The 288,358-nt window shown below is 42.8% G+C and overlaps 12 protein-coding genes across 16 annotated transcripts in view; 6 read left to right on the forward strand and 6 right to left on the reverse strand.

Annotated features, from left to right (window-relative positions):
- The window catches only part of lamb4 (laminin, beta 4), a gene marked incomplete at both ends in the record, with an annotated part of 26,183 nt that extends 22,493 nt beyond the window's left edge, over positions 1 to 3,690 (reverse strand). The window contains one exon of the mRNA XM_084451348.1: positions 3,499 to 3,690. Coding sequence (XP_084307474.1) covers positions 3,499 to 3,690 — 192 coding nt within the window. The remainder of the gene's footprint in view (positions 1 to 3,498) is intronic.
- Positions 3,691 to 8,384: 4,694 nt separating this feature from the next.
- On the reverse strand, positions 8,385 to 10,483 carry irx5b (iroquois homeobox 5b; the record flags this gene model as incomplete). The annotated part of the gene is made up of 3 exons (XM_084451159.1): positions 8,385 to 9,055; positions 9,430 to 9,832; positions 10,241 to 10,483. 3 exons carry the CDS (start codon positions 10,481 to 10,483, stop codon positions 8,385 to 8,387), a joined length of 1,317 nt encoding a protein of 438 aa, XP_084307285.1.
- An 81,380-nt stretch (positions 10,484 to 91,863) lies between these two features.
- rpgrip1l (RPGRIP1 like) lies at positions 91,864 to 109,438 on the forward strand. Of its 2 annotated transcripts, none has more exons than XM_084451155.1 (25): positions 91,864 to 91,969; positions 93,070 to 93,214; positions 93,454 to 93,767; positions 93,887 to 93,992; positions 94,115 to 94,258; positions 94,957 to 95,062; positions 95,396 to 95,542; positions 95,670 to 95,743; positions 95,843 to 95,982; positions 96,073 to 96,179; positions 96,301 to 96,351; positions 96,746 to 96,925; positions 97,136 to 97,253; positions 99,675 to 100,127; positions 100,379 to 100,521; positions 102,136 to 102,493; positions 102,658 to 102,989; positions 104,062 to 104,157; positions 104,239 to 104,319; positions 105,128 to 105,299; positions 106,089 to 106,189; positions 107,464 to 107,650; positions 108,066 to 108,150; positions 108,451 to 108,587; positions 108,880 to 109,438. In XM_084451155.1, the coding sequence occupies exons 1-25, from the start codon at positions 91,882 to 91,884 to the stop codon at positions 109,014 to 109,016; spliced, it is 4,002 nt and encodes a 1,333-aa protein (XP_084307281.1). In that variant the 5' UTR covers positions 91,864 to 91,881; the 3' UTR covers positions 109,017 to 109,438. The 2 variants fall into 2 exon arrangements, with proteins under 2 accessions (XP_084307281.1, XP_084307282.1); XM_084451156.1 differs by having other exon boundaries at positions 102,658 to 102,881.
- Positions 109,439 to 113,851: 4,413 nt separating this feature from the next.
- On the forward strand, positions 113,852 to 132,871 carry rbl2 (retinoblastoma-like 2 (p130); the record flags this gene model as incomplete). Of its 2 annotated transcripts, none has more annotated exons than XM_084451157.1 (22): positions 113,852 to 113,989; positions 114,900 to 115,030; positions 115,263 to 115,463; positions 115,651 to 115,715; positions 116,907 to 117,035; positions 119,516 to 119,676; positions 119,781 to 119,845; positions 120,067 to 120,238; positions 122,346 to 122,509; positions 123,247 to 123,359; positions 124,143 to 124,264; positions 124,425 to 124,562; positions 125,614 to 125,778; positions 126,342 to 126,453; positions 126,664 to 126,912; positions 127,234 to 127,463; positions 127,854 to 128,030; positions 128,253 to 128,324; positions 128,670 to 128,772; positions 129,980 to 130,215; positions 130,455 to 130,640; positions 131,009 to 132,871. In XM_084451157.1, the coding sequence occupies 22 exons, from the start codon at positions 113,852 to 113,854 to the stop codon at positions 131,174 to 131,176; spliced, it is 3,297 nt and encodes a 1,098-aa protein (XP_084307283.1). In that variant the 3' UTR covers positions 131,177 to 132,871. The 2 variants fall into 2 exon arrangements, with proteins under 2 accessions (XP_084307283.1, XP_084307284.1); XM_084451158.1 differs by having other exon boundaries at positions 124,143 to 124,246.
- A 4,467-nt stretch (positions 132,872 to 137,338) lies between these two features.
- sall1b (spalt-like transcription factor 1b) lies at positions 137,339 to 145,134 on the forward strand (the record flags this gene model as incomplete). Its single annotated transcript, XM_084451349.1, has 4 exons — positions 137,339 to 139,484; positions 139,689 to 140,281; positions 140,495 to 140,782; positions 145,099 to 145,134. 4 exons carry the CDS (start codon positions 137,339 to 137,341, stop codon positions 145,132 to 145,134), a joined length of 3,063 nt encoding a protein of 1,020 aa, XP_084307475.1.
- A 4,764-nt stretch (positions 145,135 to 149,898) lies between these two features.
- snx20 (sorting nexin 20) lies at positions 149,899 to 151,987 on the forward strand (the record flags this gene model as incomplete). The annotated part of the gene is made up of 3 exons (XM_084451350.1): positions 149,899 to 150,076; positions 150,312 to 150,448; positions 151,316 to 151,987. The coding sequence occupies 3 exons, from the start codon at positions 149,899 to 149,901 to the stop codon at positions 151,985 to 151,987; spliced, it is 987 nt and encodes a 328-aa protein (XP_084307476.1).
- Positions 151,988 to 154,560: 2,573 nt separating this feature from the next.
- Positions 154,561 to 156,527, forward strand: mphosph6 (M-phase phosphoprotein 6). The gene is made up of 5 exons (XM_084450714.1): positions 154,561 to 154,736; positions 155,012 to 155,124; positions 155,241 to 155,331; positions 155,430 to 155,536; positions 156,129 to 156,527. The coding sequence occupies exons 1-5, from the start codon at positions 154,692 to 154,694 to the stop codon at positions 156,265 to 156,267; spliced, it is 495 nt and encodes a 164-aa protein (XP_084306840.1). The 5' UTR covers positions 154,561 to 154,691; the 3' UTR covers positions 156,268 to 156,527.
- A 739-nt stretch (positions 156,528 to 157,266) lies between these two features.
- hsd17b2 (hydroxysteroid (17-beta) dehydrogenase 2) lies at positions 157,267 to 161,751 on the reverse strand (the record flags this gene model as incomplete). The annotated part of the gene is made up of 5 exons (XM_084451352.1): positions 157,267 to 157,607; positions 157,778 to 157,915; positions 158,214 to 158,399; positions 158,915 to 159,154; positions 161,547 to 161,751. 5 exons carry the CDS (start codon positions 161,749 to 161,751, stop codon positions 157,267 to 157,269), a joined length of 1,110 nt encoding a protein of 369 aa, XP_084307478.1.
- A 4,030-nt stretch (positions 161,752 to 165,781) lies between these two features.
- On the reverse strand, positions 165,782 to 190,363 carry gpia (glucose-6-phosphate isomerase a). Of its 2 annotated transcripts, XM_084451112.1 has the most exons (19): positions 190,231 to 190,363; positions 188,717 to 188,799; positions 177,608 to 177,698; positions 176,308 to 176,376; positions 174,411 to 174,530; positions 173,945 to 174,028; positions 173,168 to 173,314; positions 172,984 to 173,055; positions 172,711 to 172,755; positions 172,541 to 172,594; positions 172,126 to 172,186; positions 171,027 to 171,070; positions 170,542 to 170,694; positions 170,097 to 170,226; positions 169,859 to 169,935; positions 168,102 to 168,230; positions 166,897 to 166,972; positions 166,354 to 166,420; positions 165,782 to 166,245 (listed from the first exon to the last, which is right to left on the reverse strand). In XM_084451112.1, the coding sequence occupies exons 3-19, from the start codon at positions 177,626 to 177,628 to the stop codon at positions 166,122 to 166,124; spliced, it is 1,473 nt and encodes a 490-aa protein (XP_084307238.1). In that variant the 5' UTR covers positions 177,629 to 177,698; positions 188,717 to 188,799; positions 190,231 to 190,363; the 3' UTR covers positions 165,782 to 166,121. The 2 variants fall into 2 exon arrangements, with proteins under 2 accessions (XP_084307238.1, XP_084307237.1); XM_084451111.1 differs by lacking the exons at positions 188,717 to 188,799; positions 190,231 to 190,363 and adding an exon at positions 179,297 to 179,570.
- A 742-nt stretch (positions 190,364 to 191,105) lies between these two features.
- Positions 191,106 to 200,026, reverse strand: lsm14aa (LSM14A mRNA processing body assembly factor a). The gene is made up of 9 exons (XM_084451113.1): positions 199,764 to 200,026; positions 198,492 to 198,655; positions 198,154 to 198,343; positions 196,233 to 196,577; positions 195,103 to 195,282; positions 193,906 to 194,116; positions 192,992 to 193,030; positions 192,170 to 192,410; positions 191,106 to 191,243 (listed from the first exon to the last, which is right to left on the reverse strand). The coding sequence occupies exons 1-9, from the start codon at positions 199,882 to 199,884 to the stop codon at positions 191,220 to 191,222; spliced, it is 1,515 nt and encodes a 504-aa protein (XP_084307239.1). The 5' UTR covers positions 199,885 to 200,026; the 3' UTR covers positions 191,106 to 191,219.
- A 361-nt stretch (positions 200,027 to 200,387) lies between these two features.
- LOC311319246 (transcription initiation factor TFIID subunit 4-like) lies at positions 200,388 to 216,286 on the forward strand (the record flags this gene model as incomplete). Its single annotated transcript, XM_084450739.1, has 15 exons — positions 200,388 to 201,576; positions 201,828 to 201,991; positions 202,441 to 202,530; positions 202,945 to 203,112; positions 205,135 to 205,257; positions 205,395 to 205,484; positions 206,391 to 206,576; positions 207,522 to 207,597; positions 207,741 to 207,852; positions 208,192 to 208,361; positions 208,599 to 208,729; positions 209,310 to 209,435; positions 210,038 to 210,094; positions 212,573 to 212,695; positions 215,466 to 216,286. 15 exons carry the CDS (start codon positions 200,388 to 200,390, stop codon positions 215,622 to 215,624), a joined length of 2,964 nt encoding a protein of 987 aa, XP_084306865.1. The 3' UTR covers positions 215,625 to 216,286.
- A 1,801-nt stretch (positions 216,287 to 218,087) lies between these two features.
- Positions 218,088 to 228,404, reverse strand: LOC311319848 (BTB/POZ domain-containing protein kctd15-like; the record flags this gene model as incomplete). Of its 2 annotated transcripts, none has more annotated exons than XM_084451470.1 (5): positions 218,088 to 218,246; positions 218,674 to 218,976; positions 225,144 to 225,288; positions 226,460 to 226,635; positions 228,396 to 228,404. In XM_084451470.1, the coding sequence occupies 4 exons, from the start codon at positions 226,621 to 226,623 to the stop codon at positions 218,088 to 218,090; spliced, it is 771 nt and encodes a 256-aa protein (XP_084307596.1). The 2 variants fall into 2 exon arrangements, with proteins under 2 accessions (XP_084307596.1, XP_084307595.1); XM_084451469.1 differs by lacking the exon at positions 228,396 to 228,404 and adding an exon at positions 228,110 to 228,121.
- Between the last annotated feature and the right edge of the window lie 59,954 nt (positions 228,405 to 288,358).

Genomic DNA, 288,358 nt, shown 5'->3' on the forward strand with positions numbered 1-288,358 from the left:
CCTCAAGGGATGGATGAACTTCAATGGGAATGTATGGGCCCCTTGAAATAATTGTGTGGAGATTAACAGTAGTGTAGACTTGCATGAACTCTAAAATGTACTCATTGCAACTCTAAAAGAGGCAGAATGGACAGGGCAGTGTATGGGCAGTTCAGTATAGAAACACATTGCCGGACTGCATTATATAGTGCTATACTGTGATACAGTAATTATACTGTGTATACTCATAATGGTGATATACAAAATGTTCAATATAGTCAGTATGTAGTCTAAGTAAGGAGTAGCCCAGAGAAATAGCACACCACATTTATACATTAATTGCTTAAAAACGCTTTCTCATACCTGTTGAGAGTGGAGGTGAGCAGTAAGCTTCTCCTTGTTCCTTCTGTATGTCTTCAAACAGCGTGCTGCAGTAAGTCAACTGCAAGAAGTCATCAATCACAGATCCACCAGAGATAGTCTCTTCCAGGTCTCTTAACTCAGCTACACAACTTCATATTCCCAACGTTTCATCTTCTTATTTTAGCCATATAACTCTGAATCTAGATTCACTCTGTAGATCTGTACGTAATGTGTGTCAAAATGTACTGCTCTGATAATAGCACACACATCCAGATTTGCCTCTAGCTTCAGTTTCAGATTTGTCTTAAATAAATAATAAAACACTCATACCTGCAGATACTTGCATGAATGTACCCAGTGAAAAAGAAAGAATTTAAAATGTTTTGTAAGAAAATGAAATCCTCTCATGCAAGTAGTTCAAGTGAACACTTGTGTGTGGACTACACTGACACATTTGAGTAGCTAAGGATACTTATTTCTGACAACTGAACCTCCCAAAACATAACACGTTTCCTTATAATGTAACTCCACTATCTGAATAAAGCTAGGTCATAGTGGTGCATCCAGAGTTAGTGCTTACCTGCTCACTGTGTCTGGCTGTGCTATAATGAGTCTTAGCATGTAAAGGCACACCTGAGCACCATGTAGAGAGAGTAGGCTAAACGTAGCCTCTGGCTCTGGGTGTGTGTGTGTGTGTGTGTGTGTGTGTGTGTGTGTGTGTGTGTGTGTGTGTGTGTGTGTGTGTGTGTGAGTGAGTGAGTGGGGAAGGAAAGAACAGGATTAGATTTCATTCAAAGCCGACACACATTTCTCTGCCTCTGATTTCTACCTGGACTACAGTAGTTTGACAGGCTACGGAGGGGTTTACCTTGACAAAGACACGGAACATATAGAGTTGTTACAGAAGTATGCTCACCAATGTGCAGTAGCCTAGTGAGAGATTCTCAGTGACAGACATACTGAGAATGATGTCTTGGGCCAGTAGATTTGTTATGCCCTGGCCTGCAACCAGGGTGTGTGTGAGCTGTGGAAAATGTAACGAAATAAGACACTGAAGATATGGGGCTGGAATATATGGGAATTATATACAGTAGGTAATATATAGGAACAACGTTTGTCCAAATAACAGGATAATAGGAGCATAAAGATTAAATAAAGTCCTGATTGAATTTGAATGAGTAGAAATACAGGTTCACAGTTTTGCATGTTTTGATTCCTTTTTGTAAGACATGGGCAACATTTGCACTTATAACAACTAACAATGTAGTCGTTGTCAAGCAGATTTGGGTTTTTGTGTTGTTTGGTTTGGAGAAGCTAAAGTAGAGTAGTGTGTGGTAATATATTCATCTGTAAGGAAACATAGTCGAAAAAGTAAGTTATTTTAACATAAAAGTAAGAAAACGTAGAAGAAAAAGTATCTTTATAAATCATTATACTGTAAATTCAACACATTTTATAAGAGTTATACTGTTTCTGTACAGTCCTGTTTAATGTAAAGGGTATAGGTTATGTTCTGCATAAGGCTAGGGTGTTCACTCACTGATACAGGAACAGGACCATATCCCAGTCACAGCACATTATTATATTATAATTGCCCTCTGTTTGCCAAATGCATGACACACTTTCCAGTAGTTCAGGTAGGTGTGACACAAAATGTGGTCACATTTGTATATGAATGTACCTCTATGCTTTATGCCTTTCTGAGTTTAGTACTACAGGACACTAGGGGGCAGAAGAGACCGCGTTGAATGGCAAGACTCTTTATAGTCTGTGTGGCGCGTGCATTTGGTAGTCTTTCTGTTGACCGATGCGAATGAGACCAGCTGCGGTTGGCCTGTCAACTCATTTAAACAACTGTTTACAGGTTAGTAAGTAAGATAAGCGCAAAGCTGTGAATGAATATCAATCCTTTATGGTTAAATCTGTGTCTGTAAATGAAAATGTAAACGTTATAGGATCGAGGTCGACCGATAGTGGATATTTAAGGCCGATATAATAACGAGTTTGGAGCAGGAAAAAAACAATATCCGATTAATCAGCCGATAGCGCACTTTAAAGACCACTGTCAAATAAATACCTAAATAAATCTGGATCATCAAACTCAAAGTAGGCTAAAAAGCAAAGAATAGGCTAATAGAAACTCAGAGAGATAAGGCCTACGTACCTGTCATGTTTCTTGCCTCAGGCGTTTAAGCCTCTACTACCTGCACACATCTTCCCTCTGTCACCTGCATGTCCAACAGTGCATAACAGTTCACACATTTTGTTATAATACCCCCTTGTCTTTATTTTTGTCTTCAATCAAGTTCAAATGAAGTAGCTCACTCCTTTTCATCAGTTGATGGGTGGCTTTGGTCCAGATCTTTGGGTGGCTTTGGTCCAGATCTTTGTCAATTAATTAAATATAGCTAATAGCTAAAACATTTTTTATTTTCAAGTCTATGATTTTGTAGCCTCTAAACACATGCAATATGTGTCTTGTTTACAATGAACTCAAACCAAACCAGAAAATGTAATTATTTTTAGTAATAAGTTCAATAAACTGAATGTGGTGGTTACAAACGCTGTTATTTTTGAAAGACTCAATTGACCAGCATGCATTGCGCGAAAATTGGGAGGAGGCGAACGGAGGCGGAATTAACTAATCATTAAGTAATAATATATAACTCTCTATATTATCTAAAGGTATGTCCTTTGCCCCCACATATTGGTTTGGTTGCTACGTTGATGATCTAGGCTATTATTTATTTTTGATGGAAATGAAATGGAACTTCTTGAATTTCATAAATACTTGAATTCTCTGAATGATTACATTTGGCTGTCTATTGCTACTCTCAACAAAGCAAATTAATCTCTGTTATACAAGCAGGGATGTAAATTATGTTACAGGTACATAGCGCTAGAATATGTCAAAATACACATAGATATGCATTGTTGCATTTTTGGAGAAAACACATTCATGTCAGTGAGAGCAATTTCATTCAGTCCCCGGGCCTTTGGTTGTAGAACTTAGTTGTATCAACTGAGTTGCCCCTCTCTGCCTGGGGGGTTTTGCTATTTGAGTCGGCACAGGGGACTCAGTATTGCCCTGGCAGCTAGTGTATGACACCGTCAACATGTTGTCAGCCTCCTGGTTTTCATGGCATCCAGACAGACCTTGGGTGTTCCCAGCATGGCCCTGACTGAGACAGGTGAGGTGTGAGGCAAGGCCGTCTGGTCGGGGATGTTGGGGCTGTGGGGGGTCTGGATCCTGAGGGCAGGTGCCATTATGGACCCTTGGTTCACAGTAGGGGTGATGGTGAACACAAGGTGTACAATCAGGGTGGCCATTTCCCTGGGGACAAACATGCTCCCGAGGAGGGGAGACCTTTGAGAATGCTTAAAGGGATAGTTCGCCCAAAATACTCATTTTGTGTTTAGACAGAGATAGATAGATGGATAGATAGATAGATAGATAGACAGACAGACTTTAATAATATTCATGGGAGAAATTCGGGCGTTACAACAGCATAAAAGAGACAACAGAAGTTACAGAATAGAGACAAGAATAGATGTAATACTTAATGAGGAAATGTCCTTGTTGTAGCACATGAACAACATAAGACACACAGTAGCCTACAATAAAAACAGTAAAAGGATATAAGGCATACACAAGGGCATTAAAAAACAATAAAACCACAATCTAAAATTTAAAACATCAATTATTTCTAAAATGTCAATCTAAGGGTGTGTGTCCACCGACAAGCTTACCGCTGCGTACAGCGCACTAGAGCTGGAGTTTAGACTGCAGACTGCAGATTAACTAGCCAAGTTAAGATAGCTAGCTAATGTTAGCTACTGCTAACGTTCGCTGTCTCTGCAGTTTTGCCAAAAGAAAAAAGTGCCAGCTCTAAAATACAGGTGGACCTGCACCTTAAAGTGTCAATTGACATTTTAGAATGAATTGATGTTTTAGATTTTAGATTGTGGTTTTATTGTATTCTACCGCACTTTTGATAGTGAAAGTTGATTGTGCGTTTAATGCCCTTGTGTATGCCTTATATCTTTTTACTGTTTTTATTGTACTCATAAGTGTCTTATGCTGTTCATGTGCTACAAGGGAATTTTCCATTGGGGATTATTAAAGTATTCTATCTTTCTATTCTTGTTTCAAGAGCTCAATGAATAAATCAACAACCACAGCATACGTAGTGTACACAATAAAAAAAAAACAGTGGCAATTGGCAAATGATAAATGTGAATAATAATTATAAGACTATTACAAAAAAAACGACCTACCATAAAAGCTATAAATAGCGAATTATAAAATTGTAAAAACTCAGTCCGGGTGGGATGAGTCTGTGGCTGAAACTGCTCCCCATCTGCCACAGCTCTTCATGGAGGGGATCGGAGGGGTTGTCCAGGATGGACTTCAGTTTGTCCCTCATCCTCGTCCACCACTGCCTCCAGACTGTCCAGTTTTTGCCCTACAACAGAGCTGACCTTCCTCACCAGCTTCTTACCTTGAGTTACTAATATACAAATGTGCAAAATTCACTTTGATTTAAATGACGATAAACAACACCCGAACCTGACAGAATGCCACCAGTATCACACATGGAAGATCTACCCAGCTGGGAGGCACTCAACAGAGAGGGTCACTGGAGGCATGACTGCAAGCAAACCGCACCATCTGGCCCGCCTTTCTCTCTAGCGTGCTCAGGCAACCCACAGATGAGGGAGAATGAGCATTAAAGCGTATTTCCGTTTTAGTTTTTTTTCTTTATCTCTTTGACCATGCTTGCATTTTTCACTTCATTTTATTTCACGATGCAGTAAATAAATGCGGACAAAGGATAACTATTGGCCATTGTTCCCCTCTCAGCACTGATCTCAAAGCTGATGGAACTCTTTACTGACAGTAGAGAGCGCTCCAAGCAAAGTCATGAACTGGGATCAGGATGGCACTATGAGGAACAGCATGAATACCAAGTTTGGGATATTTCTCTGTGTGTACTTATGCTCTGAGATCTCTCACATAACTACGATCATATTCTGAAAGGGCTCAGTGAGAACTATATTGGCCCACCTGTTGACTTCTGTGTAGGGAGTGTTTTTTATCTTAGTATTAACAACACAACAGCTTTTTCTCAAAGTTCAACCAAAACACTGTTTTCTGAGACCAGGTAGGCTACATCGTTTTCATTTGCTCTTCCCAATGACACCTTCCATTTCCACAATAGGTGTGTGAATAAGACATTTAATGAATCATCTTTTATGAAGTACAGCATTTGTGTGTTTGTGTGAGCATGTGTATGTTTGTGTGTGTGTGTGTGTGTGTTTGTGTGTGTGTGTGTGTGTGAACAAACGTGTGCATGTGTGTTTTGAGGCTGCACACAGAGCCAGAGCCTAGCTGGTGGTCTGCCTGTGAAAAGCCAGTGCTGAGAGAACAGCTGTCTCCCATGATCCTGGAGGGAGGAGAGACCAATGGAACCGCATGGCAGGGGGGCGAGGTGGTATCAGTACCAAACATCTGGTGGAGTCCTGGGGGTTTAGCCCAGGGTGGACCTCTTACTGGTTGAGAGCCACCATGTCTGACAGTGTTTAGCCTGGGTCTAAACCACAGTTGACAGGCACTGACTTGAGAGGTCCTGGCTGAACAGAACTGGTGCGAGTAGGTTTGTAAGCTAAGAGGACCCTCTGGAGTTGGAGACCATACTGTATGTTGTGTTTTCTTGGTATTACGATACTATATATATGATATTGTGAAACTCGTGGAAAGATTATTTTGTGTGTACCAAGAATACTATTTCCAAATCGTTTTTTGCATTGACTATACTAATTCCTTTAACCACAATGTTACAATCACATGGAGCACATCTCTGCTTTGAGTCATCCCACATAATGCATAATATGATTCTTTATTTCCATGCTAATACTCCAAACATTGATTTTTCAGCTTCAACATTTTCAGTTTCCATGGTGTTGCACTATGCTTTAAGTGCATTCTCTCTCCCGTACTCAGCGCCTTTACTAGTTTGATATAGATAGACAGATAGAGATAGATAGATAGATAGATAGATAGATAGATAGATAGATAGATAGATAGATAGATAGACAGATAGATAGATAGATAGATAGATAGATAGATAGATAGATAGATAGATAGATAGATAGATAGATAGATAGATAGATAGATAGATAGATAGATAGATAGATAGATGGATGGATGGATGGATGGATGGATGGGCGGGCGGGCGGGCGGGCGGGCGGGCGGGCGGGCGGGCGGACAGACAGACAGATACTGTAGATAGATAGATAGCCCAACTCCTTACCCTCACGTACTATGATCTAGCACTGTGACTGCTGACAGTAGGCTACTTGTTCTTATAGACGGCTTTATTGATGATAGTGTACATCTTCAACAACATGTATTGACAAATGTACTTATTTGAAGTCACTTTGGATAAAAGCATCTGCTAAATGACTAAAATGTAAATTGGAAAACGTTAATGTAAACATGTTGTGCATTCATAATGTACATGTGGACATGTTGGCTTAGGCACAAATCATGGATGGTTGAAAATAAGTCGATTGGTTAAATCCAGCACTTTACTGAAAATGATGATCAATGTGCACTCTCCCTATAAAAATAACTAAACTTCAATTTAAACCATATTTTAGCACAGAAATATAATTCTATTATACCTTTAAGGCATTATACTCTAGTCCTCTCATGTCCAGCCTTCAGAATGATCTTATAGGGATCAATACTATGTGCCTCCCCAAATGACTGCTAGAACTGTTCTATTATTATTTAGTTCACTTCTGAATAATGGATGGGACATCTCCCAACATACAATAGCTCTTTTTCCTCTGGCTGATCAATATTTCACACTGCAGTGGATCAAGTCCTTTAAGGCCATGTGTGCACAAGCTTCTGCTACTGCTGATCAGCAAAATACCTTGATTCAGCTCAACAAATTCAGTTGGTTGGATTCTTCAGCTGGAACAAAAGCCTACTATAATTATATACACCCATATTGCCTGCTATATAACGTGTGTATCCATGGAAGTGTTGGAATGTTGCATATTAAAAATTTAAACTGCATTTTGTTTCACACATTTTTTCTCTACTCTTATGTTTGTTGTTGTGGTATGGGCTCTTTAGGTTCATGAAAAATGCTGTATCAAAGGTAAATCCCTTCCTTCTGAAGAAAAACTAAATCTGAATTTACACATGTAATACCTTAAAGATAACCTCAAAGAAAATGTAAACCTTCGATATTAAGAGTCCTATGCTGACTGCGTTTATGAAGTAGCCTATTTCGTTGTGTGAGTACATTTTATTTTCTCCCCGCTTAGCTGCCGGCCTACTTTATGTCTAAAACGTTTACCAACTGTAGCCTACTTAACACGAAATAGAGGATGTTTGTTTGGTTAGCTATAAATTTAGAACGACTACATATGGAATGACGTTTTTTTTATATTGTGTTTGGCATAAGCACTTTTTAAAATTAATTATATATTTTTTTTAATTAATGTTCCTTCTTTTTGTGAACCAGGCTATAGTATTAGGCTACTTTACGTATTCTTGACTGTGTTTAGCTGCATGGTTTATCTTAGAAAGGAACCCGGAATAACCTGTAAACTGACAATTTGGAATGAAACTAAACTAAATCCATAATAATATTCACAGACACATGTGTATCATTTTCAGAAAGACAGTAGGCTATGTGGTTGACCGTGGTCAGTTGTCCATTTATAAAACTATCTTTAATGAATAATTCTTCACAGCGCTTTATGAAATGCACTATCCAAAGCACACAACATCCTCTGAAAAAAGCCTCATGATTGAATATCCTATAGGTTACTCAAACTCCTAAATAATTGATTCTGCCCTGTGTAAGATTCTCAAAAAAACAAATGTGAAAGTTTCCATTTGACATTCAGAAAATTAGAAAAATAGGCTACATTTTCCCACTGACTACCATTATGTTTTTCAAACCGTTAGTAGTTAGTATTAAACGGAAGTATATTTATAACGCCCAATGGTTTATAGCCTAAATGTTAGTCATACCTTTTTTAAGTTCGTATGCTAAATCTTTACAAATATCTAGCTGCGTTTGACTCCTGGCTTTACTGTCTCTCGCCATAGCCTCTGCTCTCTGCAACATTGTCTGGTGTAATCCATTTAGCTGTGTCGCGGTTGGGATGTTGCGTCCGGGGTTACTGTGCAGGTGTCCAAAAGCGCCATAGTTTGAGTATCCAGTGAAGATAGGGGATGTGTAGTAGACGTGTCTGGAGAGGGCAGCACTGTGAGGAAAGGCCCGTAATGGCGAGGCTGTACGCAAAGTCATCTCTGTGCGCTGTCCATTTCCCGCGGTTTGGGGAGTATCGCTAATTCCTTTACATTTGTCCGAAGAGGTTGCGATCTCAGCGAGCGACCACAGTTTGGGTTTGGGGACAGAATGAATAACTGAAGTTGCGTTGCTGGACATTAGAGTGTCATTCGTGCGTCTCGGCGATGGACTCGCAGTGTCCACCGACTCCGAAATCCTCTCCACTCCAAGTTGCAGAGTTTGGGGACACGCTTGGGCAGCCCTTTCAGACAGTCTTCTATCCCCATGGTCTTTTAAATCCGAATCAGTTGGTGCGACTTGTTCCACGTTACCGCCTCTGTGCTCTTTGTATTTCTCACAAGGGATCCCCACCGAAGTTGGACGCTGTCCAGCTACAAGCAAACGGAATAGGTTAGATCGTGTGGGAATTAAACAAACTGTAGCCTACTTGCACAAAGAATAGTCGTAAAATTGCTGTTAGCAAGTGCATTATTTATAGGTAGAAAATTAAAATATTAAAATGATCAGACAGCGTTTGGCCTTAACTTTTACGCTACGTGCTTTTTTTTATCACAGCAAGTAGAAGCTACATGTTTTATGTTTTAGACTAAAGGCTAAAGAAAAAAGCTACATGTTTTATGTTTTAGACCAACTACTAGGCCTACTTAAACAAACTAAAAGTGAAGTACAGTTTAAATCAGGCTACTCTGTTAATGTAGCATTTTGATAGCGTATGCGAATGGAAACTATCTAGCCTATTACGCACCTGTCTCCTTGGCTCCAATTTCGTCAGATGGCTTGAGCGGCTCTTCATCCTCATCATTCCTCTCCAGGTCAATGGTGTCATCCTCCTCCTCATCTTCACTTCGGTTCCTGGGCGTCCACGTCATCTTGTTCTCTTTCTTTAGCCGCCTCCTCGCGTTGGCGAACCATGTGGACACTTGGGTGAGGGTCATCTTGGTGATTATGGCCAGCATGATCTTCTCGCCCTTGGTCGGGTAGGGGTTCTTGCGGTGTTCGTTGAGCCACGCCTTGAGAGTGGCCGTCGCATCCCTTGTGGCATTTTTCCTGTATGCGGGATCTCCATACGGATATGGTCCCATGGCCCCACCGAAAGGGTGATATTCTAAAGAATTGGTGATGCCTGATGAAGGATCATATGCAGAGCCCTAAAAAGTAAATAAGTTAGTTATTTTGACAAAATTAGTCTGCATGCATTCTACTTGATTACACATTGTTTAAGTAGAATAGTAGCCTACTTTTAAAATAAAACAATGTTTAGACGACGTGGGAAAAAAGTTGACAAGGCTATACATTTCACTTAGCTGTAAAATACTCAACTAAGGTTAAGCTTAAAGTTAGTGCCTGTTTGATACCGTATAAAAGACCCTGCAGATCATAACGACGTCATATGCATGTAGATATTTAGGTTATTCGACAATCTTTAGCCGTTTTACGTCTTTTAAGCAGCGCTTTTCGCGCACGTAATTGGTGAGGTATCAAAACTATCTCTTCCAAGTATTGATTCACAACTTTCAGACACCGTGCATGCATCAATACTATCTTTTTACACTCACCACAAACGAGTTCAACGTTCCTGCCACCCTAGGCTCTCCGCTGTACTGAAGGTGAGAGTTGAAACCAGAAGATGCACTATTGAACGCAGTTGACCCTGCATATGGGGCGAAAGCTGACCCCGAAGACGAGCGTCCTAGTTCCTCTGTCCTTGGTCCTAATAACATGCTGGAACTAAACGTGGGGCAGGAGTGAAGAGCCAACGAGACAGACGGCTGGAACAGAAAGCCCTGAGGATACGCCATGGTGACTTCCAGAAGTGAGCCACACTGGGCTAGTTGTGCGCTTTCGCCCAAGACGCGCACATAGACGAATTGCGCGTGAAGAAAATCACATCTAAAGATTCTGCCTTTCCCTCAGTCTACACGTTTTAGAGGAAAATAACAATCCATTAAATATCACTGCAAACTGTTTGTTTTTGAGCCGGCCAGTTGGATAGGATAGTGGTCAGCGGCTTTCCAGTGGAACGCGTTACGAATGTCAGCCTGCCAGATGCTCGAAATTGAGAATTCTGAATCCAACGCGCTCCTCCTGAAAGGGGAGTCAACGTGGAGAAAGGCAGCCTCACACAGGCACGCACGCACGCACGCACGCACACACACACACACACACACACACACACACACACACACACACACACACGCACACGCACACACACACGCACACACACACACTGACTTGACTTTCACCTGCATGCATATCAATTAGGTCCACTAACAAGATGAAACTGTGTAAAATACAAAATAAGTTGTCTCCCTGTCAATTGTTTTGTTTTGTCTATTGATCATTGACGTAACAATTTTACCCGCTAACCACGAGGGGTCGCTGTTTGCCCTCCTTAATCGCTCCCTGACCTGACGACCTGAACAACTGTGCCACTTCCACTGCAGCCTGATCCTATGCAAACAAAAATCATGTAGGTTTCTGTTGGTGTTTAGAGAAACGTCCTCCCAAAAATATTTGTAAAATAGTGACATTTAATTGAAGGCCTATAGTGAATTTTGCTTTGATTTATATGCTTTGATTAATTTTGGTTCATTTCATTTCATTTCAAGCCTTTATTTTTAGGCGGAGCCAAGTTTACAAGAATAAAGCATATTAAGTACATACACAAACAATTAAATATGATAATAAAACACTACACACATTTCATCAAACAAAGCAATTACAAATAGAAACAGTATGTTACCAATGTAAACAAAAGGTTAACTACTGTAAGCCTACAACCAGCTCCGTACAGTGCATCACTGCATGGTGAAAGCATCATTTAGTCAGCCTGGAACTGATCTGGAACCACACTGATACTGGACCACTTGACATCACTACTGGACACTACTTAGTGGACAGTAATGACATAATCCTTATCCTCAGCAGCTTGTAGGTTTACTATGAAGTTTCTGGCGTTCATATAAAAATAACCATGGAACCTGAGGCCCATTTAGTTAAATTATATATCAAGAACCCCCCCCCCCCCCCCCAAAACAAGTACGGCACTCTTACAATAAGCCTCTGTGATATCTCTTCATAAACACACACAGCTGCTGTTAAGCTTATTTGTGGTTGCTGTAATTAGAGAACTGCTTAACGGAGTAGTGACATCTTTCTCAGCCTGCCTGATGTCTGGGACGACTGTGGTCAGTCATCACTGAGTGACATTGGCTGGGTTTCCCGATAAAGACCTTTCTTAAGCAACCCTTTGCCTGGGATTTAAGAAGTACTTTGGAGTTAAGTGCTTCTTAACTCAGTTAAGTGCTTCTTAACTCGTTCGGGACTTTAATCAGACTCAACATTGTAGCCATTGTTGATGAAGTCATGATTGTGACATTAATTTTCTTTATATTATAACTAACAGCCATCAATTTAAGTTTGGTGTGTGTGACTTGGACCCCAGGTAAGCTTTCAGGCAAACTTCACCTGTTCTATGTTGGCCAGTGAACTGAGAGACTGATACAGTAGTAACTGGTGTTGGAATCTTCATTCATGATCACTTGTGGAAAGGTAGCTACAATTGCTAGAATATAATGGAATAATCATCTTCAGTGTAGTACGATCAATATTATTGTAACAATCTACCTTCAATTTCATTTCCAGCGTTAGCTACAACAGGTTAGCTACAACAGCAGTTGTCTCTCTCCCATTCATTTTAAACAGGCAGTATGGGGAAATGAAAAAAAATCATCTACAGTTTACATCTCTGGAAGAGACTTGGGATAATATTCCCTCCTTAATGACACAACAAATTACCTGAGCAGTGTGAAGGAGCTGTGGAGAAGAGAGTGCCTTGATTTGAGGATGAGTCAATAACCTCGGCCACTAAACGAATATTGATTGGGCGTAATGAAGCCTGAGTAATGTGAAAGCGCTCTTCTTAAGGAGCCTCTGCGAGCACAGCATCTGCATGGCTACACTCCTGACTGGCGCGGGGAAATGGTGCAGGTGATGAGCAGATCATTTTGAGGATCATAGGCAGTTTTTCAGCCCGAACGCCGGGGATGGGCTGGGTAGATTTGAGATGGCATTTTCACGCTTTTTTAAAGCATCTCTTCATTCATGCACTGCTGCTGTTGGGGGGAGGGAATGCATACAAGTAGCTTGCTCCTTCTATGAGCATGTAGGCCCATATAGGCATGCTCATAATCATTTTAATCTTTGAGTGCGGTGCAATGTTGCTGCTGTACATAATGTACAGTAATGGTGGGTCAACATCTACCGCTAGGAGGAATTCCCTGAGCACATATTCCACCTCCATATGTATGAATGGTTGAGATATATTAGAAAATGAGGGGACAATTCTGTGTGTGTGTGTGTGCGTGTGTGTGTAATTAATTATTAATCCAAATACAAGTTCTCACAGTGGGTCTCCTAAACATATTAAATAATTAATTTTTAAGACAGAAAACGGAACAGACCAATGGAGCAAACCAATGGAGTTGAATGTAACATATCGAAACCTTATGGAAACTTTGCATGAACAAAGTTGAATATTTAAGGAAACACACTGTTCAATTTCATCATCTAATTTTCTCATTCTCTCTGAGGCATGCTCACTATTTTGTGAGGATAGGTTTACAGATGAAAAGAATTGCCGTCCTCATGTTTAGATTCTTTACAAATTAGCTTAGCCTGAAGAGTGTGATTAATTTATTGAAAATACACCCATTTAACAGTATCCAAATAAGGAATGTAGTTATGCACTCATAATTACTATCCATTGGATTTCCTCTTCAAATGTTAGCAATATTGTAGGACTTTATAATCAAGACCATGGTCCACTAGAAGACCATGAGAGACTATATGATCTAGACCACTGTCCAGCACAAGGCCAAGACACACTTATCCATCCAGACCAGGGTCAACTCCACAACCACAAATACCTCATATGCCAAACCTAGGTCAAGACCCTGAAGAAGTCCAAGAGAGAATTAATGATCTACACCAGGGTTCACAACCAGACCAGTGATGTCAGGATGACTCCTTATATGATGGCCTGACTCAAGACCAGGGCCAACCTTCAGGTCCAGATGAGGTTCCAGCTGACAAACCAGATCCCCGACTTGTTTCAGCCCATGACCAGTCAAACGCCCAAGACCACATTCAACCAGGGGCCCTAGATGTCTGGAGTATAGGACCCCGTCCAGGAGCCTTGCAGGGACCAATGCCTAGACCAGGACCCAATGAGAGATCAAGAGAGGCTCAGTGGCCTGAACAAGGATCCAGACCAGAACAATCAAGACCAGAACAGTCAGTATGATGTGAACGGCTCAGATGCTGCAGAGCTCCGGGACAATCAGACACGCAGGCTAGATCTTGATGTTGCTCAAGATCTTGATCCATCACCTCACATAGATCAAACTTCAAAACACGGCCAATACAAACAACAAGAATCAGACCAAGAATTGTCCACTGTCAAATACAACCCAGAGCAGGAACCAGTCACTGAGGATCCTTCCGGGAATGATTCCTGGGAGCCAGGTGGCAGCATCCCAGCCGTGATAATCACTCAGGCAGCTGAGGTGAGTAAGAGACAATGCCTGATGGGAAATATGCACGTCTCACCCCCTCATCTATATTCATGGGTTTCAACTGTTCCCACTCCACTCTAGCGCTCACACTGCCAAATGTCTACTCTTCTTCAACCCCTTTGTTTTCCAAACTTGCAGGTAGTCCATCCTTCTTCAGATTTGCTGGCTTTGTTCTTTGTTTAAACAATGCCTCTGATCAAGTTCAAAGCCTGGATTTTCTGACAGCTTTTTCCACCAATCTGGTCTTTATTCTGTTACATCAAACCACTTTCCAACTCAAATTATTGTTCTATTTTTCATATTTTCCCTGGTCTTGAAGGTTTTGGGTGGTACAGTATGTGCTCACATCTTGTTTTCTTGTAACACCATTGATTTGAGAACTGAATGTTTACGATGATATATTTGATCAACTAAATTTGAGCTGAACTGTGAATCTCCTTGGTTTTTAGTTAGGCCTGACAAATGTTTACCTTGTATGCACAGCGTTCCAACTATGGATTAATATGACACTATTCTTGTTTAACTAAACACACTTAAAGTAGGGAGACTGTTAGTAGTCACATTTTAATATATTAAAATACTACAGTCGCATTGCATTTTGGGTTGGATGTAAATAATCCTTCTGCCCCTCTGTACACAAACCATGAATGGTTTATGTAGCTTATGTTTTCAGTCGCTTTTGTTTGTTTGTTTAGGCAAAAAATAATTTGCACAAAACTCTGTGAAAATTATTTTAGAACCCATTACATTTTGGAGGAGATCTGAATCTCTGGGCGGATACACTAATTAAAACAAAACTTGGCTGCCCATGTTTCTTCACTTCATCTTTAGGTATTCTTTATATATATATTCTATATATATATATATATATATGTATATAATTTACATGTTTATAATTTTTTGTTTTTTAATTGAACAAAAGGTTACAGTACAAAATGACAAAAGCAATGTTCAGAATTGTCTTTTAAACCCTGAATCCCTCCCCCAGTGCCCACCCTTAACAACCTTACCATATTAATCTTATACCCCACTACCCCACCCCACCCCCTTACCAGAAAAAAGAAGCAATTATTAATCATATACCCCACTACCCCCCCCCCCCCTTCTCCATACCAGAAAAATAAGCAATTATTATAAAGACAGAAAGAAAAGTAACATAAGATAATAAGATGATGCAGGGGGTTACAACAACAGTGGCAAAAATAATAATAATGACAAAAGCATCTTAAAGAAATATACCTACATAAGTACTGTATATACCCCCCCGAGACACATACGCACATTCTCAAACAGAATAACACATTTGAGGTATAAATTGGCTCAGATGAATCAAGTGTGGTTCATTAGGTCTAGACTATATCAATCTCTCTCCGATAGATATCTGGTCATATGTGGAGTAGTGGAGCAGAAAATAACATTAGTCAGATGGAAGAGTCGGTAAACTTTCAAAATAAGAAAGGATGCGGAGGTTGCCTTAGGGAGAAGAATCTGTTTGTCGAACCTCTAAGGGTGAATTTGATCTTCTCAAATTTAAGAAAGTACATTATACCTTTGAGCCCCATAGGTGTTTGTAATGCTTTGTCCAGTATCATGAAATGTACAATGGGCGTTCCACAAGGGTCTGTGCTCGGGCTGTTGTTAATTAGTTTGTATATTAATGATCTCCCGCAACATTGTCAGGATGTAGAACTTCAAATGTATACGGACGACACTGTCATTTAAACACATGCAAAGACACCCGAGCTAGCAGCTGCTAAGCTAACAATTGCACACCAGCCAGTGTGTGATAGGATCATAGGTACAAGTGTGTAAAGTGTGTAAGTGTGTAAAGAGTCTCCCATGGAAGTATTGTAGGCCACTGAAAGTAACCTTAAAGTAACCTGAAAGTAAAACAAAATAAACTGTGCCTTGGGAGATTGTATTTTGTATTGATGTTTGCAGGCTACTGAAGACCTCATTGTCACAGAGATCAGCAAAATTGGTAAAGTCTTTGCTTTTCCAAACCGAAAAAGTGGAGTCTAGGGAGCCAGGTGGGCGTCCAGATTTTAAGAGTGGATATAACTCGGTTTGAGGTAAATTTCGAAGGGGATATGGGCCGAGAGGAGTACGTAAGAGCGTTAAGTCTCCAGGATGGTCACTCTCTTTGACACCCGGAGAGGTTCAAATCTAGATGAACAGGGCCGTGGTCTGAAATAACAATGGCCAAGTAGTTGCAAGATTCCACTGTTCCCATGAGAGAGCTATCAATAAAAAACAATCTATCCTGGAGTATGTGTGGTGTACATGGGAGAAGAAAGAAAACAACTTTTTATGGGAATTTTGTGTCCTCCAGTGGTCAATGCAACCATTCTGTTCCATTAACGTGGTAAAAGCCTTAGACATCATTGACTGTGATTGAGGCCTAGGGCTTGAGCGGTCTAATAAGGGGTTGACTACACAGTTAAGGTCTCCCCCAAAAGTTAAGTGATGGGTATTGACGAAGGGGAGAGATGACAGAAGACCAGTAGCAAAGTTGGCATCGTCCCAATTCGGGGCATAAACATTGACAAAGAGAACCGGTATTTGGCAAAGTGTACCCGCTGCAATTATATATTTACCTTTGTGGTCCGATATGATATCAGAGGGAGTAAAATTAAGCCTTTTGTGCACGATACCCACCCGTTTGGTTCTGCTGTCAAGACTGTAGAGAAAATGCTGGCCTACCCATGAACTGACCCACTACCCCATAATCTGATATGATCTGACGTTCGAAGGTGGGTCTTTTGTAGGAAAGCAATGTCTGTTTTCATAGGTCTCATATGTGAAAATATCTTTGATCTTTTGATAGGACCATTCAGTCTTTTTACATTCCACGAGATAAACCTAATTCAATCCACACTAATCTTATTTGTTAAATTAGCCATGTTCTAAGAGAATGAGAGGCAGTATCTGACCCAATGACCTGAAAATATCAGGTCTCTAAACAGTTCCGTAGGATAACATACTGTATGCCTCAACTGTGAGTGGAAATATGCATAGTTAGTGTCAGGAAAAGAAAACAAATAAATGAATATGAAAAGTAAATCTGGTAGAGATGGGAAAACCCCCAGGAACGAGTAGAACACCCCCCCAACACCCTAAGTCTTCTACCCAAATGAAAAAGACATCGGGAAACAGTTTCGTCCCAACTACAGTAGTGTGCATAGGGAGACAAGGAGACTGGTCATCAATGTTTAACAGAACTAATTCCTAAATATAACATGCTCTTCCATGTACTCATATCTGACCTATTCAGAGCAAAAGCATAGTAGAAAACAACATTACATGTACTGCGGCTGCACATACTATATTATTTATATACTATAACAGTATAGGGATATGACTGAAACGATGTGCAGATGATGGAGATGGATCAGACAGACGACAGAGTTGCTGTTAACGAGACTTAGTGTTTTATTGACAAACGATCAAACAACACTTCCCAGGCTACTGCAATCAACTGGATTCATTAAATGATAACACAGATAGATATAACAGTCTGATGATGACATATTAGCACAATATGATTGGACAATCAGCATTGGCTCCTATCCTGTCCTGACCAGTCACCAACTAACTTGTAACATCAGCAGAAGCAAGAGAATAGGCTGTAGCCTATGATATCTAATCATTAACCATTGGGGGACGAAAGGAAATAAATCCAAAAGGTTTCACGCTGGTGAAGCCTTTTTTCAAGATCACCTCCCCTATGAGGCTTCTCCAAAACAACATGTCTCTGGGCTGCCACAGGGTTACGTTCATCCCGAGTTCTAATGTTGCACCTGGGTTCACTGATTCTGGTGGGTAACGCCTGAGAGGTTCTTCCAACATAAGCCAAGCTACAAGGACATCGGATCAGGTAGGCTATAGGCTGCAACATGCGTGATGCTGCATATGGCACCACATATGGACATATTCCGACCAGTGTGTGGATGGCTAAATCTCTTGCACTTGTGTGTATATGTAGACATTGGGTATCATCACGCACAACAGGAAAGCACTGACTCGACAATGCGCCAGTGTTTCTAGATTACATTTGTGTAGCCTAGGCGATTTTCTACTTGGTTTATACGGCTCCCGGTGGCTTCTAAAAAAAAAAAGAGCCCAATGCGTCAAAACTTGATGGCTAAAAGCCAAGTTTTTATTTTGTAACCTAGAATGATACCCAGAAAAAAATGTGTTTCCTTCCCCAGCTGTTTCTTTTTTCATTATGGGCAATGGGAAATTTTGCCTTTTGCCCCCAAAGCCTGCAGTACCGAACTTGGCCACTGGGGCCACGTAGCTTCAAAACGCCAAGCCGTTCCTGGGAGCTTGGATGCAATGACCTCTATATCTGAGCTGGCTCCGATCGCTCCTCATGACGCGTTCCTTGTCCTGGAAATAGTGAAAACGAACAATCATTGGTCGGGGTCTGAGGTTTGACCCAGCGGGTTCCCTGCCAACGTGATGCACCCGGTCCAAAAACTGTAGGCTCTGAGAAAAGGCTGTCAAGCACCTCAGGAGCAAAGGTAGCCATGAAACCGTCAGGGTCAGTCCCCTCTGCCTTCTCTGGGATGCCAATCACACACACATTACAGCGCCGTGAGCTCTTCTCAAGATCATCAATTTTTTTCAGTGAGATGCTCGTTTTTTGTCGAAAGTGTGGCGCAGGAGTTTTCCAAATGTTATGTTATGTTATTTTTATTTATAATGCGCCCCCCAACCAACTGTTACATCAGCCCGGGGCACAGCAAATGGACAATTCTGTCACTGTATCTAGATAGAGCATCCTCCAGGTCAGTTAGTTGTTTGCCATGATCCTCAGTAATGTCGCAGACTGCATCCAGTTTGGATGTAAATGGAGCTAGTACATTCTCCATCATGCCCTTCATTTCCGCGATCAACATGGCACGGAGCTTATCCAAGTCTGCAGGTAAACCAACGGACTCCTCCGACATCTTGTTAGCATCTGGGGTGCACGCTAGCTTCGCTGATGAATGCCGAGAACTATCAGTCTGTCCTTTTGGCTTGCACAAATTATGGGCCATTCAGATACCAAGTCAACAAAGAAGCTTTTAAGTCAAACTCTAGGGTTGGGAAGGTCGGTAAAGAGTGAATTCGTCAGAAATAGCGAGAGCCACCTCCAAACACATCTGCCTACTCTCACATTCGACCGGAAGTCATCTTTAGGTATTCTGCTAGGTTTACCATACTGCAAGGTGGCTGAGTGGTTAGGATGGATTGATAATCCCAAATCCCAGCGAAGACAAATGTATAATCCCAGCCAAAACAAACTTTTTTTTTTTTACTATTATTATTATTTAGGACGTTGGCTCTTTGTTAGAATGAGGACAATTCAACTTTAGATAGATAGTGAGTTTAACCATTAGACAGATAGAGTTGAACCATTTCAACTCGGTTACACCAACAAAATGCTTTCATGGGCGGGGCCATGTGCTCTCTGAACACCCTTTGTAGTTGTATAATGGTAATCTATGGTTATCTGTCAACATTCAGAATGCAAAACAAAGAAATAGGATTTGATGATTGAGTAGACCTGATCATTTTGGTTTATTGAAAAGAAAATACATTTATGTGCAAATGAGTCAAAGTATCGTGGGTAGGCCTATCCACTCGACTCCACTACAAAACACTTCAGCACATAACTGTACTTCTGAATCTGTGAGGCTTAAAGCTGTGCCGGGGGATTCCAAAGGGGTAAACATGTGCGAGTTTAACTCTCTTACAGCGCCTCTATGATAGATTCCATTACCCGCCCGTGTGTGTACATGTTCACTGATCCGAACCGCCTCCAAATAAGTTTCCTCAGAACCCTTCTCACGGAAGGCGGAGGAGCACTTAAACCAAATTGACTTTGGCGATCTGAATTATGAAGATACTGATATCATGCATAAAGTTATTTACCCCTCAGAAGAATTCGAATAAGTAATTCCCTCGGATCGCGATACGGGGGGAACTAATATGAATGCAAATAGGATTAGACTCCTGCATTAGTGTCTGATAAACAATTTACAGGCCTGAGCGTTCGCTGGGGAATACACAGACTCTCCTGCCCGAGAAATGGGAAGATGCCAATCCAGAGAGGGAGAGGGAGAGAGAGAGAGAGAGAGAGAGAGAGAGAGAGAGAGAGAGACCCATTCTACCCTCTGCTTAAAAGTCCTTATCTTGATTAACCCTAGAGCTCCTGGCATCATTAGCCTGGTCTGTCCTATTACAGTACATGCTGATATTCCTGTATCCAAACCGGCAACCGGCATCTAAATTGTCATACATTCAGTGCTCTTTTGCTTTGACTGATGATCTGCCATTTTGCACTTTCAACAGTGAATGATATTTCCTTTACATACCTGTATATGTTTAAGAGATCATGAAGGGGGTTATGAATATTTCTGAAGGTGTAAAAAAGCTCCTTTTGGTTATGATTGTGGGCCTACTTTACGGTACAGAGCGTTACTGATGTTCCTGAATGTTTTTGGTACCTGGTTGTCAAGGCTCTGTGAAATACCTGCTCTCTTTTGCTTGCTTTTGATTCAGGAAGTATGTTTACAACTGAGTTTACTTAATTGTTCCTTCCTCAAGTATACTGCCCTCACCAGTATTTCCATTTTCACATACACTTCATTTACCTGAGCTTGTTAATGGCTTGTGTATGGCATATCTGTAAGGAGAATCTTTGATGATACATGTTTGACAGTAACCGTTACCAATTACAGTCCCCTCTGTGTCATGTACATTGAAATGTCCTCCTTTTCAACCGACACTCGGCGTCCTCTCACTTGAAAACCAATGGATCAGTAGTGGATCATTTACATCTTGTGTTAAGAAGACAGTTTGGACAGTAGACAGTGGCAACGTCCTAATTCCTGAGCATTAACACTGCACTTTACACATACATTTCCCATGTTAATGCTTTTCTGAATATAGTTTTCCACATCAGAAAGCAAGTGCCAAAGCACTTCATGCCTTTATTGTTCTGGCATATTACTTTTAAAAACCATTGAAATTAATGTTTTGACTTGGCCTTTGTCAGGGTTTTTCCCTATTCAAATGCAAAGCATTAACTAGGCCTACTACACATGCTCTAATTGCTTTTATACACTCAATAGCCAATGATGACTTTGAGCATATTCTGTATGCTATTTCCAGGTCACAAAGTGTGTATTTTATACCTTTGTTCTACGGTTTTCTGTGAAAAACTTTGAATCACAAATCACAGATTTGACCTTTGCTGTAGTACATTATCCTTTGTCGCCATGCTTCTATGGCAGTGTTCTGTTATTACCTCTGCTCCAGTGAAAGCGCAGGGCGAGAGGTAATGTTTTTGGTAGCGTGTGTTTATTGGTTTATTTGTTTATTTATTTGTTTATTATGCCACATCTACTTCCAACCGCGCATTGTGATTGGCCAAGAGGCATTCCGAGCCATGCCAATAACCACAATATCCCAATGGTTAAATCACCGGTAAAAGTATCATTCACAACGTGTTACGCCAGTAGGGACAATTTTGATGTAAAATACTACATCTGGTGTACTATACTGTATAGTAGGTACTATATACTTATTATGGACATTCGGACACGGTCTTAGAGACAGTTAACTGAAATCAAACTGATTAATGATTTCATTGATCATGTCTGTTAATACACTTTTACTGTGTGTGAACGCATGCATATGTGTGCATTAGTGTGTGTTTAAGAGTCAGACTTACAGTATGTGTATAAACAGCTTAGCATGTGTGTGTGTGTGTGTGTCTAGGCATGTGCGTGTGTGAGTTGGGGACAACAGTGTGTGCATAATTAGCTCTCGGGGGACGTCAGTCTTAAACAGTTAAAATCAATCAGCTTCATGAGATGTTAAAGTGATGCAGTCTGTCAGTGAGGGCCTAATTTATCCAGCAAGCTGAGGCAAAATAGTCATTTTGTACCTACATAGTGTGTGTGAACGCAACTTTTGGAGAGGTGGACAGACATTTTGTTGAGTTGTAAACACCCTCTCATATGGTAATTCAGCACCATTCGTCGAAAGACGTTTGATAGACATGGCTTTTATTGGAATTGATGCTGGTAGCTTATATCATGTTGAGTGTTTGCTGTGAGAGTCTTTGTATTTGGTTATTATTATGACTTCATGGAGGTTTGGGCTCATTCAAGACACAGAACTGACTGTCAAATATGAATTGGCCATGTTCAAATTTCTAGAATGAATGTGTATGAGATCAATTGAGATAGAAAGAAATAATGTGTGTGTGTGTGTGTGTGTGTGTACAGTACTGTATAATATGGACTATGGACTATCTACCCAACAACCATCCTTGTTTTCCCATCTCCTCTGCCAGACACGGGGATCTGTGGTGGTCCAGCTAGGAGAACCAGAGATAGTGGGGAGATCACAAGACCTGGTGATACCAGCGGTTACACTGGTGGCTACAGACCCCAGTCCCAGTTCTGTAGTGGGGGGTTCCCATTGGCATTTTTGGCCGCACCAGGTCATGTTTTCCCCTTACAGGTTTACCGCGCCTGCCTGCGCCCAACCTGGACCCAGGCTGTGATCTGAATCGCATACTTGTACTTTTTACTACCAGTATATGATGATGCCTTTTATTAACTGTGTATTGTTTTTAATGTGCTAGGGTTAGCACATCAGCATTCTCCATATTTGGGAATCATAGCTAGGTAATGGCCTGTTGGTAGAATAATGGTTTGTCATTTTGGTACTATTCATACCTGTATAAGATCATTAATGAGAAAAGCTTTGCCTGATAGGGATCTGACATTCAAGATCGTCAATGAAATAACAGGGTAGGAGGGCTGCAGCAGGCAGACACGACCCCGATGCACCGTGCCTTAAGTGTGTTTACTGCAGCCTACTCCTCTACACGGGAGCGTGCCGAGGTGAGTCCCAGGGGAAGTGACAGGAAGTGCTGGATAAGAGGTCTGCAGCAGGCAAGCGTGGCTCCGCGGGTTCTGGAATCAGATGAGGCGGAGTCGTGCCGTAAGCTCATCCACTGCAGTTACTCCTGGTGCAGGGAGTGCGCAAGGTTGCTGGGCAAAGAGTCAATGTGAGGAGAGGGGCTCAGAGTCCAGAGGAGTCCAGGGGGAAGGAGTGAGTCACTGGGAGGAAAGGCGGGAGTGAAAGAGGGGGAACCTGAACCGAGAGTCACTCAGAGCAGAGGCAGGGGTGAGGGTGGGATGGACAGGGGGTCCGGCAGAAGGGCCAAGGATCCAGGCTGGAAGCAGGGGACGAGCAGGGTGGACCTGGCCAGAACCATAACACTACCAGTTGTTTGTGAAAAATTAGTCGCCGAGCAGAAAATCATGTAGGAACCATTAGTGCTGATCGGTGTGAGTAGTAGTTCTTTCTCAGTTCAAACTTGGCAGGATTCCTTCACAAAGATATTCAAACTTTTCTCATGTATATTTTTTGTTGCAGTTATGAAACAATGATGACTATAAACACATCTGAAATAAAAAGGAACCTAAACATAAATATCCCCACATTGTTTATAACTTGTTTATAAACTATAGTGATGCATAGTACATAAATAGTGCCTACTGTACATATTCAGTTTACAGTACACAAAAATGGTAACAGAAACCAGAATGACATACAGTACAACCGTGACTTTAAGAAGCTGATACCCTCTGTGATATAGTTTAGTCATACCTCAGAGAAGCAGACTTCATCTTCAGTCATTAGAGGAGGCTACAGAAGCTGCTCAGTCTTAATATCTTTCTTTCCATCTCATCAGACTGTTTAGGAACATTTAATTTTCAGGCAGAATTATTGACTCATGACTGCGGGGCTAACATTTGATTTTAAAAGAGTAATTAAAGGGAAGTACTAGCCTCATGGGTTGCTGGGTTTTTATAATAAATAATTTACTGCTGGAGGTTGTTCCCTATGTAAATCTCTCAGAAATGGAAATGGTTACACATACTGGAAGATTATTAAAACACTGACTAGAACAACATCTCTTTATTTTCATATCAGAACTGCCATTTTTCTATTAGTGTTGCTAAAAACCCTACCAAAAGAGCTGAAAACACACTGAAGAGATAAGACAGCTTATCAAATTCATTTGATGATCAAGGGGCATGTCTTTTGAGGTTTTTAATAAATCATGAACTTTAGGGGAACAAAGATTATACAGTCTGGCAACATACAGTGCATGCCGTCTGTCTCTTTTCACATTGCAATAGAAAGCTGAGCAGCTTTTTGATTGATGTTCTCTTTTGATAATGAGGGAAGCTTTAAATTGTGTTTTCAGCCATCAACTCTCTAACATTGTGAATAAGAAGCTGGTATTGATCTTTAAAAGCGTAGTTCACTAAAATAGACATTTTGCGTGATAGTCCACAACCGAGACTGAGATTGTTTTACCTCCGCCCCGCCAGCGACAGCGCAGGGCAAGAGGTAATGTTTTTGGTGGGCTGTGTTTTTCGTTTATTTATTTATTTGTTAGAAAGATTACGCTAAAACTACCAGACCAGTTTCATGAAACTTGGTGGAGGGATGTAGCATGGGCCAAACATGTCTGCCCATTCACCTCATTGTCAATTTTGCATTCTCCCCAAAAACCTGTATATTTGGGCATCATGAATTTTGTGAATGTTTTTCAAAATGGCAACAGAAGCTGGAGTGGCTGCCAGTGGTGACAGTTTTCTGATCTATTTTCTTATCAGGGATGGATATAATATGATATTGAGGAAATCCTTAGCTCAATTTATCTACCATACATACTGTAGTTCTTCGGAATTGACATTTGTATAATAATACATTTTTCAAGATGGCCATGACTGGTATGAAAATTGTAATTGCAATGAAGTAGCATGGATTAGTCTGATATGGGATGATTTTGGTGTCAAATCATATTTTTATGATTCAGAATTTGAATTTGGAAATTCAGAATTGTACAGAAACTACAATTCAAGACACAGTAAATGATAACTGCTCAAACCTGATGGTTCAGTTGAAGTATTGAATACCATCAGCTTTTTTCTTGGTATGGTATCATCCAATGGCTTTGTTCTTTCAACAAGGAATTCTTTAGTGAAAGCTTCAAATCAGTGCTCTCCCGTCTGCTTCACCTTGCTGACTGCCTCAACTGCTGAAGGCCCAGCAATTTATTTTGAGTGGAGTGCAGACGGGTCCTCTTTAAAGGGGGTTCCAAGTTGTTCCATTGCACTGACCAGAGAATGGACATCACTGATGAAATAGACCTGGGCACTTGTTGTTTGGTCATGGTGACATGTGTCCTCTGATCTTCCCGATTTCTTGGAGCTAGTCTCAAACTCCTGTATAGATCGGGCAATTTCTGGTCCTGCTACCATCCATCACAGCAGTGCAGAAGGGTTGTGAGTGAAGCCCACAGGACCACCATCTCCTTTGATGTAGGTATTCAATCACTCATGGGCCTGGTCAATGGCTATGGAGGAAAATAACTTCTTAGTCTTCTGGACAGTGATGTTGCCTGCCCTGAATTCTTGAGCTATGCTAGGTGAACTGGGATCCATCTGGCATAGAGAGTATGGCCCATTGCATGAAACCATTTGGTTAGTTCCGTAAGAAGAAAGATGCCTCTCGCAAAGACCGTACAAAGACCAGCATGAGCAGCTCTAGCTCAAGTACAATAGACCCATACTGAAACTGCTGCAGATGTTTTCGGCTCTCTGGATGCACCATGCTTCAATCTCTAGAGGAACTTCATCTGTTTGTGTTTGACAATAGTTATCATGAGCCCAGTGCTGCAGAATATTCTGAGCTGCTGCCGTGATTTGATAGGCTCTCCTGGTGCAAGATACACAAGCTCCTTTGAGGAAGGAGTCAGCTGCTCCTGGAGATGAGATGTCAGCTTGCACTAGTGCTTTGACACAAGGAACTTCTCTTCAACCAGCTCCCCAGCATCTTCAGCATTGCCATCTCAACATGCAGCCCACCAAACATAACCACCAGCTTGCCTTATTTCTCTGGCCACTTAAACTGAATTTGATTTGCCAGGGCATACAATGGTTGGCCAAATGTGACCACAGGACTCTGGCCAGGATTCAGAAATTCCACTGCGTTACTGATAACATCAAGTGAATGCTTGATCATGGCCACAGTGTGAGCACTTTCCTGAAACAGTGGAAGGAGAGCAGTGGAACATGTGGCACAAGTTCCTAGTGGCTGTCGGCTAGCATGGAAGGCAGCCCAAAGGTCCTAGCATGGAAGGCAGCCCAAAGGTCCTAACATGGAAGGCAGACCAAAGGTCCTAGCATGGAAGGCAGCCCAAAGGTCCTAGCATGGAAGGCAGCCCAAAGGTCCTAGCATGGAAGGCAGCCCAAAGGTCCTAGCATGAAAGGCAGCCCAAAGGTCCTAGCATGGAAGGCAGCCCAATGCATCATCTGTAGTGGTTTTGTTTTCAACAAACTCCCTTGCATTATCCAACCACTGGTACTTTTCCTTGGCATGGCGGCTGACGCCATCTCTAGTAAATGATTTAACACTGGATTCTGGGACCTGGGACACTTTGGTAGTTACAGGGGAGACCTCTGTGTAGTACTCTGGCATGCTGTCAATATTGTTGGAACATCCTCCCTCAGGCCTACCCAGTGCAGGAAGGCTTCTGTCAGCCCCTTCATCAAAGGAGGGATGCTGGAGCAGAGAGATTGCCGTGCCATGGAAAGAATCGCTAGATGTTGTTGAACTGGGATTATGATCAATATTGTCAACAGCAGCAGTGGTAAACACATGACTGCGCAATTGTGGAGGACATACCACTTGCTCTCTTTTAAACTGCTGATGTGGGCTACTGTATTTTGACGCCAATGAGCTAATGTGAATTTATCTGTTTACCGAATGCGCAAGACGAGCGATGTGAGAGCAAAAAAGAGGGAGCCAACAGATTTGCTAGGCCAGTGGTTAGCCTTGGAACAAAACATATTTTTTGAATCAGGGTTATTCTAGGCTATCAATTCTATATTTATCTCTTAGCATTGAGCACTGACATGACTGCTTAAATCAGGCATCAAGCGTTTTCTAGCATAGCCTATCTGAGAGTTATGACCCATAACAGCTGAACACTTATAGTATCATTTTCCCATCTCCATGCCCCCACGCCAGCTTCAACCCACTATTCAAATCTCACCTCAAAACATGTTCAAATGGCATACGCCACATTTTCATTTGCTCAATAGAGTAGATATTGACCCATGATTGACAAACAATAGCGTAGGCCTATGTCCCTACACCAATTGAGAGTCGGTGGTACTGTTGATAGAGCATAATCAATTCCAATGTTCAGTCTGCATTTGAATCAAATGTATCCCCCAAACAGGGAGGAAGGAACCATCGATTTAATAGCGAACTTGCAAATAGGGCCTAAATTTGTTGCTGAACATGCCAGTTTATATATATATATATATATATATATATATATATATATATATAAACTCTAAATCATTGAGAAAGTATCAACAAATAAATAACATACTGTATAACCAGAGATTTCGGGTTTCTACTGTATGTAACCCCCCCAAAAAAATTAGGCTAGTGCAGTCCTAGTTTACAATGAATGATAAATGAATGAATGAATGAGCTGAAGTAGGCATATCCAAGAGACTCTACAAGCAACCATGCTGATATGGGCTACTGTATTTTGACAGATGGGCTAATGTGAACTTATCTGTTAATCAATAGGCCTACTAGACAACAGCCGAACACTTATGTCAATTTGACTGGACTCAGTGGTCACGGGGTTGTAGCTGAAAGAAGAAGATAATATATTTTTTATAGGAATAGGCTACACTTGTTTTACACGGCATGGAATTATATGGCCCAATTGTAGTGATAGCCTACTCATGTTCATGAGGATACTGATAAAACGCATTCACACCCTAGTGTGACAAATGATGGCAGTTCGGCACCGCTACATTATAAGCCACAACACACTGGACTCGATTGCCGCCAGTCATGCCACGCCACCGCTTTTCGCGATTTCCAAGGCTCAGGCACTGTAGCTAGTCTATAATAAAAGCTAAGCAAACAACGAAAGACCATTGCCAACAGTTGAGCAGACTTCAGAAAACATACAAAAAGAAACTGATGGCAACATGGAGGCAAACAATCTAAAAAGGAACGTGATCGTCCATCACACAACACTGGTTTTGAGGTGATCACTGGGAAATACCGTCTAAAAACACTCCTGCATTTAGGCCAACAGCCAAAAAAACTTAACTGGGAAGATAAGTTTGAGATTACCACTTTAAGCTCTTATTCCTTATTCTGTGTCTATGTGCTAGCCCCAAATATTTTTTACATGGTGACACACACACCCAATACCTTCAATGGAACTCTCAGCATGTTTTTGCTTCCACAATAACCAGCATTGTAACACAAGCTAGCATTACAACATCAGTTAGTGTCGCAGCATGATTTAGCATTTTGTACACTGCTATGCTTAACCATTAGCATCTCTCTGTCATGTACTCCTGTGTGTCCTCTAGCCGTGCCCCTGGGCATGGTCAGGGGTCTGGATGCCATTAGTGGTGTTTATTGACCAGCAGGACCGTGTGAATGCGACCCAGGCTTTAATCAGAGGCATGCCAGGGCATCCGCACAGCTCACCTGTTTACGCTAGCCCAGGTGTCAGCTCTGTGTTAATTACAAAACCTCAACCACATGCTGAGAGAAAGAGCCTGTCCTTCAGTCTGACAACACACTGAAAGGGGGGGCAGAGCAGAAGTGATGTGTGATGAGGAATACTTTTACAGAAAGAAAGAGAGGGAGAGACAGAGAGAGAAAGAGGGAGTGAAATAGAGATAGATGAATTAGAATGAGAGTTCAAAATAGTATTTCTCAATATTAAATAGAGGGGAACACTTTTTAGAAAGGTAGAATAAGTCAGAATGTTCCTTTGTTTCATATGATTTCGCTCTTCTCCCTATTGTGTTGGCATCACAATATCAGTGGAAATTGAGAGATACACATTACCATATACTGTACTTACTAGGGCTGTCTTCAACTCAGGATTTTGTGATTCGACTCAGACTTGGTGTTCAAAGCGACGCGTCGAATCGTCGATGTGTTTTTTCTCTTTCTCCTGGCTATCAGAAAATCACTTGACATCAAGTTTCCGTGATTATTTTGGTTAGGCCTATATTGGTAGCCTATAGAAACAATCAATTGTTGCCAAGGCACATTTCTGAGTAGCTTAGGGTATTTGAAATCAACGAGAATGACAGTTACATAATTACAGCATTTTAAATAGCTAGAATAGCCTGGCTATCGGTTTGTGGAATAAGATGGAGGGATGCTTCATTTTGCTCAATCTTTTTCTGAACGAACTTTCGTCCATTTAGGTTATGCTTGAATAGCCTTTATTGGGCTATTTTACCTTGATTGGTGTTTATTATTTTCCGTTGAACAAAAAAGTAGAATAAAGTTTCAAAATAAATTATTAGCCTTGCTCATATTTCCGCTCCGCTAAAATCCTCTCCGCTGCCTCCGAATGTGTTTGATAGCTTGTTTCAAGTGCAGCCCATCCCTCTTTCTTGCATTGTCGATGGTTTGGACCACTAATAATCGAGATAATTAATAGACAGGTTATCAATATCTTAAACATTTTGTCTTCATATCCATTTTGTGACATGTCGGGAGATTCGTCCCCCCCCCCCATATGTCTAGGCTGAGGGGAGACCGCCGGAGTCGGGAGAGCTGTGAAACTTTCAACTCTTTTGTTTTCTTGTTAAACATGAATCATCTAGCATTGTCCATCTACTTCGGATGCCCCATGTTTTTATACAGTTTCACATATCCTACATTAGGGTTGGGCAATTTGACGATAGTCTTCTCAACTGCGCATTTGAATGCTTGCGCGAATCGGCTCATAGTTGGGAAGCAGTCAACAAGGAAATGTTTTGGCTGCCACTAAAGCATTTTCACAGACGTTAGAGCTCAAGCTATCTATGGGAGACCCTATTTTTACCATTGGATATACAAGAAGATTGATTTAGGAAAGCAGTGTGATATTCCATTTGGGAAATGCACGTGATTGCTGGCGCATAGTAGGCTAGGCTAGGCTACACGCTTAGCGGAGGGGAGAGGGGCTCCCTGCCTTCTTCCCTCTGCTATATCAGTCTTAACTCTTCTTTTACAGCCCAACAAATAGCTACGGTAATAGCCTAGGTCTAAAACGAATGATTGGCCTGTCCTTGATCTTAGTCCACCTCCTAGTCCTTGACAGTGGAGCAGAAAACGACTCATCGACTTAAAGAATCTCTGTCGACTTAAGGGTCTCCGACTGATGATTCGACGCGTCGACTTTCAGGGGGCAGCCCTAGTACTTACAGATCATAGTTTCAGTTTTTTTGAAACGTTTAACAAGTGAGGAAGAGCCAAAAGAGCCACAGAGTGAATGTTAAAGTCAACAGTATAGCTGCTGTGCAGCTTTGAGTCGGGGCTCGGCATTTTGAGGATGAAGGAGGAAGACAAATGAGAAATTACAGCTGCTGCGCAGCACTGGGTCGGGGCGAGGTGAAACCGATTTTCTGGAAGGAGGAGACAAATGACAAATACATGAGGGTCTCTGCCAGGACCCTAATTATTAAAAATTAAACATATCTTCAAAATCATGTGTCTGAGAACCGCACAGTACAATGTCTGAGTAGACAAGGCATTAGCATGTTTATCACTTAGGATTTGAACTCACAACCTTAGAAAACAAGCAAAGGTCATGTCCTTGAGCTATCCTACCTGCCAAGTGAGAAGCTGGCAGTTTGGCCTTTGCTTGGCCTTCTAATAAGAAAGAAAGATCTCAAACAAACTTAGATCACACATGAAGCATGTGGCAGCCTTCAAACTATTGTTAAAAATACACAGTGACAAGAAGGGAGATTCAAGATTCCTTTATCACATGTAATGGACAAGGGACAGGTCGCCCTACAGCACCCCTCCACTGTGGAAGAGTTAGTGGAAGTGTTACAAGGATACCAGGTGACCGAGCAGATGGATACCAGGTGACCGAGCAGATGATGACCACGTCCAACCGCTGGGGCCGACGAGAGGACGACCCAGAGGGCGCCGGGCCAGGGAAAGAACCACGACCGGGACCCACTACCCAGAGATGGAAGACGGCCGAGCCGTCGGGAGCTGGAAGATGCTTCGCCTGTGGAGAGACCGGCCACCTGGCCCGACAGTGCCCCCCACCAGGACATGCACATGAAGTCCGCCAGCGGAGAAGAGGTCCGATGCCAGACCCCGAAAACTCTCCTCACGACCTGCTGGGCTCATAAAGGAGCTCCTTCTCCTCAACTGCCGGTCACAATTGGAAAAACGAAACGACCCACATACCTCGCCTCTACTGGAGTTCTACCCGGACCGGCGGATGATACGGACCCATCCTCACCGGTGACTGGGGCCTCCATGCCTGCCTCAGACCATGACTCGGAACCAGGAGAGGCAGCTTTGGACAGCGCTGGCACTGCCCAATTACCAGAACCGGCTGACAGCTCCCCCCTAACCGAACTCTCTGATTTCCCGTTCCCACAAAGTGGAGGGGAACGACTCCCCGACGACGGTTTGCTGTGGCCCAGTTAGAAGATGATAACCTGCGTCATGCTGGGGTGGAGCGTCAAAGCCCATGACAGGCAACCTGTGGATCCGGTGAGTCCCCTCTCTCCACCGTATTTCTTCACGCGTGACAATCTTCGGTATCGTATGGTGAAGGTGAACGAATCCAAGGTCGAACAGCTAGTCATTCCAAAATGCTTTGTATCCAAAGTACTGTTTATGGCGCATAACCATGTCCTAGAGGCCTATCTGGGGATGGACAAGACTAGAGAAAGAGTGTTGGCTCGATTCTACTGGCCCGGCGTCAAGCAAGCGGTTATGAACCATTGTCGACGATGTGAGACATGCCAACTGAACGCGCCCCAGGCCCACTACCGCCACCCCTTGGTACCACTGCCCGTTATTGATGTGCCGTTCGAGCGGATAGGAATGGACGTCGTGGGGCTGCTTCCGAAGTCCAGCCGAGGACACCGGTACATCCTGGTAATACTCGATTACGCCACCAGGTACCCCGAGGCCCTCCCCCTCCGGGCAGTCACCGCGAAGGCCTTTTAATATGTGGCTGCGTGATACTCCATCTCTCCTAAAGTTGGAAAAAATTAAGTTCCATCTCCGGGGTTCTTCAGATAGGTTTTTCTCCCCTTGGCGGCCACTGAACAGTAGACCGTCTTCCCCCTGATGTGCTGTCGCCGTAGTGATTCTATTTAAATTTTATCTGCCTTTTGGTATCATTTGTCAACTCATTGTACTGTGTATTGTTGCCTTAGTGTTCCGGGAGAGGGGTCTGTGGGATGGGGTGGGATGTGTTGGGAAGGGGCTGGGTTGAAGGAAAGTGGGTAAGGGTTCTTTTGTGTTAAAAAAATGAAAATACCTTGTTTATTCTTCTGTACTGTTACACCTTTTACATATGAATAAAAATATTTTTTGGGAAAAAAAACACCAGAACACTTTACCTACTATGACAGAGGATGCTGCCACACTTCACTTGGTGTCATCCTCCTGGCCCTCCTGTTCCCCATCGCTCTGTAACACATCAAGAATTACAGCTAGCATTAGTATTAGCCTCGACCATGATGAATAGTCTAAGCCTATGAAGAGTACAGTTTCCACATCCACAGTTGTGAGACATTTAAATAAATGACTCTGTATTGTAATCAAACCGTGATTCATCATATAAGAAGTCTGAAGACTTCCCCCAAGGAGAGCTAATGTGTAATACTGTATATAATGAATCCATTATAATCCTACCTAAAAAGATGGTTTGAATTCTCAAAAACTTTCCTAAAACACAATTCAGTATGTGACAAATAAACCTGACTTTGAGAAGACTTCAGAGATGAAGCTCCTTTCATCTCCAAACTGAAATCTTTATTTGACTTCTGTTGTCAGACTAGCAGTGTGTAGAGCTCTAATTATCAGAGAGGAAGGTTGATTAGACTGTACGGCTATGAATAAATCCTTTTAATGTTTCCTTCCCACGGATCATCTCCGGGTTCCTACTTCTCAAGCTCTCTGCATTTGCTGTTAACACTTTTCCCTCAGTAAAATGAACAAAGTGGAGCAAATATGTCTCCCATGACTTTACCCTTTAAGTTTGTGTCCACCCATTCAGTTTTGCTAAACAATGTTACTTCTAATAGCAATAGTGAGCACAGAGGTAAGGAATCAAAGGTTTCACTATACACACACACACACACACACACACATACCATCCTCTCCACAGCGAGAGATCATCATGATGGAAACCCCTAGTGTTCTGATGGACACTTGCTCGCTGTGTGAAATGGACACAATGGAAACGCTTTGAGTGTGGATGATGTATCCCTGGAGAGAGAGAGAGCAAAGGAGGGTGCCTCTATTTTATAATTAATAATCTAAGAACACATACACACGTTAACTTAAGAGTTTTTTTTATTTCAGAGGTGAATGAGAGGTAAAGCCGTCTTTAACAAAGCTAATTGTGGGAAAAATAATTAATTCAAATCACAAGATCTCAACAGAGCTATTGAACTTTAAATACTAAAGCAATTGGAATGGTTCACCTCAGGTGAAACTAGGACATATAGTCTTGGACTTCAAATCAAATCTTAATACAGTATTCTAATTTGGGAACATCCCTGTGGGCCTATTTTGTGGGAATTGACTCTTTAGTGGTGTATTGTCAGGCCATCACAAATAAATATTCACCAAAATAAAAGAATGTGGAAGTAGCCCTTTGACAGTGACCTCACCACGCTCTCCTTTAGAAACGCAGCTCCATCCAGTATCCTTTCACTGCCCGGTACGGGAGTGGGGAGCGGTGACGAGATAATAAAATCAGCTTTCTGTGTGTGTTGACGCAACATGAATGGGCTCCTCTACCCCCTCGAATAAAGTGTCCCGTTTTTAGCATAACAAAGCCTTTTCGCTGCTCTTCACTCCTCTATCTGTTCATCCTATCAAAACACAGGCGGTTCGCTTTCCCCGTCTCTTTCTCCTCCCTCACCTCCAACACAAGGAGGGCCCTTTGGACCCACTGACAGCTACAGAGGAGGGGGGTGATGATGAGTAGCCGACCACTCCGCTGTTCAGGATTGGCCCTTTTGTATTTCAATCACCCATCCTAATTGGTCGTGTTTATGTGCCTCTCTGTTCAACCAGCGTGTATGAGATGCCGATGAGATTCTACATCCTGGTTGATTGTCTACATCCTGGTTGAACAATCAATGAGAGATGTGTCTGAAAGAAGAGATGGAATAGAGTAAAGAATAGTTGGGGAGAGAGAGAGATGAGTTTGAGAAAGGTATATAGAGGGGAGAAAATGTGCATAAAAATCACAACTAGCAATGGTACTTGAAGAGCACAGACCTCCGCCAATGAATGCATGGCTCTGCACGCACACGGTTTTGTTTTCATTTGTGGATCCGCCCCATGATTCAGATCCGCTCCAAATTTTTATGGGTTCAAAGTTGGTCCATGCTAAAAAATATAAATAAATAAATTGAACAAATTAGTGGAACACATAAGCTAATAACAATTGTGCATTTTGTGATAAAAGAATGATATTTGGTACAGTTATAGCCAAGGGCACAGCAAGGGCACAGCAAGGGCACCCCCCCCCCCCAAAAAAAAAAAAGGATATTGGGGCATCAGCAATTTTCAATATGTCACACATGGCAACCGTTTTTCAAAATGTCTGCATGTGATAATAATAATAATAATAATAATAACATTACTTTATTTCTATAGCACCTTTCATACAAATAAATGCAGCTCAAAGTGCTTTACAACAGAGCTTCACATAAAAATAGACATGAAATGAACAAAAAGTAGGAAAATACTGTAAGATGGAAGATAAAACACAATAAGAGATAAAGATAAGAAATCAAATAAAATACAGCGTAAAAATGACAATTGAATAAAATATTGTACTGGAGATTGTAACCTCTAAGACAGGGCAATGAGATGGAGCACAGCAAACCAGGTCGAGATGTGTAGCTAGTCCGTAAAAGCATATTTATTGTAACAAACAAAGAAATCAGAAGTGGCAAATAACACAACACAAAACTTGAGGTCTGCGGGGCACGTTTGCTCCTTCCCTGGTCTCCGTTACTCGTGGGCGGCTGATCAGGTGGCAGGTGCACGTTCCTACGGAAAAGGAAAGATAGCATCAGCGGTTGGTCAAACGAGGTTTGGTCTCGCGGTTCTCACACACATACGTCTGCTACTTACTTAGCCCTAAGACTCCTGTCTCCCGTCGGCTGGGTTTTTCAGGAGCCTGGAGGCTCATTAGACGATTGGTCACAGCCGATGCGTGCCCCGCCAGGCCTTGATTGCCACATGGTTTGCAGGTGGGGAGTAGGGTTGCCTGGGCGACGACAAAGGGACGGTAAACCCTGTGGATTACCTGGCCTCGTTGTCCATGGTGCTGGCGGGGTGTGGGCGGGGTGCGCTTCATCCGCCTGTCGCTGTCCATGGTACTGCAGGGAGGTTTTATGCATGGGGTACCACTTTACGTGGCTCAGTGGCAGCCTCGCACCGGCGGGTCCCAGTGAGGATGCCACAAGATATACATTAAAAAAGAAAATAAAGTGCAGAAGCAAGTGCAAAAGGAGCTAGTTAAAAGTTTAAATACTTTTTCAGCTTTCTTTTAACCCTTTTAGTACAGTAAGTACAGTGCCCAACATTCCGAATATGAATTATGAATATTGATTTTCAGTACAAACAAGTTTGTGGTGTGTTCATAGTATGTCCCACATATGAACTTAATAAACAGTATGAAAGATAAGAATAAGGGCTTTCAAATTATATTAAACATATCTATGAATTTTATTATTGTATATGACTAAAAGGATTTCACACAACAATTTTGACAAAAATCTTTTTCGACTGTCATATTTCATCAAACAACTGCATTTTAAACAATTTTACTAACAAGCTAGAATAAACTTAGAGTGCATGAAATGTGCACAATTGTGTGTGCTATTCAGATTAAAAAACAGATTAGAAATATCATCTATTGTTCAAAAAGTTATGACCATTCCTTGACTAAGATGATAGGGTTAAATCAACATGTGCATATAGCATAAAGTAGAACTACTCTGACCTACTGATTAGATACTCTGAGCGTTAATGGTGCACTTGGTAGAGCTGCCCCCATCAAAATAAACCAGAAACAGGAGAGCGCATGTTAATAGGTTTTAAATCATTAATTGGGCTTCCCACAACAATCACATACTGTACGGGCCCAGCTCCACAGGGCTAACGCTAACACAGCAGCAGCCCTGATCGGATTTCCATCAAGTTTAATGAATTTGCCAGAGCAGTGGGGTGAGGCCGGCAGGGAAGGCCTGTGGCTGTTGTAGCCACCACCCATAGCCAACGCTAGCAAACACAGCTGGGTTAGCCTCCCTGCTAAATGTTAGCAGCATCCCACACAGGCAGAGGTGGTGCTATTCTGTCAGGCGAGCCCAAATGTGCTGTTGTCCCGTGGGCCTTTCGTTAGCTTAGCATCCCTCTGTACACGCAGGGTAGCGGTTTAGCCTCAGCTAGTTGGAGCTTAGCTGTGTTATGATACACATTCACATTGGCACCCAATGTGTGTACAGACAGATAGACAGACAGAAATACACAAATAACACAACACATACATTCAAATTGTGTATAGCCTACACATGTGCACAAATGTAGCACAGATGTATAGGCTATACATCTGAGGATGATACATGATACACACACACATGCACACACAGACACACTCAGTCCTCTCTGGATTCACAGCGACAGCACTCTGCACTGATCAGGGATCTGATAGGATGGCCTGTGTTGATGAGGTTGACGGGCATCTACAAAGGCTACTGAGATTGAAAGACAAAAACCTACAGCAAAGGTTAGCACTGAAGCTTATCAGTCAATCACATTTAGCTCTGTTATGAATTGAACACTTCCCCAATCACACACGTCTGTTGACTCTTCAACTTCTGAAACAGCGGCCCTTTTGTGGACTGTCACCTCCAGGAAAGAGTTGATATCATTGACCTTGTTTTAAGATTAGATTTTCTGATTAAGGACCCAATGAAAGCCATTGGTGCTTCATGTGTGCAGATTTGCTTAAAATACATTTAATGCTGTTATTGATTTTATGCAATTTACAAATTGACCATTAGAAAGCTTTGTATGAGAATCAATTAAAGCTGTTTATTGATTCTGAGATACAAATCGCAAGATTTTGGGGTATCACATTAAGTTGATTAACTAAGACATATATTTTTGCCTGTGGCAAAATATTCACGCATTGTTTACCTCTGCTCTGTGCTCATATTAGGACTTCATCGCTGAAAGTACATGATGTCCAGTCTGCACTCAAAATCCTCCTTTTCCACCCCACACCTTTGCCCCTGGGGTGTCTATATTGTAGGATTACCTAAAGATCTACCATTAGTCCACCTGCAGTATCTGCTCTCATGCTATAGGGTTGTCAGAGAGGTTGATGTTGGTCAGTTATCGAGAAATAATTGACCGGTAGAATGCGCGATTGTCCAGAGAGAGACGTGTAATAATATTAGCTATTCGAAACCATCATGGAATGAAATCTAAAGGGCATGAAGGGGAAAAAATATCAGCAAAGTTTATATGGACATCATGTATCTATCTACTAAATTTAGTTTACATTTCTGTACCACAAATCTCCAGTTCTGTTAACTGTCTCTACCCAAAATGTCACCCACTGTCTCCCCAACTAACTTTTAACACCCTTTCTCTATTTCCCTGCTAAATATGAATCATGCTGCCTAGTGGCCCTTCTGTAAACCTGGATGTATACAAAGGGGGTAAGCATTCTTTTTATTTTGTCCATGTACTCTCTCTACTAATCACCTCAATGTAGACTAGAAGATCAGACAGAACACTCAATTAGCAACACACACAGTGCCCTCTCACCTCTGTCTAACTGTCTTGATGATAGTTTTAGATAGTTGCCAATGTCAAAGGTCATGTGTCTAGCTGGTCTTTGAAACAGGGAATATTAATACAAACGTCTGTTCATGTAAATGGGATTCGCAAAGATGGCCAATATTCTGGCATGTTTATGTACAAAAAACATAACAAAACAGCTGCCGCGCGACGCATGCAGGCACTCCCTTCATGTTTCATGACAGGTCTTTTTTCTCCAACACCTCACCGTCTACAGTACATGGTGCTAACACTATCCTACATACAAAATATGGATTTTTCAGCCCAGTGTCAGGTTACTCTTATCTTTATGTGTGCTGCTACCTAGTGCCAGGCCCACATCCTGATCTCTCCACTATTTCTTCCTCTTTATTTATTCTTCCCATCAAAACTTTGCCAGCTATCTTATTTATCATTTTTTGTGCTACAAACTTCACATTTCAAAATGCTCAGGAAGTTTAGGAATCGCACATGCCTATTTTTAGCGTTCATGGTTTTTATTTTATTAATGTTTTGGGATTCATTTAATCCCCCCATAGACAATGTATGGGGACTTGCAATACTTCCAGCCACCATACCCAGGCTAGAGGCGCTGTATATTGTGGTTGACATTAGTATATTGTCGCTAACCTAACCATGCATAGCCTAAGCCCTAAGGTTAGCTAGCTAGCCACCTACAGTAACGTTAGCTTTTGATCTTTTTCCTGGCCATCAAGCCTTCTCGCTGTTGGGGTATTTTCCAGAAGCAATGAAGAGTAAGACTCTCAACTCATCTTACAATGGTGAACTCTACACTTTCAATACTTAAGAGTTCATAATTAAGGAGGGAAAGGGCAAGACCAGCTTCAAAATGGTTGGCTCACTAAAAGGGTTAGCTCACTAAAAGGGACATTTCTTATTGAGGAGACAGGTCTGTGGTGGTTGCCACTGCTCTCAAGACTGGACAAAATCCCTTGGATTAGTCAAATCAGACCCTGTTTAAACTTGGTTTTAAAATGCATTTTGGACGATCAGAAGTCGACAGTGCTAAATACAAGTGTAACGGCCACCAAAACACATTGTGAAACGTTTACTCAAACCAATAGCCGAGGTGGTCTGGGACACATTTGACCACATAGTAGTCTAAACGCTAATGCATCCTGATGCATCCCTGACAAAGACTCAACAAACACGTCATCAATGCAGGATCATTTTTCTCCTTTTTCGCCTTATCCTGTGCTCTTTTGCAAGTTGCAAATGACTTGTCATATCAATTGAAACAGTTGGAATAGTCCTACTATGTACATTAGTTCTTCAAACATATTTAGTTGCTTTCATGCACACTTTTAAAAAATCTAGTTGAAGTCAAACCGACTGATTATTGATTTGTTTACATGGAACAGCAATGCAACACGCACTCAGGCAGGAGTGAGTGAGTTAGTACATACCATATAACCATATAACACAAGTCACCATCTCTGACCCATAGACACATTTGGAGACGCATGATAGACAGGTATAAACAATGTGTTTCGCTGTCCACTTGTGTTCTCATAGCCCAAAGCGCATCTTAAAATCAAGTTTAAACAGGGTCTCAGATTTATTTGTCATATACATATTAATCATACATGTATAATTTACAGTGAAATGTTATGTAAGTAGGAACATTTAAGTGGAATACAAAGTAAACAATAATACTAAATGCAGGATATATATGGAAAGTACAAAATATATATACAGATGTAAAACTTTGTATAGTGTGCTAAGCAAGTAATAAAGGAATAAGTGGAATACAAAGTAAACAATAATGGTATCTTCCTTTCGTACTAAATGCAGAATCGATACAGAGTATATGCAAAGTACTATCTATACGGAATGGGATGAATATTTTACTAAATATATTCACATGTACATTTTCTATAAGATGTATGGTATACATTTTACATGCTTATTCAGTATATTCTAATGTGTCATAAATATTATGTGCAGTAAAAGGTGCAGCAAATTCCAGATGTGGTGGTTCTGACAGTACAGTATTATTGGGAGGAGGGGGAGGAGGATGGCATTCTGATGAGGGCAAAGAGCAGGTCTAGACAGTGTTCCAGTTCAGGATCCGGATGGCCAGAGGTAGAAGTATGTTGGTCCCCCAGGACTGCCAACTGCTCCTTACCATCTCAGACCGAGCCAGTCAGAGAGGCTGGGAGGCAGAGCGGGCTGCCCACATACATTTTCTTCAGGAAATGTAAATTTCTACTTTATTTCTGTTGATTTTTTCTTTAGGAATCTGCAGAGGTGTAGTATTAGTGGCTGGGCACTGTGTCAGTGAATAGGATCCATGCTAGTAAGTGTATCCTATGATTTTTATCTGGCTTCTGTAGATGTGGATAAGGTAGCCCAGAGATTGTAATGACATGGTAATTCATTTGAGCAACCCCTCATCTCTCTAACTGCCTGAAGCAGCTACATCTTACTATCCACTGTCTCCCATATATTGGGATGTGGCTTTTTGTCTTTGGTTTTAGTTACCTTGTGTGTGTTTGAAGAGGGGATTTCACAGTTTGAGATCTGGGATCTGGATTTGAGTGAAATAGAGGAGAAGGTATTGGGCATTTGGCTAAATTAGGCAACCTATCTTGTATGATAGGTTAGAAATGTGATTGTTTTATAGTTAGGGGCAGCTAAGCTGCTGGTCCCTCTTGTTTTTGCCAATATTCTGAATCTGAATTTTCCTAGGAAGTCTTACTTCCCATGAATGAAAAATCACCAAACTTTGCACATAGGTCCAGTCCTATATGCCATAAGTCCTCAACTGGCACTGTGGGCCAATTGTCCTAATGGTGGCGCTTCAGCAAAAGTTAAAAAAAAAAAAACTAAAAAAAAACATAACAAGCCAGCAGTATGTGCTATCACTTTGCAACCACCACCAAAACGTAGGCCCAAGTGAGCACAAATGTCCATCTGCTTTGAGCTGGCAGGAATTATGAAGTCCATCACTCCATTTTTCTCAAAAACTGTAAAACCTATTAAATGTATCTCCTCCCACATTTCGTCAATTGACACTCCAATTGGTACACTGCATCTTCAGACTGTCCACAGATCTTAACAGATTTTTGAAATATAAAAAACTGAGCCCACAGCACATCAAAATGGTTTACTGTAAACAGTACTATATGCAGCTACTGCAAATTCTCGCTCAATAAATATCTGATGTTCATGAAAGAAAGACCAGGACCCTAGGATTTGGTGACCCTAAAATATTTTGTTTGTGGCAAAACACTCCCAGCACAACCAACAGACCACACACTTCTTTACCAAATGAAGAACACACACACACACACACACACACACACACACACAGTGCCCCCTATTCTAACAGTGCCCTATCTATGGCCTCACGGTTACGGCGGGCATAAGAATAACCACGCCTGCTATTCTTACAGTGCTTGTTTTGGGAGATTGTGCTTTCAAAACCGAACCAACTCCAGCCCTATCATAAATCTGAATATAAGGTGTTAAGCTAAAATGCTACTTCCAGCTGCCGTAAGAATATAATACATTAATTACTAGCTCTGCTAACACCTTGTGGCCAGATGTTTCATGACAACATTAACACTGCAGGGGGATTTACTGTATGTAACGTTAGAGATCTCTGATAGCGTACGAGCTTACCTTTCTTTATGCTTCTTTCTTAATGACGATAAAGGTTGGACAGTATTTACACACTACGGTGTGCTTTTTTCTTAGTGTAGATTTGCACAAAGCCAAATTTTATGATGGATGAATTTGCAGACATCCTTACAAGTAGACAACACCATCTGTCTCCCTCACGTTATTAGACTGAGCGCGGGAGGCTGGTTGATGACACAGCCATTACATTTTTTCAAATTAGTGACAGGTTATTGGTTTCATTTGAAACGGGGAGTTTTATATTCAATCACAGTAATGATGTTAACAAATAAATTAGACAATGCACAGGCATTCCCACAGTTGTGGTCTTGACCGGTCTTGAAATAAAACCCTGAGTCCTCCGTGTCGGAGACCGAGTAAAAATGCGATCGGTTCTAAGAGACCTTCAAAAAGTGGTCTCGAGACCAGTCTTGAGTACTCCAACACTAGCACACACACACACAGCAAGGCACTTCTGACGCACGGAGACAAGGAGAGCAACTGTCAGTGGCACAAGCCTAAATTAAGAATGCAATATTCAATCTTATAACTAGGGATGAGACGTATGGATTTTTGTATTACAGTACGGTATGGTATCTAGTTACACGGTACAGTTTACGGTATTTCACGGTATACGGCATTTCACCTCCCCAACACACATAAAAAAACAAGTATTTTACTTTGAAGGAACTACAGTGCAAAACATGATGGAAAATACACACTATTGTAATTAAGCTCAGTTTATTAATAGCAAGCTTATATTAAATGACAAAATTAACTGTTGCAAGCAACTTGAAATGTGAAGTTTCAGCAGCGCATTATTGTGTAATACCGTAAACATAATACCGTAAACACAGGGAATGTCACGGTTCTAATACCGTGGACATTTTATACCGCGGTTCACGGTTTTACGGTATACCGTCTCATCCCTACTTACAACCAATATCAGAGCAAATGACATGGCAGGTCAACACCACTATGTTGTGCACACTGGACGTGGTTGCCATTAGGCTTTGGTTTAATGTTAGACCACCATCTCAGTGTATGAGGAACTACAACTAGGCACTGGCTGTTGGAACACATTGGAGCAGTACTGGCTGCTGGACTAGACTAGTACATTAGCAAACAACCAAAAACTATCACTACTACTACTATTACTATCAGCCGCTAGTGTATTGTGGTACAAAATAGATGTTTATAAAACCGAATTGGAAGTGGTTTTCAAGAGATTCTATATGCGAAAGTGAAGTAAGATCGGCATTGCAGCCCCAAGCCTACTGTAGCTACGTATGATAAAATAAACACACATGATTAAATCTTAAACACATACTCAGCTAGCAAGCTAAACAATCTAGCAAGCTTACAATGTACAAGTAGCAGGAGATAAGTTGCTCATTTGGACAACAGGGGAACTGTCTACGATGCAATTTACCTCCGCCTCACAAGAGCGGAAAACAGGAAATTGGTGCTGGCTTGCTTATTCTATCTAGCTAAATTAGCTAAGGCTCAATCCAACACTTACGGCCAATGCAGACAAAGGCAGATCGGATCATAAAATAAATGCCTTTCACTCATCAATGCTGAGGGTTACTTGACGAGAGACAAAGTATCCAAATATTCCATTTCAATCTCAATATATATAATGTTGACCACCGTCCTACTACCAGTAGCTAGTTAGCTAGCTAATGTGGGACAATCGACAGAGACAATCATGACAAGATTTTTTATTGGATAAGCTATATTAATGTTAAAATCTCGAAGGGAATTCTGATGTAAGCCACTCTCAATCTGACATAGGCTATCCTACACCCACGTGACAAGCATCTTGAACAAATCACCGGTTAGTTTACATCTCGACCGATGACGACAAAAGTTTGTGTAGGCTAATTTGATTGGTTTATTTTAAATTTGGATTAAGGTCTGTGAGCCAGAAGTCGTCAAGCTGGTCACAATGTTAGTGGACAACAAGCTAGTACTACCAACGCTGTCAACATGACTATTCTATTTTTATGAAGCCTGTAGGGGGTGACAGAGCACAACCAAAACAGAGGAGAATGAAGCGATATTGAATAGGGGAGAGCCAGGACGAAAGTAACACTTTTTTGTTTGATCCAATTTGCTCCAAAATTAATTGAGGTAGAGATTCCATGCTTTATGACACACAACTTGCACATGTCCTTCACCAAGAACGGATCGAGTGCAATGGAACTTTCCCTAAAGAGTGGGACGAAAGTAACACTAAACTAAGGGTAGGGCTGCACGATTATGACAAAAAATTATAATAGCCATTATTTGCTTCAAAATTGTAATTGTGAATAATAATTGTGATGAATATGTAATATATAATATTAATATATAATAACCAAAATGCTCCCAAATCACGGACGTTGATCCCTTTCTTGCTATTAACTCACTGACCTGGTTTTTGCAAATTTTTTCACTACTCATGGCTGCGGGTACTTTTGTGACACTTGTCTTGACCTACTGCTATCTGTCTTCTCAGTGAAATTGCTGCGCACAGCGCACTCAGCGGGAACGCATGTGATTGGTCAGACAGCATAAGCACCTGTGATTCGACTGTGTACACACTCAATTCAAAGCAAAATTATTAATCACATTAATTGCGGCCTTTTGCGATTAGTTAATTGTGGAGGTCATAATCGCAATTTCGATTAATTCATGATTAATTGTGCAGCCCTAACTAAGGGTCCTCATATCTCTGTTTTTCAGGGTTGTAACTTAATGTCATGTTTGTATTGCGTCAATACATGCTATATGTTCGAAATCCTTGACCGAACCGTGCGTAAACATTGCAATGTTGCACAAACCAATAAAATGTTTTGTGTCACACAGTTATGTCAGAGCGTGATGAGAGGGGTCCATGCTACATACAGGACTGTGGATACATTGTGATTTTATTTTTTAATAATGTGTATAATAAGTATAATATGTGTATAATAAATAACATCTTATTCCTTTAACTTTATAGAAGGCATGACAAACATGACTCAAGTAATAAATGACTGGTGGATAGCAGACAGGTGTCATCTACAGTGTCTCATAAGAGGGTAAGTGATGCAGTAGCATTTAAAAAATTATTTTGGTCCAGAACATCATGGAAATCAAATGTCCTGACAGCGATTGAAGAACCCCTGTTGCTCTGTTGGCACCTTCTAATGAAACCAGCCCTGTTAGAGCAGCTCAGCAGCCTCCCCATGCCTGGCTACGCGCTTGCAGTCTACATTAACACCAACACAGGAGTGATCTTCTGCAGCCTGGGACAAAAATAACTTACATTAGTGATCCCTGAGACCACACTTTATTTCCCTTTTTTTTCAAACGCCTTGTTGATTTTTTCACTCTCGGTTGTTGGCCCGAACAAAAACACATTGTTGAGATGTAATTAATGGCTGGGTAACGCTGGAAAACAATGTTCTATTTGTTTGATGCAATTTACTGTAGCACCACATGAGCAGCGGCCGTGTGAGGTGGATAGCAGGGTTAGAGAAGGAATGGTTGACACTGTGTGTCCTTGTGAAAACATGGGGGGGGGCACGTTGGGAGGTGAAACCAAGCTAGGTTGTGTTAAAAGAAGAAAGGGATCATTTGACGGGACAGAGATGACCATTTCTATCGTTTCCTACATTGTCTCTCATGTTTCACAGTGTGAAAATCTTTAATCAAAGTGTGCTTTCTCCAACTATGATCTGGAAATCATGAGCACAATGAATCAAGTCCTGGTTATATCTAAGGAATCAAGTCCTGGTTGTATCCAAGTCTGAAATCCCATCTTGTCTCAGTTTACGATGATGTTTAGGATTTTTATTATTACAGAAACATGTTTCCTAACTGCATTTAGGAAAATATCCTAACTTATTTTATGATTGTAATTGAGCTATTACAGAACTGTCCTAACTTTGGGAGTTTCCAAGTTAGGAATCCTAAATTAGGATGGCATGACATAGACCCTGTCCTAATTTCAAAATACTGCCAAAAATGGCAGCAGCACTGTATATTAAAAGTTGTAATATTTTGGGGGGGAGAAAGTAGCCATGTAGATTTCAAACATGTGGTCAGTTTATCACAATAACACCTGTATCTAAATATGCTACCACCTGCTGTCATCTATCTGCCCTAGGGCTGGAATACACCACTGTGTAGATAAAGTGGGAGCTCATTCATCATAACACATCTAAAGTTAAAGTTAAGGCGGTTGCAGAGTCAAGGAAAAGTGTATGGCTGATCACTAGTTATTGCTACTTATTTAAACCCAATCTTGATTGATATGGGACTCTAATGGGACCAACAATGTCCTCACAACTAGCACTGATTATTAGCTGATTGTCTACAGCTGTGTCAAACCAGGAATTATGTTTGCTATTAGCTGTGATGCTAATTCTCGGTATGTTAAACATTGACTTATGCTAAAAATGTTAGCAATCTTAAAGTCTGCTAGTTTAGGCATTAAAACAAATATTTATTTATTTTTGGCCTGGTGGGGGTTCTCGTTACAATTATGTGGAACACATTGCATATCCATAGCCAGCCAGCCCAGTGACAAGTGAGAGCCGTTGCTGGCTGTCGAGGAGTGGTATTAATCAAAGGTAGGCACACAGGCAGTCTCATGTACATTCTAAATATAGATACAGGCATGACAGGACAAGTGCCGATTGAATAATCTAATTTACAGTTATAGTTAGGATTTCCTAAATTAAGATAAGGTAGGAGGTCTGAGATAGGATACAGCCATGGGTTTAGTATTGCTTCAGTAATAGGATTTTTCCTATTTTGAAACCTAAGTTAAGGTACGACAAGGAGTTAGGATTTTTTTTTCTGTACTGAGGCCCCTGGTTGTATCTATGAATGAATCAAATCCTATGTCAGTTTGAACAATAATCAAATCAAACTTTATTTGTATAGTGCATTTCATACACAGTCAACACAATAAACAGGTTTAATGTTACTCTGGGGCATCCATCACACCTATTTCCACAGATGTCATATTCTTACCACATTTATTATAACATGTTGGTTTTAAAATGTCCCTTCTGTGTTTTTGCTTGTTCTGCAATCCATCTGATTTGGACATAAAGTTTGTAAGTATACTTTCAATCAAAAGACTTGCACTTGCAGAGTAGTTATAGTGTTACAGCCTGTTTTTAGTAATCCAGAATCAATCCACCTGTGTACAGTAGATTGCTATAACTCTTGTGTACCCTGTGTAGCCATGATCAATGATCAATTGAAAACATTACGTAATGTGATTAGCAAGCCTTTGGATTTGTTGCATGTAACACAATAGATATAGAATAACTGCCCATGAATTTGTGTCTTTAGTGAGGCATAACCAAGCTCACTACAAGTTGAATTAAACACCATTTCATAGAACAGGCACAATTCTTGTTCATTCTACAGCCAAATCCGTTTAGGCTAATTAGCCGTGAATTCAGTTCAAACTGAGGCTTTATTCAAATGTGTATCATTCTCTTCTCTCTCCCTCTGTCTAAGGGGGGGTCATCTCAGCTCCACTTTCATCTTGCCTGACCTTTAACCTGTTAAGAGAGAATAACCTGTTTTTAGTGACTGTTTCAGTATGATAACACAGGTGTTATAGGATCAATTATTATATTCTAGGCTTAACACAATAAATAGTGTTACCAATAAGATGTGTTTGTCAACATTAGTCTTCATTCAGGATTCAGCCCACAGTTACTACAGTGTAAGATAGCAGCGAGGTCTGATTGAATGGTCTTTAGGGATGCACCGATGCATCGGCCGAACATCGGCATCGGCCGATGTTGGCCTTGTTGACTGCCATCGGCCCATCAGCAAATAAAATGACATTCACCAATGGTAGAGGCCGATGTTATGTCGCAACAATTACGGTTTTTTTGTTGCAAAACGCACATGTAGTTTGCTTTCAAATTAAAGTGAAATCAAAATCGGCGTTTTGGAACCAAACACTTCATTTCTTTGTTTCCCTGGCACAAAAGGGGGAATAAAAATAAAATAAACATCGGCATCGGCCCAGAATTTTGCAATTGGTGCATCCCTTAATGGTCTTGTGTCTGTGTGTTCTCAGACTGCACTCCACTGGGCAGCCAAGCAGGGCCGTCTGGAGGCAGTGAACATGATGGCCTGCACCGGCGTGGACGTCAATGTCAGATCAGTGAGCGGGTGAGAGCCAGCGCCGCCTCGTCGAGGCACGCTGTACAGCTCAATGACCTCAGATTGACTCGCACTGCAAGTAGACTGGATTTGTACACATTGTTAAAGTCGCACTGAAACGGACGTTTGAGATCATCTAACTTCCGTAGTTTGACGTATTTCCGACGCAAACAAGCTATGAGGGTGGGACATTTGTTTAGAGGAATTTGAGTAGAACATTGACAAGTGGACAGGTTTTAAGAACTTTAGACAGATTCGATAGAAGGATAGCGTTGATTGATGGGTGGATATTGTGAGATTATTGGTCTAAAATCTAAGGTACCTGTTGTCGTCATTGCACGTGACCTACCGTTTTCCAGGAAGTAAGAAATTATATACTTTGATATAAGATTACAACAAAAGTAGAATTTAGTATTTTTTTTGGCATACAACGTTGAATAGGTGAACACTATGACCAATTATGTGAACCAAAATGGGACAGAATGCTTTTTTAATTTCAGTGCGACTTTAAGCAAACTCACACACAAACACATATTCATGTAAATACGTAAACTTGGCCCATTTGTGTGTGCATGTGTGTGTGTTTGTCTGCATGTGTGCATGTGTGTGTGTGTGAGAGAGAGAGAGAGAGAGAGAGAGAGAGAGAGAGAGAGAGAGAGAGAGAGAGAGAGAGTGTGTGTGTGTGTGTGTGTGTGTGTGTGTGTGTGTGGGTGCGCGCACTCTGTGGTCATTTGGTCCAACAGCATCATTAGTAAAAAGAGCATCTCTTCACCTCTGGGCTTCTTGTTTGATGAAGCAGCACACAATATTAACCTTTACTGCCCAAAGGCTATTGGCAGTTCTTTACTGTTTTGTTTACCTCATGCAGATTTTCACTCCTGGTGCCTTTACTGTAAGTAGTTTGAGCAATATCCACTGTTTTTCATCTGTTTGAAGTGAACTGGCCTTCCTCACAGTCTTTTCTAATTCATTTTGGGAATGGATGTAGGCGGGTGCTAAGACAGCTTTGTTCTCCTCTCTTTCTGCCTCAGGCTGAGGTGGTCTTCACAGTCAATAAAAATGGAAAGTGTGCTGTCTGACACACACACACACACACACACACACAGCCACATGTGCAGCAATGGATTGATTCAAGGGGGCCAATGTTGTGATTACTTAATGGCTTCCCAGACAGCCACAGGACTGGAGAATTCAATTTAGCGTCTGCCTCTCCCAGTGTTAATCTCCCCTCCCCCCAGCCCGGCCTGGTTATGATGTGCACACAGGAGATAGTGTTTAAGCCCCAGCAGAGCAAAGCAAAGCAGACAAGTCACTTATTGGCTCTATAATTACATAATTAACTTTTTGTCTCTAATCGTTACGGGGGTAATGGCTGTGATAAAATGGCTCTCAGCCGGGCGGAAAGCAAATCAAAAATCAATAATCCATAGAATGGCGTTAAGAGAGAGAAAGAGAATGTTTTTGCTGTTGATTCACTGGGGTTGGGGTGGTCGATTGAAGGCTTTGGCAGCTTCAGCGGGAGTGAATTTAAGGCAAGTTCCCTTCAAGTCAGTCTTCAGCTGATGCTACAGAAGGAGCTGAAATGAATGACATACCAAAAGTCAACATGCTTCAGAACTTACAAATGATTTAGTTTTTGTAATTTGATTGTTGGATCTTTGTAGTTAATCCCATTTTGTCTAGGGAAAATACTGTGAATGTGATGGATGCACTACTAATCTCTGCTCTTCTCTCTCATCCATCTCTTTGACTAACACACCTTTTGGAAATCCTGAAGCAGCATGTAAATGAGTCATTTAAATCACTGTGAAAAATGTACAGTATCTGCAAAAGACAGTTCTTAATAATCCTTGACGGTTACACTTCTCCAAAGAATTCAGCCTTTACAAACATTTACCAGAGTCAAATGATCTCTGGTGGAAGAGTGAAATAATTGTTTTGGCTGTATCTCTGATGTCCTTGGATTCTCTCTGTATTCCTCTTCCATGACTGGTGACCGGGTCACAACATGGCTGAAGGGGGTACGTTGTATTCTAATTATCTTATAAAATTAGTCTAGGTTGGTAATGAACATGGTAAAGGAGAGCTGTTGCGCCTGAGGGAAGTATCCCAGTTTCTACAGGGAAAAAGGAGATTAGAGGATTCAGACACAAAGCATGAAGAAGAGTGCAGGAAGACAATCCAGTCTGCCCAGCACTGGCACCTAACTGTACCAAACTGGTTTATTAAGAAGCCATGTTATACTGGCTTATTGAACGGAATGCTTTCCAGTAGAGGCTGTGTCCATAGTGTGGAGTTGGATGTGTGTGGTATCATGTCATTGCAAAATGAGTTGAGTGTGCATAGAAAGACATTGGGGGTGTTCTGATTGAACACCACAGAAGTGTCCTTATACAAATGAGAATTTCCAATGAGACCACTATGTACACTTGTACAAGACCTTGATCTCACCAAGCTCCATGAACCTCTAGTTAAGCACCCTTCACCCCCGGAGATATACACATCTACTGTCTATACACATGCACTCTGTGGCACAAACCTGTCTCATTCCTTACATTATTTTTGGGTATTTAGTTTAACACATTAATCATCACAGTGTAGACACATCTATTCATAATGAAGAATTCAGCTACTTCTGAGTAACAGTAAGCCTTATGAAAACATGATATACAGTGCAGTATGTCAGCTTGTATGTGTATTCAATCTTAGTTTGAACATACAGTAGAAACTGTTACTCTCTCATATCCTCTTTTTGTTCATAAACTCCTTTTTTAACACACATTCTGTAGCTGTAACAAATGCACAGAGGCTCATTTGAGGGATAAAACTAACAAAAAAAGGAACACGGAGCTGAAGAATGTGACAACCCAACGTTTCCGCTTGTTTTGATAGTCTCCCTCCTGTACTCCAGATCAAAGAGCCTCTTGGGCATATTATGAGTCCGTGTTGTGATAAGAGTTTAGCAGCACTACGCAACCACAGCAGACACACTCTCTACTACAAACTCATCACTATAATGAAGAATGACACCAGATTTCCCACCACGTTTCTTAACTGTCACTTAACACCTCTTCAACAGAAGACTTGTCAAGTGTATGAGTGCTGCATTTGCATGATCATGACAGTGAGGAAGAGCTCAGAGTGAATGACTGTGGATCCGGTGGGGAAGAGCACTGACCAGTGTTAATGTGTACTAATGACAGGCGTAGTAGCCCACTACTTACTAATGACTTAATAGTTGATCCACCTACAGCTGGTCCCATCTGGCCTTCCATCATGGGACCCATCTAAACACAAATGAACAATGTTTAGAGCTAATATAGGAATAGCTGCAACTGTAGAATAACATCTCAATAAGGTCTATACTATTTGACATGGTCTTAACAAATATATTTACTAACCTTTACATAATGATTTGTTGCTCACTTCTAAACATGTATTACTGTAGTTTTGGTCTAGATGGGTCCCCTGATAGAAGGCCAGATGGGGCCAACTATAGGTGGATCCTTAAAAAGTCATTAGTAAGTAGTTTACTAATCGCTTGTTCATGATCTATTAACTATTTATAAGGTGTAATTTATTTATTATATAAATGATCAAGCAATTATTAAAGAACATTTCACAAGTCATTAATAACTCATTAACTAACAGTTTGTGGATGATCTATTGACTATTTATAAGGGATAATTGTAAATCACTAACCAACTATTAAGAAATGTTAAACACATCATTAATAATTCATTAACTAACAGTTTGTGAATGATCTATTAACTATTTATAAGGGATGGTTATTCTAAAGTGTCTAAAGTTCTGATATCAAAATGTACTGGATCATATATTATGGGAGATGGATGTGTTAGAGATACTGAGATACTAGTTCAAGAGAAACAACATTATTCTACTTCTTAGTCCTTGTTTATCCATGTGTTGCACTATGCAGTCATTTGGGGGTGGCAGAGGGTGTAAAGATGCATGCGGCTTTAAGTCCATAGATCCTAGGTACAAAACCAGCCAAGTGTTTTTACAATTTTTTTTTTTAACCCTAACCCCCCCCCCCCCCCCCCCCCCGAGTTCAATGCCTAACGTACAGTATAGAAATTACGCAATTCTGTAAAGAGTTGACACATTTGAAAATGTGTAGCAGCTAACACTCTTTTGCTTTTGTATTAACCCTATTGAGAAAAGAGTTAACATAGGAAATGCATTTCTAAAGAGCCATATCGTGCAGTTCTAGTACTCTAGATTGAGTATATGTTCGTACGTGTGTGTGTGTGTGTGTGTGTGTGTGTTTTCTGTAGGGCTACACAGCACTCCACCTGGCCTCTATACATGGTCATCACCACATCGTCCAGTTCCTGATTAACTGCAGTAAGTAAGAACACTAAACCTGTGCTACTGGATGTGAAAAGGTGGTTGTCGGTTTATTGATAAAGCTTTACAATTTGTGTAATAAATAACACATAGTATCAAATCTTATTTTCAACTATAAGTACCCACTACCCTACAGTATATTGTCCCATATTATATTAATTGTAACTTTAAAACCCTAAAAAAGCTTTCATCAATCAAAGACTCAGGTTGTAGTCCATGCCAGTAAAATCTGGAAGGAAAAAGGGTGGGGGGGGGTTACTAAATGAGCCATGCTTCAAAGACTGAGAGTCAATCTACTGAATACTAAGACGTAAATCACCTTTTGTCACACAAAAGATAGAGCAGAAAAACTCCTAGATTGACATGGCCTGGGCTGGACGCCAAACCCAGCTGACAAAAGTTAATTGTGGTCGCTCCAAATGCCCACCCTGCAAGGAGAGAGGCGGTTTCCGCTCTACCACGCCCACCCTGCATGGGAAAAGGCGTATTGTCCCTAATGAGGCGAGCTGTGAGGCGATGAGGCCATTCATGATCAAATCTGGAGGATCCCTGCTGTCGACCGGCAGATCAGAAGACTTAGTTTTGACACGCGCACATGCACATACACACTACAGACGGGCATATGCTTGGAGTCAGTGTGCCGTTTAGAGCTCTCCAGTTGTAGTCAACAGTCAACATGAGCCTAATGCCATGAACAAACAGATGTAAGCAGTGTCCAGTGCAAAATTATGGTTGATGGCCACAATTGGTTTCAATAGGTAGGGTTTACTCTCTACATCTGTTGGATGCTGTCAATGAGATTTACCTGTCTAAATAAAGGTAAAAATAAAAACATTTGCGCTCATTGATCTCCTTGCGCTCATTAATCACCTCACTGATGATCTTCATCATCACCTCACATATCATCTCACATATTCTCACACCCAACCATTCAACCAAACCTGAATGAAATGGCAGAGGGAAAAGAATGGTTGAACTCGCCTTAAAAAAGGAAATATCCAGAGTATGGTAAGTCACGTTAATGCATTATGATAAACTAAACCAACTGCGTAATAACTGCGCAAAACCTCCGGTAAAACACACAGGTGCTAAACTAGCTAGCCTACCTCGAGCTAGCTAGCTAACCTTAGCTGATGACTAGCGCATACCCTCCCATATTAAAACACATGATTGACTGGTAGTGGTACACATTAGCTTACCTGCTCCCTGAAGGCTGTAGACTTTGTAACTTCACGATCATTCAAATGTCATCTCCGTTTTCTTCCTCATCATACAATAAATCCAATCATTGTGGGGAACGTTACCCCAGCTAGCTAGCAAGCGTCCGACTGACCCACTGCTAAATTACACTGGGAGCTCTCGTCCACTCATAACTCCATGATGACAATAATCCAAATGGAATTTGCGTTTTCTTGATTGGGACCTCTTGTGTGCAACATGCACTAATCCAATCGTAATATAATAATCCAATCGCACACCTAGGCTACATTAGCTAGCTAGGTTGGCGAGGGCGCCAGTCATTGCAGCCGCTGATGAGACTGATCGCTTATCGCTCACAAACACAGGCAGGTGCACAGGCTGACCTAGGCTGCGGCCTAGGGGCCGCACATGTGACATAGACACACAACACATGCTCTCCCTTTTTGATTCTTTGCAACAAACCTAAATAAGAATAGCCTACTTTGTTAGTATTCACAGCCTGCTGGGAGCAGATAGAATCACAATCACAAGCCATTGTCATTTTGACATTTTATGAAATAAATAAATAAATGAGCAGTTCTGCATCGATGAATTGATAAATATGTTGGCTATACTGGTTTCTAATCTCATTAAATAATTTAACTTTTGAACGTAATTCACTTATGATTATCTGCTAAACTAATATGGTATCTGCACATATAATTAAATATTAAGTGTTTGACAAGTTTATACAGTTTAAACCATTTTGAATCATGAAAAAATGGTTTAAGCTGGTGTCCCCTAAACGTTTGATAGATTATCTTTAGAAGTCTTTAAAAACTTTTAATTTCTTGCAGTACAAAGTACTCCTGCAAAAATTCCAGTTCCACCACCACAAACACTGGATGAATTATTTGAATATGTGACAGAGAAGGAGGATAATTACAACGACTACGTGCCTGGCCCTGGTGATGATGATGCTGCCACCGATCACACCAACACCTGCAACCACACCCCTGATGTTGGAGAGGAGGCAGAGTTTGACAATGAGATGGAGATTGAGGAGGAGGATGATGATGACAGCGACTATGTGCCTGAAGCTGGTGATGACGATGATGATGATCATGATGCCACCGATCACACCAACACCTGCAACCACAGCCCTGATGTTGGAGAGGTGGACAACCGGAATGTGAGAACTCCACAAATGGGAAAGCCCTGCGGCCCAACATCCAGGAAAAAGTGCTGGGGTAGGATATCCGAAGGAAGGAAGACCGAAGGAAGGAGGTGTTCCGGTCTTACTCAATCAATCAATCAATCAATCAATCAATCAATCAATCAATCAATCAATCAATCAATCAATCAATCAATCAATCAATCAATCAAAGCTTTATTTGTATAGCGCATTTCATACCCAGAGGCAACACAATGCGCTTTACAGAGAACAAGGGAGGTGGGCATACGACCCACTCTCTACATATTCCAGAGGGAAGCAAAAAAACAGTAATCACCCGGGGGCCAGATAAGTGAGCTGTAAAAATTCTTCCCTGACCCCTCTCAACAAGGCGATCGAGCAAACTCCAGGAGTATGTTTGTCTACCGGCTAAGAACATTTATAAAGCAATACATTACGCAGGACCTCGCAGCCTCCCTTATTAATAATAATAATAATATTGTTATTATTATTGCGATTGTTGATTGATTATTATCATTGTTATTATTGTAGTATTAGTACTCGCTTATAATGTAATGTGAGTACCCTTTTAAAGGCTGTGAAGGTTGAGTGAAAGGATAAACGTGTGGAGGTTTGGGGTATAGTCCCATAAAGTCATCCCCACCGGGTCCTGAACCCTGGTCTCCTGGGTGGGAGTCCAATGCTCTGACCACTACTCTACTTGTGCAGGGGAGATTGGCGGGTTGTTTCTGGTGTCCTTCTTGATTTTGGTGTGCTGGGACTACTGCCTCTTGTGGCCAACAGAGAGATGCAGGCCAACATTGTCGGTAGTAACGGAGGGAGGGAGTAATAACCCGACAAACGCTATACTAGCTGTGCGGCTGGCCAGCCACGCACAAAAACAGTGCAAATACAAATACAAAAGACAGTGCAAACAAAACTGTGAGATATACATATTACGATATACTGTTAAAAAAGGGAGGCACAAATGCAATTTACGCACTATATACAGAATGGAGTGTGGTGAGTGTATGTATAGTGTGCATGCAGAGTGTTGTGTGGTAGATGAGCGATGTTATATACAGTGTGTGCAATGTGTGTCCCGTTGAGGTAAGACTGAAGTTCTTATCACTGCTGCAGACAATATTGTTTCCAAGGTTACTGATTGTATGGGGTCTCTAAATCTTGGTGCTATCTTTGACTAGGCAATGCATCTCGATAAACACATTAAGTCCCTGTTGTGTACAGGTTTTTCCCACCATAGAAACTGTGAAAACTGAGGTTCATCGTATCCCATTCAGAGTTGGAGATGATTACTCACGCCTTTGTTTCATCACGACTGAGCTACTGTAAGTCACTCTTGACCTGACTCAGTAAGTCATCCCTGGACCGTGTACAATTGGTCCAGAATTCCTCGGCCAGACTTCTGACTAGGTCAGGACCTCAACAACATCGACCTCAGAATCAACTAAAGGCTTCAAAATTCACAAAACCCATCTTCAAGTTTTTTATTTTTTTATTTTTTTTACTTTTATAACAAAATGTACTCCAGTCTGGGAGTTTCTGTTAAAACCTTATTTCCTGTATTTTTCACGAATCCCATTCATTTTTCCCAAAGGGATTTAGAACTAGGAACCAAATGGCGCCGATGCTAACTTTTTAGCCTACAAAATGACATCACCTCCCCACTCTATACTGTCTGTTTGCAAAATGAGTGAGGAAAGAATAACAAAAAAGAAACTGTTCACAAACAAACCAAAAGTTAGTTTGGACATGGAGCTCTCTATACTGTACCACAGAGAGAGTGAGATTTCATTCTCTGAAGGAGTAAGACGGAGCAGAGGATGTCTAACTCTGTTTAACAAACTCAAGAAGGAGGGACAGTGGGAGGAATCTGGCGGTAATGAGCAGAGTCAGTTACACAGTGTAACCGTTATCGTCTCTGTGTGTGAGGGAAAACCAGCCTCTATCACGGTAACCAGCCCCTCTAATTAGGTCCAACTCTGTGGACCTAATTACAAATGTTGTATATTACTTCACACTAAAATATTTTACTGTTATTTTTTGGTTATATGATATTGGTGTTATAGTTGATTTACAGTGTGGCTATAAACTGTTGTGAAGAAATGTTCAGGTCAGGAACATCAGTGATTAATATTTGGAAATACATTTGATAGATAACTATTATAGAATAGATTATATGTTCATAACATTAATGAACCAAAAAAAATGGACCAACATTTTGAGGTTTTCACCCATTTGCACATTTCTGTTCTAGATTTCACTCAAAGTACCTCAGCCATGAGAGGGTTAACAGCTATTTTGCATCAACCATCTTAAAATGGCAATCAAACACACACACACACACACACACACACACACACACACACACACACACACTCTCTTATTCAATCAGATTGGACGGGCTGGCTAGCAGATGTGAACTGCTTGCATAGACTGAATACCAAATGAGACATTTGCTTGAAACGGAGTATGCAATGTCATTCATTCTGAAGAGGCATTACATGCTGTTGACTCCTCTCTGAAAGAATAGGAACCGTTGACCTTTCTAAGGGCTGGCTTTCTCTCACCCCCCCCCCCCCCCTCTCTTTTTCTCTCTGCATCTGTCTCTCCCTCAGCCCTCCCCCCTGCTCGAAAGCCCAATTCCCACTCTTCCAGCTCATGTTATCTCAAATAATTACCCACCGCCTCTCTCTCTGGGAGTCTCCAGGGGCCCTGCACCTCTTACTGAAGATGAGGGTAGAGGAGATGGAGAGGGAAGAAAGGAGGAGTGGAGAGGGATTTCAGCTCTACCTCTTGTAGCCAGGAAGCTGTTTTCTAATGAGACACCCAGGTATTGGTGTGTCCTATGCGGAGAGCATGGGGGTCTGATGGAATAGAACATGTGATCAACACTGTGGGAGAATATGGGGGCTAGTAGGAGGACTGAACACAACGTGGACATTGTTTTTAATGAGACCTCTCAGCTGAGGAGCTGGAGAGAGGAGCTGGTAGCGCATGTGTGTCCTTGAGCACCGCTGTCTCACAGACACTTTGGGACACTTGAGACACAGCCATTAGTGATGTTTGTCTGATAGCCAGCTCAACTGCTTCTGCCGAGGTGTGTGTGTGTGTGTGTGTGTGTGTGTGTATGTGTGTGTGTGTTTGTTTGAGAGAGAGAAAGAAAGAGAATAGGGTGCCAGTTAATGTCCTCCAGTGAAAGAAAAGTCCTTACAATGTTCACTTTATAATACTGTAGGACATGATGGCATTTCATGTATTTGTATTCCAAATCCAGAGACACCATCACACTGAAATGCTACATTAAGCCGAGTCACTCACTGACATGACTTGACAGCTCTAACAGAGGGTCATTAAAAGCCATGTCCCTAAAGAATCCAGTCATGATAAACTAAGTGTGTCTGTGCAGCATTATAGAGAAATCTGGGCACTAAAGTGATTAGAGCTGAGTTACATTCATTGTACCGTAAAGGGTAAATGATCATCCTCTGTGCCAGCTACTGTATACTGTACCTGGTCCCAAGCTAGTGTAGTCCTAGTTTGAAGCAATCGACAAACTTCAAATATGCTATTGACCATTTTCAGCAATCTTCGCTCTTACAATGCAAAATGTTGCTCTGGATGTAAAGCTCTGCTAAGTGACACATACCGGTAGTACATAATATTACATTTTATTGTATTATATAGAAAATGTCTCCTACTCTGTATCTTCAGATGCTAAGATTAACATCAGAGACTACCATTGCAAGATGGCTGTCCAGTATTGGAGTGGCAGTGCAAACGTGTTCAACAAACCAAGCTCCCGGTCAAGTGAGTACTTTGATGGCCTTGCTACCATCTTCTCACTTTATACATCTTTCAAAGCATTGGTAACTGATCTGTTGCCTTAAAGATAAGTCTTAACTGAAATTACTAAAAGGCCTAGAAGGGTTTATTTAACTGTAAAAAATAAAATAAAATAATAATAATAATAAAAGAGATCACTCATGAAAAGTTGTACTATAGTTTTACTGTTATGGATAAGGTTTCCCATACAACCATGTAATCTCTGGATGGGCTCTTCTGACAGGTGGAAAATGGTCTCAAGGGAGAGAGACCCAACGCTATGTCCTGCCCTCTCTACTCCTCTCTCGTTCCAGGAACCAAGGAAACCTCCAGTTTGGAACTGTGTGACAAAGTCCCCATTCTCCCTCTTGACAATTCTACTCAACTTTCTCCAAAGTTTCTCCAAAGTATCTTCCTATGATGTGTTTACCAGACCTGGGTCCATTGCACACGAGTTAGTGTGTTTGATTTATTTTACTGCTGGCACCTGATTCATCCATTTCATTGCACTGGGGAAGGTAAACCAAGTACACCCCATGTCACAGCATTTACTAAAAGTAATTGACCCAGATGTGATAGTTATCACTTTCTACAATTTTGCCATAAAAATGTATATAATTCCGTATCAGATTGGTTTTCTTTTAGGCTTAGTGTGCATTAAATCACAACCAGCCGGCTGTGCACTACCTTTGAGTGATGAGTGCTGAGTAGTTTGCCGAGCGAGTTTAGTGTTCCTCACGCCTGATAGCTCGTGTTGGGGCTCAGTGATGTATGGTACCGCAGCACTTAAATGAAAACCGTACTCCTGGGATGACTACCAAGTTGTGTGCTTTTCTTTGATTTAGAGAATATAATTTTTTTGTTTTTCATCTTTTCTCATGATAATAAATGGCAGCACTAATTGGATGTTTGTTGTGTGTGGGCACTCTATCCTTTATCAACTCGGATAGATCTCTTATCATGCAGATAAAATGGCCAAGCTGTGGATTTTTACTTTTCAACAAGGCCTTTGACTGAACACGTCTGTTACTTGCAAGCGTCTTTGTGTGGACTCCTGAAACTTTTATTTTCTCTTCATACCCAGTAATCTGCTTCAAACTAGAAATGGTGCGTGGAGAGCACAGACCTCCGCCCATGAATACAATTTGTGGCTGTGATGCACGCAATCCATGCGAGCAGGACATAATTGGAATTGCTGCATTCGTTAGGTCGACAAATATCCAATTTGGATATTCTCGGATACAGACCCGCTTCGCTCAGTAGTGGTTCAGTGCAGTCCGGGCTCACCCCCTGCACACACCAGTCCAAACTTCATGTCTCTAGGACCCTCACACGGGGAGCTGGCTTCACTCAAAGTTTTAATTTGTGGACCCACACTGTAATTTGGATCCACTCCAAAATGTAATGAGTTCTTCCTTGGCCCATGCTGCATCACTCCACCAAGTTTCATGAAAATTAAAAACAAACTAACACATGCTATCACACACCCCATCGAAAACATTACCTCTTGCCCTGCGCTGTCACTGGGGAGGAGGTAAAAATGGTTTAATGCCATTTTATGTTAAAATTAATAGAAATTAATGTTATGATCGATTCAAAACTTGGCCAGAAGCTCTCCAGAAATTATTTTTGATGTACTGTAAAACATGTTAAAAAAAAACACCCACAGGAACCCTTAAAAGTGTCCATCAGCTTCCACATCATTTGTTGCTTTATGACCTTAAACTAGTTATCTGGTTTAATAGAGTATTCCAGAGGCATTTGTGTAAATGATGAACAGGAAATCAGATCAGGCCAGTGGCTAGAAACAGCCTTCAAATGATATGGTGATTAGCATTGCAGTGCTCACATTGGAGCAAAACATATACTGTAATACTCGTAATAGATGGGACCACTCCTCTAGTTAAGTTTAATGTCAGTGCTAACATGACTTGCATTGTTTAAATAAAATCTGCCTTTTCAAAGAAATCCATCTTATACCTATAAAGCACATTATTCCAAATATTACGGTAAAATTTGCTCCGATTTTACCAATTTTGTTTCAGCACCTCCCTAATGGAGAAAACCATTGTTATTGTATTAAATGATGATGGTTTGTGCATCCCATTTTCAAAAAAATGTTTTTTCTCTTTAGTATTTGTGTATTGTGTCATTTCCTGGACAGCTGTAAGTACTCTGCAGTTTGGATATGGAGTGATCTCATCTCGCCTTTCTGCCACGATACATATAGGCTAGCTAAATGTACTCTGAATGGCACTTTCCTCCAATATTGTTTCTCTTTCTGCATTAAATCCATTTTCCAATGCCAAGACCAGTTAATAGCCCCACAGCAACATCATTTTTGTGACCTTGGTCAATGATGGCCCATTTAGTTATAAAACAGAAAGAAATTGACCCTGCTGAAACCAAGTACAAACTTCAGGTCTTCATGTCACGATACAAAGGGCAGTTGAGGCAGCTGTAGGGCCGGAATGGGATGAGTAATGTTTATTATGGTGTCCTTAAATGCACTCCACCGCGGTGGTGCAACAATATGGATGGCCTCTGAACTTCCTGAACTTTAACCCCTATGTTTTACCACAACTGTCACTGGTTACAATGGGTAGCCAATAAGGATCTGTCAATTGTCTATTCAGGGTTGGGTGTTTAAAGCCTGAGAATGAATGCATTAACTTATCACTGGCCCATTGTTTGCACCAAAATGGCTGTCTCACTAGCATCCAGTCAATAGGAAATAGAGCTTAATGAGTTGAAAAACCACATGAAAGGGTTGGACATCAGAGCTCATCTGAGCACTCTACTGGTGGGCAATGGGCCTTTATTATGAAAATAATTATAAATATTAACAAACTACAAAAATTGCTTTTTGGAATTTAGTCAAACATGAAGGCGGCCACCACAGGTCAGAACTCCCATTCAGATATGACAAATGCTGGTTAAATCTAGTATACTGTACAGTATGTATCAAAGACTTAAGATACAGGATTTGCTATGAAAGTCCTACTGTATAACGTTTTCATGGATCACATAGACTAGAACAATCTCATCATATATTTTTCCCTCAAATTTGCCAAAACAATGATGTAGTTGTTTCACTGCATGGCTATGGCTAACCCATGATGTCTATATTTATTAGTTCATGAGGCACGTACAGTATACTGTATACATATATTGTATACAACAGTCTTTGTGAAGAAGAAGACAGGAACTAAAGGCATACATACATGCACAGTCGACTATGCTATGCCATCCTCACTGTGCCATCATAAATACAACTGTAATAAGAAACCCTACGCGGATTTCAATAATGAAAAGGAAATACTCTCTCAAGCTTAAGCTGGTTCAAACTGAATAGAGATCACTAAAATGACTTTTCTTGAGTTCAAAGACTACACCAACAACTGAATAGTGAAATGTGACAAATTTGAGGTGAATCGTTCACTTTTTGATAAAAGCATGACACTTGTTACACTTGTACAGTGTATCATTGTAATCCTTGACAATCAAAACATAGGGGTAGACATAACTTATTTAGTGTTATCATGATTGGTTCAGGAGATATGATGCGAAATACATAATTTGGTTATGGAAGAAAGTAAAATGGCTGCCACAAGGTGCTTTTGCAATGGCTCCACATCTGAAAATGTTCAGGGCTCCAAACTGCACAAGTGTACCAGGTTTCATGCTTTTATAAACTAGACCAAGTCCAGTCTGGTTTCTGGGCTGGGGCCAGCTTGTTTCTCTTCAGGACTGGTTAGTAGGATGAAACCAGCTGAGCCTGGAAGCCAGACTCATCGTGAAAAAAAATTCACAATTTCACATCAAGTCTGGACTGTATTGCAAACACTTTTTTTTGCAAGGAAGTCTGGCTTCCAGGCTATCGGATGCCACCATCCACCTCTTGGAAGTGGGGAACACAAATATTATATGTGTCATATGTATGTATGTCATTTTGAAAAATTGGGTGAACTTAATCTTTATCCAAGTGACAAGAAAAGGAATTCATCCACAGGAGAAGCCTATAGCTTCCCTGTCTGCCTAAATGGATGACAAAAGCTTGACATGGCCCATGTCGCCACCTACAACAGACCAGCTAAAGTCTCGGCTTAATTCACCCTTCGCAATGCCACGTCGCGGAAACACAAACTGGACTTTGCAACAGTAACTAAGGGGGGCCTTAGCGAAGGGTGAATTGAAGTCTCATCCAAAGAGCTTACAACTCTAATTAAATCATTAAATTCTGGTCTACGCCTCACAGAGTGGATCCAAATTGACTTCCCACCAACCCTATTTTCTATTTGAACACCAAATAATAATTTTCTGCCCATCTAATTACAAAGCTTGACATCTGACCAAGCCAGCATCCGGCAGGGAATTATCATATGGGCCCAGCATTAGACCTCATTACCAACTTGAGTGCAAAATTACTACATGTAATTGGATGGGGAGATGAATCAACAGAGTCAGGGCCAGTGCTGGTTCAAGTACTCTGTAATCCCATGCTTGGTTAAATTGGTTGACTTGACTCAACTTCCCTGGAAAAGAGATGCCTTGCAAATTACGAGTTGTGTTAACCTGTAACCTTGTAACTCAAGAGGGCTGAGTGTGTACAGATTATGAATGCTGTAACAAAAATAGGCTTAGTAACGCCAGTGAATTCCATTCAGTGTTAAAATTCACACTTGTAATGGTAGGTTATATCTTTCCCTCTAGTTAATTATGGTGGAGCACAGCCTTGGAAGAAAGTCATCTATTGTGATGAGGTGCTGTGTTCTGGTATGTAGTAGAGCATAGAGAGATCTGAAGATATATACGGAGAGAGACCAAGGGTGAGTGGGAAGATAGCAGCAAGGAGAATGAGGCTGGCTGGGCACTGCTACAGACACTGTGAGCTTCCGGCCAGCAAGCTGGTGTTATGGGAGCCATCTACATGGCGCAGACACAAGTCGCGAAGACGTACTACTACAACATTCATGGACATAATCAAGATGGATGCGGGAGTGGAGACCACTGATGAGATCACCAGGTGTATGGAGGATCGGGATAACTGGAGACAAAGATGGGAGGCCCATCTGTGGACGACCTGATGATGAGAACCATTGCCAACAGGTTGGCTGTAAAGATTGAAGAAAATGGGTGCTGCTTTTGAAAGGGAGAAGATCCACTTAAGTCAAGAGTAATAAAGGTTCCTGCACTCAAGACTCTATGCAAGTCCTAATCACACTATTTCACTAGATAGCCTGCATATTAGAATACAAAATACTTCTCTTTACAGTAGAAGAGTTAGTTTGACTAACTTTGTAGTTGTATTTTAATGTAATGTAAGAAATGCCCACAGGTAAACGTGGGCAATCAGGGGGCGTTGGCGCAACGAGGGAATCATTTAAAATAGGTTTTGAAGCCATCACGTTCAACTTTTCAAATGTAAGTAAAACGCGAAAATGCAAATATCTTTTAACATGAGCTTTGCTTCGGAAAATGTATTGCGGTAATGTGATAAATGTTGGGTGACTAGTTTTAGGAGATCAAATCATATATAGACCGGTATGGTCCTTTAATACTTGTTATGTACAGAATGTTAATTGGCAATGGTTGAAGTGTTAGGGGCATGGTCTGCCCCGGGCACGAGAGGCTATGACTTCAAAGCTCTCTTGCCTGGGAGAACACACACGTGAGTGAGAAGGCTTGGACAGCTAGCCTGGAAGCCAGACTTCCTTTCACGATACAGTCTGGATTGCCAGCCACCCAGAATGATTTGAGTGGGTGGGAGTACTTGCCTTGACATCAAACTTTTGCCAAATCCAGTCAGAAGTATGGTCAAAATGTATTTTCCACTGAAGAACTCTACTAGTGCATACTATTGTTCTTCTTTAATTCTTGTTATTGAGTCTATTTCTATTTGACTGCACTTATGGCTGTTTATTCCCGTTAATGTTACCGCTCGCTGCTTCGGTCTACTAGTGGACTCCTGTATGTCATCTACGGGAACCAATCAGGGACTGGGGGCGGAACAACAGTTAAAATGCAGTCCCTGATTGGGGCCCCATTTTCTGGGAAAACTCAAATTGTTCTGGGCAGCTTGAAATCCAGACTGTATCGCAAAAAACTTTTTTTTGCAAGGACGTCTGGCTTCCAGGCTATCGGATGCCGCCATTCACCTCTTGGAAGTGGGGAACACAGTCCTATAGTATTCCAGGGGCCAATAGTGATGATAACCCTGCTTATATTGTAGCTTAATCATAGTTATCACTCTATAAACAAACCTACCCCCATATAAACAACAAAACCCTGATTCCTGCCTAGATCATTTATTTTCACTTTTGGACAATATTTTTTGAAAACCAATGATGTTATAAACAGTGAATATGTCTTCAGTATATTTTATCTTTCACATACACTCAAAAATGATATCAAGTTATACAGTTAATTTGACGCGCAAGCTATGGAAACCTCTTCTAATGCATGTAGGCCAGGGGCCAATTCAGATTTTGGTTCTCGTCATATGAAGAGACGCGTGAAGAGCAAGCCCCACCTCCAAAAGCATATTATAGAGACAATGGAAAGATGTGGGATAAAAAATAAAAACAGCCACCACCCAACCACAGGAGGACCTCAGACAGGTGGGCCAAGTGAACAGGAAGAGGTGCCAGATCTGCCCAGCTGCCAAAGACAGAAAAGTCAGCAGCTGGTTTTCCCAGTGCACCAGCACCAGGTCTGTGTGCAAGAAACACGAACATCTAGTTTTTGAGGCATGTAAAGCACTGAGATGGCAATTTGTACTCTACCCATGTGTAGCCCAGATGATCACTAGCTGTGAGTTATACCAAGCAGTTTAACTCACTCAGTTGAATAAAGTTTGTGAATAGCCTACATTTGAATAGTTTGATGGTAATGTACATACAAGAGCCCGGCTTATCTATGTACTCTCTAATATCATTATTGGTAGGCTAATTCGTATGTGAATCTGTTTTTTTCAAAAGCATGACGTGTTCCCTTCATTTGGATTCCGTTTGAGGAGCTTGCCAAAAGGAATTACCATCTGATGAATAATTGTTGTTGGAGGAAAACAAATGTTTATTGGAGATATATGATCATTACAATACAAATATAGTTTGATATGATTTTAGGAGCTAACTTTCAAACCTGTACATAATCAAACTAGTTCATAACCAAACTAGTACATAATCAAAATATTACATTACCAAACTTGTAGATACTCAAAATAGTACATAACCAAACTAGTTCATAACCAATCTTGTACATAATTAAAGTAGTACATAACCACGCTAGTATATAATCAAACTACAGTAGTACATAATGAAACAAGTTCATAACCAAACTAGTACATAATCAAACAGTACATAACCAAACTAGTTCATAAGAAAACTAATACTTAATCAAATTAATTCTGATAAATGTGAGAAACAAAATTAATAAAATTAATATTGTGGTCAGGATGATCATTGAAGTCTAATTGATTTTAGCTCAAACCCCTGTTTTACAATGGTACAGTACAGAACATCATACAAAATTGTGTTGCAAATACAGTACAACAATTTGTTTATTCAGTAAATTATAGGACAAATGAGAGACCCTCAAGGTCCTGGGATTTAAAAAAGCAAAATGTAGACATGTTCATTTCAGACCTTCATTGTTTTACTGTTACCCCCAAAGTTATAAAACCTAGTTTTGATTAGGCTAGAATAAGATAAAAGGAAAATGTGTGTTGTTCTCTCCAACCAGAAAATCAAGATAGTGACAACCACTTAATTTCCGTGGTGGCCTGTTTTATTTCAAAAGAAATGGCTCTGCAATTTATTCATTTTCTGATGAAAATGAATCAACAGTATGCCAGAGGATGAAGAGCAGTTGAATGCAAATGTTTCATAATGTTTTGCTTCTAGCTCTATTTGCATACAGGTACTATCTCAAACCAGAATCTTGGTATGGTACAGTATGTAGCCCAAGGCATAATAGCATGAACCTTGTCAATCCCCACAATGTTAATATAGTGTATGTAGTCAGACATAACAAGCAGCAACTGGGTCATGACGAGGGTCTCAAGTACTGCTTTCCCTTGGTTCACACAAAAGCATAAATTCAAATTTATGTTTCATTGTCCATTGAGTTGCCAGCATGTGCCACAGTATCTTTAGGCAAGGGGTCATAAACCCAACTCTGGATGAGTTACTGGATCAACTCTGGATCAATATTTTGTTCTGCATGTTTTTCATATGGGTTCTTCCGAAAACCGGGAGAACATGCACACTTCACACAGAAAGGCCCGGGAGATACCCCACCTGGGTAACTGACAACCATGGGGAGAACTTGCCCCCCAGACAGTGCTAACAGCATCCTTAGTGGGAATCGAACCCAGGACTTTCTTGCTGTGAGGCGACAGTGCTAAGTACTTTGCCACCGTAAGTAAGTAAGTAAGTAAGTAAGTAAGTAAGTAGAACTTTATTTATATAGCACCTTTACCAGCACACGTGTACAGAGTGCTTTACATATACCTAGAGAAGACATTAAAGTGCAAACAGTAACAGATAACTTAATGATCTAATTGAAAAAAAAGTGAAAAGAAAAAGTGCAGCTCTACAGTACACAATAAAAGGATATAGTGCAACAGTAATAAAATAATACGGCCAATGATTATTCGAACGCCTGTCTGAAAAGGTGTGTCTTCAACTGCCCTTGTCATGTCCATGTCCACAGACCTACGTTTATGGTATCAGGATGCTTGGTTGTTTACTTTCGCTGGAAAGATGTTCCTATTTAAAAAATGGAATTCTCTTTTGTTATTTAAATAGTAAGGTTTTTTATTTTTGTTGTAATGTTTGTTGTGTGTGGACCCCAGGAAGACTAGCTGATTGCCAAGGCATTCGCTAATGGGGATCCTTTAAATAAACAAATAAAGAAACAACATGATAATATATGGTAATGAGGTTGTAATGACTGACTTCCATCACAACATATATCTTTCCAGTGTAAATGAACCACATGATCTCTGTCATGCCATACGTTTCCTTCATGGTACATTAAGCGATAGCCGCTGGCAGGGCCAGTAGGCCTCATCAGGGAGTCGTTTATATGTCAGTAGGCATCTGTGTGCAGAGATAACAAATGGCCATTAACACAGTAAGCGTTAAATATGATCTCTATGAGCGGAGGTGATAGCTCTGACTGATACACAAACAAAAATCCCACCATGTATGTGACACCAACCTACAGCCTACATGCTAACAATGTTACGACCGCGAGTAGGCCTCTATGTGACACATGCAGAACACGACCACCACTACTGTGAGGGCCCACAATTGAAAGTGTCATTCTTATAGCCATTGAACAGAAATAAGTATTAAAATGTGTATGAGAGCAGCTGGAAAATACACCAAAAGTGACCGCAGCTGAGAATAAATTCTATAAAAGTTAATTGAAAATTCCAGAAACTCTCAATTGATAGTCTGTCACCCTTCTCTTCCATCAAAGCAGAATCCCATTGTGGCCCATTTATTTCTTTATCTAAAAGAAAGTAATGACACAGACTTCGTCTCCTCCAACCCTCTTTGGCAGGTCCCAAGGCCTCGGGGAGGGGAAAAAACACACAAACACAATATGCATAAATGCACGCTCTTGGTCTCTTTTGCCAAGAATGATTGCTAGCTTGTTGCTTATCATACTGCTATAAATCTCCATGCCTCTACTAGAGATGGGAATGGTTATCACCTCCTGGCAGGGACATTGTGAATGCTGCCTGACAAAGCAGAGCATTTCCACCAATGATTTATTGATGGCAGCAGATGTGTGTGTGGGTGGGGGGGGTTATTTATCGAGACAAGAAATAAGGAAATGGAAAAATAAAAGAATTAAAGGAATGGACAATGAGAGAGAGAGGGAGGTTAGAAGACACCCTCAGGGATTCGAGAGGGCTTGAAGGAAGCATCAAAATAAAGTTTGCAAATGGAAGATGGTTTATCACTCACTCATTCTTATTTTCCCCAAATTTCTGGGTATTCAAGGACGGATGAACTAGTAGTGAGTACTCGAAACCCTTGAATTGTAGAAGTCTGTCCTTGCTACCTGTAAACAATGTGAGACGCTCAAGAAAAAGTTGAGTGGAAAAGTGTTATTTATTCAATAGACAGCTTTAAAGCTGCAGTATGTAAGATTTTAAACCTTTACATATTTCTATATTTATATGGTTGGGTTTGTATGATTTCAGTGATTGAGCTCCTCTGTGAAAATCATGTCTTTCTAGACCGCTGTTTGGCTTTGCAACAGCAATTATAATAATTATATTGCGAATTATAATAATTATAATTTGGAGTTGGGTCAACGCTACAGCATTTAAAAAAAAAAAATAATAATAATAATACTTGGAACTGAGGATACCTCCTCCCATAGAGGTGAGGCCACACCTGGTTCAAACTGTCCACATGAGCTGATGTAACAGTTTTCATTACATCACTCCTCAGTATCGCTTCCACCCTTTAGCCCGCTATGCAACCGAGAAGCTAACAATTAGATGCCGCGGGTGGGCGGTATTTATACTGAGGAGTGAGTTTAACCAATTCCACTCTTACACTCAGATCCAATCAGCATCATAGGGCATTCTTCTGTGGTCTGATGGGTATATAAACCCATAAACCGAATAATAAAAGGATATACTGCAACTGTAATAAAATAATACGGCCAATGATTATTGAAACGCCTGTCTGAAAAGGTGCGTCTTCAACTGCCCTTTGAAAATGTCCACAGACGCGGCAGCTCTCAGTTCTTGGGGGAGTGAGTTCCAAAGCGTTGGGGCCACCGCCCCAAAAGACCGATCTCCCTTCGTCTTCAGCCGAGTCCGGGGTACTGCCAGGAACCCCTGATCTGAGGATCTCAGAGACCGGCTGGAGGAGTGGTGTTTGATCAGGTCGCAGATGTAGCTTGGGGCAAGCTACAGTATGCACCTTACTTACTGTGCAAACTAAAACCTCAGTGCTGCTGCCACCAAGTCTTGCTGCAGGTGTTTTGTAGTCACTCTAGGGTTTTTGACCACCTGCCTCCTCAGGAATCTGGTGGCAGCCGCTGATAGCTTCCTCTTTCTGCCATGTCCAGGTAGTGTAGCCACTGTTCCTTTAACTTTAAACTGGTGAACTATGCTTCCAACTAGGAACATTCCGTGCTTTTGCTATCTTTTTGTATCTTTTTCATTGTTTGTGCAAGGCAATGATCTCTTCTCTGAACATTTTGGACAATTATTTTGACTTGCCATATTTCTAACATGCAATCAAACGTTACTCTCAACAAACTCCTAGCCAGCCATGGTTTAGGGCCAAAATATATTTCTTATCTGCTGCTAGGTTATGAACCATTCAGATCTCAGGTCGTCTGGCACAGGCCTGCTTTCTGTCCCCAGAGTTAAAACAAAACATGGAGAAGCAGCGTTCAGTTTTTATGCTCCACATATCTGGAACCAACTTCCAGAAAACTGCAGATCTGCTGCAGCTCAGTTCTTTTAAATCAAGGCTGATTTTTATTAAATCCAACAATTATTCATTCATACACTGCACTGTAACTTTTATTCCTGTATTTAATTTATTTTGTTTTACATTTTTGCATTTCGTTTTATATGATCTTTTATGTGTTTCTTGCACTTTGTCTTGATGCTTTTAATGTCTCATGTAAAGCACTTTGAATTGCCTTGTTGTTGAAATGTGCTATACAAATGAACCTGCCTTGCTTTGCCTTGACTTGAGACAGGGGGTAGAATAATTTTGAGACAGGGGTTGAATAATTTTGAGACTACAGTAAAGATTAAAAGTAGCATTTCGTGTTGAAATTGGATAAAAAATAATTGTAATATTAGTTTTATTGAACTATTTCAACTAGCCTACTTTGTTTATTGCAAACAGCTGAGAAATTTTGAATTTTGAAAATAAGCCTAATATGCAATGGGGGTTGAATAATTTTTATTGCAACTGTAACCAAGTTCCGTCCACCACATTTTACACAAGAGGATTATAGAAATATGAACAATACAATCCAGGCACAACACAGTCGCTATTGCCAAAGGCAGGAAGGAAAGCTGGTTTGTCCATTGCCGACTTCCTACGCTTGATCAATATCCTCATGAGCACGAGTAGATCATTGGGCTATATGTATTCGTATGGCGTGTAAAGCAATTGTAGACTATATATCTTATTCTTTCAGCTGCAACCCTGTGAGCCTTTCAAGGGACGCTTAAATAAAGCAAATGTAGGCCATACTTTTATACTATACCAGTTTCAGGTTGGAGTAGGCAATGTGATGTCTCAAGTCTGTATACAACAGGAGTTTAGAGATTAAGATAAAACATGAAAATGGAAAATGTGAAGCACGAGGTGGAGAAGTATGCTGTAATGCTGCGTTCCAGGCAACCCATAACCCGTGTTTTTCCAACCTTCTAAACATGAAAATGCACTGGAATGGCAGTCAAACCTGTAACTTCCCACCCGTGAACTCGTACCAGATTGATGTACTCCCAGTTGCGCTCTCTGACGTCACACAGCCCTCTAAACAAGATGGCAGCCCACATGGGTATGGCGACAAAGATAACTTTAGGGCAACGTAAAGTAGATCTGTACGTTGTAATAAAATCTGCTATGTGTATGTAACGATGCCCAAATATGTTGACAAGAGATAGCTAGTGCTAGCTAGCGCTAGCTAGTTAACGTTAAGGTACATCTGAACTTGACCATGCAAACGGCGAAAAGTCGATCATGTCAATAAATAAAATTATATAATGTACGATTTCTTAGCATAGCGAAATTAGGCATACAATGTTTAGCTTGCAAGCTCCGACAGTGTGCCAAATCTTAAGCTTGCCATATTGGCTTGTTTACATTTATCCAGAATTCCAGGCACTCAGACAGTTTTCCTGGAACGCTATGAAGTCGTGAGTAGTGACTTGAAGTCGTAACTTACAAGCTCAAAATCCTACCTGGAATGCGGCATAAGCCTCCGGAAAAAATGGTACGTATTTCAGTAGGCCTATAACAATTAAACTATATGTAGCCTACTTCTCTTTGTTCCTAGGAACAGGAGGCTAGTCTAATAAATCAACAATAAAGACTTGAAAATGTAATACAAAAGGAGTGTTTTGGCCTACTTTGTTCTCCGCATCACCCACAGCCTACATGAAACTGCAGGAAAGCTAATAAAATGCAAGCGCATAGCCTACAGTCGGCGGGACTGTAAACGCACAAGTTCTGGTAAAATAGGGCTCAATCAGCTGACTAAATTATTCTGTAATCTTTCATATGATATCAGGGAAAGCCAAAGAGGGTTTTGTCGGTCTGTAAAAAGTCTTCCTAAAAGAACCTCTCACTATTCGCGCACTGATATTATTTTTTAATTCGCACACTGAGGCTCCATATGGGATCTTAACGTCCACGCCATTTTCCAAATGAATTGATCAGTCAGCGGGCAGTGCTTCATACATTTTGATCCGTAATCTGGAATTTAACTGATTATTTTAGCTGGTTAGCTCAACAGCATAAGTTACCATGGCGATATAGCACGGTGAAAAGTGATCCACTTTCGTGATACGGATAAACCAGGCTTGAACCTGAAGTTTTCGTGCTAACCCTGTAATCCTTTTTCGTAGTACAGGGCCCAGTCTAACCCATTCTATATGTTTACAGTATGTTACAATGATATGGCTGCACAGCACCAACACTGTTGCCTAATTAGTGAACCATGCTTCTCTCAGCTGTCCTTGCTTGGCGAAGAGATAATATTTTGAGGCCTCCCAAGCACTCATTACCACAGTGACAGGAACTGTCTATAATTGGGAAGCAAGGGGGTAAATATAATCAGAACTGTCACACAGCACTATGTCTTCACACTCAATTGATCATTATCTGCCTTCAAATCGACTTGAGCGTTTTCGTTCTGGCAAGGGGTGGGGGGGGGGGGGGTGGGGGGTTGAGCTATTACACCCATAAATTATTAATGTGTGTGTTGTTACATCCCCAGGCAAGTGTGATTTTATTCTTATTGGCATTAATAAGTGGGGAGTAATGAATCTCCCACGGTCTGTTCCCGAAGAAAGGCTGATGCCCCACGTTCATTATAGCCTGGAAACACACAAGGCGGGCCCCACTACCTGCGTTTGAGAGAGAGAAGGTAAAAGGGACCTGTCACATTCAACTAATGAAATGCTTGATTTGTTTGTTTTCTCTACCGACACACCTCAAATGTCACGTCCGGCCAAAACACTGGCGTCTCATTAGCACGGCTAATTAACTTCGCAACTGTCAAGCTAGCCCATGCTTACGAAACTGATGGCGGGAAAAAGTGTTGCTGAAGGGTGCTAATAACTCAAGAGGCTAACAACAGCTGACACGGTGCCCACTTGGATGCCGGGAGAGGGAAAAAAGAGAAACGTTGACATCAAATCGAGTTATCTCGCCGAGAAAGCTGGGGAGAATGGAGAGGGAGATAGACAGAGAGGAAAGCAGGCAATCTCATCTATAATGCTCTGTTATGGGCACCGGTGAGTAGGGCTTTGTTCCCGCTGTTTGCACTGGCTTTGAGTCCGTGCCTCCTCTGGATCCCTCTGTCAAACCCAGTAAGGAGACTGTGAGTGACTCCCCATCTAATGATGAATAGTGGCCCGGGGAGGCTGGGGGAGATGACTCCCAGGAGAGCCCCAGAGGCCGCCGCCCTGATTTATGACAGATTTATCTGCTGCTATCTGAGGCGCTGTCACCGGGCCAGGAGGATGAAGGAGGAGATGGGGGGATGACAGGGGAGAATTATGCAGCCATAATTGTCAATCATGGCCAGGATCAAGCGCTTAGCGTCGGCTGTTTTCATAACGGAGGTGCTTGAAGCTCTGGTGGAGGGCAAGGGCTCCCCTTTCAAATGAGAATGATATCCACATTTATAAATATATACCCTTAGATATCCAATTCTCAAATAGGAATTATACTCAGATTATTCTTCACTCTTCACGTCATTGACAGTGGTAATGTCTTTAGTGTAGGCATTTACCCAGGTCAATCTAGTGGCCAACCTTTACAATGGAACTAAGCTAATACTGCATTTGCAAACCCCATCCAGATTTCTATCACTCATGTAAGGGTTAAGATGATGTTAAAGTCTGCTTGAGGATGTACAAAAAAACAGTAGCTTGCAGTGGTCTATGGGTTCTGCTTAAAGGATGATTGTTCATACCTACCCACTGCTCCAAAAGAGACAAAAAATACCGTTAATATGATCAATTTTGGTTGTTGTGGCTACAAATTCACTGGCCCAGAAATAATTTATTGCAATTTTTGGGCACGGTTGTACAATTCCTCAAGAAGAATGTTTGTGGAATATGGAAATTAAGCCTTTAAACTCTTAAGTAAATTGCTCCATTGATTTCTATGGCCTCGCCAATCTGAGTGTTTGGGTCGTTCAGTCTGGTAGCATCTACAGTACCAGTGAGAGCAGGATCCCCGGGTTGGCAATCTGCCTGATTAGACTGAGAGCAGTCGAGTGGAAAACTCATTAAACAATGTATAAGCCTCTTAATCAAATCAATAGCTAAAGCAACTCCAAACTGATAGCTAGCTCTTATCAAAACAAGAGTAAAGCTTTAGTAATTTCTCATTTAATTACATGTCGAGAGTCACCATGGCTGGGATTTAGTTTAGAAAAAAGATGTTTGTCTCCTCAGTTTAGGAGTTTTGTTCTTGAGCATGTGGAGCAGAAATGGTGATTTATTAGAAGTGATGATAACATTGTTGAAATATGATATTAAACAATTTGTTGGTGTTCTGTAATTAATTTTGGAGATTGTCACTGTGTGTTTGTATTTTTCTTTTATGTGTATTGAGGAGAATATTTCTGTTTGCACATTCCCAACTTGTGTGTCCCTGATGTGCATGAAGCCTACTGTAAGTGTGCATGCTTACTGTGTGTGTGTGTGTGTGTGTGTGTGTGTGTGTGTGTGTGTGTGTGTGTGTGTGTGTGTGTGTGTGCATTTGTGTGTGTGTGCATTTGTGTGTAAAGTGCTGATGGACTGGGGAACTGGTGCGAGTAATTAACTCACTGAATGTGCAGATGTTTCTAAGGACTCTCACACACACACATACACACGCACACACACACACACACACCACAGAACCACACACACACACCAGACCCGCACACACATCTGCCTGCCACGGCTAAGCACCTTCCTTTGCATGAGGGGCTCAATCTTTTCCACTTGACAGCAGTGCAAGTGAAGCCATTTAGTGGCAGCTGGTTCAGCATAGGCAGGAGTAGATGGCTTGGAAAGCCCTGTGTGCTTTAACTAATTGAGGGGAGATTACATGGTCTTCCAACCATGTAGTTTGTCATCAGAGTCCATTACGGATTGATATTAGACGCTTCTCCACGGTGTCAACAGCAATTTAGAGGACAGCTAAAGTTTAAAGGGTGTGAAAGTTTTGTGCTGAGACAGTATGTGGAGGCGATCCGAGAAAGTGCAAGAAAATGCATATTAGGCAATACGTTTGTCAGTGCAGTGGAAGTAGATTAGGACTAGTAAACGGTAAGGGTACTAAGCCCAGCAAAAAAATAAAAATAAAAATAAGGAAATTTACTTAGATTTAAGTTAGGTTTTAGGTCTTCAATCATTATTGGATCAGTTATTGGTTGAGTTAGTATAAGTGTTGGCATGTTGAGGTAATATTACCAATCATGTTTTAACAAACATACTGTACTTTAACTATATTTAACTTATTATATATATGTATTCTGCCCTCTAAAAAATGAGAGACTATAACACTTGAAATGTTATGAAGGCAAGCAGCAAAGAAAGCATGAAACACAAAGGGATTACATTGTAGGCTGACGAGAAAAAAAGACGTATTCATTTCACATGAGGAGAAAGGTGAAACAACTTGTGACACCTTTATATTTTAATTGCAAAATAAAGAAATGAGTGAATTCTCCTCCTGGATGAATGTCAATGAGGAAAAAGCACAGAGGCTCCAGTGGCAGACATCAAGTCGAGACAGCTATTATGAAAAGGGTCGTCTTTGATTTCGGATGCAAGTATCTTTGATAGCTTTTTGTTGTCAACACACGTGTCATCATATCTGGGCCTGTCTATTTAACTCTTCACTGATAATACTTGACATATTTTTCCAATGAATGAATAATTATTGACTTTGATGGTAATGTCAAAATAACATTGAGGTGAATGTTTAGATCTCACCACAATATTGTAATGTTTATTTTCACTGTACAAACTGTATTTAGTGATTGCGTTTGACATTTTCAACGGGGTCCAGCATTTACCCACCTTCTTTCCACACCACTATGTCCCTGGTAGAGGACCTCCAGCCAGAAACATTGACAGTAATGGCCACATTCTTCCACACAATTCTACTCTGGGCTCTAAATACTCTCCTGTACTGTAGGTAGGCTGTCTCTTTTCCGATGATAGCCCTCTTAAATACTGAAGTCTAAACCTCTAGCTGCCGATAATCAATGTGTATTCTATCCCTCACTGTCCTTCTCAGATGCACTCATACAGTACTGTCAATGGCAACTGTCAAATCAAATCAAACTGTATTTGTATAACTGTAAATAAAACATCAAATATTTTCTCCCCTGAATTGGGCCTATTGAAATTATAATTAATTTTTGAACATTATAGAGGCACTGTAACCTGAGTTTGGTGGATAATAACTGGCTTCTCATCATTCTCTCTCTTTCTCTCTCTCTGTTCTCCTCTTCTTAAGTTCCTCTCGTCCAAATGGCATCTTCTGTTTTATGTCTATAAAATATTTAAAAATGAAAGATTTGACAGAAAGGTGAGAGCTCAGGTGAGTTAGCTGGGTGAAACACATTGACAGCTAAAGCACAGAAAATAAACCTCCTGGTGTGGAATGAAGAAAGCTGTGCACTTTGACAACCTTTTCCACAGTTAAGACAATTCAGTGGGGAACATTTTAAGTTTAATCGTCTCTATTTTGAAGTTATTCTATTTAATTGCCACCCCATCTACTTAAAAGACTGTTCAATGAACCCCTAGAGAATGAGAAAAATAAATGTGACATATCTTTAAAGAATTTGAGCTCAAAGAAATGAATAGTTTAGAGCAAAAAAAAGAACAAACATGACCGAATGACCTTATTTCTAAACTTGAAACAGAACTTATTCCTCCTATAAATGACAATATATCCTCATTCTCTTTTGTTGTATTTTCAAATGGGACACCTCTGAATGACCTCACTGGATTCATGTCTCATTCAAAATCTCTATCAATGATGTTTAAAAGAAAAAAATAAATTATTTTGATGTAATGATTTTAAAGGGTAAGTCAAGCTGTGGATCGACTTTTTTCAGAAAAAGCATTTGGAGAGCTATGTTTCAAAGTTGAGCTATTTTGAGGAGCTTCTGGTCCGCAAGCTCAACAGCCAACAGCTGCAGTAGGCTGACACTGAAGACACCCATTGGACGCCCCCCGCACATACATGCGGATGGGATAAGCAGATGAGGATGATACTGATAGACTGCTAGACTATGGATAGTAAATTGCCAGTTTGGGAAACCTTTAAGGTCTAGCTGCATACCTACTGTAGGACTGGAATGAGGAACTGATTAGTACTGATAAGATGCTGAAAGGACAAGCGATGACAAGAATTTCGATGTACCTGTACTTGTTACACATGGCCAGTAAACTTTCTATTCTATTCTACATTCTACTTCACTGTGTAGTCTGGACATCCACCCATTCAAACCAGGGCTGTATTAAGCTATTCTATGGCCCTGGGCTATCTGTCTCTGAGGGCCCTCACACACACATACACACACACACACACACACACACACACACACACACACACACACACACACACACAGATTTACACAGCAGTGCATCAAGGTCCAGGTGTAACCGAGTGAAACGTGAGAGTAGCTGGTGAAACTCACTCCTCAAAGGAGCGCTGACAATCACTCCAAGAGGGACATTCCTAATGGGGCAACTGTCAGCGTGTGACAGCGCAACGTGGGTTCGAATCCCACCCTGGGAAAGCCCTTAACATGGGTCGAACTGTTGAACACAACATAGACAAGAATATGACGGTTACCTTGGTGTTGAGACCCGGATGTACAGTGGTGTGGAGTGAGTTTAGAAGGGCGGGTGTAACCGAGTGAAACATGAGAGTAGCTGGTGAAACTTGCTCCTCAATGGAGTGCTAACAGTCCCTCCAAAAGTGGCATCCCTATTGGCGCAACTGTCAGCATGTCCACTTCACAGGAGAGCTTGTTGAACGTCAGTTCAAATTGAGGTAGTCCATTCATACAGTACAAGTACCTGGGTGTGCACCTGGACAATAGGCTGGAATGGAAGGGTCAAAGGGAATCTACAAGAAGGGTCAAAGTCAATTTTATTTACATAGCACATGTTCATACAAGCAAATGTAGCACACAGTGCTTTACAGAATAAGAAAACATGAATAAAAAAAATAGCTTATTAGTAAATGGTCGACTGTACTTTCTGAGGAGGTTCAGGTCCTTTGATGTCTGCAGAACAATGCTCAACATGTTCTACCAGTCTGTTGTCATCTTCTTTGCAGTTGTGTGTTGTGCGTTAGCCATAACACTGCCGGCACAGGTGGCAGACTTTGTTTTCAAAAGAAAAAAGGATTGGCACAAAAGTACACAGAGTGAAAGATAAAAGGTGCAAGATAATGTTTATATACCCTAAATAGATAGAAAATTAATTTCCAATACTGTTAGTTTTGACCGGGTGCAGCCATCTTACTTTTTTGCGACACGTCGACGCACGTTTTGCAAGTCGACGTATTTCCATAGTCTATGATGCTGACGTGACACACCAGCTCTAAAGTTATTTAACTTTTATTTGTAGTTTTTGTCCCATTGAAATGGATGGTGGAATGTTCAAAATGTTCATTTTTTGGAGTGGTGAGCTGGTGATTTGAAAATATCCACACATTTTATAAACTGCCGCCACTCAATTTTCACAGTATCTTCACATATTGCACACAATTTGTTCATGCTTTCACTAACATTCAAATATCTAAGTGATGCTATTTATAGTTTTTGAAATATTCAATGTTGTTTGAAAACCATTCTCACCATTCAAATGAATGGCGGAATGTTCAGATAAGAGTCTGTGAGTCACTTTGCCGCCCCAGCTGGTTTTCCGAGGGTGGGTCTAGGGGTCAAATTTGAAAAAGTGTCAGGTTGTAGCAGCAGTGAGAACCAAGTATTTCAATTACAAATGCTCAGTTCGTCGATCGAATGCAAAGAAACATCTAGCAGTGCGTTCAAAATATCGTCTTCTTCAAGGAGGTCTCGGTACGGTCGTTTTGGTGCGCACCCGATTGTGATGTCTGCATTCATGCCTGCCCAAACGAACTGCACCAAGGGGTAAAGTGAACTAAACAAGGCAGGTGTGAAAGCACCCTCAGTTAACCTTGAGATCTCGGTGGAGTGGACGAATTTGAATGTCTGGACCCAGGCTACAAGGATGTCTCACAAGTGCACTACTGCTCGCTCAAACTCCTGCACGTTCGTACCGTTTCATAGCATTGAGTGACTCCATCATCCATGTGAATCTAATAACAGACCTGCTTTTCTGTTGTGCAATGGGAAAGTGCAGTGTGCTTTCCCAGGTGTATGTGCCCACCCACATCCATTGTATGACCAAAACGGTGGTAGAGCAATTATCAGACTTTCTCAAAAGTGCTAGTTTTATCAACGTTTTGAACTGAACCATTGTATATGATCATAAGTAACCTTAAAACAGGGCTAAACATGATTTCCCCCTTACTACTCCTTTAAATAATGCATTACACTTTAACTAAACCTGTTAGACTTTAGATTTAGTCAACTACAATTTTAATGCTATTTAGATGCTAAAACTCGACTAAAACACTAAAGACGAGTGTGCTACAGGTTCCAGTAACTGAGACCAACAGCAGGAGCAAAAGAGACCTACAGTATATGAAAAGATGTAGGAAGAAAATAAAAAATGCCAGTGCTTCCCATTGACCAAGACACATCCCTAAATCCTCATGCTAACATCCACTGTGAATCCACATTTTAAAGGACCTCACAGTCATTTAGAGTATAGTGGGGCAGATAATGAAGGGTTTCTATTCTGTAGGTCCTGTGTTGGTTCATAAGTGAAGGGGTGATGTATGAGTTGGAGGAGGGTTGCTTAAGTCAAGTGTCCAGTGTATCTTTGTAATGAACCAGACATCAACAAACTGCAGACAACAACAAAGTAGTGATGAGGTCATCAATTTAATTTTGTTTTCATCCATGATTACCTGCTGACAAGCACAGAATGTGCTTCATTTTAAAAGTGTTAGCATCACTGGCATTTGACATTTGCATCACTGGCATATAGATTCGGACTAGTGTCATTTTGTTTTCCTCTGATCACACGGCATGCATGATTGGTTTCACCCTAGTCCCTGATGACTTGTTTGGATGCTTAATCATCTTGTCCTTCAATATTCTAGTTTGCATACAGCATGACTGCCTATAACTGGGTACTGTGTACGCAAAGTGCTTCTGTGAATTGGTTCATTTGTGTACAAAGACACCACAGGACAACAAAATGCCCTCATGTACACTCGTACATGCACACACACACACACTCACATCAGCTCACCAAGGGTAATTACCAGAGGCTGAATCTCCTCCAGTGATAGCCGTCTCATTACATAAAATCCACATGGGCCAAAGCCAGCGCCTACGACAACATACGCCTCCATCCGCTACGTTTCCTCGTTCCACTAACCATGCTCAGAATCATAGCCCGGCAGGTGAAAATGTGCTGCTACAATTATTCTGACGTTGGAATAACAGCCCACCAAATGGTGCTGTCAGGCTCCGGGTTTAATTGCCTGGGCACCAGTGCCAACTATAATCACCTGTCACCGCCAACCACGGTTGCATCTGTTTACACGTCTGTCAGAGGTGCCAAAAGGTGCCCGTCTTCAGCGGGGAGACAGCTTTTGGCGAAGACCGTGACCCGTGACAAAAGGTCATTGAAATGCCCCCCTGCTTTGGAACTCACTTGCACTGCAGGGAGTCCTGAAGAGCATGGGACAAGAAATGGAGGAATACCGTTGAAATCTTTCATAGCACGATGTATTCAAATATAGAATCACATCAAATCAAACTTTATTTTTTATAGCGCATTTCATACACAAAGGCAACACAATGCGCTTTACAGAGAGCAATGGGGGGTGGACATAGATCCTACCCCTACATTTTCCAGAGAGAATTAGTTCACAAAAGAGTAGCAAAACAGTTCACCCAGGAGCCGAAAAGGTGTTAAAGACGGATTGTCAGTCTGTAATTGGAGTTGAGTTCACCTATGTGGGGTTATTGGTCTCACAGTGTCTGTGTATGTGCGTATGCATTTGTTTCTGTACATTCATATTGCCAATATACTTGCTTTTGTATGTGTGTGTGTGTGTGTGCGTAAACAACCCAATGGTAGCAAACAGTGAAGGCCCCAAATGGTGACAGCCCCCCCCCCTCCCATACACACACACACACACACACACACACTCCACTCCCCCCAGAACTGACCCCCTACCCAGCCCAGCTCGTCCACAGAAGTGGCCTCTGACAGGAGCAGCTGGGGCTCCCCTTCGCCAGATTGATGAAATTTTCATAACCCCCCCCCCCTCTTACAGTTCACCTTCAACATAATTTATGACCTGCTCAGGAGCCTTGAAAAGACAATATGCTTGCTATGAAGCGAGCTAGGACATCCAGCCTAAACAATCAAGTACAAAGTCCTGTGAGGTTTCTTTCAGTTTCCAAGCTGGTGCTTGTGTCTATGAAAGTGTTACTGCACTTTGTCACTTTTGTGTCACTTTTCTAAAACGCTATCTCCCAGGTCCAACTGCTAATGCAGACCCAACTGTGATGTCATAAAGCACATTTACTACAAAATCTCCACAGTATGTAACAGAGAATGCACAACAAGGTGTGCTGTTATCAAAAAATAATCCACGACACTGGGGCTAATTACACGATTTGCCTCCACGAAGTGCTTTTTTTTTTTTTATAACAGCACACCTCAGTGTATTATCCTGTTTATATCATGGCCACTTGCCAAAGACAAAAAATCTGTGCCATTTACTCATATTTTCTGTTAAAATAAAAAATAAGTTATGTTATGCTTTGCTCACTGCTGACTTTCATTGTAGGATACTGCATATTTGCTGTGCAACATATCAATTCATTGTGAGTTGAATTGCGAGGATGGGATGTATCATTACAAGTGAAGTGACAAGATATTAAAATCCAGGAATTGCCTGTTTACTTACCAATCTGCATTGCTAGCTGTGTCTTGGAAAAATACAGTTGCAATCAAAGTTATTTTACCCCCATTGCATATTAGGCTTATTGGCAAAATTCAAAATTTCTCAGCTGTTTGCAATAAACAAAGGAGACAAGAACGGTTGAAATAGTTCAATAAAACTAATATTATAATGGTTTCTATCCAATTTCAACACTAAATGCTACTTATCTCAAAATTAATTTAATTTAACCCCCTGTCTCAAATTCATATTCAACCCCCTGTCTCAAAATGACCCAACCCCCTGTTTCAAGCACATCTGGTGCAACTAATTAGTTCAGGTGTGCTTGAGATAGAACATAAATACCTGGACTGGCTAAGGGCTTGTTGAGAATGTTTGATTGCATGTTAGAAATATGGCTAAGCCAAAAGAATTATCCAAAAAGTTCAGAGAAGAGATCATTGCCTTGCACAAACAATGAAACGGATACAAAAAGATAGCAAAAGCACGGAATGTTCCTAGTTGGAAGCATAGTTCACAAGTTTAAAGTTAAAGGAACAGTGGCTACACTACCTGGACGTGTCAGAAAGAGGAAGCTATCAGCGGCTGCCACCAGATTCCTGAGGAGACAGGTGGTCAAAAACCCTAGAGTGACTACAAAACACCTGCAGCAAGACTTGGTGGCAGCAGCACTGTGGTTTCAGTTTGCACAGTAAGTAAGGTGCATACTGAACATGCCGGGACTCCAAGACGTACACCACTACTGACCCGAAAGCAAAAGAAAAGTCGGCTCCAATATGCTCAAAAACATAGAAATAAGCCACAGAAGTTTTGGAATTCTGTTCTGTAGAGCGATGAAACAAAACTGGAACTTTTCGGGCCTATGGATCAGCGGTATGTCTGGAGGAAGAAGACTGGAGGAAGAAGACTGAAGCATATGCTGAAAAGAACACCCTGCCTACAGCATGGCGGTGGCTCAGTGATGCTCTGGGGCTGCTTTGCTGCCTCTGGCACTGGGAACCTGCAGCGGCATGATGGATTCAATCAAGTATCAGGAAGTCTTAGGGAAAAACGTCATGCCGTCTGTGATTAAGTTGAAGCTTGGGCATCGTTGGACCTTCCAACAGGACAATGATCCCAAGCATACCTTAAAGTCCACTAAGGCTTGGTTTCAGAAGAAGAAATGAAAGATTCTAGAGTGGCCGTCACAGTCATCTGACTTGAACTCCATAGAAAATCTCTGGTGGGATTGCAAAACGCACACCCAAGAATATTACTGAACTGGAGGCCATTGCCCATGAGGAATGGGCTAGGTTTTCTCAGGAATGCTGTCAGAAGTCGGTGTCTGGCTATGCATCGCGTTTGCAGCAGGTCATGACAGCAAAAGGGTGCTCTTCTAAGTACTGAAGATACTTTTCATGAAGGGGTTGAATCATTTTGAGACTGCAGTAGTCCTAGTCATTAAAAGTAGCATTTTCTGTTGAATTTGGATAAAATCCCTTGTAATATGTTTAATTGAACTACAGTACTGAAACAGTTCTTGTGTAAATTGCTTATTGTAAACAGAAAATTGGAATGGGGGTTGAATAATTTATTGCAAATGTAATAATTGCCAAAAGAATGATACTGCGTGCGTAATCGCAGGAGAATATCCTGTATGCTTCAGAAGAGCAACACATGGTGTTTGATGCAAGCGCACTTGGCTGAAGTGGACCGGTTAGGCTCCAGACCCTGCCACACAGTGTTCAAAAAGGTTGTGGCATATAATTAGAAACTAACCACCTATATGGTTACTTTCTCGCCTGAAAAAATATTAAAACGTAATAAAGTGACATTCACGGTCATAGAGCCAAGATGAAAGGGCTGTTTCATTGTAATGCTGAGTGAGACAAGCACATTCATTTGTCATTTGTGAAAACTGTGATGAGGCTCTAGCCTTGCATTGTCAAGAAATAATGCACACCCCTCCAGCCAATCAGAATTGAGTATTCACCCAGGACATGGTATAATTATTAATTGGGCCTCATTCATGAACAAAGTTAAAGGACCATACCAGTCTTAATATGATTTGATCTTTTAAAACTAGTCACCCAACGTATATCATGTTACCGTGATCCATTTTCCGAAGTAAAGCTCACGTTAAAAGATATTTGCATTTTCGCGCTTTACTTACATTTCGAAAGGTGAACGTGATGGCTTCAAAATCTATTTTTAAATAGTTCCTTCATTGTGCAGACAAACTAGCCCCAGTTAGTTTCAAATAATTTTCAGTAGTTATTATTTTAGTTTTAACCCTCTTTGCTCGCCAACAACAGCCTGTCTTCTTCCTGTTTACATCGTTGCCGTTGCTAGGAACACTGGATAGAGAATCTAGCGTAGGTGGATTAAAGAATATTGCGCAGGACTTCAACGGATTCAAACAAAAATAATATAAAATAAAAACTACTGAAATTTACCAACATTGATAGGCTATATGAACCAGAGATGACCAATCATACATGTACGCCGCTGATGCTCCATATTCGATTACGGGTTGATCACCGGTGTCAGCGAAGAAAAATTTCCAGAAATCCAAACTTCACGCAAAATTTGGACCAATCACAAAACTGTCTACAAGCGCGTGGTGTTGAGGGTGTATCCAGAACCACAGCAGACCTGAGATCGTGTCGATATTGTTGTGTGAACACGATTCAAACTAAGGTCCAAGTGCAACATTGTAACATATTATTCCCTGATTCGGAACAAATTCAGGTATGAAAGTGGGTTAAGATAACTAACATCTGCGCGCGATCCTGTAGTTGCATGTCCTTACAGTAGCTTATGGCTAGTGGAGAGTTTACCTATGCTAATTCGGGAGAACTGGCACGCTATCACAATACGAGACTATGGAATTCACCATGAAGAGAAGGCAGGTGTGAACTCATAAATATAGCTTCCTTCATAAATGAGTTGGCTAGTGTTGACATTACCTCAATTCCTGAACTTAGCTTAGTTTAACCCAACTCAGTTTAGCTAAGTATATAAAATCCTCCATACAAGCTGTAATCTTCCCTTAAGTAGCTACTGTAGATGTGTTAGGTCTTTGTTCTTCTGTATGTCATCAGTCTGCCATCTCTAGACAACGTATATTTAACCTCCCTGTGGTGATAATAGACAAGTGCACACAGTGCATTAACATCGACCTTAACCTGCTACTCCCCCAACACTTAAGAGCTTGGTCAATAATTAGTGTACAGGCCAAACTGGGGCTGCCAACCAAGCCATTGTGGTCAAATGTCTGGGGAGTGTTTCTGAGTTAATGAAGCCCCCTATTAACATCATGGTACATGCATTCATGTCAATCCACTGGACACGTTTTTGGAGCTGATAATGCAGGCTGAAATATGCACTGTCACTAGGTGACTGGAAGGGAGTGTGAAGCGTGGACACTGGAGGAGTGTGTGTGTGTGTGTGTGTGTGTGTGTGTGTGTGTGTGTGTGTGTGTGTGTGTGTGTGTGTGTGTGCGCGCGCGCGCGTGTGTATGTTATTGCCAAAGGCTGAGATCAGAGGCCACTAGTGACATTTTAGAGTAGAATGCTAGAGTACAGCATTCTCTACTGGCACAGTTTGCTACTACATAAAAAATAAAGATGGAGCACATTTACAACAACTCACTATATTTAGTCTTAGATTCATATTTATATATTGTTTTGTTGGATAGAAAATAATATACAAGCAGCATCCTCTGTGTAAATCTATGATTAGATTCAGACTATAAAAATATATACATAATTTACTTTTGTATCGTTTACAGCGGGCGGCTGTATAACTCAGGAGGTAGAGCAGGTCATCCAATGATCCTAGGGTTGACGCTTCGAATCCCGGCTCTTCCTGATGACTTGTCGAAGTGTCCTTGGGCAAGACACTGAACTCCAAATTGCTCTCAATGAGCAGGCTAGCACCTTGCATGGCAGCTGGTGCCTTTGGTGTGTGAATGTGTGTGTGAATGGGTGAATGAGAGGCCTTCATTGTAAAGCGCTTTGATAAAAGCGCTATATATAAGTGCAGTCCATTTACCATATGTATTTTGCATAAGAACATTTCGTATAGGCTACAGTATGTTATTACCACCGCCCCTGCGAATGTTTTTGGTGGCGTGTGTTTATTGGTTGGAGTGTAGCATGGGCCAACTTAGAACCCATTCAATTTTAGAGCAGATACGAATCACGGAGTGGGTCCACGAGACGTCCAAACACAGCCATTGACCTCCATTCATTTTTTGGACTTTGGCTCAGGAGTGAAAGATTCCCCCCATTCATTGTCAATGGGGGGAATTGAAACTGACATGTTGACATGGGAAAGTCACAGACAAGCGGGGTTAAAGCTCTCGACCTAATGGATGCAGCAATATCAAACATGTCCTGCTCGCACGCATGTTCTCGTGCAGAGAGCAACAAAATTAATTCATGGGCTCTGTGCTCTCCGAGCACCATTTCTAGTTACATCACTTCTAGATTCACTTCCTATTCTGCAAAAATGAGCAATAACATTGGTGAACCTAGGAGAAGTCAACCTGTTTAAAGAGACATTACTGGTGTCCAAACACATTTACACTTGTACAGCATCACCATAGACAAGGACACACAGTGAAACCAATGTCAATCATGAACTAGAATAGGATTTACTATTAGCGTTACTGCATAATCTGTAATTTCACGTCATTATACATCATACTGTAACAGTCACGCATTAAAAGGCTTGTTCAAGGGAAGGCTTCCTGGAATTTAACAAGTTGGCTTTTGAGTCATGGACCATGATGTGATAATTGATGAATTGCTAACCCAGAACAGATATTAATTTTAGACCTAGAATTTATTCTCTGGTGAGTCCAGCCCTGGCTTAGTTTTGTACTGTTACAGCTCAGTCAGCCCTGTCTATAAATCACTGAACTCCCCTTGGTGATCCTCCTCCTACACACACACACACACACACACACACACACACACACACACACACACACACACACACACACACACACACACACACACACACTCGCACACAAGTAAGCAATGCTCTCAATCACTATGGCATTCTTTCTGTAAAACCAGCATGACAAATGATGCTGCCAGCAGAAGTGTTCTGCTCCTTTTAAGGGAGACCTAGCATGGAGTCCACTAATTGTTCTTTTAGTCTGAAGGAAAGTGCTTCTGAACAGCAGGGTTAGTGGAGGTTACATCACTCATATGAAATGAATATCTGAATGCTGTGGCCTAGATATGAACAGTTAGTAGTGGGACAATTTTGTGAAAGATTCATATTTGGAAGTTTCAAAGCAACATCCCAAACTAAATGTACACTAAGTAAAGAAATTGCAGTATATGCTGTATGAACAAAAAGCAAATTAATGAAAAGCAAAATAAGGAAAGTTAATATAAAACCAATTCAAACCCGACCCTTGTTGAAGCAGTGACCAGGACGTTAACAACAAGCATGCATACGCTAAATATCATAGTCTGAAATGCTGCTGCAAAGTGACTAGTTGTCTGGGAGAGATGTAGGCTACTTAGTACAGAGGTGAATACTACTCTTTATGACCTGTCACATCATTAATTAAGTTTTCATTATTGTTTACACTTTCACAATGACCTGAAGCCACCGCCAACATGCGATAGAGACAGTGGGATTTGGCTTCTCAGATAGTGGCTACCAAGTGCCACCTAGTGTCACTTGCATTTGATATGTCATTAGTATAGTTGCTACACGATCAGACAGACATTCAAAGATCCATCCATATTCAGATGTTTAAATAATTTTTCCCTCTATTCTGGTCATGTTTCCCATGGCAAATAATTGTGGCTTAGAAATTCAAGATAAGCTATGGATTTGGTTTGCTTTGCCCTCTGAAGGGCATTCACAAAGTATGCCTCAGCTACTGTAGGAGGACAAGCCCTGCATGGCAAATCATGTGCTGAAACACGTCCTCTATTCGTCATTTAATCCAAAATAAACAAAGTAAAAAAGATTGAGATGAGACTGAGATGTTGAAATAGAAAACCCCACTTCAATAGCATGACCACCTTCCTATCTATCACATGGGTGAGCTGTAATGGTTTTTCCCCGCCAACAAGATTTGACCCGTTGCCCCCCAGTGACACTCTGAATAAAATGAATACAACTAGAGACAGGAGACGTTTTGGGCGAAATCTCCCTATATTACAATAGGAGGAAGAAAGGAAGGTGAAAAAAGACCCTTCTCCATGCTCGTCTGACTATGTGCTTGACAGTCTGGCGAGGAAGTGGGCACGGCCTGTTTAACAAGAGGTCGGAAGGCATCATGGAATTCAACGACAGGCCAGACCTGACAGTCGAACGCTGACAGATGCTCATTCTCTCCTCCACCAACTGACCATCGACTCAGCGAACCTCCCTGACCCGCCTCAGCCTAGCACGCTGCTAGAGTGAGGGGTGAGGGGGGGTGGGGTCAAAGGTTAGGGCTTAAAGAAGCAGCCGTGAGAGAAGGCAGTCACGGCTGGGTGCCCATGGCCGGGTGCTCACAGCATGGCGGGCCAGAAGCAGAGCATGCAGAGTGAACTCATTCTGTCCTCTCCTGCTTTCATCCCAGTCTCCTAAATTAGACCCATTGCCAATTCATGAAAGGCAGACATCTGACAGCTTGCCTGTCAAATTCCCTGACTGGGAACCACAGAGAGCTCTCAGTTTTTGTATATCTCAGATCACACAAATAGGTCTATTGTATATGCAAAGTAGGATGAAGGGCAGCAGTCTGGTATGCATCATGAATGGGATGATATTGGTTAAGGAATAGGATAAAGATACTATAGTGAAGAGAGAATCAGTTTCACTTTCAGAGCAAAGAGCAAATAAAAAAGTATTTGCACATAAATTAAGGCATTCATTTATAGATAACTAGGCTAACTAACAGTAGATCTAGTTCAAACGATTCTATGACCAGACTGTCTGATTATCCCTAACCTACCTGATGACATCAAAGTGGCCTTGACAATTACTACTTTGTGAAATAAATCTACCATGCACAAATTGTGTAGGGGCCGTGAAAGAATTCACTTGCAAAGAAGTTAGGACATCGAAAAGTTCTGTATTTTCTCATTTCTGGGTGAAAATCATATTTTCAAAGACACATGCACAGAGCAAAGAAGGGCATTTTTTCTCTGAAACTACGTATCCCATAACTCCTTTCAGCAACGCATGCGCATATTGAGAACAGGAAGACGGTTGTTTATTAGCAACGTTCGCTCATGTTGTCGCTGTGGACAGAGATGTTGAAAAGGTAAGCAGTCGCTTTACGAAAGACTTAGTAACAGTCGCTGTACACCAAGATTTTTGTTTAGAAAGGGATGTTTATCGATTAAGTCAAAGCCTAGATAAATCTGGAATTGGATTTGCATTTTTTTATTTTTAAATAAACGTTATTCAAGAGGACTGGGCGGTTGGCATCATCACATCGCACTCCTCCTTGGATACGTTACAGCCGACCCGTAAGATACATATTGCGTTCAAGTGAACCTGACAGCATCGGCCAAACGTAATAACTTTAGCGTACTCCGGTATCCATCGTGACAGTTATTAGCCTATTTAGTTTAGAGTGACCACATTTTCAAAACCAAAAACCGGGACCCTTAAGGTGTATTTACCGTATGCTCCCTTTTCGTACTATCCGTCCATTTCAAACGTTATTACTGTCACTGCCCACACACTTCCATGCGTCTTTTACGTTGGCTCAGGTGTACGTTGAATACATCCATTAGAGGGCACTGAAGTGTCACACTTGGGAAACGAATATTGCTTTCTTATTCGGCTGGACCGCAACAACCCTATAGAATGCCTAAGCGGAAGCAGGAAGAGAACCCCATATTTATTTTCAGGGTTCAACTGTTCGTAAAGTTTATCAAAATAATGCCTGTTTCCATGCGTGCTACGACATGGCATAGCTAGCCACTGGCTCACTATCATAGAACCAGACCAGGTCAAGCCTGGCTTATGTGCGTGGCTGGCTTGTTTCTGTTCAGGACTGGTAGAATGGAATACCACTGAAGTAGCTGTGAATTGAAATGACATGAAATAATGTATGCCCACTGGGGCCTTGAAGGGAGTCCAATGCTCTCACCACTATTCTATTTGTGCAGTGGAGATCGGCGGGTTGGTTTTGTTTTTTTCTTCTTCCAGTCCCTAGTGTGGGTTTGGGTTAGAATAACGGTTGGGGTTGGGACAGGATCCGACCTATAAGGCAAGGGTTAAAGGTCAGAGTGAAAGGATGAACATGTGGAGGTTTAGGGTATAATCCCATAAAATCATCCCCACCGGGGCCTTGAACCCCGATCTCCCGCATGGGAGTCTGTTGCTTTCACTGCTACTCTACTTGTGCAGTGGAGATCGGCGGGTTGATTTTTGGGGTATAGTCCCATAAAATCATCTCCACCGGGGCCTTGAACCCCGATCTCCCACGTGGGAGTCCATTGCTTTCACCGCTACTCTACTTGTGTAGTGGGAGTCCATTGCTTTCACCGCTACTCTACTTGTGTAGTGGAGATCGGCAGGTTGATTTTGGTGTCCTTCTTTATTTTGGTGTGTTGGGACTACTGCCTCTTGTGGTGCCAACAGAGAAATGCAGGTCAACATTCAACGGAGGGAGGGAGGGAGGGAGTGATAACCGGACAAACGTTATCCTAGGTGTGCTGGCTTACAGCCTGTGCTCTAGCCCAAAAAGCTCACCTTTTCTCAACTGCAAAAAGCTTAGAGCTCATGGTGCTAAAAAGCGTCTTTAGTAGGGCTGGGTATCGATTCAAATTTCAAGAATCGATTCGATTCCGATTCACAAGGTTCAGAATTGATTATCACGATTTGATTCAATTCAATATCGATTCGGTTAGTGTTACTAAAACAGGTTTTGTTTTAGCTGTAACCTTAATTACATGACTGCCAAGTTATGCAACACATCAATACTAGGGCTGGGTATCGATACTGATTTCCAAAAATGAATGAATCATTGAATGAATTAATGTAGTATTAATTAAATAAAAGATCGATTTTGGGATTCATGAATCGATTAATCGATTTTTTTAACCCAGCCGTAGTCTTTAGAGCGCCCTAGAGCTTATTACCCATTAGGGCTGGATATCGATTCGAATTTCAAGAATCGATTCGATTCCGATTCACAAGATTCAGAATCGATTATCAAGATTCAATTCGATTCGATTCAATATCGATTCGGTTAGTGTTACTAAAACCTGTTTTTTTTTTGTTTTTTTTAGCTGTAACCTTAATTACATGACTGCCAAGTTATGCAACACATCAATACTAGGACTGGGTATCGATACTGATTTCCAAAAATGAATGAATCATTGAATGAATTAATGAACTATTCATTCCTTCATTTATTCATTCATTCATTCATTAAATAAAAGATCGATTTTGGGATTCATGAATCGATTCTGAATCATTTGATTCAGAATCGATTAATCGATTTTTTAAACCCAGCCCTATTACCCATTGTAAACAACGCAAAAATAGCGCTAGCTTTATACAGTTTGCGGGTGGACACGCACCCTAAGAGGTTCCTCAGGCTGAGCTTGAGTGAGGGAGAGCGATAGAGGAGAAAAAGGGGAGGGAAAAAGACAGGAGAGAGGGAAGGACTGTGGAGGAGAGCTACTTGGACAGCGGTTACTACTATGACTAGCAGGCCTCTTGTTCACACCGAGAGTGTGTGTGTGTGTATTATGGGAACTAGCCTTCTACACACGCCGTAACCGTACCCCGTCTAGCCACAACCGTCATGGTCTGTCCGGGACCCCTGCGGATACCCATGCCAAATATGAATGCTGTTAGACCGACGCTGTCCGAGGAATGTCCGGACCGAGAGGCAGGCAGGCCGAGGTTACATCATTTATGTTAGATTAACCTTTATTTCAGGTTGAACCATGTCTACATTCACCGATGAAACGGCGGGGGATGTGCCAGTGAAGGACATCAACTTGAACTTCAGCCAAGTAGGAGTGGGATCACCTGGTTTGTGATGCTTCCTTTTCCTTTCATACAGCGTATTGGCAACATGATGTAGCTAGCATTAGGGCTGCTCGATTATGGCAAAAATCATAATCACGATTATTTTGATTGATATTGAGATCACGATTATTTAACACGATTATTCATTGAATTGTTTTTTTTAATCAAAAGTTTTAACATTTTCTTAACAAATGAAATTATACATTGACTTTGATAACAATTAATTTATTAAATGTTGACAGTGGCTTTTCTTTTTAACAATGTTCTTTGGATTAGATACATTTCTCCCATGGGAGACAAATAGTGAACCTTGACCTTGATAAATAAATAAATAAAAGTGCCAAAACTGATAAATAAAGAAGCTTCAAAGCATTGCCACCACCACAGAAGAAGACTACCTCGGAAAAATAATTTCACTAGGACAGAACGCGTCTAAATAAGTTATTTAATGGTAGCGCCGAGGCTTCAAAACCCAGCATTTGTTAAAATAGACCCTTTTGCTTAGGTAAGTGAAGTTTCATGTTTATCTGACACTTGTAAATATGAGCGCCTCTCCTAAATAGGCCGACACCGATTTATTTTGACGGCAAAGTGAATGCAGCAAAGGACTGTTGTCTGGCATGAGCAAGCGGAATGCGGCAACGGGACTGAGAAGGGCTACTTTGAGGGGCAGCTACGACTGCGTAGCAAATTTTACACACAGTGTCAACTTGGTCCAAATCTGTCTCCGCAAACCCATAGTGTTTCCACACCACTGACATTGTTTTAGCTCTCTTGTCCACCTCTCTTTCTGCTGCCATAATCTTCTTCTTGTCGCGTTTTGTTCGAGAGGAGCATGCATGCGCCTCACTTGACAACTCGTCTCGCTTTGAACTAAAGTGTTTGTTTTGGGGCTTTGGGGGGTGGGGGAGGGGTCAAGCACAGTATAGCTCTGCAGTGTAGGGTGCACTTGATTTGTTCAAAATCGTTTTATGGCGATTATTTTGTTTTAATGATCGTTGACAGCCCAAATCTTAATCTAGATTAAAAGCCGATTAATCGAGCAGCCCTAGCTAGCATCCTAAAAAATGCTAACCTCTAACTACTAATGCCATTGTTAACAGAGTTCCTGGTAGCTCAGAATGCCAGAGCGAGACAGGCCATCTCGCGGGTGTCCCGGGAGGAGCTGGAGGACAGGTTCCTTCGCCTCCATGAGGAGAACCTGCTCCTCAAACAGCACAGCCACAAACAGGAGGACAAGATCAAGAGGTGGGAGTCACAAACACACACACTTACACAGACACACCCCGAAACACCGACCCCTCCATATCAACCCTCTCATGCATTCCTTTTTACTGCATTTCAAAGCCAATGCCCTAGACTTTGTCGCTCAATTGTCAGAAAACCCCTTCAGCCCAACATGCATAACTATGTCCTCCCCTTGACGGTTTCTGCGGCCATTTAATTGTCTACATGTTGAGGTTTGTTCAATCTTGCCTTGTCCACAGGATGGCCACTAAGCTGGTGCGCCTGGTGAGGGACAGGCGACGGGTTGACCAGGGGGCCGGTGGCGGGGGCGGGCCCCGTCCTCTGGGGGGGCGGGACATGGAGCTGGAGGAGATGGTGGAGGAGCTCCAGGAAAAGGTCCAGCAGCTGCAGACGCAGAACGAGGGGCTTAAGCAACGTCTGCTGGCAGCCAAGCAGCAGCTGCAGGTGCAGAGCAAGAGGCCCACCCCTTACGGTCACGTCCAATCGCGCGTTAACACGGGCCGGCCAAGGAGGGAGGGCACGCCCACTCTGGATCAGATACCTCCCTCCAGAGGTGTGTCACAGGCCCTTGTCATTCTCAAGTCATTCAATTTTAACGTTGGAAACATTTGGTTTATGTTCAGTCGTCTGATTAAGAGATGAAGCGTGTTTGATATGCCTGTGTGTTTCCAGGTTTCAGGAATGTGGAGGTTGATCTGAGCGGGAAGCCACCTCAGGGTCTGCTGCCCCGATATGGACACAGCCTGCTGGACGAAGCCAGAGCTGAGATACGCAACCTGTAAAGTACCACAAATGTACTCCTCAGTGTACATTTTGTTAAGTGTTTCTATTCAAGGGGACTGATAATAATACTGATTGTGTGTGTGCGTGTGTGTGCGTGTGTGTGTGTGTGTGTGTTAGGGAAAATGTGATAGAGAGCCAACGGAGCCACATAGAGGACATGGACAGGGCCACAGAGCATCTGAGGGAACAGCTGAGGAGGAGGGAGACGGAGTATGAAGAGTCACTTCTGCACCTCAGAGAGCAGCAGACCACAGGACAAAGGTAACGCACCAATGTCCTGCTCCAAAACACAGCACCGAGCCCCCAACTGGGCACATTTTCAGAACACTTTTGTACGATGGATGATTTCTGCCCACACGTTTTTCCTGTAGTATGATACACTAGTCTTTCTCCTAGGAAGGTTGTAGCAGCGGAGTTGTAGCAGCGGAGGTGAGGCATGCGTGCCTGCCGGAATCTTCTGTTTGTGCGTGGGCAAAGATCACCCGGCCGATACATTTCTATGTGTCTACCAGTGCGATGTAACTGCACCTGCGTTTGTTATGTTGAGGCCTTTCTGCCAGTCCAAACCGCGTGTCTCTGACCTTCCCACGTTGAGATATGGCCATTTTCCCATGCCTTGTATTGGCTGTGTGTGCATGTACGGGCGAGCGGGACATGTTTGGTATTGCTGTGTTGGTTACGTCAAGCCCGTGCCGGCGCCCTCTGGTGGCTAGGTGGTGAAGTGCACGGTCGATCCTACGTACACTTTCTGCCATTTAGTAGAGATATGAAGCGTCCGTCCGTATAGCGCAAAATAATATAGTTAGTTTCTAAAGAGATAAGAAGGAGGCCTCTCTTCTCCTCCCCTCTTCTCTCTTCTCACAGCAGTGGCGGTCATATTTCTGTGCTATGTGCATATAGGGGAAACACTGATACACAGACACGCCACTCATGCCTGGTTTGTTCTGTGGTTTCTCTAGGTCCACTATCAAGGGCAACGTGGAGATGATCAGACTGCAGAAGCAGCTGGTAGAGAAGGCCAACTCCTTCACTGTCCTGGAGGGCAGATTCATCCAGCTTCAAGAGGTGAAATACCAGTCCATGTAATAGGAAACCTATTATTTCCACTATTATGTGACAGAATTCAATTGACAATTATTTACTGCCAGAGTATGAATGAATATACTGTAGACAATTGTTGTCAACACCTTAAAGAAATTAACAGGAAAACCAGTCACCATAAACAAAAATAATATTAGCCAGAGCCATACAACAGTTTTGTCTTTGAATCTTTTCAACCTGTTTAAAGTGTTGCAGAGGAATGACCATGATTGTGTTCAGAGAGCATCCTGGACAACAGTCTCAACTCTCAGCAGATCTGTTTACACAGTGCAAATGATGGCTGGCTTTGTGTTACAGAACCAGAGGACCCTGAAAAGCAGCCATGACGGCGTGATGGCGAAGGTGGATGAGCTCACTGGCCAGCTGAAGGAGGCAAGGCTGAGGAGCCTGGGGCTGGAGAGCCAAGTGCAGAACCACGCGTTCTCACAGAGGAGGACCGAGGAGGTAACAATATCTTTAACAATGATGCTAAGACAAGCCGTGATACCCACTGTCAGTTACTACTCATCCTAATATAAACGCATAGCTATAGAGGAAACTCTTGAATGTCTTCTTTCGGAACCCTCTTCAGTTGCAAGAGAGAATACATGACCTTGAGAGGGAGAGAGACCTGCTGAAGGACAACTGTGATAAACTGGTGAACAGGTGAGTTTGAATTCCAGTTACCATTTATCTTTCAAATCCTTCAAACTCCCCGCAGCACCATTAGTTTGACCGTACATACATTCGATGTTGTGCACCCAGCGCCTTTGACGTCACTCAGGAACAGAAGTGGAGGACGAGAGAACAGCAGCTGAAGTTACAGATTGCACAACTGGAGGTGGCTCTGAAGTCCGACCTCACAGACAAAAATGAGATTCTGGACAAAATCAAGGCTGAAAGAGGTACTTTTGGCCATAGACTATAGATCTTTGGGGTCTGCTCTGTACATTTTTTTTTTTTGCATTAATGTTCAACTGTCTGTTGTCTTTTAGATGTGAATGAACAATTAACACAAGAAAATAAACAGCTTCAGCTGCGGTTCCTGGAGCAGAAGCAACAGCTTGATGAAATAAAGGATCGGATGAGGTTCTATACCAAGGTACACATACAATAAGACCCTCAACTAAAAGCTGTTGTCTACACGCTTGTCTCACTGTAAACTGAATGTGCCACTGCACTCGGGACGCTGAATGTGCTTGATTGTGTTTTTTCCCTTTTAGGAGAGTGAGATGGATGTGGCAGAACTCAGCGAGGCATTGATGCTCATTAAGGTAATTAACAAAATCCCTCAGCACAAGACATTTTGTGCATCTCAGAAATACACTGAGATGAAACTGTTCAACGTTCATACTAACAAAACAATTTGTCATTGTAGTTTAGTGTGTGTTTTACAACATTTGTGGTGGCACACATAATTATTCTTTATAACATATGTGTTTGTAGATCTATTTAAAAGGTGCATATGATACTGACAACTATTGATGGGATATAAGTGTAGCTGTGATCTTCAAATTAAATTCTTCAAATAAAAATATCAAACACTTTGTAGTAAGTCTGTGTTAAGTTGATGAAATCAGACAATACCAAAATCACAAAGCTGCTCTGAATTCAGCATGGACCTCAGAAAGGAAGCACTGACTGAAACATTCCATCCTGCTACCATAGGTGCGGAAGTCTCAGAAGAATGGCGAGCTGGGGTTCCTAGAGCAGGTGGAGGAGGAGCTGCGGGGTGATACGGAGCGCTCAATGAAGGAGCTGCAGGCCACGTACGCCGAGACCATCCAGGAACTTGAGAAGACCAGGAACATGCTCATCGTCCAGCACAAAATCAACAAAGACTACCAGGTATGATATAGGTCAGACCCCTGGTATTTTGAAATATATAAACTTAATATCAATTATATTACTACTCAATTTACAAAGTGGGCATTCTCCAGGCATTGGGGTACAAAATAGAATGTCTTACCTCAGGACTACCTGGTCACTTGAAACCAAGAAAAACACTGCTGGAATGTTGGTGAAATGATTGCATTTTGTGCTCTTCTTGACCGTCAGGCAGAAGTGGAATCTGTCACTCGGAAGATGGATGACTCCAAGATTGAGTATGAACTGAAGTTGGAACGGCTTACACGGCTGGTTGATATGAGGGCTGCTAAAATCAAGAAACTTGAGGGTATAGTATTATTATTTTATTTTATTTTTTCTAATGTTGTGCTGTTCTCTCTGTTTTGTTGTTGTTTGCGTTACATTTTTCAGTTTTTTTGTCTTAAACTGATGACTTCTGTTATGAAGGCTCAGACGTTATCATAATTAGCTGGCTTAGTCATAAGGTTTAGTATAAGATAATCGAATTAGTAGATAGTTATTTCAGTACCAGTCCCCCTAGCCTAGTATAGTTTAACTTAAGTATACGCCCCCGCCCTCATTCGGATTGGTTTGTTGTTTTTCTATAATTGTATTGTTTCATTGGCTGTAAGCAAAGACGTCGTCTTTGGACGCCACAAAAATAATTGTTTAATTTCTGTGATGTGCTTGCAAGCTTTCTTGTCTTGTGGACTTCAAAGTGAACAATCAGTGGCATTGTATAGTGCAGTTGCTGGTAAGAAAATAGCAAGTAGCTAACAGTTGGTTTGATTAACTAACCAAAACGTACCGCCCAACCCCCCCGAAACATCTAGTTAATTTATGTGGTCCAACTTCTCTTTGGTCGCAGCACCGATAGGGTGCAGGGCACAGGTACAACTAGCTCAGTTCTATCTAGACCTAGTATGGATGATATAGCTAGACTAAGTGCAGGAAGCTTCACCCAACCTTGAAGGAGTAGCAGGTCTAGCTCAACTGACTCGGTAGGGCTGACTTGACTCGGAATTGACCAAACAGATCTGGCGCAAATAGCTCCATATGATCTAGAAGGAGCATCAACTCCGTATCATCTCGAAGGAGCATCAACTCCGTATCATCTTGAAGGAGCTTCAACTCTATCATCTAAAAGGAGCTCAAACAATTCTGTATCATCAAGAAGGCGTGAAAGCTGCTGGACATACTCAGACAGCATGCTGTGACTGCAGAGGAAGCAGCGTGACGACGGGATGAAATCGCACTTGAAAGAGAACGCATACAGGCTACAGCTGCTCTTGAAAGAGAGCTTAATAGGCCTCAACTACAGAGGAGGCAGCGCGAGTCGCTCTTGAAAGAGAGCACATACAGCCCAACCCAGCCCGCCACACGAGCATGGCAGATATACCACTATGTCGAAGTAGGACAGGAGGCGTTTCATTCTACAGGAGCAGTGTGAGAACGCTCACACTTTTTTCTGCTGTTCTATATCCAGAGAAAATGCTCCACTTCCCCACATTGCACAAATCAGGCCTACAAATCAGTGAGGTGATGATGAGATTTGTAGACACATTAAAACAAACTTTGCCACTAGGTTTGACGAGTTCAGAAGTGATGAGATTTTTGAAGGACCCTTTCCTTTATGAGAATGTTGAGGGAGAGTTCCCATTGAAAGCAAAGGAGCTGGTAACATCACTGAATGAGGCGTCTTTACCACTCAAACTCATTGACATTCAGTCGTCGGATGACCTGTGACAGTCATTCCAGCTAGCAGGTTATGAAAAGTTCTGGACTCATGAAGTCAGCCATGAGAAATTCTCTCATTGAAGGCGTCTTGCGCTTTTTATCAGACTGTGAGTGACGAGGCCTTTGCTACGGTCCTCACAGAGATAGACGGAGTATAAGCCCCTGGGTTACCTGTCCACCGATGTAGCAGACATAGATCCTGTGACCCTGAACTACCTCCTTATGGGGTGGCTAGACCCTACGGTCCCCCAGAGTGTCTACAGCCAGTCAGAAATCCAAGGCTGACGGATGGGGAGACTCAGCCAAGTGTTCGCAGACCAGTTCTGGTCCCACTTCATCCTCTACCATCTACCTTCACTCCAAGCCAGGCAGAAGTGGCTCAAAGACAGACAATCTAACAGGAACGGTGGTGAAGATCGGGGATCTGTCACTGCCAAGAACCGTGTGACCTGTGGGTCAGAAAATCGTGGATTTTGGACTTAAGTCACTTGGACGCAAGTTATTTCGTCGCGAGTTTCATCGTTCAACAGAGCATCTGACTCAAAATCTTTGCTCAAAAGAAGAACAGTCTAGACGGAGCCATGAGAGACAGCACGAGAGCATAAGAGCACATCAATCATCATCAACCTGTCCGCATTCGGACTCTCCCCACCAAAGTCGACCAACAAAACTGGTACCATAGTTTAGATTTAGACATAGGAAGTAGTTAGGTTTAATCATAGGTTTTACAGAAATTTAGCATAGGGAACTAGCATAGTATTGTGTTTATGCTTTATTATTTATTGTAAAGTTGATTGTTTTATTGTTCCACTGCCCCATTAGTTATTGTCCACTTTAATTGATAAGACCATAGAAGGGCCACCAGGGGATGGTGGCTAGCCTCTTAGATTAGTTTAGTTAGATTAATATACAGTAGATGTACAGTATAATATTAGTTTAAATAAGTAGGATTACATAACCCCCCTTAATTTTGTAGCCCCGGTGACACCTTCTCTCGCTTCACCCCTCACAGCCCAACTCAAGGATGTCGCTTACGGCACCAAAGCCCACATCTTCAAACCAGACATCACCGACAGTGATGTAGCCGACGAGTTCGATGAAACCGTCCACCTAGAGCGCGGGGAGAACCTTCTGGAGATCCACATCGGCAGGGGGTCCCTTTCCGCCGTCGCCCTAGCTACTCTCAGCGACTCTGAGCCCTCCACTTTCTGCACCTACGCCTTCTACGACTTCGAGCTGCAGGCTACCCCGGTGGTTAAAGGCGAGCGACCGATGTACGGCTTCACGTCACAGTACGTGGTGGGTGTCGACGATCTCTTCCTACAGTACCTGCACACGGGTTCGGTCACACTAGAACTGCAGCTGGCCAGGGGGATGGACTTCCAGACTGTGGCTGCCGGACAGCTACGACTGCAGCAGCTGCTGGACAACGAGGGCAAAGTGCACGGGACCGTGCAGCTGGTTGGTGAGTGGACTGGGTTCCGAAACGTACCTTTAAAAAAAAAAAAAATGTAACCTTTATTTAGCCTGGCCAGTCGATTAAGAACAAAGTCTTATCTACAATAACCACTTGACTTTCCTCAATTGTAGTTTTATTCCTATTGTAGCAGATTTCTTTTGCATCTACATATTCTGAGTTGTTGAACTCTAGTCTGACTTGTGCTGGTAGGCTCTTTGTCTCAGTCAGTTTATCAAATGTATTCCACTTTTTATGAGGTGTGGCCGGGGAGGTGCAGTCCTTTGGCTCTGTTGACTACTGGGCCAGGCTGCGAGTTCCTATGGAGCAGGCTATCCGCCTGTACAAGGAGAGAGCAAAGGCCCTGGGCTACCTCAGCTCTGCTGACAATCAAGACAGACAGGTAGAGGTTTATTTATGCGGTAACACTGCGAGTGCTTTGTCATGGATATTGGCACTGCTGTACTGCAGTCGCAGGCACATGAGTGCAGCTCTAGAACCGTAGCTAGCAAAGCTGTGCCAATATCCACGATAATGGAATTGGCTTAATGGAATATTGGAACTAGCAGCACAAATGAATTAAGTCATCTGAGGAACGTTTTAGTTCCAATACGCAGACTGCTAAAAAATTCTAGTTTAATATATTTCTTGCTCACAATATATTAAAGGCAAAGTTTTAGAAAGACATGCAAATGACACAAGCGAATTAATAGACAAGTTAGAGAGATGCCACAATGAGATCGACAAAGCCAACAACATCATGGGCAGTGTTTCAACAGGACAAAGTCAGAAAACATCATCAACCTTAAAGGAGAATTCTATTCTATTCTAAGAAGGTCTATGATTTCGTAGCCTCTAAACACATGTAATATGTGTCTTGTTTACAATGAACTTTTTAAACCAAACCAAAAATGTTCATTATTTTTAGTAATAAGTTCAATAAACTGAATGTGGTGGTTACAGACGCTGTTATTTTGAAAGACTCAATTGACCAGAATGCATTGCACGAAACTGAGCTATCGGGAGGAGATGAACGCAGTTGGAATTCGGCAGTAGTAGCCATCATTATCTCTCGAGCGAGCATTTCTCACTCAGAACATTTGTCAGACCCTGTATCTAGCTATATTTGCTATTTAAGAAAAACACAGACAATGCCAAAATACTGTGCAATTTGTGGAATCAAGGATGTACCTTTACATTTCCGACTAAACCATAGAACTTCCTGAAATCAACCGTTCAACAACTGTTCAAAGCGGTTAACAGCCCATGACGTTGTCTTGGCTGTGTTGATCCCATAGCTGCTAACTTGTCTAGTAACTCACTTGTGCCATTTGCATGTCTTTCTAAAACTTTGTCTTTAATATATTGTGAGCAATAAACATTGCTGCTTCTCTCTAATGCCGGGGTCAGACTACAGGATTTTTGGGCCGATTTATCCCTGATTCACCCCTGACAATCGGAGGAGAAATCTGGTCTGGAACGTTGGTCGGGGCCGATGATCGGTTCAGATTATCTTGTAATGTGAGGGGTTTACAGATCCAATCTTATACCTCCCGATCGGCTCGATTTCGAAATTGGTTAGGATTTTAAATATCCTGTAGTTTGAGCCTGGCATAACCCTTATAGTTCTTCACATTTGCTTGTTTTTCTTCTTGTCTTTCTACATCCATCACGTCATGATACAATGTCTCAAAGTGGAGTGATACTTTTACTGGTGATTTTACTGTTGATACTGTATATTGTGGATATTAGCACAGCTCCGAATGCGTCTTGCCCAATCACAATGCGCGGTCGGAACTAGCTGTTGTATAAAATGATATCAAACACAGAAAATCAAGTAGTATCTTGAATATCGATATGTGTATTAGAAAGGTCATTGTTATTTTAGGTGTTAGAATATTGACAAAAACATTGTGCTCACAAGCATTAACAAAAGCACTATCACGTTCAAAGGAAATCCCAATGTATTGTTCATGTGAGTATGTGAATTAAAGCCTTCGCATCTGTCTGAAAACAGGCTTCCACCACAATCCTAACACTATCACCTGACTCCAGCCTGAACGAGCTCAACATCACCATACGCTGCTGCAGCAACCTAACGTCCCAGCACGGCTCCCGCCAGCCCAGCCCCTACGTGGTCTACAAGTTCTTTGACTACCCAGACCATGACACCTGCATTGTACCTGACTGCGGCAACCCCCAGTTAGAGGACCACATGTGCTTCCCGGTGCCCATGGACGCAGACCTGGACAGCTACCTGAAGACATGTGCCCTGCAGCTCTATGTGTTTGACGACCAGGACTCCCAGAGTGAGCTGTACCTGGGCAAGGCTAGGGTGCCCCTGCTGTCTCTGGCCCATGATAAGGCCATCACCGGTTAGTGCTACTCTCATAACCCATTGTTGGTGAGGAAGATTTTGATGTGGCTAATGCATTTATTCTAACCAGTGTACAATAAACCCAGTAGAATACCTGGTGTTGTAGCTTAGATTTGATCTCTTATCACTGAGCTTCCATCTTGTGTGTTTGCATGTCCTCAGGGACGTTTGAGCTGACCGATCCTTCGGGTCTCCCCAGCGGACATATTGACGTCACTCTAAAGTGGAAGTTCACCTACCTCCCTCCACCTGGCTCCACCATGACAGCGGAGCAGGCCAAGTTTGTCCCCAAAGAGATGCCCGTGAAGCTGACGCCGAAAGCAGAGGAGAATAGTGTGGAGGAGAAGGAGAAAAGGGTAGAGGAGAAAAAGGACGAAAAGGAGAAGGTAGATGAAGAGGGAGGAAAGGAGGAGGAGGAGGAGGTAGTGAGGACAACAAAGGAGGAAAACCGAGCTAAAACTCTTCCTCCTCTTCCTCCTGCTGCTGCTGCTGAGGTACGGACCGGATGTGGAGAGGACCAAGTTCACTGGTTCACATTCAACACTCATTAATGTGTCCTGCTTAAGTTTGTTGTTGTTTTGTTTGATATCAGACATTTTATTTAGCCTCGTAAGACCATCCTGGTCGTGTGAGCTCACATTCTTTTACTCTTCACGGATCAGTCTGGCAATGCTGAAGAGAATATAAATATGCCGATGCTTTTGAGTAGGGCTGCCCCCAGAAAGTCGACGAGTCGAATGATCAGTCGGAGACCCTAAAGTCGACTAAGATTATTGAAGTCAAGCAGTGTTTTTTTTGCTCCACTGCAAACTCCACTCCACTGATGCGCTGATGGGCTAATACTGTACAACTCACCTGCCTTGTGATTTATATAGGACAGGCCAATCATTTGCTTTAGACCTAGGCTATTACTGTAGCTATTTGTTGGTCGGTAAAATTAGACTTATAGCAGAGGGAAGAAGGCAGGAATCCTCCTCTCGGCTGTGCGCCTAGCCTACTGTGCGCCAGCAATCACACGCATTTCCCAAAAGGAATATCGCAACTTAAAACTGCTTAAAACTGCTAGATCAATCTTCTAGTATTAACTAAGATATCTGCTGGAAACATATTTTTTCCCATAAACAGATTGAACTCCTAACGCCCGCAAAAATGTTTCAGTGACAGCCCAAACATTTCCTGGTTGACTACTGCCTAGCACAGGCAGCCTATTCGCCCTTCAAATGCACAGTTGAGGAGACTATCATCAAATCGCCCAACCCTCATGTAGGATTTCTTTTCAGTGTTGCCAGACCGATCTGTGCAACAGAATGAGTTCACATGATCAGGATGGTCTTATGAGACTACATTTTATTAGCTACTGGAGATTACTGCTAGGATATTATTGTTGGAGTTAATGGATATGTTGATGTACAGTAAATGAAATATGCAAAAGTTTTGGTCACCATTCAGATTCATCTAAAAATTTTGTGACTTAGGTGGAACTGCAGTATATTGTTAGAGAAAGAAAAAAAAACGATTCATACTATTAGTTGATAGAGGATATCTTTATTTGTTTCCTGTCTCCAGCTTCCACAACCAAAACCCAGACAGAGGATTCTGTTAAAAGACAAGACAGCAACCAAAAAGGTCTCTTTTGTGGATGCTACTGCTCCTGAAAAACAAGTAAGAATGACAGCATAATCGTGCATGTGTATTAAAGCCCCTCTAGAAGCAGAAATATTTTCAATGATGATATTTTCTAAGGTCAAGGAGAGGGGTCCATTGAGTGCCAGTGTGCCTGAAACAGAGAGAAAGGAGACATCCCAGCTTCCACCCCTCCCTAAGGTATCTAACTCCTATCCTAACCATACCCCCTTTTGATAATAGAAGAAGCATTTATCGCTTATCCCTCATACTTTGGAATTGTAAATGTGAATTACAATGTGACATAATATGGGAGAACAAACCCCTGCACCCCCAGTAGCTCTCCAGGATCCAGGGGTTGGAGAACCATGTTTTCATAGTATTTCCACTTCCCATGCTCTCTGAGGTGCCTGGATCAGAATGACTGCCTATATGCTATAGAATGACAGAAATTGCTGTCATTGCAGCATCCTCATCTCGCGAACTCACATTCTGTTTTTCACCCAAATCAGTGTGAACACTCTCCTTATAGTCTAGCGACAAGTTCTCAAAAAAGTCTTACATTTTCGAGATACCCCTACCTGAGTTAGAACAAAACACAACAGTGTTTTTTCATATCCCATATGTCTCCCATTAATTAAATTAGTTGCTGAGGACTTTTATATTGTGCCGAATTTGTTTTTTGGGCTATTCTTTAGATCTACCCCAATCTCTGAAAAAGAGCCAAATTAAGCCAGTCTGAATAGGGGATTGATAATAAAAAAGCCCATAATTTGAGAATGCTCACTGTTATCTTCATCAGATTTGCTGAGGTATGTACCAGGTGTCTGCCCTATGTTGTATGCCCATCACAGTCAGAATGTAACCTGCCAAGTCTTTTTGAAAGTGCCTGCCCTTTTCCAAACAGTTTACCACGGATTGTTCCCAGATGATTATGCAAAGCACACCATCTGACGCGTCAGGTTAGTTTTTTAGGGTTCCGAGCATAGAACTCTCATGTGTTCCACAGGTTGTTGTGGCATCCCAGGTGGCAGCCACACCTCAGAGCACCACTGAGGAGGATGATGATGATGATGATGAGGAAGAGTCTCACTTCTCTGAGGGCCAGGTGATCCCAGCGAGCTCTCAGTCCATCTCCGACGAATCCCAAATCTCTGAGGAGATTATCGAAGAGGAAGACTGTAGGTATCAGTATTATAACCAAGAAGAGTGGCATTCTGTTTATTTCTTGCTAGAATTTATAGAAGATATCAATAATAGGTTAGCCATATTTGCTTGCTTTCTCTCTTAGCTGTGGATCAATTTCTCCATCATGTTACACTCCTTCTAGTTAACCTGCATATCCTGGATAGGAACAGACCCGCACTTTGAAATCTACTTTTCCAGCACACTCAAATTCCCTCATGGATGCATGGGAAACAAATACTCAACTGTGTTTGCCTTCTTTTTCCCTTCAAGTGCAAATGGTCAGTGTTGTTGTTTTCTGACAATACGTCCTGGCCAGAAAAAAACATAAATATTGAATTGCGGCTGCCAATAATCTTTAGACTTGGGAGAGCTGAAGCCATAAATGTTAATGGCGACCTTGTGTGTGAGAGAGAGAGTGAAGGCTCATTTAAAACTCCAGCTATGTTACGTCTCACTAAGTATCTGTCAGTGGTACTCACCAGCAGCAGCGATGCCGATAGGAAACGCTGCTGGGAACAGACTAGTACACCAACTGTCAATGTTTATCATTCTCTGTTGGTTCCCAGTGTTCAGTACAAGTGTTAAGATCCTCTCTGTTGGCAGGGATTTCATTTCTACTCGTGTTTGTTGTTTTCCTTTTCCTGTTACTATTCTTGCTGTTGTGTTTCAATGGAATGCTGTTGTTCATTATGCCTTTTCTAATCTCAAACTATTCTCGCGTTCTGTCTCTCTCTCTCTCTCTCTCTCTCCTCCCTTTTCCACTCTTCTGCTTTCACCCCCAGACATAGAGGAAGCCCCGGGTGCGGAGGGGGATCAGAGTGAATCAATCCTCTCCGACAGTGATGACTGTATCGTTCCTGGACAGTCCTCCACGGGAAGAAAGGTGGATGAGAAAGAGAGCTGCCCACCCTCTATTAACCTTGAAGCCCCCAGTCAGGATAGTGGTGGAGTGTTAGCGTTGGTAGTGGTCGGAGGGGCTGTATCAAGGTTACGGGGCTTGTTGTGTTTTTATATCAAGGCCGTTGTGGATGTACATTGGGCCTGTGACGAGGAGCTGGGGAGTACACAGCAATGTAGGCCAATCTTTAGCTTCGGAAAAGCAAGTTGAACTTTGTCTGAGTTTGTTGCGTTTTGAACGATTTTTATTGTTCTGGTGCTATACTTTAGGTGTGTACAGTAGAGTATACTTTAGTTTGAGCCTAATTCTTACCAGCACACAAACAAGAGAAAACTAAATCAAAACCCTGCACTAAAAGATGACATTTCCTATATTTTGTCCCACTGAAAAGGCACCACACCGCAATCAGAGACAAAGTAACGGCAAAGTTCAGCCCACTGCAGCTTTGTTCGTGTTGTAGCATTGATTGTGTTCGGCAGGAAGGCCTGGAATCTTTCTACTACTTGCTGCCACTCTTCCACTGTGTCCGGGCACTGGGAAACAAGACAATACAATGTGTCATGTTATTTATTTGGACCCTGAAATGATTGAATTGTATAACCCATGAAATGTACAGGCCACTGATTGTCCAGGTGGGGCTAATCCCTCCATTCACGTTTATCCTATGTGATTTGGCATGATTGCACCCAATTCTCTGCCATTGTCATCCACATTATGCCAGGAAGTGTGATTTTAGCATAGAGATGGCCCATCAGCATCTGATTTTATCATGGGGGGGGGGGGGCATCACCATAGCCTGCATTGTGAAGGAATGGACTTCCATTGTTGTCCAAATGCGTACAGACTGCACTATACACATCAACATATCTTAAAAAGAACACATACCTGCATGTATTTCTCTTTTAAAACCTGGTAGATTTCAGGAACGAGTTTTCAGATTGCCGACTCTCCGACACACTTGCCTGCTTTCCCTGTAAATATTAACAAAGCACGTAGCACACAAGTTTAAGCACTTGCGCTTATCAAACCATAAAAAACATAATACACAAACTGAAAAATGCTGTAACGTTAATGTAACTAAACCTTTAGCTTACCTGTTACCTCACCAAAAAACACCGTAATCATCAGACGTTCACATCAGATGTCCATGATGGCCAGCAGTTTGGCCACAACAATTTGCCCCTGGGGATCAATAAAGTATCTATCAATAGAAGACAATCCCAGTTTTCCATGATGACCAGTCCCGTTTGTTTCCCCAGACGTCGGAGCGCATGCGCATGGAGATCGTGTCTCTGAGCTTGCGTCCGGACTCGCGGGCGGCCAGGGACAGCAGCGTGGTGCGTCTGTTTGTGGAGTACTCCCTTCTGGACCTGCCCTCCGAGGAGACTCCTCTGTCTCTGCCCAAGCCCCCGCCTGGCAAGACCACCCACTACAACTACAGCAATGGTAAGAGGAGACCGGGGAGAACACGTACTACGGACACACAAAATGGTGCACACGCATAAACGCACACATGCTGTTTGCCAATGCCGGAAAAATACAGAAAATGTTTATTGCAGCAGTTGTCAGGAGACGCAACAGAGAATGAGTACACGCGCCCACACACGCACTCACATATACTGTAGGTACCCACTACAGAGAAACCGCTCTAATTAAAGCAATGGTATTCTACAACCAGTGCATAGTCAAAGGTATTATATACGCACGTAACCATTTCAGAATTCCATGCATGGATGCTCTCAAGCACGCAAGCTCTCTCCAGTGACCAATTTAAGTTGCCAAAAACTGACAGTAGATGAAGCAACTTCCTCACTGTGTCAGATTTGATTCAGTAACCCTCCTTATTTTCCCTCCCTGCCAGTGATTCCTGTGGATGTAGAGACTAACAAGACGAGACGGGAGATGTTGAAAGGGGTACTGGAGGGACGCAATCCACAAATGGAAAGGTAAGAAACCTCTAAACCTGTCTCTCGTCTTTGAACCCGATCCGAATGTGCAGGTGTGTTTTTGACTGGAGTAAACAGACCTGAAACAATGTAGCAGTTCATTTAGTTTTAGAGTGTATCGCTGTGATATGCTACTCTATGGGTTGGTGGTAATGGCAGACTAGGTCAAAGACATGACTTCCGATGGCCTTTTTTGACCCCTTTGTGCGTTGTGATCGGCATATGATTGACTTTGCCTGAATGATGGTTCACTGTGATTGGCCATGCCTGACCCCTCCTTTGTGTTTTGTGATTGGACAGTATCAGATTCACGGTGGTCAGCGAGCCACCAGAAGAGGAGGAGCAGGAGAGGGAGTGTGAGGATGTGGGCGTGGCCTACCTGAGGATCCCTGATATCGTAGAGAAACAGCAGGACCTGATTGAGACCTGCCTCAACAGTCAGTAATCAACTTGAAATGTCTTGGCATTAATTCGTCAATCTTTTTCAAATGCTTTTTCATACATTTGCCTTAAAGGAAATGTGAAGTTGTCACACCATGTTGCATGTCTGGGACGGGGGCGCCATCTTGTGAGGCTGTTGGTGAATTGACATAGACAAAAAAGCCTCCCACTCATAGCTTCAACTCATCAACAGAGATCCTCACAAGATGGTGCCACGTCCCAAGTGTGCCAACATGCATGACATAGCTTGACATTCTCTATTACCCCTCTCACTCTCTCCCTCTGTAGTTGTGGATGTGGTGGACAGCAGTGTGGTGGTGGGCAGTTTGACCGTGTCTGTGGAGGGACTGGAGGCACTACAGTCTATCATGGAAGACCCTGACCACGACTACACCCCTGTCTCTTCCTTGGAGACAAACACTTAGGACTCATCACCCCACAGTCACATTTCAGTAGCACTAAATAAAACCAAGTTTATTTCATAGAGCTTACCTTGGATAATATGGGCCTTTATTTCAATAGTAATATTTTATCATTTGGTGACAAGGTAGGTCTATTAACTTCAATAATGCTTGCAGTGAAAATATCTGCCAGTACTGGAAATGCTGGTTGAAGCCTATTCATTGGTTAATGTGGTAACCTCATGAGATTGGTGGTTTTTCCAATCACATTTAACCACACCTTCCATTGGCTGGTGTCATTAGAATTTGTGGCCTGTTGCAGTAGATGTGTGAGTTAGGTGGACCTCTTGATTTGTGTTCAAGATTGACAGTCACTGGCACTTTCAAAATTATACCTCAAATAGGAAGTAATTTCAAATATCAATGAATGTGTTTTTTTATGGGATTATGCCATGGGCTAGTCTGAATTTCAGTCTAGAAGTAGATAGGCAAACTGTTATTAATGTTTTTGCTTGTTTGATGCGTTGTATTTAACTATAATAAAACATTTTACACTATCCTGTTTGTATGTTAGTAACACTATCTTCCAAATTGTTTTGCATGGATACTTTTATTTATTTATTCAATTATTTATCATTTTAATTAAGACTGTAAACAACTAAATCCTAAGGAGAAAGGTAGACCCGCTTTCTGGAATTTCCGCTGCGCATCGGATTGTGGGTCAGAATAGCCAGAAAAGTCTGCTGGCTTGCATACTGCAAAATATGACCGGATGTAATCTGACACCCTGGTATTTTTGCCATACTGCATGTGGCATGCTATGTATTGAGATATACTACATCCTTTTTGTGCGTGGCTGTAAGCCAGCGCACCTACTATAGCGTTTGTCCAGTTATCACTCCCTTACTCCGTAACTCCGGACAATGTTGGTCTGCATTTCTCTGTTGGCACCACAAGAGGCAGTAGTCCCAGCACACCAAAATCAAGAAGGACACCAAAACCAACCCACTGATCTCCACTGCACAAGTAGAGCAGTGGTGAGAGCATTGGACTTCCACCTGGGAGACGGGTTCAAGACCCGGTGGGGATGACTTAATGGGACTATATAATGGATGTATTAATAGAACTGGATACAGCCACTCCATTCACTGACCGCTGTCAAAAATGAAGCCCTATTGAACCGCGCCATCTTGGCAAATTTGTAGTCATTTGACTATTTCAGGTGACTTTTGTACTTTTGCAGTTGTGCTTTTCTGGCCTACTCACGTCCAGGAACAAGTTCACAAAATGTAGACGCATGTTCCCGGCTCTCCCCGCTTTGATTTAGCAATGAAAACTGGTTTGCATATTAACCTGTTTTTGTCAAATATATCCATTGGAGACATTTTTTTTTATCCAGGCATCTTGATAAGCTATAATTAATCTGTTAAAACTAAGATGCCTGGATAAAAAAAGAATGTCTCCAATGCAAGGCTCCGAACCGGTTCAAGGAACGGAAACGAAAACCGAAAACGAACGGTATTTTACGAGGAACAGAAACGGCAACGAAAACGAAATGGTCTTTAATTGTTCCAGAACAGAAACTTTAATTTGAAATCTTTAAAACCGGTTAATAACGTTATTTTTTCGTTCTTTGTAGTAGGCCTATATAACTTAAAAATAATTGTAAAAAAGAATAAAGCTGAGCCTTTTATGGCCGAATAGGCTAAATTAAATTAATTAAATTTGTAGCCTACATCTTGTCCTGTTTTTGTAATGTAGCCTAGGCCTAGCAAAGATATCAATGTGATTTATTTTGTTTAATTGAAGAAGAGTAGGCTAGCCTATAGCCTGTAATGTTTCAGTAGGCTAAAACTAGATTTCACATAAAGACCGCGGATGTCAGAGAGGGCAATAACGTTCGAAGGCAAATTTATTCCAACATTGGTCCACAAAGAATGATGCAAATAATAAAGTGAAAGAAATAGTAGCCTACTGTGCAAATATAATGTTTTATATGGACCTGCGTGTGTGCAATAAAGTTCCTCTATCTATTCAGCGGAAGCCAATTTTCACTCGTTGCGCATCTCGCTCCAAGTATGGTTTGGCTATTTAAAACACGGAGTACAGTTGCTTGGATGTATACTAGTATGCATAAACCTATGTTTTGTGAATTTAATGGTCTGCCTCCTTCAGAGTTCAACTCGGCAATTAGGCTGTGAAAGCGAGCGCGCCTCTTGGAATCTAGTCGTAGCTTATTGTTGCACAGATTTCTGTCACGTCTTGACTTTCACAAACCAAATGATTAGGCTACATTAATTAATTTGAGCACACTTTAGTGACAATGTGCCGTGCACCCCTGATCATTGAATAGCATAAGTTAAACTACTATAATATTAAAGACCGCTACATACGTATTACGCGTATAGGCGCCAAATCCGGAGCTCCCATACAAAAGGAACGCAGCATAAACAATAGGGATTGCGCAGATGAATGAATGAGGTGACTAATTATTTATAAATAAATAAAAACAAACAATAGGCCTACAGGCGCAGAATAAAATAGCTTGCAGCAACAGTACAAGAAAATATTTGTACAAGAAATACTGTAGGCCTATAGAGTCTTAATAGGCTAACACCCCCGGAACGGTGAACGGAACGTTATTTTTCGTTCTTAACCGGTTCAGGAACGCTATGTTGGTGGCGGAACATGAGAACGGAAACGTTAAATATTCTGGTTCTGCTCGGAGCGAACCGATTGAAAAATAATTTCGTTTTTAAGCCCTGCTCCAATGTATATATTTGACAAAAACAGGTTAATATGCAAGCCGGTTTTCATTTCATTGCATTTCACATAAACGTGAACTTGTTCGTGGACGCGCGTAGGACAGAAAAGCACAACTGCGCAAGTACAAAAGTCACCGGAAATAACCAAATGACTACAAATTTTGCCAAGATGGCGCGGTTCAATAGGGCTTCACTTTAGATTTCGAATCCTGGGGACCTGCACTATACCCCAAACCTCCACATGTCCTTTCACTCCAACCTTTACCTGACCTTTACTTTACTTGACCTTATAGGTCATCCTGTCCCAACCCTTATTCTAACCCCAACCAACACTAGGAACTGGAAGAAGGACACCAAAACCAACTCCACCACTACTCTAAATTCAGCCTTTTTATCCCTTACCTAAATTCCACAAGTAGAGTAGTGGTCAGAGCATTGGACTCCCACATGGGACATTCTCAGAGATTACCGTCTACTTACTTCACCACCTAAAGGGAAGTGCATATAATGACCTTTGTCCAGAAACAGAAGTTGAACCAATTGCAGCAAAATAGCTAACGTTACAGGAATCATCAGTGTAACTGCTTTAGCCACTGACCGCTACCATTAGTTGTTGTGAGCTCATGAGCTAACTGGCTATCCCACTCTTATTGTGCTGGATTAGCATTGGAAGTATTGGGACCAGGGACGTGCTGGGACGAAAAAACGGCCCTGGAGTCCTGATCCAGCCGCCTCTGTATATATAACAAGGGGGGGGGGGGGACCTACAGATGGCCAGCATGGCCGTGATTGGGACTGATGTGTCCAGGTGACAAGACCTATCTTAATTTATCAGACATTATTTCATGTCATTTCAATTCACAGCTATTTCAGTGGCATGACTAGCTTCCGTCCTACCAGTCCTGAACAGAAACAAGCCAGCCACACACATAAGCCAGGCTGGACCTGGCCTGGTTTCTGCAAGACACTCAATTTAAACATTCAAATGTTCATTGGGAGATGAGGTGTTCACCGTGCTACATAAATGTTTTGCAGACTTGCAATAAGAAAAGCCAATGTTCTGAGCCCTTCGATCATCACATTTTACCAGCTTGTATTACCACATTTAATGATAGAGGAATATGGTATGGTTATTCTTATCCACCATGTCAATGCCTTCACGGTGGGTAATGGGGGCCTCTGCTGGTGACTTTATACATGCTCTTTATTGGGGTAACTGTTTTCAGAATTAATGTCACTCAACTAAAATAATATCCCTATACATCACACTAATTAGCTAACTTTAGCTTAATCTAAAGCTACAGGCAACCAATTCCTTCGCAAAAGTGCTTCGTTCTCCTGACAGTAAAATTCGCACACATGAGACTTTTATTTTGAAGGATTACTTTTACTTCCGGTTCTTTGCGTTCAGTACATCCCTTAATACATCCATGGTACAGTCACAAGTCGTCTTTTCTTTGAATGGGACAAATGAAAATGGAAATACCAAACGAAAAAGGGATCCCGTTTTCCGACTGTTTTATTTGATTTTCAATGTTCATGGTCATTGGAAATACGGACTGAAAAGGGTCCGTATTTCTGGTCTAAGATACTGATTCTGCAGTTCGTTTAGCCCTATGAAGGCAGTAAAATAACAATTATTTTATTAGTGAAAGACACATTTTGCCCTGTTCATGTGTTAATACATGGATGTATTAAACTAAATACACCCGGAAGTGACATTACCATTTGAATGACTCGTTTTTCATCCATTCAAGGTTTGAAACGCACAGTTTGTGGGCGTGAGCTCCTTTACGCTCATTCTTTATTCTCCATCTACGTTTGGTCAAAAAATAAAATGTCTCTTGAGCATAAGCCTAGTTTAGTACGTCCATGGCGTAAGTTGTTTTAAAAAGCCTTTAACGTAAATATACTGCGCATAGTAGTAACTGTCAATCAAAGGGCATTTAAATGGCTACACTGTACACAACAGTGTATCTTACTGCTCACACGAAGATACTTTGTAATCAACTGAGCTAAAGTTGACAGTGATCTGGAGCTACGTGCTCATTACACCGAATTTGATTGTCAGTACCAGCCATTGGAATAGTCAAAATGAACGAAGAGGACGACTTTTTGCAGCAAGCAAGAATGGGATTTGAAGATCTTTGTCGAGCTTTGAATATGGACGAGGAGGCGAGCAACGAGGCATGGAAGAGCTATGAGGATATAAGCAAAAACTACACATTAGAGGTGATTATTTTAACGTTCTGCAACGCTTTTATTGTAAAAATTATGCCATGTGAGCATCTACGACTTTCACGTGCAAAACACGTAGCGAGCTCTCCCTCCCATATCGCGTCACGTTACCTAAGGAAAGATAGATATAGCCCAGAATTGCATTCTTTCTGCGTACACGGAATAATTGTACAACCGCATAAATTGTAATGTTTTAAAAGGGGTGGGGCTCACGTTTCAAGGCGGACCACCACAAATCGTCTTAGTCATTCTTAGGAAACAAAACAATAGACAATGCAATGTTGTTTATTCGCCATTGAAATAATACTGAAGCCTAGCCTACTTCTGCAAAAATGTAGGCTCATATCAATTGGCATATTATAAATGTAGCCTCTATATCAGTATGCATTATGCAAAGTATTACTTTTTTTGTACATTTTCCATGATGTGCACGTTCTCCTTAAAACACTCTTCATGACGGGATCTTATTTCCCCTGGTAGGTTGATTTTACATGGTGTAGTTTGCTCTTATTTGGCAAAGGTTCAAGGTAATAACAATTGTATGAGAGAAGAGGCCACTAGGGGGGAGAATTTCCAACATGGCGTCTGTGACCTTACTTGCCCTGTGGGTGATATCTGGACGATACTCACCCTATAAGAGGTGTTGCTACTGCAGGGATAAGTAACACCTGTGTGGGGACACACATATTAAATCGTGACATTAAAGGGTTTTATTCCATCCTATTTTCAACCCCTTTTTTCCAACTTTCAATCTCTTCTATTTGGGGAGCCTATTCTATGAAGTGTTTGCAGCAGTGGTGTATTATCAGTTCATAAGGATGGATAAACTACCCCCTCTCTGTGTCTCCCTCTCTCTCTCTCTCTCTCTCTCTCTCTCTCACACACACATACACACTCTTTACAGGGCAGCGAGCTACACTGGCTGGCGTGTGCTCTCTACGTTGCCTGTCGGTCGGCAGTGCCAACTGTCGACAAGGGCATTGCGGAAGGAAACTACGTCTCCCTGACCAGGATCCTTCGCTGCTCAGAGCAAAGGTGCAGCACAGAACTTCATCTTAATTTTCAATATCCTGATTTGTAGCAGTACGGCTCTCCTCTGCTTTGTATAATAGTACATTCACAGAGAATGATTGTTGGTTTTGTGTTACTGTTTTCGGTCAAGTGATGTCAGAACTCTTCATGCTTTGTACAGTTCTTATCCAAATAGAATTCCACTGTGGGATAATGCTAATGTTAAGTTTCTCTGTCTCTTTTTCTTGTTCTGTAGCCTTATTGAGTTCTTTAACAAAATGAAGAAGTGGCAGGACATGGCAAACCTGCCTGAGGAGTTCCGCCAGAGCACAGAGAAGCTGGAAAGAAATTTCACAGTTTCAGCTGTCATCTTCAAAAAGTACGTCCCCATCTTCAAAGCCATCTTCAAGGCCCCTTCGGACGACCCACCACGAGTCCACAGGAGCCGCAAGCAGAGGTGGGCTTGTCTCTTCAAATTACTTCATCAACTTTGACTTACGAGTCTTATCACAGTTGATTAGCTCCAGAGTTTAGGAAATCAAACTCTTCAACATCACACCTACTCATGTACAGAGTTTCCAATTAGCTAGGTATACATTGATTCATGCACAATGAAATTCCAATGCAAAATCCTTGTTCTGTAGGCGCCATCCATGTACTGTCTCAGAGGTCTTCAACTTCTGCTGGATTCTGTTTGTGCACGCCAAAGGTGAGTTTACTGCACGCTTTTATAAACCAGAATATCTGTTGCCTGGGTCCAGACCTTTAAATCCGCCCACTCCACCGAGTGGATGGATTCTGGCCTTCCATCGAGACACGAAACAACGGTTTCTCGGTTGAAAAATGATCGGTCCAATGAGTGCCCTGGGGGGACTAAAGATTAGCCCATCAGCACCACGGGCGGGACTAACGCCATTGTCAAGGATATGTTGGTCCTAGTGATTGGTTAAGGAAAATCGTATCCCCCTCCCCTACGGAAATCGGTTAGAGTGGAGGCAATGTGAGAGTGAAGAGTGTCACAAGTTATTGCTGATATCAGGCAAGAATATCTGTAGAGTGGTCTCGCTTCTGTATGATGGAAAAAAAACGTAATGTAAGAACTAATCTCATTTTGACCCCTTTAACCGAGTACCCTGAGGACAGAGAGAAAGGCATCAGTGAAGTGACTCTTGCTTGACAAATCATCTGGCTGTGGGCCAGCTTGTCCTACCAAGCAGCATGGGGGCAACAAGGATTAGAGTCCTTGGAGTATGGATGGTTGAGCAAGAAGATTGTGTGTGTGTGTGTGTGTCTGTGTGTGTGTGTGTGTGTGTGTGTGTGTGTGTGTGCGTGTGTGCGTGCGTGCGTGCGTGCATGTGTGCCCATGCATGCATGCGTGAGTATGAGTGAAGGGGGTCTCTCTTGAACTGTGTGACTAATGAAGTAGTCTCAGGGTTATGGGCAAGGACCTGTGCAGGCTTGTTAGCTTGGGCTACTGTAGAAACTAGGGTAGCGGTCTTATAACAAGTCCCTTTTACATGCCCTGAAGCCCTCAGCGCTCACAGTTGCACTCCGCCAACCTCGGCGTGTACCGTTAGCTTGGCAACCATTGCATTTGGACATGTCAGGACTTGCCTGAATCTGGGCCTGGATAAGGCACTGCTTACAATAGGCTATGCGTATGTGTTGGATAGCTGGTGTTATTATCTTTAATGGGCTGGATAGGGTTTCAGTGTGGTTAACACCCCATTAAGCAGTCAATATGAAAGTTTCTCTCCCATGCAGTCTCTCTCCCTCTCTCTTTCTGCCTCATCGTTTACTTCCCCCATGTATCTCTCTTCCTCTGTTCCTCTCACTCTACCCCCTCCCTCTCTTCCATGATGTACACTTTCAATTTCCCTCTCTTCGCCCTTTCTAACAGGGAACTTCCCTATGATCAGTGATGACCTGGTCAACTCCTACCACCTGCTGTTGTGTGCCCTGGACTTGGTGTTCACCAATGCTCTGCTGTGTAATGCCAGGAAAGACCTGCTCAACCCCACCTTCAGAGGTATGGAACCATGTATTCATCCTCTTGACGCATTAGTTCATTAGTGCTTCACACAGTAGGTACACAGTTTAGGAACAGGCAGTCAAATGGATTGAAACACTCAAGCAGGGCTACAAACAGGTTCAAGGAATGACAACTGGAAACGAACAGTATCTTAGACCTACTAAGAACAAAAACAGAAACGAAAATGTAATCATCTTTAATTGTTCCGGAACAGAAATGTTAATTTGTCATCTCTAATATCGGTTAATAGCATCAGGTTAGTAGCACCGCGCCGCCGCTGCTTCAGAGAAGGGGATTTTTGTTTGTTGGTTTACTCTGCGTAGCAGTAGACTACAGCGGTACGCTACGCGGAACAAACGGTCGCCCGCTCTCTCTCCACTTTGAGTTTGAGCAAATAGAACATTGACAGGATGTCAATCACTCGTGAACTCATGACAACCAAATAAACAGCGCAAGCATTCTCCCCTGGTGACTGGAGCGAGGTTACCTCAGCCAGAGCAATGCAGGCATGAGAGTCAAGAGCGAATAACTAACTACTGGAGGATAAGAGAACAAGAACACTTAGGTGAAGTTGATTTCAAGTTATTAAGAACGTTTTGGACATCCAGTCTTGTCGTCTTATCTCCCCGACTTCAACCCGGGCTTTTGGGACCATTGAGCCGCAATGCAATGGTCTTCACAACCTGCCGGTAGTCAATGCAAATGGCTAGGAACCGTCAACAAATTACACCTTACAAATGTCAAAAGATCTCTCTTTTCCAATATCTCCCATGTCATGTGACCCAATGACTCCAAATCAGCACAGAATATTATACTACATTGGACAAATAGGACACAGCTTCTTTTATCGGTTTTTAGTACATATTACATTTTATATTAATATTTTGATGGGAAATCTGTCTTCTTTTCAATAGCTCCCATGTCATGTGACCCCCACTGATTACAAAACAACATAGAATATTATACATTTGTCAAATAGGGCACAGCTCTTTTTATTGGATTTTAGTACATATATTATATTAGTAAGTATATGGAATTTAGTAATATCTTATATTTATATTTTAAAGCTCAATGAGAACTTTTTATAGGTCAATATTCACCTTTACTTGCAATTAGTTTATGAATTGAACTTAGCAAGACCCCAAAAATCATTTGCGTGACATGAGACTGCATGAGACCCTGTGAATTTATTATTTTAGAATTTTTACGTACTGGCTAGTACACTGGCAGGAAATCTTGATGGAAATGGAAGTGACGCCTTTGGCGTGTCGTATTGTCGATGTCAGGAAGACAACACACACTGCGCCCCTCGAAACGAAACTACTGTACATGCACATAAAAGAAAGAAGGAGCTGGAGTCGGAGCTGATAGCCGTGGGGAAAAAGCTGTTCCTGTGTCGGACAGTTTTAGTCTTTAACGACCGCAGCCTTCTGCCAGAGAGGAGCGGTGTGAAGAGGTCATAGCCCAGGTAGGAGGGGTCATAGCCCGGGTTTTTTTAATTATTTTTCACGGTTCCCACCCACATCCATTGTATGACCAAAACGGTGGTAGAGCAATTATCAGACTTTCTCAAAAGTGCTAGTTTTGTCAACGTTTTGATCTGAACCATTGTATATGATCATAAGTAACCTTAAAACAGGGCTAAACATGCATTTTCCCTTTACTACTCCTTTAAGCCCTTCAACGTCTTTTTTTCAGGGCTGTCGCATGTCAACAGCCTGTCACAATCTATGGCTAAAAATCATTTCTGGTTTTGCGTCTGATGTCCCATTCACATCTCAGCCAAGCACAGCTGGGTCTAAATATGAATATAATAGCTTCTTAAAATGTAATCACTTAGCTAGCTACACTTGAGAATAAACAGAGTCGGTCGCTTGTCACCCTAGAGCTTTTATACCTATAGGAGATTATTTGGAAGCGGTATGCAGGCTACACTATCAATAGCATGGGAAGAATTGATAGGAGCTAAACTAGGCTGTGGCTTGTGGAGGAGGATGGGAAGCTATTGAGATTAATGGTACATTAGCGAGAACAATACAGTACTTGACGCTAAAGCTGATGCAGTCTTTCAGACTGGGTTAGGGTAGCCAGCCTACAGTATAAATTCAGAACATCAGATGGGCTCACTTGCCTGACAATAATGTAATAATAGGCTTTGTTCTATAAATAATAGAAAATAGAATAGAAAATAGTGTGTGTATATATATATATATATATATATATATATATATATTTCTATAGATAAATAGAAATACCTAATGTTTGATCAAGGCTACTACAATCTTTCTCTCCTAAGGTGGATGAACAAATCATACAGTATTTACTCTCCATCTCCTCTCTTGCTGTGATAAACAACATGAACTATTTTCAGTCTATACAGTATGTTGTGTGTGTTTGTGTCTGTGGCGAAACCTCATGAATTCTATCTAGAGCAGCTACCTAGCAGTGTGTCCTATACCCCTTCCCCCTCTACCCAGGCCTGCCAGAGGACTTTGGTCACAAGGACTACAAGGCTGGCCCAGGCCCCAACTGCTTCATCCAACAGCTGTGTGAGCTCCACGACGGACTGGTGCTGGAGGCCAAGGGTGTGAAGGAGCACTTCTGGAAACCCTTCATCAAGCGGCTCTTCCACAAGAAGGTGTGGGTCACGACGGTGCAATATCAGACATTTCAGCTGTGCCTGTATTAACCCCTCTACCTCTCAATCCGAGGTCAATATGATTTTCTGTCTGTGTTCCACAGATTTTGAAAGGGAAGGAGGACAGCTTGACTGGCTTCCTGGAGCCTATCAATTTTGGGGAAAGTTTGTAAGTGTCAATCTTTAATGCCAGAAGGGTAGCACCAAGAGGGATTTTTATTGTGTGTGTGTGTGTGTATGTGTATGTGTATGTGTGTGTGTGTGTGTGTGTGTGTGTGTGTGTGTGTCTGTGTGTGTGTGTGTGTGCGTATATGCAAGTGTACCTTTACTTGTGCATCAACAAGTGTACAAGTGTGTTTATAAATCATCTCTGTGTGTCCGTGTCCCCAGTGCGTCTCTGGGTCGCGTGTACGAGGAGCACGTCCTGGCCATCGGCAGCCTGGACGAGAGGATCTTCCTGGGAGAGGGGGCCAACGAGGACATCGGCACCCCAGGACCCTGTCTGTGCGAGGGGGTGGAGAACCAGGATGCCTCAGCCTACAGATTATACAGCAGTCTCACTGTGAGAGAACATGCATACACACACTCGCGCGCACACACACACTCGCGCGCACGCACACACACAAACTTGAAACAGATCTGAAAATACACAAATTGTAGCTGCTGCACTGCTTCGAGTCGGGGCCGGGCATTTTGAGGATGAAGGAGGAAGAGGAGGAAGACAAATGATAAGTAAAACCACAGGGTTGATGACGGTGTGCATAAGTGCTATGTGCTAAGTGCTATGTGCTAAGTGCTATGTGCAGAAAGGACATTTTGAGCAGCAAGAGGAAGCATATCAAGTTTCATGACAAAGGGATGATGCGTTAAGCAATTAAGCCTGGAAGTTGAGTAAGTAGACCTCACTTCATGCTCATTGACTAGTCATAAAAAGGGTGTCTGTAGGTTACCTTGAGTCTGCTCTGCTCTGCAGTGTCTGCTCGTGTCCCCAGGTGTTTGCTGTGAACTGATTGCAACTGCTATTTCTTGACTCACTCAAGTACCACTATCATTCTTTATTCAAGCACGGCCGGCTTCAAATAGGGTCTAGGCAACGTTCTCCTGGCATTCGCCAAACCCAGAGTCGTCCATCACTCTGCCAGATAGAGAAGTGTGATTTCCACTGCTCCAGAGTCCAGTGGCGGCGCATTGCGCTTGGTGAAGTAAGGCCCTCATGCCCGGCATCAGTGTCTGACCTCACAAGTGCTCTTCTGGATGAAAATTCCCACAGACACATTTTCCAACTACTAGAGGGTGACAGAAAATGCAACACATTTGTAAAATACACTAAAGTAAAACTACTGGGCTACAGAAGCCCCCTAAGGACACACTGCATAAAGGCTAATAGCTAGATAGAGGAAAAGGAGAAAAATGACAAATACATGATTCCCCGTCAGCAGAACTTCCTACGTTGTAAATGCTATTATTGTATGTCACTTTGGATAAAAGCGTCTGCTAAATGACTAATGTAATGTACTTCAAGGTGAGAAAGGAAGAATGCTTTTTTTTTTTTCAAATTGGGCTCTTGTGCAGTGAATGTAGTGAACAGTAGTGAATAGGAATTTGCACATGCTCTGGTCTCAGCTGTCACAGTCCCGTGCTGTCAGTGCGTGTTCTTAATGTTGACTCCAGGCAGCACAGTCCTCGTTATACTTCACGCTTCTAGAGAAGAGAAACCAGAATAACGTGATCTTGCATTGCTTGAATAGGTCATCCCATTTCATCATGTGCGCATCACTACTTCATCCAGCCACAGAAACTAAGCCTATTATTATACCTTCATCAACATCACCACCAAGTCCAACTCCCCTACTTGCTTGTCCCTCCTTGTCTGGGCTGCTGCATCACTGAGCCCCCTGATGGAAGGCCTTTTATCAGTGCTTTCCTGCCCATCTCCCTGTGCTTCACTGTGGATGTAGTCACAAACAATATTTATTCTAATCAACAAATCAGTCCATATACTCCGAGTGCCCTTCTAGTTTGTAAAGGAATTAAATGCATTCACAGATTTTTTTATCTGTGTAATGTGTCTACTTGTAGATTGATCTGGTTTATATTTGAAAAATATTTTTGTGAGTTTACAATCTTTACATCTTTTTGTGTATGAGTATCAGGTTACACACTTCAACACCACACACAGATTGTCGATCTCTTCACACGAATAACATTGAGACAAATCTATCTCCACGCTGCGCACACACGCATCAGAGTTGGCTGAAGAGACTACACACACATACCACCAGTGCAGTGGCCATAGCGCTGCTGCTGAGGGCCGTTGCGCCTGACTTTTTTTTTTCCCGCCCACCGACACACCATTGGTTCTCGGGGTTACTGCAGTGCAGAAGTGATTTGCAAACATTGTCAGGTACTTGCAATGCACTTAATTTTGGGTAGCCAGAACAATGAATGCTAAAACAAAACACCTCAAATGCTTTTGAGTATGAATGAATGAATGAATGAATGTCTTTTTATTTCTCACATGGATGAGTAAATTGTATCAACTAAACTATTATCTATATCTACTGTATCTATCTCTATCTCTTAATCTATCTCTCTCTCCTTCCCTCTCCCTCCCTCCCTCTCTCTCCCTCTATCTTATCCCACCATCACCCTCCCTACTGTACACGCAGGCCTCAGCCCTGAAGGTGTCCACCCCTCTGACCGGGAGGAAGTACGTGCAGGACAACAGCGTGGGGACCCCGGTGTCCAGCGCCATGCAGAGCGTAGGACGCCTCCACAGTCTGCTCACAGGCTTGAAGCACGGCCCCAGCAGCAGGCTGACGGACACGCTGAGGTACCTCACACCACACCGGCCCCTGCAGTGTTGCAGCACGATTCAGCTACGGTCACAGTGGCTGTTTCTAGGGCTGGGTATCGATTCGAATTTCAAGAATCGATTCGATTCCGATTCACAAGCTTCAGAATAGATTATCACGATTTGATTTGATGCGATTCAATATCGATTCGGTTAGTGTTACTAAAAACTTTTTTTTAGCTGTAACCTTAATTACATGACTGCCAAGTTATGCAACACATCAATACTACGGCTGGGTATCGATACTGATTTCCAAAAATGAATGAATGAATGAATCATTGAATGAATGAATTAACTATTCATTCCCTCATTTATTCATTAAATAAAAGATCGATTTTGGGATTCATGAATCGATTCTGAATCATTTGATTCAGAATCGATTAATCAATTTTTTTTAACCCAGCCCTAGCTGTTTCTGCCTTGTATTCGTTCTAAAACAACTGTGATGATATACGGCACACCGCAAGATACAGTAAAGGGAAAAGGGATAAGGACTTGAGCCATACTGGTTCTTGAGGTTCTCAAGGTTTTTGCTTTTAGGTACCTGCTATGGATGAGTATTCTATATCGTATACATCAATTCTGTCACACGGAATGATACTTCGGATTCATTGTATGAGTTAGTGTGGAGAAGTGTTGTGACAGTTCTGGGACCCTGTGTTGTTTGGTTTTAGAAGTGTTGTGACAGTTCTGGGACCCGTGTTGTTTGGTTTTAGGGCGTGTGCCAGAGACCCCAGTGAGGCCATCTCCACCAGACTGAAGGACATGCTCCAGATCTTCTGTCAACACTACGAAAGCAAGGGAGAGGAGAACGGGGGGCTGGGGAAAGGTACACACACACACACACACATCACATGCTTTGGACATATGTTAAGGATGGTTGTCCTGCTGGAAGGTGATCTGCAGCAAAAGCAAGCTTCCTGGCAAAGGGAACAAGGTTTTTGGGCAAAATGTCTTGGTACGTGCTGGAGTTAATACTGCTTTGAAGGCTAATGAGGTGCTTTTCAACATTACTTGCATTCTTTGGACACCAAACATAACACCGATATGCATGTCCAAAAAAGCACATTTTTGTTTCATATGACCACAAGACATGGTTTTAATTGTAGTTGAGATTGTAGTTTGGTAATTTGGTGAATTTAAGATTTTCAGTGATCTGTATTGTAGGTTTGGCATTTTCTGCATTTTTGAGCAAAATATACCTCAGTACTTCTTAACTTTTATTTTATAGTTTTTGTTCATCTTTATCAAGGTTGTGAATGGAAAAATCAACTGTACAAACACATACACACAAGCACATACTGTTAACGACCACTATCAGTGTAGCAGTTTTCTATACAGTATATTATACTGTATATGCAAAATTGGAGCAAAACTTCAAAGGGTGACATCACTGGACTTCAAAGGGTGATGTCATTGGACGTGGTATTTCCCATATATTAGAAACGACTACACTGACAGTGATTTAAAAAAAGCACACACAGAATTTAAGCAATCCAATATAATCCAAATAATATCAACTGAAACTAGCGTGACTGTGCCCCTTTAAGTATAGTTTGAAAATTGTACAGTTTTTTCTGTAATAACATGAAATCCTGCTCATCTGATCTAGATGTTGCAGTGAAGTACTTCTGCCTGGCGGAGGCGCTGTACTACAAGATCCTGGAGGCCATCATCAACCAGGAGAAGAAGAGACTGGGAGACACAGACCTCTCTGTGAGTCTGACCAGCCTGGTGATTATAGTGAGATATCAACATGAACAAGACTATCAGTTAACACAATAACAGTGTATTATCTAACTTTGCAATTACTCTGTAATGATATAGCCAGCTGGTCTGTGTACGGACTACATAATAGTGATACTATTACAACACTATGTTCTTTGTTTTCTAGGGTATTCTGGAGCAAGACATGTTCCATCGCTCTCTGCTGGCCTGCTGTCTGGAGATCGTCATCTTCTCCTACCGGCCCCCTGGAGACTTCCCCAGAGTCATCCAGATCTTCCACCTGCCCGCGTACCACTTCTACAAGGTGAGCAGGCAGCGCTCCTGAACTCACTGGGGCGGGGTAATAATAAATAGGCTACTGTATGTTATATTAAAACCAGCATGTCCATATAAGCGTTGGAATAACAGCCTATAGTAAACTATTGGTGTGATAATCTGAATTCTATCCTTGCTAATCCAGTAGTGGACCATTTATGACCATTAGTGCTAGCCTTTTGTTGAGTAATATCTCGTGTGTGATATGCCTAATGTGCACTTATGCTAAACGTAAGGATCAATCGTCATCATTGCACAACTATTCACTGGGCTGGCTGGTAATGGCTAAAATAAATGTTTTGTTTCAGTTTTATATGAACTGTTGACCAGTTATTACCAGTTACCGTGCCATACGCAAGCCTACACAACAATAGCCTATCACACACATATCGAAAATAGACAACATTTGCATCATTTGGTATCTGATAGAATTCAGATTATCACACCAATATCTTACTATAAGCTGCTATTCTAATGATTGTTGTTGGTTTTAACATAACATAGCCTATTTATTATTTTATAAATGCGCACACATTGTGACAGAGTGACTGTCAATTTAAGCAGCGCGAACCTCCTCTCACCACACATTTCTAATGTATAAATCACCCCGATATATAATTAAACATATGATTTACAAATATAACATGTGATTTATAAATAAATAATAGACTCTTGTGAGTGGATAATAATTCACTCAATGAGTGTGTGTGTCTGTGTGTCTGTCTGTGCATGTGTGTTCTTATGAGTGTTCTTATGAGTGTGTTTTTACGTACGTGTGTGTGTGTACGCGCTCGTGTCTGTCTGTCTGTGTGTCTGTCTGTCTGTGCATGTGTGTTCTTATGAGTGTTCTTATGAGTGTGTTTTTACGTACGTGTGTGTGTGTACGCGCTCGTGTCTGTCTGTCTGTGTGTCTGTCTGTCTGTCTGTCTGTCTGTCTGTCTGTCTGTGCATGTGTGTTCTTATGTGTGTTCTTATGAGTGTGTTTTTACGTACGTGTGTGTGTGTGTGTGTATGCGCGCGCGTGTGTGCGTGCTCCCCAGGTCATCGAGGTTCTGGTGCGTGCGGAGCAGGGCCTGTTCAGGGAGGTGGTGAAGCACCTGAACCAGGTGGAGGAGCAGGTGCTGGAGAGCCAGGCCTGGAGGAGGGGCTCCCCGCTGTGGGACAGCATCAGGGGGGGCAAGAACCACGTCCCCGCCTGCCAGGAGGTCAGCCAGCCACACACTGAGCACATAGAACTACAACTACATAGAACTAGAACTACACACACTGAGAATAGATACCACATAGGACATGGAACTACAGACAATAGACAACACATAGAACATAGAACTGCAGACACATAGAATAGAACATAGAACTACAGACACATAGAATAGGCATCACATAGAACATAGAAGTACTGTACAGACATAGAATAGACAACAGAACTACAGACAAATAGAATAGACACCACATAGAACATAGAACTATAGACATAGAATAGATACCACATAGAACATACAGTACTGTAGAACTACAGATACATAGAATAGTCACCACATAGAACAAGGAACTACAAGTACACACACATAGAAAGTCCTCCAAGAGGTGTATACATGACAAAGGCACCTGTGTATTTGAATGGAAAACAGTAATATATAATTAAATCACAACACAACTCAGCACAACTAAACCCAGAGATGGAGCATCAGGCTGTCCTAGCCACGGATTAGACACCTCTTTGGAGCGGTCAGTCATGTGTGGCGTGTCTCTCTGCTGACCGTCGTAGGTGATGCCTCCTCAGTACCTGGAGGACAGCGATGCAGGCAGCAGCACGGGCAGCTCTCCCCTGACCCCCATCCACCACGGTCCTGACCTGACCTCCAACAGCGCCGGGAAAGGTACGTTTGCATGCGCTCCAACACACCTTCTGGTCCGATCGATCGAGAGCTAGGCTGGATGGTTTTGCGTTAAAGTTTGAGTTTTTAGTCAGTTTTGCCACTAAAGTGGTCAGCCATTTTGTTGAATCTGTCCACCTATGAACGTCTGTCAGTCGTCTAGCTTCTCGACAAGTTAAACCCCTGCTCCCCCTCCCCCTCCTCCCCCGCCAGGCGTGTCCCCCTCCCCCGCCACCCTGCTGGACTGCTACAGCTCCCCTCTCACCGGCTCCTTCCGGAGGCGTCTGTTTGTGGAGACGTCCGAAGCCGCCGCACCCTCCACTGCCACCTCCGCCGCCGCCCTTGTCAGACCCGCCCACTCCCCTCTGGTCGGCGCCATCCCGGCAGGACAGACGGTGGTCACCATGGCGACGGCCACCGTCACCGCCAACAACGGCCAGACGGTCACCATACCGGTTCAAGGTGAGGAGGGATGTGAGGTTGTGTTGTTGAGGGCTACTGTATGTATGTGTCACGGTCACTGTCCCATTAGTCATGCGTTTTATAGTTGGAATTATAGCTTTGAACTCTACATTGGGGTAACCTATACTAAATTCTCATACACAGTAGATACGGTGTCATGTTGGCTCTATCATTCAGTAAATATGGTATAATAGTATGGAATAGCTACTGGTTCGTTTGTAGTGTGTGATTTGCAAAGTGCAAAGTGTGTGAATGACGGAAAGTTGGATGCGTTTGGGCTGTTTTAAAGCACAGATATCGGCTTACCTTTGAACCCTGCAGGAATAGCCAATGAGAACGGAGGCATCACCTTCATCCCGGTCCAGGTGAGTGTGACGGGACAAGGCGGGGCCACATTGCAGCCCCTGACCGCCCAGTCCCTGACCGGCACTCTTAGCAGCCAACCAGCCGTGGCCGCCGCCCAGAACAGTCCCTCCCAGGGCAGCCCTGCGGTCAGCAAACCAGCGGTCAAGCCTCAGAAGAGGGGCTCACTCTCTCTGTTCTTCCGGAAGGTGAGCGAGCCACATCCCCGTTTACCACACGGAGGTTAAAGGAATAATTCACCCGAACTACATACACCTGCCTCCTTCGACATCCAGGAGGCCTATCTAGAAAACAATGAAAGGTTTTAGTGTGTCAGAGCCAAATATCTTGCTTTGATTTTTTAATTCATGTGTTTCCACCAATGATATCCCGCGATCTGTATGACCTCGCCAAATATACATCTGTACTGTAATTAAAATTGACCAAAACACTGTCTTATTATTCAGCATCTTTTAACACTTATTCTAATCTCATCTTGGCATAAGTATGCCAATTCACTCACTTGCTTATACATGCCAATACATTTCCTGCATTCCACCTGCAAAGTTTTCATGGCGTTCTTTGTATGAAACCGACAGGTTTACCACCTGGCCAGTGTCCGTCTGAGGGATCTGTGTGCCAAACTGGACATCTCCTCGGAGCTGCGCAGTAAGATCTGGACGTGCTTCGAGTACTCCCTGGTCCACTGCACCGAACTCATGATGGACCGCCATCTAGACCAGCTCCTCATGTGTGCCGTCTACGTCATGACCAAGGTGTGTGTGTGCGCGTGTGTAATGTGTACACGGGTGTGTGACTGTGTGTTAACCTGAACTGCTCCAGATGATGATGATGATGTGTGTGTGTGTGTGTGTGTGTGTGTGTGTGTGTGTGTGCGCGTGTGTAATGTGTACACGGGTGTGTGACTGTGTGTTAACCTGAACTGCTCAAGATGATGATGATGATGATGTGTGTGTGTGTGTGTGTTTGTTGTGTAGGTGACCAAAGAGGACAAGTCCTTCCAGAACATCATGAAGTGTTACCGGTCCCAGCCGCAGGCCAGCAGTAGTGTAAGTTTTTCGATATTTAACTGCCCAAACAACATGTGTATTTATATACACTGTATACTGGAGGGGCAGGAGATATGCAACATGGAATCTATTGTGTGTATTTTTGTGTTGTTGTTGCTTACAGCAGCGTAGAGCGCGCCAAAGCTAGAGTTTAGAGCTGGCTAGGTTCCGATGTTTTACACCTACGTTAACGAGTGTCGTGTTTTTGCAGACTGTAGATTAACTAGCCGAGTTAAGATGGCTAGCTAATATTAGCCCTAGAGCTCATTAGCCGTTGTAAACAACGAGAAAGCAGCGGCAGCTCCCTAACGTTTGTGCGTGTGTCTGCCTTGTGTTCCTGGGCAGGTCTACAGGAGTGTTCTGATCAGCGGGAGGAAGAGATGTCACTCGGGCAGCAGTGAGGGTAACAGACAGAGCTCTCCGACAGACACCACCAGCCAGGAGCAGGGTGAGAGCACACACTCACACACACACACACACACACACACACACACACGGGCTATATATCCGGACACACCTCCAGGAGCCATGTCACCGTTTCGTCATCCACAACCGTCAGGCCATGCATTCCATTGGGTGTCTGATATATAGGCGTACTTCCTGGAGACTGTGGTTGGCAGTTCGTAGGTGTAGATGTTATAAAGGAGGGGGGCCAGGACAGATCCCTGGGGGATGCCGTTTTTAAGGCGTCGCAACCTGCTTCGCTGTCCGCTACCGGTGGTGAGGGTGAAGCTGAGGTTTCGGACAAGCTCCATGATCATGCTGACCATGTGCCTGTCCGGCAGCAGGCGGAGCAGCTTGCAGGTGAGGCCGCGGTGCCATACGGTGTCGTAGGCAGCCGTCAGGTCTATAAAGACGGCTCCAGCCTTCTTTTTAGCCGAGAAGCTGTCCTCGATGTCTTGGGTCATCAAAGTGACTTGATCTACGGTCGATCTCCCACGTCCTTTGGGAGCAGCGGGTCGATGATTGGTTTGACGCGGGCGTAGATGAGACGATCGAAGATCTTGAAGGGGATACATAACAGAGAGATGGGGTGGTAACCCTTGGGGTCCCCTTCAGGCTTGTTCGGCTTAGGGATCGCGACAACTAGGGCTCTTCTCCAGATTTTGGGGATCTTGAGTTGGCGCAAGCAGGAAGAGAGGAATGCTCTTAACCAGGACTTCAAGGCAGGCATGGAGTATAAGCTCCAGTCAGATAGAATCAGACACTGTCACTCTTTCATAAATAAAAAGAAAGACTTTGACACACACGTACTTACTCATGGACACCCAGGCACACACACACACTCACTCATCTACAGTATATCACTTCTATGTCTTGTCTATGACAAATTCTCAAATTAGCATTTCATTGTACATGGTAATAATGACATCACCCATCCTTACGCTCATGGATACTCACATGGACGCTGTCATACACACACACACACTCACACACACGCACACACACATGCTTGCTCATGTATACCCACACACATGCTCTCATATACTCAAACACACCTGCCCGCTCATGGATAGTCACACACATACTCTCATATGCTTACACACATATGCTCACTCTCTCACACACACACACACACACGCTCAAGGATACCCACACCCAGGCTTACAGGCTAAGATTTTGAGAAAATGACCACCCCCCCTCCCGCCCCCCAGCGAGCGGAGACAGCAGCCCCGTCGCCATGCGCTCCAGCAGCACCCTGCCCGCCCCCCAGCCCGGCAGCGCCCCCTCCACCCCCACCGCCGCCCCCCCCGCCACCGCCTCCGTGTCCCCCTGCTCGTCCGCGGAGGATGAGGAGCGGGGAGACCTCATCCGTTTCTACAACCTGGTCTACATCAAGCAGATGCGCCTCTTCGCCCTGCGCTACTCCACCAGCTCGCCCTCCACTGGGGTGAGTGACAGCAGAGGGGGGCGGGACTTTCACACCACCACAATAGATTCAGTTACGTTGGCGCTAATGTGCTGTGGGTATGTGATGCTATAACTACGTTAAGTATGCAAGGGTGTTTCTAAGCGTGTTTTTCCTGTACGTGTGTATGTATGTCCGTTGCCTGTCTTTTTCCGTGTGTGTGTGTGTGTGTGTGTGTGTGCGTGTGCGTGCGCGTGCGTGTGTGTGTTTGTGTGTGACAGATGGAGTCTCCCCCTCTGTGCCCATACCCCTGTCTAAGGAGCAGCTCCCCTCGCCGGGTCCTGCTGTCTCACAACCACTCCATCTACATCTCCCCCCACAAGACCCCCAGCACCGCCACCTGCAGCCCCACGGCCCCCTCCCCCCGCGACAAGATCTTCTACTACATCTGCAGCAGCCCACCCCACGTGAGTCACACACACACACTCTGGCAACTAACAAGCAGACAGACACAGGCTCCCACAGTCCAATAGACATTCATTCATTCATTCATTTACATTCATTCAAACAGATCCATGTACTGGCCGTTCACTGTTAAACACTACTGGTTGACATTTTGGGATTATTTGTAGCTACATGAGTGACGTTTTTAAAAGCATTAACTGCATACTGTTTGAAGAATCAAAGACTGTCAAAGTGTTACCTTAAAAACATTTACTTTAAAGACTTGCTGGGCAAAATGTCTTTGAGGGTGAAAGTGTGTGACATGCAAAAATAATGTGTCTGTGCACCTTTAACCTTCATCCCTGACCCTCGTCTTTCCCTGCTCACACAGCGCCTGCAGGAGATCAACAGCATGATCCGCACCGGGGAGACGCCCACCAAGAAACGCAGCATGCAGCTGGAGGAGGAGCCATCTTCTAAGAGGGTGTGTCCAGACAACCGGACCGCCCTCCTGCGCAGACTGCAGGATGTAGCCAACGACCGCAGCTCCTCCCACTGAAGCAGGCCACGGACACTCATCTGCCCATCTGGGTCAGTAGGCAGCAGGTGGCCATGACGAAAGGATACACATTTAAACAGCATTAAAGTCCGTGTAAAGCAACAATCATTAGAATGTACATTTCCTGAAGAAAATGTACCGTAGCAGCCAAAGCCTCCCTGAACTTTCCCTTCAGCTGCGCAAAAGCCCTTCGGATCGTCACACGAGCGCAGCTGTGGCGGTAGTTATACCTGCAATGCGTGTTAGTGAGGTGTCCATTGTCTCGGTAGGGTGTCAAAAGACACATGCCCAGGCGGTAGGCTGATGTTCCGAATGTTCCGGATTGCACGGTGTCTCCAAGAAAGACGTCCTGTTCCGTGACAGAGTAGCCCCCTGTCCCCGCCGAATTTCAGCACCAGGCAGTGGCAAACTGAAGAAATTATAGTAAAATTTAACACTGCTTATAATATAGCTATAGGAGACCTACCTTTTCAAAAAAAGGTAACGCTTAAAATTTATTATTGGTGGCAAAAAGTGCAATGAAAAATACTGGATGCACCTAAATGAAATAGGCGCACCAGTGCAACCAATGTAAAAAGTCTTTGGTCAATCCCCCAACTCCCACGGCAATATCTACTGCGTATCCATCAAGTAATGTATGATGTCCAAATACACAGAAAAAAACAGTATGTCAACACCGTTATCCTTGTGAAGCTTTGCATACTGTATGTTTCTAACTGATGTACTTTGCACTTTGTTACTGATGTACTTTGTTTTACTGATGTACTTTGCAAAGAAGGTCAATTTTTGATCTGGCAACTTGCTCCTGCCCCCCATTAAAGGGATTGGAGACCCCACAATTGAACTTTTATCAGATGTTTAAAGACGGTTAATCAGATTTCTAATGTATATTATTAGACGGTGCACATCACTCTAGATATGATTTTAGGTGGAGACAGGTAGATTGTCCCTTTAAAGTTGTTCCGTACTGGCCTGACACAGACTTGTCATTTCGTTTCACTTCATTATTCAGTCTGAAAGTGCTCCCATTGCAGCCGTTTTCGAAATGGGCGTTGCCAAAGAGGGAGTCCTCAGCGATGAATTCATCCCCTATCCAATTACAATTCTGTCATTGCATTCAAATGATGCTGATTGGCCTGGTTGGAATTGAGAAATCACTCTGGGCAATCCCACTAAGAAATCTCTCTGGGCGAGAGCAACACCAGACCCTGAATTGCATTTTGCTCATTAAAGTGGCCGTGTGATTCCTGGGCTAGATCCGTATACGAGTAACACCTCCCACAGTGTTCTATCTCTTGTTAGAATTATATATTTATGGTATTTTTCTAACTTTAGACATATTAGAGACCATAACTATTCCTATTACAAATGACAACACCAGTGATAGACAGATTTCACTGACAACAATATTTATTTTGAATCTCACCTATTGATTGCTATATATTATATAACTTAATTCTATGTAATTTTGATAGATACATTTTACTGTTGTCTTTTCACAACAGCGTATAACATTTGTTGGCTGCCAACATAGCAAAACAATTCATGGCAAATCTTTGTACATATTTGTACTGTAGAAAAAAAGAAAGCTTTTTATTTTATCATAGGCAGTATAAAAAGTGCCTTTTCTGTTTATTTAAAGCCCTGAAACTATAGGCTTCATTGTCCTGTTTAACTAACTCTTTGTATGTGAAAAAAATACATCATTTGAAAATAAATTGCCTTTGGAAACCTAGTAGTTGTAGTTGACATTCTTAATTTTCACCACTAGATGCTGCTACACATCCTAGTTCTGAGTTTACAGTGACATGAGGGAGCACTAACTCTTAGTGTAGTTTGTCCATCCCATGGCCTGAACTATTCATGTTAAGAACTAAAGACTCGGGTATATCATTCTAAAGGCCGTCCCCTTTCCCAAATGTGTCCATGCACTGTAGTGAGACCATGGAGCAAATGCCTGTGCGCTAGAATCAAGAGTTTCATAATGAGAGGAAACTAGGATGTTTAGTTCAGCAACATTCTATGCATCTTTTAAACAAATTCTCCTATCTACTGGGTTCAGGGGAACTCTCACAGCTACTGGTGTCAATCATCTACCAATGTTTTGTTCTCCTTTCAATGTTGTTCATCATTGTTCTACCAGGGAAATCCATTCTCAATGTATAGTTTCATAAGCCAGTGCCGTAGTCAACCAACTTCTGCTTTCTCTCGGAGGGACAGTCTGACCATAGCTGAGTGTGATGGCCTGAAACTGGACCTTGGCCAGGTCATAAGCATTGAATACAAAACAGCCCATTCCTGTTCTTGAACTGAAGTATGTCAAGGTTACCATAACCAAAACAGAGAGAAATGATAACATCAACAATGTGATAAAACACTTGGAACATGTTTGTTTTTAATCGGCTATGCAGTGGAACTGTGGATAAGGATAGTGGAAAATGAACCTAACCAAAATGTAGCTTTTAAATTTTACCAGAGCAACCTGTTCATACCATTGTGCTTTCTCTTATGCACAGAGTCATATGCTGTCAATGCCCTACTCATATACTTAAACACTGTGTAGTAAACCATATCTATCCACGTAGAAACTATGTTTCATGAGTGACTGTCATGCACATAAAGCTGGGTATGAAAATTCTTGAGTTACTTGAGCGACTCATAAATTGCCATGCCATACTAACCCATACAGATTGGCAATTTGTTCTAGCAGCTCCCAGCTATCTCAGGCTGTTGTAAACACAGGGGATTTTAAGACAGAGATTTACAGGATAGTATAAAATCCACAGGTCGGTGAATGGCAGCATTTGTTCTTGATCGCCACTGCCTCCATACCTTTGTTTATTTTTCATGGTATGGTTTACTGCATCACAAACTCTGTCTAGTTTTAAAAAATGACAAATAGTAAATTTGTGCAGTGTCATAGTAACACAATACCCTGGCCCCTGGGTTCCGAGACAGTTCAATCTTGTTGGTTCATAAACAGGGAGACCAACTTGATCAAGGTGAAGGTGTCATCACTCACCAGCTGTCAAATTATGTCATTGCTATGGGAACAGTTCCCTCAAAACATTTTTTCACAACTTTTTGGGGAAAAAAAAGTTTTGCTAGTCTTTCCCTGTTCTGTTGTCCCTCTTAACCTCAAGCCACATGTTACCCTTTTTATTCCAGTTCAGTAGGACTAGGTATTGAAAACATTCCTAAATAACTGTTATGAGCATCTCTTTAAAAAATATACAGTATATTCAGTTGCTTACTGATACATATCTATCCAAAGAATAGCATTGTAAACCACAACCAGCCTTTCAACTCTTTCTTCAGTCCAGATGTGGTTTACATATTTTTCATCAGCATTCATCCATCACCCAGGCACACAATTCTGACAAACAGTTGCAGTGTTGCCAAAGAAGCATAAAAACCTGCAGCAATGACAGAATCAAATCATAAAAACATTTTATGTTAGGGATATAATTGTCTGGTATTACTCATCTGACATCATCAGTTGAGGGCAGAAAAAACACAACTTACTTTCTCCAACTAACAATTCTTTAAGTAAACTGAAAGTAAACTGAACGAGTTTAGTTGGGGGAATAAAGGCATGTTTTGGAATATTGTGGTCTTGGAATGTTTTTTTTTTCTATAGTCTAAGATTTATCTGCCGATTTATATATATATATATATATATATATATATATATATATATATATATATATATTATTTAAAAAAACACATGATCAACATTTTATTTCTCAACACCAACTCATACTATCTGTCAGGGTAGTGTCAGGTGGATTGAGGGCTTTATAGAACACGGTATTGGTCACCCTATCTGTCACAGGAAGATCTTCAAGAGGCTCTGTTATTGTTGACACACGTATGGTTCTGGCCCCTCTGTCGCTTGCCAAGGCCCCAGGGCCGGAGATATTTGTGTACAATCACACAAACCTTCATATCTAATGACAGCACTGGGGATGAGTCATAGGATGTAGCAGCCAGCACCTGGCTCTCGCTCTCTGTCAATCCCTACCTGTGAAAGAGGTGCGTGAGACATATGTATTTGTGTATTGGAGCAGCCATGAATCAAAGGATCTGGTGCACTGTAATTGTCATAGAGCTTCAAATAGGAGAGCTGAATTCCAAACCGCTAAGGTAGCAGGGTGAAATACAATTTATTGTGGGAATGGTGGTCATTCAAAGTAGTCTAATGTATGTCTACTTAAACTTGTGTTTAAGGCCTTGAAAGATCTACACATTAGCCTATTTGAAGATGATTCATCTAGTTCTGTGAAACTTTAAGCATCATGATTGCATAGGCTACTCATGACACACACACACACACACACACACACACACACACACACACACACACACACACACACTTTATCCCTCCCTTCTCTTCATACAATGACTTGGTAATGGTAACCAATTGCATCACTGGGCCAGCATTGTAAGCTACAGTAAATCCAAATCTACTAAAGATGGACTGATCACCGATTGAAACAAAATACAAATTTGAATATAACATCTGTAAATGTATGGCCAACTTTATCACCCTCTGCTTACCTGACCTTCATCAAATAACGTTTTGGAAATCCACCTCCCCTCTCCAAAGGACTGAGATGCGTGTAGAGAGAGGTCAGATGCCGTTTGATCCACGAATGAAAACTCCCCCGTTGCGTCTTCTCAGCTGGCACTAAACTAACTACAGCCTGGAGTTCACCGGACGAGCTCATTTGAAAGATCACAGACTTAACTATTCCAAAGCATGTTTTAGTTACCTTCTTTATCATGTCTCGATGCTGAGAGTGGGACAGGATGTCGCGCAGAAAACAAGCAAACCCGCAGCATTTTAAGTCGGAATTTAATTTGACTTTACCCGAAAATATGGGTAAGTTTCATTTGGTTCACGTGTCGTTTCTTAATCTATTTTAATCAACACGTGTGAAATTCAGAATTGTTTATTCATCCTAAATCGGAAATGTAACGATCGTTTTTGCTCATTTATTTTATTATGAAATCACTTAGAACATATGTGGGCTATTTCAACACATCGTGTGTTTAAGGACAATACAACACAATATGTCAGTGCCAGAATATAGTAGCCTACCAGCAATTCCTTTGTCAGGGTCTATATCCTATGTGTCGTATACGGCGTTTATTGATATCAATGGTTTCAGGTATGCTGATACGAATCATTTGTGATGTGATGGGTCAGTGACTTAAAGTTAAGTATTTCTGCGTTGTTTTCTGATTGTCAACATGTCATATGAATTAAATTACATTATTATATTTGTCTTAATATCGAATTAAAATCAAAATTATCTATTGTCTCTAATGCCTAATATGATAATGAAACTGCATCAGTTTATTAATTCAGTACGCCATGGTTTTTATTTAAAATTGTCACTGAATACTTCTCTATATTGCTGGTGTGTAAGAAACTTGAATTAGAAACTAGCTGTAGAAGACTTCCCCAGGCTCGTGCCTGACACCCTCAGAGACTTTACTGTACCAAGTTCTACAGTGTTGGAAAAGCCACGAGGCCACAGAGCCTGTAACACTGAAAAATATTATTCTGTAGGCCTATTGTAAGAAGTTAATCTCATATGCAGTTTAATTACTGGGTCTAATTGTGTTATATGAAATGCCTGCTTCTCTACTTTCCTTTAACTTAAAATGTTCAGCATGACAATGAAAAACATGATAATGATCATTTCAGAGAACATTTGGGTTATTAATGTCCCCCTCTTGTCAATTTCAGGTGATGCAAATCTTTATTTGGCAACCTCCGCCACCATGGACTCTCGTGCTGCACCTGATCACACTCATGTCTGTAGCAGATGCTGTGCCGAGTTTGCTAAATTATCAGATCTCAAGGAACATCACAGAAATTGCTCTCCAAATCAGTTAGTCCTGATTGTGAATGAAAATGAAGAGTCCTATTCGGAAATGTTTTCTATTGGCTCATTATCACCTAGTACACCAGGGGAGCAGGGTGAAACAGTCAACAACTTTGAAATGAAAGAGACCAATGACCTACCAGAGGAGAGAATGGAGGAAAGTGAAGAGTATATAAATTTTTTGGGATGCAAGAGCAGCCACAGAAGTCTAGATCGACCAAGCAGCACCAGCAGCAGCACTTCCAATGGCAGTAGCACCGAGAGCATGACTGACAACATCTCATGTACCTCAGTGCTCCCGACATCTATACCTCAACCTGGCAACCCATTGGAACAGGGACGGTTCTTATGGGTCAACAGCAACGTTGTGATTGAAAACCTAGAGAGCACCAAAGTAGCTGTTGCCCAGTTTTCACAGCTGAATCATTCTGACGTCCATAGTAGTGGCAACAAAAATATGTCTGTCTCATCTCTGATGGAGCAGCTCTTGGGTTTGCAGTTGCAGCAGATCCACCAGCTACAGATGATTGATCAGATTCGTCACCAGGTCTTGCTGTTTGCCTCCCAGAAGTTAGAGGTATCAGAAACACCCTCAAGCTGCTCTCAGGACACAACATCATCGAAGCAGGCCAATCAGCTGAAGACCCTGAGCACCCATCTGTCCCAGCAGCTAGCTACGGCGGCTGGTCTAGCTCAGAGCCTGACAAGCCAGTCTGCCAGTATTGATCACTTCAAACAAATAACAGCAACAGTACAGTTACCCCAGAGCAATATTGATGGTGAAATCACACTTTCCAGTTCGGAACCCTTAAAAAGCATGGGTAAACTCGTAACTTCAGCCGTTAACAAGCAGCTTTCCAGGAAGCAGTCCACATTTGCAAGCAGTCTCTACCCACAACTCAGTTTCTTAGCCCAAACCAAACTGTCCTGTCAAGAATTAGGCACAGACACCTTCCAAAAGTCATCAAATAACTCTAGTCTACCTCAGCCATCACCCAGCAATCAAACAGTTGATAACTCGATATCAGGTATGTGTGGAATCACAGAGGACCTGAATGCCCTGACCCAGCAGAAGAAAGGCAAGTCAACCAATATGACGGGTTTTGAACAAAAAGGTTCTTCTAAAGAGGCTTTCTTCAAACACAAATGCAGATTTTGTGCCAAAGTATTTGGGAGTGACAGTGCCTTGCAGATCCATTTACGGTCCCACACTGGAGAGAGGCCATACAAATGCAACATCTGTGGGAACCGGTTCTCCACGCGAGGAAACTTGAAGGTCCACTTTCAGCGACACAAAGAGAGGTACCCTCACATCCAAATGAATCCCTACCCTGTTCCTGAAAACCTGGACAACATCCCAACAAGCACTGGGATTCCCTATGGGATGTCTATGCCACTAGAAAAAACGGTCACATGCTGGCTGGATAGCAAACCACCTTTAACCAATCTGACAACCTCTGCTGGATTGTTGCTTCCATCGGCATCACCTAAACTGCTCTCCCTCATCAAGAAAGAGGAGCCACAAGTCCATATTACTACTCCCTCCAGTCAAGTAGTGTGTGACTTTGGTGCACGAGCAAAGAGAACTGACAAGAGCACTGACCTTGCAGAGACAGGGAATAGCACCATACTTACCCTGAATCCTAAAAGTGAAGATATGAAATCCCCTTCGAAATGTGTTGCAAAAATGATCACTAAAGCAGAAGGATCATCTGACAACGTAATTACTGCTATGCAATCCAACAGCACAAATCCCAACAAGGTGGAGCAGTTCAAGGCTAAATATTTCTTTGAAGGAACCCATCCTTTACAGAACTCTGAAACCTCCAAACTCCAGCGGCTGGTGGAGAACATTGACAAGAAGGTGTCTGACCCCAATGAGTGCATTATCTGTCACCGAATCCTCAGCTGTCAGAGTGCCCTGAAAATGCATTACCGTACTCATACAGGAGAACGACCCTACAGGTGCAGAGTGTGTGGCAGATCTTTCTCCACTAAAGGGAACCTCAAGACACACCATGCCGTTCATCGTGCCACGCCACCCTTGAGAGTCCAGCACTCTTGTCCCATCTGCCAGAAGAAGTTCACCAATGCCATGGTCTTACAGCAGCACATCCGCATGCACACGGGTGGCCAGATCCCTAATGCACCACTTCTGGACCAGAGCTACTTGAAGTCAATGGACTCCGAAGACTTGGAAAGGTTTTGTAATGATGACGATGATATGGAGAACACTACTGACAGGGGAATCATGGGCATGTCCAGGTTGAATTTCTCATCTGGGCATTTGTCTCCATCATCTTCTGATAATATGGGTGCAGGTTCCTTTGATGCCCACAAGACTTGCTACAGTGGCCTAATAGGGGAGAGGCAAGACAACTGGTTGAAGACAGAGGGACTATTTGAAGAGGGTAACCAACTATACAGTTCATCATCACTTGGAGTTGACAAAAGAGGCTTGGCAGCAGGTCCTGAAACCACAACATCAAAGCAGTCTCCATCACCACACAAGAATGCTTCTGTTCATCATAACCTCTCAGGGCCTGAGGATTCATACCACACACACATCAATTCAAGACCACTGCAGCTCAATACCACTGCCATTGCATCCTTAGATCCAAAACCTTTAAATCAACTCAAAGATCCTTCTGATATGATTCTTCGTGAACGAGGTGTCTTCAGGAACACTGCATGTGATATATGTGGAAAGACCTTTGCCTGCCAAAGTGCCTTGGACATCCATTATCGAAGCCATACCAAGGAAAGACCATTCATTTGCACAGCATGTAACAGGGGCTTTTCCACAAAGGGGAACCTAAAGCAGCATATGCTAACTCATCAAATGAGGGATCTGCCCTCCCAGCTGTTTGAACCTTCTACTGCTAGCCTTGCCTCCAATTCCAACCCCTCTGTCCTGTCCATGGGCTCCCCAGTCACCATCAAGTCAGAGGTAAATGACTTCCTTAGCACCTCCTATGGGAAAGGAAAGGATCTTTTGGGCAGTCTGAGGACTTCTTCAGCTTCTGCATCTCCAGTTGTTACCACTCAGCCACCTCAACGGACACCCAAACAGCACTATTGTCAAACCTGTGGGAAGACTTTCTCTTCCTCCAGTGCTCTTCAGATTCATGAGAGGACTCACACTGGGGAAAAACCCTTTGCTTGCACCGTCTGTGGACGGGCATTCACTACCAAAGGAAATCTGAAGGTATGTTCTCTTTCCTATGTAATATTTCAATTGCTAAGAAATTAGTGCTTTCCCGATTATATGATTAATTGATGATCTATTATCTATTGATTGAGCACTGATATTTCCACGAGATTCATCATCCAGTATACTGAGCCTGCAAACATAAATAACTGTGCATCATGTATCTTCCTTCGTGAAATGTAACATATTGTTGCTCTCTTCTTAATTCAGGTCCATATGGGAACTCACATGTGGAACAGCACACCCACCAGGAGAGGCCGCAGACTGTATGTAGAGGGACCATTGACATTTACAGGAACCCATTCTGTGAAGCTCCCAGAACCTCCTCAGAAGGATACAGGGGTCCAGTCCAGCAATGGAGAATCCCTTTATTTTTGGACCCAGTACAAAGACTCCCTCTCAAAGACCTTGACCACTAGGACCAATGATGCCTCTGTCCTCCAAATGGGAGGCATGCCATACCTTTCTGGGCCTGTAGGGCACAGAGGAGGCTCACCTGTAGGGGGCATAACTGTTGGTTTGAATAAACTCCACCACAAAGACCACAACAGCCCTCTGATAATGTTAGGGAAGACTACAGTTGAAAGGCGAAGTAATTTCTGTTTCACGCGTTTGATAGAAGAGAGGAAGGAAATGATTGCCAACTAGGATGATAGATTAATTGGGTTGTTGGGGGGTTGTGATAATTTTCTTATGCCATTGAGCCAGTACACCTGGGCTCCAATTGTGATCACATACAGTAGCTGAAACTAGATATGGTGCTCAGAGAGCACAAACCTACACCCATGCATTTTGTGGCTCTGTGCGCATGCATGTCCTTGCAAGCTGGAGATATTTTGGTATTGCTGCATTCGTTAGGTTGAGAGCTTTATGCCAGTCCAAACTCCCTGTCTCTGTGACCTTCCATTGCCGAGATATGGCTGTTTCAATTCTCCCCATTGACAACAAATAGAGGGAATTGTTCGCTCCTGAGCCCAAAAAATGAATGGAGATGAATGGCCAGCTGTGTTTGGGCAGCCCATGGACTTACCCAGTGATTCAAATTTTATAGGTTCTAGGTTGGCCCATGCTACACCCCTCCACCGAGTTTAATGAAAATCTGTCTGGTAGTTTTTACGTAATCCTGCTTACAAATAAACCAAGAAATGGCTTGTGGCCCCACCGACACATGACCCTGTGATTTGGATACGCTTCAAAATTTAATACACCAGCTTGGTTGCCATGTGGTTAGAGTGTCCACCCTGAGATTGGGAGGTTGGGGGTTCGATCCCCGGCCGAGTCATACCGAAGACAAAAAAATAAAAAATGGTACTCCCTGCTTGGCACTCAGCATCAAGATTGGGGGTAAGTCCCTGCGACATACTAGCATCATGTCCAAAGCGTGTATTTGTACATCAAGATGCCTCACGCTAGGGAATCAGGGGATAGTCTCCTGTCCTATGGGCCACTAGGCTTGAGAACCATTGGTTCTCAAGGCTATTTACTTACCAAAATGTAATGGGTTCTAAGATGGAACATGCTACACCCCTCCACCAAGTTTCCTGAAAATCGGTCTGGTAGTTTTTGTGTAAACCTGGTCCAAAAAATGAATGGAGGTGAATGGTTGGCTGTGTTTGGGCACCCCGTGATTTCGATCCGCTCCAAAATTGAATGGGTTCTAAGAGGGACCATGCTACACCCCTGCACGTTTCGGGAAAATCGTGGCTGTCGCTGTGGCGGTGGTAATTATATATTGTGAAGCCAACTTTATAGCAAAGCACTGTCTCTCTGCTGTCTTGTTAGCCAGAACCATAAGTATAATGTGAATTTTATACTTGCATATAATTTCCTTAATATTATGGTTTTATCATTTTGAGGTGCTGATGATGTTTAATGGTGTATTTATTATCTTTGTGATGGATGTGCAGGGACATCAGTGTTGTAGTTCATAAGGCATGTCCGATATTTCTCAAATATTCGAATAGCACATTTGTTAAAATGTTCAGTAACAAATAAACATGTAACCTACAGTATGCATAGATTGTAGATAACATATTAATATAGTCCATTTATGATAGCTATGATTCACATGTTCTAAGACATACTGTGGTAATTATGGAAAATTACACACAACTGTTCATTGATAATTCAAGATACCATCTTAAAAAAAAGTATTCAGGTGGCTGAATGGCTGTATGTCTTGATGTTTCTCACTCCCTGTTTCTCTGAAAAGCTGATGAGGTCATGTTTGTCCTTGGTGTAGTGTGTGTGTGTGTGTGTGTGTGTGTGTGTGTGTGTGTGTGTGTGTGTGTGTGTGTGTGCGTGTGTGCGTGTGTGCGTGTGTGTGTGTGTGTGTGTGTGTGTGTGTTTTTAACAGACTTGATAGCTTTGATATGGAATTCACTCTGAATGTATCAACTGATCCAGTGATTTAACGCCAGATCATTTGTGTGCTACACCTTCCAATGTAAACAATAACTAAAGTCAGTCATTCAGGATTACCTTTAGATGATTGATTATTTGTGCTTATCTTGAAAGTTAATTTACATTGTACTTTATTATTGTGGAAGACCATAATCAAATGTTATTTTTTCAATAATAGACCATAATTCAGTGTTTTGTAATTATAATAATAAATCATTCAGTTTACTTGGTTTAAATAATTATCAAACATTTTCTCCCTTTATCAAATGTAAGCTAAGTATTTGTATAATTCTTCTCATATAGAAAGTAGCACTGTCTTCCTTCTTTGTCTTTGAAGTAAAACTAATTTAAAAGTACACCACCTTTCCACTTCACACTGTCAGCAAAACATTGCCCCACCCAGCCTATTACCTCCTCTCTGGCAGTAACAGTGCTCTGGTCAAAAGCTCAACAAACGGCCAACATCTGACTCATAATGGGCCACTAATATGTCCATTGACAGTAACCACATTCATCGCACATATCAAATCCCCTGTGAAAGAGACAGGGTCCCCGTGCTGTCACAACCTATTATACATATCTCACAGTCCCGCTGATCAGCTGACAGGGCCGAAACCTTAAACCAGCCATCCGCCATTAGCATTAGAACACGAGTAATCAACTGGAATGAACTATTGGGAAGCTGAAAACAAATCCCACCCCAAAACAGCCAAAGATATATCTGATGCAGACAGACATGAATCATACACACAGGCAGAGAGGCAAGTAGAGTAGAGATATAGTATGAAAACACACACACACACACACACACAAGTTACAGTATGATAGATATTATAGCCAAGTATTTGCCATGATCTGAAAAAAGACATATCATACACACAAAGTCCATTCTCATAATGAATAATAGCCATTATTCTTTAGAAGACTGTCAGAGCATTTTGTATGGTCCAGCAAAAGTGCAGTGTACTATCATTGCAAAAGCACAACAAATAGTGCAAGGACAAGAATGCATTCATGAGTGCATACAGTACATACTGTACATAGTTTCACACTGCAATGATTTCTTTGATGTTGGATGTCACAACAGACAAAGAAAATCCTGGACATTCACAGAATACATGGAGTATTGATAGAGCAGTGGAGGTAATGTTTGTATAACAGAGTACATGACAGTACATGACATGGGAGGCAGGGGTGCACGGGGGAGGGGTGGGGCATATAATGCGCTCAACAGCTTACTTTAAAAACTCATCACAGGCAAACAAAGGTGCTTTTCTGATCATGGCATATTTCACGGCAAAACTGCCGAGTTCAGCGTGCTGTTTGCAAGGAGGCAATTCCTTTGTAGGCAGTTCAACAGTGATCATTGCACTTTTGTTGCTGTGACAATGGAAATATTCAATAACAGAAGACCTGCCAAATCTGCAGCGGGGCGAAAATCCCCCCCCACCCCCCCCACACCCCACCCCCCCAACTGGCCAGTCTGTTGATAACAGTGTGATTATGGCTTTGCTGTCGGACGTGCCTACAGCACAGATCATTTCTGATCATAAAGCCGAGGCAACTCTTTCATAGTGACCAGGGGCCAGCACATTTGAGCCTGTCTTTCCAGAGAGAGGTTAGAGAGCTTTAACAAAGTCCGTATTTATCGATGCAGATACTAATAGGAGCTAACAGACTATAGTAGATGGCTTAGCCACTCCATGTCCATATGACAAGGAAATACTTTATAATTAGTATGGTAAGCATCAATATTTGCATAGTGTACAATGAGTTGGTCCATAATTCATGATAAATGCTCTATTGTTACTGTCATTGGCATAGGCCCACAAATCACCTCATGAGTCAAATCTTTTATGAATAAAGTTGTTCTTTAATGTGTCCATCTCATCCATTGCAGTCATTGATTTCAGTCATTAAATACTCTCATAGCTAACTGATGACTGTCTTGACTATCTGAAAATGTTATTAGTGGACTAGACACAGATACAGTATGGGACTGTCACTAATTTCTCACTGACTTGCTTTGTATCTTGTCTCAGTAACCAAAGCTCCACAAACCACTAACTCTCCTTTACTATGTAGTACAGCAATTCCCCTCTTGATAAAATAAGTCGACCACAAGTGACCCTGAATCAGGTGCTGGGTGTATAGGTTATCCTTGCCTCAGGGCTGGTGAGTTCTCTGTCCACCTCAATATCACTCAACTCCTGTCATTTGAACCTCATATCCCAGCTAAACACCTGATTTCCCCCTGCTTACACACAGCCATCCCTGCATACATGTTTGGATGAACGAATGGGGAGCCTGTGGCTACAGCATAGACGCCTGGACTGCATTCCCCAAGGCTCTGTTTGTTGTCTAGTAAACTTGTGTTGTGTTGTGCCGTGTTTTCCTCTATTTTGACGTAGAGGAGACATGACAGTTTCATTTTGCCTAATAGGTAGGACTTCCTATGCATAGCCTATTCTATGATCATTTAGACTCACGGTGTGATAGCACAATCGCAAAAGGACAGTTTGATTCTGGGGAAGTCTGGGAAGATGAGTTTTTAAAGCATGGAACTCAGACTACCTTAAAGAGACAGGGATGAAATTTGGTCTCATGCTCTTTCTATAACCTTCTATGCAGAGATCTACACAGCTTCCCTCCTTCCTCCCTGTCCTGTCATGAACATGTACAGTAGCTACCGTAGCTTACACAGCTTTGGATTTTTTTATATATATTTTTTAATCCATCACTATTATCACACTTAATGCCAAACAATACAACTATAACATTACTGCATCACATACAACGCTTACCTTTAGTACTGTCATAATTGTCCAATGTCAGTTACAGTGATGTCATAGCAGTATTAGAATACTGTTATGATTAGTATCATTCAATAAGATTGTGTTAGAATTTTTTTTGAGTCTTCAAACCATGATACTGTCCAGATTCCAGGAGGAGACTAACTAATATGGGTCCACTAAGGGTGGATAATACAGTCCTGCTCTGAAGTTCAAAATTATGTGTACAATGACAAACATGCTGCATCTCCTCCTATCTTCACCCCCCTATTATCAGTAACCTATATAATATAAATATGCAAATCCTTTTGCTCGGACATTACAATCTTCACTTCATCTCCCTAAAGATTGAATTTGCATGGTGGAGAAGGACCATGCATCATCCCATGTCATTTTGAAACCAAATATTAATCAATTGTTCAAGGCCTGAATTGGCCTGATGCTGGGTGATGTACAGCAAGGACCACAGACTTAACACTGATGTACATATTCAGCTTGGGACATGACATGATAATTCAGCTACGGCATCAAAATTCATTAAGGTCTGAATTCTACCCTTATCACTCGGGAGCACAGTCCGACTCTGAGCCTATCAGCTTGGGAGATCACACATGGGCTAGGGCACACCACCGTTTAACCTTGACTGGCCATGGCCTCGCTAAACACGGACAGAAATATACTAAGAAAAATTTATGAGAGAATGCTATGCAGAAATGAATGGAAACCGAGACAGATGGGATGCTGTTCATCGTCTTTAGTATATAATTACATAGACGCTACCAAATATTAACTTATCATTTCACTGGCATGTTTTGTTTACTAACAGTGCTGTAATGTATGGTATATTAAAGGAGTAGTAAAGGGAAAATGCATGTTTAGAAAAATCATTCAAAAACATGTTAAACTCTCGATTTCAAAGACAAGAAGCTTAACATGTTTTTTGAATGATTTTTCAAGGTGCCCACCCACATCCATTGTATGACCAAAACGGTGGTAGAGCAATTATCAGACTTTCTCAAAACTGCTAGTTTTGTTAACGTTTTGATCTGAACCATTGTATATGATCATAAGTAACCGGGGCTAAACATGCATTTTCCCTTTACTACTCCTTTACGTTTGCATTAGATTTCTTCTTTAAGTAAAAGTGGACCTCGATAGCAACAAGCATTGGCAACAATAAACTCCTGTATCTGATTACTTTGGTAGCAGGTGTTCAACTCTTGTGACTTAAACAACTGGTAACGTAATGAAGAATAGAGTAATCTCCCCTCACACAGTACCAGCTGTGTTGCACTGTCTCTGCAGCAGCTGGACTGTGGTGCCATGCTGTGTGTATGTGTGTGTGTGTGTGTGTGTGTGTGTGTGTGTGTGTGTGTGTGTGCGCGTGTGTGTGTGTGTGTGTGTGTGTGTGTGTGTGTGCGTGTGTGTGTGCATGTGTTTGTGTGTGTGTGTGTGTGTGTTTGACCCAGTAGAATTTTATCATCACTGACTGCAATTAGTCTTCTACAACAAGTAACATGCATGTAACCATGAACCCTCTAAAAGCCTAAAATGCTTACTTAACCTGCATTCGGTTGAATAAACTTTGAAAGATGCATTATTCATTATTTTAATTTCTAAAAGGCTAAATTATATCAATCACCATTTGATTCTGGTAATCAAATCAAGTAGTGGCAGGTGCACAGCCAACTGTAGTACTCAGTACTCTTTAGTAAAGTTTGCATGGAAGCAAGATCATGCCATTCATCAGCAAATTATTGTTTCTTTGGTTGCTTCATAGTTATTCATAGCTCTCAAGGCTATTACAGATGTCTCAGTGGTGAATGGTGGTCTACGCCTAAATCACCTCCAAATTTGGTTGTGTGCACAACAGTTTCCTAGCTGTCTACTCTCAAATTTGACAATCCAAATGTGTCCCTAACCTGCCAAGTCAAGAGACCCATGTCCATCTGATTTTTATAGCTTGCAATTTTAGTTTCATAATCTTGCTGATTTGTTTCTGTAATAATATAGACATGCTACTGAAAGCCACAGCATATTTGACACAGGATGGCATCACCAGATATCTGTAATTACTTTTAACATTGACATTTCTTTAAATATCAATACATATGTACAGTTTATTGTTGCTGAATGTCACCTTATCCATTAGCAACATTCTCTTCATAGACATTCAATGATTCAGTTTAACCAGCAATCAATCTGGAAATGGCTCTGACATTTCCTCGTGACCTTTGAGTTACTTGATTGTTATGTCCACACATCTCTAAATAAGGCAGTGTGACTGCTCTATGATGATCTTTTTTATTGATCAGAAAATCTGAAAAATCCATTACTTAACAAAAGCTAATAGCTGTCACCTTAAAACATGCTTTAGGACACAAGTAATTTGTTATCATTCCATGATCAGAGCAGTAAAATGCATATACTTGGAAAAACTGATATTGAGCCCATTAATGCTGAAGAATTACTGTGTTTCATAAAAGTCCAATAACTTGTAGCTTATTTCAAATGACACAATGACAGCAACACATCTCCCACAGCTGCCCACTGGTGTACTAGCCTCAGAACAAACAAAGGGTCATGCTCACCCACTGGTACAGACAGAGAGAAATGGATCAACACTGATAAATAAATGCCTGCCTGGGATACAATGGGCCTCAATTAAATGCTATTGTTTCCTCACAATCGTTCAATTATGTGCTGATGTATTAAACAGAGACACAGACTTTCACTGACTGAGGATTGTTTCATAACGGGACACTGGTGTTAAGATAAAGGACAAAGCCCTAATTTGCATGATTGTTAAACTGTACTGTATAGAGAAATTGAGGCTTAGTTTGAGATGGATCTGAAATAACTAATACAAACTGTGATGTAAAAGGAGTATACTATAGAGAGAAAGTGGCTGGTCCATGATAGTTGTCATTATTTTTTAGGAAATTGAAAGGATGCACTTTTTCTTTGTACGCTGTAATTCAACAAATGTAATTGAGAATTGTGACGCAGTGTTTGCTGCACATAATAGAACAATAAACCTGGGTAGGCTACATGTTAATATTGTGTGTCAAACATACATATGTCAAGTAGCCTTGACATATGTGATGTTTGACACAAAAGATTAACATGTAACCTACTCTATCAGGTTACTTTGCACTTTCTGCTTAATGGCTACTAACACAGACCTGTATTCCAGGCACCCAACATTGTACATAAAGTACATGAATCAAGATTCTGAACCTTAAAATAAATACAACTTATACTGTATATATGATATTGACTGCTGCTCCCGAGGTTTCATCTCAATGCACTGTGCAGCAATCGTTTGAACAAGTCTCCATCTAGTGGACGAATATGGTTTGATGATGATAGAATAGTACCCATCTCCTACATTAGACATACTGTACATAAGCACAACAACATATAAGAGCTGATTAGCTGTTTAGAGTACCAAGTTCGTCAAGTTCACAAACCACGTATCTCCAAAGAAATCACTAAAGATTTTCAGTCATGCTGGCGTTTTGAGTAGGACCATTGCATATAAAAGGCCTACAATTTGAGATCGACTGAATTCGGACTGAATTGTCCACAGCAAGACTGTGAATAAATATTACACAAAACATAAATTGCACACATTCATCCATCCACTTATAGTTGGAAAAGGATTACGGTAAATATTGGTCAGACTGGTTGCACACACTCCCTTCACAGCATGAGTTTCACTTCCTGCTCTCCTCTCTTCCTCTGGCTCCACTCTTGCATACCAGACATCTGTTCTCTGACACTTCCCTCTCTCCGTGTTCTTCCATTCCTCTTTTTGGCAAATGCATGTCAACAAGACCAACGATTCAAGTGACTCGATGTGTGAACATGTAGCCATACTGTATGTGTTTTCAAGTTGGGGCCAGCAGTGTAACATTGTGATATACACACTTATCTAGACCAGTGATTTAAAGAAGTCCAAGACAAAGATTGAACAGAACAATACCTATTTGAGGTAAGATATTGTAGTACTGTATGTTTCAGGATTAGACCTTTCTATTATCAGTTAAACCAAAATGTCTGGTTCTGGTGTTACTCTGTTGTTCAATGTCAGGGCTGTGTTATTGTGTCTTAATTTTTCAAGTATATTAGTAAAATAATGAATGCTTTGAATCAGATCTATGGTATATATGTCTAAACACATATTTCACATACTTCCTTTTCACAGGCAGTCAAATCACATCAAGCATTGTATGTAAATAATGTATGCAAAAGAGCAATTTTCAACCCAGTCCAAAATCCTTACCCATGGAGCCATTGATACATGTCATAAATCTGAGATACTGTAGAAGACTGAAAATATAGGAATAGAGGAATAAGCTAAAGATAGTTTCAGCCAAGATACTTAACATGGCAAATTATTTCATATCTGCAAGAATGATCTATTTCTTACCTTCCTCAGTTTTGTCTAAGAAGGTTGAGACAGTGAAGATGGAGCTTTCAAAACCTCGCTCAGCAACAGTTGGGACCCTGCACCCAGGTTCTGAAGCTGGGGCCAGTAGCCAGCCTCCAATTGATTCATTACATTGGGACCATAAAGACCTGAAAGCTTCAGGTAGGAGGAAGAGACCGCTTCATTATAAAATCTTGTTTGAGGAAATGTTTTCATACCTCAGAAGTGGTCAATTGTGAATGTGTGTGTGTGTGTGCGTGTGCGAGTGTGTGTGTGTGTGTGTGTGTGTGTGTGTGTGTGTGTGCGTGTGCGAGTGTGTGTGTGTGTGTGTGTGTGTGTGTGTGTGTGTTTGTGTGTGTGTGTGTGTTTGAGTGTGTGTGTGTGTGTTTGAGTGCAGACTCCAGCTCGTCCAATATGACCACCAGAGAGCTCCAGCAGCAATGGAGGACTGTGAAACAGGGACTGAAGCCGGTGAAGCTGCTTTTCAAAATCCCTTTGGCACGCATTATAGAACATACCCTGACCAAATATGTGGTGAGAACACAAGACCTCAGATCTACACTATAGAGTGGTGAAGTGATGTCATTTTGTAGGCTTTAAGTTAGCATTGCTGCCATTGTGGGGTGTAGTCCAAAATCCCTATGGGAAAAATGGAATGGGATTTGCGGAAAATGCAGAAAATAAGGTCTGTGTTTAACAGAGACTCTTGAAAAAGAGTATGTTTTGTTCTAAAAATTAAAATACATAATTCAGGACAAGTTTTGTGAATTTTGAGGCCCTTAGTTGGTTCAGAGATCGATCTTGTTGAGATATGTTAATCATTATTGAAATTAGACTGTGAGTCAAATGGCCGCCATTTTTTTTCCATAGCCTGAGCTAGTACTAGAGATCGTGGGATTTACCAAACTGAATAAATACCACACATATAAACACAAAACTGCCTTGCTAACTCAATCTTATTGTAACTAAGATATCTGCTGGAAATAAAAAATCCATGGACAGATTTATCTACTACGAACACAAAGTTCACATGCATTTTTATAGCTAGCTCAGTAAAAATGGCGGCACGTTGGAAAGACATTCGACCCAGGAGTTCAGTTTCAATAATGGTTGGCATACCACTAGCAACCTCAGAACCAACCAAAGGCTTCAAAATTGAGTTATTGTCTCTTCTGACCATCTGATTCAATTTGTTTTCTATTCACATCACACACACACGCACACACACACACACACACACACACACACACACACACACACACACACACACACACACACGGCTGCCTGTAGGCTACTGCCCAAATGTACGTCTTCTTTGACCAATTACTATGCCATTAGTTTGCCATGCATTCTGTTCAGTTACTGTTGCCTAGTTTTTCTGTTCATCTGTGTGTTCTCCAGGTGTACCAGATTGTGGTGATCCGCTCTGGCAGCTATGACTCTCAGCAGGTGATGGTGGAACGTCGCTATAGCGACTTTGTTCGTTTTAACCAAAAACTCCTGGAGGACTTCAGCGAGGAGCTGGAGGAAGTCACCCTTCCCTGCAAACTCTTGACTGGGAATTTCAACCCAGACAATATCCTGGAACGCCGTCTGGCACTCCAGGACTACTTAGCCCAGCTCTACGCTATCCGCTGCATCCGACATTCCCACCATTTCCTGGATTTCTTCACAGAGCCTGAGCAGAGGCGTGCACATGGACTACTGCGGGCAGGGCAGTTCGCCGCGGCGTTGGGACTCCTGCAGATGGTACTGGAGCTTCAGGGAAAGCTGTCACCGTGGCACAGCCCAGTCTTGCTGGTGCCCACACAGTGTGCCCTGGTAGTATGCCACCGTGATCTCAAGGAACCCGAGGCAGCATTCACCATGGCACAGAGAGCGATGCCTGCTGTGAGGCGCTATGGGCTAAAGCGCTACAGAGGGCCACTTTTGGAGCTACTGGTGGATTTGGGGTACCAGTTGGGGCGACCTGTAGCTCAGCTACAGGATGAGTTGATTCAGGTTAAGGACGCAGAGAGAGGACTGGTGTCTTTCGGCTCCTTGAAAGAGCTAGTGGTGCGGGAATTCACCTAGATTAGCTACATACACTGACCATGCTGTATCTGCTTGTGATGAGTTAAGAAAGATACATTTATAGGTAGCCTAGAGACATCACATTACAATAAATATGTTTGTTAGATTGAGCGTTCTGCTGTGGAAGCCTAGCTTACACAATGTGTAGGTTACAGGAAACAGGAAGGTTGCCTTTCTTACTCAATGTTGCACCCTAATTGGTTAATATCTTAAGAATTGTCTCTCAAATACAAATGCATGCACCCCACAAGAATACAATTCATGTTCAGACGTCATGTATCTTTAGTGTACTCAATGATGAAATAATAACAGTCAATAAAATGACATAGGCCTATCTATCACTTTTTGATTTATATTCTGTGAAAAATTATAGTGCGCTCATACCTTTTTGTTTGTTTTCTAAGGGATTTTTTTGTAATGTAATGCAATCTCAAATGGGGCAACAATAAATCAATATAATGTTAGATTATTTATTTTATTTTTAAAAATTTAATTTATTTATATATATATATATATATATATATATATATATATATATACATACAGTACATAGCTTATACAAAGGAATGCCTGAACTGCTCTGTATTGCACCTGGGTGGGATGAGTCTGTAGCTGAAGGTACTCCTCATCTGCCACAGCTCGTCAGAGAGGAGATGGGAGGGGTTGTCCAGAATGGATTCCTAGTTCCTTCAGCAATCTGATGGTAGAGGAAGCCACAAATCCTCTGAATCCCACTTCAACCGGATAGACTTTGGTATTCCAGCCACGTTGTATTACTTCTGCTGCTAGCTCTGAGTAATTTCTTACACTCCCTCTGTAGGCCTCCTTGACCAATTTCTCCCATGATGACTTCAGAGAAGGGGATCAGAGTACCAAATCTGGTCTAAGGTTGGTGGAAGCCATCTCAGGTGGAAAGATTAGCTGCTGGCCAATGTCCACTGCCACCTTCCAGTCTCAGGCTCTGCATAGGTGTCCTGTTTCCGGCTTGATAGGATGATGTTTGGGCCTTTTCCGTCCTTCTCGGACAAAAGTTGTTTCCTTCAGGGGATTTGTTGCTCTCAGGGGAAAGGAGTCAGTCACCTCCTCCTTGCTCTCTAGAGATGATGCCAGGCTCTTGAGGACCTGATTGTGCTGCCAAGTATAGCGACCTTGCGTGAGACTGATCTGATGGGGAATCTTTGGTGATGGAAGCACGTCATATCTAACTCTGATGATAAAGCTAATCTTGCTGGCTTCCACTTCTCGTAAATCACTCCTGTCTCCTCCTCGACCACCAGTTTCCTCCGCTCTGACGTTGTGGCCTTGTGCCAAGATGGTTTGCCTGCCGCAAGGCCAAAAGCACCCTCTTCGTTGCCTATGGGCGAATCGTGGTGACTCTTTGCGGCGCAACTTTATTCGTGGTCTGTAGTTTCAACATAGCGAGTTAAAGCGGGACATTCCACTCGTTTATTTCCCCACAGGATTACGCAAAAACTACCTGACCGATTTTCATGAAACTTGGTGGAGGGGTGTAGCATGGGCCAACTTAGAAACCATTACATTTTGGAGCGGATCCAAATCATGGGGTTGATCCATAAATGAAAACAAATCTTTGAACGAAGGCAGATTCCTGTGTGGGGGTGCTAGAAACACAGGGTTTGGACTGTGGTGTGCGGGAGCAAGCCCGGTGTGCACTGAATCGGCCCCTGTAGGCTGTGATCAAAGGGGGCTGCTAGAGAGCCACCCAAACACGGCCGCCCATTCACCCCCATTAATTTTTTGGATTTAGGCTCAGGAATGAAAAATACCCCCCCATTGATTGTCAATGTGGAGATTGAAATGGCCAAATCTTGACGTGGGAAGGTCACAGAGACACGTGGTTTGTACTGGCATAAAGCTCTCGACCTAACAAATGCAGTAATACCAGATATGTCCTGCTAACACGCACGTGCGCGCGCGCACAGAGCCATGAAATGCATTCATGGGCGGATTGAGGTCAACTTTCCGAGTACTATTTATAGTTTGGGATTAAATTATCGAATTTGATTGATAGTAGATGTATTGTGTAGATACATTGTTTTGTGTGTTTGTATTTTGCACAGTCTTGTTCTTGCACTATGTTTATTATTGTTATTTGTGCATGCATAGACCAAGGAGAATTCCTTGTAAAGGAGCAAGCAGAAAACTGTAATGATTTATCTACAAAGAATCTGAATTTTATTACAGACAATGCATACACATTTAGGAAAATTAATTTCAAACATATGGTATTGATTAATCATTGCATCATTTGAGATTAAGATTGAATTATAGGCCTACATCATGGTTTTCATTGCAATAGACTGGTCTACAAATGTGTAGGCCTATGCAAGCTGCCTGTCACATCTATTATGGTTGTGTGTTTCATTGTATTTAAATTGCATTCAGTTATATTAATATTGCACTTCTCATTCTGTAGCCTATCCCCGCGTCAACCACAGAAACCCGACACTTACAATCTTATGCAATCTGTGATCCACTACTCTTGGCTGCCGACCACCTGCAAATATGAACGATTGATTGCTCGAGTCTGAATTTTAAGAGAACAGCGTGAATGTGAGCTCGTGGCAACAAATAACCCTTGAGTCAGTCTGGCATGCAGGGTTTTCTAATTTAAGTCTCCGATGATTGTGTACAATATTTCAAGACATTAATACACTTTAGAAAGAAAGAAAGGCAAACTGCAATGGCTAATGACGCGAAACTCTCCAAAAACCTCTTGCGCATGAAGGTAAGCAAAGCAACGTTATTCCTAAAGTTAGCTGGCTGGCTATCTAGCAGGAACAAGCCATGCCCAGTTACAGTACAGTTAGCTGCTAACGTTAGCATTACTTAAAATGTAACGTTAGCTAACGTAGCTATCTCTCCAGTAACCAACCGTTTCACACTTTGAGATGCAATCAAGTGCGTCTATATCCAGTTCGGTGGCGAGCTAGCTAGCTACACAATCCTACCTAGTCCAAGTGGTTGGTAACTTGATCTTACTGTTTGCTACTCTGTTCTTAGTTCATGCAGAGGGGGCTTGATGCAGACACCAGGAAGCAGCTGGAGGAGGAGGAGAGAAGGATCATCAGTGATGAGCACTGGTATCTGGACCTGCCAGAACTCAAAGCAAAGGAGTATGAACTTTAACAGTGTCTACTCCACCCTGATAGTATTGGGTCTCCTCAAAATCTCCACAGTGGGCTGTTGACTTATTCTGACTCACTGTCCTCCCTTCCCTGTCTCTGGTTAGGAACTACATCATCGAGGAGAGGAGTTTTGTGCCTTGTGAAGACCTGAAGTATGGACGAATGTCATTCAAGGGGTTCAACCCAGAAGTTGAGGTATTCATTTATACATTTCCAACATAGTGTATGTATTGGTAATACAATTATTGACTTGGTATAACCTTTTCACTCGTGAAATATTGTGTCCCCTTTAGAAACTCATGGTATTGATGAATACTCAGAATGAGGTGGAGGAGGAAGAGGATGAGGAGGAGATCAGCAGAATGGAGACTGATGTCACAGATGAGGAAATGGCGAGAAGGTATGGAGTCTGCTGGGCTAAAAGACTGACTGGACGATAAGTTCTAATGTTACATCTGAGAGTGGGTTTTGTAAAACATGGCTTTCACAATGTGAGTACACTGGACGCTGCAGTTTTCAGAGTCCATCAGTGCTGTGTCATGGTGCTAGGCTGTGTGGCACAGGGTATATTCTGTACAGATGTACAGGGGCGACTGTGAAGAAGTAGAGCGGGTCGTCCAATGACTGCAGGGTCGGCGTCTCGATTCCCAGCTTCCCCTGTCCTTGAGCAGGACTATGAACCCCAAATTTCTCCCAATTAGCAGGCTAGCACCTTGCATAGCAACTGCCGCCATTGGTGTGTGAATGTGTGTGTGAGAGACCATTGTAAAGCACTTTGGATAAAAGCGCTGTATAAGTGCAGACCACTTACCATGTCCTTGTCTGTAATCTGTTTCCCCTTTGATAAATTAACACTAGTCACTAAGTACTAAACAAGTTGGACTGCCTACCCTCTTTTATAAAAACCAACAATCAATGAGTTCAGTCTTCACAGTGGCGGTATATACAGTAGGCTGTACATTGAAATATGCTTGTTTTCTTACACCTTGCAGATATGAAAGCCTGGTAGCGAACATGAAGAAGAGGTTTGCTAAGAAGCGTGAGAGGACTGTGATGGAAGAGCCGGAGGACACTAACCACAATGTTACTGAGACTAAAACAAAGAGGACCTTTCTTAAACCTCAGGACTGAAATCAGTTGTGTGGCTTGACTGTACAATTATGCAATGTTTGTGAAAACTTTTAATGATTTATTATTATTAATTGAAGCTTTATTTCACCAGGGGAGTCTATTGAGACCAAAGACTCCTTTTCAATTGTGCCCTGGTTACAAAGCAAAGCATACAAAAATAGCATACTTCAATACAACATTTTCACAAACCATGAACAAATAGGTGTGACAGCTTAGTCAAGATTCTAATGTTTCATGGATGTTATACATCCTATTGTTAAAAGATGTTATCAGGGTTATGTGATATTTTTTACAGAATATTACCCACTTGTACCATGGACAAGTGTTTCATTAAATGCATAGCCCATTTGGAGGTTTGTCTTGTTCATGCTTGCACCTGATATTCTGAGCAGTGCTCTGCTATCCTGACCTGCACACTTGACATCTTTTCGAATAATTTCATAAAGGTTCTTGTAAAGTGTGTGGACAGTTAACTAGATGGAAGAAATATACGTCCCTAAGAATAGACAGAAGTTGATTTTCCAAGTAGTTATACATGTACTGTAGTTTTAAAGTGTATCAAACACTGGCATAGGAAGACGCACATTGGTTTAACAAAACAGGCGAGAAAAGATCATGAAACTTAATGAAATAATTAACTTTTACAATTACTTCAAATGATACGCTGATTAAAAGATGAGAATAACTCATTCTAAAATTCTAAAAAGCATACTTTGCTGTTGCATCAAAATTTCAAACTGGCTTACGCTTATATATACAAGTTGCTATTTTTCAGGAATGCCTCAAATCTGTAAGAAAGTGCACTTCATGGAATTCAGAGAACGTGGGTATAGGACACAATACATGAGTTGTAGAGAGAGCAATCTTGGAAGCTTTCCCAGGAAGATTTCTCATGGGAATGACCAGAGTAGTATCCCCCGACTCCCATCACAGTGGACCGGAGTAGATACGGCATTATATTGATTAGAGTTAATGTCAAGTCTGAGGACACACTGAAGCTCAGTTCTCCTTTAATCCGTCCGGAGTGCAGCTGTTCAACTGAAACACACGTGTAATGATGATGTCATAGAGCGGCATGGGGCAGACGCGGTAGAGGAAGGGGAAGAGCCAGGCACACTGTCCTGGGGTGTAGAGGGATCTGGGGGCATCTGACATGAGAGCGTGGCACAGGTCAGCCATCACGGGACCCAGATCCTCGGAGGACCTATCGACCATCTTGACGAAGCAGTTCTGGAGAGAGGAAATGTAAGCATCGCCATAGACCTTCCTAGCATCTTGGGAGAGACTGGTCAGGATGTCCTCTTGGTATCGACTCCGATCTTTACTGCTACCAAATATATCTGTTAAGATTCAAATGAGTGGAACAGAGTTTGTTGATAAACCAAAATAAATGAATCCATAACTAGTTAAAATGCATATAAAATATTTTCGAATATTTGTTTGCCATAGCAAGACGTGTACTGCCAGCTTTCAGGCCTACACTCCAAAAACGGCATCAAATCATACATACTTGTTCTGAAGCCTGTGGGTTGAACTGTGGATACTTTGACACCCCACTTGGCCAGCTCTAGTCTCATCACCCCACTGAAAATGTCCAGGGCTCCCTTGGATGCCCCATAAGCAGCAAACCCAGGAATGGGTATGGCACCTGAAAAATATGACACTCGAAACAAACCTCTGATTTGACAGTTGTCAACAAAACCTCCACTTAGGGATAAGCATCTGAATTCCATGTCTGGGTGTGTCCAGAAGGGTGAAAAGTCCAGAATGTTGTGGAAAGAATTAAAACAATCAAGCTGAAATGATTGATAATGTCTGCACACCCAGGATAAATCTCTTTAGTACAACGACTATTTGAATGTAATGTCATGTTGCACTCTCTTGAATAAGCCCCTTAAGCTTGCGAGATCAGGACGTTCTCACGAGGCTAACCAGATCGGTCTTACCTGCTAGACTACAAACGTTCACTATCCTCCCTCTGGATCTGCGGAGCAGGGGCAGGAAGACCTGACACATCTCCACCGCCCCCAGGAAGTTCACAGCCAGACAGGATCGGTACAACGTCACCGGTAAGATCTCACTGTCGGCCACGCAACCCAGCAGCCCTGCGTTGTTCACCATCCCCCAGAGACCTGTCAATCAGAACACATCCATCCCCCAGAGACCTGTCAATCAGTAGACATCCATCTCCCAGAGGCCTGTCAATCAGAAGACATCCATCCCCCAGAACCCTGTCAATCAGAAGACATCAATCCCCCAGAGACCTGTCAATCAGAAGACATCAATCCCCCAGAGCCCTGTCAATCAGAAGACATCAATCCCCCAGAGCCCTGTCAATCAGAAGACATCCATCCCCCAGAGCCCTGTCAATCAGAAGACATCCATCCCCCAGAGCCCTGTCAATCAGAAGACATATGAGACACTGCAGATGTTGAGAGGACAGGAGGGTGATATCAGCGTCAAGTATTGTACCCTGGGTTGTTTCTATGTCACTCCTATGTGGGAACGAGCGTTGACAATGTCGTTATACTTCAGCCTTGAGATAAAATATGAAATGATATGCTAATCGCTGTGCTCCACTGTGCTATTGTGTATATTTCTCAAATAAAAACGTCTGCATCTTTCCACTGAGCAGACAACACTTTACCTGCTTCTCCAACCTGAGTGCAGATGTGTTGGTGAGCTCGTTCTATCTGCCCGCGCTTTGTCACGTCCAGTTGAAGGACCTGCAGTGACCCTCTGGCCCCCACCTGGGCCGTCCCATTGGACTCCTGCTCCCTCAGTTCCAGTGCACCAGGGCTGTTCTCATCCAAGACGCCAGCAAACACTGTCACCCCCTCGTCTCTCAGCACCTTCGCTAGAGCGTGGCCGAAACCTGTATCACAGCCTGAGAAAGGAAACATGACATCAAGTGTACTGCAGTGTACCGTTGCATTGTATAGGTTAGGATTTACTTCTGGGTGTAAAGAGCACCCATATCTATTACTCATTATTTAATTTGTTTCAATGTTGTATTATTATTGTGAGTGTATCCTACAAACAACACCATAGATTCAGATTTTTATTTAGCCAAGCAGTAGGCTTGCACCTGAAATTTGCCTTTGTCTGTTGGTGCATGGCAATAATAAATATAGCTGTAAGCAGCAATACCGGGGGCCAAGCATCAAGTGCTAATAGGGCGTCTAGGTCTTTGTGTCCCATCCTGATCTTGCGAGCTCACATTCTCTCAAAAATTAGCCTGGATAGTCTCCATAGAGAACGCATGATAGATGGTAATGTTGACACCATTTTGTTTGATCTGGCCAATAATCGAGGGGCCTCCATTAATTTGTGCTGACAAGTGTAGGCTACACAGTTTGGTGGTGTTTGGTCAAACCGTTTGGTGTTTGGTCAAACCCAGTAAGAATGTTGTAGACATTGGTCTAGAGATTGTGCCTACCAAGATTCTTTTTTTTTGCTCAAAAATCCTAGGAGGAGTAGGGATATATGTTTTTTGCAAAATTCAAAATGGTGGTAAATCTAAGAACTGGAAGTGAGGCAAATATGTTCATCGTGAGGAGTGGCATACTGTATGTATGCAAAATGTCATGACCCTAGGTCAAACAAGGCATGAGATACTGTATGCCTGTTCAAAGTTTGCACTTTCTATTGTATGTTGTTATTTTTATTTGTAATGCCCCATCATCCAATTTTTACATCAGCCCGGGGAAAACAAAAGAGATGTCAAAAGGGAAACAGCAATAACAGTCAGACAATCTGTAGTATATTTTTATACTGTACCATACTATATTATATCAATACATTTGTATTACTCTCATGTAGTAATCAATTTATTAAGAATAATGAATAAACTTGGGTTAGGGTTAGGTAGAACTGTGTTATTATAAGTAGTTTAACAGGTTAGTGACAACATATGTTCTGTCCTAAAGTAAACATTATTTTGTCCCTGAGTCAGTAAAGATAACACCTTTGAAGTCAGTTAGCCTACAGTTGTAACATGATCCCAGGAAGGACCAAGCAGCCCCATTGTCTGAGGAAGGGGGGCAAGAGCTCAGCTGATGCAAAGACCAGCTGACACCTTGACCAGTCAGAACATCAGTTGACCGTTTGTGATCATGTTTATATCCCTTGTATGCAAATTTGTTTGTCATGTGAGACCTGGCCTGAAGCCAGGACATATAAGCTGGCCGCCTCGTGAAAGAAAGTAGTATTGCCGAAGATTTGACCCTGTTAGGCATGCTCAATAAATTGATGATTCGACGATTTTGGCCTCCTTGAAGTTCTGTTTCACAAGAAGAAGATGCATCAGAAATATACAACAAATCAATCAAACAGACACCGCTAAAAGGAATCTAAGACATGTACAGTATGCCACTCATACACACAACACAACTTGCAGTAAACAAGTGGGTTTTAAGTTTGGCCCTAAATGTCTCTAGAGTGGTGACAGACGATGTTAAAAGGGGGCCTATTCCACAGTTTCGGTCCCATCACTGCAAATGTGTTTGCCTTTGGCTATTCGATGTAAAATTGGTGCCATAACCACTTGGCATGACCCTCTACCATTGTAGAAAGTTTCATAACAACTGACTTGTCGGTTTTACATAGGTGCTGCCATAGACTTCCATTGCAGAATAATAAAACTACCAATAGGGTGCCATCGCACCTTCGGTGATTACCCCCTAATAATACTAAACATAGTGAAAGAAGAAGATGACAGGACAGTGCACAATGAAGTGATGCAATATACATTATAATCTACCAAAATATACAAAATAAGCAATAAACATAGTGCAAGAACAAGACAGGAGAGTGCAAAATACAATAAGAAAGTTATATAATACACTATACAATACCATCTGCAAAATTGTACAAACTAGACTATTTCAGTGGGGGTCTCGTGCCTTGATGAAGCCAGTTGCAGTCGGAAAGAAACTGTTTTTTTGTGACTAGAGGTTTTGGTCCTGATGGACTGCAGCCTCCTAATAAAGAGGAGTTTGTAACCAGGGTGGGAGTGCCCCTCCTCATGATTAACACATTTGCCTCACTTCCTGTTCTTAGATTTTCCATCATTTCCTATTTTGCAAAAAACACTTAAATCCCTACTCCTCTTGCCCGCTTCAGGGCCCTGGAAACGTGCAGTTCCTGGAGGGATGGCAGGTTGACAGCCAATCACCCTCTTAACAAAGTGGATGACACGCTGCAGTCGGCACTTGTCGGCACTTGTCCACTGTAGATAATTATGTGTGTGTGTATCAATGTGTGTTGACTTCACCTACCTGTAATCAGCACAGCTCTCCCATGCAGTGGTAGCATCTTCTTTCCTCTAACCAGGACCACATAGCTCCACCAGAGACCGATGACCAGAACCAGAAGACCACAGTAGCCCGGAAAGGACAAAAAGCATAGAAGTCCCCCTAAAGCCAGGAGGGCCAGGGCCCAGTAGCATTCCCTATCATGGAAATTTCTCATCTTACACACCATTGCTCCAATGTGTACAGCTGACAACAACAATGAATAAAGTGAGAAGAAATACCAGAATCCAGTGTCGGAGTTCTCCATTCTTCCCTCAAACACCACAGGCCTCCTTACACTAACAACAAGCTATCACCATCCATCGTCTTTTGTTGTATGTCCCCTTGGCTCACTGACGTGCATATCAAGTGTATCTGCAAAACTGTACAACAAGTTCTTTGCCTGACGCTTGTTCAGTATCAGCCACCAATCAATGCCAGGGTTTTGTACATGTGGAAACAGGCACGTCTGGAACCTGTTCTGTGTGTCAGTCCCAGACACGCAGAGAAAAATGATCTCTTAATGATATGTGTTTTGGCATCCTTCAAAAAAACAATACTGGTATGTGCTTATCATCAACAGGTGTCTGCCAGCCAATCCACCGCTTTTCTGTCAACACTAACAGTGAGCTGACCTAGTCAGTGTAGAGGGTGACAATAACAGCAGATACATCAGTATATATCATATAGAATAGAATAGAATAGAATGTCTTTATTGTCATTGTGCCAAGGTACAACGAAATTAAATTAGCCTCAACTTGAGTGCGCTGGACAACATACAACATCAGTGTGCGGACAACATCACAATACACAGACAACATCACACAATAAGAATATCATATGAATTACAGTATGATACTGTATATGACATTTGCACCTGAGGCGGAGGTGGAGAGCACTTATTCTCTCTAAACATGACGTCAGAAGGGTTTTTAAACAAGTGAACACCAGGAAGACCAGCCTGCCTCAATGACTACCGCCCAGTAGCTCTCACCTCTGTTGTGATGAAGTGCTTCGAGAAGCTGGTCAAGGACCACATCTGCTCCTCACTGCCCAGCAGACTAGAGCCCCTACAGTTCGCATATAGACCCAACAGATCCACAGAGGATGTGATTGCCCACATCCTCCACACTCAGAGCTGCAAACTCTGGAGTAGTGAAAAAGGTGACGACATACAAAACTTAAACCCTCACTGATTCACTGAAACTACCATGGTTAACATAAAAAAGGTGACTGTAGCCAAAAGGTGACAAGTTTGCAGGTCTGCACACTACCCTAACCCACCTAGACAAGAGAAAGGGGAACATGTCAGGTTATGTGTAGTCTCACATAGCCAGACCTATCTCCACACTTCGTTTACGCTGTGCCCTCGCCGGAGAAACCGATATTCATTGACTACAGTTCAGCTTTCAACACAAACGCCACCCAGGCTCGACACATACCTCAGGGTCCTGGGGCTAAGCAGTGCCTTCTGTAAATGCATCCTGGACTTCCTATTGGATAGACCCCAAGTGGTGTGGGTAGGCAACCACACCTCATCCTCCCTCACCCTCAACACAGGAGCCCCAGGGCTGTGTCCTGTCCCCGCTTCTGGACTCCCTGTACACAAACAACTGTGCAGCCGCCTTTGACTCCAATTCCATTGTTCGGTTTGCCAACGACACAGCAGTGATAGGCCTGGGTTTCCCAGAAGCTTCTTTCGTTAAGAGGCTCTTTAGCCCATTCAGTTGACCAATCAGAGAGCTTGCCCAGACCAGTTGACCAATCAGAACGCTCTAAATGAATGGCCCAAGAGCCTCTTAACGAAAGAAGCTTCTGGGAAACCTGATCTCCAATAATGATGAGAAGGCCTACCTGGAGGAGAGGAAACTCCTGACTCAGTGGTGTCAGGATAACAACCTCCATCTTAATGTCAGCAAGACAAATGAGATGCTGGAGGACTTTGGGCCAAAGCAGGAAAGTAACACCCTTAGCCACTCGTTTAGAACGGATTTACACTTGTGAGTTCTGGTGAGTAGTACACTGACTTCCTACGTTAAATGTAATTAGTGTAAGTTGCTTTGGATAAAAGTGTCTGCAAAACGACTGTAAATGTAAGGATTTGTATATTGTAGTTTATCTGTAATGAGCACATCCTGGAGCTGGTAGCAACATGTCACTGTGACTACGCTGTACATTACATGTGACGAATTAAAGAATCTTGATCTTGAGTTTGTAATAATGATTAGATTCCTTGTTTGAACCCTTCATTTATTTGTACATTTCTTAACAAATATTGCCTCAATATTCCTGCTGTGAAATGCAACTGCATAGTATAAAGGCTAAGGTATTTTACCTTTTAGTTCTGTAGGCCTTACTACTGTATATATGAATAAGATGCACCTGAAAATATTTCTTTATACCATTCTCTTATGGCAGTGTAGAATTCTCAAAATGCATTATTACCCATAACATAGGATATCAAAAACAAAAAGGAAGTGGAGTGCTTCTTAACTCGTTCGAGAAACCAGGCCATTGTCAGTATTGTTATTTTTCCTGTAAATCCTTCAATAAGTCTTGATGTCCTGGACCACAATTGCAGAAAATTGACAGGCCAGAAATTTAGCGAACAAGGCTGGCATTTCCACTCAGTTGGATGAAAATGTATGAAACCTGGGATGCATGTGTCATTCCTCATGGGGAACAAATTTGCTATTGGGACCCATAGTCTCTACCATGATGGGTTTGGCTGCTATGTCGAAAATTTGGCAAAACCTATAAAAAGTTTCTCCTCATAAACCAAAAAGTCCAATCGGTCTGAAACTTCACAGATATGTTTAGGGCGCATGTCTCCCTATAGGGTGTTCACAGCTAAGAAATCCAATCAAGATGGCAGAGAAATTGGCATTTAAAGAAACCAGGCCAGGTCCAGTCTGGCTTATGTGAGTGGCTAATGTGAATGCTAATCCAGCACAATAAAAAGTGGGATAGCCAGTTAGCTCATGAGCTCACAACAACTACCAGCAGCTTCCATAACATTAATGGTAGTGGTCAGTGGCTAAAGCAGTTACACTGATGACAACATAAAGTCATCCCCACTGAGTCTTGAACCCCGGACTCCCGGGTGGGAGTCCAATGCTCTGACCACTACTCTACGTGTGCAGTGGAGATCGACAGGTTGGTTTTGGTGTCCTTCTTCCAGTCCCTAGTGTGGGTTGTGGTTAGAATAAGGGTTGGGGTTGGGACAGGATCTGACCTATAAGGCAAGGGGTAAAAGTTGGAGTGAAAGGATGAACATGTGGAGGTTTGGGGTATAGTCCCATCAAGTCATCCCCACCAGGTCTTGAACCCCGGTCTCCCGGGTGGGAGTCCAATGCTCTCACCACTACTCTACTTGTGCAGTGGAAATCGGCGGGTTGATTTTGGTGTCCTTCTTGATTTTGGTGTGCTGGGACTACTGCCTCTTGTGGTTCCAACAGAGAAATGCAGGCCAACATTGTCCAGAGTAACGGAGTAAGGGAGAGAGGGAGTGATAACCAGGCAAACGTAATACTAGGTGCGCTGGCTTACAGCCAAAAACGTCAGCCACAAACAAGTCCCTATCATTTTTCACGAATGCTTTACCCGATTCAGTCGATATCGCACGTGTATCCTTGGGCATTGTATGCAAGTTGTTTTGTTAAAAATGGTATGATTCGTGCCTTGACAAAGTTGGCACTTTATGCCAAGTACTGCAGTTCCCATTCAAAAGGCGCACACAGCGCCCCCTGGCTGCTAGGTGGTATATAATATTGTGCTCGTGGTAAATGTTTGACAATGACAATACAGGGTAGATGGTGCTGTCATACCATATTGAATCCAGCGAGAACCAGCTACAAACCTTAGCTGGTCATTAGCTGGTCTTGCTGGATTCACCTGGTGGCCCACCCCATCAGTCTGTCTGTCAATCTGTCAGTCACCCCGTCTGTCAGTCTGTGACTGGATGGTCCGTGGTAAATGTGACACAATGAGGAAATGGTGCTGTCATACCATAATGAATCTAGCGACAAACCTTAGCTGGTCATTAGATGGATGGCAGAGTGAAAGAGAGAGGGGAGAGAGAGACAAGAGTGAGAAAGAGAGAGTAAGGGAGAGGGGGGGGGGTCCGTCTCCCCCAGCCTGTCAGCCTTAAGGGGGCGTAACCGTAGGACCCCGTCTCGTTCATAATAAAGGACACCCATACACCACAGCATAAACTGACAAATAGGACATTTATTGGGTAAATCAGTGCCGACTACGTTCAAAGAGTGGGGATGGGCGCCATGACACCTACAGTAATATATGCACATTGGAGGGAAGATCAGTTTCGTTTTTCCCCCCAAAACAAGCAATATCCCTCACCAAGTCATACACATCTACACAATGCAAACAAGTCTCACGATTCAGGGGATACAATCAGATAAACAGACCTATGATCACAAACGTAAAGTGCCTCTTCTTGGTATGTTCAGGGGGCTATGTGAAAGGTGTGGACTACACGGTGGTATAGTTCAGCCAATGGGTTCTGATAGGCTTCAAAGGTCATGGATGAGGAAGTGGGAATCAAGCGAAGTTCTTCTTGAGGAAGTTGATGAGACCATTGGTGGAGGAATCGTGGGAGTGGACCTCGGAGTTGTCCTGGAGCTCGGGTTCAATCTGCTTGGCCAGCTGCTTGCCCAGCTCAACACTATCGGAGGAATAGAATTCAGGAAACATATTAACCTCACAGGTGACAATACTATATCTTTTATACTGATTTGTATATTTCTGCCCACTGTAAACTAATGACACTTACCCCCACTGGTCATAGCTGTTGATGTCCCACATTATTCCCTGGACAAAGATTTTGTGCTCATACATGGCTGAAAAACATAGAAGTTACTGTAAGTTAATAGATAGTTCAGTGACTAACACCAACAGTTCAGCGAGAGATTCAGGCAACCTCTGGAGTCTGATATTGTGGACACTCAAAACTGCAACCTGCATCGACATTTTAAAATTCCGAGAGTGCTGCCTCTATGCCCTTTGTGTTCTTTCAGCAAGCATTTTCATACATTTCTTCATGTCTCCACCAGGCTTACATACTGTAGTAAACTATAGGTATACAACATAGAATAAAGCCATGCCATCACATCTCTACATCAAGCAGTATGTCATGCGTAAGCACTTTAAAATAGTACTGTACACAGTACTGTACACAGCAACATCAATAACGCTCTCTCTGGGGACAAGGAAAGATCTCCAATAAGGAACCTAGCCCCCACTTAGGGGTGCAGTGGTCCGACGGACACAGCAAACCTTGTGATCAGATGCCAACGTGCCAACGCTGCCTACTCACCAACCAGAGCTCCTAGCATGTAGGGAGACAGCTTCTGGAAAACAATGGAGTTGCTGGGCTTGTTCCCCTGGAATACCTTTTAGTGGGCAAAACAAAACCACTTACAATAGAAGTGAACTTGACCTTGACTAACTCGACATGCAGCAAGACAATACGGAGCTTCAAGTTGCGGAACCATTTTTTGAGAGTCAATTGATATTTATGCATGAATAATTGCCATCAGGGTACAATATTCTTGTGTTAACACTGATTATGGTTATTGCATTACTGTGTATTGGGAGGCCATTTACATTTTGGACCCATTTAATTAAAGATGTGTTAAAGGAAAATGCTCGTTTTTGACAACCTGGACCTTATTTACGACATATTATAAGAAGTTTGACTCACCCAGATCACTTTTGTGTTGTTCGGAGGCCTGTAGAAGAAATTTAAAATCCAGCGCGAGCCAGTATATCCATGTAATGGCGGCGCACGGGGCATAGGGAATGCAGTTTCTCAAAATCCATTTTCGGCCGCTAAACGGTTGTTTTCATCAATCACATTGCATGAATCGACAGTTGATATTCCTCTACGCGAGCCATTCTTTCGGTTTTCAAATACGTGGTCTGTAGCCTCTGTAATATGATCTTTACAAGCCTCTCCCCCACTTGCTCCAGCACGCATGCGCACAGGCCAGCGCGCAGCCTGCTATTCTCCGGCTCACATTCTCTGCGCTACGATCGTAGTTGGTGCCGAGAATATTGTCGTCGTCATTCGTCAGCAACAATCCGATCGTAGCGCAGAGAATGTGAGGGAGCATAGCCAGTGTAAAGATCATATTACAGAGGCTACAGACCACGTATTTGAAAACCGAAAGAATGGCTCGCGTAGAGGAATATCAACTGTCGATTCATGCAATCTGATTGATGAAAACAACCGTTTAGCGGCCGAAAATGGATTTTGAGAAACTGCATTCCCTTTGCCCCGTGCGCCGCCATTACATGGATATACTGGCTCGCGCTGGATTTTAAATTTCTTCTACAGGCCTCCGAACAACACAAAAGTGATCTGGGTGAGTCAAACTTCTTATAATATGTCGTAAATAAGGTCCAGGTTGTCAAAAACGAGCATTTTCCTTTAAAAGATCCCTACCACATCAGTGATTTACACAGACAGTGGATAGACTCTCTGTCAGCCCCGAGCCCAGGGTGAGTAAATCCACTTACTTTGTGGGGCAGCAGTTTCTCCAGGGCCTCTCCTCCGAGGCCGCCGGCCTTCAGCTCCTGCCTGGCCTCGTCAGACGTCTTCCCCTTCATCAAGGCCTCCGTCTGTGCCAGGAAATTGGCCATCAGGATCTAGAGGGGACACAGAGACGTGCTTAACATCACACCGAAAATACAGTGGCACTGACCTACAGTATCTAGCCCCGGAAGACGGTGGCACTGATAAGGGTGAGACGAGAAGCTGATAATCAAATTAAGCGGAAACGCGCACAGCAACATGTCAACATGAGTTAGGAGCTGATCACACTGAGACGCGCCGCTTCAAAACCGCCTGAAACCAAGCAGCTCGGACAAAACAGTGTGGTGCGTCTGTGGTCTGTGGAGCTAGTGTCGTGTATTAATTTGCCTAATTAGGCTCAACCCTTTGTTCTAATCAAGATTATATTATATGTGTCTATTCTTAAAGTCAGTTTAGGCCAGAAGCAGCATATTGTGACAAGACAGTAGGGCCAGAAACAGCTATCACGAGGTTTGTTTTGTAAGGGAGGGGGAGGGGGAGAGCTCCTGCTCCTGTGAGAACGCAGATGCCACAAAAGAAACGTTGAAATGAAATTGAAACATTGTATCAGATAACGAGTCAGGCTAGAAACTACATGGCGTGGGAAAGCAGGTGCTCTTCATCAGATAAAGTATATAAGACGCAGTCAACATCAGTCGTGTGTGATATCTCTCGAGAGCCCACCGGTTTTGGTTTGTCTGTTACTGAGTGTACCAACAAATAAAACCTATTGCATTAAGATCCAGTCACCAGTGCCTTTTTGATTCGACTTCAACTACTGAACAAAGAACATTGAAGATTGTAACTAAACCCAAAGGCGTCCCTACACGTCACTAGCTAGAATAGTTAGCCAGACTCCCAAAACTCTATAATACAAGACAAATGGGTGTTATGTGGATAAACTGACCAGATAAAGTGACATAACAGCCGTTAGGGATGCAAACAATGAATCGAAAATCGATTCATTGATCGTTAAGGATTTGTTTGAGGGTTAGGGTTAGGGTTTACTTTACTTTACTCGGATCCACTATGAAACAACGTGGTAGCAAAGCAGCCATCTCGGGAGAAATGCAGAGAAATCAACAGCGGCATATTTTGAAAAAGGAAGCGGGCCAAGCAAAGCATTATCTGGGACCACTTCAAAAAGAAAGGACAAGAAGCCGCTTGCGAAATATTGTGATGCCGTGTACAGTGGTTGAGAGGTGTATAAACAGAGGATGGGTGTCAGTGGTTGAGAGGTGTATATTATAGCCACCTATTCAGCCCCATAAGATCTCAGTGGGACTGACAATTAGAAAGAGGAACAACATGATACAGAGGAACAACATGATACAGCACAAAGAGCATGATACAGCATACACAGATATGAGCAACACAACATTCAATCCAGCTCCAGAGAACAGAGGCTGTGACTCAATAGTCTATGGCCTTTCCTTCTGAATCACTGATCTGGGGGAGCGTTTAAGGCAAGGCATACTCAGACGTAATCATGTTCTACAGACATATTCCTATGTCCACAATAACTTCACAGGCAGAACTGGAGAGTCTAATCTAATGTTTATTCAGCAGACAAAAGGTATTAGTTTAATGCATCTGGACTATATTTGTGTGTGGGTAGGAGGACAGTGATGATTTAAGACTACGGTGTGTTTAAAGGGGGACAGAAGTGTGCAGGTTAGTTTAGGGGAGGGCTGTTTGCTACCTTGTGGTGCAGGTTGTCCCTGATTGGGTGCTGCGACTGCGCAGGAATGAGGAAGTCAGCAGGAATCATACGGGTGCCTGTTGGGGTTAAAATACAGTCAATTGTTTCATATCATTTAGTATTTTGGGTAGGAACAATGCAATGATTATGGCTGAGTTTTATTTTTGTAGCATATTTGCACATTTCCTAGCCATCCCACTGTATATCACACGTTTGGGTGGAGACTGGTGACTGGTACCTTGGTGGATGAGCTGATAGAAGGCGTGTTGTCCATTGGTCCCAGGCTCGCCCCACACGATTGGCCCAGTATGGTAGCTGACGCGGGCGCCATCTTTAGTGATGTACTTGCCATTGGACTCCATGTCGCCCTGTGGATAACACACCAAAGTCAGATTGCGAGTTGATGTACATGTTAGAAACAAAAAAAGGATAACTAGTAACAATAAGAAGAACCGACAGATTTACATACTGAAAACTCCTAGAAATAAACCTTATGCTTTTAAAAATATAAATCACAGAGAAACTCAACAGCTGTCTGTTCCTGGTCCCCTACAATCCTAATAGATGTTTAGTTTCCCTGGCACCTGTGTCTGTGTGTGTGTGTGTGTGTCTGTCTGTCTGTCTGTCTGTCTGTGTGTGTGTGTGTGTGTCTGGTTAACTGGCTGGCTGACTGACTGACCGACCTGCTGGAAGTAGGCGGCGAAGCGGTGCATGTACTGGTCATAGGGCAGCATGGCGTGAGTCTCGGCCTGGAAGAAGTTGATGTACCAGACGCCCAGCACGGCCAGCAGCACCGGCACGTTCTGCTCCAGGGGGGCAGTGCGGAAATGGTTGTCCTGGGAGACGAACACACAAGGTAAGTATAGTGGCCAAAATATCCCACTGTTTTCAAACTCACTGACCTGTTGTCACACCTTCTCTGAGGGTGTATGTTAGGACCAGAGAGGTTTGAAATCAAGACGCTCAACATGCTTCCAGAAACAGTATTACACAGTTAGCCGTTCACAACGATGTTGGCCTCTTTGTCTACTCTGTGGATGCTACAGGAAACAATGTCTGGTTGAGTCTCTTGATTTCAGACGTCTCTGGCGCTAGCATGCCCCAGCTGGTCCTGAGAGAGCATGATAATCAACATGTTTATTGCAGGTTGAGTGAAAAATGGTCTCACCATCCAGTGAGCACCAGCAAGAAGCTGTTCAAAGTTGTTGAAACCTACAGGATAAGAGGAAGAAGCAGATAAAACTGTTAGTGACAAGTCTTTCATTTTAAACATTTTTTTTTCATACTAATAAACTTCTGAAACGAAAATAGACACTCACTTCATTTGGTGGCATACAGTCAAATGCTTTTGTTCAATTTAACATGCTATAGCTACGTTTTCATTTCCATGTATTATATATAGAGATTATAATCAAATTAAAGTTAAAGGACAGGTTCAGAATTTAGCATAAGCCATGTTACAAGGTTATTTATGATCATTTGCAACGGCCGATATCAAGGTTTCATCAAATGTTGCACCGTCGAGATATAGCCCGTCACCGCTAACACACAATGGATCCATAGGTGCATAGACAAAATCCCTCAAACACCAGAAACTGATCGAGTTTTATTGATGATATTATATCCATTGATTTGTATTGACAAAGCCAGATATGTTTAGACTCATCCGCGTCCCATGTTTGTTTTGATCGCCAAACACTTCTACCAAACACCATCAATGAAATACTAACTGCAAAGCAATCCTTGGCTTCTCGACTGGTTGTTGTTGTTGTGTAGACCTGTGACCTGGAAGCGGCTCTTCTTCTACGGTAGCCTCCAAACTCAGTCAAGACCTCTCAAAGTTCAAGCGGAAGTTTACAAACTTATGTACTGCGAGTGAAAATAGTTCAATGATAAATGATAAATAAAACTTGATCGGAAGCATACTTTGTATCTGAAAACGAGAGTTTATGGTGTTTTTGAGGGATTTTGTCTATGCACCTATGGATCCATTGAGTGAGTTAGCGGCGACGGGATACATCTCAAGAGTGCACCGTTTGATGAAACTTTGGTATCGGCCATTGTACTGTATATGATCGTAAATAACCTTATAACATGTCTTATAAACCTAAATTCCGAACCTGTCCTTTAAGCACAATTAAGAACAAGTACAGTAGGATATTCAGAGGTAGTGCCTCATGGAGTTGTTGCTATTGTAACCCCATCAGTATATCTGATCCTTTTGCACCACAGAAAAAGAGCAGAACCAAACCCAGCAGCAGACATACCGATATGCAGCGCAATGGACAGACCAATGGCCGACCACAGCGAGTAACGGCCTCCAACCCACTGAGGATGAGCAAACATCACATCACACAGTCACAAAGTCAATCATGGCATGCAGGCAAGGCCACATCATTGCATCATCTTCAAGTTAACGTGCAAACACAAGAGCCCATTTTGGATAACACAGGTGCAGTATTAGTCTAAGGCCTGGCTGTGAGGCATGGCTAATTCTTTTTTTATACCTGTATATTTTCATAATATATGTATGCTCTAGCATGTTGCGACTTTTTCAAAGTCTATATCGCGACTTTTTCAAAAAGCAAAAATGAAGCGACAAATGTCAGGGTGTTTAGTGCAGGGAGCTCATTCATGCGAAGTGGGCTGGTAGTTTCCTCAGAGACCATAGTGCATACTTACATCCCAGAATTCAAACATGTTGTTTGTGTCAATACCAAAGTCCTTCACTTTGGGCTGAAAAGAGAGAATATACCAGTTAAGTTCAAATGAGTACCAAATGGAATTGTGTATATGTTGCTTCACTGGCTTCAATGTTAGGGGTTAAACCGTAATTCAAAATGGCTGCTTACTGCATTGGTGGACAGCGCCACAAAGTGCTTGGCAACGGCAGATTGCTGTGAATAAAATAAATACCACATGAAACTGAGGATAACATGACTTGACATTCCCACTCTTTAACACAGCTCAGAGATGCCCTCCAAAGTCCACACTGTTAATATTTCATTTCCTCTGCAGACAAAATTACTCCCATCATTGGCTGACTGCTGACCGACCTCTTCACAGCATTTGCTGTAGGCAAAATGCTGCCTGGCTATTGGCTGTCAGGGGACTCGTTTACTCACGTCATTGGCGCTCTGGAGGAGCCACTCTCTGGCAGTCTCAGCATTAGTGATGGTCTCTTGGGTGGTGAATGTCTGAGAGGAAAGACAGCACAGAACGATGAGCCCTAGGGATGCTTTAAAGATTAGTGTATCCATGGCAACACAAACAAATGTGTGTGTGTTTGTTTGTGTGTGTGTGTCTCACCTTGGAGGCGACGATGAAGAGGGTGGTCTCGGCGTTAAGCTTGGCGAGGGTCTTCGCCATGTGTGTGCCGTCGATGTTGGACACAAACCACACGTTTGGTCCGCCCTCAGAGTAAGCCTTGAGGGCCTCTGTCACCATCAGGGGACCCTGAGATCGGACACACATTATTACAGGGTGAGGGTTTTGTCATAGCTCCATGTAATTAACAGCTCACTCTGTATCGATGACAGTAGGTATTCAGAGCCTTCATTGAAATGAGATGCAGATCATAACAGGATAAAACAGCATATAAACCGTAACAGCAAGTACCTGTAATTCATATTGCCTGGCAGCGTTCTCAACATTTGTGCTAGCAAGAGCAACACCAAATTGCTTAGCATCTCACAGCATAGCTTAGTTCCGTTTCACACACACACACACACACACACACACACACACATTACAGCCCAGTCTCATCCAGGCTTTTACAGTTTCAGAATCAACTTACAGATGATGAATTGCATAGAGTCAAATTGCATTATGATGTATGACTTGGATGTATGACTTGGATGTAGCATAGCTTTGTGTCTTTACATATTCATCATATTACATTATTTTGCAGCACTGGGCTTATCAGTAACCTATTACGTGTTTACAACTGCCTGCACATTATTCCTAAGGCTCAAGGGAAAAGCTGGGCTGTATATCAGTCTCATTTCAGTTCACCAGGAACATGTACAGTATGTACAGTACAAAACAGGCATGGTTTGGCCAGTCACCAGGTCACTGGACACTCACCAGGTCAGACCCACCGATCCCAATGTTGACGACATCAGTGATGGATTTTCCACTGAAGCCTTTCCACTCACCGCTGCGCACTTTCTGCAACACAAAAGACCCGCACACACACGTTTGCGCCCTGTATGGCAGTCATGTACCTCCTTTTGGACTTAAGTCCACGGTATACTTGCTTTTAACTACGCATACAAAAGATGGCTACCTTCTCCTGTGGCGTCTTGGCTGTGCAGGTCAGAAATGAATACGCCACAAAATACATGCTTGTCTACGCGTGCGTGTTGTTAAACAGCAAGTATATCGTGGCCTTGTGGAATTTTGAATTCTAGATAGAACTAAGTTCATGACCACACAATCCTACTGATAAGGACCAACCCATTCACATTTATATTATGATAACTTTATGAAGTTATGCTTATCCATCTACACGTGTAGGATCTGTGCTGCAGTCACACCAACTCCCACTCACATGACAGAAGGCCTTCATCTTGTCCAGCACCTTGTTGACCTCTGGCATGACATCGTTCCCATCTACGTGGATAGGAGCGTTGGAGCGGTTGCGAAGGGCAATGTGGAGCACAGCACGGCCCTACACACACACACAATCTTTTATTCCGGATTTCTGCAACATGTTAACATTAAAAGTTATAAACTCAATTTTTTTTGTGTAAATAAAGGTTTTGCTGCCATCTATCGCCGATTGAGGTTACCCAATCATGATTAAACCAACCCTCCATTCATGAAAGCCTTTCCATTTGCAATTCGGAGGGTTCTGAGAACTTTGGGCCTGTGGTGACATTCCATTGTGTATTAAATGAAACAAACTGTTGTGGACTTATTTGAAATCTAGCCCATTATAAATTCAAGTGTTCATAAACACAACGAAACACAACACTTGTTTGGGAATAATTAGAGACCACCAAGCCATTACAGTGTTGTCTACAATCCTATAATTAATAGACTATAGCCCTATGGGTAAAAATAATTATGAAAGTGGAGATATGGACTTTCTGGTAGTGGAGATATTTTCTGCAGTCTAAATGTTGTTAACAGACCAAGCTTACTACAAATCTCACACCAGGAGAGTATTCTACAAAGCGGGTTTAGTGAAAATGTCGAGTTTTCCAACCCTGGGTTTTCTGTTCCAGAAAGACGGTCAACTCAAACCCATCCAGAGATTTCACTCCAACACTGGGTTAGTTCCCATGGTAACATGCTGTGTGAACCTAGCCTGTTCACTCACAGGTTTTATTTAACAAACCCAGTAGTGATATGCAACATGACTGGGAAAGAAGATCAATATATTCGCAAATAAGCACGCAATTTTTTTTTAAATTGGTTGGATAAGTTATAGATTCATGTAGATGCAAAGGATTATCATTGGATCGTTATGACATGCCTTTCCTAAAAATCGCTATTCTAGCCAACTGCATCTTGTTACCTACTACCCAATACCTGTATACATACTGACTATACTAGTGCCAATATCTATCAAGGGTGTAAATACATGTCTCTTTAGACCCTGTTTAGACTTGGTTTTAAAATGTGTTTTGGACGATCAGATCAGTCCAAAGTGGAGAGCGAGACATCATTATTTACACCTGTGTCTATCATGCGTCTCCAAATGTGTCCAGCTGACCACTTGTGTTTATATAGTAAACATAGTAAGTCACTCACTCCTCCTGCCTGTGTGTGTGTGTGTAGCACAGCTGTTCCATGTAAACAAATCAATGATCAGTCGGTTTGACTTCGAGCAGATTGGAAAAAAAGTGCGCACCAAAGCAACCGAAGATGTTTGAAGAACTAATGTACATAGGACTATTCCAACTGTTTCGATTGATAAGTCATTTGCGACTTGCAAAAGAGTGCAGGATAAGGCAAAAAAGGAGAACAATCATTTTTGCATTGATGACGTGTTTTCCTGTTATGTCATTGTTCAAACGCATTCTAAAACCAAGTCTAAACAGGGTCTTAGTGCTTGCAGTAGATTTGCAGTCTCGCCTATACAATATGCACTGTCATTGAGGAAGCTCTTGTTACACAATACCATTGCATCATTAACGGTGTGTGAAGAGGGAGTGGAGTACACGTACTTCACTGAATAACTTATGCAATTTTAGTGACCTCAAAGTGTGCAGCAATGAACCAGTAGTGAACATGTGCTTTGTGATAGTGGGCCATGCACTCAAATTGACTCAGAACCCTGACAAGTATGTGTTAACACTCAGTGGGCCTACAGTTTTATGCTATCAAAGCAGTCAGTACGTATGAAAGTCTGAGAAAGTGTTATGTTCTGTGACATGTTGAGCTTCTGTGGTCATTTGTGGTGGTCAACTCTAGAAGTTGATCCCAGACAGTCATTCTACCTCAGTGAAGTTGATCTTCTCCCCTGAAAACATCTTGTCTCTGGCGGTCTCCACTCCCCTTGACTTGGCCTGCAAACAGAAACCAATACAGTCTATACAAAAATATAGAATAGAATACAAATAAATATATAAAGATATTAAAATAAAATATTATAAAACATTCAAAAGACACTGATATCTTAGATTTAATCTGAAGAAACATATCTATTACAACAGGGCATGGATGCAACACACTGGGTTTCAGGTCTTTAGCAAGCTTTTCTTTCGAAATTATTTCTGAAGAGGAAGTATTGCTCTTTTGTGTGAAAGTTGTTTTACCACATTCTCAGAGGAGCTAGTATCTTATGGGTGACTGCATCAAGAGTCCTTTGGCTTAATTCCAACATTCCCCCAATGGAATTTGCACGATTTCTTTGTTAGGAAATGTCTTCAAAACAGCTAGCATTCAAAGGTTTAATCAGTAGATAAATAGAATGAGTGGAGCAGATTGCTACTGTGAAGTGGACTGTGAAGTGGACCGGACGGTGTCTTCTCCCAGGACCTCGCGGAGTGACAGTCTGTGCTAGGTGTACGCTTGTTATATGCATGTGGGATACCCTCGGACAGACAGGACAAGACAAACACCACATTACTAGGGGTACAGCTATAGATTTTTCCTGCCATTTTGCATCGCAAATAATCAAGTGGGATATAGCTTGAGATCCCCGCTTCCATTGAGACAGTGTTGCAGGGTCCTTCCAATTACAGCAATACATTTTGTGCAGCAATAAATGCAAGGTTACAGAATTTCCTTTGGTGGCAGTCACTTAAGTTACCAAGTAGACAGGGACGAGGAGTGGGTATTAAATTGAATTCCAAGCTTGATGAAATAACACAGCATATATCTTCCAAAAGGGGGTACGTTTACAACAAGACTCGTGTACCTCCAACACTCTATGAAGAGCTAACTTAAACTGTTAAAGCACTAAAAGTTGAGGTAAAACTAAAAGTACTTTACACAGTAGTGAATGTAACATAACTACTTCACACAGGCTGTCACAGTCAATCAACAGCTTGTGGAGCAACAACAATCAGGTCAGATGCAGAAGTAGGAAGATACTCAAATACTATTTTACAATGAAGAGAAGGGCTTGAGGTTGATGAGGTCTTAAACATCATGCTGGCTGTGTGTTGTGATACTAAGGATAGTGGTGATGTTATTGTAGGACCTAACCTAGAAGGGTGCAGTTGGGTTGATACAAGGGAGTGTGAGCAAATGTGCCGATGTGGTTTAAGGGAATTAAAACCTGTAATCGTTTACCATTGCCAGGAGCATCTGCATGACTTCCTCATTGATGAGATTCTTAGAGTAATCAAGCAGGATCTCTCCATCATCTGTCTCAAGGGTTGTGCTGTCCAAGAGAAACCACAAGGCACAGGTAAGTGCAAGTCTGAACAAATATGAACAAAATGGTCCTGGTTATAGGACACCACATTTAAATAAATACAGGTCCAAGACTTGATGAGTCACAAGTTTATTTCATAGTAATTTCTTATAAAAAATATATTTTATTTGAAAAGGAGCTATCAATTCTGCACTTGGAAATGTAAATTCATATATACATTTATATATATATAAATGTTTATGAAACCTGATAGGAAATGAAAATTGTATAACTGATACTGAATTGTTGGAATTTCTTTGGCAACTAGAAAACTCAAAATTCCAACAATATCTTATCAAAATATAACCACACATTTGCCTGGGTATTTTATCGTTTTCTGTGTATTCTACATCTCGCATGGTAACAGCTGATGCTTATTGTAATCGTTTAAGGATGAAGTACAGCATGTCGCCTATCATCCCTAGGAACATCCTTCAGGTCTCAGGGCGTTGCTTCCCTGCATGCGACCGCAGTCTGTCGGTGGCCTCGCGACATCACGCACTCCAGTCTCAGGATGTGATGGCAATACCGATACTCTTTGTTTTTTTATTCAATCATTCTTCCAATATATATCAAAGGCAATAGCCAGCATGTCAGACAAGATCCAGGAATAGGGGCAAGTAAACAAAACGAAAAAGACACAGAAGGAAAAAAAGAAAAGAAACAAGGCATAAAACATATCAGAGCAGCAATACCGATACATTGTTGCAATTAATCTGTCAGCGGAAAGTCACAGGTGTCTCTGACGCTCCTCCTAGTTTGGCCACTGACTTCATGGGAACGTCTGAATCCTGACGTGCAGAGATGCACGTAGCAGCACTCCAAGTTAGTAGGCTATAGCCACATGATGAATCAACACTCAAACGGTGCAGTTCTGGTGCATTTAGTTAGCTAGCACATAACCAGCGTTAACACAGCTCACAAAGCCAACGATATATGTTTTTGTGAGATAATCGGCAAACTCAACTGTCGCCATCCAGGATGTGATGGCACCTAGGTACCCTTCGCTACCATAGCATGCGAGCTATCTGGCAATGAACCAATTACAGGGCCCAATGATTGTTAGCTAGCTAGCAGCTTGTTAGAAACCCTAGGCTACTTGACAGCTCTTAGGTAACGTTGCCTCGCTGCTGAAGGGGCAGCCAGCGATGTTGCAAAATCAGAACAATCGAATTCACAAAATAGAACGTGAGTGTTCGAAAATGTATCATGAGTGGTTGGTGAACGATCACCGGTCGATTTCTAACGATGACCTTGTACACTCGCACAAGTACACAGCTTGCAACAACTAGCATTAGCTACTCAATGGTAATGTACATGTAATAGTTCAAAGTAAACTATAATCGCCGTTTAATATGAAAGAAAAAGTAATCACTTTGCTCCAAATGGAAGCCGCAAGGTTGGTCGCTTTGATTCAGTATTGTAAAATAGCTCGTCATACAACAGCACTCTACCAAACACATTCATTAATGAAACCATTAATTAAACATTTGACTTGCCATCATACCGATGCAATTAGGAGGCTTAACAGGGGAACGTGTAGTTTTGTCTAGTTTATTTCTTACCTGAACTTGCTAAATCTGTCCTTATCAGCCTCAAACATCGCCCTCATGTTGAGATTCCCAGCTTTTGATTTGTACCATTTCTCAAGTTTCTCGTAGTTCGGATCACTAATAAGTCCCATGGTGATGGTCGAATTGATGATAGTGGTCCCCTGAAAATGTTCAAGCGTCTGTGAACACGCTGTTCCTGTATGTAGAAGGATGGAGAGCGACTGGGCGCAGAGTCGTGAGTGGGAGATGGTTTGTCAACTCCGCGCCGGTCCGTAGGCCCTTGTATAACCACACCTACCATGACGCCCGCTAGTCTCCTCCCACTCTGATGACAACTAGCCTACATGCAGTTCATTTTTAAAACCTCCTTGGCACACATACACAATCATAGCGAGTTTGAACCAGGTGACTCCTTACCAATTAGGCACAAGGGACAGGCTGTAATCACATTAGGCCTGAGGGCAAAGAAGATTCAAGAGGAAGTAGTAATCCAACACACTTAAGTAATGAACAACTGTTTATTTGTATGCTCAGAATAAAAAACCCAGTCCAGAGGCCCACAGAAGGGGACATCATGTTGGGTTTAGAGACAAAACATGTGGCTGTGACTCCAGAGACAGAATGAACATGAACCCAATAAAATAGAGGAAAAGCAGGTGTATCTGTGATGCTCCAACTACCACAAGATATTACAGTAAGTTATTGCATCACAATATTTGTAGTCTTTTTGCGTAAAATATTTTAGTGGCTTCTGACTAGCAGGACCAGCATGCAGTGTTCTGAGAGTTTGCCCCCCCCCCCCCTCCCCACACACACATACGTAAAACCTCTAAAGTGAAGTAGATTTAAAGGGCATTTGTTTCACTAGGCACATGATACCCCCTGCCAACCTCCACTCATCTCACTTCATCACCCTTCAAGACTGATACGTTCTAAGACACTTGTGACAATTTGAGCATCCGTTATCCAATCCACCCCCAGTCTAAGTGTCCTTTAACAACATTTTAATATAGATTAATTTGTGGACAAAAATATGGTGGTCACAACAAAAGAACCCTGCCACCCTTTTGTCGTCCCAGGTAAAACTTGCTAGAACTGCTACTGCTTTGGGGAAAAGACAAAACGCTACAGAACACAAATACCAGCACATCAAGTCCTCAGAACACTCAAAACACATCACGGTTCATCTCCAACTTCAGAAGTTTCAGATGGTGGATAAAGATCACACTTTCTGCTGCTCCGGTGCCATAATGCAAAGGAATAACTACTAGATCATTCAAAGAAGACCTTTGAACTTGGTGTAAGAATTTTCCTAATTCTCTGTGGCCAATATTTGTTCTCCTTTCAAATTAGGAGCACCATGTCCAAAAGGCACTGTGCTAAATAGCCCAAGATTACACTGTAGTGTGCACCAAATTTGACGTTTGCGAATTTCACATTAAGTATAATTTATCAACCAACTTCTGGTGCGATTATTCTAATTTCAGTAGTAACTAGTTATTCTCTAGCATTGAGGCACAAGAGACCGTAATCCTACAAATGTCCTGAGCACATTTAAAGTAACGTGTAGGTAGCTTTACTTTAATTAACCCTTCATCTCAACACAACATAAGGGGATTATTTTCTAGAGCCAAAGCCATATGCATACATCTGTAAAATACACATTAAATAACAATATTGCAGGGATAAAACGCAATATCAAACACTAGTTTTCCAAAGCCTGTTCACACAAGGAAGGGAGGGTCAGGTACCATGATAAGATTACTAAATCATCACTAGCAGAACTGGAACATAATCTAGAGATTTACAGTTGTGATCAAAAGTTTACATACACTTGTAAAGATGCATGTCATGGCTGCCTTGAGTTTCCAATAATTACTTCCACTCTTATTTTTCTGTGAGAGTGATTGGAGCACATACTTTGTCACAAAAAAACATGAAGTTTGGTTCTTTTATGAATTTATTATGGGTCTACTGAATCTGCTGGGTCAAACATATACATACAGCAACATGAATGATCAATTTTGATGTAGAAAGTTTCAAATCAACTTAGTAATCAAATTAGCTTTGTGGCATGGCCTCTTAACTTCTTGAGTGATTATGATTTGACTACAGTTGGTGATTTCTCCGAGCCCATTTAAATAGGGCTCATTTGATACAATCATTAGACTCAGCCACAAACGCTACAATGGGAAAGTCTAAGGAGCTCAGCACGGATCTGAAAAAGCGGATCATTGACTTGAACAAGTCAGGAAAGTCACTTAGAGCCATTTCAAAGCAGCTACAGGTCCCAAGATCAACTGTGCAAACAATTATTTATAAGTATGAAGTGCATGGCACAGTTGTGTCACTGCCACAATCAGAAAGAAAACGCAATAAATCACCTGCTGCTGAGAGAAAATTGGTCAGGATGGTTAAGAATCAACAGAGAATCACCAAAAAGCAGGTCTGCAATGAATTCGAGGCTGCTGGAACACAGGTGTCAGTGTCCCCCCTGTGTGGGCTGAGAGGCTGCCTTGCAGGAAGGAAGCCCTTACTCCAGAAGTGGCACCTTAAGGCTTGACTGAAGTTTGCTGCTGATCACATGGACAAAGAAAAGTCCTTCTGGAGTAAAGTTGTGTGGTCAGATTAAACAAAAAATAAAGCCGTTTGGCCACAATGACCAGAAATGTGTTTGGAGGAGACAAGGCCTTCAACCCCAAGAACACCATGCCTACCGTCAAGCATGGTGGTGGTAGTATTATGCTTTGGGCCTGTTCCATTTCGTGGAGCTCCGCCCCACAGGGCTAGCTCCTATTGGCTTGTAAAACCTAGCCAACTACATTTGACTGAAGAAAAAAACAAAACATGCACCCATGTCCAACCAGGTACTGTGCACCACTGTATAAGCGGGCTGTTAAGGAAAAACCTTACTTGGTTTCGGTTAGATTTCAAAGAACACGCTGAGTGGTCAGTCAAGCTGGTTTTAAACAAAGGCAATAGTTTTATTCTGTTACGATTCTGCAGAGTCGGACTCTAGCACAGGAAGTGAATCCGTGCAGAGTGAGTCAGATGTGGACGAGGTCGATAGGTTATACAGTGAAAAAGGAAGTGACATAGTTTCAGGATGAAGAGGACAGGGAAGTGATGTCACACAGGAAGAATTTGTAGTTTTAACAGACTGATCTATGAGAACGAACTACAAAGTTAGAACAACAGTCAAGTAGGAAAACAGAACACTTTGGTGAGACTTGAATTTCATTCACAGGGCTTCGCCTGCACAACTGCTCCTTTGTAACTTTCAGGTTGCGAAAGATGACTGAGAAGCGAAGAACCAAGATGACTGCAGCGACTCACGTGGAGCCGGTGGCGTCCTTCGGGGATGGGAAATGAGAGGACAAGTTCCCCAGAATTATTGAGAATGAAAGTTGCGTTTTCACTCTCTCACAGCATGCATGCGCTGGATAGCTCGCACTCAGCCGGTATGCGTAGCTTTTGTGAACTGTCTGGTTCTGTAACTCGACTCGAGCGGCTGAGCCCTTCCCTATTGTTTCGACAAGTAGAGCAGCTACATGCCTGTCTTGCGTGACTGTCCTTTGCCCTACCCACCACACTCTTATAAAAGCGGCGGTGGCAATGCTTCCATGCGAGGCGACAATAAAATTCAGTTGACTTATTTTAGTTGTCATGCGCTTGCTTGTGGTAATGTACAGTCTGCACCTCATGTTGCGCTTAGTGTAGCTGACAAGGCGGAGCCGTGCTGTAGCTCCTTTGCACAATGAGAGAGGGGGGGAATGTTTGTGAGTATGACAGGACCAGGCTGCTTAAGACGCTTACTTCCACATGCCGATAACTCCTCGGCATCGGATGTATTTGCATTTTGCCTGCCAGTGAGTGGCGTACAAATATACCAGACTCCCATTTGGATATTCGCTCGCCCACAGGACCTTCTCCATTTGTGTGGAGACGGCGTTGAGACCACTGCGCCAGAAGGTCATCAGGATCCTCGCGTACCTGGACGACCTGCTGGTTCTGGCTCCGTTGCCTACTTTGGCTTTGACGCACACCGCCACGGTAATGAGACTTCTCACCGTCCTGGGGTTTGCAGTCAATTGGGACAGGAGTGCTCTGTGGCCGGGCCGGCAGATTGTTTACTTGGGTACCAATCTGGACACGGGCACCATGAAAGCGCGTCTGTCCGATCCGAGGAGGGAAACGCTAGAGAAGTCTCAGCGTTATCCATCTGTCTCTGTCTTATCCATCATGCAACTTCTGGGCCTCATGGCAGCAGCTCATGTGGTGGCATCACTGGATCTGCTGCACCTAAGACACAAAAGCTGGTTCGCATGGCTCTGTATAGATCCTGTGAGAAACAGACGGTGCCTTGTGCAGGTACTGAGGTTGTTGAAAGCGGACCTCAGCTATTGGAGGGACCGGAGCGTAATAGCGCATGACGTTCCAATAGGCAGTGTTGGTGAGTGAGGTCACATCACCGTTTTTCACGGACGCGTCTCTAGACGGCTGGGGTGGTACATAGGGCTGGGTTTAAAACATTGATTCATCGATTCTGAATCAAATGATTCAGAATCGATTCATGAATCCCAAAATCGATCTTTTATTTAATGAATGAATGAATAAATGAAGGAATTAATAGTTCATTCATTCAATGATTCATTCATTCATTTTTGCAAATCAGTATTGATACCCAGCCCTAGTATTGATGTGTTGCATAACTTGGCAGTCATGTAATTAAGGTTACAGTAAAAAAAAAAAAAAAGGTTTTGGTAACACTAACTGAATCGAATCGTGATAATCGATTCTGAACCTTGTGAATCGGAATCGAATCGATTCTTGAAAATCGAATCGATACCCAGTCCTATGAAATAGAACAATGGTTATGCATTGTAAACCTAGTTCTGAGTGTAGCGGAGCCCCACAGGGTGCAGACTTGCTGACCCCGAAGTCTGCTCGCTCAAAATTTGGGTTAGGAGCAGTTGTGCAGGCGAAGCCCGCTTATACAGTGGTGCACCCGATCTGGTTGGACACAGGTGCGTGTGTTTTTTTTTCAGTCAAATGTAGCTGGCTAGGTTTCACAAGCCAATAGGAGTTAGCCCTGTGGGGCTCCGTTAGGGTTACAATGCGTAACCATCATTTTGCTGCCAATGGAACTGGTTCTTTACAGAAAGTAAATGGAATAATGGAGGATTACCTAAACATTCTTCAGGATAAACTAAAATCAGCCAGAAGGTTGGGTCTGGTTGGGAAGGTTGGGCGCAGTTGGGTGTTCCAACAGGACAATGATCCCAAACACATGTCAAAAGTGGTAAAGGAATGTCTAAATCAGGCTAGAGTTAAATGGGACTTTGGAAAGGCCATCAAGAACATGTAGACGGTGCTGAAGAAACAAGTCCATGTCTGAAAGCCCACAAATTTAGCTGAACTGCACCAATTCTGTCAAGAGGAGTGGTCAAAGATTCAACCAGAAGCTTGCCAGAAGATTGTGGATGGCTAGCAAAAGTGCCTAATAAGAGGTGGCCAAGGGACCAAAATTATGGCCAAGGGACAATATTAGCATTGCTTTATGTTTATGTGTATTTTTGACCTAGCAGAATTGGTCACATTTTAAGACGACCCATAATAAATTCATAAAGGAACCAAACTTCATGATTTTTTGTGATAAAGAGGTATGTGTTCCAACAGAAAAATGAGTTGTAGAAATTATTGGAAACTCAAGACTGCCATGACATACGTGTTCTTTACAAGTGCATGTAAACATTTGACCACAACTGTATAGATGAACAGAAGACGCCACTTTATAAAACTTGTAAAAGTGCAGCTGTGTACATTTCCTGCATGTTCTGAATCCCAGTTATTCTTGCACGCTCTATAATTGAATACTTCAAGGACTAGTTTGGTATTCAGCATTCTAAGCCCCGTTATAGGGTTGTTTATGATCACATACAACGGTCCATATCACAATCTTGACAAACTGTGCACTCTTGAGGTATTAGTGCTCAATGCTCATGTCACAGCTCATTGCTCTTGTCACAGAGGTCCACTGTACACAATGGATCTCTATGGGCAAATAGAATATCCTCCAGAAAACACCTTAAACTCTGGTGTCTGTTGATGTTCTGGTATAAATATGTCACAAAGTATGCTTTGTATCAGGTTTTATTTATCATTTTAATAAATCCATTGACTTGTATATAGCCACCATTAATCCCCTGCAGCCAGAAACCAGGGCTACCTTGTTTTGGATAGTTTGTAGTTTTCTATTGCTTACTAGCGGTGTGAGGTGAGCTTGGTGAGTTTCCGTCTTTGAAAATGAGAATGTGTTTTTTTTAAGAATATTCCATATGCCCATAGATATCCATTGCGTCCTTGGTTGTGACATTAGCAATAAGCAATAATATCTGAAGTGCACAATTCCTCAATGTTGATATTGTCGAAGGAATGTGGTCTCTTGAGCCCCCATCTCCCTGAGCCTCCTCCTCAACAAGTGAGGACAGGAGGATGCCATCTCCTGTGGTCCAAGAGGTCAGGAGGGTCAAAGCAGAGGCCAATGAGGGAAGTCTTCACCTGATCCTATAAGAATGAAATCCCCTGAAACTGTGATTGGGGCACCTGTGGGGTCCCCAGTTCCTCCGTATGATGCACCATGTGTACCATGAAGTCAAACTAGCACAACATGGACAGAATAATGCTGGAGAATGCGGTAGAGCTAAGGCGGTTGCAGGGGGTCGAAATTAACTTTCTAGCTCACCAGCCAAATGTCTGGTTAATGAAAAATTGTACCCATCAAACCTTTTTTTTACCAGCCAAAAAATAACATTTATATAAAGCCTTTTTGTGTTGCGTAGACATACAGTGCCTTTAATCTGCATAATAACATGATATGGTAGTGAATAAAAACAGTGGTCAGAGCAGATTACTGGTGCCACAGCACAAGTGGTGTTGTAGTCCTGTCCCCCACTGAAAATATTGATCTTGTGAGTAGTCAACCCATTGTTAAATAACAAACTACCAAGCTATTCCATATGAATAAGCCTATAACCATCTGGGCAAGCTGACTTTGTTAACTACCTAACCTAGCCCTAAAGATATTGTCCTGCTCGATTGCTGTGCAACATATCAACTGACCAGTTGTTAAAACATATTTCACAAGACCAGTTATTCTAGTCAGCAATGTCAAATATATGTGACGCTTGTTTTGGCTGTCTGGCACAATATGGTTAGCTGCATTAGCTAGCTAACGTTAACTAGTCACGAGACAGTCAGCTAACGTAGCATAGCTTTAGAAGATAAGTTTGCTTGCTGTGAATAGTTTACGTACGTTGGTTCACCTGGTAACACAACAGAAATGTTAGCCAATTGGTAGCTTAGTAACTGTACCTTGCAGGCTAGAGATAGGCCCCCAAATAATTGTACAGCTCGTTTCGTTCGATGCACAACAACCAGCAGATCCACCGAGAGCGCTCTTTTCACTGGGCTCACTGGGCTGTATGAGCCACCCAGGCTGATTACTTAATTGCGCTGCGTCAATGCCGGTATTTATTGCAAAAATGTTGTCTGTGGTATGATCCACAAAGGCTGATCTTTTGTTAAGCACTGAATCCATCAACGCTGATATTTTGTTGCAAAAAACGTCACCTGCCAAAGTGTCGGGTGGCTTCCAAAACATACAAACATACGCCAAATGAAAAATATACCCGCATTTGGCGCTTGGCGGGTGTTACTTTCTAACCCTGGGCGGTTATGTCAGAGACCACAACGTGGCACTTCAGCGAGTGTTGGAAGCACCGGTTCTTCAGAAAATACAGGGGGTGAAATGGTTGCACCAAGAGGACGTAAGATTCTGTTATATGAGGATCCGCAGGTCCTGGATGAGACCCCAATTAAGGGGGCTTTTGGGTCATACTCTGAGGATTATCTGGGGGATGACTGAAAAGTAACCAAGTGATGTCTAGATTCAGTGAGATATAATAAAATCCAATGCTAGCAGTTAAACTAAATGTTTTTTCTTTTATTTAAATAAACATATCTTGCACTAATCACATTAATAAAATTATATTTAAGAGTAGAATGTAACAAAAATTTGTTACTGTATTCTGAAGTGAACTTAATCAAGAGATATGAAGTCCCCATGCCAAAGGAACTGAGAACATAACTTTTGGCCTTGAGGCTCTGACAGGCAGAGAATGATTAGAATGGAGTGAAGTGAGATGAAGTAATTTAGTGGTGATTTACAAATGCTACTGAAGCTTATGTGCCCAGTTAATTAACTGTTAACAGTGTTAACTGTTATTTTAGTACCAATTTGTAATGCTAACTTTTGTGCCCAGTTCTGTGTCTCAATTGATTACAATACTAAGAATTTAGAAATGTTTAGACACGAATCGTGATAGGTATTTTACTACTTTGTAACATTAATTAACGTAGGGACAAGTCTGAACATGCCTATTCAACATCAAGAAGACCCATGGTCACAAGGATTGTTTTGAGCTATTTTCCTGTGCCAGAATGATCTCAGAGAGGAACAATGTATCACGAGGAGTTGATGCGCAGGTAGTTGGTTGATGATTGTCATGATGATATGAAGAATAGATTTCAGGATGACATTGTAACAATGAGCATACAGTATGATGATCACTCTGTATGAGGTAATGATGTGTGCCTTTGTTTGGTTGAAATTGTTGTCATGTTTAAAGAGAGGGAGGAGTGTTTAATTTGATTTGTTGAAATTGATGTAATGCCTGATGTGATGGGAGGAGAGAGAGATGAGAAAAAGAATAAAAGATGGTGAGCAACAAAGCTCCGGTGGACTCTCCTAACTGGGGGTTATGGACTGCAACCCAGAAGGAGATTTGGAACCAGTCCCCCCAGCCTGTAACTGTAGAAATTGAGTAGCCTCCTGATTCTATGAAGAAAAAGACTCAGAGAGAAGCTTCAGAAAGAACACGCGGAAAGATGTTTTAGAAAGAAAAGAAGACTCAGAAAGAAGTTTCAGAAAGAGGCACTCTGATCTTAACTGAAAGAGGCCCCGAATGAAGCTTCGGAGTCCTCGCTAGAAGGGAGTGTCGAAGAGAGATGCTGCAATTGACAATATGGCTGATGAGAAAGAAGGGGCTGAGCCAAAGAGGCCTATTTGGTTAATCTCTCTCTGACGAAGGTTACATTTTGATTTACTTATTACCATTTAATCTAATTAGTATTATCATTCAGTTATTTTTTGCTTTTGCTTACTGCCCTGATAATCAATTAGTTAATAAAGTGAAGACTGCATTTAAAGTTCTATTGTCACTTTACTCTTCCTAGAGCGATGGGCTCAGATAGGGGATTAATAGCCACTCTCTTGTATTTTTGTAAAAAGTTAGTTTTGTGCATGCTAAGGATCTGACAGGTTACCGTAGAATCTAAAGAAGCATTTCCCTACAGTCAAAGTATACTTACTGTTTAATTTCTAGCAACCACACCAACAGACATCTCAAGGAGTAGCGGCACAGTTAACTTGTGGTCTCAGAATTGTATCCAATCTACGAGGTCACAGGAGGGGTGCAGTTTGGGGCAGAAGTGGGGAAGGCACAGACATGTATGTGGTTAGAGGCTGGATGAATCTACTAAATCCCATCTTAATCATTAATTAGAATCCCAGTGAGGGTGAGACCCAGTGGGCGGACAAATTAATATCCCTTAGAGGAAAACTGGAGCTGAGCCCTTGTACTGGGGCTCCAGGACTCAATACAGACGTTAATAACCTCGTAGCAGGGCTCATACCAAACTAGTCCTTTAAATCAAGCCAGACTAAAATATGGCATCAGACAATATTCAGTCAAAAAGTTCAAAGTTCCTACCTTTACCCAATTCTGCCTGATCATTCATATCTTAAAAATAACTTCAATATTGCTATGGAACTAATGGCTAATTTGCCAAACCCAAAGAAGAAAGAGCAATTTCATTCTTCTAAACTTCTACTTTACTTTTTAGGAGTAATTACATTGACATCACTTGTTTAGCTTTAGCAGGGCCTCAACCACCATGGCACTGCATGGGACAGTTAGTGGTATCACACCAAGAACTGGGTGAAGCATTAAATCCTTCAGCATGTTGCTGGTGAAATGAAAAATGCATGGCCAGTTTATGGTTTACCTGACATTACCATTCATTTCAGAATAATGCAGATTTTTGCAGCCAAGTCAAGACATAAATTATGTTCATGAAATGAAATCAACTGCCTAGAAACCAATTTACATTAATATCTAAGAGAGCTTCCTAGCCAGCCAAGTTACAACAAAGTGCAACCCTTCTTGACTGGCCAAGAAGCAAATAGATGATGGCCTGCCTTAGCTAGCTTTTAGTCACTGTCTACATAATGACAAAGACACAACTGAAGAGAATGGCAGCATCTCAAACTCTACTCACATTACCAGTAGCTCTTAAGTACAGGGCATATGCCTATACAGTAAACAAAAGAAAGAAAAAAACACCACTATGAATTGTGACCTAATGATCAATTGCTCTAGCCTTGAGACCATCCTGATTTCGCCAGCTGACAAGTTTCTCTACAGATCAGCCTGGTCTTCCCCCCATCTAGAACGACCTCCAGAAATTACATTGTGATCGGACCAATCAGGGACTGCGTCCTAACTGCTGTTTTGCCCACCCAGTGGGGTCACAGCCCGATTGGTTTCTGGAGTTGATAATGTTAAATACAGTGCACTGGCAAAACAATAGGCTAATGGCGTCTCCTGTAGCAACGTGGTAACGTTAACATTAGTAGAATAAACACAGCCGTAAGTGCAGTCATTCCAGAAATACTCTAACAAATAAACAAGAACAAAAGTATGCACTAGCAGAATTTCTCAGAGGAAAATACGTTTTTGCCATTCTTCCATTTCTGGATTTGGCAAACATTTTGTTATGCCGATTGGCTGAAGGAGTTTGTCTGTCAAGGCAAGTACTCTCACCCAGTGAAATCGTTCAAGATGGGGGAAGGCCAGACTGATCTGTGGAGAGAAACAGAAGAAACTGGCGATATCAGGATGGTCTCACAAGACTAGCATTGCTCATCCTGACCCCTATACATCTGGAATAGAACTTCATCACAAAACCAGAAAGGCAAAAGTGTTGACATCTAGCTGCACAATGGCTAATAAGAGGACAAATCCTTGTGTCGAACCATTATACGGTCAGAAGATGAGTCCTATGGAGAAAAAAAGACTAAAGCCAGGTTCACATAAAACAGTTGTGATGAGACACCAGTGTTGATGGTCTTCATCACAAGTATAATGGGATTTTGATATGTTGAATCTTGGGAATCACAAAACGATAAAATTTTGTTCTATAACCATTCGGCTGTTATATGTGAACGCGGCTCAAGAATTGAAGTAAATTAAAGGAAATATTAAAGGGCAAAGTGGATATCTAGCGAAAACCCAAGCACTGCCATTAGAGAAGTGAGACAGCCAACTAGCTGGCTGGGTAGGCCGTGTAGTAGAAAAATACCGGGTAGAAAGCTGGGACTGAGACCCTACGGGTTATTTTGGTGCTGACATTACATTACAGGATATCCAAAAAATAAAGCTATGCCAGTGATCATCACAGTAGGAGGGCTCATGTATACAGCCCTGACACCTAACATAATATCAAATACAAGTTTAGGGGAAAAAATGTAATTGCTGAAAATAAAATACTGACATCTCTCTGAAATATATTTATACACAATTGCAGCCACCTGGAAATAGCTTGTAGAGATCTTGACATTTTTCTGACGGATTGCATCGTTTCCATTATTGAAAGACATGGAAAAGAAGTTGCATTCAAGCAGTCTACCCCAGTGCTGGTGACAAATATACAGCTAGTACACAATCTTCATTCTTTTAGTCAAAAGTAGCAACCAAAACTATTTTTTATAGCGTGAGAAGTTGCGCCTCCATGGATCCGTCCTCCGGTATTACTATGCGGCCACTTTGTTCTCCTTCTAGGAAAAGGGCAAAAGATCGGACAGTTACAACGGCTGAGAAGACAATCAGGATATTCATATTCAAATAATGTGTGGAAGGACTTCTTGGTTGCTGCCCTCTGCATTTTTTCTTTTTTTTTTTTACTGGTGTGTCCAAATCCTAATCAAAGATGATGGGCTATAATGACTTGAAAAGTAGTACACAAATTAGCACTATTGAGACAATATTCTGTTTAAATGCACTTTCCTGGAGCTTAAAATGGCAGAAACGAGGACAGAAGCATACATGTAGCTAGTAATTACAAGGCCTATACAGTGCCTGAGCCTCTAATTTTGGAAAGCGCAAAAAGCGGCAGCCTAGCATGCCAGTAGCACAGCGCGTTGGCGGGAAGCGCCAGCGTGTTTTCATGCAGTTTTCACACTAACCACCAGGAGGCATTGTGGATCAAGAAGCAACTTGGTGGCAGCGGAGCGAAGGACAATACTGTAGATTATTGAGAGACTGCGAACTGTAGGCTGGAATGTAGCCTATTCAGCGAAATCAAATCAAAACTATAACTAGCCTATATATAAACTATAATTACATAACATTTGAGATGTATAATGTATGTACATGTATAACAATTGAGAAAGTAGCCTATGGTGATGTAAAGTTGCGAATCTATTTGTGGAATGCAGAAGAGAGCACAAAAAGATTTATCACTGAATGATAAATTGAATGAATGCGCTGAGGTAGGCCTAGTGTATCCATAGGAAAGAGACTCTACAAACGACCATGCTGATGTGGGCCACTGTATTTTGACACAAATGGGCTAATGTGAATTTATCTGTTTACCGAATGCGCAGGACGAGTGATGTCAAGTGGGGAGCAAAGAGTGAGTCAACAGATTCACTAGGCCAGTGGTTATTGGGACATTAAAGTTGAAAGACAAACATATCATTACCCTGTACTCTGAGAAGTCTGCAAACTCCCGGCCTCCCTGGCTTCCTCTGTACGCCCCCCTGTAGCCGCCCCCTCCGTGGGGGGGGGCGAAGGACCCTCGGCTGGCCGAGCGCCCCCTGCCCCCGCGGAAGCCCATGCCGCCACGCCCGCGGTAGCCCCCGCGGCCCCGGTTCTGGCGCAGGGGGATGCCGAACGTCTCGGCGTTCATCCGCCTCTCCTCAGCCCAAGTCTGCCTCCGCTCCCTGGGGGGAACAATAGGACTCAGCACTCAGCAGGGGGCCAAGACACGCAGGGGCTATGATGTCTAAATGAATAGGGGTTAAGACCTTCAGAATAGGCATCAACACAGTATACATGACTAGGAGCTCAGTGGGGGTTATGACCTTCTGTATGCACATCAACTGAGTACTAATTCAGAATAGAATGTAGTAGTGTTTTGTATGAATGAGAGCCGTGGCACAAAACCCAAGGGATCAAACTGGTCTAGTGCTCTCAATATAATGCTTGATTGCCTTGTTGAGAGGGGTCAGGGTAGAATTTTTACAGCTCACTTATCTGGCCCCCGAGTGATTACTGTTTTTTTGCTTCCCTCTGGAATATGTAGAGAGTGGGTCGTATGCCCACCTCCCTTGTTCTCTGTAAAGCGCATTGTGTTGCCTCTGGGTATGAAATGTGCTATACAAATAAAGCTTTGACTGATTGATTGAATAACATCTTCTAAAATCACCCCTCGATGGACCCAATAGTCTTATTGTGATGAATTGTAGAATACTGGATTAAGACAGGCAAGACATCAGATATGAGACAGGAGACACCAACACACCGTGGGAAAACCGAGCCTCCGGATCGTTCGGCCGCCTTCCTAAAAAATAGAACAGAAAACCATGAGCGTGTGAAGTAGACATGCCTTCACAAACAGAGATACACTCTTCCTCCTCGGCCTTATTACCTCTGCCCCAGCGATAGCTCAGGGAGAGAGATCATGTTTTCGGTGGGGTGTGTTGGTTGGCTCATTGGCTGGTTGGTTCTTTAGCAGCATTACGCAAAAACCACCAGACCGATTTTCATGGAACTTGCTGAAAGGGTGCAGCATGGGCCAACTTAAACCCATACATTTTTGGAGCGGATCTGAGTCACTGGGCAGATCCACGAATTAAAACAAAACGTAAAACTTAGAAGGAAGCCAGGTCCTCGTGTGGGGGCGCTAGAGACAGAGTTTGGACTGGGATGCATCCCCGGGAGGACTGTATCCCCAAAGTAGGACTCCACCTGGAAAGAGGAAACAAGGGAGGCCTAAAACAACCTGGCGAAGAACTGTGACCTCAGAATGAAGAGAATTAAGTAAGTAGTGCGGGGAGAGAGCCCAGAGTCCACCGAAACACCCCCCTTGCAGCTGCAACCAGAGGGGGGCGCCACAGAGCCGTAATACATTGCTGCTCATTTACCACAGTTCATTTGGACGCGTGCAGGAGCAAAATTCCCCCCCATTCATTGTCGTAGGATGGACTGAAATGGCCGTATCTCGACGTGGGAAGGTCATGCGGTTTGGACTGGATAAAGCTCTCGACCTAACAAATTCAGCAATACCAAACATGTCCTGCTCACACGCACGCGCACAGAGCCACGAAATGCATCCATGAGCGACGTCTGTGCTCTCCAAACACCATTTCATTCATGATATTACACATACAGAATATATAGAAAGCCTTGTAAGAAGGTAGATATGGTTAGTCGTACCTGGTATCGTCGCAGGAGATGTTGTCGAAGAAGGACTTGGACTTGTCATAGTAACAGTTGGGTACAAGGACTTCTCCTCCTCCTCCTCCTCCTCCTCCTCCTCCCCCCCCTCCTTCTTCATCGGCGTTGCCCTCGCTGTTCTGGGTCTCCACCCCGGAGTCTCCCTTGTCCTCTCCGTTCACCGTCTTCTCTGGCTTGTCAGTCTTCTCATCTGCAAGAGGAGGACAGCCTTTCAATATAGACTTACTAATGGAGACACACCCGTCACCATTACAAAACACTAAACCTGCCCTCAGACAACAAACAAACACAACCCAATTAAAATAAATGCACAGTAACCCCCCCCCCGTATCGCCCCTTTGTATCAATGAAACAGTAGAAGCAAACTTCAACATTTAGGAGTAATTTGCAGGTTTATTCATCTGATAATCCACCACCACAATATTTTGCCATTTGTCACCTCTTATCAGTAAAGTTAAATCAAGCACAGCTGCTGACGGTGCATCATTGTTGCTGAGCAGCTGGGTTTGACAGCTGGTGTTTGCTGATGGACTAATCATTATTTGTTTTGTGACTTTGTCCCATTCACACCCCTTAACAGCCTAACAGAACTCTGTCTAAGTTAATAAATATAGCTTCTTAAAATATAATCAGTAAGCTACTGCAGCTAGACACAACAGCTGGTCAATTAGTGGCCAGGTTGCCTCGACAGCTATGATGATATGTTAGTGGCTTCTGATCATTTGAGATTTCCTTACTCTAGCCAAGAACAGAAGAATAAGTGTGCTTAGAATTGTCCTGCACTCGCCTCAAATGTGTCCAGAGATCACATAACAAACGAACTCAATCATGGGATTACATACTGTAAATAGGGAGTACAAATTTTGTGACACACCCGCAGACACCCATATCCATACACTATCACTAGTCCTAATTTAATCTATACAACATTATCAAACTAATAAATAAGGGAAAAAATGACTGTCTAGCCCCCCCAGTGGTGGGCTCTGGTACATCTCGTGTGACGGACACACGAACAGATGACGCCTGTTTTAATAGCCCCCCCCCCAGCCCTCCGATTTCATCAGTTGGAGGACAAAAATACAAAACCAAATTACGGAGTTAGAGCATCAGCTTTTCAGAGGGTTTAACTGTAACTGACTAACTGTAACTGTCCTCTGATTCATCCTCCACTACCTTTCAGCTTCAGCTTGCTCTGGAACTCCCTGTCGATCTCCTCCTTATTGAACTGGGCGTTGGCGCTCTCGAAGTCAAAGTCCTTCTCGAACTTCATGGGTCCGTCTCGGCGCACGTTGAAGCGGCCCCTGCCGCGGTGCCCTCCGCCGCGCCCGCGGCGGTTTGGTGGCGCTCCGCCAGCTGAGACACAAAGATGGTGTAAACGCCAAAGCAGCTTACAGTCAGGCGTCACAGCACAAATAACGCTTAGCCTAATAAACCAAGAATGGGAGTGTAAAAAACAGCCTGTGAATTTTGCCATCCAACAACACAAAACAACAGTAACCAAAACACACCAAGTCATACTTAAAACATTAATATATCACATCAGAAAACAGCCATTACCAAGTAGTACATTATCAAAAGAACACCACAAAAAAGTAGCAACACCAGGAATTCAGAAATGATAACCATTCACCGGTATGCCAAATGAGTTACAGTATCACTGTTTCTCATCACCTTCCATTGACATGACCAGCATGTCAATCTGCACAGGTGTGCACAAGCAGTGAAAATACTGGCACAGGGGATGGTGGGGTTGAGTGATTTAAAGATGAGTCATAGGTACAGTGGGGTTGAGTGATTTAAAGATGAGTCATACTGTAGGTACGGTGGAGTTGAGTGATTTAAAGATGAGTCATGTGCTTGAGAGTTTAAAAGAAGTCACAGCGCATGCAGAATCTACATGGGTGTGAAGTGGAGCTGGTTGAATGGTTCAGAGTGGGCATAGTTTTTAACCTGCAGGCCGTTTAGTGCCATCCCTGCCTTCACCTCGGGCTTGTTCAGACTCTGGTCTGGGTACTTTCTGGCCATCAGTGCCTGGAACAGTACAGTCCTTTAGTACTTAGAACAACTTTTTAAATAACCCAGCAGCACCATATGATGTGATACCCCTAAAATCAGAAAAAGGCACAATTGTTTATAAAAAAAAGAAAAGAAAAAAAAAGAAAAGGAAAACCCTCTAGAAAACAAAACGTTAGAACCGAGCACAATAGCATTTTACCTCTATGATGCTACGGTTAAGTTGTGGTACAAACACACACACACACACACACACACACACACACACATCAAAATGGCTGAGGTCTCACCTGAGGAACTAAAGATAGAGTGGATAAGCCCTGCTGTGGTAGCCTTATCTACAGCAGTGGTGTGAGCGGCGGAGGTGTTGCGGGGCACAGGCCATCCCTGGCTGCTGCGGGCTCCCCTGACTGGCTCACCCCTCCTGGGCTCCGGCCCGTCCGGCAGATGGGCCTGGTGCTGGGCCTTCTGGCTGGTGGCGGCGGCAGCAGCAGAGGGGGCGGTGCGACCGGGAGCGGGGCTCCTGCGGGTCAAGCCGGGCGCCGGGGCGGTGGTGGCAGCCGTCGGGGCGGCCTGGACTGCCTGATCCAGCGTGGGGCTCTTCCTCAGGGGGTCCAGGGAGGGGCTGGTGCGACCTGAAGAGGGGGGGGTTGACTTATAATGGGCAGGACCACAGTTTTGAGCTCCACAGCACGATCCCTTAGAAGCAGGTTTAATCTCATGTCCAACACTACAACCCATGCCTTCAGTGTTATTCAAGACAAAGTATGCCCAAAAAAACAACTGCGGCATTCAAACAGTTTAACGATAGAGTGATGCAGTTATTGAAGGAAAAGGATGCTAAATCTTTAAATGGTGGTCCATCATATAATGTTAGTCAGAGAAATTATTTGAAATTCAATATCCTTAAAGACCAGCTGAAATGGAAGTTTGAGATCTAACTTCCGTAATTTGACATATTTCCGACTCAAACAGGCTACAGGGGCGGGACATAACGTTTAGAGGAATTTGATTGGAACATTGACAAGTGGGCAGGTTATAACAATTTTAGACAGATTCGATAGACGGATAGCGTTGATTGACGGGTGGATGTTGTGAGATTATTGGTTAAGCTTGCTCTTGGATTGCTGACGTAAGCAGTCGGGAGATTATGTTTTACAAGAATAAAAAAATCACAGGATATGATATAAGATTATAACGTAAAAGAATTTTCGAAAAATATTTGGCATATATTGTTAAATAGGTAACATTTTGACCAAGGATGTGATCCAAAATCTTTAATGGCACACTCAAAATCGGGACGTGAAGTCTGCCAGTATCAACATTACAAGTTGGGGCCTACAAACAATCAAAACACATAGCTATGGATTAATAAGTGTACATGGGATTGGGTGCACATGCATGAAGTAATTCTCAGAATGGAAGTTCCTTAAACCTGCATCGACAGCTTCACCATCCTGACAAATACCAATTTCAAACAATGTCAGTTTGAAACGAGAGTTTAGTTCCACCCGATTCTGTGAGTAGTCAGACAGATCAATGATTGTTACCCCCCCATCCCCATTCTGGGGGTATTTTACCTTCCATTACAAGGGTACCTAGAGAGCCCGACTCAAAAGGGAAAGCAGAGCCAATACCACTGCTCTGAGACTGGGGTGTAGCTGTGCCTGAGTCGCTCGCAAAAGAGGGCACTGCTCTTCCTGTATGGGGAGGAACAGCAGGTGGGGTATTAAGGGCAATTTTGCACAAGGATGAGAGTCCTCTCTGGGTCTGGTTACCTCAACTGGCCTCCTAACAAACTTAATTCACTCTGACCCTGAACCGGAGAGACTTGGGTGTGTGTGGATATTGTGTTTGTGAAGCTCACACTCATGTGGTGGCTATGCTACGTTGTTCTCTGGGTGGGTTACGGGTTTAGAGAAGGACAGTGTCATGAGAACATCAGTCAAACCCTCCCCTGCTCCTGTGGCACGCCCAACATCATCCATGGCGACCCCGAAGCCTTGGAAAGCATTCAGAACAAAAAGCCAAACATCTCACACTGGGAAACACCTGCGTTCATTTCTCTGATCCACACGCATGAACCGACTGGACCGATACTACATGTGCAGGACGAGTGTGACCGACAGACTGATGACCGCGCGACAATCCTAAGGGATAACTGTTCAACACTGATTACTCTTTATGTCAACCTATTGTTCCTTTTCTCACCATAGGTAAGCCCCATGTTGTGGCTCTTACCGACACCCACGGCGCCAAACTGCGGGGAGACCAAAGGGCTGGTGCTAAACTGGCCGTAGGCAGGCACCGGGACGCGGTTGAACAGGCCATAGGAGGCAACCGACTGGAAGGGGGCGGCGGCAGGCGCAGTGGCAGGGGGCGGAGCTGAGCTCAGGGAGGACTGGAGATGGGGGGAAAGAAACAAGTCTTAAAAGCCAGTACAGAGGAATGATAGCTTTACTAAAATAGAACACCAAAGAAAACAAGCTATTGGGTGTATTGGCACTTCCACCATCACAGACTAATGTGATTGTAGGTGTAGACTGCACCTGGACAATGGCGGGATCCTGAGGATGAGCGCTGGTTGGTTTGGGGGGCTCACACACGGTCAGGTCCTTGATGTCACTGCCTCGGAAGATGATGTACTCGAAGATCTCATCGCGGGGCGGGATGGGCCGGTCGGTGGGCCGGTCCTCCGTGCCAAAGGAGCGGACTGGGGAGGTAAACAAAAAAACGAATTAGCACATCAGTGGAAACAGGCGAACGGTAGCCTAATGTGTTTCTTTAAAAATGTAGCTGCTACAGCCATTGACATTTCTGGGTGCAGTGTAGCTTTGTTTTACAGAACATATCTGGCAGATAGAAAAGGTGTTTTTGCTTTTTATATTTTGAGAAGTCATGCATGTGTATCAATGAAACCTCTCTCTGAGCCTGACAGCTAGCCAACTTAACTGGTCTGACATACCTTTATCTTACTGACTGACTAAACCTAAACCTCAACCCTCAGTGCTCACAGAAGTGCTACCAGTAATAATGTTCTTGATCAGTCTCGTTGCACATGTGGCTTCTGTGCACAAAGTTACTAACCTATGCCACGAGACAACTCCAATCACAAATTGCTGATGCCACTTCAGCAAACAAGGGGTATTCTAGCTACTAAGCTTGCTACGTGACCTTTTTCTACTTTCCCAATTGGGTATCTAGCAAGCTGGCTAACATTGCCGTCAATGGTGTTAGTTTGACTAGCTAACCTTACACTAGCTGCTAGGGTTGCTATAACCTATCAAAGTTGCGACCAGAGGGCTCAGACTACCACCTGAAAAGTAACATAGCACACTCAAACTTCCATATTTTCAAATCAATAACATTTACATTTAACGTCAGGTTATCTGGCTCACATCACGTTACATTTCTTAAATTCTACTGGCAATCTATCTGGATTTGAATGAGACATGAACATAAGGTAACGTTACACACTATACAGTCTTAATTTGGAACCATTTCCCCAGCAAGTCAGTGTTCGATTCCATTAAATAGACCGAGCCCGTCCTCCTGTCAGATGGCACTACGTAGCTAACGTCAGTAGCCAGTCTAGTTAGCTGACGTTAACTTTCTCAGACAAGTGACTTGCAATTGACAACTAACGCTACCAACGGCAAATATATGATTTCGATAGTGCATTTTTGTATTTGCATTTTTTGCATTTTCACATGACTGAGATAGATAGCTCGCAATTTTGATGACTGGCTGGCTAGCTCGAATTGCTAGCTAACGTCGTTAGCACTAGCTATCTAGTTAGCTTGCGAGCTACCGTACTTTACCTTTCGCAAGTGCGACAGTCGAATTTTCAGTATCAATAGTGTACAGGATCCCCTCATAACGAATTTCGGCCTTCGAGATTAGGCTGATTTTGCTCCCGATATAGGGGGTTCCTCCACTCATTTTGCCGTTCCAGACTCTATGGTCTCAGATGACAATAAACTCTGCGTTCTCCCTCCTAACCGTACGTTTATTTGAAGACTATTCCCTCTAGCTTTCCCTGTTTTCGTGCCTCTCCTACTTCCTATTCTTATTCCCACCACAATATGGCTACCTCATCTGCCATCGTCGTTCTTAACACGAGAACTCATAATATCGCGCGTTTTCACTAGAAGTTGGAATATAGACATACATTGCATAGAAAAGATGCAATAGCTATTGTCACACATTTATTTTAATCTAATGATAGCGATTCCGCTAGCCTAGTTGCATGTGTATTCACGGCCAAGTAGTGGTGATAATTTTACTAAGCTAAAGCCATGAATCGCGGTCAGTATTTATTTCCCACATTCTCAGTAATTTCTAGTCATTTCTAGGCTGTCTATTTCTCTGATGGAAAACACCACAATGCCTGCACGCATGCGTACATTCTAAAATACGATTTGCACAACGGTCTATCATCAAAGATGGCGGGAGCCTCCGACCCACTGGAGGACATGCTCTTCAATGAGGTAGATGAAAAAGCAGTTAGCGACCTAGTTGGCTCGTTGGAATCACAACTTGGAAGTCAAAAAACTTCGCCTGCACCATATTCCGACGTAAAGAGAGAGGGGCCTTCAGGCGCTGTCAATCACTTCTCAGGGAAACTGCGTGATCAAGTGGGGTCTCTGGAGCCGCCACAACAAGGACATCCTAAAGCGGGGTTAAATCAGGAACCCAACGCCAATGAGGCGCAGTCCAGCAAGATCCTAACCTCTTCTACCTCTTCTGTTTCTACTGGGGGCGTTATTAACGCTGGATCCAATTTGCAAACACATGGAACATCTACCACACCAGGGTCTGTAACTTTGCCTACTCAGTCTAACGTTACCAGCTTCAACAGAGGGACTGTTTTGGGTCCAGCGGGCACCACAGTAGTGACTGCTCCCAACCCAAACCTCACAACCGCAGTGGTCAGGACTGTTTCACCTGGAATACAGAGTTTGAACGGTAACACATCAGCTGTGAAGTTGGAGAACTCGCCCACCGTTGCTGCCCAAGCCGCGGCTGGCGGCTCGCTGGCCAACACTGTAATAAGTACTGTCAGTGCTGGTAGCTCCAATATCATTGTGTCCATGGCTTCACAGCCCAATTTTCCTGTACCTCAGTCTACCGTGGCTTCTCCCTCTATTGCGTTGCAAAGGCACCCTAATCCAGTCTCCAGTATCTCACAGAACGGAATAGACCCAAAGGTTTCTCCTCTGATTACACAAAGTGCAGGTTCCCCCGCTGCCACCACATCTCAGGTCATGAACCCTAGCAACACACTCATGGGCACCAAGATGATGGTACCGAACCAGCCCGTCTCCGGGAACCCTGTAGTTCTGGCAAACACCCCCCCGCCCGCTGTCAATTCTCCTATAAGCCAGGCACAGGGTGCCGTAAGTACTGCGGTCACGCTCGCTGCTGGTGTCAAGCCAGCGGTCAATGGAGTTGCTCAGCCTACAGTCACCATCATGAGGCCGCCAGGCGCGCCCGTGATGACTACGTCTGTACAGCAGCAGAGACCGGGGCTGGTGGCGGCGAGTCCCACCAGGGCTGTGGCGCCACAGCTGACAGTCAGGCCTCCGCAGCAGACTACGATCCAGCTGCCCCCTGGATTTACCATCCCACCTGGTAAGGATTGCTACTGTTGCTATGTACTGCACTACTTACTCCCCAAATTAGTGTTAGGGTGACGGGTGACATTGCTCCTAGATGCTGGTTGTGGGTAATTTGCATTACGCCGAGGAGGATTAGCAAATTTACAGTGGAGCCAGCCTCCTAGGTCCTATACGAAACCGTCAACCATTGATAGCATACAATGTCCAGACAAACTGTGAAGTAGCAAAACAAGATATGCCACTGACTGCGTTTCTCCGTTGCAGGTATGGTTCTGGTGCGAACAGACACAGGGCAGCTGGTGATGGTCCCACAGCAGGTTCTGGCCCAGGCTCAGGCTAAGACCCAAGGCCAGACGGTCACCAACATCTCCCCCAGGCCTGCTACCCCAACAGCTGGGGCCACCATCCGGGTAAGCACCCCCAGTCAAGTGCGATGTTGCCTGGAGTTGATAGTTGTCATTATGAACATCAACAGGTATCTTTAGCAAATCTTCCGGGTCAATACGTTCGGCTGATTTTCCTTAAGGCATAGATGCAGACCGCTCTAGCATCTAACAACAATACACAGTATAACAAGTTTTAACAGAGTTGATAAGCACGAAAGAGCAACACGTTTACATTATTTTCAACTTTGTCATTCTTTGTATTTCTACAACCATGAATTGTATCATAAATTGGCGACTATATCCAGGACGTCCCCTTGTAAGTGGTTACTGGTCACAAGCATCAAGAGGTCCTGAGATGTTGATGTTCACAATTCCTATCAATCTGCCAAGAGCAGACATTGTGACAATGTGCAGTCTCTATGCTGGTCTTCGTGCTGCCTGTTTCTTCATTTGTTGGACCACTGACCCCTTGTTCCCCCTCCGGTCTGTAGGCCCCTGGTACGCCCCAGACTGTCCGTCTGGCCTCCCCCGGACAGACCAGAGTGGTGCAGTCTGCCTCCCCCTCCAATCCTGCTGTACAGGTGTGCCCTGCCACTACATGCTAACCCAAGCCAATTAACACGCAGTATTTCAGCTAACCCCAGTCCTAGGTTCTTTGATATGACTAGTCAATTGTTTTGTCTAACAACATTATTATTATTATTTCATCTTCTTTCATCTTGTTTTTTTAATTTAAAATTTTTTAAAGTAATTTTCTTGTCTTTCAACTCTTCATCATTGTATTTCTTCATCTGTGTTTTAGCATAGGCTTGTTTTGGCTTTCATCTTTGTGTTGTCTTGCAAAAAATGGTCTTGTCTCTATGAATTTTTTGTTGTGTTTTTTCTGAATATTGTTTTGTCTGTTGTGTGTTAGCATTATGTTGTGGTACAGGGCATTTTGTCTCTGTATGCTAGTATGTGACGAGTTACATTGACCGCTTACTTGTTTTGTCCAGAAGGCTATAACAGTGGCTCCTGCTGGAGCGGCCGTGTCGGTGAAGATGACCACTCCACAAAAAGCCCAGACGGTCATCACTGGGGGACAGGCCCTGGCCAAGACAGCAGTTAGGCCCGGCCTCACACCTGCCGCAGCCCCTGGCGCAGGAACCACAGTCGTCTCCATGGTTTGTGCACCCAGACAAGATGTCTGAACTCAACTTTATCACTGACACCATGTTAAGCATTGAATGGCACACTCAGACATGTAGCAGCTGAGTGCTAGAATGCACGCACATCAAACAAAGAGTGCCAGGTGCTCTGCAAAAATGAATAAACTTAAGACAGAGAGAATGTCCGCACACTGTATGTAGCTCCCACGGTGAGTTTTAATAAATAGGGCACAACGTTTCGTCCAAAATGGCCTTCTTTAACTGCACCTGAAGAAAGCAATTTTGGCCAAAACGTTGTGCCCTATTTATTAAAACTCACTGTGGGCGCTACATACAGTCAGACATGTAACCTACTGTATTAATATAGCAAGTTGTAAAGATGTTTGGTACACACTATGGATGGGACGATTCACCATTTGCACCGGTTGAAAAAGTGTGCACCAGATACAATTTGGGATGAACTCGCGATGCATCGCTTTCTAACACCTTTGCATCGGTAAAATCAACGATTTATTTACCTGGTTGTCAGTGATGCTGCTTTGCAAAGCGGTTTAAAAAAACAAACAAATTTTTGCTTGCATTCAAACATTCTCTCAACTGTTTCTCAAGCGCGCGCTCTGCAGACCTCCCTCCCTCTCTCTCCGGACTGTCCTCAGACCGCGTGTGTGTTTAGCTCTGTTCTCTTGACCAGCAGGGACAGGACATAACTTTTGCAAACATAATTGAATGGTCTGAAAAGTTATTCGTGGTCAAAAATAGCTGCTGGTTTGAGGGATATGTGTTCCCAGATAGGGATTTCTATTCACTTGCAAATAATGTTAGGTTGCAGCACGCTATGAAATGTTACGTTGTAGCAACATTCCTGTATCGACTGTGTTAGTAGCCTAGTGTAACATGTGGTGACATCGGCCTGGTGATGGAGATTCCCATTAGGGATGCACCGAACATCGGCATCGGCCAATGTTGGCCTTGTTGACTGCCATCGGCCCATCGGCAAATAAAATGACATTCACCGATGGTAGTGGCCGATGTTATGTCGCAACAATTATGGCTTTTTTTGTTGCAAAACGTAGCCTACCCAGCTGCAGATTCGGAGAACATCCGTGACGTAACGCTGCAAACGCACGTGTAGTTTGCTTTCAAATTAAAGTGAAATGAAAATGTCCATGTGGGAATATTTCACCATCTCAGACAAAGATATGCACTATGCAACTTGTAAAACTTGTTCAAGTGACATTTCAAGAGGAGGTACTACAGCCAAGGATTTTAACACATCAAATCTAACTGGCCATTTGAAAAGCAGGCAATCATTTCTTTGTTTCCTTGGCACAAAAGGGGGAATAAAACATATAATAAAATAAACCTCGGCATCGGCCGGATTGTTATTTTAAACATCGGCATCGGCCCAGAATTTTGCAATCGGTGCATCCCTAATTCCCATCCCTAGAACACAAAACTACAGGAGGAGATTTCACTAACAATAATATGACTGGCTTGTTCATAGTTACTTTGTTACTAGTCTGACTCAACGGATGTAGGTTTTGGCAATAAACCTTGTCATTCGTTGTCACACTGCCCAATCAGTGGCGAGACTGGCGACGCAAATTAATCTGATTCAGGCCGAGAGATTCTCTCGGCACCAATCAGATTCGATCCAGACTATTTTGCAAGAGCACCGTCGCTGCGTCCGGGGCTTGCTCCGCCCAAGACGACTGTGATTGGTTTAAAGAAATACTGCGTTTTTTTCCCCCCCTATTGCAGAATGGTAATGTGTCCAGCCAGACCTGTCTCCGGCGCTGGCACAGCGTAAACGAAGTGTGGAGATAGGTCTGGCTATGCGAGACTACATTGTTACTAACTAATGAATAGCCTACTGTAGGTTGAACCATACCCCTTCCTGGATATGTCTATAAAAGGGTTCCAAACACCTGAGAACCCAGTAGATTTATATATCTCTGTGTAGAAAGAATACTTTATGACCTAGTATATCTCTATGTATGCATATAAAGACTACTTATGACCTATGACCTCTTACAGGAAATGCAAGAAAATGTGAAGAAGTGCAAGAACTTCTTGGCCACACTGATCAAGCTGGCGTCCCATAACTCCCCTTCGCCAGACACCTCCAAGAATGTGAAGTCCTTGGTGCAGGATCTACTGGTGAGCCTCGACTTCGTCCTGGGGCCAGATTGATAAGCTTGTCTTACCGTGTCGTTCATCACAAATAGATGTTGTATAGAAGCTTGTTATTTTTAAAGAACTATTTCACACATAACTCTACTCTTTTCTTTGACCAGGACGCTAAAATCGAGCCTGAGGAGTTTACCACTCGTCTTCAGGCTGAGCTGAAATCCTCCCCCCAGCCCTACCTCATCCCATTCCTGAAGGTTGGCACAGAAAACGCCCCTGCCATGCTGCTCAATGGCTATGCTAACGCGCATTAGCTCAATGCTAATAGACTCATTATTAGCTCATTCAGACTAGAGGGTGACATGGGAGTGGAGTTTCACTCCCTCTAGTCCCTCTAATTTTTTTTTTCTGGCGAGAGAGTCTTAAAGCAAAGCAATGTTTTTTTATCAGCCAAAAGGCTAGTTTACATTTGTAGTCCCTGGCGAGATGTTACCGTAGCTTTTGATTTTCCTTTTCTTAGATGACTTTGTTCTTCTGCAGTTTTTTATTCAGTCACTCCGTTTGGCCAGTAAGTTAAGATGCCACTTGGCAGTAAAGAACAGTTCACCTGTGGAAATGCACTTTCACAGTTTATATTGTAGCGCTGCGTCATGGCTAACTAGCAGTAAAAGGGAGAGTGAGACTGTAGTCCTCTGAAACTCAACTAAGTCCGCTTTTATTGTCACCTGCAGCGAACAGTAGAACGTAGAGTAAAGCCAGAACACACTGTGTAGGTATAACTTAGAACATTCCCAGTTCATACCCCAGAGTTACAATATGTTAGAAAAATAATAGTGTTTATTTATATTAGAAATGCACATTTCTGTATGGAAAAAAAGAGCTGTTATTATAATTCCCACTCCCGTCGACTTTTTTTCCTGTCCCAATCACATGATGAATAGTGAAATTGACTCCCGCGGGAAACCCGTGACCCACGGAAATCCCGAAAAAATGTCAACCTCTAATTCAGACTATTCCAGTTTTTGAACATTTTATTGATAACATTGTCAGTACCAGGAATAACTAGTTTTCCATGTTGTCATTAATACCTCTCAAGATATATAACAGACTCTATCTGACTCTATATGTTATCTCATCCTAATATTCTCCTATATTTCCCACAGAAAAGCCTCCCTGCCCTGCGTCTCTCCTTACTGAACAACCAGCAGTCTCTGATGACGGCCACGGCCGCCGCCACGGCCCTGGCTGCTGCTCCCACCGCCACCACCACCATCCGGGCTCGCCTACCCACCAGCCCCACCCTGGTCTCCGCCAGGCCAGCCGGCACCCTGGGAGCCACGACCGCTCTGGTACGATTGAGACGTGACGGTTCTAAGTAGCGCTAACATGCAATTCCACCATGCTTCAGTTCTATCATGCTAGAGTTGCGACAACTTTATCGTGTGGACAATATATTTTCGCCAGAAGTCTTGCCCATGAGTGTGAAGATCCGCGCCTCTTCGTTTTCTGCAAGTTCAAGATTTAAGATCCATTTATTTGCCATGTACATGGTTTACACATACTAGGAATTTAACTAGGGTAATGGCGTACGCTGAAGACCACGCAGGACAGGACAGGGCAAAGACATGACTGTCAAATGCAAAACAAAACAGTGTGTGACAGGAGCGCAGAGCAGACAGGGGGTCTCATCCCAACTTATATTTGACTAATTATATTTTACAATTTACTTTTTTTGCGTGGCTGAAAGCCAGCGCACCTAGTATAGCGTTTGTCCGGTTATCACTCCCCCTCCCCTCCCTCCCTCCCTCCCTCCCTCCCTACCTCCCTCTCTCCCTCCCTCCCTCCCTCCCTCCCTCCCTCCCTCCGTCAATCCGGACAATCTTGGCCTGCATTTCTCTGTTGGCACCACAAGAGGCAGTAGTCCCAGCACACCAAAATCAAAAAGGACACCAAAATCAACCCACCGATCTCCACTGCACAAGTAGAGTAGTGGCAATCACAACTGTGATCACCTAATCTGACATGGTGACCATCGTGAAAGACAAAAAAAATGGTGTAGTCTGTACAGGCCATTAGACATTACAGATACACCGCTGCCTTTACTGTGTTCTTAGCTTGTCTTTAATTCCTAAGAGTTCCTTTTAGCCTTGTATTCCATTATCAAATCTCCACCTAAATAGTTAACCGGATTATAACATCTAAGTTGATGATCAGGTTAACTAACTCTTATATAGTTAACCTGATTATAACATCTATGTTGATGCTCTTATTCTTTTCAATCCTCTTCTCACCAGGGTGTGAGGAGACCGGGGGTGCAAGGGGTCCAGACCCGGATGCCCATGGTCATCACCCAGACCATACGGCCACAAGGTACTGCACAATACCCCCGTCCACACATAATGGAACAGTCCAACATGCCATGTTTTTGTGCTTAGTCCTCCATTCTTCTATCAAATGCTATTTATTCCTCCTATTGTTATTGAATAGCTGCTATGTGTTTCATTCTTCTTAAGGCACAGTTGCAAGAGGGGGGACTATTATAGCAGGAAGAAGTCCTATTGGTCTTTCTGCCCAGGCCACTGCCAATCAGAAGAAGCTGAGCGACCCGGGGGGTGGGACTTTCAGGTAAGGAGGTGTATTGTCTTTGGCTGGGGAACACTAGTGATTTCAGGACATGCCTCCTCAAAGGGCGCCGCCTCTTCTGCAATTGATATTCCTTCATTTGTTTGAGACAGTTTTCACATTGTAGATGCATAGATCAACCACATGAGGGCAGCCTCTTCCCTTTTAACTCTTCTCTAAGCGTTTTGTTTTCTTCTCAGAGGGACGTTAGACTTGTCTAGTCCCTTGACTAGTTTCTACTGTATGCTCAGACTGAACTTAAACCCACCAACCAATCATCCCTGTTTGGTCTGCACAGTATGGCCGACCAAAACTCTCGATTGGTGCATGTGTTCCCCGCAGGGATGACGATGACATCAACGATGTGGCGTCCATGGCCGGGGTGAACCTGAACGAGGAGAACGCCCGTATCCTGGCAACCAGCTCTGAACTGGTGGGCACCAAGATTCGCTCCTGCAAGGACGAGGCGTTTCTGCCCACAGGTCTTCTGCACAGACGCATCCTGGAGACCGGTATGCCACATCCAAATAACAACCACATAAATGACGCATCCCGAGCATTTACAACAAGTATTTTACCGAGGCCTAATCGATACATTTAGGGGAAGCGTTCTCCAGAGGCCCTAGACCCAGCTTATTTCACCGGGTAACTCGCCCAGATGGTTTGGCGCCGACGGGTCTCCTTTTGTGATGCCAGTGAGCTTAAACCGCCACCCCCCCCCCCCCTCCCCCCCTCCTCCTCATCCTCAGCAAAGAGGTTTGGAGTGACTGAGGTCCCCGTGGAGGCGGTGAACTTCATATCCCACGCCACCCAGTTCCGACTGCGCTCCATCCTGGAGAAAGTGTCCACCGTGGCCCAGCACCGCACGGACGGAGGCAAGGTGAGACCACGGAGCCCGCACAAACACACGGCCAACTGGAAATAAACAATTCATGAAAATGGTTAGCAAAACAATTTTGCTAGAGCCGGAGCACATCCTTTGTTAACGTTTTTACACGTTTATTTACTGTCATTGTTTTACATTGTATGATGTTGTTTGTTGTAACCCCAATGTTTAATTAAGTGTGTTACTAAGTGCCCTGAGTAGTGTTGGAACTATTGAACTGAATTCAACCTTTCTGGGATTCTTCTGACATTTGTGTAACCCCTCTCTCTCTCTCTCTCTCTCTCTCTCTCTCTCTCTCTCTCTGTCTCTATTGCTCTGTTTTCCTCTCTTTCTCTCCCTGACTATCTTTCTTTTCCTCTCTCTTTCTTTCTCTCCCTCTCTCTCTCTCTCTCTCTCTATTGCTCCCTCTTTCTCTCCTTCTCTCTCTCTCTATCTCTATTGCTCTCTTCCTCTCTTTCTCTCCCTGACTATCTTTCTCTCCCTCTCTCTTTCTTTCTCTCCCTTTCTCTCTATTGCTCCCTCTTTCTCTCCTTCTCTCTCTCTCTCTCTCTCTCTCTCTCTCTCCCCCATGCAGGATGAGGAGTGGTATGAACAGTCGTCTGATGTCAGAGCCCAGCTGCGCTTCTTTGAACAGCTGGAGAGGTTGGAGAAACAGAGGAAGGATGAGCAAGAGAGAGAAATCCTTCTGAAGGCTGCCAAGGTACAGTATAGAGACACACACACACACACACACTTGGCCTGTCTCTGGGTCTGTGTGCATGTGTGAGTGTATTTGCCCTCCTCCATTCCCCCACCACATGGGGGGGGGGGGGTGACATGAAAGTAAGGGGAGGTAATTAGCGTAGAAGTTTACGCCACACCCACGTTTCCCTTTTAAGAAATCATTCGGTTTCCTACAACTACGCACGCACGCACGCTCACTAATGTCCTTGTATTAGCCTGTTTGTAGAATAGAGGTGTCATCCAGGAGGAGCTCATTATTTGCCGCTTACTCCCTGGTCGTATCAGCAACTGTCATGTGAATTGAGAGCCGGTCTATTTCTTTATTCCATTACCTGTCATTCACCCCAACGCGAGCTGTAGAGCTCCTAAAAGTGACTGTACCGTAGAGTACTGCCATCTTTTGTCTTCAGGAAAGTGACTTTTAAAAGGCACTGATTAATTCACTCTCATGAATTGTAAATTGGACAAGTCATGAATGTCGCCTTGTCACTGACAGCAGTTTGAAGCGCTAATAGCAACCAGGACCTCCCTTTATTCATGTCCATCTGTGTGGTATTTCTGTCTCTGTGATCTTTCTAGAGCCGTGCCCGGCAGGAGGACCCAGAGCAGGCTCGCTTGAAGCAGAAAGCAAAGGAGGTAAGCTACATTTAATTACCTTCGAGACCAGCAAACAGGGCAAGTTCTACATCTCTCTTATCAAGCGTTTAGGATGTCACCATCTTCCTTGTACTGGTCAGTGCATTTGACATGAGTATTCGTGTAAAAAATGACAAATTCACAAATGCCCTTTTTCACGCCCGATAGCGTGTAGGATACGAAATCTCATACAGGCCCACCTCAAGTGGCGCTCGCTATCTGGTTGGGTCCTGGGTGAGCGTCTGCCGGTGTCTCGCTGCAGGGCCCCTGAGGGGCCACAAGGGTTGTTACTCAGAGATCTGCGTCCACACATGTTTGTCCTGGAGGTCATATATCAACGAACACATATCGGACACACAACTCTTCCCATGAATAGGTTCACACCAGTGCTTTTCAAGAAACAATGTCTGCACACTGACTGCTTAATGCTAGAAAAGTTGCTTTTGTTTCTCCAGCCAGCAAAGTTGCATTTCGTTTTTTTTCCAGCTGACAAGAGTTGCATTTTTAATTAGGTTTTTCAGCCAGCAGCGGTTTATTATCTGTATCAAGGATGAGCACGAGGAGAAACATGCTTCAGATCAAAGAAATGTGGTGGCTCCTCTTCATCCTCCTCTTCATCCTCCTCTTCACCCCCCTCCTCCGAAACATGCAAAGGTGTGCAGGAGCACCCTGGTTCCTCTGCAGGAGGACACTGGCCTCCTTGAAGGCCACGTCCACTCCCACAATTCAGCAAATAGTCCAAAGTCCTAGACTCGGATCCGCTACCAAAGTGATTTGGATCCGCTACAAAATGGAATGGGTTCTAAGTCGGCCATTGATACACCCCTCCACTGAGTTTCATGAAATAATCATGTGTAATTCTGCTAACGAACAAACCAAAACACGCCACCAAAATCAATACCTCACACCCCGCGTTACTCTCTCAGCATGTCATCATTGCTCCTTCCGCCCTGGACCAGCCGGTTCGGACCAGAGTCTGTCTCGCGACCCAAGTGAGCATTATTAACAACAAATGTGTACAATCACCGTGACCTGCCATTTTTCTAGTGTATAAAAGTTTGAGGGCTCTGCGCCTATGAGACTGTAACCGGATTCAAACTAGACTTGACTCACCCTAACCCAACATTTTTTTTTTTAAATTGCAATGGGTGTTCAATTGATATTATAGCAGTGTAACTTACAATTACCAAGTACAATTACCACATAGTTCTCTACAAACAGGGTTGATGAAGGAGAATATTGATTGAATATAGATTCTGAGGAATAGCTCATTTAGTTCACACCTCATTCATCTTTTCCTCCCCTCAGCAGGGCTTAACGGTTGATTGATACATGCAAACACTGAGCCACCACTATGAAAGCTCAGCTGGTTTTGGACGTGCGCAGGACGCAGAAGGAGAAGAGGGACGTTTTATGTCCGGTGCCAAACAGACTAGTGCTTTTCTGTAGTCTGGCCTCCCGGTGAAGACGAGGAGGCTGTTGAAGCCCAGAGCGGCGGACTGTAACCTGGCGTCTCAGTCTCTTCAGCGTTAGGTTGAGATCTGAGCCCAGAGAGGCGGACTGTAACCTGGCGTCTCCGTCTCTTCAGCGTTAGGTTGAGATCTGAGCCCAGAGCGGCGGACTGTAACCTGGCGTCTCCGTCTCTTCAGCGTTAGGTTGAGATCTGAGGCGACGCAGCCGGCCTGCTGAGCCCCTCTCTGCCCCCACAGCACCGCTGGACACAGACCCACAAACGCCTTGCTGCATGAACACAATACACACACACACACACACGGGCCGCACACACGCATGGGGCACTCACACCACTCCGCACTCACCCTAAGGAAGCTACCTCAGGCTGTTGACCTCAGCTTCATCTGAACCTAGGGGTCAGGCCCAAGTTCACAGTAGAGCGTCATCAGCCTGTGAAGGCAGCTGTTTGTGTGTGTGTGTGCGCGTGTGCGCGTGTGTGTGTGTGTGTGTGTGTGCGTGCGTGCGTGCACGCTCGAGTGTGTGCGCGCGTGTGTACCATGTGCATCACTTCTCTCCTAATTAGCTTTAGTGTCTTAATGAGAATGTAAATGTTGCCTTGAATTGAGGGCAGTGGTTTGAGGATAGTTTGAAGCGTTGGCCTTCCGGCCACTGGGCCATTTGAGATAGGTCAGCCAAATACAAGATTTTACATTGGGACCATGTATGACATGCTTTTGTCCCTACTTCCTGCTTGTCTTTTGGCAGGTGTATGTAAATTATGTGTCCTCTTTCCCTCTCTGTCTCTCTCTGTCTCCCTCTGTCTCTCTCTCTCTCTCTGTCTCTCTCTCTCTCTCTCTCTCTCTCTCTGTCTCTCTCTGTCTCTCTCTCTCTGTCTGTCTCTCCCTCCCTCTCTCTCTCTCTGTCTTTCTCCGTCTCTGTCTCTCTCCCTCTCCCTCTCTCTCTGTCTCTGTCTCTGTCTCTCTCTCCCTCTCTCTCTGTCTCTCTCCCTCTCTCTCTCTCTCACAGATGCAGCAGCAGGAGCAGGCTCAGATCAGACAGAGAGAAGCCAACCTGACTGCTCTGGCTGCCATAGGGCCCCGCAAGAAACGCAAGATGGACTCGCCAGGGGGCGCCACAGCAGGCCCTGAGGTATACGCAACCCCTCACAAAACTCTCTCATTACAGTTAAACAATCCCCGCCTGCTACTCAGTCCATATATTTACAGTTAAACAATCCTCGGTCCGTATATACAGTAAAACAACAATCCCTGCCTTCTACTCAAACCATTTCCCCAGAGCTTAGTGACTGTTTCTCTGTGACTTGTGATTGGGTGAATCACTCAACCTCTGATGGATAATAGACGACCAAAGAAATATTTTCAATTCCACTTCCCCCCTCCCTCCCTGCCACCGAATTATACACATGCACACATCGTCCGTCTGTCTGATGCACACTGAAGCCCCCCCCCCCCATCCCCCCCTGGTCGAGAGTGAATGTGACCAGAGCTGAGCAAAGGGGGTCAGCATGTGCCCGCAGGCCTTGTTGTGGGCGTGTCTGCGCCCCCACCTCCCTAAGGGGAGTCATGGATTTTCAGCTCCGCAGAAATGAGCCTCAGGGGGGCCAACACAGCCCCCAGGCCGGTCGCAGAACGGGCGCCTCACGCGCACCACTCCCCACCCCCCAGGCCCCCCTCCCCCTCACTCTCCACTCCTCGCCCCCCCCCCCTCCTCCCTCGTCAAGCCCTGAGGGTCGCCCCTCGGCGGTCCCAAACAAAAGCAAGAGAGGCCTCTGCCCTGGGTGAGGGGGTCTGGGGTTGGGATAGGGGGGCGAAGGCTGGAGAGAAAGGGAACGTTTTAGGAGTTTGAGGGTAATGAATTTTGCCAGGTGCCGACGAGTGAGGGGGATGGAAAAGTGTTGTCTAAATCTGAGCCCTAGGTGGTCAGCATGCTCACCTTATAGTTAGTGTGAGATCTTCTCATTCAACTTGCTACTGTCATAGTACAAGGCGTGTAGAATGTCATAACATAAGACAGTTAATTATTGGTTTATCCATGTGCAATTCGGTTAGATGGCTAATCCAACCAGGTCGTGAGTTTATTAGTTCAATAGAAATGCAAAAGGTTGTCTGTATTGTTAGCCTAATAACACAGCTACACTGCCTGAGGGGGTTGTGGCTGATGTGTCTATCTCAAGCCTGATCAGGCCTGCAGATGAGAGCCTGCTGGGTCTCCTCAGGGCAGATTAGATACACGGCGCCAACCAACTAGGTTCCGAGAACTGAAAATCGTTTGAGCTTTACGAGCGAGTGGGAGTTTCCTAACGCAACTTATTCAAGTTTCGAGGATCTCTGTGTGATTTCAATCAGAGTGGTTGGTTATCTTGGATGTTCTGTTGTTGGGTTTTATTGTGTGGCGATGGTGGTAGTATCTACCACTTTATATTGAGAGGTGTTTTGAGGTGTTTTGTGTGAATGAGGAGGACACACCCTAGGCTGTAAAGTGTGCGTGTGTGTGTGAGTGAGTGTAAGAGAGAGAGTGTGTGTGCGTGTGTGTGTGTGTGTGTGAGAGAGAATGTGTATGCTTGTACGTATGTGTGAGTTAGAGAGAGAGTGTGTGTGCTTGTACGTGTGCGTGTGTGTGTGTGTGTGAGAGAGAGAGAGAGTGTGTGTGTGTGCGTGTGCTTGTACATGTGTTTGTGTGAGAAGGAGAGAGAAGAAGGTTAGCATGCCTGGGGGGCTGTTGAGCTTCATAATGCTCTGATTGTGTTCCTGTATGGACCTGGAGCTTCATTCCTATCCTCTGGTGTCAGCTCTCCCCTTGGGCGCTACACACATGGAAATGGTATAGCCTAGTTTTGTATACAATAGGCAGTGCCCCTGGCTCCCAGAACAAAGTAGCCTAAGTAAGTCCAACAGATGCAGGACTATTGCGAGGTCGGCCAGTAGGCCCAACAAATTTTTTGTGTGCTCGAATTGGTTCTTATAGTTTTCCTGAACTTCTTCAGTGAACCTCTTGTTTGTAAGGAAGAGGCTATGTGAATTTTCGCAATTAACTGGTTGTTGTTTTTTTTCCAGAAAACGTTAAGAATTTTCACATAGAAATTGACATTGCTAACTGCAGTGTTCTTCCAAACGTTTCACTCCAATGAACAAGCCGCAGGGCATTTCAGTGGCATGGGAAGCAATGCTTCCAGTCACGCTCTGTTTGACATCACATAGTCAAGCCTTTGAATTTATTTGCCTTAATTAACTCTTCTGTTCCTAAAATATATTTTACAATCTTGGAAAGTCAGGCTTGTTGGAGCAATGTCTTTAAATGGAGGGAAAGATCCTGTGTATGACTATAGCCATGGGGTTAGGGTGTGACCTTCCTGAAGATTGGCGCACGCCTCTTAGATGAAGGTGTGGTGATTCACACACAGGTCTGAGCCTTCCACTCTGTGGGATAGTCTGTTTTGGACACATTTTTTCCCGAAAAGGGTTGAGTTTTATGTCAGGGAATGAAAAGATGGATCTCCCAAAAACACAGCTTTGGCGGTTCAACAATTCAACCACGTATTCCTTTTTAAATGAGTTTATTTAGGCACCCGTAAGGCTTTCACTTGGGGAGGCGGTATTGCTCAGGAGGTAGAGCGGGTCGTTCAGTGATCGTAGGGTCGGTAGTTCGAATCCCGGCTCCTCCTGACTACCTGTCGAAGTGTCCTTGGGCAAGACACTGAACCCCAAATTGCTCCCAATGAGCAGGCAAGCGCCTTGCATGGCAGCTGCCGCCATTGGTGTGTGAATTGTGCTCCGGGCCAGTGTAACAACTGGATGGGGAGCGCGTTACAAATGCAGTACCTACCTACCTACTTAAGATGCAGTCACTTGAGGCTGGTCGCTCATGCCATCTTTGCCATAACAGTCCTTTTCCTCAGCAGGTTGCCTCGGGTTCAGGGGCCAGCTCGTCTTCAGCCTCCTCCCGGCAGCAGCAACGTCAGCGGATCACTAGAGTCAACCTCAGGGACTTTATCCTCTGTCTGGAGCAGGAGAGGACCACATCCAGGTCCTTACTGCTCTACAAGGCTCTACTGAAGTAGGGCGTCCCGCAGGGGTGCGCACTCGGCCCCATAGGTTTCCTCTAAACGTTTATTCACGCCCCCTGACTCTTCACACACTCGTTCTCTTGTTATGGCATATCCCTCTCCCTGTCTACTGTTAATACCCCCTACCTCCCTCCAATATCATGCAGATTTTAACTGGCTCTAATCTAATAATGTTACCCCTGATTTTACACAAACCTAGAATTATGGAACACATGGCTAGTTTTTTCACTTGACTCATGCGCTGTACCTCAAGGGGTGCCTTTTGAGTGTCTGTCCGAAACTTGTCATTCCCAAACAAAACCCAATAGATTGTACATCAGTGTTCTTGCTATTGTATCTCAACAGCTACTCACTCAGGATGCTACATAAATAATATGGACATGACAGTCAAAATGTATCTATTGCTACCACAAAATCAGCATCGTTTTCATTTTACGTTTTGTACAGTAATTAAATATTTTAACATATTTTATTCATCACACTTTATTGTGAATGTTTATGTCAAATCAGTTGCATTGAATCTTGGTAGATGTCAGATGAATGTACCAAAAGTACTGTGATGCCTTCTCAGCATCATATACCGGTAAACATGCCACTTTTGAGTTGCATGGCATTGAGCATCCTGTCATTTTCTTTTGGCATCACCTCAGAAGATTATTCTCTCTCTAGGTTGATAGGTTTTTTTTGGGGGGGTGGGCGGGTTGGGTGTGAGTGTAGGTTAAGTAGGATGATACTTACCTGGTAATTTGCATATTCAGAAACATTTGCATACATACAATTGTTTCTTTAATACAGTATCTAGACATCCTGTGACATTCTATACATGGACTGAACTCCTGTGGCAGGTAAATGATTCCTGGGTAATCGGTTTATAGAACACAATGTATGGGCTCATGATGATTCATACTCATACATCATCACAGAACACAGGGAGCTGGTTCTCCTGAACGCTTCACTCTTTCAGGCTGAGATGATGAAGGCTTATGAAAGGAACACAATGTTGTTATGAAGCATCATTCCTGCGACTTTCATATTAACCTCATCCTAAACTCCTTTTTTTCCCCCACCATGTAAACTTGTTTGACAGCTCTTAACACTTCTCCATTAAACCTACCATCTTAGATTCAAACTTTAACAGTTTTATTCTAAAAAATATTGATCTGTAACAGTCTGTCTGTTCAATATTTTCTAATGTAAATGGAATATTCTACGGCTTCACAATTTGCTGAAATGTCACTATCAGTTGACTTTTTGGAATGACTGTACATTGAGGGTTTTTAATGCTTTATTTTTCTTTTTTACTGTATTGGGCATTTGTTTGTATAGTGCATAGATCTAACTGATAAACAGAGCTGTGGTGTATGTACATTCAGTAAGAGCCTGGGTCTTGAGCACCCAGCTATCATCCGTTGAAGGACACATTTTTGTGACTATTTATATTTCCTACAGTCTGTATTCAAGCCTGATGCATTTCAGGCAATGCAATTTTACTATTGTTTGTACCTTTGCAAAAAAAATTAAATAAAGAAATGAATTCAGAATAAATGCATCCTACAGTGTCATGGCTATGCTCAAAACTGTTGCATTGGATTCTGAAAGTCTCACTAAGGAAGTAAGCGGTTGAATTGACTGAAGAGAACTAGAAGAGCAAGACAGTGCAGGTCTTAAATGTCATCACTAATGAGATTCATCCAAAATGTCTTTGCTACTTTGAAAAGAATGAAAGCCTGTTCCATGAAATGTAATGTACCCAACCTGTTGAGTTTAGATAGTTGTGGACTTCAAACGAGACAGTTTATCTTTTTATGAATGCAATTCTACAGGAAAAAGGAAAAAAATGACAAGAGTAAACAAATACTTTAAATATCAGTTATTGAATTAGTTTTATAAAACAAAATCTTTAAATTATGTGCACCTCAGCACCATATCACAAACAAAAACCACCTTTCACTGCATTTATATATACAATGAAAATGAATTATCCAGGAAAATGATCAATATGAAAAATGTCAAGATTCAATAGAGAGCCATGATGCTGCTCTCAGTCCAAACAAAGGTGTCACCCAAAGCATAGAGAATAATTATAAAATAGCGTAGCAAGAAACTTGGTTCTACATCCTAGTTTGTTGATTTACTGAGGCTTCACCAAGGTGCCAGAGCTGAGAGCTGCGTCATCCAAATGTTTCCCTACTCCCTCTGTTCCCCTTGTCCAGAGAAAATTTGTTTACTATATCTCTCAATAATCCAAAATATTAATATCTGGTCAAAATTGGCAATATAATGACTCCAAATGAAACAATCAAGTGAGACGGTTCCTGTGATGGTTCTGTGGACCTTCATCTAGAGTGTCTGGGTCTCAACAGAACTGAGACCTCACATCTCACTTCAGACTGGATGTGATGGTAGATTCTCATGCTGGAGGTGACTTCCTGCCATCTGAGTCTCTGTAGGGTTGAGCTAGTCCAGAGGTTCCTGTTTGATCCGTATGGGGGTGCTGCTGATGGACTGATTCCTGAGCTCACGACACAGGACATACTCGCTAAACTGGGAAGAGTCAACTCCGCCGCCGCACGACGCCTTAACGCTGAAACCCTTCTGGAATAGCCTCTCCAGAACCTGAGCAGAAGACAAGAATTTGAGGATTTAACGGCAAACGTTACTTGTTCAGTCCCATAACGCATAAGCATGCAACACAGAACACAGTAAAATAATTCCAATGCATCATTCAGTTTATCCACTTAGGCACTGATATTGCATGGAGGTGATTTGCTAACATGGAGTTGACACAGTCTGTCATCTTATTGAAACCGGGTTCACATACAACATTTTTAAGCAGTTTTAGAAAACTAACAAACATTCTCTTCTAAAACAGCTTAAAACTGTCTTAGATGTTGAATGATGAACCTGGCTTCAGTTGACCAGTCTTCTGTGTAAATGTACAGTGGTACTAGATTACTAGCTGCTCTACAAACCTACCTGGTGAAGTGAAGGTCATAATAAAAACAAATGTAACAGAGATGACCGTATCTTTGCCATATCATACCTGGACAGAGTTGAGCCTGCAGTAGCCATTGAGGGGGAAACGTATGACATGCGTGGGGTCCTGGTTCCAGCCGGCGTTGACCGAGTTACACATAACATCTCCGGTCTCGGGGAAGATCTCCTCGATGAGGACTTTCTCGCCGCTGAGGGCGATCCTCTCGCCCAGGTCAGGGGTCACGCGCACCACCAGGCATTCGCAAGGCGGCGACCTCTGACCCTCTTGCTCGGACTGCCAGCGCTCCAGCTCGCGGACCATGGGCGTTAGCTGGTAGAAACGCGCCTCCTCGTACAGCTGGGGTAAGTCCTGCAACACATGATACACACACACACATCAGACACACGCCAACTGGTGAAGGTTAATGTTTCCGGGTAAGGGCCATGCCATAACTCAGGGTACCCTCTGAGGAAACCTTACAAATACCAACATAGGTATCCTCTTGGCAGTGATAATGGCCGGGTTTCCCGAACGAGTTAAGAAGCATTTAACTCGAAAGTACTTCTTAACTCCCATGCAAAGGGTTGCTTAAGAAGGGTTCCTCAAGAAGGTCCTTTATCAGGAAACCCGGCCAATATTGTCTGGTGTGACAATATATAATAATAATAATAATAATACAGCCCGAGTGTTGGATATCCCCAGCAAATGCTCGGATGATAGGCTAGGTATTCATACAAATCGCCTACTCAATGAAGTTAACCTTTTCTGTTCGATGTTGAGAATAAAATAAGTTAATTGACTGGTAGGTTTTTGGACAGCGAATGAACAGGGTGCAAACTGCAGCATGTCATCCACTCCGCCAAGAAGGTGATTGGCTGCAACCTGCCCTCCCTTCTGGCCCTGCACAACTCCAGGACCCCGAAGCGAAACCAGGAAGCTTGCGGCCGACCCCTCCCACCCCGGCCATAATCTCTTTGTGCTACTCCCCTCAGGCAGGAGGCTGCGGTCCATCAGGACCATGTCTGCACGCAACAGAGACAGCTTCTTCCCCACGGCCATCAGCCTCATCAGGAGACACTTGCACATGACCACCCAATGTACTGTACATAGGACGCACCACATTCACATATCATGTCGCATTCACTAGACACACACACTCACATTACACTTTGCACACTCACTGTATATACACTGACCACTACATTTACCTTTTTTTTTTTTTTTTTTTTTATCTTATCTTATTTTGCACTTGTATTTTGTGTTTTGTACTGTCTTTGCACTGTCCTACCTTTGCACTGTCCCGTCTCATTCCTGCACTCAGTCCAGTGTTGTCTCAAAGTTGTTCAATTCATAGGCATTAATATGGAGTTGGTCCCCCCCTTTGCAGCAATGGTTTCCACTCTTCTGGGAAGGCGTCTTTGGGAATTCTTGCCCATTCATCCAGAAGAGCATTTGTGAGGTCAGACACAGATTTTGGACGAGAGGGCCTTGCATCACCAAGCGCAATGCCAAGCGTTGGATGGAGTGGTGTAAAGCACACCGCCACTGGACTCTGGAGCGGTGGAAATGTGTTCTGTGGAGTGAAAAATCCCACTTCTCTATCTAGCAGTCTGATGGATGAGTCTGAGTTTGGCGAATGCCAGGAGAACTTTGCCTGCTTCACTGCATTGTGTCAACTGTAAAGTTTGGTGCAGGAGGGATAATGGTCTGGGGTTGTTTTTCTGGGGTTGGCCTACGCCCCTTAGTTCCAGTGAAGGGAAATGTTAATGCTTCAACTTACCAAGATATTTTGGACAATTCTATGCTTCCAACTTTGTGGGAACAGTTTGGGGAAGGCCCTTTTCTGTTCCAGCATGACTGTGCCCCAGTGCACAAAGCAAGGTCTATAAAGGCATGGTTGGTGTGGAAGAACTTGACTGGCCCGCACAGTCTCAACCCCATCGAACACCTTTGGGATGAACAAGAATGGAGATTGCCAGCTAGGCCCTCTTGTCCAACATCAGTGTCTGACCTCACAAATGCTCTTCTGGATGAATGGGCAGAAAATCCACCAGACACACCCCAAAATCTTATAGAACACCTTCCCAGAAGACTGAAAGCAGTTATAGCTGCAAAGGGGGACCAACTCCATATTAATGCCTACGAATTTAGAATGGGGTGTCATAAAAGCTCCTGTAGGTGTAATGTGTAGGTGTCCCAATACCTTTGTCCATATAGTGTATGCACTTAATGTTGTTATATCACATAGGCCTTGAGACTTTTTAGTAGGCCTAGCCTGTGTTGAGTTATTTACATTGGGTTATTATAGCCTACATTGGATTATATTATTATAGCCTATAATTGTAAGCTATAGCCTATTGTATGAATGGCCTGTATTTATGACAAAGGCTTTCCAGCCAAAACGCGTCAGCGTTGTTACTAACTGGCCAAAATAAACAGTGAAAGAGATTTTCTGTCTGTGAGCTTTAATCAATGTGTGCTGCTCTGTCTGATCTTTTTTCAAAGACAGCCCTGGTAAATATATTTCACTTTTGAGTCCAGCATCGTACTCTACAAGTCTTTTTGAGAAGCGTGCCCTACCTCCAGCCTACTGGCCTGTAGTTACAGTATGTTTGTTTTGAATGTCCTTTTTGTTTTGATGGAACTGTACTGTTTGATGCATTTCTGTCTATTGTTTTTTTTATAGGCCTAAGAGTGCATTCCAGAGCAACACGCTCTTTTTGTGGATCATTGATTGATTGATGTACAATTTGTGGAGGCACGCACCTGAACTTGATTGTGTAGTTCCTACAGTATATAATATCCATTGTTTTGTGTTCTAATGTTGACTGCCATGGCATGATGCCTCTGTTTGAAGAAGAGAATTTGATTTAAAATAAAATAAAAGGCAGTAAAATTGAGACATGGACTCCTGAAACTGTATTCCTGCACTACCAGGCCTACTTAAAGGGGTAGTGTGCTATTTTGGACATTTAGCGCTATATGTGGTCTGTCTGCCATGAACCTTAAACGTAGAGACCATAATTTCACTGATCGTTCCAGTATTGAGCTAGCTGCAGTTTTTCTTCAGGCTCTCACTGGGGTACAATGGAAGTCAATTCGCCTTATTCACCTGGCAGCCATATTGGTCAGTCTGGGGTGCGGATGCGGCAGTGCCCATTGACTTCAATGTTAAAAGTTCACTGTAAAAACACCACTTCAAGAACCAAAATAGTCAAAATAACAGGCTGAATACACTATCAGGGTTACAAACTCATTACCAGACCTCTGCTCTGCTAGTCTGACCTCTGCTCTGCTAGTCTGACCTCTGCTCTGCTAGTCTGACCTCTGCTCTGCTGGTCTGACCTCTGCTCTGCTGGTCTGACCACAGCTCTGCTCTACTCTGCTCGGGCTGTGCCGTAGTAAAACAATTATACATCCACAGAGCTTTTGAAAGGTGCAGAATAAAAGTATTGCTATCTCCCCAAAAGATTATTGATTACGAATTAATCATTTAAAAAATTGTGATGGTCCGAAATGAATGTTGTGTTTATCTCTGTCTGAGATGTCTGAGGTTTGGTTCCCACCTTTAACAAGGGTTGTGAGCGAATAGTATGATGGTATCTCTGTGCCGGGAGTCAAAATACTAAAACCTTGAGTTTTTGTCTTTTTTTATGATTCGTCTGCAAAAAAATGTTATCTATAACACCTTTAAGTTGGCAATGCCTCTACCACTAGTAGTAGGCTATTAGCCTACAGCTAACCTTTTTGCCAATTTTTTTAGAGAACTGCACAATTGATGTAGCCGAGCTCACATTCAGTTTATCTGTTCTGTGTTATAAACCATCTAGTGCGTCAGGTTACAAGTGGCATGTCTTACAGCTATATCAATAAGACTATCCAGCACTGACCAGTGGTGTTTAGCCACATTTCCGATGTTGTCAGTTGGCCTCAGAATCTTGGAACTCAACATTCCAGAGATCTGAACCCAGCTGAGATGAGATGAGTCCAGATCTATTAATACATCCATGGTCCAGATGCTCTCAGATCGTCTGTGTCTTACTCGTCTGTGTCTTACTCACCCCGCATGCTCTATATTCTGATGCTATGCAAACACACACATAGAAGACATCAATTCATAATTAACTGTGTGTGAAAGAGAAAGAGTTTCTTTTCTCTCTCTCCTTCTACTCCTCCATACTGCTTCTGACAACAAGCAGACACAGGGCTTACAGAGCTGTTTGTCCCCGAGGCTCCACTCTGTATCAAAGGCGAGCCTCCTTAGCTCCCCTCCCTCCATAGGCTTGAAGCAAGGGATAGATGTGTTTTCTAAAAACGGGCTCTGTCCTGGAGGCACTTTAGTCATCCTGAGCAAAGCACAGAATAACAGGCAAGGCTAACTACAGGGAAGGAGATGAGAGAGATGCAATATGCACACTGACACACAAACACACTGACACAAACACACACACACACACGCACACACAAACGCACTATCACGTTCAAACACAAATACAGAATACTCATTTTAACACACATAGATTCACATATGCATACACGTGCGGACACATTCTTACACACACACACACACACACACATACACACACACACACACACACACACACACGCATACACATGCGCATACACACGTGCATACACACGCACACACATACACTCACACACACACACACACACACACACACACACACACACACACACACGCACACACACACACACTCCTAACATCAATTTAGCAAAGCACACAGTACCCCTGCTGCAAGCTATTCAGAATCGACCCCTACAGCAGCCACAGGCGTAATGGTGCACTGATTAAAGTGTCAGAAAAAGCAAGCAGCTCCTACTGGGTAACTGTGATAGGATGAAGATAACAGTGTATTTGCTGGGCAGTGAAGAATAACTTGTATGACCTCATGGTCATTTTCCATTTTTGCATAACACTACGAGCTAGTATTTATGTTTCAGTTTTTTTTCAATTGTATACAAGTATAAATAATTCATATCATTTGTGCCCTAGCTACTTCTGGTTCTTCCACACCCCACCACACCCTAACCCTAATCCAGAAATACAGTGCACCCCCTTGGACTTTAACCTATGACAAGCAGCTCTACTGCTCACTCTGTCAGTCAGTTGGTCCACAAAAATGTCCACAAACATGCTCTCCGCACATGCATGTAATGTGGTCGCAGCTATTGCAAATTTACGATCGGTCACATTTTATTGTGTTAGAACATGGAATCAAAATGTATTAATCTAGTTTTTTTGTCACTGATAAAGACAAAGTATTCTAGATAATGGCAAAGTGAGAAAAATGCGCAAAGGCAGATGTGCAAAGCTGACTTACCCAAACAGATTCACAGCTGTAATGGCTGCCAAAACAGAGGGTGGTGGTGGCGTGGGGGGGGCAATTCATTTTCTGTTTTTTTTACTTAAATTACTTATTTGAGGAAACTGTTTTTTATTCACTTTGTGTTTATCAGTGACAAAAAAAAGATAAATCCTGTCCATTTTTATTCCATGTGGTAACACAATTAAATGTGAAAAGGTCCAAAGGGGGTAGGACACTCTTTATAGGTGCTGTTAGATTAGCACTGACAGCACTCACATACACTCACTGTTACGTTTGGAGTGCTGACGTTTTGAGGAAGCATAGTCCTCTTTAAGGTGAGGCCACACAGACAATCTGAGAGCATCTGGACTCATCTCATCTGGATGGGATACACATGTGGAAAATAACATAAGTTAATGGATTGGCAGGATTTGGGACAGAAAAGTTCCAAATCAATAGAAAACCAGATACATAAAGTGGCCTAACGTTTCTCTTTCTAACTAGCTGCTCACCATCCCCACAAACTGTTGCAATAGCCTATATGATGACCTTTGTTTCCATGCTTCCTATACATTTCTGTAAGGCTCCAGACAGTGATGCAGTGGTCGTGTGTTGCTAACTTCTCACAGTATGCAGTAGCCACTGAGATTTGATGGCTCTTTGAAGCACGTAGGCTAACCTAGCCTATAGCCTACCTAGGCCTAAATATAGGTCTCTGGGATCCCCAAAACATGTCTTTGAACATTTTTGCTGAAAATACCACTCAGATTAAGCATTCTAGCATGCCTCTATACCACCTCTGTTTCAGTCCTGTTCCGGATGTGCCATTTATGTGTCTGTAGCTTTAATGCAAATGAGATGCTGCTCACTACCCCCACTCTGTCCATGTCTCCAGAAGTTCAAACAATGCAAATGCAGCAGGACATTTCTGAATGGCTAATTACCTTTTTTTTCAGATGGGGGTCTTTTGATGTCAGAAGCTCAGACAAATCGGAACAACTGTTCAGAAATTGGCTGCCCACAATAATCTGACTGGGTCTCCTTATTTCACCATAAATGCAAATGTATGTGCACAAGCACAGAAAAAGTGAGTTATAGGTCCCCTTTAATTTTGAAACCATAACTTCAGCTAACGTCTACACTTAGCCATCTAAGATGAGATGAGTCCAAATAAGTCACCCCAGCTTTAGAGGAAGTACAACTGCTTACCGTGAAGTCTTCTGGGAGAAGTAGTTTGCAGGTCCTGAGGAAACTGAGGATATAGCGGAATATGTCTCCGTCTCTGTCAATGAAGTAGTGCTGCTTCAAGCTGTCCAGAACGATAGGCTCGGTGCCATTAAACAGACGGCTGATTCTGGAAGATGACAATGATTAGAAATGTGTCAATATATACTGCCAAAGAGAGTATCACATTTTTGTGATACTTTGGCTACTGTACATTTGTGGGTGTTTAGAAGTGTGTAAGTGGAATGCCATCAGACTCATCCAAAGTGTCTCCAAAATCAATTTAGGTTTGGCTATTTATATTAATCCACAAAAATGAATGATGAATATTATCTTCAGACTCCATGATTTAATGAGTCCATATTGTGCTGATTATGACATCTGTCCTTGGATCCCACTCAAGCAAACAGAATCTGTGGGTAATGCAATTATCTCTTTCTCTTCCTCTTAATCTCACCTTCCTCTCTCTCTCTCTCTCTCTCTCTCTCTCTCTCTACCCCCACCCTCTCTCTATCTTTCTCTCCCAGTGAATCAATGCCAAATCCCTTTCTAAAAGCCAGTGCTCATCTTTCCTCGGTGCCTGAGGTGGTCCTCCAGTCTTCCAGCAGGAGTCTCACCTCCTTGCTCCAGGCCAGCTCAGCCCTTCTCAGCTCCTCTCTCTTTGTCCTCCAAAAAGCAATTAAAATCTACTCTTCTCTCTTCTCCTCTCCTCTCCTCTCATCTCCTCTGTTCTCCTCTCTTCTCCTCTCCTCTCTTCTCCTCTTCTCTCCTCTTCTCTCTTCTCCTCTCCTCTGTTCTCCTCTCTTCTCCTCTCCTCTCTTCTCCTCTCATCTCCTCTTCTCTCATCTTCTCTCCTCTGTTCTCCTCTCTTCTCTTCTCCTCTCTTCTCCTCTCCTCTCCTCTTCTCTTCTCTTCTCTCCTCTCTTCTCTTCTCTTCTCCTCTCCTCTCCTCTCCTCTCCTCTCCTCTCCTCTCCTCTCTTCTCTTCTCCTCTCATCTCATCTCCTCTCCTCTTCTCTCCTCTCTTCTCATGCCCTGTCTCTCTATTTGCTTTCTTCTGACAGATGAGGTTCTGAAGGAAGGGGAGGTGTGGAGCAGTATGTGAAAACTACTCAGATCACTAACTGTTATATTTATCTTGTTCTCTATACCTGACTAATCATTCTGGTCCTGCTGAACCACTATTTCCTGCAGCCTGTCTATCTCACACATGTTTCTTCATTGGTACACATTATTATGCGTAGTACACTACCATCGAGCTATCATTCTAGAGCTAAGGATGCCACCCCAGCCACCTCATACCTAGACTCGGGGTACTTGGTGAGGGTCGCCAGGCTGCTGGTGTACATGTGCCCTCCCACGTCGATGTGGACAGGGGCGTTGGACTTGGTGAGTTGGGCAGGTGATGGGATGCCCTGCGTAGCCAATGGAGAGACGGGAGATCGGCTCAGCGACATCCTAGACATGCTCCTTCCCTCCTACAAGGATTGGTGGTGATAAAGAAACAAGAGCATGTGTGAGCTGTTGAAGATGTGCAGTATTAATGTCCCTGTCCCTAAGACTAATCAGGGATCCCCACTGATACCAGAAACCTGACAACAGACCTCAGGATGGTTGTATCCACAAAAGCCTGATGTGTCAAACTACATTACATTACAGTAATTTAGCAAACGCTTTTATCCGAAGCGACTAACAATAATTGCATTTAATGTAGGAAAAGCCAATGTGCCCTGTAGACTGTAGTTTGACACACAGGCTTTTGTGGATACAACCATCCTGAGGTCTACTGTTGTCAGGTTTCTGACTGGTCCATCTAACTTGGCAAATCTAGCTCCAATGGCTAACCAAGTACACAGGTATCCATTCTTCAAAATCCAAAAGCTGGTTGATTATCATGTCAGGGCTGGTGGTAGAGGCCTCGGAGATTTGTACCTTTTTGATCACAGATAATGACAAGAACTAAACTATATGTCTAGTGAAGGTGCTGTAGTCCTGTTGGTGTTCAGATCTCACTGAAGTCCAGGCCTACCATCAGTCCAGGTCTACCGTGAGTGTGTGTGTGTGAAAATGTTTACAGGCTTCATGCTAAAAGAGCCATCACTCTATGCAGCACTGTTGTATTTCAAGTGTAGTTAAAAATTACATTAAATCATGGCTACTCATTTCAAACACATTTCTGAGTCATTCAGAGAGTTTCAGTCATAAAGCCAGATGAATGGACAGAAGCCTATTTGGGTCCAAATGAACATGCATGTTGTATAGGCTCCAGTAGTTTAGGTGCCCTCATTGAGGGAACAGAGGGCGTTCATGGCCCCAGGGCACCAGGCAAGGGCAGATTCTGAATTAATTGAGCCATCCCCCACAAAGTCTCTCAATTGTAAAGAAGTTCTTTGAACCATAAAAGGTGAACAGGAGGTGAACTTCATTCAGTTATTTTGCTGCGGGGGAAATGCCTCCAGGCTTAACACGCAAACAGACCTCAGAAATATTTCCAGGGTGTTGTCTTCCCTGTCCAAACCAGAATTCTGAAATCCAGTTTCCCTCACCCTAACTGTGGGCTATATAAAATAAAACATAGACTACATTTAAAATAAAAGATTGAGAAATATGTGGGAGAAATATGGCGGGATTCCAGGCCGTCACATCAACTTTTTACATTTTGCTTGGCTTGGGTTGATTTTTATATATAAAGTCATTCTATAGAGACACATCTATAGCTGGAGATTTGAAACCTTCATAGGCTACACCATCTGTATCATCACAGCGAGTCAAGTCAAAGTCTCTCAAACGAGCATGTACCTAGGTTATAGACACAGCTGCATAGGAACTGGCATTAGGTTATCAGCCAATGTTAACCGCGAATCATCGATCTGGGGAAAGTAAATGAAAACATTGTCAATAATTACACTAACCTACTAATGATTTTAGTTTAATAAATTCAACCCACCGTACCGTTTCAAACATTTTAGGAGATCAGTTGCAATCCGGGGAGGATTCTATTGGTCACTGTTGAAGCGTGCGTTCGTTCCCCTGTTTCGGCAAATAATGTATTAATTCAGAATCTCCAAATAGGCTACTGGCGTCTCTATATTCTCATCGAATGAAGTCCAAGATATTTGGAAACTTTGGTTGTAAATCTACGTTTATATTGGAATTTTAGAGTCGCTGTTGCGTAGCCTACTGACAGATTAGCACGATTCGCCTAAAAAAACTACATACGAAACAAGTGCGTCCTTACCTGGGAGGACACTGAAGACATAGAAATTATTATTCCTTCCAATTGTATGTCTGATTTGTGTATGTCTGTAGTGGCTCATACGTATCCGTTGTTGCCTGTTCTTTCCTGTGATATGAAGTCGTCGAGTCTCTCCACAAGAAGAACGCCAGTCCGTCTCCAAACAAGAGGAGGGCTGAAAGAATTCTTGCTCCGGGCCAAACGCCCGAAGGGTGAGGATTAGGTTACAATGGTGCAGCTTTTTCTCTCGTCTCAACTCTACTCACGAAGAAAATGCCACCCCCTGCCTTATTCCACACGTCAACTGTATTTTACCAGAACAGTGTCTTTGTAGGCTATTTCTTAAAACAAAGACTCGTCAGTAGGCTGTAGAACCAGATGGTCTAATCTTACTCGGTGTCAGAATAATACCATCATTCACTCATTTAGACTATAGTGTAGGCTTTATATAGCGACATAAGTGTGGACGACCATCCATTGAGAAGTGAAAATATCCTGGATACTGGCCTATTTTATCTGACTTCTTGGGGGGGGGGGGGTCAAAGAATAGGCTACTGTCAATAGCCTATATGCGTTAAAGCGCAGATCCGCACAGAGCATCCCTGTCCGGTAGCCCTCGCCTTTCTTCCTTCCCAATAACTCATATTTTATCACCAAACAACCCTCTGGCGTTGAAGACCAATGACGTATATCGTCATGCGTTATGCCATTGCAAAAAGCGCCCTTTCAACTGCCTCTGGCCAAATGCGCCATTTCAATTATTGCGCACTGGTAGATGGAGATGTGTGCCGCAAGGTTTTGCAGGCGGATAATTGTATTTTTCCTTTACGAACTGGGTTTGGTCTATTTTTATTGGTCCTGAGACATGTTTGAATTATGTACTATTTAACAAACCGTGTAGCCTACAATAACTCCATCACTTATCCCCGCAGACATCATTCTGCGTTCCACGTTCCAGTGCGCATAGCATTACGCAGAGAGATTCTGGAGTTTTCTTTGTAAACGTAGCTCTACATGTTATCTATCCATGGTTCGGCTCGCTAATACAACTTGTATTTTCCATTGCATTTTTCCATTGCATGCCCGTTTGTTGAGCTCACACATAGTCAGAAAACAAATAGGGTTTACGATTTATCTACCATTACTCGACCAATTTATTACATCAGGCACTTGGTTTGGATAAGACATATTGCTTCGTTAATATGTTCTCAATCAATTTTAGATTAATGTCCGCCTTCCCTTCATCAGTGGAGTCAAGAAAGGAAAGGGGCGATGCACTCAACGTCTGTTACCAGACTCAGTGTTAAAATATCTTCCATTTGTTTTTGCCCTGGGCTGAGGCTGTGCATGTGTCTTCCTCTGCTGCAAACCAACAGAATTACTTTTTTTCCCTAATTAAAGAAACCCTGCAGTTAGTTCAATTAGATGGAGTATGTGAAAGATGTTGTGAATTTAAAGATTTAAATAGCTTATAAAGTCACCCAAGGCACTCAGAGTTAATTTCCTTAATTTATGAATTTTCCGTGGAGTGCGCGAGGGAAGCAGCGAGCAGCACCTCAGTAGCGGCTATATGTTTAACCAGTTGATCTTCAAACATGAATGTGATCCGACTGATGTTTTAACCAACAGTGATGATGGGTCAAATGTAGCTTTTAGCTTAGGCCACAAGATATCCTTAGCTGGCTTTGATGGGGAATTTCCTTCTCCAGGATAACATTAAACCCTTATGAATTATGCACGCATGATGATAATAATAATAATAATAATAATAATAATAATAATTGTATAATTAGATAAGGTTATTTCATGAACTATGTAATACAGGGTAATACATATGGTACATTGCTAAATGAATAGAATCTTGTAAGCCCAGGCAGGCCAGGAATCTGAAAGATCTGACACTTCAATAAATACTAATCATTATATCCCTTTCTGTCTTAAATCCCACTGGCCCAGCCATATGAATACAGACATTATGGACACGTGTCTATGGGACATAAAGTATTTGGATACATCCTCTTCAACCCAGTGTGCCTTCGACACAGATACATGGCGCAGGGAATTACTCCCCCCACACTTCCACTCCTCACAGCACTCCGACACCGCGCCTGGGGGGCCAAGACACAAAGAGGAGAGGGGGAGGAAGAAAGATGCCCCCCAGACAAGGACAGGGAGACATGATGACTGTACACATGAAAAGGTGATAGACACTCCTCTGCACTGTGTGTGCACCGGAGGGCTTTTAAACATGAGGCTGTGGATCAGGTTGGACTATGCTGGATCTAGATGTAACCTCCTAGTCGAGGACACATTTTCAATGTCACACTTTTCTTAATGTCAGAAAGGATTCAATGACATAGTGGTATTTTATTTGTTAGTAAAGGCTTCTTAAAACTTTTATTCTTATGACAACATTACTTGAAAACCAACATAAAAGAACATTTCAAATGGCAGTGTTAAGGCTAAGGGATTATTAAGTAGTTTTGTAGACTTCTGCATATTAAATAAAAAAAGAATTGCACTTTCACTCTACCTTCATTCATATTATGACATTGCCATTATTATATCTTCATATCATCATATCTTGCCAGCCTAAATGATCTTGAATATTCAAAAGTGCAAAACAATAGAAGGCCCATTTGCTATGGTCATAATGTAGGCTTACTGTATGGAGGAATCACTATGGGAACCAAAAGTAATGCGGTCTACTGATCTCTCCTTCCACACATTGATGTATAGCTGCACACCACACTGAATCAATGCTTCTGCACTGAAAGTACACTGCAAAACAAATCCCCAAGAAGGTAATTTATAGTTGTTACCAATGGAATATAAAGCAGTTGCAGTTATTCTTCTTCATCAGTGTGACTATGCAAATTGTTGAAACCAGCCTCTTTTCATGTTCCGGCATGTAATCTTCTTGACTGATCTATAGACAGTTCATCTGACACATTATAATTGACTTCACAGAAGTCACTGAGTTTCTCATGGACTGTACTTCTCATCCTCCACTTCCAGACTGCTGAACACTGCTTTCAGTCAGGTCCATTATAGAGTGGTCCAATCAATGCCTGCTAATCAATAACACACCTCAGGAACATGGTCTACAAGTGCACTGACTCAAAGTAAACCAGCTAGTGCATTTTCCCATAAGGAATAAAAAAGCAGAACAGCAAAAAGCATTAGAACCTGTGCTCAAAGTAGTCAAATCAAACAATAATTCATCACACTCCACTATCACAAGAAACAACATTTAAAACATGAACGTGTCTGTAGTGCTTATTCAAGGCCCACAGGATAATCCCTCCATAAAAGTTCTCATAATCTCAAACCTGGCAACCCGGGTATTCAGTACAGGTCTTTGAAGGGTTTAGGGTAGTTGAACATCAGATAGTCCATGTAGTAAAAGTCATATGCCCTCTGCCTCTCTGTTGAGTTCAACTGTGCAAAGTAGCGCTGTGTGATTTTGGAGGAAGTCCTCTCTGCATTAGGGTTCCTGTCTTTGAAGTCGGGGAAGGTGAGGTTGCTTGGCGCTCCGATGCTGCATAACAGGAAGTTAGCTTCTTTCTCCAGGCTCTCGAACTTCCCGATGAAGTTGTAGCGGAGCAGGCATGGGCTGCACAGCTGACTGACCGGTTCCCAGTGAATGTCCATGCCAACCGGCCTCCGTACATCCAGCAGGTACTGGACAAACTCCCGGAAGGTGACCCCGGTGCCGGTCCTCAGGGCGGTCTGCGTGGCGTTGGCCCGGTACCTGGAGATGATTGGCCGCCCGAACACCGGGTGGTAGTAGGAGTTGGGGCTCTCGAACTTGTCGCGGAACGCCGACACCAGCCGTTCGAAGGGCTCGCGCACAAAGAGGACTTTGGCGTAGGAGCGGAGTCTGTCAGCTATGCCCGCGTCATCGTAGGCGTCCAGGCGGCGCAGGTGGTTGGCGTAGTGGGCGTCGTCGTGGGGGATGCGACGTGTGGAGGAGGCACTGCCACCCAGGACCATCAGTACCCGCTTCCAGTTGGAGCAGCCAGCCTTGGGCACCTCGCAGTAGAGGAGGCGGGACCTGTCCTCAACGAAGACCCGGGACACCTGTCGCCGGGAGACGGGCTGCTCGGTGACGCTGGGCTGGTACTTGGCGCAGACCTCCTGCAGGATGCGCCTGCGAGACTCCTGGGTCTGAGTCAGAGTCTGCTGCTGTTGGTCCTCCTCGCCAGCGGTGGCGCTAGGGGTCACCGGGCCGCTCTTTAGCAGCAGTTTTCTATGGCGTTTGATGACAGGCGATTTGGCGCTTCTGGGTGGGTGTTCAGAGTTCAAGATGGACGGGCCGGGAAGCCACTGGAGGGCAGGTGGCTCCCTGGGGAGGGTGGGGTTGAAGGGCGTGGTCCCCACTTCCTGTGCTCTGTCAATGCCGGGGTCAACTCCTTCAACGACAGGACTTCGGGAGTACAGGTCCTATGAGAGACAGAGAGCAGATTGAACAAATCAAAAGAGCTATTATTACAGTTGACCCTTGGTGGTTGAGTGCTGTACCTTTCTCATTATATAATTAAACCAAATCTATTAAACATTTTAAATTGATTACATTTGAATTTTTGTTAATGTAACAATATGACAAGATAAAAGCTTTTCAATGAGGAAATATGCTTCACTCTTCATGGCTTACAACACATATAGTAGTTTAATTCCCCAAAGCATCCACAAGATGGTATCATTTCATTATTTTTGTGGTATGTTATCACTTGAGACCAAGTCACCTTTTTCTGACAGCCCACAGATATTGGCCGGGTTTCCCGAACAAGTTAAGAAGCACTTAACTCCAAAGTACTTCTTAACTCCCATGCAAAGGGTTGCTTAAGAAGGATTCCTTAAGAAAGTTCTTTATCGGGAAACCCGGCCAATCAATGTTTGGCCTCAGTTTATCTTACCTTTCCAACTGGCCACCTTGGTGCCACCACAAACTTTGCACCTGGACACAGAGAGAAAGAGAAAAAAATAGGATTAGAGAATAACTCCATACATAAATCAAAAACAGTTTGGTCTGGACATCAAACAAAATAAAGATATAATCTTGCTCATTGACTGTAACCTCTGGCCTTTACGTGCAAAGACGAAATTGAAAGGTGGCATAAACATAACACAGTCCTGCTGATAAGACATGTTTATATTGCCAAGCTGAAAATATAAGTAACAAGGGAGGGCACCTGAAACATGGTGGGAGAGATGGTCTGTATTACAAATGGTGTCACCAGGAGTTGACTCATAATTAGGTTTTGAGCCAGATGCCAGGTGTGTGTATGTGTATGTGTGTGTGTGTGTTTAAGTTATACTGTCTGTGAGTGTGCATAAGCAAATAAAATGAGCATGCAGGCAGAAAGGAAGCAAAAAGAAAGATTCACCAAAAGCATTTGGACTGACCCAATCAAATGTCACCTTTAACCACCGGTTTCTAATGATCACATTTCAGTAATTGTTGAGTTATTGAGGACACAAACTCTTTCTCCAATGAAGTATTTCCATGTTGAGCTCTCAGGAAAAAGAAATGGTGTTATAATTATAGGAAAATAAATTGTTACCACACTAAAATATCCATAAATGTCACCTCAGCACAATACTGGAACAAGTCTGTATTAATTTGGGCTGAATGGAGAAGCAGTCCCAAACACAATGTGATTCATTACAAACTAACGACAAACTGTACATTTGACAGCTGTCAAAAGGGACACATTATAATCATAACCTATTTTGCATTGCAGCTGATGTAATCCATCTTGAATGGGTTGAAAAGCCTATTGATTAAGCTACTTCATTGATTCAGCTACTTCAGAATGGAGACTCCCAAAAATTAAGAAAATCGTGAATTATCAGAGAGCAAATATTCATAAAATGACTGAAGAATAAATGCAGTGCAAGACACTAGAACTGAGTGAAATTAGCATTTTAGAAACATATTTGTTCATGATTGATTTGTGGATATTATATATAATATTTATAATGCTTAAAACTGAGCCAAGAAAATTTGAGGTTGTCCGTTTCACACAACTTGGTAGTTGTAGTGTGGGTCATAACATGCTGGCATGGCCTTATGTGGCGAGTGGTGACATCTTTGTGAGGACTGAATTAACTCTAACCACTTTTCCACAGAAGCTGAGCGTTGCTTGTTTTGTCATTGAGCTTTTTTCCACTCAGACATGGAGAAACACAGGCAGATCTAGTTACTGTATGTCTCTGCTCTGCGCCACTAGCTAGAGATGGCAGACAGGGGCCGCTGTGACACTGTTGACACTGCTCAACAGAAGGCACCTGATACTCCACCAAACGCTGGCACCGGTGACTATTAAGGAATACAACATGCATGTGCACACATACACACATCCACCCCCCCCCCACTCCCCCCCCACACACACACACACTTGCACTTACACACAAACACTCTCACTCTACCTTCCTCTCTCTCACCTATACACACACACACGCACACACACACACACCTGCACTCACACACAAACACTCTCACTCTACCTTCCTCTCTCTCTCTCACCTATACACATACACACACACACACACACACACACACACACACTTGCACTTACACACAAACACTCTACCTTCCTCTCTCTCTCTCACCTACACACACACACGCATGCACGCAAGCACACACACACGCACACATACACACACGCACACACACACACACACACACACACACACACACACACACGCACACACACACACGCACACACACGCACACACACACACACACACACACACACACACCACTCACGCAGGCTCCTTTGTGGCCCTGCCGGTGTTTTCTGTGCCAGGGGGGATGGGAGCTGCAGATGGCCTCCCAGCAGCTGCTCCGGGATCATTCTGACACACAAGGTTAGAACTCTCCGACTGTGATGTCAGAAAGAGCGATGAACAACCACTGTCTTAACACTTAATTATTTGCAGCTCCGCTCCGATTTCAATGGAACAACGTGTGGGCGACAGTGCAAGACTGTGAAGAGGAGGGACTATACCATGAGGGCACTATTCTAGGAATGAAGTGGGGAATGAGTAGGCTTGCGCAGTAAAATGCACGAGCCAAGCAAGTATGACTGTTGTTGTAGAAAGCTCCTCTTAATTCTCACTGTGCTGTCACGTTTGTCTCAGGCATGCATATCAACTGCTTATATCACTCCTACGGCTGTAAGATTAGCAAGCCAGGCATGTTTACATATCTATTTCAGGAAGATATAAACATTGCACCTGCTGCTGCATCCCCTCCCCCAACAAACACAGACACAGCTAACACACCCCTTCCTCCATGACAAGACTGATTCACCAGCTCTGAGTCTACATATGCCAACTAATTTCCTACCCTTTTCGCCAATCCAATGCACAATTTACAGCAAAAAAATGCTCTACTTATAGTAGAGTTGGCTCTAACCCAGAGTAAGCATGGCTGTTCTGACTGTGCCTCAACCCTCCAACCCCACTGACTGGGACGAGGGTGATCCGGAGGAGGGGGGGGGGGGGGGGGGGTGACAGCAGGTGTCAGCATAGAGGACAGGATGGCTATGTCAATGTCGTCACTCTGACCTGCCGAGGTCGTCCTCCGATCGATTACCTGTCAGACCCTGCTGCTGGTGATGTGTAGCAGACCCTGGGAGAAGGGCCAAGTCTACCTGACAGAGAGAGAGAGGGGCTCCCTGCTGTGCTGGACAACCAATTTACAGTTCCAGCCAAGTGCCTGAGTTAGACCTCCACTCTGTCTGCTGTCAGTCTGGTGGTGGGCTTGGTGAATCAGACCTGTTAACCACTGCTTATCAGTCCCGTCATCATCATCAAAATAAGTGAGTGTATGAAGATAACTGCTTATTCCTGGAGGAGAACAGTAGCTATTTTCATGATATTATGATTCTGTTGGAGATCCTGACTCATTGTCATTGGTAAACTGAATGGTAGAATGGTTTAAATCTGGGTTTTGCTTGGAGAAACAATTTAATTTATTGGATATTACTTCAATGTCCATCTGCATTCTGTCACAGCCATGATTCCTTTCCAAACAGTGGCTCCTCATGAGCTCTTCATAATCATGCTGCTGGAAACTTGTCAACTTCTCTTTTTCAAGTCAAAGAAAACAGCAGTGAGGCAAAACAAAGCAGAATCTGGAGAAACAACAACACAGGTGTGTTAACTGACATCTGACTCATGCTGATGGTGTTTGGTCCCATGGGAGGCTAATTAATTACACACTGCCCAGTTTTGTGCGCAGCTCAGCACCTGCTCCAGCCAATCGCGTCGGACCCTGTGTGCCACAGCTGAAGCCCGTGGCCTAGGAATGCAGTGTGCTAATGATAGCGTGAGAGAGAATTCTCTCTCTCTCTCTTTCACACACACACACACACACACACACACACACACACACACACACACACACACACACACACACACACACACACACACACACACACACACAGTACATATTTCTTCCATCAACTGAAAAATGTAATTCTTAAAGGTTCAACAAGTCAAAAAAGAAAAAAATACTTCTATTCACAAAATAAAAATGAATCAAAACATTCTTAGTCATGGTTGTGCGATAGTCCGATATGTTTTCATAGTATACCGTTTCTTATGAAAAGGTGCACCAAATGAAATGCATGCGGGAAATCAAAAAGAATCAACAATGTTGTTCAGACAATACTGCCTTCATACATTATTCATGAAGCCAGAACACTGGCCCATTGAACTCAGCCTGCACAATTGCTGTCATCCCATGGTTCACGGAGATTGTAACTCACCTGGACCCTTATTTCAATTCTGGTGTGTGTGCATCCATACAAGAATGTCAATTACAGTGCATTCAAACGGGAGGGAGAGGCATAGGTATGAACTTAGAAAGTAGAGCAAGTTGTAACTGTGACATATTTTTCCTTTGTTAAAACATTTTTACTGTATAGGAGGTATCATACTCTATGATAAAACTAAAACTAAAGGCTCTGGAGATGCATACTCCACCACCTACTAAACAATTGAACAGGGATGGCATTCCACAAAAACATTCCCCAAGATCATATATTCCAGGTTTATTTGTATAGGGACCAACACTGATACATACAATAAGTGCCCACAAATAAGTGCCCCATGAATTGTGCCTAGAATGTGCTTTTTAGCCTGATATCAGACAGAATTTTCAACTTGTTAAACTCATTACACAGATTTTCAACAAATCAGTCAACTTAGGTGGAGTGGGCCAGTGTTCATTTTGACAGCAAATCTTGATGTAGTTTTAATCATAGTCGTTTTACTAAAATGCTATTTAGTTTTAGTCATATTTTAGTCATCTGAATTGTTTTAGTTTAAGTCTAGTTTAAGTTGACTAAATAGCATTAAGATTTCTACAGTAGATTCAGTCAACTAAAATGAAATGGGTTTAGTTAAAGTGTAACGCAATATTTAACCATTTCTCTAGAATGTATAAACCCATATTTCTGGAGGAAACATCTATTAGACTGATGGACAAAGCTACCCCAGATAGCAAGCGGATGTGTAATGATTCTGGGCCATATATGGACCGGAACTAAGCCACAAGGGCCAGATCTGGCCTGTATATGGTCCAGATCCGCTTGCTATCTGGGACTGAATTATATTTCTATGTGCTCTTCTTTCCCGTGTTCGGGGTTTTTCAGCGTGAATGTAAGCATTCTGATTGGATCTCTTCCCAAATTGTCCCTCCCTAACATTTTCGTCTAGTTTTTTTTGTTGTTGATGAAAATGTTAAGATTTTGTCATAGTTTTTGTTATCATGAATTTGTTTTTATCCAGTTAACGTCTCATGGCGATAACTAAATAAAGGTTGTTGACAAATAATTTTCGTCATATTTTTCGTCAATGAAATGAACACTGGAGTGGGCGGATTTGAACATCTGGACCCAGGCTATGTGCTTTTATCATTAGCTGCGTTTACATGCACACTTTTTTTCAATCTGATTTAATTCAATCCGATTGAAGATTTCGGGGCAACTGTTAACATGGGAGGTGATCTATACATTGTGGTGTTTATAGTCGCCAATGCATGTAAACAGAAGAGCTGTGTGTTAAAAACTTGGATGACAACATAAGAAAGCCCAGGAGAGCTGCTATGGAATAAATCTACCGGACCTGCATGTGACTTAAGATCAGATCCATAGTGTCCTGACTCTTAATCTGCCAATCAAACATAAATCTCATACACATCTGCCAGATCTTGTTAAGATACAAGTCCCTCCCATTTCAGCTGGAAGGAGCCCCAGCACAAAAGCACAACCAACATCAACTCTGTGTTCGGCTGTGGTCCATTGAGCTGCTGAAGTAGGCATTATCGCTTCAATACCTTTGTATCAACTGCAAATAAAAGTCCTAAGTGATATTGCACCATACAGAAATAATTTCACTACTTTCCCAAACAAGATGTTAATCAAGGGTTTATTATACAGCTATACAACAGTTGAACCTACAAGGATAGTTTTTTGTTCACATAAAAAATGTTTGACTCAAAGCAAAAAATATTTTCTGAGGTCTTAGAGGTCTTTGTCTTTTAAGAAAACGATTATAACGACAAATCACCATTTCCCCACAACCCCTCCCCCCAACTGGTTCTCTCTCTCACACACACACACACACACACACACACACACACACACACACACACACACACACACACACACACACAACAAAGGTGAATCAAGCCATTTCAAGTTCGGTCTCCTCTCCTCTTGTCTCCTTCATTTCAAGTCCGGTCTCCTCTCCTCACTCTCCTGTCTTCTCTCCCCCTGTCTCCTCTCCTCACCTCCTGTCTTATCTTCTGACCCCCTGTCTCCTCTCCTCCTGTCCGATTTAATCCCGTTGATCTTTCTGGAAAGGTCGCTTCAAAATGACTATTTTGTTTCATAGTGGCGTTTCAAATTGACACTTCACAAGAGCTACCTTTTCGTGGCATATTAAACGTCGGTTTGGTGCTCATTGGAGGGAGGATGAAGGCATATTTTTCGATCCATTCATCTGAATTGCCGATTTTAACTGTTGACCTTTCTTTTGGCCACCTTTGAACATGCCAGCTACACTAGACATAGGCTGAGACTGAGGCTAAAACTAACGTCAAGCTAGCTACTAGCTAGCTAACTGCAGACGAAACTAACGTCTACCCTATCAACTCACGTGTTGCACATGCAGTGTAGTGTTGCCAGATTGGATTGACACTTTCACAACTGCCCAATGTTTATCAAAGGTAGCCCACATGGGCGGAAAAACTCCAAATCTGGCAACACTGCCAATGCCAACCCCTCAAAGCAGAGGACATTCAAAGGGATGCTTGCAGCGGAGAAAGCAGAGAATTTTGATTCTCTATTTCTAGCCTACCACAGCCATTACTATCTACGGGTCACTACACTAGCTTTTATTTTTTATTATTCCTGTACTGGCCACAGTTTCCTCTCTCCCCAGCAGTGAATAAAATGGCTCCACCCCACTCTCCCCCGGATTACACTGGATGCCTCCAGCTCAGCCAGAAAATCACAGAGCTTGAAAGGCGGATCTCCATTCTCTATCAGATCCAAGACGATGATAAACTCCTGGACTCACTGGCTCCCGATCTGGACAACAACTGTATGTTTCCCTGTGGTCCCCTTCCGACAGCAGTGCCGATGCCCCCATGTGGGACGTCGATCTCCGAGGACCCCTGGCCTCCTCTTGGTCATGAGCCAAGGCGGACATGCTCCTCTCCTGCACCATCGAAACCCTGGACTACCCTCTTGGGCCAGAATAGACGAGGAAGGTATTCTTCCCTTATCATCTCTCCATCCTGCATGGCTATCCTGCTGGGAAACAGCTTCAAAGTGCTGGGGAAGCCGGATCAACACCTGTCCTCATCCATGGCCAAGAAGCCCAGAAGCGTGAGCAGCTACAAACCTACTCTGCGTTCTGGCTCCGCACAGTTCACCCCTCATCCCACACAATCCCCTCCTCGTACTAAACGGTCCCCTCCTGCCACTCTGAGCTGTGAGCGGCCCCCTAAGCCGGACAGTCAGCCCCGACCTCCACCTGGTCATCATCAGGGGAACCGTCATTGCTCCACGTCGCCTCCCCCTGCTTTCTGGGACCAAGGGGACCTCTTCGCTAGGGATGGCCTACATTTAACCAGGGCAGGTGTTCGCTTGCTGTCCTTGTCCATAGAACTAGCTCTAAAGTCCTGGATCAGGACCTGGTGTGGGATGAGTCCGATCTGTTTTAACCCCCCCCCCCCCCCCCCCGCTAGAATCCTTCCAGAGGTTGTCAATTTCCCCATTCCTGTTTGGATAACCTGTCTTGCAATCAAAGCATTCTCAGCCCACACCTCGTATCTCCACATCAGTGGTCTGGACCGATGTCTGCTACCGCTGGCCCGAGCATCCACAACTGGCAGCGCTGAGTTGAAGTCCATCAAGCTAGCATTATAAAACTTTCTCATTAAATTTTTTTTTTTTTTTTTTTTATCACCAAAGACCTGGACTTTCTGCTCCTCAAAGTGAACTTTGCCCTCGGAACTGTTCTTACTCCTGTGCCCCCAGGAGCAGGAGTCAAGGAAGGGGTCTAGCTGTGGTGCACAAAATTCACAACTCAGATAGTGAGCTCTGGTATTTTCTCCTCTTTCCAACCCATTTTACTGTATTGTAATTTACCGCCCTCTGGTGTTAATGTGCCTTCTCTGACTGAATTCAGAGACTTTTTAACTATGAGAGTGTCTTATTGGTCGGTGATTCAACATCCCTGTTAATGATACTATTAACAACTTGGCTGTTAATTTCTTAAATGTCCCAGGATCCTTTCACTTTATCCAACGCGTGTAGGGCTCTACACACATTAGGAGTAACACTCTGGACCTTGTCTGCACGCTAGGTTTAAACATCAATAGTGTCTGCTCTGAGGGACTGCCTGTGACAGAGCTTGATTGTTTACTTTTTAACTTATCTTCTAAGACTGACTGTTTACCCAGTAAGTCCTTGCGCATACGCCTATCACAACAATGTAGGCCTAGTGCAGATATCGCCTCATGATGATGTTGAATGCTTCAACTCACATTGCTCTGACATTTAAGATGACGTCACACCTCTGAAAACCTAAATGGTCCCCTCTGTCAATTCCTCCCCTTGGCTAAATGATGACATTTGTTGCTTTAGGCGCAAATGTTGGAGAGTGCAGCACCTGTGGAAATGTACTCAGCTTCAGGTCCATCGCATTCATCTCAAAGAGCTTTTAACTGAATTCAATAGTATGGTCAGGGACGCGAAGGCCTCCTATTTCACCAATCTCATCTCCACTTGTAGGCGAAATCCCAAAGTCCTATTTTTTGTGGGCAAGGTGGCTGATGTTAGGTCTAGCATCACCCCCTAGTCAACTCCCTTGTCTGTCCAACCCGACAGCCTATTTTGAGCTGTTTTTCTCCTATCTCTCTCGCATGACTTAACTGAGCTAGTGAGTTCGATGACAACATCCTCCTATCCTCTTGACATTGGTAAATGGTAAATGGACTGCACTTCTTTTATCGACTTACGGACTGCACTGCTTTTATCCAAAGCACTTTACAATGAAGACATCTCATTCACCCATTCACACACACACCACTGGTGGCAGCTGGGTGCTCCTTCTAAAGAAACAGCCCCTCCTAAAGAAACACAACTTAGACCCATCACTATCTAAACAAAACTAAAGGCCCATTTCCACGTTACCTTTTATGTGAAAAGTCTTAGAATTTTTTTTTGCCAAACAGCTCACTGCTGTTTTGAATGCATATTCCATTTTTGCGAAATTCCAGTCTGGTTTCCATCAGAAGCATTCTACGGAAACCGCTCTCAAATGAAATTACATCTTGTGCGCCGCACTGGAACAGAGCCGGGCTTTTGAGGAGGAAGAGGATGGAGACAAATTACAAATACATGAGGGTCTCTGCCCAGACCCTAATTATTTAAAACGTCTTAAATTTAAAAAAAATAAAAATCTTAAAAATCATGTCTGAAATCCAAACAGTACAATGCCTGAATGTTTATTCTGTATCACCCAGGGCTTGAACTCACACCATACGCCAAGGGAAGGTCATGTTCTTGTTGAGCCAAGTGAGAAGCTGGCAGTTTAACATAAAAAAGTATAAATGTCACAGCTAGATATTTATACCATAGGAATCCTGCATGAACATTAGTAGGCCTACATACTGTGATGGGAATGAGTTGTGGGACTCTGGACAGAGCATGGATTCACTGATTGACTGAATTGATTGGATTGAACACAGGTGGGGCTGATTGAGATGTTAACAGACAAAAGACTGGTCAGATGAAGAGATGCAAACAAGATGAAGAAACAGTAACAGCTACAAATTATAAATATTTTTAAAATCATGTCACACAGCACAGTGTATGAGTATGTATTAGCATTTTTATTCTGTATCCCCCCTGGGGCCTCATTTATCAAAGAGCGTGTAAATTCAGGTGTAAAAGAGGGTGTACGACGAAAACGAGGAAAAGGCGAAATGTCGCGTACGACGAGAATATTTACACGCTTTTCGGATCTATCTAACATGGCGTACACGCTGCTGCGCCGATTCCTCAACGAAAAATCCGACGGTGGCGTAGAAGACAGCGGACGTGCACGCGCCCCGTGTTCCGCCCTCGCCACGCCCAAATCCAACCATATATGGTCAAAACCATGAGTGGCCAAACGTGGTTTCCCGGAAGGAACCGACATAATATAGCGTGGAGAAAAAAAGGCAAGACAATTACGTTTATGGAAAAACGCGGAAAGAAGAGAAACTTTTCGGAGACGGAGGTGCATGTGCTTGTTGGTGAGGTCCACGCGAGGAAGGAAAATCATCTTCGGAAGGTAAGCTATTTGTACGAGCCTACATTTGTCTGATTGCTCCTACAGTTTAGGTAGCCTACTGTACGTTTCGTGCATCCTGTATTTGGCGTAGGCTACACGGACATGCTGTATTATGTGGCTGTGAGGAAAGCAAACATTCCACACATTCTGTGGTAGGCTATGATTGATTTAGGACCAAAAACAGGGAACGATAACACAGATGATCACTTCATAATGTTAGACCACATTAAACATTTTCCCCTCTGGGAAATTAAGACTCTCATTTAAATCACCCGGTAAATCACACTTAAGCATTTATTTGGCTGCCAACAGAAAAACATATCAATTGAATATGGCTACACAATGAAATGTTTAATGCATAATCAAGTTAACAGATAAACTCAAAGAAAATGACTGAAATTGTTTCTCCAGACTCTGACGTGGGGTGGGACTCAGAGGAGGGGGAGTCTGCAGTGGTCCTTGACCTGACGGTCGTGCCCCCACCGGTTGCAGCCTCCACCTCCAGCGCCACGACCTCCAGTGCCTCCACCTCCAGCGCGCCGGCCTCCACCTCCAGTGCCATCTCCAGCGCCTCCGTCTCCGTCTCCACCGCCCACGCCTCCACCTCCGGCTGCCAGCGTCCCTGCCTCAAGGGTCCCTGAGGGCTGGGCTTCCTCTCAGATGCTGTGCTGGAGGCTCATGACCCTAGAGGCCCAGAGGGACATGGCAGAAGGGATTGGGGCAGTTGTGCAGCAGTTGGTGGAGGTCACCACATTACACCACCAGAGCCAACAGGACATCCTCACTGCACTTCATTCCCACACATGCTGTCACGGACCTCACACAGTCACTCACTACCACACTCACGGACCTCACACATGCACTCACAAACGCATTCACACAGTCACCCACCAACAGACAATAAAATGGTAACAATGTGAACCTTACTTTGTCTTCATAGCTGGCGCATGACCTCAGTGCGGGCCCTTTGGCCCCGCTGGTAACCCTCATGACGGGGAGGGGGCTGAGGGCTTGGGTCCTCATTTTGTGGTGGGGTCTTGACTGGTTCTCATTCTTATCAGCTTTGAATATATATCTTGGCAAACATAACACAGGATGATGTACAAGGAGGGGACAGATACCTAGTGAAAGTACTATTGGTTGCTAGTAAAAAGACAATAATGAGCGCTTGGTATAAGGTGGAACCCCCAACCAAGGAGCAGTGGCTGGGTGTTGTAGAAGAGATTTATGTTAGGGAGAAGTTCACGCATGCATTGAGGATGCAGGAAGGAAAGTTTGAAGGGAGATGGGAAAAATGGATGGATTATAGAAGGAAGTGTGATGATACCACTAATATTGAAATTGTAATATTTGATTAAGAGAAAAAAGCTGCATGGATGGAAGTACCCATAAGCTGTTATTGTAAGTTTTTATGTTTTATTGTATTGTCGTTGTATGGATGGAAAATGCTAATAAAGATTAAAGTAAAGAAGAAAAAGAATATATCTTGGCTATGCACACACCAACAAGCCAGCCGTCACACGCAGCGCCTGCCTCCAGTCTAGCCCCTACCCTGCTGTGCGCCAGGATGGATGAGTCATGCGTGGAGCCAGGCCACCGTGCCACTACACTTGTGATGAGCATGTCGGCGTCACATATGATTTGGGTATTTATAGTGTGCACATTTTTGCGATTCACATAGACGTATTCATTCAATGATGGTGCCCTTATGTGGGTGCAGTCGCCATCGCCGTCACCTCTTTGGAGTTCTATCTCGGCCAGTAGGCCGAGTAGCGCCGGATTCATTTAGGCTCGCATTACGCACAGGAGGACTGTCATTTATATGCTTACCAAACAGCAAACAGGTCCACATGATCACATATTAATGACAATCTAATTGGTCAATTATTGCCGTTTGATGGAGTGCCTGCATTAGGTGTGCGCATTGGTTAAGTTTGGGGAACAAATCCATATCGGACCATTAATGAGCCGGTTAGAGGACACGTCTAATCTTGCATTGCGATATATGTTGGTGCTGAATTGGGCTATTAGCCTACATGATTGTGCGTTCATGAACTGTCGCTCTTATTCTCTCCATCAAACATTGTAATTCACCGACGCACCACCTGCGTCGCCAGTTCCCCCTGTGTTCAAAAAGGGTGTAGAGAACCGTGTAAATCGGTACGGCTACTTGAGAGGTGTCCTACAAAAGCGCGTAGAAAGGCGACTAAATTTTCGCCCTTTCGGCTTGATAGATCGCGCTGTGGGGGGGGAAAATGGCGTACGCCTGAAATCGCGGAAAAGACCGTGTAAAAGAAGGCGTACCTCAATGATAAATGAGGCCCCTGGGCTTGAACTCTTGTTGAGCTACCTGCCATGTGAGAAGCCATAGATGGTTTCACACTGACTTAAACATCACAATCACAAGGGTTGCATGCAAATGTCACAGGTGCATGTAAGATGGAGGATTCAGCAGTTTCCACAATATGTTTGTTAAAGGCACATAAAGGGGCAAAAACCAAAGACTAAACAATAAAACCAAGGTACACAATCAACAAGTGGAGAACAAAAGACAGCTGACAAGTTTACAATAATAATTATTGCTGTAACTGATTATAACCATTTTACTCTATCTGTGATTTTCAGACAGGAATAATTGTTTAGGATCAGCCATTGACTTATCTACTCCTAGGGGCCTTGTGCCCAAGCCATCTTGCTTGTGTTTTGTGTTTAGTTAAGCGCCAGCTCGATAGAGTTATGAAATGACTCATTTATCTGCTTGACTCTGGCTCATTTGACCTAGTTTAGAGGACCGTATTTGGTCCTTCCTTCCTAGCTTGTGTGTAGCTAATCAGCATCATATTTTTATGATAGACGTATAAGAATGACCGTTAGCTCTGAATGCTCGGAGACCTTTGTTGCTGTACTTGGGATGAGCACAATTGTCACCGCTGGTTGCAACCTTATATAAATATCATGCTGTAATTTTAAAGTGCCAGCCTCCAGTTCTGATAGTAACTGTGTATAGGCCACCCAAGGAATGTCCAACCTTCTTAGCAGATTTTTCTGTACTCCTGTCCATTATCCACACAAACTATGATAAGATTATCATCACAGGTGAATTTAATCTGCATGTTGATAATGAGGGTGATTCGAAGGTCATAAACTTTATCAACCTCTTGAACTCAATGGACTTTAGTCAGCACGTTACTGGACCCACTCACAACTGAAGCCACGCCCTTGACCTTGTGATCTCAAAGGGTCTTACGACTGTTGTATCTTCTGTCAGTGACCTTGCCGTTTCTGGCCACTTTTATATTTTCTTTACAGCACTGATACCAAAAAATGAGATTAGCACACAACGCTTGGTTAAGAAACGCTTTCTGAACTCTGCAGCAGCTGATTACTTTGTAATAATGATGAACACAAATAGTGTAACAACCCCTGAAGTGGGGTTGTTACCAAGTGACCTAGTGATCAATTTTAATGGCAAATTGAGTGCTGCCCTTGACTCTGTAGCACATATACAATTGAAAAAGGTCACAGTCAAACAAAAAGCTCCATGGAGAAATGAGGAAATAAACCAATTTAAGAAAGCATGTAGAAAGACTGATTGCTTTTACTTCTGGAAGGGACTTGGATCTACAGACTGAACTAGAATTTAATAAGTATAATTTTCTTCTCTAATAGGTAGTGCTAAGCGCTAAGTTGTCAGTGTCGTTGTGAAGCTGTTTTGATAGTCAATTCTATTGTGAGAGTTAGTTTCTGCCTGAGGTAGATTAATTGCCCTGCTGACTGCCCTGAGGGAGTGGCCTACTCAACTCAGGATTTATAAACAGCACAGGCCCAAGTCATCCCAGATTGCTTTAAACTTCTCTTTCACGTATCCAATCAAGCTCCCCATTGCTGTTGTGTATCGCCCACCAGGTTGGTGAGTTCCTGGAGGAGCTTGATACACTATTTTCGCACTTCCCTGATGATAGGTCCGCACTCATCCTTCTCGGCAACTTCAGCATCCAGAGTGAGAAATTGGAAGCTCTTCTCTTTCATCTCCTCCTTTGATCTTCACCTCTCTTCTTCTCCTCCTACTCACAAAGCCGGCAACCAACTTCAAGCAAGCAAGCATCTTCACTAAGACACTGTTCCACCATTAACCTCTCTGTCACTCCCCTCCATCTCTCTGACATCTATTTCATGTCCCTCCCCTCTTCCCCCATAATTTTTAAGTGAGATCTTAAAACATACCTTTTTAGCATTGCTTTTACCACAGTTTTACTTGTTTAAATATCTTAGTGATCTTAATTTGCATTCTGTTTTTATAGTTTTGATTCTATTTTTTTTTTTACGATGCTTTTACTTTTATTGTTTATTTTAAATCTGTTCTCACTGTCTCACTCTATGATTTATGTTTTTTATCCTCCTTTTATGCAAAGCACTATGCGCTACATTGATTTGTATGAATGGTGCTATATAAATAAAATGACAATGACATTGACATAATCATACATACTGTACATCATCACAAAATTCTGAAGCGTGCAGCGGTAAACAGCTGCAACACACCCTTAGGTGGCACAAACCTCAAAAATGCCTGTTTTTAAATTCTGTGAAGCACTTTGTGACTTTGTCTATGAGAAATGTTATATCAAATACACTTTATTTTTTACTTACAGCCTTAGCCTTTGACGATAGCGCCACTGGTTTTACACTATGATACCATGTGTTGAAGACGACACAAGAAAGTATCTTCATTTTCAGCAATGTGCACCTGCATGTCTGTGTGTGTGTGTGTTTTTGTGTGTGTGTGTTTGTGTGCATATTATATTTATTGATGCACAGTATCTCCAATCAGTTGATCCTGTGTTCAGTCCTAATCGTGTTAACTGTGGGCCTACACTCTCTGGTCCTCCTGTTCCATCTCCACCTCACCTCATTAAGTCTGAAGGGGAAACATTGTGACAAAGATGGCTCTCTCACCAATGCGCTGTGGAAGCCTTTCAAGTCATGCTGAAACACTTTGAAATATTCATAACGGTTCCATCAATAAATGATACCCTGGTGAGGTTGAAGGGAGGAGTGCAGGGAGAGGTGGAATGGAGAGAGTAAAAGAGATAAAGAGGTGAGGACAGCTTGTTTCGCTCTCATTGACTGGCCTTTCCCACCCCTACAGAGAAATTCCCATTCCCAAATCAACCTGGCTCCCATACCCCTGGAAGCGCCTTCTTAGTAATAAGTGAAAGCTATCCAGGCTGGCATGCCACATTGTTAACCTTTGGCATCCCTGACATTTGCAGAAAGAGGCATGTCTGGTATTATGCATTTTAACTTGAACAAATCTGGTTTTCTGTGAGCTAATAGAGAACATCTATCAGCCTGTCAGAATAACTTTATCTTACTGTGCATGGTTGGATACTGTAAAGTCTGTTACAAGAAACAAGCCTAATTTATGCTTAACACTCCTGTATCATCCCCAGTGTAGCTCTGAACATCGTCTTGATCTTTACGTTTGTCACAGTCTTGTCTACTTTGCCTATTCACAATCCTACCATTGACAGACACTCAGTTTAGACAATTTTGTGAATCAAAGACATTGATGACATTAAAAGATGGTTCCTTCCCTACCCACCAGAAGGCAATGTGGGCACGTTTGAAATGGCAGTCCGACAAATGTGTTGCTCCAGTATTCAGATCTGTGCTACGGTCCACTCGTGTGCCAAGTACAGGTGCTGCTGACCTTGCTGTGCTTCCTATGCTAGACTTGGCTAGCTATACAGTAGCTAACGTTACACACTGGAAACAAGGCATTCTGTCAAGGTCTTTTGACAGCTTTTGACACTATTTCATTTAGACAACACATTGCACAAATCCTTTTTTCCTCTTCTAAATTAACATATCGTCCTGTTTCAACAGTCAGAGGTAAAATACCAGATCTGAGCTGGGCACAGAGATCTTTGCTTTTTAGGCAAATTATATACAACATAGTTCTCTGTACCATATAATTTTTTTTATCATTGTAAAGATATGCAATTTTGGCTTTGTCTATACAGGTATATCATCAACCCACTCCCCTTTGTACTGGTTGAACACAATTTCTTTAAACAAACAAATATTTAACTTTTCGTTATTAAAAACCAATACATTATCTACTATGGCTGCCATTTTGATACTGTATCTCAGCTTCTGGGGGGATATTATGGAATGTCATGGCAAGGGCATTTTGAATGGGCATAAATCTTAAAGCTAAGTCACATCAATAGTTGGTGGTTGTCTGTTCAAGCAGAGCTGCTAATTTCCATGAGTCACAGTGGAATTTCAGAATAAAGGGATTCCAGTTTCCACTAAAACAAAATGTCTTCTATTCAGAATAAGTTACTATTAAAACAAAACTGTCTGTTCACAATTCCACCTCAGACACATTCTGGGACCCCAGGTACAGTTGATGCAATTGTGGCAAGTGCATTTTTAATGGGCATAAATTTTAAAGCTAAATCTACAGTCAGATGATTTCCGGCGTACACCAGCAGTATCTTTGCTTCACTTGCTGGTATGAAATAAAAGTTTGTTTTGGTTTCTGGTGTACGCCAGAAATGATTATTTCAATGGTGAATTTCAACTGATTCATTTATCTGTACATGTGCAGCCCTGCACAGTTTGCTGTATGAGTCCGATTTAATCACTGATATTTAATAGATTGATCGATGGATAGATCACAAACCACACCTTGCACACAGGCACTGTGCACTAGTTAAAAAAAAAATCTTCACTAGTGATTTCTTCTGGCATCTCCTCTTTTCTCATGGCCCACTTCTTTTAATAGTCAATGAATCAGCTGACTATAACATAAAGTATCGCAAACCTATATTTGAAGACCGTCGAGTACAAGTCAGAATGTAGTACAGTACAGTATGTAGATCTGTTGAACAATAATGCCGTTTGTTTTGTTATGTTGTACACTAAACTAGTACGTTGACCTTGAACAGTGCTCACTCCATATATAAGAATGAGTCCTGGCCTCTATCGGTCTGTTCCAGAAGCCGTTCGTCTCCTCCAAAAGTCTGTTGAAACCTTGTCCGGTTTCAACCGGGCCTGTCTAGACTGTTCTTGTTGTGCAGCCTTCTGTTCACAGTGTCTGTGTCGTGACATGGTGTTGACGGCCTGCACTTCATTGCTTTCTGCTCTGAGGACAGATCACAGTGTCTTCTCTGCTGGAGAGCGTGTTTGCCAAGTCTTCATGGAATTCATCAACGCTTCGGTCCCTCGCCATCATTCACTGCAGCACCTGGTCTCCTCGAACCCCTGCCTTTCTCCTTGCTTCTCTCATCTCCATCGAGTGATATCAGTTTGTTTAGTTTACAATTATTGAACAATGGTGTGTTTGTTGCAGGGCTGTGTTCTGATTGATGTCCAATGGATCGATTGGAATCATCTTAGAAAGCTGGAGGTGCTGTTTTTTTTTTTTTCTTTGTTTCTGTACTGTAACTGTAATTTGGTCAGGTCTGGCGTGTTAGGATTGAATGAGTGTCAATGATATGTTTTGAGTATGTTGAATTCTGCATTAAATCTATGGATGGTATTGGCAAGCTGTCGAGCAAGCTCATAGTGATTGTGGCTCAATGCCAAACACACACCCACAGACACACAATTCACTCTGCTGTATTATTCATCCAGCTTTGTGTTATTCATAGGGCTGTGGTTGATCTCCTGTCTATTCAAGGCAACAACAAGATATGATACGAGGCAGGGCTGGGCTCTAGAGTACAAATGGAAACAGCGATGAATAAAATAGCAGGGGGAAAATAATCAGTTTAAGTAAACCAGATTATTACTGTTGAAAATTCACCGTACGTACTGCCCTACGGTGTGTCGCACAGCATGAATACCCAGAATGCAGAGCTAGAGAGGGATACATTAGAGTAAAGTGACAGGGCATCTAGTTACTCTGCCCCGCTGGGGTCCCACTGCAGCTGACAAACTCACAATGGACCACAGGCTGGGAAGAGATCTGAGAGGCAGAGGACTCGCTCACTTGTTGACAATGCAGCGTGGATGACATTCAACTGGGGCCTCTGCGGACCTTTTGAGAACAACGGTGTTATTTGTGAAGGGAAAAGATGCCGTCTCTGGATCCGTCCACTAGCTTGTGCAGATACACTTTACATAAATGACAAAAATAGTGGTCAGATTTTATTTATTTTAATAAAAAAAAATACAAGTTGGGTCCCTGAAGTCTAAGCAGAAAATAAAAAGCTGCCACTGCTATTCTTCTCATAAGCCAATAAAATATACAGTACATACACATATCAAATTACCATCCGTTAGTGCAATGTGATTAAGTCCCACTGAATGTCTCTATAATGTCTATGTAATGAGCAAATCAGAATAGTTGCAAGTCTATCATCAAAATACACCATTTTATCTTTCCGCTCACTTATTCAATCATAAAAAATAATATGCCTATAAACAGAACTTTAGGCCAGTCAGAAAGGTGAAAAAGACAATTAAGGCAGCAGGAAGTCTTTTAGTGAGATAGACTGTCATGAGATAATGTGTTGTGGTCCAGCTAAAAGCAAGACTAATGCATCTATGCCAATGAATCTGTGTGGTGGTGTATGAGTTGAGGAAGTTTTCTGACTGTGATCATCGATTTGTAAAGACATTGTCTAGACTGGAAACAGCAGTTCCTCCCTGAAAATCAAGCTCATATTTCCCCCAGGGAACAGCTAAAACAAATTAATATGAAAAGCACAATACCAAGAATGACATTATGGTGTAAGAGGGACAATCAGTGGGACTTTAACTTTAGCTGAAATTATAATTTTGTAAAAACCTATTGTAATAAAGCCAATAAACTGGGTCGGAGGCAGAAATGAATTATCGCATTATCAGCTTTAATAACAGAAAAGCAACAGAAATTAACGAAACACAAAAGACAGACAACCACGTTTGTGGGCAACTTCCAGCATCTGGCAGTGTGCACACCAGATTAGAGTGAGAGCACACTCCCTTTAATGTAACCTGACGCGTGCCATATGGTTGGTTGCACACAGCCACCTGGGAAAGCTTTGTTGGAAACTGTTTTGGAAAATGGCAGGCACTTTCAAAACTAATCGGCAGGTGATTGGATGAACCCTGTCTCTCATGGGTAAATGAAATTCTTACCGAAGCCAGTCGGGAGAAGAGCGAAGACATCTTTTCCGCAGAGAAAAGCCTTCAGTATCGTTCTTTCTTTTCTTTCAATGAAGAAATACTCTCTAGTTCAGATATAATGGATGGTATAACAGCATCTACGCTAACCTCCGCCATTGTTGTTCAGGAGCGAACAGTTGCTTCTCGTGTTTGTCACACCTAAATTGTGCTAGGATTTCCTCATAGAACTCTCATTGGCCAACCGTTTTCTGATCGTGCACAAATGGATCTTTGTCAAGTTTTGCCAGACTGCTGTGCGGAGAAACAATATGAGCTCTTGAGATCAGGGTGGTCAAGGACATTGATACATATATGTTGTCCCCCACCCCGGTGGCAGCCAAAGGGGGGGTACTATTAAGATTGACAGAGTTTGTGCTTGCGTGTGTGCATGAGTGTGTGTGGCTACCCATGTAGTACCAGAATCCACCACGACAAAATATTATTTAGGGCAGCCCTCCAAAAGTCAACTAAACATTAGTCGACGAGAAGAGTCTCGTCGACGCTACGATCGGCTTGTTGGTGCCTGGATTATTCTGTGCAATGTGGCTGAATATTTTTCTGATTTTGAGGATATAGAAGATGACTTAGAATATGATGGAAGCCGATCGTAGCGTAGAGAATGTGAGCCGCAAGTGTAGCCTACAGACGGAGAAAAGCCTGTCTGTGCGCATGCGTGCTGGAGCAAGTGGGGAAGCTATATTTCGTTTCTAAAGACATTTCTAAAGATCATATTACAGAGGCATGTGAAAACCACAACAAGCCCTCGCTCTATGTAAGCACAACTAGCGATTCATAAAAATAGATTGATGAAAACAACCGTTTCGTGGCAGAAAAGTAGATTTTTTAGAAGCTGCATTCTCAGGGCCCCGTCCGCCGCCATTACATGGATATACTTGGCTCGCGCTGGATTTTAAATTTCTTCTACAGGCTTCCGAATTACACCAAAGTTATCTCGGTGAGTCAAACGTCTTATAATATGCCGTAAATAAGGTCCAGGTTGTCAAAAACGAACATTCTTCTTTAATACATATTAATGTTAATAAGCATCTTATAAGGACCTTAATACCTATTAACTAATGCTTAATAAGATTAACTTAATATAAAGTGTTTTCATTATATTGGTCTTCTAGACAGTAGCAGAGCCAGGGTGGGGGCGGGGGGCGGCCGCCCCGGGCCCACCATTGACAAGGGGGTTCTTGATGGCCAAGTGCCACAACCACAGGGCCCTGTTCACCTGTTTTTATTGTCGATTCCGCCCATCTTAGTACCACCTTAGCAGGGCCACCCGTCACTCTGAGGAGAGAAGATTTTACTGTCGCGCTGAGATTTAAAACACCTAGCCTCCCTGTCTGTTATAGGCCTATTTGTTTCCTTCGCTGTTTTTTTGTTTAAAAAATGTACTATAAAAAAAAAAGAGTCAAGATGGGCATTTCCCAACATTACTATTTTGTATCGTCTTTATGGAACACTCCCTGTTACTAGAGCCAATGCAGAACCCAGCTTCAGCCGCCTGAAGTTGATCAAAAGTTATATCCGTGCCAGCATGAAGGAGGCTAGACTGTCACACCTCGCTTTACTCTCCATAGAGAAGGATATTACTCTCCATAGAGAAGGATATTACTCTCCATAGAGAAGGATATTACTCTCCATAGAAAAAGGATATTACTCTCAATAGAGAAGGATATTACTCTCAATAGAGAAGGATATTACTCTCCATAGAGAAGGATATTACTCTCAATAGAGAAGGATATTGCCATCCACAAGAATAAGTTGGCCGAAAAGTTTGCGAGAGTGAAGGAGAGGAGGATGCAACTGCTTTGAGGACACATTTATTGTAGGCCTGTATACAGTTCGTTTGGCCTGTTCGGGAATAGGCCACTTCAAGTCTGTTGGACTTTGGATGTTTTTTTTCTTGTTTTAAAAAAATGGACAATGGATTGCTGGAATCGTGATTGCTAGAAGCTCAGAAGTTAATCTGGACATCATTGGTAAATTGAGTTTTTTCATATTCATTTTTTTTTTTTAAATCTGTCTATCAAAATCTGTCGACCGCCGTGTCTCCTTAATTTGTGTTGGTATAGTCAGTCACACATTGCTTGCACTTGTAGTTTGTTGTGTGTGGCTTGATTATGTGGCTTGATTGTGTACTAGGCTATGGCTGTGTATGAGAATCCACCAATCACATGTTAAATTGGTAAAGTCCCTTGCGCTGACCATGGTGCTTAAGTAGCCTACTGTATATCAGCAGGTATTTAGTTTAGTAGGTTATCAGTTGTTCACTTTACCGATAAATCCATGGCACTGTCCATTTTGTTGAATTGAAATAGCACATATTATTTGTCTGCATTTGCCACGTAAATTAGACTCAGTACAGTCATATAAGGGCCCACTTCAATGTCCCGCCCCCCTGCAATGAACCATTAGCTCCGCCCCTGCTTCTAGATCATACAGGTGCATAAACTTGTTTGCCCCACTAGATAGAGACATTGAGCTTTGGAAATCCAGCCACTCTGTTTCCCATACATTGATTTATTTGTAGCCAATATCAACATTGCTCGCCACATATTGATTTTCTACTTATTTTTTTTACTATTTAAAGGGGTCCACGTTTGCAAAACAAACTTTTTCATTGTTTTTGCATGTACATTTGAGTCTCTGATGGGCCTACTTCATAAAAGTATGAAGTGAAACAACCCAGTCATTTTATTGTGGTGAGCAGAAATGAAAACATTACAAAAAAAGTCAGTCCTGCAAGCCATTCAAATCTCCCGTGTCACTCTACGTCACAGTAGGGGACCCCGCTAGCTAGCATAATGTCTTCGCACAGAAAATGCTCTGTTCTTAGATGTACTAAGCAGCACAGATCCGTCTCCCAAGCTCAAAGGACAGCAGAGCCGTGTGGATACATTTTATTTTTGATGGCAACGTTCCTGCTGAAATTGGCAAAACACTGGCAGTTTGTGCTAGCCATTTTTTGCCCGATTGCTTTTCCAACCTGGGTCAGTACAATAAAGGATTTTCAGATAAACTCTTTCTGAATGATCAAGCAATACCAACTGTCCGTGGAAATTATACAGAAACTGTAAGTAATTATCCTGTTTGTTTGAATATAGTACTAACACTAGCTAGCTAACACGAACAAACTCCCCTTTTGCCTCAACCCGGATGCTCGTCTCATCATATGTTAGAATAACGTTAGTGGAATGAAACTGGTAGACTTCTAGTTCATCGAGCGGTCATTAAAAATGATCAAATGTTAAGAAGTGGACATCATTGGATTCCCCTCGGCCTACAGAATCTAGCTTTTATTGTTTGTAGTCGAATGGACACCATAGCCTGGTGGTGTCTAGCTAGCGAATATAGCTAGAGGTAACAGCATTCAACCATGGAGATAATAACATGGGTACTATCATGTTTAGTCAGGGAGCGAGAACAATGAAATTTGTCACAGTGGCATCGAGTGTGGATGGTCCAGGTTAGCCAGCTATACTTGAGGTAGCATAGCGCCGTCAACAGCCCTCGTTCTCTAGCCTGCTGACTTGCTCTTAGCTGAGCTCATTTGCATATGAAAAAGCGCTCATTCTGCTCAGTCTGACAATCTGATCTCATGGTCAACAGGGGGGGGGGGGTATTCTGAGTGGTATTTTCAGCAAAAAATACTCAAAGACATGTTTTGGGGACCCCAAAGACTTATATTAAATTGTTGAAAATTAGCATAATAGGACACCTTTAAAATGGGTAAAATCTGATTTTGTTGCAAAGCTGCACACAGAGCGTTGATTCACTCAGCCCGCTCTTGCTCTCTCAGTCAGGGCACCGCGCTTGCTTTCTCACTCTCTCAGCACACAACAGACCTGTCTGTGAACAGCCCCTCCCCACCGTACACCGAATAGAATCAATCCAGTTCATGAATGGTTAGTGCTATGACACAAATTTGTTTGGCTAAAAGGAATTCTGATTCAAATTACTATTTGATATTTTTTATCTGGTTGGTGACACACTTCCCCTTGCTGCCGTCCATCTGAGCCAGGTTATTATTATCTGATACACCTAGATACTCTATTTCCCTCTTCAGAACATCAATCAGATCACCCCAGACCTCAGAAATGTCATGCTGGCAAACCATCAGCCAATGTGTGTTTGTGTTGGCCAACAGACACCAGAGATCTCAGCTTACTGTAGTAGCATTTTTGGTGTCTCCCACTTGAAGCAAGTCTTGGTGTCAGAAAGTAGACCTAGCTAGTTCCTCGAGTAGGCTTTATACCGTTAGCTAATATGTAACCACCACTGGAGGTTTGGTCCTGATGTAGGCAATCATCAAAATGTGTTAGAGGGTAAAATGTTTTTCTGTTTTCCTTTTTTTCACATTACGAAAATTGAAGTTGTGAAGAAACACTCAAACACTCAAACAAACAACAGTTTTAGGATCACTAAATAGTCCTATTTTGTCCATGTCCTATGAGAAGTGTGAACATTTCTGAATCTTTGAAGTCCTTTTTCTCTGCTTAGTGATTTCAGGTGTACCAACATTCACTTCTACAATCTTCTTCAAATATTTGCAGATTTCAATGCATGGCACATAATTTAAAAGCTTTCAATTTACACTTTAATAATCTGTAAAAAAAAAGAAAAAAAAAAGACCTTGCCCTACATCAGGACCAAACCTCCAGTGGCGGTCACATATTGGCTAGCATATTATATCCACGCACGTCCTGATATCACCAACTGATACCAGTTCTGTGGCCTAGTGGTAGAGTGTCCACCCAGAGACTAGGAGGTTGTGGGTTCAATACCTGGCCGGGTCATACCAAAGACTATAAAAATGGGACCCATTGCCTCCCTGTTTGGCACTCAGCATCAAGGGTTGGAATTGGGGGGTTAGATCACCAAATGATTCCCGAGCGCGGCACCGCTGCTGCTCCCCCAGGGGATGGGTCAAATGCAGAGAACAAATTTCACACACTCAGGTGTGTGACAATCAGTGGGACTTTAAATGTTAAGCATCCCTGTGACGACATCGGTGATATCAGGATGTGCCTAGTAGGGTAGACAATAACCTACTGCCCTACAAAGGCAGCTAGAGTGTAACTCGAGTCCAGTGAGAGGATGACTTTTTGCAAGTGGACAGCTCAAGAAGCCTACATCAGTTGACACCTGGCATTAGAATGCTTCTCCACAAGTGATCGGATCACTTCAGTCACTGACCCGCTCTATATGCAAATAAACACAGTAACGTTACATCATTTTAACAACATTAAAGGCAAGATAAAACACAAGGCATGCACAATATATTAAAAGACCAAAACAATATTTAAAGGGGAGGTCCTAGAGGGGCTTGTTACCACAAGGGTGGGGGCCAAAAGGTTTACTGTGCACTTGTTTTACACTCAATCATCATCGTCGTACCACCACCACCACCACCATCATCATCATGATAAGCCTTATAGAAAGTTCTGTTCATAGTAGCATTTCAGAGCCATAGTGTTGTGGGAGTGCAACAAAGGTATGACTTGGTCTACGTGGTCACATTTGTGAGGATTCATCATAAATTACAAAATAAAAAGAACACTCGAGAGACCCCCTCCCAATAAAAGTGGGTCAGGTGCTTCCAAGGGTCTGGGTGATGGTAGAAAAGCCATATCACCCTGGAGATTTGCCCACTTATGCAAGCCCTTAAGTGGGTGCTAGTGCTAGTTGGCGCACAGCTACCTCTTGACTGAAGCACCATGATGTAGTGTTATAGACATATTGGGTAGGGACCCACTGGAGGGCGTCCTGAAAAGCCTCCTAGGACAGGGAGTGGATCATTCAGGAAAACCGCTGTTGCATTTATCTATCTGGATCAAAAGGAAAATCCTAGTGGTCAGGAAGAATAACTGGAATAACTTTCTTGAAAGATCGACTGGTATTGTGGGTCTGCATTGCAATCATAAAATTGCAGAAAAAAAATAATTCTACAAAAATTTAGTATTTGCTGCCATTTAGCATCTACTGTATGTTACATGACGAATGCATGCTTTTATGGGAAGTGTCTGCTCCGTATTATTAGGTTCAAGGAAGGATGACGTTCTGGGGAAAGAAAGTGCATTACGAGACCAAATCTATCTCTCTCGCAAACACACAAACACACGCCGGTCACATACTGAGTGAAGTCTCAGACAGACGGGTATTATTGACACAGTTCTGGGAGGTTGGGCCATTTGTCTTTCAGGGAAAACAAACTGGTGATAATGAGCCATTGATATGCCCAACACGCCTCCTGTACTAAGTTACTGCAGGATCTCTCTCCATATGGGGCTGCCTCAGATCCTTCACAGAAGGGACACTTAAAAATGAAGCTGCAGTAAAGTTGTGCAGAAACGGCTGCTCATTGTTTATGCCGGTTGGCATATGTAGACTGTTTATTAGTAATTAAATGTCACACTCAGTAAAATGCATTACCCCATCTACAAGGGTGCTACAGTATGTAATAATTAAAAGTCGTTGGGGGGTTTTAGTTATTTTGTTTAAATGTTTAGTTTTTCTTTTTACGTCACAATAGCGACAATGTGGCTAACAATAATAGTGAATCAATAGTGACTAATCTTAATACTTTGCTAGAAACTTCATTCAAACTTTAAAATGTTCATGTTTAGCTGTTTCCCGAATCTATTCAGATTTAAAATATATACATATATATATATTTTTTTTAGTAATGTAAGTTTTAATAATAGTTTGTGTACCATTGAAATTGCTGGTGGAATGTTCAGTACCTTGATGTTTTTAGAAAGGTGGTAGTTTTTGCTTTGAAAATATTCACACATTTTGCTCATACACATATTATGCATAAAAATGTTCACACGATTGTGCTGATTCGTACAATGTAAGTATCTAAGCTGTGTGACTTATAGTTTTCGAGGTATGACGATTTGTTCGACAACTATGCTCCCCATTCAAACGAATGGCTCTCCACTCTTACCTTTATGCTGCTAATTTTGAATTCATACCCATTTTCTAACTTGTCGCCATGCCTACAGTTTCTAAGCTTTATGGACACATTATACACAAAAATGTTCATCTGGTTCCCAGGATTCCTACGGTGTCAATGTCTAAGATGTAACATTTATACTTTTCGAGACGGAACTGTCTGAAGCCGGCATGCCTTTCCATTGTAGTGAATGATGGAGTGTCAGTTGGGATTTGAATTTGATGGCACAAGCAGGCTCTCTTAAAAGTACAGACACCCTTTAATCAGTGTATCTGTGGTAGCATAAAACCGTCTCTAACCAAGGTGGTAAAGTCTCGCCACCATGCCACTATCCACGCCACGGAGCCCCACACTCAGCCCCTGAGTGGGCTAGAGACACAAGGTCTTCACCAATGGGTGCAAGTGGATGGCCTGAAGAGGGTTAAGCTGTCACCGACCGGCTCTGACCCAAGGGGGCGGAGTCTCGCCACCACGCCACGGAACCCACAACTCAGCTCCTGAGTGGAGTAGAGACACATGGTCTTCACCGGTGGGGGCAGGTGGGTGGCCCATAGAAGAGTACACTGTCCCCGACCAGCTATGACCCGAGGGGGCGGTGTCTCACAACCACACCACGGGCCCCTCAACAAAGCCCCTAAGTGGGCTAGAGACACACTGTCTTCACCGGTGGGGGAAGCTGGGTGGCCCGGAGAGGGGTACACAGTCCCCCACCGGCTATGACCCGAGGGGCGGAGTCTTGCCACCGCACCTTTATCCATGCCACGGACCCCACAACTCAGCCCCCGAGTGGGCTAGAGACACACGGTCTTCGCCAGTGGGTGCATGGAGCTACTACTAGCAGCTAGTAGCTGTTACATCCAGCTGCGGCAGCTAGCCCAACTCACATTTTCTCCAGGAAATGTACTTTATAGTTGAACGTGTGTCATCCTAACTGGTTACGGCTAATTGTGCAGTGGTTATGACTAGATATTCTAGCTGCAAACATTACAACTATCTGCCAACTACTTGGCTTGTCTCAACAATTAGTAAAATTGAGTCTATGCCAATCCTATGGAAGCAGTCTATTTCAGGTGAGCAGCAATTATTCTCCAACCTTTAATAACAAACCCTTCAGAGCACACATCTTGAGCCCTCATAGTAATTTAAGTCAGTGTCAGATGAATCTTCTAGCGTCTTTGCGCAAACTTGCCAAACCACAACAGAGCTAGCATCCATTACAACAGGGACCAGACCACAGGTGACTTTCAGTGCCAGCAAACAGTTGTTCACGTGATTTACTATGCAGTGTACAGTACAATTTCAAAGAGGGATTTTTATTACTAGAAAATTCTGGTTGACCCAAAGTATTTCCTGTCAAATAGCAGCTAAAATGAGTCCCATTTTGGTGATTCTATAGATAGTCTGGCCTAGTCTTGTCATGTTGGTCTAACTCAGCAGACTCAAGGAAGTCATTACTTGCAGTTCAGTGGTGGGTCAAGCTTCCGAGTGAATAAGAGTGATCACCTCCTGGACTGTGGGTGCACTGATAATTTATAGGATGGCTAAAAACAAACAAATGAGAGATCCCCTCAGAGATATGAGAAGCACACCCAGGTAACATCCTCTTTTCACACTCTATCCAGTCAGCTGGTCTCAGGGCGTGTTGCACTTTCCTGGTCTTGTAGGTTAGCGAGGAATATTAATTCGATCAGAGTGGCTTCCATTAGAAGGATCTTGAAAATCACCTCTGTCTCTCTGGCTAAGCACAAGTGGTGGAAAGGTATGAGTCAAATTTCTCCTTTGTAGATATTAAACGGTCCCTCCCCAGTTTTAAATGTGGTAGAAGATCATTCTCTTGCTCTGCTCCCTTCTATTGATATATGTATAGTACCGTAGCTTTGTGTTATGGAAGCAAATTAGTCAACGGACCACTGGATTGAACACAGAATGCAGAGGGCTCATATGGCCCACCACACTGGACATAATTGACCAATGCAAATATTGCTGGGCTATCCACTGTGCAAAAACAATACAACTGCACAAACAACCAACATCCCGTGGGATACTGTATGACAGGTGACATCCAATCAATCGGCTTGCGGCCTGCATAGTCTAGGTGGTGGGATTAGGCTGCCTGTTGTCTGGGACCCCTTCCCTCCAGGAGAGTGGGCAGCAGCAGAGGAGCGAAGACTGAATCCTCTGACTGTTTTCCTGCTGGCATCACAATGTTCTGTTCTCTCTCTCTCTCCGTGGGTGGCAGGCTTCGCCCAGACAATGCTAATGCTACATCATAGAGGAAGTGATCTCAAGATCCTACTTGTCAGGAGGAAGTATTGTCTATGCGGAGTCTTTGCAGCTTTTCTTTACTAGGCTTCCATCTACCAGGATCCTTTGGAAGATTAACATTTGAATGTGGCATAATAGTTATTAAACATGACTGATCCAAGGTGCGAAGAGGGGAGGAAACCATACACCATTTCTATTCTGTGAGCAGAATATCTTCAGCGTAAGGCCATGACCTTGAGTAAATTATGGAAACCCCAGTTCATTCAAATCAGACGCTATGCTTCATGATTATCAATGAGCTATTTTTGGACCAAAAGGTGCACCAGGGAGTCAAGGGGATTACTCCAGTTTCTGTAGAGGTATTGACCTTGTGTCAGCACTGACTCAATACCCTGTGGTATGAATGTGTGTACAGTATGTCTCCTATCAGCAAATCCTACACAAGTCCAGGTGTGTGAAGCTGGAGAAAATAGAAAAAAAAGAAAGCAGCTGCACAGCACTGAGTCAGAGCTGGGCATTTTGAGGAGGAAGAAGGAGGAGGAAGAGGAAGAAGACAAATGAGAATTAAAAATATCTTTAAAACCATGTCTCAAATCCACAGCACAATGCCTGAGTAGGCATTAACATGTTTATTCTGCAACACTCAGGGCTTGAATTCACAACCTAAAGCCCTGTCCAGTCGTGATTCGTACATCGGTAACATCGGTAATGTATTTTTTACCATTCTAATGGCCGATCCAGATTGAATAAGAATTTCCCTTATTACTCCCCCAAATTACTGAGGGGCATGTCTGTTTGGCCGTTTGGTTGTTTCGTCATACAGTACTCCCACCTACCGGGGGGTAACCAGGCCAGGTCCAGCCTGGCTTATGTGCGTGGCTGGCTTGTTTCTGTTCAGGACTGGTAGTCATGCCACTGAAATAGCTGTGAATTGAAATGACATGAAATAAAGTCTGATAAATTAAGATAGGTCTTGTCGCCTGGACACATCAGTTCCAATGCTTTCAATGCTAATCCAGCACAATAAGAGCGGGTTAGCCAGTCGGCTCATAAGCTCACAACAGCTAGCAGCAGATTCCATAACATTAATGGTAGCGGTCAGTGGCTAAAGCAGTTAAACTGATGATTCCTGTAACGTTAGCTATTTTGCTGCAATTGGTTCAGCTTCTGGACAAAGGCTGTTGTATGCACTTCCCTGTAGGTGGTGAAGTAAGTAGACGGTAATCTCTGAGAATGTCCCGTGTGGGAGTCCAATGCTCTGACCACCACTTGTGCAGTGGAGATTGGTGGGTTGGTTTTGGTGTCCTTCTTCCCGCCCCTAGTGTGGGTTGGGGTTAGAATAAGGGTTGGGGTTGGGACAGGATCTGACCTATAAGGCAAGGGGTAAAGGTTGGAGTGAAAGGATATATTAGATTATAGTAATAAACAGTCTTGTTTGATACTCAAACTAAGATCTTGCTCTTTTGACTTATACGCACTCTCACTCAAACAGATCATCTTTTTACCACAAAAACAGTAGATAACTTAAGGAATTATTACTCGCGTGTCTGGTTAAAATCACTGACATGGTAATTCCAGAGGTGAATAAATTACTAAATTACCATGGTGAAAATGACATTATTTTATTGGTCATTGACATTATTTTACATGGTAAAATGACCTGACCTCCCCTGGTGAAACTAATCCTGTCCGGACAGAGCTTTAGACAACAAAGCAGTTAATGATCTTGTTGAGCTACCTACAAAGTGAGAAGCCATAGATGGCAATCACCAGGTTTGCATGTTCTGGCAAAACAGGGGACACTATTATCTATCTATTGGCTCCATAAGTGACAAACTGGCTGGGGTTTGAAATGTTTTTAGCTTGTCTTACTGATTGCAAATTGAGTGCAGGTGTGCTCAATCAGAGACAACGCTGGTGTCAATTTGCAGGTTGTAGCCCTCAATTTTGGGTGGGTTTGCCAACAGCAATGTCTCTGATTGGCAGAACTCACTGTTGAAGATTGAGAACAGCACTCCATGTTGATATTTCTAATGCCATGAAAGCAGAACTCACTGATACCATGGAATGAGACGTAGCTATTGTACTATACTATAGGATTGTGGGTAGTATATTTTTTCTCCATTTGACAACAGTAGTTTGAGGGGACAGAATTAAAAATACTGTCAAAATGCAGGTTTTAATATAAAATTCAGAAGAATTTCACATTATATCTACCATGTTATGAAAATGTTGTCCTTTTTTTCATGAACATTGAACATGATTCATTGAAATAAAATTTGCAGTAGCTGCATACAGTATTGTTTATATTAAACCATTTTGATGCAGTGTGAGCACAGTTTTTGATATTTCAAAAATCTAGATGAAGAGTTTGTGGAGGACAATCTGAAGCAGTGCAGCAAATGTGTCAATTGACCAAAACTATGGGAGGAGACACAGTAGGTTTTACAGTTTACATAGGTTTTTACAGTTTTTGAGAAAAACAGACATAATTGGACTGGACTTATGTGCAACATTTGGTGATTTTTCATGCTGAGCTGCCCAGCCCCTAAAAAAACAAACCCTGTATAAATTGTTATCCCAAAGGTCACTATATGTGTTGGTGGAAAGAGGAGAGATCCATTCTGTGGTGTTTTGAATGAACTAGCTACAGATAATGTGCTGGCGCTGATAATCAGATGTTATAAGTACCATAATTTCTTTCTGCATTCACACTTTGCCTCTTAAAAATGCAATTTGTCCCTCCAAAAATATCCTTCCTTGTCTCATTTGACGACTAAGCATGCATGCCTTGGGGAAAGAATCCAATATAAAAGTACTAAGACCCCCAAAAAGGGAGGGAGACAGCATCACCCAAAAATAGACTTCAACAGTAACAATCCTTTTACTGCTGTCTATTTAAGGTGATGCTGTCTCCCTCACAATTTTGAGTCAGTAATATGATGTTCTCTAATCTAGTTTGTGGTTGTTCATACTTTGAGTTTTGCAGTCTTGTATGTTTTTATTGAAAAACAGTAACAACATGCACACAACTGCATTTTTTCCTAGCAGTGGTGCTGGGAATTCAAGCCCCAAAGTTAAAAAAAGATCAAAAGAGAAAGAATAATCCCCCCTCCCACACACACACACACAATGCTTTTCTATCTTCTCAGAATGGTGGCAAGATATAATGTATTGTAATGTGGCTAGTCAGTGTGTATACCGATTGTGCTTCGAGAAAGACTGACCTTGTTGACCTTGTGTACTGTAGCAGACAGGCCCACCCGATAGGACGGGGTGAAGCTGACTGCCCACTACTATTAATACCAATGAAGTCCCACTGAGAAGTCAGGAACGACCCTGTAACCTGAACACATGCCGCCCCGAACGTGAAGCTTGGTGGTGGTAACATTATTAGGCACATGTTTGGCTGCAAGTGAATCCAAGGACCGACACTGAATGTACGATACTGATTAATAATTCAAGTACAATAATAGAAGCCTACTAATAACTATATACTGTAGGTCACATTTACATTTACAGTTTTTGTTACTGTTTTGTAATGTGTCTTCTGGCTTTTACATCAGAAGAGGATTAAATGCATAGCACTACATAAAATACGATGTGTACTTGCAAGTGATGGAAACTGTATCATTGACACAAAATATTATTAGGATGATCTATACATCAAGCTCTCCCCAAATCCAAAGGGACATAGACTGTATGTCTTCAATTATGTATAATATAGTTGAAATGTAATGTTATGAAGTGAATTGTGTCAAAACCATTTCCATAGACATAAGACATTGGACAAACATTCAGTGTAGATGTTGTCAAAGTGCTGCCCTGTTCTTGTCTTTTTTTGTTACAGACTGATACACAACGTATAACATTTATACGTATCAAATAGTGAGACAGTGTGCCTTTGAAAAATGCATTGTACAGACAATGTTCCATATTCAAAATAGAATTAAAGTGAGGAAAAAATGTGGCAAAATGAGTTGTGCTTATTGGTTACTGTTGCCATTGTCCTCAGCCTTCAACTGTTTGGACTGAAAAGACTGCACCATTGTGTGGACACACAAATCCCTGTATTGGAGGGCTTAATGAGAAACAACACAGTGCTTATTCTAAGCTATTGTGGAAGGGAGAGGCTACTGAAACAGACAGATACGCATTGGGAAATTCATGTGAGAGGATTTACTCGAGATGATGAAACTCACAATTGATACCCTAGACATGAACCAAGAGCTTGTCTCAAAAACTCCATTGTGACAAAATGAAATAATAACTTGAAATATTTATTCTGACCAAAACATGCACGCACATACACATCATGATGAGGCAGCAAGGCAGCCAAGGTAATTGTCAAACCAGCCCCTGGGTAGTCCGCCTACAGAGAGCATTAATTAAACCTTGCACTTCAAATGAGGCTTTAGCTTGCTGTGACACGTTGTTTTGACTGAAATAGGATGTACTTCACACATCAGTCAAAGTTTCAAATTGCAATGTCACTTTAGGGAGAAAATGCAATCTGCCACACAGGCCACTTGAGAGAGAGTGAGGAAAAAGAGAAGGGGAAGCTTTGATGTGATTTAATGTTCTTTTTTTTGCAACCCACATCAGGTGAATACTCAGTCTCTAAAAAGCCTGCGGCTTTCAACTAAGATAACACTATCTCAAAGCCATGGGCAGCCCTTCAGCTACCCACTGTAAGGAAGTCCCCCAGTAGGAAAAACATATTTCAAAACCTTGACTTATTGAAAATGGTAAGATTGAAATAAACATCTTTCTCATATTTTTGTTGAGGGCTATTGATTAGGTTACTATGATGAAATGCTATTTATAAGACAGACAGGCGGATAGAGATATACTGACATTTTTTAAACTTTTTGTTTTTACAAATGAAATGTTAAATCTAAATACAGAAACATGCTAATGAAAACAGATCTCCTGTTGAAAGGGTGCTAGAGTGGCTCTTCAAATGATCAGGAAGCTACTGCACAGCACAAGAGAGGGATCTGCTTTCATAACTGAAGCCGAGATGTTTATTGATTAAATTAAAGAAAAACAATCATCCAAAACAGCAAGTGTGTTATTATCACTCTTTGTAATCTCACTGTGCAGTTATTCCACTCCCTGACAGTGGCAAAATCAATGTCTTGCTAGTTGCTAATCAATTCGCTTTTAGGGATTGGAGGATATCCAATCAGCCACAGAAACCATTGAATACCATTGTTGAATGCAAGCCTTACCATAGTGACCTTCTTCAGTGAGCCATTACCTTGTCTCGTTTTATGGACTATCAAAGGCTAGCTTGACAATGAGCAATAACACAACTAGGTCTTATCATCAGTGTTAATACATGCTTTGTTTGCCAGAACAGTCAAAGGAAAGCTCAACAGTCCTTCAATGAGGCACAGCACAAAACGGTTGGGATCCACTGACTACACCACCCTGTAGTTATGCCCCTTCTAGAGGGCATCTTGTGGAGGCGGAGGGAGACTGAGTCAGCTGGCTGAATGTACTATTGATCTCTCCCAGGGCCTTCTCTTCCCCTTCTCCTTCACCATATGGGAATGGGAGCAAAACAGATGCTCATAAATTTAGATCTGATGTGTCAGGAGGGTGTTATTTTGGAACAGCCCCACAGACAGTTGACATACACACAGTTGACTCAGCATTGCAGCCATTATTGCCACTGGGTAACATAACCTGGTTGATGACTGGGAGGCTGCAGTGCTAACTGCTCCCTGACCAGAGAGCGGAGAGGTCTAAGGGTCTATGAGAGGTCAGGGAACCTTAATCTGAAGTAAGATGTAATCTGCAGTATGTGGTGTATGATTTCCTGTTAGACTTAAGAAAATTTTGGAAAGATTTGGAAATATGCAACCGACAAAATCTCTGCCCCTCTCTTCAGGGCTCCCTCTAAAGCCACTCCTCCAAACTGGGGGAAAACAAATGACACTCACTGGCTGCGTTCCGAATTGCATACTACCCTACTATATAGTATGCCAAAACAGGATGTAGTATGTCCCAATACATAGTATGCCACATGCAGTATGGCAAACATACCAGAATGGCCTACTACATCCGGTCGTATTTTGCAGTATGCAAGCCAGCAGGCTTTTCTGGCTATTCTGACCCACAATCCTGTGCGCAGCAGAAATGTGCGTCACATGTGCGAGTCGTGACAGCTGTAGACAAATGTCGCGTTATGGACTGCGACGGATGTGGGCAAATTTCAAGGCGCAATGTTATGACAAGGTAGTATGTCCCAATTGGATGCCTACTGGTTGCAAAGTACGTACTTTCTAAGGGCAGCTGTAGTAGGTACTGGTAGTAAGAAGTAGAAGTATGCGATTCGGAACGCAGCCACTACTGTAGGTAGGTATGTTGACAGGCAGGTAGGCCATCCAATCATTTCAAGTTGGCAACTCATTTCTTTACTTCTGTGTCAATTGTTTATCTCTGAGTCATAAGTTGTTGACAGTCTCTGTGTTTCACGAGGCAGCAGATGCCAAAAAAAACAGTGCAATCATTAGTATTAGACACATGCTGCGTTGAAGAATTATTGAAAATCTGCATTTGTTTAATCTTTGTGTGAGTGATTCAAGAAAGGGAGTGCGGCAATTTCAAATGAAGACATCACAAAACCAATTTCAGGGTATTGTGGTTTTCCGACTGCTGGGATTCAAAGACGTGATTTAAACATGGCCTCCTATGTGTTTGTTCTGTTGCACTATTATATTGATCTGTGAACTCAACCATTTCCAATTTCTTTTTACCTCTCAGTTCTTGCTCAATTGTTATGCTATCCCTCAAATTAAATATGCCACAGCCTGGATATTACAAAGTTTTTAGTGTGTTAAATTGAAGAAATTAAAACATTTTTCTCTCTACACTGTACCAAATTACTGGAACTGGAATAGTGGCTTGAAAGGATATCAAAAGCACAACACTGCACAGTATCCAATATGGAGGAGTGGATCAATCCTGAGACATAGCTGGGTTTGATGTTACCCAAGTGTATCAGACACTAAGTGGGATATACCAGTCCCGGAAATCTTGTCTCTCTCCATAAGTAGCTGTTACAATTAGATATGCTGACACACAGATCAAAGCTCCCACTGAAAAAAATCACATCCCGACACAAATACAAAGACCTCCTGGCCGAGCACACGTAACACTCTCTGCTGACTGTTCTATGCATGCGGTCGTGTGTCAAGGGACCTCTCAGACCTGATGAAACCTGAAATGGCATCATACCCTGTATCAGGATGACTCCTGCAGTGTTCCTGTTGGCCAGTGCCTATCATTGGACTTCCACAACACTGAACATGCCCTACAGTATCTTCCCTTCTGCAGCTACTGTAGCTCAGTTTCTCTAAGACAGTTTCTTAATCTGCTCTTCACCCTACCTAATTCAAGCGGTGGAATTCTAAAGTCAAACATCAAAGAGGCTGAACTGGATCATAGTTTACATTACATTAGTCATTTAGCTGACACTTTTATCCAAAGTGACTTACAATAATAGAGATCCCAAATGTGATTGATATTGCCTATGATTGAACACTTGCCGCCAAGAGAGACAATTACGACCTGTAGCAATCAACTATCAATGACACGCCACAAGGTTAGATAGCCAGCATGCGAAACTAAGTCCACGACAGAGACGACGCGAATGTGGGAGCTATTTGAACTGACGCTGAGTGGAACGGACACTGACCTGGGGTCTGCTGCTGGACCATCTCGGAGAGGTTCTGGAGGTGGACGAGGAGCAGCAGTGACCCCGCTCCCAGCAGGAGGAGGAACCACAGGGCGCAGGGGAGCTTCATGGTGGCCGCCAGCAGCCTCCTCCTGCAGCGCTGAGAATCCACCAGCCTACAGCCCAACCAAGGCATCCCAGAACAGCCCTGCCGGGGACAGCTGTGGAGGGAAGAAAGGGGACACCGGCTGTGTGTGACAGCAGACAAGACACAACTGACCAGGAGAGAGTTTAAAGGAGAGATAGATCAGAAGTGAAACGGAGCCTGTGATGACAGTATGGCAATACTGGTGTCTCTATGACACTAAACGTGGATGAGGAGGAGGAGTCTGACAGGGAGTGGATCGTGGGAGTGGAGTAAAATAGACGTAAGACGTCAAGTAAGAGCAACATGGCAGAGAAATGATGACCAGAGGAACCAGAGGACCAGAGGAACCAGAGGACCAGAGGACCAGAGGAACCAGAGGAACCAGAGGAACCAGAGGAACCAGAGGACCAGAGGAACCAGAGGACCAGAGGAACCAGAGGAACCAGAGGACCAGAGGAACCAGAGGAACCAGAGGACCAGAGGAACCAGAGGACCAGAGGAACCAGAGGAACCAGAGGACCAGAGGAACCAGAGGACCAGAGGAACCAGAGGAACCAGAGGACCAGAGGAACCAGAGGACCAGAGGACCAGAGGAACCAGAGGACCAGAGTAACCAGAGTAACCAGAGGACCAGAGGAACCAGAGGAACCAGAGGACCAGAGGAACCAGACGACCAGAGGAACCAGAAAGAAAAAAGGGAGTGGCTTCTATGGTGTTCAGGGAGGGACTAATCCATATAAGCGATTACTGAAAATAAGTCCGTGTGTGAATATTATTTGTCGCAGCATGTTTAAATATGACTGTATGTAATGTGCATGTGGTGTGTGTGTGTGTGTGTGTGTGTGTGTGTGTGTGCGTGTGTGTGGAGCCCCTGCAGAGAGTATCCTGCTGACTGTAGGCTTCCTGTTCCCAGGAGGCCGGGATGCACATCTGTCTCACTGGAGCATGGCCAAAGAACTGTCCTCAGCAGGTGTGACTAGCGGCAGAAATCAAGTGTTGAGGTGCGCACACGCACGCACGGACGCACGCACACACGCAGTTTAATCTGTGTGCTCATTTCTGTTCTGTGTAGAGGAATGGGATTTTTTTTTTTTTTGTGAGGGGTTGTGTATTGCTTGCTGATTGCCTTACTTGGAATCCAACTGCTTTCTTTCCCGGTGGAGAATATTTTCTCTCTCCAGTCTAGCCTTTAGTATTACAAATGATGGATAGATTTTCTTATTATAATCTAGGTTGGCTGGATATAATCTAGGTTAGTTGGCTGGTTACGATGTCAGTTGCTGGCAGCCATATTGATGGTTAGGGCCAGATACAATTAAAACACTGACATGTTGAATTACCAAGAGTCTACTGTGCGCCCCATGGTGCGACAATGTAAGGACCCTTAGTTCTTCAACCTTTTATTTATTTGATAAGGGTTAGGGTTATTTATTGTTCTATGTAATACGTTCTTACGTTATGCACACTAAATACACTATCTATGGGTTTTGTATCGTATCCCTTTACCTTAATATTGTAAACATTAAAGGTAAGGAATATTTGTACATTAAAAAGTACACAGCCTCTATAATTCCTTTTCTGGGATAGAGCCAGTTTCCTATCGTTCAGTCGTAATTGAATCTGAGTATTGAAAAACCAACCACAATGACAGACATTAAACCTGAAAGAGAATTCCAGCCAGAGAAACACAATCCTGCCTCGGCCCACAGCTCTGGGCAGCGTTAACTGTATTTCCTGCCGACTTTTGCCCTTTTTGATTGAGTCTTAACTCTGGCGGAAAAGACTTTTATCAGATCTGCCAAGCAGACGGTACCCCAGAGTCCAGCGCTGCGCAGATTAACATGACAGATGGGGGAACTCACACTGGGATCAATAGCTGTCTTCGCACACCATTATATGGGCTGTCTGATAATCTACAGACCATACTGTAGCTCTCTGAACAGAACAGGAGGGACTAAGATGTCATCCATCACACACAGTGTCCACTCTCAGTGTATCCCTGAGGTGGATCATCAGCACTCTGAAATAGGAAACGATTTGTGATATTGAACGGTTCAGAATGTGTTTGCTGTGTCAATATTGTGACTGCAGTGTGAGGATTTCATAATACAGCGAGAGTGCTCTTAGCTGCAATACAACATGAATAATTGGTATGTTGTGGACCTGTGTGTGGAGGGTATTTTATTTGAGGGAAGAGGCAAAAAAGACTAACATCAACCATTGAGACAGAAATGTTTGAGGGATGAATTCATTCTCTTCAAAACTCCTAAAATACGTGCTAAGAAGTCCTAAATCAATGTATGAGGAATAAATAAGCCATTTAAGAATGTAAAACATCAAATGGTATCTGCTACACCACAACAAAGTTAATTGTCCCAACAATGAAACATGATTAAGATAGATCCCGCACACAAGTTATAGTCTAGACTTAAATTTGTGATTTCAGACGTTCCGATCCATGATGGATCTTCATCGGGTCAATTTAAAAAAACACCTGTTCATTCCTTCCATATATACACTTGTGGAATGAACAGATGTTTTTAAATTGGATGGAAGATCCAGGTCATTTAATATCTGACTGGTCATACTTGAGCAAGAACAATACAATTGCAAAGATGCTTATCTTATGTCTTGCTGTTCCAAGGCTGAATGTAGACATACAGTAGCTGACCTTCTTAATACTTGTTTGGATAAACACATGCATGAGAATGCAGAGAGTTATGAGCTGCAGGTCGCAGCAGGAGCCCATAACAGATTATTTGTTTCATGAAAAGAGATTCATCTCCCCAGCGAACATCTTAGGGGTGTTGGACCTAGCCTGGCTTCGCCAGACCCAGAATGTGAGCTCATGTGATTAGGATGGCAAAGCCAGACTACGTTGGACCCTGTTATTGTGGTGTTTATATATATGAGACTTCTCCACCCTTAGGATTAAAGGATTATTCTTGGTTTTATGGTAGAGATGCATAGCTTACACACAGTTCCTTTGTGTAGTGCCAGTGCCTTTCTAAATACCGATCTATCTGCTTTATCAATGTTACTCGTTTTCAAGTAGGCCTGTAAGATCCTGAAGTCCTTCTAGTCCATTTTAAAAAACGATGAGGCCTACCTGTGGAAGTTTAGATGGATGGATATATAAAAATGTCTTGAGTATTTGTGAAATAATACAGCATGACCTTTCCAAATAGGAATCAAAATGTGTGAAGTACCTCAATTCTCCTTGAATTACACCTGTTAATTTAAATTCAAGGATGGACGCATCACAATCCAAAGAGAAATTGCACTTGACCCTCTCCTTGAGCTCTGAGGAATTAATAATTTCAACAATACCTTTTCTCTATTGTGAGATATTGTAGTCAATATGACCCACTTTCCCTCTGGCTTGTCCTTTATTGCTTTACTGCCATCAAATGAGAGTGCTTCAAAGAAGGAAGACACAGCCACCTATTCAGCTGCCAAGACCCAAAGCCTCGTACCATAACCACAATGGTATTACTGCAAAGCATCCCAGCTCTTTTTACCTAATCCAATAACAATTAGGCCTCATTATTTCTTACTGGATATAAAATAATTTTCCAGGCCTCTAAGAAACTTTCAATGGACAGATCAGATAGCAAATCCCGCAAGCTTTCAATCAATAGAATATGTCCATGACTGATAAGGAACCCAAGTATAGCTGGGAATAACTTCTCCTTTCCTGTACTGCTACAATAAGTCCTGTACCGCTAAGTGACTGGTGTTCTTTGTGGTTCTCTGGGGAACCCATGCATTAGTATCATTTTAAAAGATGCATGGCTGATCCCCTGTTTCTTCAGAATGGGAAGAGGCCATTACAACAATCATCCAGAACACACCCCCATTGTCTGTCCACCCCGAGAGAAAAGGTAAACAAACATGAATGACAGTAAAGGTCGCTGTAAGACGATGGTTTCCCAGCGGAAAGCCTTGAGATGGAGACTGAAAAGAAAATCTTCAAATCTAAACCATGTCCTTTTTGGGGGGAAGTAAGGGGATCTTTCTAAAGATAATATAGATGGGTTCTACCTTTAAATAACTGCCCTTTGTCTATTATTTAACATCTCAGATGAATAAGCAGAGTGTGGTTTTCCTCATTAGCTGGGGTGACGGGATCATGTTTCTCCAGTGAGAGAGGGCTTATATGCAGAGTTGAAAGGTCTTGGTGGTAATTCAATACTACGGTAGATATACTCAGTGGCGTACTTCAGAGAAAGCTGAAATGAGGTATCGCACCCCACCTCACGTCGTGGCTCTTAAGCTTAAGAGCATCTTAAGGATATTTCAATAGCACTGTACCACTGCTAAGCTGCTTACTGTACCATAATGTAGCGGATTTAATAAGTTAGGGAGATGAGGATTCATAATGCAGGGATGTAGGGTTCTTGTTAAGTTGTCTCTGGCACAGTTGGCACAGCTCCTGCAGTGTGACTGTGTCTGTGAGCCCCATTGGTGTGACTGCAGAGAGAGAGAGAGAGAGAGAGAGAGAGAGAGGGAGAGAGATAGTGTGTGTTTATGTGTGTGTGTGTGTGTGTGTGTGTGTGTGTGTGTGTGTGTGTGAGCTCCTTTGGTGTGACTGCTGAGTGTGTGTGTGTGTGTGTGTGTGTGTGTGTGTGTGTGTGTGTGTCAGCTCCTTTGGTGTGACGGCAAAGAAAGAAAGAGAGAGAGAGAGAGAGAGAGAGAGAGAGAGAGAGAGAGAGAGTGAGTGAGTGTGTGTGTGTGTGTGTGTGTGTGTGTGTGTGTGTGTGTGTGTGTGTGTGTGTGTGTGCGTGCGTGTGTGTGTGCATGCACATGCACACAGGCTCTGGGAGCAGAATGCACACATTCCCAGCCCAGGGCTGCGAGGTGTTCAGGATGACTATTTATAGCTGAGAGGAGAGAAATAATTCAGTATGATCAGGGAGAGCCAGTCATTCAACTCTTCTTTGACAAAGGAGATGAGGAGGACTGAAGAGATGAATCCCCTTGCTCATGTCCATTCTCTTCATCCTCACTCCATGCATGACAGGTGGGATATGAGACGTCTTTGAAGCTTTATGGCTCAATTCTGAGTCCCTCAGTGGACTGTCAGAAACAGATATGGATGTCCTCCACGTGAACAGTTCAGCACAGCCAGACAAATTGCCAGAAGTATGAGATCTTCATCTGAACGTAAAGCTTAAGCCTATCTCTTGGCTCAAACTGTTCATATTATGCATTAGAATAATGTGAATTCGTTTTATTGACATTGTAGTGTATGTTTTCAACACAGGCCTATGTTGTAGTGTCTGTTTTCAACATAGGCCTACTAGGAATTTGCTTTTCATAACATGGAGACAGCATTGGACAGGTGCAGGGGCGAGGACAGTGCAAAGACAGGACGGTGCAAGGAGCAGTACAAAATACTAGTAGGCTACAAAATACTCTGACTTCAGACGAACCATAGCCTACCCGAAATGAATGAATAGTAGGCCTATTCCTTTCACTTATCGTAGGCTACATTTTCTACCGTATTGGTTATCAAGAACGATGGACTAACCAAACAGCGAGCTGCACATTCTAGAGTTTTCTACCGTATTGATTATCAAGAAAGATGGAATAACCAAAGAGCAAGCTGCACATTCTAGAGTTTCTGCTGTCCGATGTATAGTGTAGCGTGTGAAACTTCAGTATTCTCTATTTCAGTAGACTAATCTTAGTTTCAAACTCGTCTTGCAATAAAACATTGACAGCTACGCCCAAACTTGCCTAGTAGCCTTAGCCTACAGTACGTAGCACTGTAGTAGCCCACTATCTGCGACCATGTCCCTCATATTAGAGAGCAAAGTGGGCTTGAGATGCTCAGATACTTCTGATTCATGTGTTTTAAATTATTTCTACTTCAAGAAATACGTTTTCACTGAAGATAATGACGGCACAACAACTTAGAAAAATGAATCTCCATCAATATCAGTTAAAAATGAAATATTAGCCTTCATCACAACACAGTATGACAGCATTGTAACTTGTTATAGGCTACTAACCTTTGAATAAATCACCATTGGACTTTGACACTGAAAGGCTTGCCAGTCGATGTTCTGGCTCCCGATTGATGGAATAGAATTCTTGGCATCACTCACGCTCGGAAATTCGGGTCTTAAATGTCTTTCAGAATGAAAAGAATCATTTCCCTCGTCATTCGTCGATTCACTATGGTTGTCACGTAGATGGCATAACTTCGTGTGTGGGAGACGACCAACTAGGCTACATAGCTGGCGGGTGAGAAGAATGCTCGCCACTGAAGCCAAGACGGTTTGCCAAGTGTGTAGCCTACAGTATGACTCGAGCGGAGCGAAGCGCCGCATCTCCCTGCTTCTATTTCTTGCTCTCTACGTCCCCGGAGATCCCATGGGAGAGATGCCGCTGATACTGCCGGCACTGCCAGGCAACTGCTACAATAATAGCCCGAGCTTCAAAGATCTGGAAACCGCAGGTAGCCTAGGCTTTTATTCAGGGACAGGTGAATGTTTGCACGGCTAATGCAAATTTGGGAGAATTGCTTTGGTCTGTGGCGCGCATAGACGGAATGCACGCATGTCACTCTAGCCTATTTCAAGTCAGGTAACACATTTGAAGCAAAAACATCAAAGCTCACATCCAATTTGCTAACCAACAGAGGCATGCAACTTTAAAACAGTCCAACCTTTGAATTGTAATGTGGAAATTAATGAGTTACCAACCATAACATGTCATTTTGACACCCACCACTGTGTTCTTTTATGATAAGGTAGGATGGTCTCCTCTCTCTTTAAATCGTAACTATCAATGGTATTTGTTTATTTTCAAAGCCATTATTGGTAAACTTCCACCATACATCTTGTCTCTGTTGGACTGGAGACTTGGTACCTCCCAGACCCGATGAAACGATCGGCTTGTTTTCAGGGTTCCTCGAGTGCATTCTGAACTTGGAAGGGCTGCTTTTTTTTCCCCATGATGCTCCTTTATACCTGGAATACTTTACAACATACTCTAAAGCTTGAGGTTCTTCCTTCAGTCGCAGAGTTTAAATCCATCCAATCCTTGACATTTACTCGACTTGTAACTGTTTTTAATATATTATATTATTATAATTTATTATTTATTTATTTATTTATTTATTTATTTATTTATTATTATTATTATTAGTAGTAGTAGTAGTAGTAGTAGTATTGTTTTTGTTGTTGTTGTTGTTGTTATTGTTGTTGTTATGGTTGTTGTATATTGTATTTGCTCTGTTGTTATTTGTGTGAACTCGTCAACACTGTAAATGAGGGCAGCCTCAGTGCTTTACGAGTAAAAATAAAGGTTTGGAATTAAATGAAATGAAAATTTAAGAAGATATTTCGGAGGGAGTTGATTAAGACAAAGAAGCTATGAAGAGCAATAAATTAGGTTACTATAGCCTGCTATTATTGTCAATTAAATTATAACCTCACCTATGTTGTTGTCGCAGAAATACTCACCATGTATTAGGCTATATTTGATCGCCCTCTGTTGATGTAGTGTGGTAATTACATAAGTAGTCCCAAGCTCAAACTCGATTGTTGACACTTGACCCTCTGTGCAGCTGTCCAGATGAGTGATGTATGGCTGAGAATGTCTCAATCAAAACCCACCAAGTTCATATTGAAATTAAAGTAATTATATTCTACTTTTATTTATTTTTCTTAATATTAAAATATATTTTCTAATCTTTTGATGTGTTTGAATTTGAATCATTGTGAGGTTGATTTTATGAATTCACAGAAAAATCACAGTACAACCCCACAGTCTTCTGAGCGATTAGCCAATTCCAAATGATTCAAAATGCTGCAGCCCCTCACATCATACCAGTTTTAAAATCCCTGCACGATGTCCGTTTTAGAATAGATTTTACGATTATTTTATTATTTATAGTCTATAAATCCATACATAATCAAGTACATCAGACATGCTTTTAAAATATACACCTAGTAGGTCCTTCAGGTCCTCTGGCACTTTTAATGGTTCCTAGAGCTGGGACTAAGAGGCATGAGGAGGCAGCCTTCAGTTCTTATGCTCCCAGCCTTTGGAATGGTCTAGGACCAAAATATATTTCTGATCTGCTCATATGCTATGAACCATCCAAACCCCTCAGGTCGTCTGGCACAGGTTTGCTTTCTGTCCCCAGAGTTAAAACAAAACATGGAGAAGCAGCGTTCAGTTTTTATGCCCCACATATCTGGAACAAACTTCCAGAAAACTGCAAGTCTGCTGCAACTCTTGGTTCTTTTAAAACAAGCCTGAAGACTTTTCTTTTTGCCACTGCTTTCTAAGAGGAGTTATGTTTATCTGTATACTGCACTGTAACTTTTATTCCTGTATTCTATTTGTCCTGCTTTTTGTTTTAAATGTCTATAATGTCTTGCTTTTTGTTTTAATGCTTTTAATTTGTCCTGCTTTTTGTTTTAAATGTCTATAATGTCTTGCTTTTTGTTTTAATGCTTTTAATGTCTCGTGTAAAGCACCTTGAATTGCCCTGTGGCTGAAATGTGCTATATAAATAAACTTGCCTTGCCTTGCCTTGCCTTGGAACACCCTGCCAGAGAACCTGAGAATGTCTGAGACCATGGTCATTTTTAAGCGAGATCTTAAAACATACATAGCTTTACTTGTTTTAATATCTTAAAGTGTTATTACTTTGTATTATCTGTTTTTATAGTTTTTATTCTATTTTACATTATCTTTTAATTTGTTATTATTTTACTTTTATTGTGTCTTTTAAATCTGTTCTCTCTGTGTTTACATGATTTATGTTTTTATCCATCTAGCCTTTAGACGCTGTATACCACTCTGCCGTCAGGTTCATCACTGGAGATTACACCAGCCACCACTGTGTCCTCTACAACAAGGTTGGATGGTCCTCCCTAGGAGAGAGACGGAACCTACATTGGCATCTATATACAAAGCCATTATTGGTGATCTGCCATTTTATATCTCTTCACTATTGAACTGGTCTATCGGATCTAACCACACCCGTTCCAGTGACTGGCTACACTACAGGCCCATAGAATTTGCACTGAACTTGGGAAGACTTTTAGCTTCTCTGCCCCCAACACATGGAACAACGTACAAACCACTTTAAAACTTAATACACTGATATCCTCCGGTCAGTTTAGATCCTTAATCACCTATAATTCTAGCACAATCTGTAACTGTTTTTAATACATATTGTTGTTATTATAATGTTACTGTTGGAATTAGTTAGAACTTTAGAACGCTATGTCTTTATAGTTTTTATAGTTTTTTTTTATTTTTATTATTGTTTTGTTGTCTTGTTTTTATTGTTGTCTTGTACCCTGCACTTTTATGTGATTTCTCGGGGTCATTGCAAATGAGAGCTTGCTCTCAATTGACTCTCGACTTTAGATAAAGATTGTTTTGTTTTTTAAATGTAAAGCACTGTGGAACGTTGATTTGTATGAATGGTGCTATAATACAATTACATTGACATTCTAAGTTAATCGTGCTAACATTTTTAAGTTGCCACTAGTCTTACTACTGTCTAGTTTCATGTTCGATACATGGTAAAGGTAAATGGACTGCACTTATATAGCGCTTTTATCCAAAGCGCTTTACAATGAAGGCCTCTCATTCACCCATTCACACACACATTAATGGCGGCAGCTGCCATGCAAGGTGCTAACCTGCTCATTGGAGCAATTTGAGGTTCAGTGTCTTGCTCAAGGACACTTCGACACGTCGTCAGGAGGAGCCGGGATTCGAACCACCGACCCTACGATCATTGGACGACCCGCTCTACCTCCTGAGCTATACAGCCGCCCCGATACCTATCAACAGGACACTGTGGGCAGGCAAATTGGTCACATTTCCATAGCCGCTTGTTTTCCCTAGAGTGAAATTGCAGACCCACAAGTTTTTAGATTTTGTAAAGCATTTGCATGGTTAAGTTTCACACCACAGGGGTTGAGGCAGACACATAATTTGGGGGCCTGTTTCAAATTGCCAATTTGTGTTCCAATCCCAATATCATGTCAAAGAAGATCAATAGGCAGCAAAACAATTGACAATTCACACCAGAGGGGGCCCCCAGGGGGCTCTGGGGCCTATTAATTCAATTCCATTATTCATTAAACTTCACAAATACTCAAAATCATGCTTTCAGATGAATTCAATCGAATCTAATAAAATAATTGTAGTCACTACAGATCTGTATTGGATGCATTTCTTTATTTTAGCAAGCATTCTGTGACTTCTGATTTGAGGTTCCTGTGGGATACCATCAAATGATTAATAACAAACAATGTTATCACATTCACTCAAAATGGCCTTTGATTTAGGGTTCCAAACAGCATTAAGGTGTGGCCACACCATGGATGTATTAATAGAACGGGCCACACAGACAATCTGATCTTATCATCTAATTTCAGATGGCTTCAGATTTCTGGAATGTTGAGTTCCAAGATTCTGAGGCCAACTGACAAAATCAGAGATGTGGTCAAACTTTTTCCTACTGTACATGTACTTCCTACTGTACTTCCACGTCTTCTTCCAGTGACCAGCACCTCACTACAACCCTTGGTGTGTGTACATGTACTTTTTCTACAAATTAAAAACCATTAACAAATCAGTGTAACACTATCTTGATACTACTATACTTTATTCAGTGAAAAAGGTTAGGGAGATATAAATTAGCTATCTTAAAATTGAAGTAATAATCTGCAAACAGAGCGAAGTCTTAATGTGATATATTGTGAAACAAAGGAAGCTACTACCTATTCTGCCTGGGTGGCAGAGTTTTGGTTTTGCTTTCTGAAGCAGGCTAGCTGTCTAACGCGAGACATGTAGAACATGGGCCCGATACAGAGGCCGAAATCTGGGAAAGCCAGGAGAATCAGCAGGATAGAGCATTGTGAGACGGTAACCTCCGGCTGGGAGTAGACCACAGCCATGAACGGCACTAGGGCTATCAGAGGGGAGTAGGCCAGCACCGTGGGAACCATCACGGCCAGGATGGTCTTCAGAGCTTTCCTCTTCAGAGGAATGCTGGTGTCCAAACCGTCGCCAGGCCTTCTTTGACACAGCACCCACATAATACCAGCAAGGCACAGCAGCATGACCAGGAACAGGACAGATGTGCTGATGGCCAAGTAGAAAACCATGTTGACCACCCCAAGGAAATAGGCAAGCAGACCCACAATTATGGTGAGGAGCCAGGCCAAGCCGCACATGGCAAAGCGATACTTCGGACTACCCAGCTTCATGTAGGCCACAGGGCACGCCGCCGCCAGGTACCGCTCGAAACACATGCACGCCAACAACAGGGGACAGCCAAAAATGTTGAGGGCAGAGAAGCTTTCAACGGCCGAGACTACTTTTGGGGAGTGATCTTGGTGGAGTAGTGCGTAGATGTCCAACGGCAGGCAGAGGCAGTAGAGGATGTCCATGACAGAGAGGTTGAATCCTAGGACCTCAGAGGCTGACAGCGCCCCCTTACGCAATAGAAGAAGCCACATCAAGGCAATGTTGGCTGGGAGGCCCATCAGCAGAACAAAGATCTTTATACCCAATAATATGTGAGATTCTGAATGTATTTCACACTGGTCCATCACCATATCCATGTTTGTTGAGAACAAGGATAAAATTGAGGACCAATTGAAACCAGCAAATAGTGAACTGCTCCCACTGAAGGAAGCGTTGTTAAAGGTGGCGTTGCTTGATGTGTTTTCACTCACAGAGGTGCTGCTGTTGCCCATAGTGTCTCCTTAGGAGGAAATCAATCAGAGGACAAAGGGTCAGACAAAAAGGAAACCCACAGAGGAGACCTTTCGATATAACAATGACTTTATGTAATCAGACACTATATGCAATCACTCAAATGAAATGACTCCAATAATCTGTAGACTCAAAAAGTATATTTTATACCTCAAAAAATGATGGCCTATTGATAAGTGTCAACTTGTCATTCAGACATTAAAACCTTGCATAAATCCATATTTAAAGACCAATTCATCCACATACACTGAGCAATTGGACAGCCATTACAAGAGAGTAGTTTACTAGCTGGTTATGTCCTAACCCTAAACCAATTTCCCCTTGGGATTTTAATACCAAAATAAAATGTCAACAATGTACCCAACATCAGAAATTAAACTTTAAGGTATACATGCACACATTTGAGCTCTGATTTCCCCCCCCCCCCCAAAAAAACAAACAAAACAAAGCTAATTTGTGTAAAATTGAAGAAGAATACTGTCTATATTTACCTACTGTACTGTTTGAGCAGTAAATGAACTGACCTGATCAGACAAGAAGAAGGAATATGGTGTCTGCTCCTGTTCACTGCTACCCCTCTTTGTCCTTTCCAGCGGATAGACAGTTTGCATATACCCATGTTCTATCCACTGGGACATGTCACGGACATGGGAGGAGACATTGGGTTCTTGTCTTTGTTTGGGATATAGTAAAAACATCTCTATGCAAATATCCCCAGGAAAGGTAGGCTAAACAAGTGGGTTTGTGATCTCATCCTGAGAGTAACATTTGTCAACACCTCTCTTCATTTTATTTACAGCTGAGGTAAATAGCTCTCTATGTGAATTAGGCTACCTTTGAAAAAATGTCTTGGAGCACCATAGCTGCCAAAATCACAATATGAATTAAATTTATCTATGGAGGAATTATAATATCACAAGCCAGAGAAATATTAACATCCTCTTTTATTTGTAGCCTTATTGAAAGGTCTGACTATAGCCTAGGCTACTGTAGAACATACAGAATGGAAAAGACAAAGTTGATCATTTTTGAACAGCTGTCGGTAACAACCGATTGAGCAACATTGAAAATACAGGAAAGACAATAAGATCTTGGGCAGAGTGAACGTTCTTTGGCTTTTAGCCTTTTATGGCCATAAAAACGAGTCTCTCATGGACATAGAAACCAGGCCAGGTCCAGTCTGGCTTATGTGCGTGGCTGGCTTGTTTCTGTTCAGGACTGGTAGGACGGAAGCTACTGTAGTCATGCCACTGAAATAGCTGTGAATTGAAATGACATGAAATAATGTCTGATAAATTAAGATAGGTCTTGTCGCCTGGACACATCAGTTCCAATGCTTCCAATGCTAATCCAGCACAATAAGAGTGGGATAGCCAGTTAGCTCATGAGCTCACAACAACTAGCAGCAGCTTCCATAACATTAATGGTAGAGGTCAGTGGCTAAAGCAGTTACACTGATGATAACATAAAGTCATACCCACCGGGTCTTGAACCCCGGTGTACAAGGTGGGAGGCCAATGCTCTGACCACTACTCTACTTGTGCAGTGGAGATCGATGGATTGGTTTTGGATTCATTCTTCCTGTCCCTAGTGTGGGTTGGGGTTAGAATAAGGGTTGGGACAGGATCTGACCTATAAAGGAAGGAGGGTGGGTTGGGGTTAGAATAAGGGTTGGGGTTGGGACAGGATCTGACCTATAAGGCAAGGGGTAAAGGTTGGAGTGAAAGGATGAATATGTGGAGGTTTGGGGTATAGTCCCATAAAATCATCCCCATCGGGTCTTGAACCCCGGGTGGGAGTCCAATGCTTTCACCGCTACTCTACTTGTGCAGTAATTTGATTTGATTTGATTCTGAAATTCCTTACTTTCCCCAACAGTGGAATCTGGTGGATGCAACATTGGAGCTGTTTTTCCCTTTGTGATGTCATAGGTCTAATAGCCTACTATGCTGTTGGTGAAATGCATCACCTGTGCAGTGTGCACTCAGGGTAGGCTATCGGCTTCTGACCGAGACACCATCCCTATTATGCTCTATTCGTTTGATTGGAGATCAATCTATATAACGGGCAGGGACTTTCCAAAAGCACGTAAAAGTGCTGGGGCAGAGTCATAAGAGAAGGCTGTCAAAGCAGAATGGAGTCGTTGACGCTCAGCACAGATAGATATTTGATGACCTTTGGCTACAGAACTTTACTTAATTCAAAGGAAGAGCATGCAGGTAACTATAGGCCTTTTGGCCTTCTGTTTGTTGGTCCAATGTCCTCGCATAAACATTAGCTGAAGTGGTTTCATGTTCTATTGAAGTTAACAGAAACCTTGTTTCTAACTGGCAGCTGACAGCTGACTGATGGACTCTCATCACTAATTTCTTCCCACCAGGCAGGAATATCAGCTCTGGCGAAGGCAAGCTGCAGAGAGTTGAAGTGCGCGTGACCAACCGCCTGCCGGTCCCACTGACGTCCGACATCTTGCAGTCGCTGTCATTCAGCATCCCCGGCCTTCACACTCGCCTCAACGGGACCACGGCCGCTGATCTGTTTCATCACGGAGACGTGCAGATGTTCCATCTGCCGTCAGCACCCGACGAAGACAGGGTCTCCCCGGCACCTCGGCTGGCCTGCTTGTATCTAGATGAGGAGGATGCAGGGGAGGTGGCATGCTCAGACCGAGATGTCTCACGAGAGCGTTGGCCTTTTGGTCCACCTGAAGATACTCCCGTTGATTCTTCAGACTCTACGTGCCCGTGTTCGGATTTCTACACATGCCCTTCTAGTCTGGACTCCCTTCCATCGACGCGGAGTGCACGTTGGGACTCGGCCATGGGCTCACCCTTCATAGAGGCACCGAACCTCCCGTGCCCGACCCCGACCCGTGAGGGTCAGAGCAACGAGCTGTTCTCGGTGGACTTCAAAGGAGTGCGATATGTGCGCAGTCTGTCTCGTATAAAGTGCACCGATGGCGACGTGGAGGCCGCCTGGATGATGAGAGATGTCACGGAGAGCGGGGAGCCAGTGTTTTCTCTGCGGCTTGACTTTATACGGCCCTTGCCAGTCATCCGGAGGGGGATGCGGGGCATAACGGAAGAATAGGCTACTGGTGATGCCAACACGACAAACTAGTAAAGTAGGCCTACAGTAGGCTAACAGGCCTACGTGGCCTAAGCCTACAGATGTACTGTGTCGCCTCCTGATTTTCCGGCAACATTGAAGCCTGGATTACACTATTGCGTTTTTTGGCGTTTTCCTCAAAACAGACCTACTGTATGTTTGCGCCTAGCAATAGACCTTTCCAGCCTGTCAATCACGCGGAGAATAATAACCAATAAGGCTGCCTGATTTCTTAAGACCATGCCTCTGATGTCCCATAAACAAAGCTTGTCCCACGTTGTGTTCATAGATTCAACATTAGTTTGAAGAAAATGGTTCTTAAAACATACAGAAAACCAGCCTGCAAGCTTCTGTAGGCTACCATAATGTTATAAGAAAAAAAGCTGTACGATACTCCACACCTCCCTCCACACAATCAGTTTACAGCAGTGCCAACACAAAAAACTTGTAACGTTAGGTGCTTGATGTAGGCTACAGTAGCTAATAATTAGCCCATATCTAATAGTTAACAGATTATTATCACAGTTTTTTTTTAAAGAATGGATGCCACTAACTTACTCACTCTGCTTTATATATGCAGTAAGACTCCATGATTTTGTCCTGATGAATTTCAATCTGGAGTTTGTGAGGCGTCTGTGCCTTCCGCATAGATCGCAAACACCTAACATCAACTCGTATGTTGTCACCTGCTCCGTCCAAAATCCAAATCTCATGGATATATCCTTGTGTAAAATAGTTCAGGCCTCTCTGTAGAACTCTCTTAGACAAAGTAGTGGCATTTGGCAAATAACATACAGCAATGTTGTCAGGAATCCATTGGAGAGTCATCAGGAATGTGCTGTTCAGTGGACATTTTATTGGACTTGCTCCAAAGCTTGTGGGGCATAGCAACAGTAACTAGGGTGGGGGGCAGAACTTGCCGCCTGAATAGGAAAGATCTATTACACTACCATGGCCAAAACGAACCTCGAACCCGGAGGCGAATCGATACTGCCGGAGCTATGTTTCGGCTCTTGAAATCTGTATCTAATTTCTAGTGTAATAGGCAGATCTGGAAACCTGGAGGCCACGCCTAGCTTATTAAAAAACTAGAGGAATAGTGTTACCCATGCAGAGCTGCCTCTGAAAACATGAGTAACGAGAACGAGTGGTTGTCTGCAGGTGTGTGTGTGGGGGGGGGGGGGTTCCATGTTCCGACCTACCATTGGTCCGACCTCCCATTGGTCTGACCTCCCATTATTCCGACCTCCCATTGTTCCGACCTCCCATTGTTCCGACCTCCCATTGTTCCGACCTCCCATTGCTCCGACAGCCCATTATTCCGACCCGTTAACATGGAGGCTTGGGCTAAATGGCGTGTGTTTGAGGTCTGGTGCGCGCATAATGCTATCGTCGCGTACTAGTTTTCTGTGTCTAATTTGCTACGTAGGATTTGCTTGACAAAAAAAGGGCCAGTTTAAATACATTTTCAGAGACATTAACAATTGCAAACTCATTCTTCATCATCACTCTGGTTTGGTATCAGCTATAAAAACAAACTATAGTAACATTGGGTTAGAAAAACATGTAGGCCTAGGCTAAAATGTGGTGATATGTTACATGTGTAGTAAATATCAAATGTATTGGGCGATCGGCCTGGCCCATTAGTAGCTAGGATTACTAGCCTACAGTCATAGACAGATTCTGAAATGATGGGCCCCTGGGCACAGACACGTAAAGGGCCCCCCACCCATTTCCTTTATCGAATTTTTGAATTGAATTATTCAAAGTGAATGTTTAGGCTAATGCTTCAGTTTTTCAGCAGAATCTTTGAGGCTCTGTTATTGAATGAATGACTAAGTCTTTTGACTATGTGACAAGAAATGCAAAGGGCCCCCTGGGCCTGGGTCCGGCAGGCCCGTTCAGTAGTCTGGGCCCACAGTAGCCTACAGTACACTCATCAATGTCTTTAACCCGCTGCTGTCATTTCATATCATTCATTAAGCTATAGCCTAGGCTATATTTTGGTTCCCTGTAGCTGTAGTTTGACTGCATCATGCCCACTACTTTTATTTGGAACGAATTACAGCCTAAATGAACGACAGTATGCCATTTAACTGTTGAAATAGCAATGGTGTCAGCCTTGCCCTGTCCATGGTCCTGACTCCAGAATCAGCGATTATCTATCTGGTAAGTAACACGTTTTCCATGTGTTTCTGTGACACCCTATTAGTGTACCCCTAACAGTACCCTCCCTTACAGAAACTGTAGTATGTGAATGTACTGTGAATAATAAAGTGAGGCTGAGCTTATCCTGGTGCGTGTCTGTTTGCGTGGTCTTGGGGGATCCCTTTGCATGCTAGATATTGGGGGAGCTGGTGTGGACATATTCAACCTTGACCCAATGGGCCCACCACTCCCTCAGTAGCCGGTGACAATAGGCCTACACTTTAACTCTGTTCACTTCGCATCATAAACATCAAACAGGTGATTTACGAGTTTGAGCTTATAGTATCTTATTGAATACTATAGTTAATATAAATTTGGAAATAAGAATAACGCCATAAACGTAGGATGAACTTAAACTGTATTCAATGTTTACAGGTTCCCCCAAAAAGTAGACACTTCAAATCATAGCCCAAACAACAATAGACACTTCAAATAATAATATTCTCTTGATCAAAGAAAAGTACAGTAACTGGGAAAAAGTTAAAAAGCCGTTATTGACATATGCAGCTAGCCTATGTGTGTCTCCTCAGCTCAGTTTGTGTTCCCGACTAAATAGCACCTTCATCACACCTGTCTGAACTTCCAAGCTCTCCTTCCCTCTTCTTTTTGAATACTATTCTCTATTCAATCATCAAATTCGGTCCAAATGTTACAATATAGGCTATAGTCCTTATAATCAGTTTGTTTTAAGTCTTTTATCCATTCCCTTACGTTATAGCTCCCATATTATGACACGACTTGAATATAACGACACTTAGTGGGCTAGAGACCCACGGTCTTCGCCAGTGGTTGCATGGAGATTGCTCAGAGGTCGCTGTACTGCACACAATCAGCTCTGACCCAAGCGGGCGAAGTCTCACCCCCATGCCACTATCCATGCTACAAACCCTACAACTCAGCCCCTGAGTGGGCTAGAGACACACAGTTTTCACCAGTGGGTGCAGGTCGATGTCTCGGAGAGGTCTAATTGCTTAAAGCATCATCCTTTTGCCATTCTACTAAATATGCATGCTCCCTAAGGGTCAGTAAGCAGAATTTAAACAACTTGCTCATCTTTTAAGCTATAGGCTCAGTTCAAAGCCTAAACTACTCAGGCTGAAGTTTTTAAATGTATTAAAGTTCTTAGCTTCTTTAAGTGATGCAGTTCCAATTCTGCCCGTTTCACATTTCAGCTAAGCTATAGAAAAAAATTGATGATTTTTTCTTAAAATATTCATATAAAATAGAAATGGCCCTAAAATCCAATAAAATTATTTGCGTATTATTGGCCAATGTAGGCCAATGTCTGGTAGTGATTTGGAGCGACTGGGTCACTATGCTGAGCAAAACTGTTCTAGTCAAAATGTAGCTAAACAAAAGCTGTTGTTTACATTTTATACATCCGGTGGACAATCCATTCCCCCCTTAATGATACAGACTACTACCACCTGGTGGTGTGAAGTTATCTCATCTCACACAAGCGCAGATCGGAGGTTCCACTTGGCTACTGGCACAAACGGGAAACCTGTGTACCCCTACCTCTCCTATGTGATGGATTAGCATTGAAAGCATTGGAACTGATGTGTCCAGGCGACAAGACCTATCTTAATTTATCAGACATTATTTCATATAATTTCAATTCACAGCTATTTCAGTGGCATATAGCTTCCGTCCTACCAGTCCTGAACAGAAACAAGTCAGCCACGCACATTAGCCAGGCTGGCCTTGTTAACCAATGGGTGGCAGCAGTGGGCTTAATTTCTCAGAGTAGCCTGGTTACTGCAGAATAAGGACTGCATGGCCGG

The sequence above is a fragment of the Borostomias antarcticus genome, assembly GCF_949987555.1.
Source record: "Borostomias antarcticus genome assembly, chromosome: 16".
In the NCBI taxonomy this organism is placed as follows: domain Eukaryota; kingdom Metazoa; phylum Chordata; class Actinopteri; order Stomiiformes; family Stomiidae; genus Borostomias; species Borostomias antarcticus.

What these genes read in the sequence shown, in the direction of transcription:
- gpia (XM_084451111.1), bottom strand. Translation starts at nt 179,415, where the DNA reads ATGGGACTTATTAGTGATCCGAACTACGAGAAACTTGAGAAATGGTAC. An exon ending in AGAAGATCAACTTCACTGAG is followed by an intron (nt 174,531 to 176,307) that starts GTAGAATGACTG and finishes GTGTGTGTGTAG; the next exon opens with GGCCGTGCTGTGCTCCACAT. An exon ending in TCCTCCAGAGCGCCAATGAC is followed by an intron (nt 172,756 to 172,983) that starts GTGAGTAAACGA and finishes TTTTATTCACAG; the next exon opens with CAATCTGCCGTTGCCAAGCA.
- mphosph6 (XM_084450714.1), top strand. Translation starts at nt 154,692, where the DNA reads ATGGCTAATGACGCGAAACTCTCCAAAAACCTCTTGCGCATGAAG. An exon ending in GGTTCAACCCAGAAGTTGAG is followed by an intron (nt 155,332 to 155,429) that starts GTATTCATTTAT and finishes TGTCCCCTTTAG; the next exon opens with AAACTCATGGTATTGATGAA. An exon ending in GATGAGGAAATGGCGAGAAG is followed by an intron (nt 155,537 to 156,128) that starts GTATGGAGTCTG and finishes TACACCTTGCAG; the next exon opens with ATATGAAAGCCTGGTAGCGA.
- rpgrip1l (XM_084451155.1), top strand. Translation starts at nt 91,882, where the DNA reads ATGTCTACATTCACCGATGAAACGGCGGGGGATGTGCCAGTGAAGGAC. An exon ending in CTCCTGCTGCTGCTGCTGAG is followed by an intron (nt 102,990 to 104,061) that starts GTACGGACCGGA and finishes TCCTGTCTCCAG; the next exon opens with CTTCCACAACCAAAACCCAG. An exon ending in CCACTACAACTACAGCAATG is followed by an intron (nt 107,651 to 108,065) that starts GTAAGAGGAGAC and finishes CCTCCCTGCCAG; the next exon opens with TGATTCCTGTGGATGTAGAG.
- lsm14aa (XM_084451113.1), bottom strand. Translation starts at nt 199,884, where the DNA reads ATGAGTGGAGGAACCCCCTATATCGGGAGCAAAATCAGCCTAATCTCG. An exon ending in CTCTATCTTTAGTTCCTCAG is followed by an intron (nt 195,283 to 196,232) that starts GTGAGACCTCAG and finishes TTTGTGTCTCAG; the next exon opens with CTGGCGGAGCGCCACCAAAC. An exon ending in ATCTCCTGCGACGATACCAG is followed by an intron (nt 193,031 to 193,905) that starts GTACGACTAACC and finishes TCTATTTTTTAG; the next exon opens with GAAGGCGGCCGAACGATCCG.